Source organism: Anopheles marshallii, chromosome 3, assembly GCF_943734725.1.
Source record: "Anopheles marshallii chromosome 3, idAnoMarsDA_429_01, whole genome shotgun sequence".
In the NCBI taxonomy this organism is placed as follows: domain Eukaryota; kingdom Metazoa; phylum Arthropoda; class Insecta; order Diptera; family Culicidae; genus Anopheles; species Anopheles marshallii.
In genome coordinates, this window is record NC_071327.1 from 67,484,960 (window position 1) to 67,773,317 (window position 288,358).

The 288,358-nt window shown below is 42.9% G+C and overlaps 5 protein-coding genes and 7 non-coding genes across 12 annotated transcripts; 3 read left to right on the forward strand and 9 right to left on the reverse strand.

Moving 5' to 3' along the window:
* Positions 1-8,473: 8,473 nt before the first annotated feature.
* Positions 8,474-53,302, reverse strand: LOC128715501 (mitogen-activated protein kinase kinase kinase kinase 4). Its single transcript, XM_053810407.1, has 18 exons — positions 53,234-53,302; positions 39,296-39,361; positions 24,689-25,133; positions 24,375-24,617; positions 24,192-24,303; positions 23,901-24,117; positions 23,569-23,799; positions 22,486-22,506; positions 20,613-21,016; positions 19,199-19,412; positions 14,861-15,907; positions 12,085-12,213; positions 9,934-10,707; positions 9,693-9,848; positions 9,221-9,391; positions 9,002-9,151; positions 8,723-8,932; positions 8,474-8,647 (listed from the first exon to the last, which is right to left on the reverse strand). Exons 1-18 carry the CDS (start codon positions 53,300-53,302, stop codon positions 8,474-8,476), a joined length of 4,833 nt encoding a protein of 1,610 aa, XP_053666382.1.
* On the reverse strand, positions 27,762-27,834 carry Trnav-aac (transfer RNA valine (anticodon AAC)). The gene has a single exon. It is a non-coding gene; the product is annotated as a tRNA-Val (tRNA).
* Positions 53,303-62,992: 9,690 nt separating the features above from the next.
* On the reverse strand, positions 62,993-167,482 carry LOC128715971 (calcium uniporter protein, mitochondrial). The gene is made up of 7 exons (XM_053810894.1): positions 167,336-167,482; positions 140,887-141,130; positions 70,660-70,888; positions 64,835-64,940; positions 63,655-63,756; positions 63,379-63,582; positions 62,993-63,292 (listed from the first exon to the last, which is right to left on the reverse strand). Exons 1-7 carry the CDS (start codon positions 167,480-167,482, stop codon positions 62,993-62,995), a joined length of 1,332 nt encoding a protein of 443 aa, XP_053666869.1.
* LOC128715972 (protein javelin) lies at positions 138,490-139,527 on the forward strand. Its single transcript, XM_053810895.1, has one exon. It carries the CDS (start codon positions 138,505-138,507, stop codon positions 139,525-139,527), a length of 1,023 nt encoding a protein of 340 aa, XP_053666870.1. The 5' UTR covers positions 138,490-138,504.
* Trnav-aac (transfer RNA valine (anticodon AAC)) lies at positions 142,535-142,607 on the forward strand. The gene has a single exon. It is a non-coding gene; the product is annotated as a tRNA-Val (tRNA).
* Positions 143,508-143,579, reverse strand: Trnah-gug (transfer RNA histidin (anticodon GUG)). The gene has a single exon. It is a non-coding gene; the product is annotated as a tRNA-His (tRNA).
* Positions 144,179-144,250, reverse strand: Trnah-gug (transfer RNA histidin (anticodon GUG)). The gene has a single exon. It is a non-coding gene; the product is annotated as a tRNA-His (tRNA).
* Positions 144,620-144,692, reverse strand: Trnav-aac (transfer RNA valine (anticodon AAC)). Its single transcript has one exon. It is a non-coding gene; the product is annotated as a tRNA-Val (tRNA).
* On the forward strand, positions 148,095-148,166 carry Trnah-gug (transfer RNA histidin (anticodon GUG)). Its single transcript has one exon. It is a non-coding gene; the product is annotated as a tRNA-His (tRNA).
* Positions 167,483-172,980: 5,498 nt separating the features above from the next.
* Positions 172,981-213,275, reverse strand: LOC128711521 (bifunctional heparan sulfate N-deacetylase/N-sulfotransferase). The gene is made up of 5 exons (XM_053806401.1): positions 212,578-213,275; positions 195,963-196,169; positions 173,572-175,420; positions 173,149-173,498; positions 172,981-173,083 (listed from the first exon to the last, which is right to left on the reverse strand). The coding sequence occupies exons 1-5, from the start codon at positions 213,273-213,275 to the stop codon at positions 172,981-172,983; spliced, it is 3,207 nt and encodes a 1,068-aa protein (XP_053662376.1).
* On the reverse strand, positions 182,466-182,537 carry Trnah-gug (transfer RNA histidin (anticodon GUG)). Its single transcript has one exon. It is a non-coding gene; the product is annotated as a tRNA-His (tRNA).
* On the reverse strand, positions 206,727-207,959 carry LOC128711522 (uncharacterized). The gene has a single exon (XM_053806402.1). It carries the CDS (start codon positions 207,768-207,770, stop codon positions 206,727-206,729), a length of 1,044 nt encoding a protein of 347 aa, XP_053662377.1. The 5' UTR covers positions 207,771-207,959.
* Positions 213,276-288,358: the final 75,083 nt, after the last annotated feature.

Consider the following 288,358-nt stretch of genomic DNA (forward strand, 5'->3'; position numbering starts at 1 on the left):
GCAGTCAAATCTCTCTAACCTGCAGGCTGAAGGGACCGCCATCTTACCGTGCGGTCTTCACAGGTACGTTAGCCAACGCACCTGTCATTTACCATAGGGCTTGGGAGCTTCCCACGATTTGTGGGAGACCAAAAGGACAGGTACGCTGACCAGCGTACCTTGGAAGACCGCTAGGTGTAGATCCACGGTTAGAGAGACTTGCAGCTTAGGGAAACAAACACACTTGGATGGTATACCATTTATGTATGGCGAAAGCATTCAACCGTACTCTGTAAACGCAGCCTTCACGAGCTGTCATTGGCAAACCCCAAAATACGGCTACTTTAGACAGACATTGGTGTACAAACAACATGTGCAGCTTAGAGAATGCCTCGTTAGGGAGACTTTGCAGCTTTGAGAGACAAAAAATGTATTAAAAATGAAAGAACTGTCAAATATGTTCATCTTAGGGAGACTTGCGATCTTGAGAGATACTACAGTAGACGGAGTAGGAAGTTGCGTGGAGCCTCGTCAGCTAAGAGGACTCGAAAAGCTACAGTGTGGTATTGGAAGACCACCAGCTCGTTTGCGCACAAGCAGAAATGGGATAGAACGAGGAAGGGAAGGGAGAGGAAAGGAGGGGTCATTTAAACCAAATCCCAACTGAAACGAACCGTTTTCCTGATTTGGGATACCAGCCCTGCGGAACAAATCCATCATCCTATCTTACTTTGACAGATTTAATTGTTAGTAAGGCAGAGCGAGAAAGTATGATGATTTTTCCCGCAGGGAGGAGAGCATCCTGCTAGCAGGTGACATCAATTCGCGTCTAGCGTGCCTATAGCTGTACTGCTTACGCATGTTATCAATGAGCGTTTTGACAGATCTGTTTGATAGTATGCGATAGTGATGGACAATATCGCCAACGCATACTATCGCAGCTCACGAGAACGATCGCCGGTGCGAGTGAAATGGAAAGCGTGGATCTCTCTCCACCTGCCTCGTCGGCACATACACTATGATGATCGACGTGGCTCGTGTGGATGCTCTCCTGTTACTCTAAGTTGGGAACCAGCGAGGCCACACGCATTTCTAACCCGAACTGCACCGTGAGCAAACGCGTCGTCCTCTTTCCTACTCTAAAAACCATTTTTTGTGTGTTAATCGTTAATCGTGCTGTTCTTCTCACGATCACGCAATCCTATCGATTTGTTGCTACTGATAAGCACGCACACAATGGTAGCATACAGGGGGTAAAGAGATATCTCTCTCGTGGCAGTCATTTACAGGGTGGTTGTTACAATCCGACAATAGCTAAATATTTTAGTATCTCTGTGGTATTTTTAGAAAATAGTGAACGATGATCCCACAACAGTTGTCCAGTATTGAAAAGTTTGATTAGAGTTATCAAAATAAAAACCAAATTTAAAAAAAAACAACAATTATTCATTATCTTGATTGTTTAGATATTTTTTTTGTGGACTGTTTGCAAAAGAATGCGTAATCTTAAAATTTTAAATTTTAAAATTAAACAGCAAGTTTGCAATTATGCAACAGATAATGTATCATTAGTTTCACTCAATTTCGCAACATTTTAATCGCCACAAAGTTTTAATGCAAATTGTTGAAAACGCTGTGCGTGCTAACATTTGCCTTCAACCACCCTGTAGTGGGTGATCTTCGCGCCAAGTGTGTCCTCCAGATTGGGATGGTCTCCTGATACCAACGAACGCAAAATTGGCCTCCCGTTTGGTGCGCAAAACTGTGCGTGTTGGGATGCGTTCTGCTGCCTGGGAGCAGCAGCGATCATCGCAGCGGCGATTCTTCAACAAAATTTTTTATTTTCAAAGTTTTTTTATGAAAAACTTTGAAAAATGTGAAGAGATTCTGTTTTTAAAATGTCTCATGAAAGTCTTTTTAAAGATTCATTCGTTTCTCATTTCATTTCATTCTAAATTAAATTTCTTTCAGATTCATTTCTTTCCAAATTATTTTCCCAAGGAATTTAATTAACTCTTTCCATAAATGTCAAATAAAACAAAGAACGCCTTCGACACAACCACGTACAGGGTGTGCATACGATCATTTTCTAAAACTTTTTTTACATATATTTTATAAAATCACATATTGAGAAATCAATCAAAAAATATTTAAAAAAAAAACATAAAATTATGTATCTTTTGCTTAACAGAAAGGTTGTCAAAACATAAATAAAAGAAAAATCCTTCTCAGGCAATACGATTCTACCTGTTGACATTGGTTTTATCATGTCAATTCACAGTTCGCTTTTGATATTAAAACAACTCCCCCCACCCCTCATCCCCCCTCGCTACACACACACACACGCGCGCATATCTTTAATCAACTCCGTCGCAAAGCCGCACCATGAAGGTTCTAACGCGTTCTGCGCGCCAACACACTTACGGATGATCGTCTATTTCGCACGACAACGGGCGCTCAACAACGCTCGAGCGCAATGTTCATAATTACACCCCAAGGATCACTCGTCGACTCAAGGATGGTTGGCGTCATGCAGTCGGGGGGGTCGGTCGGGTGAGCGTTTTGTGGCCCTTGCGTCGCGTCATACGCGATGATTGGACCCCGTTTGAAGTGCTTCCGTGTGTAAATATCAGCTATCTTACGTCTCGGCAGTGCATGACTGGCCGGAACCATGCTATCTGTCCGGCCGTTCCACCAGGGCGGTTGTGTAATCTGCGCGGGAATCACCATCCCATCCGCGCGGTACGATGGCACCGAGTAGAAATTTCAGAACTCTCCTTAAAGCACTCATCTCCGTCCCGTCTGTCCAACAGCAGATGTGTCCAAACAAAGCAGGGACCGATTGGAGCACTGTCCACGCCGCGGTCCACGTGAGTCGGCGGGGCGAGTTTGAAGTTGGTTCGAGTGAAATATTTCACCAACAGAACCGTTCTGTCCGGTGACCGGAGATACTGCTCAAGTACCAAGCAAGGCACACGCTCAAGGCATCGGACTGGACAAGGTAGTGAGGACACACACACACAATAGTCGACCTTTTCCGCTCGGAATTAATGTTACCGGCACGATCGTAAGCTCGCAACAGACTGCACACGCAACGCACCCCCAGCGATCTCGCGTTGATCGGTTCGGTTTTTGATCGCGTCCCCTCCATCAACGGTGAGGAGAGTTTGAGAGAAACCTGCGCTGCGCGGTACACGCTTCCTATATTACACAGCGCCATCGCCTTTACTTCCCCTACCCAGCGTTCGGATGTTGCGCTCCGGCGGCATAGAACGCCCCCGATACGATGACAGATAGCTCGCATTATCTCCGCATACTGTTAAACGATCAACTAATGGTTCGCATTAGCAAACCTCAGCCACCGGAGAAAGTACCTAAATTGTGGCACTTAAAACCGGCAGTAAATGGGGTCAAAATGCCGGAGCAAAATCCATAAAAAATCCGTCGCTATAAAGTCGTGATTTTTTGGGGGGCGCGAGCCTATATTATCTTAAACTGGTTTCTCACTCGGTTGTCTTAAAAAAAAAACGGTCGTTGACACGGGACTGCCTGCCGGTTGGTGAAAGGGAAACCACTTTCTGCAATCACCTCCTTTTTTTTGGCAAATCGTTCCTTTTTTTGGGGTGAGTTTTGGTTCTTTTCCTTTTTGCTTCCGTTGATGCCATTGACTTTCTCCACGCGATGAATGTTTGGGTGCGAATGTTGGGTCGAGGATGTTGCGGACCGTGTGCGTGGTTTGTTCTGACAGGGAGATCACGAAAAGATCTCCTCACCTTTTGTCACTTAATGTGACATAAGAATCCTTTTTGGGGTTGATGCGAATAGTTAGAAAGATTGCCTAATGGATGTGGATTGTTATGTTCTAAATATAATAACTAGAAGTTCGTTGTTATGATAATCTTTAATCGGCAGATTAAAAATGTGCACCACATCTAACGAAACTTTGTAATGCTGATCGACCAAATACTCCCAAAGTCCACTGATTTACTCGATGATTTACTTTAGTCTCAACTGAAAGCGATCAAATGTTTAGGAAAGGAAGTGTGAAATATGTCTCCGGCTTCGGATATGTATTCCCATGAGAACTGCATTCCACGATACTTAATGCAAAAGACGTAATCGAATCACACGCTGGATTAGACAGCCACGAGAGCTCGATCGTTTTACCAATTGGTAAGTCGTGTAGGTTGTGCATACCATAGCAGAAGAAATGCATATTCATAAATGGACCTTTCTCATCTTCCACACGGAGATGATGAAGAGGGGAAAAAATGTTAGAGAAAGATCATTTTCATAATCCACAAGCTGGATTATCTCAATAATTTGATTATCTAATTAGACTATCGATACTGTTAACATTTATGATTTAATAAAACTTCGTTCGAGAGATGTGTGTTGAATAGATTTAAATAGTACTGGACTTTTCACAAACAATGCATGAAGCAAGCAAACTCTGTTGAGCGCAACACCAAACAAATCTTAGCTCGACTCCAAACAATTCAAAACGAATAATCTGTTTAATAAGCTACATAGCTTACTGATAGAATACATAAACAGAAGAGCAAATAGTGGAATAGCGAAAAACACTTCCGTTACAATGTTGCTTCAGTGCATCCGATCGATTGATCCAAGTGCAGCTTCCATCGAGATCAAGGTGCACAGTAGGCGCGGTGTTTACTATGTAAATTAGAAACCATGCTCAACACAACCCGCTCCCACCATAAGAGGGGACGCCGCCAGTCGCAGACAGCCAACGATTGAGTGGCGATTTAAACTCGAAAGTAATGTAAAGAAGTTTAATGTTAACGATCGATACTAGGTGAAATTAATCCCTTCAATCGCTTTAAAGGGGGAACGACACTACTGCTGCTTTTCATTCTGGATCTATTACACATCGCGTTTCCTTAACGACAAGCTCTAAGCCTGCTTTGTGGATGTGGAAATAAATACGTACCAACGACTATTCGCACTTCACACACGCGTGTCTTCTCCAATATGTCAGCTCGGTATTTCCACGGATGGTACTTGTGCGCCCTTGTGTGTCATCATCATCATCCTACGGCAAAAATGTTAGCGAATCGAACGGCGGGGGCACATATCTTCAGGACTTACATTTTTCTTGCCGATAGTTTTATTTCCCACTGCACTTCTTGCCGCTGCTGTTCTATACACATATATACCTCATTCATCGTATTTTCGCTCGCGCTTGTTTTACTTGTTTGTTTTATGCTTCCTGGCCGCACCAATGCATCCCTATTAGATGCGGTTTTGTTTTCTCATGCCACATGTTTTTTTTCCAACCGTGTTCTAATTCTCGTCCTGTTTCGTTTACTATTTCCACTAGCAATCATGCTTCAACATGGTTGCAGCACTCGCTCATCATCATTCCATCGTTTGTTTGTTTGCCTTCCCAAATCATCTTACTTGCTAATTGGGGTTTTCCTAATTCAAAAAACAGAGAGATAGAGAGATAGAATGATGTTTGTGGATGAATTTTTGATTGTATGTGTTGTGTGTAGCTGTGTATGTATGCTTATGACTGTGTTGTTTTTTGTTTGTTTGTTTGTTTGTTTGTTTGTTTGTTTGTTTGTTTGTTTCTTACGTTCGTTTCTAATACGTGTTCTAATGTAGGCGAATGATTACGTGAATGATAACATGCACACACGCGCCTCCTCCTCCCATTTGCCTTGTAGGTAGGCAAACTTCATGCTTTTTTCTTACGTTTTTTGTTTGTTTGTTGTTCGTTTGTGTAGCGTTTTTGCTTATAAATTGGAAAACTGGGAGCATAATGCCCACCGCATGCACGTTCAATAACTTCCTTCCCTCCCGCATCCCCTCCCCCACCAGGGCCGCGGGTGGGTTTATAATGATAAAATAAACCCCGATCAAACTAGGACGCGATCGCGATCAAAGTACGGTTTCGTCTTGCTGTTCCCCATTCCGCTTACTTACTCCCCTCTGTCGTTCCGTCTCTATGTACTACTACCTTCGGTCCAACTTGTTCTTATAGCTTCTAACGTTTTTTTTTTATCCCTTTCGTTACCATTTTCGGCGAGTTTTGCCACGCACAATGTGCGTTCCCTAGCCCTGCTTGCTACGACACTTTGTGTTTTGCTACGCCAGATCATCCATCATTCTACGGAGCACACGATACGATCCCTACCTTACCTCTCCCTGCGTGAAGGTGTGTACTACAATTTTCGAGTTCACTTTTCATTTACTTATGCTTTTTTTTACTTTCTTGCAGCAAACTTTTTTTCTTTACTTCGAGCTATATAAGTGAGAAAGGGAAGAAAAAATAAAATACTATCTTCTGGATATCTTTATGTATGTATATATCTATATATATATAATATGCATATGTATATGTAAACAAACGAGAAGAGAAAACATAAAGATGAGAAGCAAAAAACAAAAAGCTCTAAAATTGAAAACAAAAATAAACTATTCCCCTCTCTCTCTCTCTGTCCCTTTCTCTCATTTTCTCCTATGCAAACCTTATGGAGCGTGGCAAACATTTCGCTTTCCAACGCTGTTTATTACACTAGTTCCGGTGCTAGTTTATGAGCATAGTCCGAACGATCTTTACTTTGCTTCCCTTTCTGCTCTTTGTTTGGTCACGAACAGATGGCAAGTGGCTTGTTTTTGTACGGGGGTTATAGTCCCCGTACAAACGCCACCGTTCGTTGGCGCGCTGTTCGCGATCAAGCTATCACGCAATTTTCTTAACTAACAAATTTTCCTGTGTCGCGCACTATCTCGTTTGCAGACATCAAAGTACGAGACATAACGAGCGAACGAAAGTTCAATGAAGAATGAAAATGTTAAAAAAAAATCACAAATAATTAGAGATAAGTTCGAAAAAAGGGAAAAGAAAACAATAGAACCCTTGCGCATACACACATACACACGTGCCTAAACAATTGCCCGTTACACCTATTCACTCTCGGCATGCATTAATGTACGTCACTAGTTTGCACTAATCTCAATCATGTGGATACCGCAAAATTGTATCGGCTAAACCGTGATGGTGAAAATTTAGATACAAAACAAAACAAATAACACACAAACACAAAATGCTATGGCGTGAATGATTGTTGCACGTTAAGATAGTGCTGGGAGCGAATGGGTACACAAAACAACCATTTGAAAATCGTACGGTTCCGGACCATTCGGTACGAATTTTGTAGTTAAAAATGTGATTGTAACTTTGCTACCGGTCACTACAAATATGGGTAAAAACGGAAACCAGTGTTCAAGCGCTTGAAAGATTTGCTGTACCAAATCAAACATGCTTGCTTCATTTCTGCCGTATAGGTATCACCAACACACTTGACCGATATTACGCTAGTAACTGAAGAAAGAAAAAAAAAACAATATCAAACGGCGTTAATCCACTATTAGAACCTTTTCTTCGCCTGATACGTCATCTGTCTCACACCTGTTTCCAATTTGCCCACCAATTCTCGCGAGCAATTATTAATCGAGCGTCGCCGAACGTTTTGTTGTGTATCCTGCCTACTTCGATCTACCACTACACGGTCGCCAGGTTACCGTTGGTTACCCCATTGCTAAAAATGCTAACCTGAATAATACAGATAACGGGGGGGAAATGCCCAAAATCGATACACACCGACACGTGGCACAACCCATACATTGGAATTACATGCGCATCGTACAACAGCGGGAGTGTTTGTTGTCCCAATGGAGGCCCAACACAACCAACAGCAATCGAACGGAGATGGCGATGGGAAGGATGAAGGATTCGGGAGCGAACGGGTTGCGGGATGCTGTAATACTGGGAAATGCGCTCATAAGATGGGTTTTGCTGTTGCGGTGCCACTACTGCTGGAGACTACACCAGCATCTGCGGTAGGTGACGCTCACTCTCTCAAAATCTCACCCCTAATTTGCACAAAATGCGGTGCAAAAAGGGTGTGCGCGTGTGTGCCCCACATATCGGTGCGACATTCCGCTAATAAGGTTACCTAACTTGGTTATCTATTCCGTGTTCTATCTCTGCTGTCTGCTGCTTCTCGTGTCGTCTATTATTCGCTTCTGCACCGTCCGTCAATTATGCTTCTGCTTGTCTGCACTTTGTTCGGCTTATTTGTTGGCCTTCGTACGGCTTTTAATTATTAGTTTACATAATGTGTTTGCTACTATTTCTAGAGTAAAAAGGTTTTCCTGGCTCACTGTACTTGATTATTACGGTTTGCAGCTGCTAGCGGGTTTTGTTTCGTTACTCTTCTTCTGCTTCTATACCATTTTTTGTTTGTTGTTGTGTGTATGCGAGATGCCTTTGGGGGGACACAACACTTGTTGCATTGGGGAGGGGGGATGTAAAAAGAATGTGTTTTTGCTTTGTCTATATCTCGTCGTTTCGCTGCTAAACACGCAACACGCAACATGTTATCGATTTCGGCTGTCACTCGTCCTGTGTTCCTGTACTCTCACCGGGAAATGAGGGGGCCACTCGGTGTGTGTATGTGCTTTACCAATTGGCCATGCCCGGTTTATTCAGCGTCATGAAGTAGATCTGACAGGACGAGCCGCCTTTGGCACTGCTGAAGAAAACCTTGTCGTTCCGCTCGCAAAGGAACTTGAGACGTTGCGCCTTTTTGTGCATAAACACACCATCCAGGTGGCCGGTTTCTACCGAGCGGATCTGCAAAGAAGATAAAGCCAGCATTAGCGTCTATCTCACGACAACAAAAGCGACTTAAGCACATAGTTTCCTTACCTCGATTGCTTTGTTGCCCCAGCCCATAATTTGACCGGTACCGATGTACGCAACGGAGGTTGGCATTTCACCCCACTGCAGCACGATGTTCTTCGACACGCGGCCCATCGTGTTGACGTAGACACCCTCGTTGTCGTAGCACAGCAACAGCTGCATACCGTTCGAGTTCGGCAGTGTTACGATACAATGTGGCGAAATTGGACCCTGAGTCTGGAAGGTGTAATGGACAGAACGTGATAAAACCGGAAATGCCTGAAAAAAAACCCCACGGTTACTTACATGCTTAGGAAGATAGATATCGTAAACGGTTGCCGAATCGAGATCGACCGCATGGAAACCTTCCGCCGACCCGTAGATGACCTTTAGCCGCGTCTGTTCCTCGACCGTCAGATCGACCAAAAGGGGCCGATGCATCAGCTCACCGAAGCTCTAAAAACGGTAAGAATGAACGGTAAGAAGCTCTGAACGATAGGAAATAGACTCCCGGCCGTTACTTACCTTAAATGCCATAAACTTATGATAGGGCTTCGGGGCCCAGGCATAGATTTCGATCGAGTCTTTCAGAGCGATCACAAGGAATTTGATTCGCTCGTACTTGACGATCTTGAAGTGCACTGCACCCTGCAGATCACCGACATTGATCCAGCCGTTGCGACGTTCCACTTGTTGCTAAAAAAAGAATTCAAACGATATAGGACATTAGCACATGGGCTTTGCGATGAATGATTGATTAAGAGTTTTTAAACAAATTATTAGCCTGTTTTCAAGCCGAACGTTCCACACGGGTAGAGTATTCTATGGAATAGCCTTTCCAGAACTTTTATAGGGTGAACTAGATTCTATGTAAAGCGTTGTCAAAAAGACCCACAATGACTTTAATTTGAAAAGCACCCAAAATGGCTCCATCTTTCTTTCTGGATCCCGACAACCCCAGTAATACGACGAACGGTCTCTTCGTGTCCCTACTTACATCCGTCAGTCCATCCGTGCGCAAGATCTTCGACTTGAGCCAGGACAGGTAGTACACGCGGACACGATTCTTCTTGCCCGAGATGGTCACCAGAATGTTTTGTCCTTCGAGCACCTCCATCTGCTGGAACCGTCTACGAGATATCAGCTGGTAGACCTGAAGGGAGACAGTTTTGTTGTTGTTTTAATCAAAAATGCCCCGCTCAGTGCAGAATGTCATGCATCTAGAAGACGTTTCTTACCTTGCCCTGTCCGGATCGATCCAGCAACATCAACCCATTCTCCGTACCGATCAGCAGGTTCACGCCCCACAGTGCCGCACAAAGGATCTCCGAATTGAAGCGCTTCTTGTACTTCCGAATTTCGGGCGTATCGCTTGCCGCATCATGGGACGTCGGTGTGACGTTCACGTTCACATGGCTTTCGCGGCGCGATGCGGCCGATCCGCCTGACTGTGCGCCGAAGCCAAACGTGAGAAAGCTGCGCTGCTTCTGTTGCAGGGCCAGCGAAAATGGCGACACCGGCAGCGGTGGTTGTTGCGTTTGTGGTGCCGCACCCGGTGATGATTGTTGGTTGTTGGCGTTCCCATTAGCACCGGGAAGCAGATGCACCGGCATTGTTCCCATTGGCAGATGGTGATGTTGCATTGGATGATGTTGTTGTTGGTGGTGATATTGTTGATGGTAGGGAGGAGGTAGTAAATGATTGTTATTGAGCAGTTTATGATTGACGACGACGACGCTACTACTACTATTACTACTACTGCTTAGGAGTCTAGTGTTAATCGAATGATTGGGACTGTTGTTGCGGGAGGACGACGAGTTCGACACGGTCGAATGGGGCGAAGCGTTCCCTTTACTGCCCGGTGTGCCACTGACCGGGCCAGCGGCGCTCAGGTTGTTGGTGGTGGTGTTGGTTGCGCCGTTCGTACTGTTTGGAGCTGGAAGGAAGGATTTGGATTGCATGCTACCGGGGACGAGGTTCGACTGTACGGAGGAATTAACCGCTGCCCGATACTTTTAGTTGGTTGGGCGCGTTTCGCAACAGTACGTTTGTTTAGTAATACGAAAGATTGCGAGACGTTTTAGGTTTTTACGTTAATTCCATTGTTAAACGGGGAAAAGGGTAGGTTAAGTCGTTTTATAATCATTTCGTTTTGCATTTCAAAGCATTGCAAGTTTAACGTTCACAAAAAGTACGCGGTTTTGTAGTGGTTGTGTGTGTGTGTGTCAGTAGCGGAAGTTGTAAAATAAAAGTAAAAGAAAACAAAATTAGTAAAATGTTTAATTTCAAAGTAAAAGAAACATATTAATAGAATGAAAACAAAAGCAGGCAAATAAAAGCGGTAAATGAAAGCAAATGAAACACAACAACCAAAGGTTAAATAGAGCGTAAGAAGCAGATAAACGACCATTACCAACAAGCATAGCGTTTAATTGATTGTTTAGAAGACAAATGTTTATATATTTAATGGAAAATTATATTTTTTAAGTTCAAGTTAAAAGAGTTTTTTTATTTACAGTAAATATGTTGGCAAAGTAGAGAAAATTATGTATTTAGTATAGTGCTGGGTAAACCTAACTCAGATTCATTAGTCTGAATAAATCTTTAAGACAAGTTAATCTCTAGTGTGAAGCTGCATGAATATTGGAATATTTAGTATTAAAGCCAGAACTTTAACTTCACTGTAACTTTGAAGATTTTCTATTAGTTGAATCATGATTCAAATGGCTCTTTCCTGAAGATTCACATAGCAAAAAAAACCTTTCCAAAAGATTTATAAATCATAAAACTAATTAAGCCATTGATTTAATGTGGTATTAAAACATATGATAAATTAACTATTAAATAAAAGCGATAAGCCAACAGATTGCACACTAAAATGTTAATATACAAAGCTTATAATTTGATAATTATAACAAAAAAAAAGTCATACAAACATAATTGAATGAACTTGGTAGAACAAAATAACATATGCGCACACACACAGACAAACGCGAACCTGTAACCACCAACAACCTCGAAGAAACATTTGATGAAATTCGGTGTGGAAATATTGCACCGTGGCAAATGAAAGCAGAATTACTGTGGGGAAAGCGATGGGGATCAATTCTTGGAGCGTTTGGGACAGCACTATCCAAAGCAAACGGCAACAGTGATTGTGAATGGCAGAAATTGAAACGTGAGCAATTGCATGGATGTGAAGGTGTGTGGCCAGTTGGAACCGCTTTTTTTTTTAAAGCAAGGAAGGATGTAATAATGCTGTCGGAAGCGGAAGAGTAGCACGAATCGCTCGTGTGTGCTTAATAGTATTGGGGGGAAAGAAAGCGTTCTGGGGAGATATGAGGCATCCACCGTATAAATGCTACCTCCACACGGTGCCTTACACTTACCTCCTCGCTGGCGGATTTGTCATGTCTCGGAGGTGTTGCCGGTGATGCTTGACTAAGTAGATCCGGCAGGACGCTGCTCGTTCGCTGCCCGGGCGTACCGAGGCTGCTGTTCTCCCCGGAGCGATTCTTCTGCGACCAAGCGTTAGTGTACCGGCGGCAAACGCATTTCAAAAGCGCGTGCGATGTACGTGTATGTATGGGATTTGGAGATTCGTGTCAGAATCGGGTGGTGGTGGAATTTATGCAGCGGAATGGAAGAAAAGAAACAAAACCATTAGTGATCGAAGTAGCCGTAAAAACCCGACCCCAAAATAAGATCGCACGGTACGTATATTACGCAACACCGATTGACACATGTAGTGATGGATAGAACAGTGGTGAACAAATAAACAAATATGCAAGTAACAGTAAGATCGTACTGAAACAAAACACGGAAAAAAAACGGAAACGAAAATGGAACGAGATTGTTTTTGTATTGCAAAGGAATTGAAACGTAAGATATTGCAGTTTAGATACAGAATTAATAATTGCATTATTTGTTTGTTATAATTATTAGGTTGTTACACAAGCGGCAGAGCGGGGGTGTAGTAGTAAAAAGCAGGAATAAGGAAACAAAACAAACCCAGAAAAAGGAAATGAGCAACAGACAGAAGGCGGATAGAATGAGGAGTAAGTAGCGAAAGTATAGATGTTGAAAATGAACTGAACACTTCCCATTGTTCTCATGGGGAATTCTGGAGGGTGTCACTCCGGTGTCACAAACTCGATTGGTTGCACAGAAAAGCGTTAGCAAGTTAATTCTGGAGGCTTCTTTTTTTCCATATAAAACGGTATATCTCTTTTACTGTTTGTTCCCTTTGGTTTTGCAACAGTAGACGCGCTTTTTACACGTGAAGTTAGAACATATGGTGCTGGATCTAGTGCAAGATGAACACACCGGAAAATAGTTGCAATGGAAAAGTTCCTCTGTCTGTGAACAAAGATCACTATCATTTGCGAAACTCGAAAACTTAACAACACACATCGACAAACGGATCGGAGATTCGACGGAAACACACGAGTGTCACACGAGCAACGACTGCAATACAAATGGTGGAAGTTTGACGTAATAACCCTGCTGAAACGATACGACAACGCAAGTCGAAAACGTTTCGTTGCTAAAATACCGAAAATCGCTTCCAATGTGTTGTTTGTTGGCTACGGGTGAAGTGCAAGTGTCGACGAATTGGCCACGAAAACTCGGATGGCTGCCCAGTAAACAGGGTCCAGAATAATGTCTCATTGTGGTATTAGTACACTACAGCATCACAGAGGGATTATTAGTACGAACAAACAGTACATAATGCACACATACGCACACATAACATTAACAATACGATTAACACTGATGTGAGTTCCCAAGTAACGTTACACAAACATTCCGTGACGGGAGTGGGGTAGCGGCATGCAATTATTTACAATTTTGCTTATAGACAATATACACAGAACACGCATCTGAACATCTCCTTCGCACAATTGTATCTTCATTGTAATCTATAGATAACTCCTAAATTCTTATCTTAACATCAGACACATCTTATGAAGAATGGATGACTCTAACTAAGCTTTTCTGTAACTTAAACGATTATTCTTTTTTGTTGTTGAATTTGTAGCTATAATGTCCCTTTTCCTGTTCTTACATATTAACATTATTGAAAGTAAAAATCCTTCATAGAGCGCTATTGTTTTTTTTTTTTAAACACTTTTCATAACTTTGTAAAACAAAACTGTCCAATAAACGTGTCTAACGAGTGAGTGGAATGGTTCTCTAAACATGATTTCCTATTAACTACACTAAACTTGCTCACACTTGCAAAACATTCATTAATATCCATATTTCATGCGGTCTAGTAATGATGATTAACTAAGTATTATTCACCAAATGATGCACGATGATGGAGTATGCTGTCAGAGGGAGTTGTGAGAGCGATACAGAGATGCTAAACGGTTCGTGGTTAGAAAACACGCGCACGGATATTAAACGGCGGCTAGTAGAGCGTACACATTGAACGTGGGGGGGAGGGGTGAAGGAATAGAGCAAACGGGATGGAACGAAACAAAACGATCGGCAGGCGGCTGGCTAACAAGGAGTCATTTTGCTTTGCCTGGATGAACAATTTCGGGGATGGTGGGCCTTGTTGTGGTATTTGTGTGATGGGGGTAAGTAGGGATTCGTTCCAATTTTACTTTTCTTTTCAGCCACGTAGTCCGTGAGCAGGCACACGCACACTATCAACACATGTCCAGCAAATGCAAGCGGAGAGAGGTGCACATTGGCAGGATATCTGAAGAGCTAGTTGATATATTCAGTGCAATGTAACTGAGCTTAGGAATCATCGGAATTAGTGCTTGAAAGAATGAACGCTAAGAAAGAAACTTGAACTGAAAGCTTTGAAGCTTTTGAGCTGATGTCTTTGTTCGCGACCACCTAACCAATAAGACTCCATCCTGAATCTTGACATACGCTCAAGTCATTAAGTAGGAACGGTGCCATTCAGATTCGCCTTCACATGCATCCAATTAATAGTCAAAGTTCCTGGAAATTGTAGGAACGATTTGGATGGGAATGCTCCTACAACTAGCATAATCTTATCGCGACCTCTTCCGCTCCCCGTCCTGGTGTTGCAAAGCTGCCTGGCAACGAGGACATGCGAGGATAGCACACGTGCCCTCACACGTACGACTGTCTGCGTGTGTCAGTGGGTGAGTGTATCAATGTGTATTTGTGTGCTTTTACCTGTTGACCATCAAGCAGCAACAATTGCTGCGGCCGGTTCGGCGAATTACGTACGAAGATAACCGATTCAGTTTTTTCGCGACGCGGACGCAAGAAGTCCATGTTGCGGGTGGCGGCCACCTGCGACCCTGCCAGCGGACTCTGCTGTCGGCCGGTAGGGTTCCCACCACCAACACCGCTACCGCTACCACCTTCACTTGCTGCTCCAGCACCCTGCTGATGGCCGAGCCGCGGTGGAGTTAGACGGGACGATGTACGCCGCTCGTCATCACTGCCGGACGGATTGTTGAGCGAAAAGTTGGTCAAGATTGGCTCGAATTTGTTGCGACTGCTGCGCGAAAAGATCGCACTGGAGCGTTGTTGCTGCTGCTGGTGCAAACCCTGGCTGCCTGCACTGCTGCCTCCCCCTCCCGGTGACATTGATTTCGCATCCGCCGTCGCTTCGCCCAGTATCGCCGAGTGACGCTTGGAGAGTGGGAAAAAGTCCGAATTTTCGCGCCGGAATGCACGGGCAAAGTTGAGCGGCAGTCGCGAATCCGACTCCTGCCGTTTGTGTGCCTGCTGTTGCTGGGACGGTTGTTGCCCGCCCGGGGCTCGGGAGGGCGAAGAAGCCTTATCCAGCTGTAACCGTTGGCGGGCAAAGATTTCGTGCTTCACCTGCTCCTCCAGCCGGATCTTGTTGTTCATCTCCTCCACCTTACGCTTCTCGGCGTACGCCAGGTTCATCGGTTGCTGCTGGTACGGATGCTTCATCGCGCAGGAAGCGGTCGAGTTGGCCAGCTCCTTGCGGGTTTTGTTGTCGATCGCGTTCGGGCGCAGGCGCCCGTTCGAGTCGGCCGGCGAGTTCGAGGAGGACGATGACGTTTTGTCCGACATCGAGTGACGCTGGGCCGGTTTCGGGCGCTCGTTCGATGGGAAGAATCTTTCGAAGTCCCAATCGCGCAACAGCACGGCCTCGTCGCTTTCGGAGTGCGTCGTTGAGCCGGTCGAGGCGGACGATGAGGTGGTGGTCGTTCCGATCGACGAGGACGACTTATTGTCGAAGTTCTACGGCAGTTATATGAAAGGCGAATTGTTTGTTTTGTTTGTTCTATTTTTTTTCAAATTTTTGTTTTGCTTTTAACGTAATGTTTGTGATGTGATGTTAAAAATTTCGAAAACCCGATCAAAGGTACTTTCTAATCCTACACAATTTCCGACAAGCAGCGACAGGTGAAGCAGAGACAGTCTACGAACGGACTTCTCCAATGTCGCTGCTGTACAGCACTTTTTCGTCCTGGGATGTGACTTTTATGAGATGGAACTAGCCGATACGGACCAACAGTACAAGGTGAATCATGAAATCAAGACGAACGATTGTATGTGTGTGCGCTAAGGAGATGGTAGCATCATGAGACGGGATCGTCAAGGGTAATATGATCAAGACAGATGGACAAAGAGAGAGAGAGCAAGAGATAGCAAAAGGATCGACTAATATGTATTACAACAATATCAATCACAAATGAACGATGAAGAATGCTATATTACCGAGACCAAACAAATAAAACATTCAATAGCTAAACAATGCACTGCCAACAACGTACTCGAATTAGTCAACGCTAGTAAAAACGAGAATATGAATCGATTTGGAATACTGCGAACGATCATTACGCAACTACTGCTATATTCTGATTGCTTTTGCGTTTAATTCTTATCTTGCAGCCTTAATCGCAATTTAGCTACGTTTGCGTGTGTCGCTGGATCATAATGGAACGACAGGGTGATGATAAGATTTGATCTGATTTTGCCTAATCTACAATGATGTGATAGGGAAAACATTTAACGCGAACTTACGGGCAAGACACCACAAGACTCGCCTCAGCAACGTGGCGCTCTTGTTACAATATACTCAGGCAGCAACATCAACGGCAACACAGGGCGAGCAATGCAACAGCGAATGTAACGAGTTTTTAAGTACTTTAACATTTGTGAAAAGAAAACAATAAATCGAACCAATCGTCAAACAGCGAGGCAAACAACAAACCACTACCATTTGTATCGCACTGACGTATTTTTATGGGAACGGATTGATATTACGGAGCCGTCCACGAGAAGAGTTAAAGGTTGGCGGCTGGCAGCAGTGGCGCGATGAGGCAGCAGAGCAAGAGACAAGCATTAAACATTAGCTGCACGCGATGGTGGTGTGAAATGATTCCGTAAAGCGGCGTTAAAGCTTTTGTAGCGAAGAAATTACCAATTATCATAACAGAGCACATGGAATAGGTGTTCCGTCGTATTTTAACCAAACACTGGTAAAACATCCCATTAAAAGCGATCGTTTGTTTTGAAACTATTATAGGCGAATAGGCGGTTTCATTAGCATTTGTTTGGTTCCATGGATGACCGAAAACGAAAAAATCGTTTATGTTGTGTTCACGGTTAGTGAAGCACCTGAGAATGTCCAGCGTTTTCCAATGTTATGATGCTAATCTACCCACTGTACGATATGCTTCTTGCTTTGCTATATGCATACGGAACTCCTCGGTGGATTGCTAAAGCTAAGCGGCGCCGATCTTCAAACAACAGGTCTTCGGTAACAAATCCCATCCCGAGGATTGCTCGTCGCGTACTCCAAGAAGTCATTAATGCCAGATCTCCAAAACCCCGAACAACCTGAGACAAAGCTTTCCAGTGTGTGTCAACCAATGGAGATGCGCGGACCCTTTTTTTTTGCTTGCATTGAATTCACCAATATTGGGAAATCATGCTGTAAAACACTGAGCGCAACGTATGTGTGTTAACCAAACATATTTTCCTACATAAATGAAAAATCGCATCGAACAGAATAGAGAGACAGCAGCAACCAAAAAAAAAGCCCGAATAACCGAAAACAACCGAAAAAACGAGTAGATTATAATATGGAAAAAAGACAATTTAAAACACGGTGCTGTTTACCATAACCAACCAGATATAAACTACTATCGGTAACAGAAACAAAATGTCTAAAATTAACAGTTTGGGATGCTCTTAGTCAATGTTCTTTTTTTACATAATAATAGTGTAATGCAGTGAGGTGTAAAAATAAATATATATATATGTATAGGGCTATAACTTTGTACATCAGAACACGTGTATGCAGTATCAATAGGAAACGGATGCAACCTTTTAAACGGTACCATAAACCAAACTGAAACTATCTACCTGCTAGTTTGAACGGGAGAAAAAGAAAGAAATGTGAAATAAGATATCACAACGGGCAGAAACAACCTAATAATCTTTAAAAAAAAACCCCATTAGAGTAAGGTTATTAAAAAAAACCCCCCAAAAAAAAAAGGAATGAACACAAAACTAAAAGGAGTGCATGTAAACGGTATGCCAGAAGGAAAACAGTCTATGCGTCCCACAAGAACGTGAAATGATAAAAAAGAGTTTCAATTTACTAAACAGTTCACGGTTTGCAGTTCGAAATTTTTCCACTTTAGATTGAAAATCTAAACCACACACACACACACACACACGTGGGGTGTGAAGGTTGGTTCGATTGGGTAGGAAGAGAAAAAAGAGAAAGAGAAAGCAACGTATCATCAGACAGATACCACCAACGCCGGAGTGTGTCGTAGTTATTAAATGCGTACTTTAATGAATGATATTTTTGTTTGTTTGTTGCAATAAGGTGTATCATCTCGAGGTAACTAAAACGTATATATGTATAACGATAGAAGTAGGATGGGTACGTATGGTTTGGAATTTAGCGAAAACGAATAAAGTTACGAGCGAATGGAGCCGAACATAAGGAGCATTTGCAGGCTGTAGCTATCGTGGTTGATGAAAAAGAAATGGGGGTTTGTTTTTGGTCCTGATTATTGAAAGGAAACAAATTTATCGAATTGTTAACCGCTGTGACGTGGAACAAAGCAAAACGCGAAACAAACCGGAGCGTAAATGTAAGACAGAGAAAGCGGTGGGAAAAATTAAATTGCGTAACTTCTCTTCTATTACATGTGAAGAAACCCAAGATACAAAACTGCTCAAAATGTAGAAAAATGAAGTAAGTCAATAAAAATAACATAGGTAGAGTAATAAACTCACACACAGAGATATTGATTGAAAACAACACAAAAAAAAACACTGAACTTGTTCTGTATAGCACAGAAAAGTAGACAAAAAAACACATGATAACAGAGAGAATGAAAGTGCGCAAAAGGGGAAAAACCGAAACATTACACGAGAATGCCGGAACCACAAAAAAAAACAAAAACAACACAACGCAGAAACGTAGCGAAAGGTATGGTAAAAACCGTAAGTGAAAGATTGAATGAATATAGCGCATGGGAGAGAAGGTGTGCATTGGTTACTTACCCGCTTGATGAGTGTCCCGTCGCCCTGTGCATCATCGTCGTCCGGCGTTGGTGGTAGCGGTCGGTTCGGAGGTCCACCACCGCCGCCGCCCCCGCCTCCCGGTGGCGACAGGACACCGGCTCCACTGCCCGCTGGCGTACTCGACGACGACTGATTGTTCTGGTCGGATTCGGCGAGCACTCCCAAGCCACCCGTCCTATAGGAAAATTCGGGACTGAACATAACGGAAATCCAAACCAAACGGAAAACAAAACGAAAGAAAAAAAAAAAAAACAGGGGAAGGACAGAGAGGCGAAAAACAAACCAAATGGGGAAAAGAAAATGGGGTGGAACGGGCGGGCGAATAGTGGGCGCATTGTAGATGATAGATATGAAGGGCACAGATTGGTTTTTATGTGAGAACCGTGAGCGAAAATGTATGATTGGGGGGAAAACAAGTGCAATCGTGATCAAGTGTCCCGATAGGATATGTTGGGAGATTCCCAGAGGTAAAATTGAATATTGAGTTGAAACATGATAGTAAACATAAAAAGGATCGAGAGAGGTGAAAAGATAGACGTAATAATGATAACTGGTTAGTGATGAGCGATGGTCGTAATGTTTCGTTGTTGTTTTTTTATATGAACTGCGCTATAGTCAAATCAAAGCACTGACCGAAATGTTTTCTTTTAACATGAGTTTACCTAACCGGTCACAATTGATCCTATTTCTCTTCTTAATTGAACCAAATAGCTCGGTTTTTCTTGTGGTTCGAGCGTATGCGCCTAAAGTTATGCAAAACATTTTTCAAAGCGTTACTACTAACTGAAGCTGTTGCAATTGTTGCTGGATTTTTGCAAAACTAAAAGCTGGCTCTCGAGTAAAAAGCCATCAAAATGTTTCCTTACATTCCGAAGGATGTAAAATTGTGTTATAGTATACTTTTGAACGTTATTAACTCGACACATAGTCTTATTGCTTACAAAAAAAAATTCCAATCGAAACGATATTGACTGCATGGTAACTTACATAGAGAATTATGAATAATTATATTAAAAAACTGATCAAATAAATCAACAATAACTAGCGAAAAACAAAGCGGCATTTGTTCAATTCTTCAGTGCACTGATTTGACCACATTCTACAGCATATATCGGGCAAAATGTATGATTGTATCTTTTGATTTTCGCCTTCTCTCCTACCACACGCTCATACAGCACGACAGGTGACTGCATGCCCATAAGGCAACGACTTAATGGGTCCAACACAACCTTCAAACAACTCTACAACAATGCAGCATTAAAAATAAAGAAACACCGAAGCGCTTCGTGTAACGCATCCTTTTCCTCTATCGTAATGGTGCCATCGTTCGGGTTAACGCACACACTCACTCACACTGGGGGGGGGCGCGGGTTAGTGGCATCGGTATACTTACAGTGGCATCGGTGGATCGCTGGCCAGAAGCGTGCCGTCGTTTCGTGTTCGGCCGTTCGGTTCCTCCGGTTCCGAGTCCGAGTCGGAGCTTTCGATCGGATCGAGCGGATTGATCGGTTGCGGATGATGGTTATTGTTATTGATGTTGCCGCTGCTGCCACCGCCCCCATTGCTGCTGTTATTGTTGCCATTCGGCGCGATGGCGGGTGCCTTGCCGACACCGCTAGCACCAACCCCACCTCCCGCACTGACCTGTTGCTGCTGGGCCGCCTGCTGACCAGGCACGGGCGGTCCGGGCTGGGGGCGATTGTTCCGTGGTGGCGCCTCCGGTTGCGCTTGCTGCGACTGCTGCGGGGGGGAGGAGACGCCCAGTTCGTTTAATTGTGCGGCCAACATGTCCAATTCCTTGTTTCGGTGTGCAAACCGGCGAAGGAATGTGTTCGGGCGTGATGGAGGTGGTGATGTTGTAGATGGACCGGGTGTGGTGTTATGGTCAGGATGTTTAAGGGTCGGGGGTTTCCAGGAAGGAGAATGGCGGGAATCATGTTTGTGTAACGCCACAATTTCAGTACGTTGTGCAGTGAGCAATTTGTAGTTGGGAATTGTCATTGTCATCATTTTGTTACCATCAAATTGGGTTCGGGGGGAGGCCAAAAGAAAAACCGACGTACGTAAGAGAAAATTCGAATGAAGAACCATCGAGCAAACGTTTTTTGAGCCATTATTGTATGTCAAGGTGCCGGGTGCATAAGACACGCATAAGGTACATAAGGGAACAAAATGGGATTTGTGGAAGAAAAATGAAACAAAAAGAAAAGTGTGTAAAGAAAAATCACCGATTAATATTGATTTGCGTGAGCTTGCGGTGCGCTTTGCTGTGTTTTAAATAAATTATTAGGAAACGAGTATATAAATCGAGCCGAAAGTTAAACAAGAATTCCGGTCGAAATATTTTTCCTATTTAAAGCACATTGAAAACCATATTTTGTTGCAAGCAAACATCAAAGCATCATACGAGGCATGGGAGTTAACACACCCCACAAACATTAGATTGCAAATATAAAACAAACTATAATTGCACATCCATTCAAATAATAGTTTTAATATTATCACGATGCAGTTGGTTAATGTTTTTAGCGTTTCAGTACTCTGCGGTATAGTTAAACATGTGCCTTATTATGTTATCGGCATCGGAATTGTTACACACAGCATTAACATCACACGTAGTAATCGTTGATAGGGGACAGGTTAAAATAAGAACTAAAATTAAGCGTTCACAACGAGAGTAAGGATTATTTGAAACATAAATGAAGGATAATTAAAACATTGGGCATTGTTAAAGGATTTGTCTTCAGTTTTGAGCGGATGGAATAGGGATTGATCAAACAAACAAGGAGAATATTTCAATTCTGAAAAAAACACTTGTCTGTAGTTCGATTTGCTCTAGGCGATTCTTCGTATTATCTCTCCGTTTGCTAGTATGGTCACATAATCGAAAATGTCTTTAGTCAAACGCTTGAGTGATTAAATTAGCTTTGCATGTTTTGCCTTCCTTGAATGAATGTAAAACTTATGCGAATATTATTAAACCAGCTAGCAAAGCGTCTTGAGTCTATTGCACAATAAAAAAAAACCAAGTCTAGCACAGTAAATAACACTTAACACAAGGCGGCTAAATTTTTACGGAATGAAAGGTAAGGTCAGAGGGTCCGATAAACATGGCGTAAAAGCGTTCACAAAAATAAACCTGGAAGCTTCACGACAAACAGCGATAGAAAAACAAACAGCAGACAGTAACAACAGTACAAAGGATAGGACAGAAGCTTCAGACGTGGGATATTAATAGTAAAAGCAGAGAAATGCAATGTGCTTACCTCAGGTCGTCTCGGTGGCAGCTGCAGGTTTGAAGGTAGCACGGAATGAACCGCCATGTGCGCGATGTGATTGTAGCGACGGTACATAAGAAACAGACCAACGGACCCGATAGAAGGGAGGGATCCCACACCATCAGCATACGGTACAACGGATCATGCCGCGATCAACATCAACAACAACGCGAACGCAGCATACACAGCAGCAACACAACATAGGGCGCGGATGGGACGATCATAGTCGTCAAATTAATCATATGTACAGTACGTAGATGATCGTGGTTTCGACCGAATGCGTTTTTTTTTTGGTGTGTGCATGTTTATGTGTACATTTGAAACGCGCGAAAGTGTGTTGAAATTTAAGAAACAAACAAACAAAGTTTAGTTACATTCAACATAGCGTAAAGGGGTACCGTAACGGTAACGTTAAATCATAAACAGCGTGAAAGAATTATGGTTTTGTTTCGTTCGTTCGAGTAAATCAATAGTATGTGTGTGTGTGTGTATATGTGTTTGTGTATATATATATGTAGTGTCCACAGTGTTACAAAATGTGTTTGTATTGGTAATAAGTGCAAAATGCATCATTATTCACAGTGCAATTGTGTGCGATTTTGGGAAATTTGTACAGCGATTTGAAAGAAAAGGAAAAATTTTATAATACGAAGCAGAAAATGATATGGAAAATAACCTGTTTGTGTGTCGGGCACGGATATATACAAATGTGCCTGTGTACTAATTGAAAGTACAGCGGACAGGAACGTAAACAATATTGCTCTTTCAGCTAATGAAATGAAACATTATCATAGTACACAAAAGCTAAGAAACGTGAAACAAGACAGTGAAATAATAGACAGGAAAACAAGAACGACTAACTTGAACACTACACAGACAGTAAACAACTATATAATGCTAGGCCTAGGCAGCGACATTGTAACATTGTGGTTAAAATAGTCCGAGATGTCAAGTCAGACGAGTCTCGCGTTTGCGTTTACGTTCAGTACGATCGTTTCTGTTTCGTTCACTGGTCTGGTCAAGCTCAAGTCCACATGAGTGCCATACGCCACCCGTCGCCCCACTACTTACCACCGGTTTGAAGAAGTTTTGCTGATTGCGTGCCGGTTGTTGTGGCGTCTGTGACGATGGCTGTTGTGGTTGGGAGGACGAACCGCTACCACTGCGCGGTGTCGGTGGCAGCGGTCGGTTTGCGTTACTGTTCGGCGGTGGATCCGGTACCACTATCAGACGCTGCGGTAGCTGTGGTCTGGATGGTGGACCCGGTTCCTCTACCGGTTGCGGTTTACTTCGTTCATCTCGCTACGGTTTTTGGTGAGCAATGGCAAACGTTTGGAAAGAAAAATTGCACGATCAGTACATATTAAACGATCGGGTCTAATAGCGAGCCGCGTGTGTCTTACAGGTTGTGGTTTCTGATTTCGGTTCGGTGGCTGCTGCTGTTCGGGGTTCTGCATTCGACCCTCCTGTATCTGATGGAACGTACGCCGCAGCGTATCGTTGCCCGGTGCCTGAATGATCGAAGATGGTTCGCCAGCCGTTTGTCCGTCGTCGTCGTCATTTTCCGATCCGGAATAACGATAGTCGTCGCGTTCCTTCTCCTGCTTACGCTTCTTACACCTAAAACGACGAGACGATCACAACTTGTGTTCACTTGTGGCAATGCTTCGTTAAAGGAATAGCCTGCGCATTACCTATCGATATGATCTTTAAGCTGTATTCTAACTTGTCTTTCTGTTGGTTGCTCTTTGATGAAAGGGTGCTTCAGTAACTGCTCCGTGTAAGGCCGTTGATGGTAATCTTTCACTAAAATTATAAATAGTGGACACAACATTAGCAAAGGCACAGTGGTTGTATGGTAGCCGGTACCAACTTACCCAGCACCGTGTCGATGAAGCTGTGGAATTTTTTCGACCACTTCTTCGACTTCATGCGCGGTGGTGGATTGCGCGGAATTAGAAAGAGCGCACGCATCGGATGAAGATCACACAGCGGTGGCTGTGATTCTGCCATTTCGAGCGCGGTAATACCTAGTGACCAGAGATCGGACCGGTTATCGTACGTTGCGTCCCGGTTTTCATCACAAGCTATGACTTCCGGCGCCATCCAGTAGGGAGTACCTGTGCAGAGGATGAATGGATACATTAATTTCCCGCCTAGCCCCCAGGTTTGCTTGCTGTGCGAACATTACCAATGAAAGTGTTCCGCCGGCCGATGGTTTTGTCCAGCTGGGCCGAAACACCGAAGTCGACCAGCTTGACCTCCGCGTTGTCGGTCAGCAGCACATTCTGCCCCTTGATGTCACGGTGTATCACCTTGTTCGTGTGCAGGTAGCTCAGACCGCGCAGAATCTCGCGACAGATGTACGCTATCCATTCCTCCTTCAGGCTCTGGCCCTTGGTCGACTTTACCAGATCGGTGACGGAACCGGCCCCGCAGTACTCCATCACCAGCCACAGCTGGTCGTCTTTGCCGGCGGGCGTCTTTTTGATAAATGCACCATAGTATGTGGCAATGTTGCGATGGTTGGAATATTTCTTTAATACGTTGATCTCTAGCTTGATCTCTTCCTCCTCCTCCTCGGTGACGTCCATCACCTTAATGGCAGCGAGTTGTCCAGTCTTTGTGTGGCGACCCTGCAGCGGTAAAGACAGAAAAGGTTGGAATGTTAGCTAACGATCGTACACGGTACTTTCACGTATACTACTGAAATCACAACAAAACGTAGGTGGCAATCGTTTACTTTTTATCACCAAAATTCCACCACCATCGGACTCCCCGTGGCGTTCATCCCACTGCGAACGTTTCACAGTGTAACAAATTCACACCATTTTGGGGTTGCCCACATCATGATGGCAGCAAAAACAAAAATCTTGCTTCTCAAAATGGTACCAAATTGGAATACTATCAAGGACGGGGAAAAAATGCAATCCAAACGTTCCTAACCCAGGTGGGCGTTATGAGAAACCAACACTTGCCGTTCGGGGTCAGATCGTCGGAGCACATGTTCCGCGGCAAGCGCGTCGTGTGTCGATCGGCCCACACCGTCGAGATCCCTTATGTCTCATTAGCGCCCTCCCTCATGCAGACCTAGCAGGCGGCAAGCCATCAGTGCAAAGACCGCAAATGGTGTGGATTTTTGCCTCGCCCACGTATAACTATTATTATCAACAGCCAAGACCTGCGCTTCTATCGACAGGCCGCGTGTGCTGCTGCTTGATCGATGAGCTCCAATGTGGTAGAGAGATTTTGGAGGTATTCAGGATCAGCTGGGCGCCTACACACAGCTTCTTCACGGCAATAACGGCCAGCTGGCAAACATCAGAAGACTCGGTTTGAATGCCACCAGGAGGGCAAATTACACATGCGCCGATAGCTTTAACGACTGTAAAATATTGCAATCAATATCCTATCAGTTAAACGTGGGCCGTGGTGAAACTCTTGATAGGATTCCTGTGAATTGATGGCCCACGAAGACTGACGGCGTTTCTACGATATCTTCGTATTACAAAACATATAAGGCACGTCATACTGTACAATATCCCTTTAAATCTGCAAAGTGCTCCGCCTTTATCGGTGATGATTGCTGGAACTCTTCAATTTTTTGAGTTTCTAAATTCTGAAAAAGAATCATAATTCCAGCTGGAATTTCAAGGATCTTGTTCTATCGGAACAAAACGGAACCATTATCACCCTTTTAACCTCTTGAAAGATAGCATCCCTCGCACCGTCGAAAGAGAAGAAGGGCGGAAATGTTGGCATCAAAAATTCCCCATCTAACAAGGCACACGAACGAAGTGCAGCGTGTGTGTGTGTCTTCACGCTCGTTTCTCCCAGCGAAGTACGCTTGCTGCCCTTTAACAAGTGTTCGTAACAGGGGGTGGCGGTAAAGCTCTTGTTCGCAAATGCATAACCTCTCCCATCATCTTCACCTAGAACCCTGGCCTAGACGACGACAGGAGGGGGTGGGGGGTGCCTAAAATGCACTCAGACGCCACAAAAGAGGCGCACGATGCGGATGATGGTGATAGGTGCCGCTACATCCAGAACCAGATCATGCATGAGCAACTGATTGCAGTATGTTACAGCAGCACCGTGTGCGGGATGGAGCGAACGAATGCGGCCAGATTGCAGGCGGCACCAACACCGGGAAGCATGGCATGCCCGCTCTGCTAGTGCCAACAAAAATTCCATCCATTTCGCTTAAAGAGGAAACATTTAATTATGCGCGCTCGAGAGCGCACCGAGCTTAATTCAATTTACTTCAATATCAATTTTCGCGCTCGGCTCTTCTCGACCTGCCGGGCGAGGAAAAAAAAGGGCCCCCTTGGCGGGTCTTCGTGAAGGAAGGCGACCGACCAACGCCAGTCGATCACGTGTGTGCCCCCGGATGGAAGGAACACCCGGCAAGGTGAACACAGTCGAGCGTGGTGGACCATCCGTAGAAAAGCCTGGACCGAATGAGAGGCGGGGATGTGTTTGGAAGGAATCTCCGTGTGCAAGGCAAAACGCGAATGGCGTAGATGTCGACAGATGCACCGCATGTATGCACCAAGCAAGCGCAAATAGTTCGCGTAATGCATTTTAGCACTTTAGCGCTGTGGTTAAATCACTCCCAACACTGCTTCTCTCAATTGCTGTTGTTTACTTTGTATTTTCCAGCAAGGAAAGAATCGAAACTTTCATTCGCAAATTGGCAACCATTTGCTGACTACGAAGGAACCGGCTGTTTAAGCGTGCTCTAAAAGTCGTTTCGTTGGAGAATTGTCTCTTCTTGTGTGATTAGTACTTTTTTTCCCACCGCTGATACACATGGGCTTCTGAATTAAGGTCAGAAATGGAAGCGTTCGTTGGGGGCCGCTCGGCAAGAAAAACAGGCTTCAAAATATCGAGCCTTCCGAAGGATACATACACTTTAAGCTCCACTCAGAAGCCCACGCACCGGCACTTGTTGCGCGCGTTAGCGCGGAGGCGTTGGCATTTCTCTCAGTGGGTGGCTTGCCACGACGTCCTACGCAAAAATATGTGCGCTAATTTGCATAATCGTTGGTGCTTAGAATGACGCAACATAGGGGGGAAGGATCGCAACAAATTACAATCGTTTTCCCATAGCGCTAAAAAACCCATTTAACGGAGGATATAATTTATGAAAAATGTCTAATAATTAACCATTTGTATCGCATTCTACATGTCGTCTTACACTAATAAGTTGGAGAGAGGAGTTAGGGGTTGTGATTAGCCGAAGGAAAAAAGTTTATTCCGCATGTTTCCGCCCGGGATCGAACCGGGGGCCTTCCGCGTGTTAGGCGGATGTGATAACCACTACACCACGGGAACTGCTATACTAAGACGCACTTGCGCCTGCTATACTTTCCAAGCAATAGGGTCAAACCCAATGCAATGGCGCAGATCAGGGTCTCCCGCCTCCCCACCTAAGCCACCTTTTGGGGTGGAAGAAAAGCTTAAAGCACCACGCGTCTATAAAAAGCAACAAATCCCACCACTCTCCCACCCATATCTTTTCGCTTCGAACGCACCGACAGATACACAACACCGCCCAGTTCATTCATGAGACTGGCCCGCCGGTTTCGGTAGTGAAAGGGCCCGCCCGTCTTGATGGACGGATGCCAAACAAGCGTTGTTGTTGTTGTTGTTGCCGGTGATGGTGGTGGTAGTGGTAACACACAGCCAAAACATATTTCACGAACGGCGTGGCGCCAGTCGGTGCAGAGTGGAATGAGCACGGCAAATATTTCCAACGAAAATTGGGCTATTTGAGTGCAGCACTGTGCACACGCCGTTGGCCATCGGTACGAACAAACAAAGCGTCCCACTTGACGAGCACGGTTCTAATTTTGGACAGCCTTGAGGAGTCGACCCGAACGCCCGAATAGGCAGCATTCTTTGTCAAGGAACACTAAGTGATATTCGCTGGAGAAAAGGTAGCGTTATGCGTGTGGCTCATGGACACAAGTAATTGATATTGGATGTTCTTTTCCTTTGCACCGGGGCGCACGAGATTGGAGTAGGATTTCGCTACTGCAGCGAGATGTAAATGATTAACAACATTGTGGAGATTACATCCGAGCGCAACTCGCAATAATAAATTTACTCTAAGTAGCTCCCCGCAGCCGGGGCCAAAATAACAAAAAGAAAACGCGCGTAAACATAAAAATGGTTGCACTAAAATCAAATAGTCATATATTCATAACATCCAACGGAAAGTGCGTTATTTTAATGACTTCTTTCTTTGGCGCGGTCCCGTACCGGCAAAGAGTACGTGAAAAGTACGACCGATGTGATGTTGTCTGCTAGGTTTCCCGTTTCACTCTCTAATCACCGCGATAGTATTTTAATGAAGGTTTAATGTCCCTTAGAGTGGGGCGCCGCGCCAAGCACTCTCATTACCACCGGCCGGTAATCGCAAGCACGGAGAGCGCCCGGATGAATGCAACCTTCATCTTTTCGGGGTTTGCACACGAGGGTATATAATTTTATTAGCAATAGAAATGCATGCAATCGTCTGTCTTTCCGTGTGCGGATGATGGGCGCACCACGAAACCGGGGAGCTCGCGCGCAATACAAACACAATTGCAAACGGAGCAGGCAGGCAGCAGCAGTGGTTGATTTGATGATTTGGCGAGGCAAAACAAAAGGCTGGAAAAGTGAAATCTTACAATTTGCTCTTCGTATTTTTTTCCCAATCTCACGCACAAGAGACGAAGAGACGGTCCCTGCATCGCAACACAACAATTAGAGGCGGGACGGGGCAAAAACAACAACCCAAAGTCGGGGTTGTCTTGGTGGATGGTGGTGTGGAGCAATGGGAACGATGCAAGTTGTGTTACAATCTTATTCCAATCGAGAAGATTTCTTCTGCTTTATAATTAGAGTGACATTGAAAAGCAAAAGTCGTCTGTGGTGCAGGAAAACTAGCAAAATGTAGAGACTTTAACGCTGCAGGTTCAGTTTTTTAGATGTTTTTTTTTAAATATTGAATTAGATATTTTATTTATATAATTTAAATTAAAACACGTCTATTGAAGTACTTAGTTCCACCTTTCACGTGTTCCAGTAAGCAATCGGGGCCTTTCCCGCTTGCACCTGCAATTGAATGGGGAAATACACTCAAAAATGGAACGTAGCTCATCCTTTTTGTTTTCCACTGACTAAGCACTTCATCGAACGCTCTCTTATCTGATGCGTGTTTTCGTACTCCCTTGCTTCTCTTTGTTACGCGATGATGACAACGGGTCGGTTAGCTTTCATACAAATTTCCCAACCTTCGGGATAATTTTCACGTAAAACCGATTGCTTTATTCAATCGTTCGGTCCACCGGCACTGGTCAAGGATACGGAAGGACCGGCATTGGTGGGGGGAGTATCTTTGTTTGCATCTAAATATCAGTGTTAATTGCTTTAAACATCACGACTACGTATGACGCTTTGGGATTTTCCCCTTTGGTAAATACAGAACATTTGAACATTGAATGCACAACGAGTTTGAAACGTAATCGAAAAGTTATAATTTCTTCAGGGATACAACGCAAAAACAGATGAGAAAAAGATCTGTTGGGAATTCCATTCTAACAATCTTTTATTTTCCCATCATCATGGTTGAGATTGATAGGAATTAATGTAATGTTTGTCAAAAACAGTAGAGGCGACTAAGAAGGAACATCCTTGGAGTTGGAGGAAACAAACTTTTGTGCGGTACTACTTTCAACACCCTCACAATGTCCTCGATTTATGGAAGATTTGTTTGAAGGTCTATAAGCCTTTCAGAGTAATTTTATCCGGGAGTCTTCCATGTGCTCCGTCAACAGCTCTAAAATATTGTTTTCAATGTTTTCGAATGTTTAAAGGTAAAGTTATTGGACAATGACACTCAATTCTCTGATGGCATTGCGCTGAGCAACTTCTGCACATTCCATATAATGTATGTATGTAGCAAAAGACTTCAACCACACTCTGTAAACGCAGCCATCACGAGCTGTCATTGGCAAACCCCAAAACATGGCTACCTTATAGAGACATTAGTGTAGAAAAACATCATGTGCAGCTTAGCGAATGCCATGTTGGGGAGACTTTGCAGCTTTGAGAGACATAAAATGTATTGAAAATGAAGGAACTGTCAAAAATGTTTATCTTAAGGAGACTTACTATCTTTAAGAGATACTTCGTTGGGCAGACTTGAATGTAATTCATATCGTAATAGTAATTCTAATGACCTAAGCCACTTAAATCTATCTTAAAACTGTATCCCACACACTCAGCCAATTTGGTCAAACCGGTCACACTATTAAAACATTCTTCTTCTTCTTTTCCTTCTTCTTCTTTATCGGAACAACAACCTCAAGAGGCCAGGAACTGCCATTTCTGGCTTTTTTATAACTTTATTTACCCGTAGCTAGATAGTCAAGTCCTGCGTAAGGAGGATTGGTCCGGTCTTGTCTTGTGAATTCCTTCATTTCCACTTATTATTCATCGTGTGTGGCACTTAATATAGCAGTAAAAGGAGAGATTTCAATTGGCAATCCTGTGCGTAACGTTAACGTAATCATTTATGATGAAAACATAATTAAAAACATCCATCTAATAATTCATGTTCTCTCGGTAGAAGACGTAAATGTACGGTAGAACCAAAGGAGAGAAAACCTTTCAGTCGCTAACCAGGAAAATAATTAAATTCTCCAATAAATTTATTGCCCCACTGCGGACCACGGAACAACAACAAAAAAACACTAAACAAGCGAGATAACTTTGTCGATTTGTAGTAAAAAAAAAATAACATCTTCTCCAAACCGATCCAACGCCGTGTGACCTTCCCTTAGCACGGTTTCTGCCAAGATTACCTCGGCGGATGGAGTGGAATCTAATGTTTGCCACAGTTCCAAACCATCGGCTTCGTCGCGTTCGGACGTCCCCATCACCATCTCGCCACTGTGTTTCATTGAAGGAAAATTTGGAAAATTCGACATTTCAACTCCACTCTCTTGTCTAGCGTTGTCCCCTTCCCGTGCACAGTAACGGACACACAAACACCCAGTGTAAGAGCAGAACGAAAAAGAAAAAAAAAACATGCGGGTAAGAAGAAAACAGATGAAGCAGACCGCCACGCCACGAGGCGTGAATAGCGTTTCCGATCATTATGCTTAATTTTATTCCGGACCCGGGCTGGGCCAGAGTAAAGGAAACTTTTTCGAGTGGAGAAAATCAGTTTTCATTTCGTCCGCACACACACACACACACACACTTTTTCTTTCGCAAAAGCATGGTCACACACAGCAGGGCAAGCAACCGACAGCCGATCGCGATGTGGCCGAGTTTTGCATCGTCTTGTGCTCCACCTTCACCCTCTTGCGGTGTGTTGTGGCCATATGATTATTGGTCAAATTGAAAGGAAAGGAGAGAAAGGGAAACAGCAGAGAGGGGCCACACCACACAGCCAGCCACATTAGCGATAATGCTCTTTTGGGGTGGTTTGGGGTGTGGCATACTGGCACTCGACTTTGACGAAGATGAGGCTGGCAATGTGGTCTGCCAATGCCGTGTTGGGAGCGCCATCGACCGTCGATTAGATGCAATTAGAAGCATTAGACTTTGACCCCTTGAGGAACGTGTTTTTCTTACTCCTCTTTTTTTTGGGAGTTTTTTTGCAAAAAAAAATAGGTGAGAAGCGTGAGGTGAGTTGAATTATACCCGTTACATCTTCACTTTCCTATGCGTTCACGGTGATCTTGATGATGATGATGATGATGATGATGATGATGGAGAACGATATGTTTAAGGTCACTGGAGATGGGTTTCATAAATAAAGCCGACACCACTTCTTACTACACCTTGAGAGACCTATTCCACGTGATCATTTTAGGATTATTACTGAAGGTTAGAATAATATTGGCAATGATGAATAGAACAATAATTCATAGAGAGCTGTGCAAAGAATATGTAAAATACATTGACACATTGACATAGCGTTGTGCTCGGTAAGTAGAAGGCATGCCACCAGCAAACAGAAACGATGCGAAAAAGCGAATGAAATTTCTTCTCAATTCTCCCGAACCGAACCACACGAACCAATTGACCTGTGCATCATCGTCTTCATATACTGACGGTATATCTCTATTGATTCAGTAATATTTGGTATCACATGTTGCCCTAACGCTCTTCATTGAAGCCACAAACGAAAGCCACGGGCCCAGAGAGAGAGGAAGACGGTAACCTTTAGGGTCAATATTGTAATTGAATTTATAAATGGAATCATTATTCTCGATGCGTAACAGAAACCAGGCAGAGAATGGTTGGACACGGAACAGCAAAGTATACGCAAAATGAAGGGATACAGAAACAACGTAATGTGATTATAATAATTTCCAGATTTTATGTATAAATATAATTGTATTTCAGGTTAAGTTTCAAAACACTTGGTCTAAGCAGTCCTTTCTTTTCTGCATCGGCACAACCACCTCAAGAGGTCTAGTAGGCCTGCCATTTCTGGCTTTCGTTGACATTATTTACTTATATTATGTATTATATTATATTATTATATATTGTAATATATAACATAATACATATTATTATATTATATATTATTTATTTATAGCGGGATAGTCTGTCTCAGGGGTTTGGTCCGGATGGGATTTTGGACCGGTCCTTGTCGTGTGAAGACCGGTGTCGCTACCAAAGTAGTTAAGGTCTCTCTTAAACTATATAGTACACTCTGATACAAACTGGGGCATCAAGCGGGTCACAAGAAGTTAGAAGATAGTGAAAGTACCTTCTATAAATATTGCTTTAGTTCGCCTAGTGTCAACGTACTCTGTTTAGAATATTAACATTAAATAAGGTAAGCAGCTTATCTAAATCTGAGGAGTGTTTGATAATCTATTTGTGCCGCAAATATAATACAATTTTTCCCACATTGGAGAGTTCTTGATGCACATCAAGGGAGTTCTTAATCAGGCACATCTACTATAAGATCTGCCATTGCATGACTCACGATGCACCTATAGTACAGTACAAGCAATAACACGTTTGCGTGTAATATACAAAGGAGTTACACTAAAGGCAATTTAGTGCTGAATTCGTGCCGCTAATTGCAGTTCACCAATGCACCGTACTTGCTAACACACTGCACCTCAACTGCATTGGTCGTGCGCGATGAATCATATTAGTAGCTTCTCTAGTCCGTGATGATCTTTTCTTCAGCTTTTTTCTCCCCGTTTCGCCTGCAAGTGCAACAGTGCTCTGTTGTTTACCCATAACCCACCCGGGAGACACGTTTGAGCATGCAAAAATGCTAGGGCTAATGGTTGCATCTTTATCGTCTCGTGAGACCGGCGCCATACAATCGATCTTCCCCCTGCTAACGGTGGAGATGTTAGACACTGTCGGTGGCGGAGGGCATCGATCGCAGAAATTAATAATAAAACAAAAAAGAAATCGAGATGCAAATAAGGCGGGCGTGAACGAACGGATAAAATAGATTCGTCTCGCAAATGCATGCTAATGAGCAGTTGTTGCTCGCATCATCACTGTGTGAGGTAGGAACAAACAAACCTAATCTTTACGACATGTATTTTGGTGATTGCTACTCTGTTCAAAGTAGACAAAGCTATATGCAAATTTTGATTCCAACTTCCTAAGAGTGGGGTAGATCATCCCAAAAGTTAGAAAGCTTAAGCTTTAAGCCTGTATAATCCAGGTACCGGGCTGTATCATTCTGTACAGATTCGTAAAGGACATAGCATTTTGACATAGAGAATGACACAAAGGATCATTTTTGTAAACTACAATTTGAGAAAAATCGATTAAAGTTTAGAGTTTTAATTTTAATTTTAATTCATTTGAAATAACATACAAGTCTGATTATTAAAATAATCTTTTTTTAGTTGTTTTCGTTAAAAAAAAATTGATTACCTTTTTCGCACACGGGAAACATGGCCTAACCTGGCTCAGACCAGCTAGCAAAATTCTTTGTTTTGACATTTGTTGAGCTTTGATTTTAGGTGCTTGGGTACTTTCATTGAGAAACCAATCTAATCCGTCTTTCCTAGGCTTAACTTGGCTTTCCATTTGTATGGCGAGCAGTAAGCGGATAAGTCTGGAAACGACAAAACGCATACATAAAAACTGGCTTAATGCGTGATCTACCCCAGTATCTCATAAGAAATAGTCAAGGAATTTCAGGAAAGGCGTACATACTTAATTTAAAGACAGTTTAAAGACGCATCGGTTTCATTGGAAAAGCAAGACACTGTTGAATTCTAACTGCTGTGGCCCATTTTCGTGGAAAATTAAAAACAACCTTATCATGTCAAGGTTATTCCCTTAAGCGATACACAACTTAACACAAAAACAATGAATTCGGGTGACCTCCAGATGTCAAAAACGCAACAATCCCAACCAAGAAATCAAACCACTTTAACGGCAAACGAAGGTCGCGTACCAGACATCTTCATTTCTGCAACAAAGCCAAACGAGTCCGACACCTTTTCAAACTTTCGGCCCTGCCCCAAGATTGATCTAGCTCAGGCCCTTGGAGAAATACAATGGCAGCTTGCGGACGGGGGTCAAACAAGCGTTTCCGAATGTTCCAACGCTCCATTATGGTTCAAACTGACGTCCGACGGACCAATTGGTCAAACGGATGCATTTATTATAAAGTTTCGCCACCAAAACCGGTCCCGGACCAACGTTCTCTGGGACCATCAGGGGAGTGGAGAATGTGTCTGCCTTCCTTGCGGACGATGACGGGTCATCTTCTTTACATACACCGTCCATAACGGAGCCTGTCTTCCAGCTTTTAATGCTTGGGTGGAAAGCAGGATGGACCTGTAGCGGCGCCTGAGTTCCAGTTTCTTGCTTAGAATGCTTCGATGCATATCTTTCTCTCCTGGTAGCGCTCCGGTTCTGGACCACATTAAGGGACAGGTTGGCTTTGGGCTTCGCGATGAGGGCGAATAGTACGCCCGCCGCCGCACTAATGCTTCCACGCGTAATCCACGTTAATAAATGCGTCCGCCATGAGGGAACCTGGGCGAAGCAATAACTGGTTTCGTCCCTCCGTTGTCGACCAGGTGGAAAATTGACCACCAAGAAGCATTCCTTCTCGGGGTTGAAGAAAATTGTACAGCTGACCTTTGCGGGGGTTCACAGCCGGCCAGCCGGAGTTCTATCACTGCGCTGCCCTAATGTATTCGACCACGGAGTGCCGTAGATGGGGGGAGCATTCGGGAAGGTGTCTGGGAGCTCGTTAGAAAAGTATTTTAATGGTACCTGCAACCGTACCAAGACGTTGCGCATGAAGCGCATTAGGAACGCGTCGGAGAAGGGTGTAAATTTAATTGCTGTTTACGATGAAATCCATTGCATTTTATAGAACTCCACTCTTAAAAAACAGTCACTTTATGAGCTGATCTTCAAGATATAGCAATAGACATAATATACCTCAACAGCGAGCATATCGTGGCCCCCTAAAGACCTACCTAATGGCGGTAAGAGAGCTTCAAACATTACCCTTCAACGGACAGATAATTAGTTTTCAAAGCAATTGCCAACAAAAAAAAAACCCACCCTTCCAAACCACCACCATTTCCTGGCGGCGAGGAAAACAAACAAAACGATCAAGGATGCCACTATTTCCATCCTCGGTTTTAACTGCATTAGGCGAACTGTTGGCAGTTTCTGGGATCATAAAAACGTAAATTATCGATACGGTAATTATCGTAAAAAATACGTGCACAAAAATAGAGTTGCTCAAGGCGGTCGCGGCGCGGTGTGCCAACTGCCGAACCCGAGAGAATTCCAACCACGAAGAGCTAAGAACCTCACCCCCCCAAGCACTCGGTCTCCAAGCACCCGACACCACGGCAGGCGCGGATATTGATGACGACACGGGGCAAGAACTAGCCAGACTGGCACACACAACGGCGCTGGGAACTCGTTTTTCCAGTACGAGGTAGTTAAAGTGCTGGGGCGGCTATTCGAAACCGGCGGGACCGGGGCAGTTCACTCCACAACGAAAATATCGACTAGCGATTGGGGGGGGGGGGCACAAGCACACCAACACTGGGCGGACACTGCGTTGGCATCACCGCACACTTCTCTGTGCTGCTCTGTGCCACATAGCCGTCATCATCATCCGGCAGTCGAACGGACAAGTCCATGCTGGAGCGTCGAAACCGGGGCGAGACGACACACTCGGCGACCAAGTTCATTGTCCCGAGGTTCTTGTACGGGAGACCCCGCAGCAAAGAGCACAATCACACACACACACACATACCCGTTTGGACGACCACCTCACCCGGGGCCCCTCGTCTCACTCGCCCATCAGCATTGAATGTGGCCGTAACGTATACAGATAGTACCACGCGCGTTGTTCGTTCCTGGGGGAGCTTTATCGTTCGGTTCTCTTCTTTTGCTCAGTCTCAGCCCTTCAAAGATCTGACCGCAACATCATGCATGCTTGCAGACAGTGCTGCCATGGGGGGGGGGGATCAGTTTGTTGTTGTTTTTTTTTAATCTGTCTCCAGTCGCTGCGTGGATGACACAAACCCAGCAAAGAACGTGGTACACCATTTCACTGCAAGTTGCTCTTGCTGGTGGTGGAGCATATATCATGATTACAAAAAAAAAGACTCTCCAAACATACGGAGCAATTTAACGAACTCATTAGCTCAACGTAGAATTGAACGTTTCTGTTTGATTGAAAATCTTACCACACTTTAAGGGTTTTCTAAAGGGTTCTTTAAGGGAGGGTTTAAATTCCCATTGTGGTGGGGGTATTTGCGTTCGCAAACGTGCATCGTGCAGTTAATATTGAGCAAAAATCGTTTGCAAACACGATACGAACAACGATTGTGGGGTTGTGTGCCAAAACAGACCAGTGATGATTCAAGCTACTCACCCCCACCCCCTCCATTACAGCTAGATAACGATAAGGGGATGTATGATATCTTATCAATGGACGGTGATGCACCAAACTCTTATCACAGGCGTTCATCTAACACGGTTCGAAATGGAGTTAACCGTCAGAACATCATTTACTTGCTTATGTAATTCCGATTCTATCAGAATATCATCAAATAAACTGACATTTCTTTGACTATTGTAAATAATTCCTGTAACTGTTAATTAATTCGCACTATATTCGGTAACTAAACACCTAACAACATCTGTTATACATTTTTCTAGTACGCTAGTTCCAGATATTTATTATATTCTTATTACAGATATATTGTTCAACTAACTTGTCTTTTTGTTTTATATCGACCTCAAAAAAGCCCAACAACCTCAAGGGGTCTAGGTCTGCCATTTCTGGCCTTTTTTGGGCAGCTCTGCGTCCGGATGGGATTTTGGAATAGTCGTGTGAAAACCACTACCAACTACAAAAAAATCCCCTGGGAGGCAGCCCCAACTAACTTATTTTATTTCATTATATACCACAATATATCATCAATGAAGTTCACGAAAATAATTTCTGTAACTTATTCCTGTAACGCTCCAATTATTCTCACCATCTACAGTAAATAAAGATGATCTAACAACAGCAGTGATATATTTTTCTAGGCACTATTTTGTCCAAAATCACTTCAAAAAAAGCTTCCATCTGCTCAAAAAGCCATTCATAATAGGAGTTTAGATTCCATTTCGTTACGAAGAAAAGAGTTCATCTGAGTTTGATTCCGGCATTTAAGGAAGCCAAGATCTAGTAGGATCACCCAAGCCATTGTGGATGATAGAATGTTCAAATACAATTCTCAACCTTCGCTAGAATGTTTGCAGTAATAATTGGCAACGAATGTCCCTAGAAAGCAAGTCAATAACCTAACTGTTTTCCGTCCATTGCAAAACTTCCCCAGCCTAATACTGACTCATCGAACAATCGGTTGCAGCAAAAGCAAGCAACCAAGAAAATGCATAAACAAACCCCGGATGAGTCATGACGCACTAGCGATGCGCACTGTACTGTACGCACATCCGCCCAAGAGTGCAGTAGCACACAGGGAAGACATGTCACTCAACGGCATACAGATGCAATAGTGCAATGGAAGTGTGAGGTAGCCGCAGAACAGAGTTCGCCAGGTTCATCTATCGATCATTTTCGTGCCGTATTGTGGGCTTAAAGGTGGCCGGGGATCACCCACTCTCTTACTAAAACGCATGCACATAACCATTCCTGCCCATCTGCTGCACATTTATTCTGCTTTCTCGGGCTTCAAACAGTTCCATCCATGCACAGCTGAAATATGATCGTGTTAAGGGAAAGATCACAAGCTCATCCATTACCGAAAGGGCACTGGATAATCGGCCCATGCTCGCAACCAAACCCAAGAACACGCAACGCCACGCACACTCGCTCCGTGGTCGGAGAGTTTATATTTAGCGCTAACGCCGAATGTATTTTCACGTGCCGCAGAACTCCGTCAGGAACGGTTACTCTTTCCGAACCAGTTTGCGACCGCGAGACCCACGGACGGATGATGGCAAACGGTCGACTGACGTGTCGCTGGAAGCACCAAAGCCGGCAACCAGAATAAGCCTACTTACGCACAAATCCAAACAAACTGGCCTGCGCCTAGTAACACTTCCTAATGGGCATCATCTCGGGCTTGCGCGAGTGCGCTTTTCGGGCGAGAGATGTTTGTAAATAATCGTAACGCTGGGTCGTTTGCTGGTGGGGTTTTCGACCAGCCTGGCGAGTTGCTGTCCGTACATCATTACAACAGTAAAAACGTGTGTGGTTTATAGCACAGCAGCAACTTTGGGCAACAAGAACAAACCAAACCCTTACCTTGTACACCTGTCCGTATGTTCCATTTCCGACGACTTCGATCAGCTCAAAGATTCCAGCAGGATCCTGTAACGGTAGGAAAGAAACGAAACGAAACTGTCAGTAAAGCAACTTTCAAACCATGACGATTTTATCACAACGACAAAGTTTCCCAGGGCGCTCCCCACAGACGGTGGAGCGCTCCAACCCGCGCCCCCCCCCCCCCCATCTGGTTGCAGAGAGGAATGCAATTTACACCGCAATTTCCTTTCCGCAATTCCCCAGGCAAGAGCAACCAGCAGAGTTCAGGGATTAGATTTGAAGTGCTTTGGCAACGGACGGTACCAGGCTCGTGTGCCCGGAAGGTGGAAACTGCCCATTTACCATCTTTTCACACCTATTTCGCGCATGTGGAACACACCGAAGCGGATTGTGGAGAGGCGAAGCGGCACGGCGGTGTGCATGCATTTTCATAAGATTTTCCTCCGGGCACAGTTCTATCGATTTCGCCATCCCCACATCACGGCACATGGCTTGCGGTGGGGAGGAAAACTACACACTGCTGCTTCCTTTTCCTCGCCAAAGGAAATCGAACGTTGCGGTTTTATCGATGTAAAACGCGCTTAACTGCATTCGGTTGGATGTGTTTGTGGTGCGGGAAAAACTAATATCAATTCGCCGCTCCACACTCCAACCGATGGCTTCTCTGCGTGTTCTGGAAGCTAATGATGTTTTGGTAACCTAGATCGGATAGGAGATCTCTGAATTCTCCACTCGCCGCTCACCGCGCAGAGCAGAGACGGCGCGGGGAAATAATGGTGGTGGGAAATGCGGAGGGAAATTGGGCCGATCGCTAGGCGGGTGATGACGCTACTGCATGAAAAATCAAATTTCCCAACCCAACACACCAACGCGAACGAGCGAACGCATCGTTGCTGCAGACGTAGATACATAGCCACAACGAGACGGAATAGTTTGGTGGGGTCGCTATGATGAGGCGGGCAAGTGGCATGCAGGCAGAAGTTTTCAATCAACACACTGTGGTTACCGGACTACACGGAGCAAACTGATTCGTCTGAAAAGATGGACACCGTGCCCTGGAGCAGGGGAGCACAACCGTTGGGAGGGAAGGTTGGGAAGGAAGGGGTGGCGGTGCTAGGCGAGCGAAAATTGATAAGACCCAGTTTCTAAAGCGAAGCTGCGTCCGAAACAACGGCACGCATATAACGTGCGAGCACAGCATCATCATGAATCATTACGCACCGTGGTACTAGCGCATGGTAGCGTTTTATACTTGGCGCACCGAATTGTGGCTGAAAATGGTACGCCTTTTCACCGCCGTCAATTCACAACCGAACGCATTTACAAAGATGAAGCAAGAGGGGGGCTTTTTTTACTCGTTTTTTTTTTAAAGCGGCTTTGAATCCTCTTGGCTAATGTTCACCTCTCTCCAAACACTCGAAACAGATGATGTGGCATTTGATTTGGCAAAACAGTCAAAACATTAGACAAATGGAGCAGTTGATAGGGAAAAATTATCTAAAGCTAGTTAAATGCTGAATGCAAAACATTAAGACACAACTAAATCTTTATTTTTTATTGGATGAGGATCGGACTGGAAGTAAGTCAAGTGTCGATTGTTTTAAACAATTAGATTGTGACGAATGGATTAAATATTCAATGTTTAAATTATGTTCTGTTACTGATTAGTTATTTTCCCAATATTTCAATTTGTTTAGTATGGTATATGTTTGTTCTTCATTAAATTTAAACTTATTTGGAGATCTGCTAGTTGGTAAGTCAATGTCTAAATAAAGGAATTGTAATTTGAACGTTTTTTTGTTTATCTACTAACAAGTAGACGCTTCAAGTCCCATCGATAGATATTCCCTACTGATCTTTCCGTCCAGCAGCTCATAATACACTCTATCCAGCTGGTCCCACCAAGTAAACGTGAATGATCTCCTAGCTATGATTTATTTTAAATAAAAATCCTAAACTAAGCAGAAAACTCCTCTCAAGCAAAGGATAAAAGACCCTATAGCATGGAAGCTTTAAATTAAATATGAGTTAAGAGGCAAATCAAAAGAAATTATTTATGATTTTTTGTTGAAAGAAAAAAAAATACTCCATGATCTTCCAGGATCTGGTAAAGAAAAAGAAAACCATAATTCACACATAAATCCATCCAAATTTATAGCAAACCGAGCAAAGCTGTCACATAATAAATCAAATTTAAAATGGATTTTATTACCAGGAAGTGGCGAACGGATACGCAGATACAACTTTAACAACTTTACAACCCCGTGCAGGTCAATAAAGCAATTTAATTTCCTTTCGTATGCTCTCGCTAGCCTTGGGTTTTACCGGACATGCCCAAAAGCAGTCCCCAGAAAACAAAACACCCCGAGGGTGAAGGTAGCGGACGGACTGTGTTTAATACACCAATTAAATTGCGATTGACCTGCGGAAGAATAAAATCAAATGAACAATGTCGATTGCTCTGTCCAAAACAAGGTGTAATGGCCATCAAATACATACACACGCACGCAGTGCGTTGGTCAAGGAGAGCTTTTCCTAATCGGGACCAATCTCCATGTCCATTCCACGCAATCCACCTTACCGTACAACAACTTCAATCACAATGCACAGGCAAGTGCGAATTCACATTCGGCGGAGGTCAATTACGCTTACAGAAATAAATAACCAGGAACAAATAATCCACCCTCGATCCACGTCCCACTGGCACGGCATGGGCATGTAATTCGGTATTGTTTTTTAATGGCGCATTCCACACGTCAGATCAAGCGAGGGATTGGCCACCCGAATTGTTCCATCTTGCCCGATGCTAGGGTGCAGCACAACCGTACACGATCCCCTCGACACCCGCGTGAAGGTGTCAAGGTGAAATTGCCATGATGCAATAGTGGCGAAGTGAGCCAGAGGTACAAAAAAAAAACTAACAATTGACCTCTTGCCTTCCCGGACAAAACATTACGCACCGGCTGCGTACGTATGGGGGGGGGGGGGAGTTGAGATAGATTTACGTGATCGACAGACGCTTTTGGAGATTGTGGCCAAAACGGAACGAATGAACGGTCCTCCCACGAGTATCGGATGTGGGCGGTAAGAAGGGATGGCTTATGAACTACCGAGGTTGGCCTTTTCCTGATGGACACATTTTCGGAGGACAGGTCAAATTGTTAATGTGTGGTTGGGGTGGCATTGGGGTCAATGACTAACATATCAAAGCTATTTGCATCACAAAGCCTGGACGGTGGAAAACCCTTCACGAGTTGGGTATTTCAACAATAAGCGATTAGCTAAAGAAAAGAAGAGAAAGCTGCCAAGTGTTTTGCTGTTTTTGCTAATTTTAAAACAAACTAATGCGACTTCTCTGTTTTTGTTCCACAGAAAAGCTCCTCTAAACGCAACCTCAAAAACTATTTCTTCCCATTACACCAAACAAGAATCTATTGATTTGTCAATTTCCAGGACCACAGCGACAAGTTAATTTCTGACCAAATTACACAACACAAACGCTGCGTTAAATTCCCGAAGGAGATGAAACCGGTTCCCTTTCGGTAGCTTCCTTGGGACGACGAGCGCGCTCCCGCATAATCCCGGCCTGTCAATTTACTAAATCGATGGCTCGAATGCGTATCGAAGTGGGCACTCCGATTAAAATATTCATAATCCGCCGGTCCTCCCGTAGCGTGTGTGTGCGATGGAAGGACCAGAGGGTCGAGTGTATTGAGCCGAAACAATTATAATCTTATCACTGTCCAATAAATCAATAATTAACCCAAAAAGACCCCCCCCCCCCCCCAAAACTTCTGCGGCCTCATCAGTCACAACAAAAGGGAACAAAATCAGGGGGAAAAAGGGAAACTAATTTTCACCTCATCCCAATAAGTGCCGGTTGAGCATCGGTTAATGCATAACACGGAACACACTGCCCCCCTTTTTGAATCACACCAGCCGATGATTCAACGGTGGGTGATTTTTCCTTCTTGTCCTACATCTTCATCACGGTACAGGAAACGTCTAAAGATCGCCTCCAAAGAGGGGAGGGTCACCAATGAATCAGCACGCTCCTGTCGATCTCTGCAGCGAGGAATTCGTCTCGTCGCACCAAGCGAGTTTTAAAATTGCGTTTGTTTGTTTCTGCTAGTCCTTTGCCAGTTTTGCCAATCCGACAGGTCACAGACATTTTACTAAACTCCGGTCATGAATCAGTGAGTCAACGTGCAATGGTGACAATTTGTTGGGATTATTACTTAGCACACCGTTGGTGGATTGCACCGTATCGCACCGTAAGACACGCGAACTCATAGAAAATTCACCACAAAAAAAGAGTCCGTAAGGGTATTTTCTGTTTCCCGATGGCAACACACATCAGTCAGCTTGGAAAAAAAAATTTTAATTGACACCAGAAATGATGTCCAATGCAATAATTGTTTGAATTTTAATACCCTTCCGGGAATATACGAATTCCTGCTTCTGGCCACGCGATGTATCATACAGCGAGCCAAACAACGTGCCAGCTTCAAGTTTAAAGCATCCTCACGTTTCTTCCCACACGAGAAGGGGGGGGGATATATAAAAAAGGAACAAAAAACAGACGACATTTTTTTTTGTTTCGCTTCTTATCAACTCACTACTTCACACTACGCAGTTACCCGCTGCTGCAGGCATCGTCTTATCTCGCCGTAACTGACTGTGGCTGTGTGTACGCAACACCCAGCGTATCAGCAGTGGGTAGAGGCAAAAAAAAAACCATGAGCCAAAGCCAAGAAGCGTCAGCGAAGTGCATTTTTTTCCGGTGATTTTGTTTAATTCAAACAGCCCATGATATGTGCTGGATCAAAGAACCGCTATCCTTCCGTCTGCGATCTAAGCAAAGTGCGACGCGAGATTGGAGCAAAGGAAAACAATTGGGCTTATTGTGGTTCGCTGTTTGCTGCATGTGTTCTAGCCGAGGGGGGGAAGAAAATCTCGAACAGATGCACCTATTGTGCCAATGTTTCCGTTGCGTTGGGTGATGCAAGAGCGCAACCTTAGTTGGTTGTATGAAACCTAGGATGAATGGTCACCCCTAAAGGTATTAAAACTATTAATAGATTTCTTTATGATGCCACTGAGAAGAAAATTAACTATAATTATCATGTTTAAAATGGGCAAAAAATGCACGTGTGCAAAAAATGAAGTTTTTACTGCAAAAGGAACATTCAATCTCTCATGATTCACAGTGCACTTACAAATAAATAGAATTATAATTTTTTGTTTTTGGTTTATAAATACTAATAATCTGAGGTATTTTTGAATTCATTCGTTCCGGGAACCGATTGTCGAAGATCAATTTTGATACATTTTTGATCATTTGATTAATTTTGACAATATATATCATTTTTCATCATTTGATCAATTTTTTACAATTTTATAAAATAATTAACAGACATTTATTTAATTTTCTTTTGTGGTTATATTCTTCGTAGATAAAAAAAAACGTTCCCTTACGGTAACAATGGGACAGAGAAACCAATGAAATAATTGGTGTGCAGCCCTTTGAACATCTCGTAACTCCAAAAGGGTTTTCTTCCATTTTTAAAACGTTCCGTCCATTATTGAACGTTGCATAAACTGAACACAATCCACTACTTCACAAGGTAGGAATGTAAAAAAACCATTTGGAACGTGATTCATCCATTTCCAGTGATACTATGTGTTGCACGTAGCAACATTCATTGCAACCCATTATCGTTTAACCATTTCCACAAGCATGAAGTAATTGATTCTAACTGGCAAATAAATGACATAAAATCAAACTTCCTCCATGACATAAAACACACAGAGTGTGCAAACAACGGTATACGCTGCAAAGGTGCGCGCTGGCCATGCGAGGACGCGCGAAAAAAAAAATGCACAAGGCAATCACCCTTTCGCGCGATGCGTCCCAAAAATGGAGAAACACAAGCAGGGCGCGACGTGACTGACCGGCGGAGGGAAGGCAGAAGGCATCCGGCGACCTCTATCATTCGCAATCGAACACAACGAAAGCACGGCACAAAATCGGTCCGAGAACAGAACAGAACTCACACGCACGATCGACCTTGGGATGATAAATGGCGCAACAACCCGCCGATCGGTGCCGCGGCACTTTACTCGAACCCGTGCGCATCCGCCGCGCATGACTCCGAGAGCACGTTGAATCACCCCTCGAATCGATCGAGAGGCGTAAGAAGCGCTCGAGAAAACACTGACCGATCGGCAGAGGTGTGTGTTTAAAGACAGATCGGTCGGTGTCTTCGATAAGCACAGTTGAATACGGAACGCATTGTTTAATATTTGAATGAAATTAGCGATTGTAATATTAAGAAGTGCTTCCGATTGTATAAATATTGCTTTTGAATCCACCATACTGCTAAACAGATTCATTGACTGATTGAACATTTATGTGATGAATGCGATCGATACCCATGGAAATTTAATTTCAATGTCTACATTTAATTGTGGAAATTGATATCGATTTTGTAACCAAAGTCTCATAACAATCTACACGTACATCAGAATAACAACAATGACATAAAAAAGAAAATATAGATTAAGAGCTATGGACGCATCCATTCAACTCGTACTCGGCAACAGAAATAAAATATCAAGCCATCAAAAGCATCAAGCACCTCCCCCAATCGAAAGTACACTTAATTGTTATGAAATTGTAGGCTTATTTATTTATTCACTTGTTTACCGTTCGCCTCGATATTGGACAGGATTTGTTTTCCGTCCATAACCCTCACGGCGTACCAGACCAGCCCCACGCGTCGGGATCGTAAATTTTGGCACGAAACCCATGGGCTCACGACGTAATAGTGGATCAATATAAGAGAACCACAAAAAACACATTGCGAAAAAATGAAAAACAATAACATTACGGCGCACGTGAAGTGTTGCTGAAAGCAACAAATGAGCGCAATCAACGAAAAGTTTCGAATTGTGATGGTTTGATTGCTGTAGTGACATAATTTTGTGTGACATAGGTTTTAGGTTCCGATGATCGTTCGGTCATCGGTCGAAGAAATGATGAACTGGGCTTCACTCAGTTCACCTGATCTGATTATTATTGAGAGGGAACACACTGTGATTCACTGCTTTTCTTTTTCCGTTCATTTCCTTAATGGGTCTTCACAGTGATGCATTCACTTTCTTTTAATTTACTCTCGAGAAAAAAAAACATTCAAAAATAGGTGAAAATAATGAAAACAAATAGCAAAATCATGTGAAGCTAATTTTAAAACAGAAAATGTTAGAATGAAATAAAAAAGATGTATTGTTGTTGCAAATACAATCACCAAAACAGTGAAAAAACAGTGACAACAAACGATGGAATAATATGTGACGTACAGTAACGGAACTGATCACACAGTAAACAGTATTTAATTTTAAATAACATTCAACGACAACGTCGCTAATTTTTTTTTTTTTGCTTGTCGCCCGGCGGTCACTGTTCCGCTTCCTTTCCTTCGCGCGCGCGTGAGAATTCGCGCACACACAATAACAAAAGGAACTGAAAACAGACCACCAACACAACGCCGCCCAGTGCGTTGTTTGGTTTATGTCGCATCGCGTATGTCATGGTTAAAATTAGTTCCACGACGGCGATCGGACGGCTCTTGCCCTAGACCGCGCGCGGAGAGGACCTCCATTCGATGTTTGTTTGGGTAAGCGCAAAAGGGCATAAAAAATATATAAATCTCACTCAAGTAGCGAAATAACAAAATCTCATATCCCCTAACCAGAAGCAACAGTCAGACAGCTTGGTGATCGTGTGCACCGCCTCCCTCCTACAAATTGCCTCCCCTAAATAGAAGAAACATACTCCAAAATGGAAACCTTGGGCTAGTGTTGGGAACAATGTGCCAACGGTTGTTTGGCCATCGTTTGCTGCCGGGTAGAACGCTCACCCTAATTCATCCCCCGCAGAGAAACGATAATAATTCGATCAATTGAAGTGGCGTTGTCTTCGTCTTCGTTTCGGTGTGAGCAAGCTGAAAACACCAATTAGGCGCGTGTGGCATGAGTCAGAAGAAGTATCTTTTCGGAAGGTCTTGGAGAAATCAGCATCCGGGGGGGTGTGATGAGCGCTGGTTGACATTTTACAATAGCATGGTTTTAAGGGCAGTGGTCGGCAAAGTTTGACTTTGCCTCTTAGGAATAGGACCACGACATAAGAAGAGATCTGCACAAGTGGATAATAAAGATGAAGTTCTTCGAAATTGATAGTGTACCTCTTCTTCATCGGCCTCACAACAACCTCAAGAAGTGTAGGCCTGCCATTTTTGGCTTTAATTTTAATCTTATAAATCAAATTTATATATTACTTCAATTAAATTGAATTTAAAATTGAAATCCTATACGAATATGTAAGGTAGGTTATGCACCAACATTTTCTTATTCGCTCCTCAAAACGAACTCAATGTTTAGTCCAATTTATGATATTAAGCCAGAGAAGGTTGTCGGTTGGGGTTCAAGAAAAAAAATTAAAGAAAACACATTAGGAGATATATTTTGCAAACAAGCAAAACGGCCCGGCTAATTGATCATTCAAATGGAGCTATTTCACGCGAATGTTTGACTAGCACATTCTCCAAACCTAGCACATACTTTGTTTGTAAAATAGGATTCCACCGTAAGCCAATTTGGATGATAAATATGAGCTCATCTTCATTGTCAGCTGACTCAACACTAATTAATCTGGGGAGAAGGGGGCTTTTTTTTCGTTCCTTAATTGCACAGCCGTTATCTATGTTGTGCGAACTGAAAAAGTGAGGGGGGGAAGGAGGAGGCAAAATTCCGAAACATTAACAATAAAAACAAAACCCATATTCCTTTGTTGAACAATCTCGTCGTCAAATTATCTCATTCGCTGAAAGGCTGTTTTTTTTGGTTAATAAATCAAGCCAATTGTATTTTCATGGATAGCGACACGCTCGTGCGCAAGAAGTTGGTGTGTGATCGGCGTGCAGTTGCACAGTGAAGATCCAAAATAATTATTAACAACAAAAATGTTCAAAATATTCGCATTCGTTAAAGAGCGTCCAGATTTTACACCGGATTAAAGGGTAGCGGCCGAAGAAAACAAAACTATTTTAACGAAGAAAAAAAAAACAAAAGTACAGCTGCGATTTGGTTTTGTGTGAGTTATTTTTCCCTCAAAATCCCATGCCATCCCCATGTTATATATTGTTTTTTTTTTATACAGCTTTTCATCTTCCCTCTCTCCTGGCACACCTTATGAATCGATTCGCTGAGAAACGCCGGTCGGTCTGGGAAACGAAAATGTCCATCCAGTCGGGTTTTGGTACCGACCGGCGGCATAACTTTCCCGTCCATTGGGGACGTGTGGGAAAGTTTGCTCAAAGGCTGGAGGAAAACAACAACAACAACAAACCAGGCCCCGACATTAAAAACTATCTTATCGCATTTTTCCTCCAGCCACGAAATACCTTTCTCGCTGCTCGATGCGAGTCACCAAGTTTTCCATCATTTTTCCGCCTCACGAAGGTAGGTTGCTTGAACTCTTGGGAAAAAAACAGCTCAGCTTTTCCGTTTTTCAAGCCTATCTCTCGGCCCACACGGCCATAGACGTATGGGGTCAAAGGGAGCGCCGCAAGTAGCTGAAACCTTTCGCAAGTTCGAGGTTCGAGGAATCTGCCTTTGCTTTGAATAGTTTCATAATAATTAGCAAGCGCTTCCACCGCACAAGAAGTGCAACATCCCGCGGGGCAAACGGGCGAACACCCGGTTTGGGGTCGGTTGGTGAAAATGATGCTCACAAATCGAGCAGAATCGACTGGTGGCGTAGAGGCTGCCGTGTTGAGTTCTGTTTGGCGGAAAGGCTTCGGCACGAACACACCGCCCCGGTGGCTCTCCCGCGTAACTTAATGATGGCGCGTGCGCGAGCGCATGATCTCATTTCCGGTGGGAAATTTTCCGCTTTCTACCTCGTTTTTTTTTGTTGCGCTTCTTCCACCGTTTTGAGTGCGGTTCCGGTGCAGAGCGTTCGGTAAATAACAACGACACACAAATGTGGAAACCTACCGTCCGATGGATGGACGAAAGCGTTACAACACAGCATAGGAGATATTGAGTCAGCAGAACACACGGCAGGGTGTTGCTGTGTGTATTTTATTTCTTATCACTCCACCCAAAAGGATGTTGTGTGGTGGTGTCGGACGAGACGACGATCAACAATAAAATACCGTCTCGGGTTTGTTATTGGCCATTGGTAGCCACAATCAAAACGATTTAAGGGGGTAGTACACTATGGACATTTTTGAAATTTGTTTGTGGGTTAAAAAAAAGTTGTTAGAATGTCTTCCTTTATCATTAACCATATATAAAGTTCATGAGACATTCCTTTCTGTTTCTCCTTTCTTACACATGTTTAAGGTTGAAAAGCGACTTGACTGGAACGGTTCAATAGCATTACATTAATTTTTGGGGTAAAACAATTTCACATAACTTTTGCATATTTTGTCTGTAGTATGAACTCAAAAACGTATTAAAAAATAATCCACGACATTGAAATTGCTTATAAAGTGACCATCAATGAAAAACGCTTAGTATTCCTAGTGTTAATGTCAAAGGGATTAAAACTTCAAAGTAACTCATGTTTTCTTCGGTAGAGCCCATTTTTGCGCCCGAAACACAGATTAATTTTACGTTAATATTTTTTTTCAATTTTCAGTATTATAAATACGTTCTACGTACGGTGACAGTAACTTTAACAAAGATTGAAGGTAAAATACTGGTTTTGTTCTAACTCGAAAGGAGCAACCTCTATGATGGCCGCCGTAGTTACTACCAGCGGAACACCTGATATATGCGGACTTTTTGCATTATACCAAGCAAATAATTTTAACAACCAAAAAAAAAAACAACAGTCAAATAAACATAATTATACCTTTTTAGTCATATATTCAATCTTATCATTAAATAAAAGCCCAAAAATCAACCTTTCGATTAGGATCGCCAGAGTGGACTACCCCCTTTGAGGCTTTATCAGCAGTTTAATATGCTGCTTCTAAGGTTGATTTGTCGTACCCTTTTCAAACTACACGTGCTTCACCCAATTTTAAAGCGTCTTGTAACGATAAAACACTGATCCCCCGCCGTCCCATCCGTCACATGGACGCACATTTGGGATGAATTATTGGACGTAGCATAAATAAACTCAAAAAAAAGAACGAGTAAACGAAGGAATAACAACACATCGGAAAGCATAAATTCATCGTCCCGCTTGTGCCGGACTCGTGTCACAGAAAAACCTCTTCTCAGCAGCTGTTGGCGACGCCTGTGACACACGCACGCTTGCGCAAGCTTGCTGTGCGCGCGGCTTCATGTTTCGGGAGGTTTTATTTTATTTTCCCCGGCTCGCCCCCCCCCGGGTTTAAAACCACACCGCGCCGGTTACAGTTCCGTGCCGTTTTGTTTCGGCATTTTTCGTCTTCTGTATGCACACACCATTTGCTTTCATTACCAGCGGCCACAAATGATTCCGAGGGATTTGTATGTTTTTGTACCCCCCTGAAATACCAACCCCACCCCGTGATCATTGATGATCGTCATGATGGTTTTTGCTTGAGTTCTCAGTCGTGAAACGTTGCCCATAAATACAGACACACAAACACAACCGACGTTTTATGTTATCCTTTTGCTTACGTACAGTTTGCCATCCCTTTGCCCTTTGCCGGTAACGCAGTTGCATGTACGTGACGACATGTGTAAATCCGTCTGTGTATTCTCGTGGCAACGAGAATAAGAACAGGATGGAAATGATTGGGAATAAGGACTTGTGTTGCAATGGTGTAGCTACCGTACCTTCTGAAATAACTTTCGAACAACAAACAAAGAACGGCGAAGGAAAACAAATTGGAACAAACCAAAATGGGAGCTAGGACATGGCACAGGGCGGAAAGATTCACGGCTGTTTGCATTCGTTTGTTTTTATTTCCGTAGAGTCGTTGATGGGTGCCTAAAACGAGCGTGCGATTGATGCGAAAGAGTTGGTGGAGACACAATTTTTCAAGCATAATGTTTTACCAGTAACATCAGACGAACACACGGTGCTGAAAAGAGTAGTAGGCTGCAACAAAAATGCCTTTATGCAGAAAAGAAAGATTAAGTGTTAAATTAAGTTGAGAGATAGCTCAAAAGTAATAAAACCAGTGGGTCGGTAAACTTCTCGTAGCGAAGCTTCAAATAGCATAACATTTCTGTACGAATCTCAACAAGGAATTTCTAAGAATTGAAGAGGGAAGGAGCAGAATGTAAATCGGACGCATCAACGCCATCACTCCAGCTCAATCTGGGCCTACCACACCTCCTCTGTCCATGTGAACGACCTGAAAGGACTTTACGGGCTGGGTCGTCCGGTGTCATTCTCATGACATGACCAGCCCATCGGAGCCTTACCGGAGAGTACGACAGTGAGTTCGCCGTACAGCGCTTAGAACTCGTCATTTTGGAGGCCCGGATTTGGATTAATTATTTAATTAATCAATTAATATTTGGACTGTCGAGACAACTCAGGAGAGTTTCAACATAGTTTTAAAGAATGTAGCTACAACTTGTCTTGTAATTACGAATGGGATGGATCAATTGCGATTAAAAACCACAAAGCAAATGCTGCTCACTCCGTCGATCACTGTATTAGAGTCAGCATGACCAGAAATAACATCCTGAAGAACCTCGCGACATTGTCAAAAAAAAAAAAGAAGAATATATTTAAGTGTAGAATTTGTGTTAAAGAAGCTTCACAATTCACCACATTTGCGCGAATAAAAAACTAACAAGCTAACAAAATTACAGTCTAAAGAAACTCAGCCTTTATCCGACAACAAACTTCTAGAATTCGCCCACCATAAGAAAGTCATCCTCAAACTTCATAAACAAAACGAATTAATGAAATAGGTTAAAAGTTTACCCTGCGATGCTCCCCCCCCCAAACAACGCCCAAATACCTAAAGATCTCACTTGAAGTCAACCCGATGACGCCATCGTCTTCGACCACACTGAAAAACCCCACCACCAAATGGAGTCTCCAAATTCCACCGGTTCCCAAACGACACCGTACAAACGGTGTTCAACAGGACGGAACGCAACCGGCCGGGAGGCGTTCAAGGTCATTAAATCAATAGTGGACGATTTCCGGTTCCGGCTGCACAGTTGGATCAGTGCCGGTTGGGACACACAACCACACAGTCCGGGTTCTCGAAACCGATCAAGTGTGAAAAAGGCACCGTGACTGCAAATGAAGCGTGCCGCTTCGTAAGGGTATCCTGAGGGCAAGAGTGACCACGCATTGAGAAACCTAATGCCCGGAAGCAGTTCCGGTCAAATTGTTGATCCAGTTGTCGCGCCTTGTCAGAACTTATGCTGGATGGAACGTGTGAAACAATAAAACTACATTCTCGAGCGAATTTGCCGTTTGTGACACTATCGTCGGAAAGAAGTTACAAAAACTCCCTTCCCGAGAGCGAAGAAACCGCAAAAAGTAACGCACACAAAATACGTATACGTGCGAAAGAGGAACTGTCACATTCTGACAAGAGAGTTGGAGAGTTGTCCCTTCACCCCCACCGGCGTACTCTTTCTTCCTGGCGTTTTTTTTTTTTGTGACAGAAGGAATCCAACCACACCTTAAAAAAAGAGGGGAGCATGAGGGCATGGAAAATGACACATACACGCGCACATATACATGCACGTGCGCGCATCCACGGGGGGGGAGGGCCGACGATGCATTTGTGATGTGATTTTAATATATGCTGACCAATCTGGTCTACGGAGGCACATAGGAAGCGATGATGCATCACAACGAGTGCAACAACATGCACGCCTCCACCCAACCCCCCACCCCATCCCTTTTCCCCCTCCCTACCCCACCCAACCACTTACCTTTAGTGCGTTCAGATCGATATCATCCAGCGAACAGTTCACGGACGGAGCCAACATTTGGTGCGCCATTTTGACGTCTACCACACTCTACACACACACACACCCCTCTCCCCACACAACTCCCACCGCCCCCTTCGCACGTTAATATGTACCGTCTCTTTCACTCACGCGCGCTCGCCACCCTTCGGCAGGTGAAGGGGGAGAGTTTTGTGTGGTTGCCCGTCTGTGAGTCTGTCAAAAATGCTGCGCCTACTACGCGTTGCTGCCTCCCGCGGCGGTCCCGCTTGACAGATGTACTGACGTGCCGTGTCAGGCAGAGGAAGAAAAAAACCGAAACAAAAACGGCAGCACACACGCACACACACACTTTTCGCTAACAATTGGGTTTATATCACGCACTTTGTTTCACACTCGCTATATTCCGTTGTGCTGTACAGAAGGGAAGAAGAAAAATATAACTAAATAAACAACAAAACAGACGAAAAACACTTTTTTATGGCGCCGCACGCAAGTGTAACAAATGCTTCTTCTATTGGTTTCACGGACGAATGCGTTGTGTTTGTGTGCACACACACTGATAATGATCGCTAGGGAGACGGTTTTTGTTTGCTGCAAAAAAACCGCACGCACTTTGCACTCAACGCACAACACTCCTTCAAACTCAACGCAAACACGCACACACAATCAACCGGCTACATTTCACCAACACACGGCACGCACACACTCTACGCAGAGGTTCTCTACTGACGACGACAGGACCTTTTTGCTTTTGGGCAGTATATTTTATTCGCACACAACCGCGCACGTGTACACGCTTTGTACACGGTTTAGTATCCTGAAACAACACCCCTCTACATGCGCATCGTGGTGTATGTGTGTGTGTCAGCAATGATTGTTGCGGAAGTAAAATGCCGGAAGCGAAATGCACCTTGAAATTTGATCGGAAGAGGAATTTTGGAAACAAAAAAAAACCAACCACCCACACACACATACACATTCTTTACATTTTACAATTAAAGGGAAAAAATATCATTAAATTAAGCAATTAAAAACACTTTACGCATGCAAAGGGTAACAGTATTCTAAAAGGGTCAATTCTCTGTGTTGATATAACAGAAACATACGCACAGCTACACACCCATACACGAGTATGCACTAAAGTTAAGTTGCGTACACGCGACACTTGTGATGATGACAGTAATTGGGTGTTTGAATGATTCTTATTTTGTATTTTATTTTGCGCAAAACTATAGAAGCATAATTTTTTTTGCTTAACAACACTTCCATTTCACTGTTTCTTTCGCTAAGTCACCACCCACTTATACCATCGTATGGCGAAAGTTCTTCATCCCCTATCACACCAATCGTGAATCACCAAGGCAACACAGTACACCAGAGCATACGATCGCGAACAAGCAAACAATAGAACAATCACGGTCGAGAAAAAGCTGTGTGACACTTTGCGGGTGGAAGACAAGTGGAGCAAACATTCCAAAATCCATTACAACCGGAACTACCTGCAATTAATACGGGCTAATGTTGCCGGTGAACAACTCGCGGATGTTCAATCGATAATGAAAGAACGTTTTAGGCATGGACCGATGAAAACATTCACACAAAGTGAGAGAGAGAGAGAGAGCGTTAAAACGGTGCGCACCTGAGAGGGCGAAACCGAGAGAAATTTCGCCGAGATGAGACGCGATTTGCGATGATGAAATACAAGAGATGTAGCAGAAAGGCGAACCGAAACACCTACACGCGCGCACACAAACAGAACGAAGGCGAGATTTAGCACTATACACACACCCCTACGCAGCAATGTTCGTGTGTGGTGTTTTCTTCCCGGTAAACATGGCACATTACTAAACGTTGCGAACAATAGCAAATTCAAGTTAGTATAAAGGAAAAAAAATCCCTACTTTTTTCCACTCTACACGTGCACAGGAGAAAAACTTCCATCGAAAAAAACAGGAAATTTATTTTCTCCGCAAAGGCTTCAACAGCAAAGGGAATCTGTCAGTGTGTGTGTACAGAACAAAGTAGGCAAAGAATTTAACATTATTTTCCACTTGCCAAGCAAAACTCAACAATCGGAACATGAAATACGCACACACAAACACATACTTGTAAAACTTTGTACACGCACAATGCAACAAAAGGCACAAAAAAACACACGGCTAGAAACATCAAAATCGCATTACGATACGAGCGTGTGTGTGTGTGCGTGTGGCCGAGAGTGACCCGCGATAGCGCAACTCAAATGAGCAGGTTAACTTTGATTGAAAAGAATCATTTGCCCTCTCTCTTTCTTTCACACGCTCAACCAAGCAGCTCTCTTTAGTTCTTTATTCAAACTTCACCGTTTTGCATGGTCCGTGCTCGCTCTTACGAACGGAATTCTTCCATGTTCAAGAGCAAACACCCATCGTTTCACACCACTACACGCGCACGCAATACACGACAAGGGGCGACGGCGAAACTTCTGTCTCGTCACATTCTTTTCTTTTCTTTCTTTTTGCACACCAAGTTGCAAAATATTTTCGCACGGAAAATACATTAATAACTGCATTATTCTAATGTAGCACTTGTGAGTAATGTAGCCAAATTTTAGACTTTTCAAACACACACACACATACTGGCGCATATCGTTTTGCGGTGAGCTACGCACACACACCGGACCTGGCTCACGATTGATGAGACGAAAACGACAAAGGGAGACAGGAGGGTTTGATAGGGAGAACATGTTTTTCACAGTTTTCTAAGCAAATAAGGACATTGAAAAGGTTTGAAACATGGATCCAATATCCAGAAGGTAGCGAATAGAAGTTTTCATGTTGGGAAATTACACTAGACACTCCGTTTGGTAGACTAAAAGACCAATTTTAAACACCCAAACACACACGCACGCACATACGCAATCACACCCGAGATGGGGTTTGTGTGGACACACATCGAATCCTTTACGTACGCTATTTTGTCTACGTCGATTATTCACACCCGTGTGCCTGAGAGAGCAAAAAGAATCGAAAGGAAAGAAAAATCTCCCCCCGATTGCAGCACACCACACGCAAAAGCCGAAAAGAAACAGTGTGTGCAAACTCACACTCGCACGCACGAACACTACACGGCGAACTTGTGCATTGTAAACGCTGCGAACCAATAGAATAACCCACACAGCACGGTACGTTACGCACGCGGAATTGGTGTGTAAGTTGCCCAGCACTATTCAGTGTGCACCGTTATTACACCGCATGAGAAATCGACATCTTTTCTTCAGACCGTTTGCTTTACGCACCCACTAACACACACCGACTGCTTGCTCTCGACTGAATTCGTACGCAGATCAGGTCATCTCAACGTTTGCGTTCGGAAGCCATTTTTCAGAGTGACATGCAAAACGGGTTTGGCCAACACCGGCCTTTGGGTGTGCCATTTTCGTGGTGTAATTGACAGTTTGTAGTATGACAGAAAGGGAACAATTATTAGTTTTTATTTGCAACTGGAGACTAATAGTTAGATAATTGGAAGGAAAGTATAGCATTGCCTAAACATTTCTGCGTTGAAGATGTGAATTTCAACTAAAATCACTTCAAAAATGTATCACACTAATGTTTGTAAGATGCATCGTCTCCGCTGCTTAAACGCTGTTTAGCGAGTGTGGAATCATTGTGCTTCCTTCCAACTCCAACTTTATTGACCAAAAGGATTCTTGATCTTTGAAGATCAATGAACGAATAAAGTATTTTTCAACTAGTAGGCGAGAGGCTTTCAGGCTCAACAATCAATGTAAAACAAACAATATTTTCTCTTAAAAATTATCTCATTAAAAACAACACACCACATGCATGCCCATCTCTACCCTATTTTCAAGAAAAGTTCCTGCCATCTCTTTCTCTCTCTCGCGACAGGTTGTAAAATGTCAAATTGCGTTTAGGATGGGAGAGTTCAGAAGTTTAATTCAAAATGACCGTTTTTATTAAATGATCCGCAAAAATACAGTGAACTGGATTATGAGAGTGATTTTGTGTCCTTGCAGGTTTCTTCAGTTATGTTTGGGGGTCAAACGCGTCATACAATATAAACATACAATAGAATTTCTTTCATTACCCGTATTGGCATCATAGCAAATGATTTATTTTACTTTTGTTTTTATTTTCATTGAGATAGCATTTTCTTCCACAACGGTAGGTAACAAAATCGAAACTCTGTTCAATTCAACACAATTCAAACTTCTGCGTAATGCCATATTACTGCATATTACTTACTGGGGCTGAGACTTAGGGAACAGGGGAATTAAAACACCCGTATCAACGGAAATTGTGTGGCATTCTTTCCAACGTCTTGCAAAAGACGAACATCCTTTAACACACACACACACACGCGCCACAGATTATCGCGTAAAGTTAATCGTGCCCGAAACAGGTGGCTTATTCTAATTTGAAAAGATATTTGCCTAATTTCGTGGAAACTAAATTACCCAACCACCCGATTTCTTGTCACACGTATTTGAGAAATGGTGGGCGAATAGCGTGCAATCACAGCGCACCACACACTCGCCAGCAGAGATTGGTTTATTTTAGCTTGAAAGAACGTTAGTTTGTGTTTTCTTTACGCGTTTAAGATGTTAAATCCACCCTTTTGGTTTTGTTTAGCGGGCCCAAACAGAAAAGAAACGGTAAATAGCAGCAGTTAATAGCGTGTAGTTGGTTGTGTTTCATTATTCATACTATAAATTTTCTCAGTAGGGTTAATGTTTCTTTTGCAACAACGCCACACGATTTGATCGTCTGTGATCGTCGCTTTCGTTTTTCTTTTAGTAAGATCACTCTTTCGTACGCTAGCCTACGTGGGAAAGGAGAGGAAAAGAGGAAAACAAGAGAGGTCCTTGTGACCTTTCCAACGTGTTGAGTAAGATTGTGAACACTTTCACGCTGTGAACGATCGTTTGAAACGAATTTTCCGCATCAGTAATTAGTTATTTGCACCCTTCTGTCACTGCCTCACTAATGACTTGCTTTCCTTGTGCGGTGAGAACCATTAGCCAACATTAGTTACACTACCGGCATATGTACAAACAAATGTCCTTTCGTCAGCTGTTTTCTCCCTCGACGGTGACAATTTAGTAAACCGCCAAACCAATTTCAAACGCGCACGATTAACACATAGTTTCGACCTAAAACCGGGCCCTACCTCGTTCACTAGAGGAGGAAGGGGCAGTATTGTTTAGCGAATGAGTTTCTGCGTTGTAAGAGATTGGATTGCAATTGCTGCTGCTTTTAAGTCATCCACCGCGTGTCGTCACATCAAAGGTAAGGGTTGAAGGAAGTTGCGAAACACGCGGGCTACTTTGACCTATCGCTTATCTGTTAAATTTGTTAGTTCCTCTAGTGTTTTCTGGCTTTGCCTGGTTTAACGGTTGAAATCGTGTATGTGTTTTTTATTTGTTAAGTTTCTTACTTCCTGTTCGTTTGCTGCTGTTGTTTCGCTCGGTTGCTTATTAATACTTTGCGGATATATTATAAATTGAACGTTTCCCCTTACGGGCAAATACTTGTTACATCTCGTTCCATCTGTCGCACTCTATCATACTGTGGTGTCTTCTTTTGTGTTTGTATTTTGTTTGCTGCCTATTTTCGCTTCATCTGATTTGTAATCGGATTTCCGTTTCTGTGTTTTCTTTTAGCGCAGTTTCGGCTCAGATCAATTCGTTTGCCTTTGTTTGCATCGTTTTTTCATGTTCCTTTCTGCATATTCATCTTCATTTCACGTAGTAAATTATGTACTGTTCCGTTATTGTACACAACAACGCTTGCCCTTCGTTTCGTTGCATATTAGTTTTTCATCTTTTTTGTGTTTTTGTTTTTGCAAATATTGTAAGACTACCTTATTCCCCGGTGAACCGTGTTACTTCTTGAGAACAGGTAGTTTGTTTTTTTTTCAATATTTCACATCCGCGCCCCATTTTTTCCTACTAGTTTTCTTCCATTTTCTATGCTACATTCGCTGGTTTTGCTAAATCTTATTTAATCTTCCCATTAAAGGTAGTAATGACTGCGAGAAACCCCGCACCCAGTCGTTGTTCACTAGCTTCTAGAATATAGAGATAGGGACAAAGAGACGGATAATCATGTTTGTTTGTGATTTTCCTTCTCGCCAGGAGGTAAGAGAGTGAATGGGGTACGTGCTCGTAGTTTTCTTCTGTCATCTGCTGCTTTCTTCCTTATCGGTTCATTTATTTCGTTTCTGGTTTTGGTTTGGGTTTTGCTGCTTACGTTGGCACTTTTGATAAAAAGGGTTTGTTTAGTTAAACGGGTTACACTATCCTTGCTTAATACTCGCTTGTTGCGTAGGACGCCGAATGTGGGTAAGTTTTTGAACAGAAGGTAAGAACAGTAAGGAGCGGATACATGTCGCATTAAATAGTACGTTGCGGTGAAGTAGGAAGAAGAATGATCAGTTAACCAGTGAGTCAGTTCGATTTTAGCTAGCTACGCAACCGGGGAGCACCTGGGAAAAAGGCAAAATGCGTTAAAGCGAAAGTTACAAGGTACAGAAAATTCCCTCAACAAACAGCTACAAACAATCGAATCGGGACTCCGGACCGTAAAGATATGTGGTGCTAAAGGTGTGAAGAACCGGTGTGTTGGTCAAGGACTAACTGGAGCTCGACATGTGAGTGTAAAGTGCAGCAGATACCGCCTGATACAGAGACGCCTGGTAAGAGAGCAGAAACGTTACGCCCCGGGGGCTAGTCAACAATGCGCAACTAGAGATTGTTTTCTGTGCTTTTTATTATAAGCTATATAGGTCTAATAACATGGGTAAAGAGTGTTTGGAGAAAGCTTTGAGGTTTAACTATTTCATCATACGCGATTCGAACGATTAAGAGTGAAGAGAGATAGTGAAAGATACGCCTAATTATCTAACCAGCAAGTGAATTGCCCGCTTGGGGAGATGGAGGTTTGCGCCTCCATGTCCCAGCTGCTAAAGATGGCTGATTTTAAGGTAGGGTTGCTTTTTTTTTTTAAAAATGGCTCTAAAAAGGATTTATCAAACGTTGGTGGTGGTGGTACGTGCAGGTTTACCCACCACCAATCGTGAAACGATCACTACAGTTCGGTTGGTCACAGTTTTAACGATAGATTTTACATGTGCTTGTGCGTGTTGTTTTGTCTTACGTTTGTTTTCACTCGTTTCGAAGGTAGTTTTTGGGTAGTTTTCGATCGATCGAGATTTACGCTCGAATTTGTCTAATAGGACTGTTCTTTTCTTGCACTCGACTTCCACACGCGTATGAGAGCGTTTTGCTGCTGCACTCGTCCTTGAAGCCTCTGTAAGCTTAAACCCTGTAGATTTAAGTTTCACGTTGAAAGATTACTAACCCTAATACTGCTATAGCTATCCGAGGCATAGAAGAAGGGAGATTTGTTGCTTTTTTGTTTGTTTGTTTTCGTTTCATTCGCAATCGTTAAATACGGCTTAAGGATCGTTAAAGCCGTGCGGAGGCGTATGAAAGCTGTTTAGCAGTGATTCGCTCCACTTCCGTTTGCTGCGAGTTTGTATGGGAAAGCTCGATGTTTTAGATTTAGATAAAGCAGTGCCATGAGTTCGCCGCCAGAAACGCTACGTAGGGGGTTTGCTTACTATTCTGCGCCTAAAAGAAACGAGAAACAACAAACAAGTTCATCAACGGAGTAACTTTTGCTTTTTCGAGCACAATCTAAATTCCTGACCGCTTCTATTCGTCCGGTTTTTGTGTTCGTTGTCGCACGGAAAGGCAAGATGCTAAGATTAGTGAAAGTGATGAAGGTTTTTGCGTATGACGGTCTGTTTGCTAGAAAAAGGTCTAATATTAATTGGCCGTAGCCTGTGTAGTTTGTTACTTTCAGCAGCCCCCACTTTCCGATTATTCACCGTGCGATATCAAATTGTCGCCATTTTGTTTTGTGCATGTTACTTCAAAAGTATTACGTTAACTGTAGTTCTGTTCACAACTGTAAACCCACTCTCGCTTTCTCTCACTTTCTCTCTCTCTATCTCGCTATCTCTCTCGTGCTTGTTTTTCATTTTTCTTCCTTACACAACCGTACACTTGCCTTCTTCCATTTCTTTTCTTACGGGTACTAATTTTTTAAATGGTAACTTAATGATTTTCTTCAAGTGTTTTTACCTTTTGCTCGGTATTCGTATTAGCAAATCGGGCAAATAGTGATTCAATTCTCAATTAACCACTAGCCTAATGTACACGCCATATGTTCAACAATATGTAACAATTTTAGTTCGTTTTTATGAGAACAAATCATTCAGTACAACATAGTACAAAGGTTAAAGTAGACGGGCGTGAGTGTTCACACAAAGTTTATGTTTTATGTATAGTTTTCTTTTTTTTTTAAACAAAGGCACCAATAATGCTGAATATGTATTTGTATAGCTCGATTATTATCCTATACCGATTGGAGACAGAAAGTTAAATGTATTACCTAACTCAGTAAAACAAAAAAAAACATAAATGATACCTGTCCACCACGGAGAGAAACAGCAAACAGAAACGTAAACTATAAAACTAAAATGAAATGGTCGATTTATTAAAAATCCCAATGATAAACTAGGAAAAAAAACCATACATACATACAGAAGCGTTTACACTTTTCTAACACACTGCGAAAACTGCGCCTGTCGGATGTTGAATTTTAAGTGCCGCCCTCAGATCTTTCCATTCCACTTGCATTTCCTACGTGTGCGTTTGCAAAAATGGCGTTTCTTAAAACGATAAACTCAATACAAAACAAATGACATTCGGCTCTGGGGTGAGATTCATTAAACTGAGGCACTATTAAAAGCCATTCGGTACGCAAACACACATACAAACAAACATCAACTAACTAACAACATTCGTTTCGTGATAGGAATATGCACATTGCACACCTCTCCGATGATGCACGAAACCCTGTGTGCGGTATTGTATTTTGTGGGGAGAACGTTTGTGAGGTAATAGTTTGAAGTATAAGTTAACAACACTGAGGGTACACTATGTAAGCCTTACTTCAACAAATATTAAGAAAAAAAAACACAAGTGTAATGTAATAAACCGAAACAATGTTGCGGTGTAACACCGTCAGCTCCGTGTAACGGCCGGAAACCTAACACGAACAGTACCTTTTAATGTGGTGATGTGTGCGATAAGTACTGGCCCTCCAAACGCTGAAGGTTGGGCGCGTTTTGATTGTGAGGCATTAAGTAGTAGCTGTGGCAAGGGCACCTTGTAGGCACTCGAAACCCAAGCATTTTATCATTCTTTCCCTAATACGCGTGTTGTACCACTGCCACGCGGAGGGTCCTTACGCGGCTGTGGATAGGAAAGCACTCTCGCTAGCCCTGTTTTCGATTCGATCGTGGGAAAAAGCTTACATCGAATCACTATTACTGTACACACGTTGTTTTGTTTTCTGCGTGGCCCGGCATATTCATACACGCTTTTGTGCGCTTTTTAATGGGTTCTATGGGGGTTTTTAATCGATTTTTCCCAGCGCGTTCCTTACGGTGTGATGTGATTTTAAAAATTGATTGTTGCTTATCCGAGCTGTTTACAACCGTTATCGCACCCCTTTTCGAGCACCTCTTTTGCTCTTTTAACTCTTGGTTTTAACTCAACATTACCGCGTCCAGATCAAAAAAAGACTCCTCACTTTACTCCTCTACGATAGTCACACACACACATCATTACAAGCAACTTTATGTGGTCCGAAGTATGGCTTCCCTCTAGTGTTTGCTCTTGAGCGCACCACCGGCCGAATCGACCACGGGTTGCATTTCGAGCGCGGCCTTCAGCTGCTGCTTTTTCGCCAATGCAATTTCGCTCGCGCTAAACGTTTTGGTCTTTGGCGGTGGTGCCGGCAGATGCATGTACAGTGGATCACGCAGCCGGCGCAGATCGTGCTCGATTTCGGCTATTTGTCGCTTAATGTCGTTGTATTCGGCCAGATTAACGCCCGCCTTCTTCGCTGCCTTGTGGAGCGTGATCAGGTGCTGACGATCTTTCACGTCCGGTAAGAGATATTCCTAAAAATGTACATCATAAAAAAGCATAATGATAAATATTGCTGCTAGACCTCGCGTTGCCTTCTATTTCCCAAGGTTTCCCCTACCTGCTTGGTAAGGACGAAGTAAGCGTAAGCGGCCATTGCCGTACCGTACGTGACGAAGTACGTTACCGGTTCCATAATATCCCAGGAGTATTCCCACCAGGTTAGCCGGGCGAGCACACCGAACTGTACCGACATCAGGCCCAAACCGACCCAGGTTAGGGCATTCGTCTTTCGGGCCGCCTTGTGGTCGAGTTCGTTCTTTTTCTGCAAGCAGCAAAAGCAATAAATTAGTACCGCGCTAGGCCTTTTGCGTGCGCCGGGACACCGTATACTTACCACTTCCAGTGGGCCAAGCTTTTCGTTCAGCTGCTCCAGCTTGCCGTTAAGTTCTCGCTCCTTCTGAACCTGATGTTCGCCCACGTGCAGCGCTTCGTACAGCTGTGGGAAAGCAAACGTTAGAATTAGCTGTTTTTTGTTTGGCTTTTATTGTTCAAACTAATAATAAAGGCATTGCCAATCCCTGCTCAAACATTTCACAGTTCCTGTGGGACCGAGGTTTAATTTGTTCGATGGAAACGATCAATTAGTGGAAACGATTAAAATGCCCTTACATACAGCGAACGGAAAGGTTTTTGGTGCCCTAGTCGGTAACTAGTGCTCGTTGGCCCCGGGGTACCAATTCGATCGGCAATTCCCCCGCCTAACATTTGTGTCCCGGTTGGGTTCGGTGTTTACACTGCTCAGCTGTCAAATTCGAACCTTTTAAAACGAGCCACGATTCGATTCGGGAGAATAAAGCGAGCCAAAAAAGGTCTTGAAAAGTTGGGAGAGGCGTAAAATATACTTCGAAGGGTTATGCGTTTGTGCGTTTAAAAGATTGTCCCATGTATATGAGGCTATTTTTGATCTTTTAATACTCTTTAAGGTTTAACATCCAGAATGGACTGTTTGTGGACTAACCAAGACCTTTAGTAAAGCAGTAAAGCTTTGCCCAAGATATCCATTACTTTCAATAAAATGTTGAATATCTTGAAGATTTTGAATTAGACGCTCAGAGTTTCTGTTTCATTTCCACAATATCACATGATTAGTTGAGCTTCCCAGTTGGTAATACACTTTGAAGCCTCTTTCAACTCTCCCAACTCCAATAAATCCATTTCTACTGCTGGTTAAGCCGCAAGAGAAACGAATAAAATAAGACCAATCCACAATTCTCTACCGCCAAATACCACAATATCACAACAGGCAGGATGGACTGCTGCCGCTCACGGCATTTAATGGAACAAGGCAGCAACGTACAGCAGCCTTCCGAGCAATAGAAACGGGAGAAATTACTCGGTTGCGTTTACTTATTTCCAGCACAAAACAGTCCATTATGGGTTTTGTTTTTCGTGCTCCCGTGCCACCACGATGGATTGCATTTATGACATGAATTTCCCATTCATTTGTGTTAGCTGTGGAAAAGCAATAGGAAAAAAAAAACGGGGGAGTTCCCTCCCCAAAATGCGTTTCTTACCTGTGCCACGAGTGCCTGTACGTCGCCTAGTCTAGTGATTTCTTCTGAGGTAATTTTTTCACGTTTCGGTGGCTTAACGTAGTATTGTCTGTCGTTCAGATGCAGCCTGCAATGAGTGTAGTGAGGAGAGAAAAAAAGGAATAGAAAGAGAAAGAGATGGTTAATGTTAAAGCCATAACGAGTGATTTTCATTTAATGTGTTTGCAAGTAATTTAATTTAATGCCCACACTGCGCGCGATACCCATCGATGAGATAGCTATTTTGTTTTCGTATTTCAGCTTCTCTTTATGACATTTTAAACTAAACGGATTAAGTTGTTCATCCACCAGCCATAATCCGCCTGTGATCGATCTCAAAACAAAGCCAAAGACAAACAAAAACGGTGGAGGGATGAACTCCCCGTTCACATACACAAACAAACACACACCCGAACGGGGTTAGCGATTGAAACGCATTAATCCTTGTACAACAAAATTCTATCAAAACGTGAGCAGCATCCAATGTGAGTGTGGCCCAGCTGCACTCAAGCACACCGATCCGGAATTCATTTTTAAATACTTCCTTCGTGAGCAACCGGGCGCCTCCATTGTGAAAGCTCGCACGCGCTTTTCCTCGCTACAATTCCACACACACACATACATTGCCAAAAAATGATTAAAAAAATACTCACACACATACAATAATCGACCCTTCTCACAAAAAACTTTCCTAGCGAGTTTCGATGGGAATACCAGGTGCGATGGTGGATTTTTTGTTTGCTTGTTGCTCTCCTTTCCATTAAGGAAACTTTTCATTCTCCTCCAAACCGCAACACCGAAACGGGAAGCATTGGGCAAATGGGATGGGAACTTGCTTTTCACTGCGGAAGGAAATCCGTTCGTTTACCTGCGCTAAGGCACACCGTTTGCATGGGGGATGCCACCATGAAGCAAATGGGAAATTTTCCCACATGGAGGAAAATTATTTAGAATGTGCTTTTCTTTCTACGTATTCTTGCCGAACAAACGGGATGCGGTGCGGTGTGTTAGGGTGTGCGGGTTGAACAAGACGTGCAGATCAAACGGAAGCGTGCGTCGATTGGAATTTCCACCTTTCCAAATAAATTTGCTTCAAGGATGACAGGGATGAACCGGTTGCAATGGATGGTTGGAATTTATGGAGGAGTATTAATATCTAAAGCGCCCTAAAAGCATTATGCACGATTGGATTGCATTCTACTCAACGTTTCCTAGCTCAATCTATTGCATTTTACTACCCCCACTAAATCGATCTTCATGTGTGCCGAATTCCCCAAAACAGCATCTCATCCATCCGGAAGCTCCCGAAGTTAAGAAAGCTGCGGTTGCCTTTACAAACGACGCTCATTAAAGCGTTCCCTTCGGGGTACGTGGAACATTTGCAGTCAGCTTCTCGATCTCCGTCAGCACCCCGTCCGGTGAGTAATTACCGTACGGTGAAGTGTGGTTTGGAAGCTGCATTGACTTCGACCATCACACGCCCACTTGATCTAGCTGCACACCCATACGAACGCCGAACGAACGTAGCGGAAAGATTTACGATGCAATTTTAAGCAGCCGTATCTTCGAATACGGTGCCAAATGTATTTCACGGCTGGGTTTCTTTTTTTCGGACCTGCCGACGAAGGATATGCTTTTCTTTTCTGGAGCAAACGTCGGAAATAAACACATAAATTGCCCCCCGGGTTGGGTTGGTGAAATCGCCACATCAAGTGGAAAGCTTTCCACAGAACGATCCCATTCCGGGGGATGAATCGTCCTCAAGGAGGACGCAATCGATCAAGCTGGGCTGGGTTTAATGGCACGGAAAGTGTGAAACCGTGGACTGTGGATGGCAAAAGCATTGAAGTGAAAGATTAGCCCGTGCGGTTGACAGCTAATTAATGTAATGCTTCGCCGGAGTGTATTTGATTGAAACTAGCTCTCGAAGTAGATCATTTTTGGTCAATCATGTAGAGAGAGAGAGAGAACAAAAAAAGGGGCACACAATATGAGTACGTTCGAAGTAGATGCTGTCACTTGTCGCTTGGAGATTATGATGGATGATGAGGCAAGTGACTGTGGGCCAAAGCCACTTTATCCTGAAAGCTTTGCTTGTTTTGATAACATGATGTGAATTTGTGTACGCTGTTGCTTGTTGTCTAATTTTTTATCTACCGCAGTGTCTGACACAAAACATCAACAATAATTAATTACACCGAATTTCGTTTTATGTTTCTTTAGCAAACCTCTTCGTAAGCCTGAAGCGTTAAATGTCTAAATATATTTGAATATTTGATCTCACTCAGACGAATGTTTATTTTTGGGAAGCTTTATGCAAATGTATTAACACTAAGTTCTGCTACCCTTTAATCGAAATATTAAGACTAATGGGATCTTTAAACATAATAATAACATAAACGAAGCTTTACTAAAATCATCTTCTTCTTTACTGGCACTTCTGAATCTTTAGCAATTTATTAATTGCTGTGGCAACGGATCGATAGAACGCAGTAGAAACGATACGTTAATTTAACGCTAGGTGGCGCTCGCAGCTAATGAGGGAACGTGTTCGGTGATCGATTATCCGAGAACGATCCGGGAACGTTTGCAGGATGTTACATGATTATTCGAGGATTTATGAATCTTTTGGGAAACATGAATTCTTTGCGAGTTAATGAATTATGAAGGATATAATAATGAATCTTCTGATATTCATAAAAAAGCTAGAGATTACCAATTCTTCATGAATCTCCAGAGATTGTTTGGACTTTGCAGACATTTAACAATTGTCACAGAGTGATACGCCTTGAGAGATTAGTTTAATTTATGTAGAATCGACTCATGATTCGAATGACTCTTCTTAATAGATTAACTGAGCACAATACTAGAAACTTTTAAAATATTAATTCATGTATCAGAGAGAGAGAATACGAATTATCTTTAATCATTAACAGATTAAATTTCCTTTAATAACTATTATAAAAAAAATTGTATGTCAACCCACAAAACAGTATTAGTTTTTACCCTTTTCACTAGCTTTTACCCCAATACCGTTTTTATCGCATTGAACAAAAAGGTTAGTTACAAGTCCCAAATAAACGAATCGAAAACACACGGTGATGTTGCGATGTTATTGACAGCAGGGGGGGGACCCGTATTGGGCGAACGACACACATTCGAGGAACACCAATCATTGGGATTATTAATTACATCCCGCGTACGCAGCTGTCCACACACGCCGAAGGGCGTGGGAAAAGCGATAAATTATAACAACCAAGCCCACAACCACAACCCCGTAACCCTCGCAGAATGTTATGCGTTGCCAAACAAAAAAATAATCAAACGCCGGTTAGGATTCACAAGAGGTAATGAAAAAGAAAACAAATACTCTGATACGTGCTTCCCACGGGGCGAAAACTAATTTCAGCTGCTCGATCGAACGTACACGATAAGAAGCAGGGCCCATTTTCGGATGGCGCGGACAATGGAACAGTCATGAAAAACGGAAAATCTAAAGCAAAACTCATGGAAATTTCTCCGATAATCCGGTACGAGTAGTTGTGGGTGATGGTTTTGCCAAGAGGTGGATAAATATATCCTCGTGAGTAAAACAACCCACCCGCCCACGTCCAGGGTGTCCCACCAGCCGGCACTCTAAGCTTGGTTTTCATCTCCAACGTTCACGGCGGATTTTTCCAACCCCAGACCGGAATGAAATTAATCCACCATTGGGGTGGGGTGGAGCGGGAATCGCCCCCCGAGAATGTGCGCCATATACCGGGTAAAACCAACTAACCATCGGGTCCAATCAAAAACCCAATCTGATTTTGACTTTCACTTCCAACCGATTGCACCGGGCGGTGGAATGGTGGGAGATTATTTAGATGAGCATCGGAGTGCGGACTGAGGAGTCTGCCGTGCGGTACACGGTTTAGTTATCCGATTCCGGTCCGGTGGATGCCGATGGATCGATGGGCTTCCTTCAGCGGTTAGGTGGGAAAATCTAACCCCTAGAGGATGTCGGGATGGGTAAAATGAGCAGACAATTTTCTCACCGCACCTTGGCGTTGGCCCACAATGGACGGGCAGCGATTTGCCTTTTTGCAGGATGGATACGAAGAAAAAGCAGTATTTCAGAGTCGCATCAGGGTTTGAAAAAAAAAAAAAACGATCCGCATGATCAGTGGCAATGGTTACGGTTTGCTAATATTAAATTTAGCATACGGATAAGAAATCTCACCGAAAGTGACAGTTTTCTTTACGGAACGATAAAAAATTGCACACCGATGAGGGGGTTGATAGTGTGGTAAGTTTACGCCATGTTATCAATTCAATTGGTTTTGACAGAAGGTTTCGGAATATGCTGTGAGGTCTTTGCCCTGGTTTAGATGTGTGATTTTTTGTGTATAATCAAATAGATATTCTACTGATAATACGGAAAAGAGCCGACGTTGTCAAATAATAAACCATAAATATGAATATTCCAACCGTTTTATCCGAGTTTCTCAACTTCATATTGCCCAACAAGAATTTTTGTAGAATAAGAATATGTTTGAGATTCATTGTCTTCAAAGTTTTGATCTGGAATCTCCTTTATAAGATCCCACAACTATAAATTCAGCAATCTTCTACATAAGATCTAAGCATTAATCAAACCGCTTCACACAAGGGAATGGTCGTCTTTAAAATGAATTAACGGCCAAGAAAACGATTTGTAGACTTGGTTGTCCGGTGTCATTCTAATGACTTGACCAATCAATAAAATATTGATGTATTGTCCATGTAAAGCTGATAAATGCTTCTTTATCGTCTCAGAGGGACATGTCAGTTGCTCGGTTATTGATTGATTATTTCAGCTTCGTCCATCGCATAAACAATCTAAGTTGAAATGTTATATTTATATCTAATATTATATTTTATATTTTGTAACTGTTCTTGATAAGAAGAATTGGATAAAGTTTAATTGAATAGTAAAATTCGAAAGTAAAACCTGATTTTTTTTATAAAAATAGTCGATAAAAATCGAAATCATTTGCGTTTTCTTAAGTAAATAATAAAGTATGATTGATTTAAATGACATCAGGTAAAGTTCTATTACCACTTTTACATCGTTAATGTGACACCTTCGACAGATACTTGCCCCAACATCCGTTGCATTTTGCGCATGCAATCGGGCTGCGAATAATGGGATCATGTTCATGTTTGGAATAGTTGTTCTTAATGAAGAAAACCTTCCTGCATCTCATCTACCGCTCTGCCACATCGAAGGCAATGAAAGTTTTCTAATTTAATTGCAATTTCTCAACGTTAACTATCTTAAGGCGAAACCACTTGTGCCCCACTGCTGTTCCTTGCTGCCGTATCAGCGGAAGCGTCCATGACAAAGAAGCAAAAATCGGCTGAGCGAACTGTTGAATATAGATGACGTTGCGGATTTGCTGCAAAGTGAGCTTTGCTTTACGTTTTCCCCCATTTTGTTCGGAACGGAATCGTACTTGATGTAAAAAGTATGTTTCAACAAATGGGGCGAGGAGTGCAGCTATAGAACAAGCGTATTATCTTCTTGTCGGCAACTTAGTACAGATCAGGACCGTCGTCATGTTGGGAAAAGGGAAATTTAATCAACAAAGTGCATCTTCTATCTGTAATCATTTAGAAGAAAGGCTTCAGCTACTTCAAGTTTTTTAGCGGACAGCGGGCTACTCACGTGTCACAATCAAACGATTTCTTCAATAATGGTGTGCGGACATGAAATACGACCATCCGTCCACCATTTTGAAACTTGGCGCCAGCTTGAGACCCTTGCAAAGCATAATTCCACTCACCAAAACTCGTCGTCCATCAGGTTCTCGATGGAGCAAGCGGCCGCTATCCGCACTCCTTCACGGTTAAGAATGGCTGCCCGGTCGATGCCACGGTCCTCCATCTTCAGCATGTCGAGAAAGTCGCCTACACAGTGCGTTACCGGTCGCAGCGTGAACTGGCAGCGTTCGTTCCGCGAGGGCAGTGGTACGGTGACGTGGGGCAATCCGCGATAGTACCGAACGCTTACGTCTGCAATAGAGAACGAAAACGGAGAGAGAGAGAGAGAGAGAGAAAGAATTTAATCAATCGTATACGCACTATGCGCCCCTTCCGAGGGCGCACTCAGGAAGGAAATACTTGAACAGAAAGTCTGTAAGCTGAGTACGACGTAACCGTTTGATTTTATGACAATTGTTATAACAGCACATCACAGTAGGGAGTCGTTCAGGTAATTTTGTTACTGCAAGAATATTCTTTGAAGTGGCACAAACATTGTGCCCTTCATGCATAAGTGTATATGAATATAAGAAAAGGAAGAAAGTAACTAAAATTATTATTAAAAAATTTTGAAGACGTTCGACTAATATCTTTTGAACTAAGAAGAAAATATAAAACCATTAACAGTAACCCTATTTACAATGAAAAAAGAGCAAAACACGAGAAACAAAACAGAATAAGGCACAAAATAAGTTTAAAAAAATGTAAAATTACACTACCGAACAAAGTAAACAAGTTGAAGGACAAGAAAACTATATCAAAAAACCAAATTGTTGTAAGTAAAGCGATAAAACAAGGAGTGTATATCTATTTTTTTCATGGATTCTTGAAGCATTCCGAACCAAATAACAATGCTTTTTACCTAATCAAAGGTATGACCCATTCACACGTCCTGGAATGGTTCATTTTCACCTTTGTGCTCCCATTGAGTGTGAAATACAAAGAGAGAAAGAATAAAAAAAAAACAACATTTCCACAGCATGTTCCTCATGCATGTTCTCCTTCCGTGACCTCAACCCACAGTCCCCCGTTCCCAAAACGGACCCGAAAGTTGTTTCTGGGGTTTCTTCGTATTTGTTTAAATCCCATTTTCTATACACTTCCACCTGTCATTCTCGGTTGGGTTTGTGGAAAAAAACCACCACACCACACCAAAGTGGAAAATTCTATCCACCTGAAGAATGTGCTCTGACGGCTCCGAGCGGCGGCTCCTCCATGACATGAGTCATTTTTCATTTTTCCACCATTGTCCTGTACATTCTTTTGCTTTCGCTCACCATTTGCCATCGTGGCCGTTACCGTAGGTGTGCGGGTTTCGTTGGACCGTTTGACGGTGGTTCGTGCCACGGCAGGATATCAACGTTGTGGCATTTTTATTTCTTTTATCGGCCAATCTAATCTCGTGGCTATTCGGCTGATTAACCCGCCACAGGACGGATGGGATTTCTTGCCCGGCCAAGTCGACAACGGCCTCCCAAGGTGCACGACAGACGAACGACACCATCGAGAGTGGAAACTTTTCACCCTCAAAGACCCCCCCAAAAGGTCCCAACGGTTAGAGCAAACATACGCGCGCTCGCAAATGAAATAAAAAGAGAAAAAAACAACCTCAGTGACTTGGGTGTTTCCAAAGCATTTATTTTGTGCTTCATTTTGTACACCTCGGCAACCGAACCCGCCCTTTAGCACGGGATGAAAAGTATGAACAAGAACGAAGAAATAAAGCATACTTACAACAGCAACACGGTCCAGGATTCGTTGCCGTTTCAAATGGTTTTCCAAGTGCGGTTAAAACTTTCAGCATTTGATCAGAGAGAGAGATTATCCCGCAACCGAACCGTTTGTTGGCTTTCGTCCACTTGCCAAGGCTGGGTTTGGTTTATAAATTATGAGTTACAGGACATAAATTTTGTAGTTTTAACGATGTTACGATAGGCGAGCAGCGGTTGGCAATTGATGCTGACCGAATGACCCGCGCGGAACTGGGTCCCTTAATAAAATGGGGTTTGATACGGGAAAAGGACCGAAAGTATATGGATGCAATTACTCAGCAGATAAGCAGGCTGCCTGTTTCGTCAGCTGGTGGTGCTTGTAGTAAATCAGGCTTGCACAATCAGGAGTTAATTAGTGGCGATCAAGCAGCTTGATGGATTTGATGCGATTTAAAGCGATTTAAGCTTACACATTTTTCGTGGTGTATTAATATTAAGCAACGATGTTTATTTTCACATAAACACTTAATAAGACAAGCAAACAATTATTGTACGTCATTAAACATATTAAAATATTGATTAAAACATGAAAGAACTATTTAAAATCAATGCAAAACCCATTTGAAATGAAGTACAAAATAGAAAATACTCTTAAAACATCCAAGAAATATCAAGAATCGCAAGAATGTCAATAAAATACTTCAAAAACAAATAAAATACAACAACTTAATTGAAAGAGAAAATAATATAATTAAAACAAAATTATAAAAACAATTGAAACAATACAATGAATAATATAAAAAAAGCCATTTTTGTCGAAAGATTAATATAAAATAAAAGATGAGACAGAAAAAAAACTTCAAAGAAAACAATTCCAAATCGAACGCCAATTTGAAGGATAACGCCAAAGTGCTGTAAAACCAAATTTTACGACACTAACTTTCCGCTCTGTTTCTTTCTTCAATTATCCTCCGTTAATCGATTTTAGCTAGCACGACCATGCTTCAAGCATCCGAAAGACACCCAGCGAGCCCAGACGGAAAATATGCTAACGATAAAGTGGCGAAAAAGAATAAAAGCGCCTGATGCAGATGATGCTGAATCAATTAAAGGCTTCCGAAAATAGATGAAGCTCCACCAACCGAAACAAAAACCTTTAGACACACTCTCACACCCTATACAGCACACCTACACAAGGCACATTCGAAAGGAGGACACAGCGGATGGTTTTGGTTCGATTTTTTGTCTACTCGAAGTGATGCTCGAAGCGTTCGGTGAAGGTGTGCGAGAAAAAGAACAGCGGCCAACACCAACCGTAGCCGTCTACTACCAGGTGTTTAAGCATTATACGACATAAAAAAGCGAAGCATCCACATAAAGTCGATGCGCGACTGCATCGACCGTTTGGGCGCCCAGGTGGGCGTTGGCGTGTAAAACACCATCGTCGACAACGACCACTATAGGGACGGGAGGGGAGAAGCCCTTACAGTAGCACCATTTTTCCACCATTACCACCGATCCCACCGATGAAGGATTTTCCATCCCTCGAGAATCTCCCACGAGTGGGAAGGAGAAAGGTATGATCGAACGTAAAAAAAGTGCCTGCGGGAACTGGAGCTTGTAGGTTCTTCGGTGAGCATGTCATGTTTTCCGGTTATGGCCACGATGGTTATGTTACGGCACGAACGCTCTGAGGCACTGGGTGAAACAAGCGACCGCCTGTAAGTGAGGGAGCAAGCAAGATACGAAGGATTTTCTTGGGGCCTTTTCCTCGATCGAGAATAAATACACTATCGAGCCAGGGAAGAAGGTCGGACAGGAAGGATGTAAATATCAACTTATGCTAAGCTTAAGAATCTGCCCGGAGCCAGGTGGGAAAATTGACGCTTCATGCGGGGTTACAGCAGGAAGTGTACTTCAACACCCAACAAACCGTCTCTGCCGCCGAAGCTCGTATGTTAATTGTTCAGGGCCATCGTGTGTTACCAGGGATGATGGTTGGTTAAAATTGGAAAAGCATGACGCTCGATGTTGCTCACCGAGAGCAAGACGGAGCACAACGGAACATGCCCATATGCACGGGAGAAAGGCAGATATGTTCAATTATTAAATTAGAAAGTATGACTCACACACATGGTGATGAAAGCATGAAGTGTGTATGTGTGTGCGATGAGACGGTTCCGCCGCATTGGGAAGATGGGGAGGGTAGTACTTGTCGATAAGGGTCGCACAGTTTTAATGAAATTGTTTTCTATATGTTATTTCGAGAGAACGGCTGTGTGGTGTTCGGTGTTTATGGAGAGATGTAATAAAATGCTCGAACCCACGAGCGGAGACCGCAACCGGCTGGCAAAAACTAATCGGATAAACATTCGGTAAATAATACATTTAGTTTACGTGCCGGTGTTGAAACGAGCTGATGAAATCACATCAGTTCCATTATTTTACACTCCCGAACACGTTTTCGCTGAGGGCGAACAATTTTTTTTGCAGTGCTGCAGTAATTATCGCAAGCAGAAGTAAAATTGTTAAACATGATTACGGAATGCGTGTAAGCAGCACAAACTTTATATAAATAGGAAAAGCAATTCAAGAAATGAGAAACAGCTTCTTAAAACGTAACAAATTAAAAATACACATAAATGCAATCAAGCAACAACTTGAAAATGATAAGTGAAAAGGAACAAAAATAATTATGAAAATCAGAATAAAACTAGCGTAAAGATGCAAAAGAAAAATTATAATAAAACAAATGAAAAACATTGTAAAAAGACATACAAACAAATAAGAAAACTTGAACGAATACCACAACAAACGATCAAATACTTAAATATTAGCACTAATTTATTTACTTTTGGATTTCTAAGTGAAAATTGAATTGATAATACTTGAAAACGTTGGAAACGGAATACTAAAATTCTTCTTAAAACAAAAATTAAAGGTATGAAAAGTAAAATTAGTAATAGAAATCAAAATAAAGAAGTGGAAAATAAGGAATACACAATGGTAAAAACAAACAAATAAAGACAAAGACACAAGAATGTATGAAAATTATAGAGCATAAAGTCAACAAATGCTATGGAGAAATAAATGAGAAAATTTAAAACAAAAAAAAAACAAATCCTAACAAAAAGAAAATAAATCAAGAAGGAGTGAACGCAAATAACATAACTACAACCTGTTCAAAAAAGAACGTGTAAAACATACTTAACAATATTGTAAATAATTTCAAAAAGCTGCCTACAATTTAATTTTAGTATAGATTTCGCTATTGTTTGCTGCCCTTGTTATACCGTTTGACCAGTAGCATTGATAATCCATAATCAAAATGGCAAATTTCCTGCTAATGATTCAATCCCCCACAACACTTCCACTCTAACGGGTTAACGATATCGATCAGCTGGAGCGGGCAGAGCTTCCCCCGTACAAACAACGCGCAACACTTCCCCTTTTCCCGCTGCTGCTAATGCTTTTGCACTAACGGACCATTAGCAAACGGGGCAAATGGTTTTATTCCCGAAATCAAATCCTCTCGGTGCTGGTGCAGCATGCATCCGCAGCAAGAAGGAAGAAGCGAGAAGATATGTTTATTTTGACGAAGGTGCAAAAACGCAACCGGCCCTAAATGCACATCTATTAAAACATTATCGGATGCGCTCATTACTGTGTGCTGTTTTACTTCAAATGGCAGTGCGAGGGTTTTCTAGCGAAGGGTGCGCAACGAGACGACAAGGTGTGTGCGGTTGTGCACAAAAAAAGTGTATTTACTAAACGCATCCGCAGGGCCGGCCGGGGCAGGCCGGTGTGCATGCATTCATAATGTTCCTCCCGGATTGGTGTGGTGTACTTTCTGCGTTGCATGCGAACGAAGAAAACGAAGGAACAAAAAAAAATGGGGAGTGAAATGGAAATAGTCTGAAGGAAGTTTCCAATACCAGTGGCAAAAAAGGGAGAAGGAGTGTTCGCTTCTTGTAACACCCGCCGCCCCTTCCTTGCTTCTGGTCTGTTGCCGCGGCAGCGCATTCGTGCCAGTAGACCGATACCAATCTCGCCCCTCTCGCAGCAGTAGGGCACTGGTGTTTATTTGATGTTTCGGCCATAACAACAGTGAACGAGATGTGCATGCTGCATGCATGCGCACAACACCCTCCGAAACGTACACACCCCGGCACGGCAGCGTCTTCCATCGTCTGTCGGTTGCATCGGGTGCCCGTTTTGCACAGGCGATAACGAGCAGCCTGCTTCCAAACGCGGTGTGCAGTAATGCTGATATTATCTAGTTATGATGCATCGGTATGAGCATTTGCACGAGGCCAAACATAAGCCACGAATGTGTATCGCAAACGGGTTTTGCTGTTTTTGATAAGAACGAAACGGGAAAGGAAGTATAACTGGACCGAAGGTGCATTGATTGAATATTTGCTACGTGAGCGATGGATAAAGCACTGCAGCATGTGATTCCTTTTGTCTTGATATTGGCTATTGGCACGCAATTTAAAAAAAAATCCTCCATTTTTATGTTATTCCATTTAACAAAACAAGTTTTAATAAGATTTGTTTTAAATTAATACAGACAGAAAAGCAGAAGGTTTTGCTGTTCACAAACTGTCACTGCTTATTAAACAATCTGCAAACTACAAACAACACGGCAACTTCCGGGCAAATGCTCTGAGCGTCTTGAGCGAAAAACAATTAATAGTTCAGATACTCCGCTAAGCTTTAGCTTAAGCGAAGCTTTGGGGCAAAAGGCCCGAGATGAATCGTTTCTGCCGTCGAGAGATATCCAAACTACTAGCTGTCCCGTGTGTCAGCTTACCTCTCGGTGCTTCAGGTGCGGCAAAAACAATAGTGCACTGGAATGTGCAATCGTTGTCTAGTGCTTTTTCTGCGAAAAGCAAAACCGGAAAGTGTACACTCGAAGGACGGAAGAGTCCTTGAGCGAATGGAATGAAATTTTCTGCCTGCTGAAAGGACTAGGACACGGAGAATAGACTCTTCTGGAGGTGCAAAAAAAAAACCCCCCTGTGACAAACAATGGGTGATAGTGCTCTGAAGGGGTTTATTAAATTTGCTGCTCGCTTAAGTAATATTTCTTCGAACAATATGATTATTTAGAAATGTATTAAATTGCAACATTTTATAATAATTCTATTTGGATCATTGAGAATGTGGCTTAGGGCCATAATCCTCTCCAAATCGTTGAATGCAGTCCCTTATCCGAAAGGGTGGATAACCACAAACATTTGATTTTGTAGATTGCTTCTACAGTAGAGACTGCATCCGGCTCGGTCCGAAATCTAGCTAGGCTTTACGGTATTTTCACCCTGCCCGAGAACACTCCGAGCTCCTTCAGCAGAACCACTCGTCTGCGAGCAGAAATTCGATAGTCCGGAACGCAACGGGAATGCTTCATATTCTCGCCACCGTACCCCACACCGGTACACCGGACTCTCGGACTCATTCATGGAGGGCCTTCTGATGTGGCTACTAATCTGCTCGGAAGGGTTTTTACGATCGGAATTTACCGTTCTTTGTGCAGTTCGCCGCATCCCATCGAGTCGGATGGGTGGATAGCGCCGAGAGCATAATGCACACGTCATTGGCACAACTGGTAATGTGCCGGCGGCCTGGAGCCCACCAGCCTGGCCGGTAGTGTTGTGTGACGTGCGTGCCTGCACCAGATTGCAGCAATCTGAAATTGTTGCCAAATAGTTCCAACGGCACCGGGGAATGGTGGGGTGTGGGAATGTGTTCTTGGTTAGGCATCTTCCTGATTGTTGGTATGAAGAATGTGTTCGGGGTATAATTTGGGCTTTGGGTTTTTACCTTGATGATTTTTATTTTTTTTATAATTCTTCTCCATATTTATAACATATGAGGACAGCGATTTTTATTATATGACAATTACTTGAAATTACTAATTGTTGTTTTCAAGAATACATATCCGAAACTGAGTTTCAACAAATATGACTAGATATGACGGAGTTCTGAAAATTATTCGATTTTTTCTAATATAAAAGAAAATTGGTTCAAAAGTTCAAGATTTCTAATAAAAACAGATCAGATAGAAGTCTTTTTTGATTTTTGTTAGTATAAAATAAAATGAATAAAAAGTCAATATATTGTAATTCCCCTTCCCAACGGCGCCATTACTTAATTCTGTGGAAAACACTAGACTAAGTGAATTTCTTATCCACGCCCAGCTCCGACAGTAATGCAGTTGCATCACACCATTGCAAGACACACACCACACACAACAGACCGGAAGCCATATTTTGCCCAACAAAAACCAATTCCAGGAGTCCATTTCTCAATAAAGCTCGCCATCGCCGAATGCCTAATTTATCTATCTGTCGCGTCCTGTGTGGCGCAAAAGTCGCACACGGGTGGAAAGACTCAAGCAATTGCAGCAGAAAAAAGGGATCCAAAATCCACTCGCCAGTGCGCGTGAATGGGCAGACAAACATATTTCATCCCCGGTATGTGTGAAAACAGCACATCAGCAAACATTGACGGGAAGAAGAACCGGTAGCTTTTGGCTTATCCGTCTTTAGCTACTTCTAGGACCGGCAACTTTCTCGCCGTACATCATTATTCTTGCTCTGCACGGGACAATACAACACAAGCAAAAAAAGCGAAGGATGCATCTATCCGTAAGCTCGTTTGTTACGTTGCATTACCTTTAGAAGTGCAGTGTGTCGAGATGTTGCCCTGAAGAATTTTGTTTGTATCGTTGGCTCTTGCAATTTTCTAACCATGTTTGAAGTAGTTCTGCAGACACAGCGAATGGGATGAAAAGATTTACTTAGTTTACTTTAAGGAGGGGGTTGGAAAGAACAAGTAATCCTTGTCGGTGTATTGAGGCAATGGAAAAGTTGGAGCATCAATGTTTTGAAATATTAAAATAAAATATAATATAACACGTGCTTGTAAGACCATCATTAACTTAAACTTCAACAGGAAGGAGTAGTAAACTAAATCGATATTTCCATTAAAATTATGTCAGAGTAATCGTAACATGAAAATTTGCATTTGCATAAACCATTATATACACTGCAGGGCGACGAGCGTTAATGAAATCATTTCCACGAAGCCCGGCGTTTGAAGCATCATTAAACTATCCTTGTGTCGTAACACTCACATCCACAACACGGTCAAATGGTTACAATAGGCTAGCGTGACCTGTAATTACTCACCCATGGTGGCCTTTAAAGGCGGGCAAATGATTGACCACATAATACCGCGTCCGATTCGCGGCTGAACGATGTTTGAAGATCGATCGTTTAACGTACGTTAGTGATTAATCCTCAATTTACTGAGTCCGTTAACATAATTAGCTTCAAGAGAGGATGATCTTGGAGGATTCATTTTTCAAAGCTACATCTTGCAGGATATTCTAGATCGAGATATGGTTTTGATTATAGCTAATAAAGTTTCTACTATCGGCAACAGAAACTTTCAGTAAACAAACTATAAAATCGTTGATACCACCAATTTCACAACAACTTCCACGTACTAAAGCTTCATCAAACTGTCAAATGCACAACTTTTTAAGGTTTGCACATGCTTACAAAGAACGTGAAATGGCTGTCGTAAAATAGTTAAATAGCTTCCCCACAGATGGATGGAAAAAAGTACGGATTCCCACCACCGTGCACTATTCCGGATCAAGCGCCCACGCAACAACTGGCCCTCCTAACTACCAAACAGCGGCTCAAGGGTTATCTTGCAAGGAGGCCTGCTCACTAAAAGACTCCCCGGTGGGATGGACGGAAGCGAAAGCCTCCCACCGACCAAAGACGACTCGCGAAGTCAGCAAACATGACCGAGAAAGCCGCTGGGAGTTGTTAGAAGTATGGGTACGAGCACACACACACACACACATACTAAAGCTTTGGTGGGCAAAACTGCAACCGAACCAAGCCCTGGTACGCCGGGTTCAATTTTTACGGTACACAACATTATCCCTTCGGTGAAGGGATACTCGTTGAGTCGGCACCCTTTTCCCCCCTTTTCGTTCAGCAGCCGAAGGGAAAGAAAAGGCTGGTTGTCCAACCCCCGAAGCAAAACCAGAAGTAGGTCCTTTTGGCTCTACCGGCCTTGCTTTTGTTTATGGCGCTTCCGTTTGTTTTCTTGAGGTTCGTGTTGCCTTTGTTCCTACCGAATAGGGGATGTTGCTTCGACCCGGGACAAAAAAGTAGTAAACACACACACACACACACACACACATTGGGATATAAAGGAGGCGCTCTTATCATGTTTAGGCTGTGTACAGTGCACTTTTCTAGGCGTTTTTCTTCAAGCTTCGGGGTAGTCTTAAGGGTGGGAGTCAGCTTAGTATAGGCGGATCAGGGGGGTTTCTTTGTCCACCACAAAGGACTTCGGACCGGGACGATTTGTGTTGAGCGAAGCTGTCTTTTGGAATGAGAAAACCCCCCAAAAAAGAGGGGGGAAACTAATCTATAGGAAGCGACAAAAAAATAAATCACATCTAAGTCATCAAAACCTAGAAGAACTACCACTGGAAACGATTTGGACGAATTTTCATTACGTATGTTCTTCAGTGCTGTTGATACTCTGGTACCGGAACGGAAGCTTTTGAGATTCTCCCCCCCCCCCCCCCCCCCCCCCCATTAAATAAACACAAACTTCGATGACAACTGAAATTAGGTTTTCAGCTAGTCCAAACCACCACCATCATCGTCGGTCCTGCTCGAACACGAGGCTCGAGCTCGGTGGGAATACAGGGTTTGTGTTACGTAAATGTGTGGCAAATCGTAAGGAACACAACAACACAACTTTGTTCGCTGACGGTCGCCGGATAAGTCGCAGTTAGTATGGAACGGCACCGGTTCAGAGAATAATTGAAGCGTGGAACTTTTGAAAAAAAAAACAATAATGCAATCCATACCACAGGGATGGAACAGTATTAGCAACAGGACATGCGACCGGTCCGTTCCGTTGTTTAAAACTTTCCACACCCGTGCGGCATCCGTTGAAGTTGTTCATTTGCGTGTCATTTGCAATCCGTGACAATTTGCGGGCGGTACTAAACTTCCCGAGGGGGGAATGAAGCATCTGTTGCATCATTGTTGAGCAACATAATTGGGTGGTTTAGTGGAGACAGTGGGGGGAAAAAAAAACTTTGGCTAATGAAACAATTTATGTTATGAGAAACGAGATATTGCTGCTGAAACTCTCCATTACTGTAAATAAACAGGCAGCAATAATAATATTTGAAATGTAAAATGCAAAGGAATAAATTGTTTCCATCCTGACTTTGACGCACGTAAGGTTAAGGGGGTGGTGTACTGTGTAAATTATCAGCGATGCCACTAGGTATAATGGCTGGAGACCGTTTATTTATTTGTTGTAGATGGAAAACAATAGAACAAGCATCTGTATTTCGTCTACGCCATGCATTTATGGTAGCAATACCTTAAAAGGAACCACTCTTTTTTAGGCTGCCAGAGTATACTACCCCCTTAAACGTGGCGTAAGCTCATGATAACAGATTTCCCATGTCACAAAAGCTTTTCGATATAATGGAAAAAAATCCATGGATGAAAAAAAAAGAAAATTATAAAGTCACACACCACATTAAAGCACTTCGTCGAAAATGGGTTCTTTCCGTAGCGATCCCTTTCTAATAATACTCTCGACAAGTTCAAACCCCTGTAAAATGGCTTCCTTAACCCTCCGAGAGCACTACGGGAACACAACATAACACGCTCCTGCGTACGTGGCTCCCCAGAAATAGCTTTCCGCACGCCCTAAGGATTTCCTGTACGTCGTTTGTTTCCGTCCAAGCACATAACGACGTCGGAAGATAAAACGGGCGGTCGATTTTTTTTTCTGCTCATTTTCCCATTTCCTTCTGGCCAGCCCGACCGTGGGCAAATAGGTTATCATTGATCCGACGGCCGGATGCAGAGGGAAACGGGTTTCGATGTGGAAAACTGAACGTTTGGAAAATAGCGAGCCGATAGGCCCGGGGAGCACTGAACCACCCTGGTGGATCCTTTGCCCACGCCGACCCGGCAAAGCTTGTTTAATACGATGATGTTACAGATTTTCGTGTAAATCCCTCGTCGGAGTGGAATGTTTGTGGGGTTTTTTTTTTGCCGATCCCGTGTGGTGACACGACACGATTGTAGCACGGATGAGACAAACTAATTAACAGGGTGAGTGAGTTGACCGGGTTTCTCTGACGCTCTGGAGTCGATGCTAAGCGGGATTAATTGTTCCCACTTAATAGGATCAAATGCCTACAAGGGTAACACATCAGACCGCGATGGGTTTTGTTTGCCATCAATCAAATATAATGTTCTATATTAAAGCATCGCTGCCAGCTCGTTGCCGGCGGGGTTTTATTATGTTCTAATTGAATCTAGAACAACAACAAAAAAAACCCTGAAATTTATCAATTCTTATCCCCGAAATACTCACTCAACATTATTGTGGAGCTAATTGCTCGGTCGAGTAATGCCGACAATGGCAGCAAATCGGTTTTAATTAAATAATAACGGTCGGCAAGCTACAATTGGTTGCTAAAGAAGCGAAGATCTTTCGTTTGCTTCACACAAAGCCGTGCGGTTTGCAATACCGAATAGTTTTCCCCCCGCCCCAGTCAATGTTTTGTGTACCAGTGAGCCGAGACCAATACAACTTTCGTCGCAATGCTGGTGCTACAGCAGGTGCTGGGCCATACCACACAGTTAACCGCCGAAAGACCAAAGTACGAAACAAACTCCATCGAACAACCAGCGGGAAAGGAACTAATTAAGAACTTTTCAAGCAGCCAACACCAGCCAACAACGGATCTTGTCCGCTGTCAACGGGAAACGGTATCGGCTTGTCTAGTTCTGGGGTGCAAGTGTTGTCCATCTGGCAACGCTTTTCAGCAAAAGACACTCTCGCTACGGTTCGCTTCTGAAAGCCCTAGCCGATGATGGATGGATGGCGCACAACAAATCCTGTTCAATGTCGATCCCAGCCTATCATCCTCAAGGATAGCATCGGACAGCAGCGCAGAACATCCTCCGACACCGTCCGGAATGTTCGGCATCCCATTCAGGAAAGCATTACGACACGGTTCGAGCATCCACTCTGATGGACAGGCAAATTTCCGCATTGTCCTCACCATAAATCAACAACACCGAAAGTGATGCCTGAGGAGCCTTGTTCTCGTCGGTTGCTCGTAACTTCCTGTGGTTTGCGGTGTCGTCGAGAGCGTCTTTTGATGAAGATGTGCTACGGCCAGTGGTTGAAAAGCGAACTACTGGGCACCGACCGGTCCGTTCCGAAAACCAGTCCAGCAAAGTTATTTTGCAAATAGCGAAAAAGTATGGGGAGAGTGTGATTTTTTACCTTGAGCATGATTGGATTTCGACCAGGGTTTGTTGGAATACCAGGTACACGAGCCATTTGGGCGAGAGAGATTTCGGACGCCCGAGATGGATCGATTAATTAAGATGGAGCTTTGCACCGAAGCGAATGGAGGTCGATAAGCGAATTATTATGCTTGAATAAAATGATGCGGTGGTTTTGGCAAATTAACGAAGAGCCTCGGCTGGAAGAAGTGAGGCAAGCATATTGTGTTGGTATTTGGAATTGCAACTTCAATCACTCAATCATTGGTAAGCGGTTCTTGAACATGCAATTGGGTAATTTTGGGCAAACATTGAAGTAGAATTTAAGTTGTAGATTCTATGATGAATATCCCAGGCACTTCTTGATATTCATAACCATAGAAAGTTCGAAGATCCTGATGTTATTGATTGATTTCTTCTACTCTTAATAGAAAAATATGATTTCAAAAATGTTTGGAATCAGGTTAATCGAAGAATGACCCTGTTGAGGCAATTTCCAACAGCAACAACTAAAATAAACTCGCATAATAGCTCATTCTGCACAGATAATTCATAAAACGTTTAGTCCAACAAAAATGGCGGAAATTTTCCACATCGCATTGTAGCACGCAAAAATAAAGTGCATTTAACGTAAAGATATACATGTGTTTAAGGGCTCCCCCTTCAGTTGCTTCGCCAAGAATTCACCAGGAAACACTTGTCGCCTCATAAGTACGCCCACTTCCTCCCCAAACGGGAAAGCTAACCCGGTGAGGAATAGCGTACCACCTACATCGGTGACTTAGACCGAAAGTTCCCAACATGCTTAAGTCCCATCCTTCTACCTCTGTGACGCTTGCCAACAAATGAATTTCGTGTAAATTTGCCATCACTGATTGACTTTCGCGCTAATGTACCCCCGGCGCCCCGTGCTCCCGTCGAGATCCACTGCCACAGCATGAACTGCTAATCATTGCCGGTTGTAAGATGAGCGTTAAACATCAACATCAGCGTCAAGCGTTTGTCGGCGATGATGGAAAAGGCGGCCACATTTGTTCGCATTGTCGCTAGAGCCTCGTTGCGGGAATCGAAAATTACCTGTCGGGTGAAGGGAACCGTCAATCACCGTATGCTCGGGATGCGCTTTCGCGAGCATTTATGATGCGATGTGAAGCGTTTGAGTGGTGCCGCTTATGTTGAAGCACTTTTGGAAGTGTTCGGGCTGGCCTTATGCGGTTGAAGCAATGTGGGCAAGCGCAAGGTTGAGTGCGGGGAATGGTTTTTTTGTTGCTGGTAAATATTGGTCGCATAATGTGGCACCGAGTTTTCGAGTGTTGTGACTTAACTATCGGTTATTATTGAATTGTGGTATTTGATATCAAATTTTTGAATCATAAGTATGCTCTTCATGAGATGCAGCTCTGTTCCGATCAATATATGATGTAAACTGATAAATTACACAATGTACAAGACAATATTGTAACATGTGTAGTAAGTTATCTTGTCCGAAAACAAAATCTCCAGGATATTCTAGGATTGTACCACTACCAATTCCATTTTCAATAAAAGAGAGATGTGCCAACGCCATGCTCAGTTGAAGATATTTTAAAGAGATCTTAAGAATCAGCCGTTTAATACAGCCTCTTTAATTAGGAAAACAAAGTTCAACTTAAATAAAATAACGTTCAATTCAATGAACAATCATAACTTCAGGGTATTTGCTCCAAAAGCATAGCAATAGATTGGGTTTTCCCAAACTCACTTTGCAAAATCTTCTGCAAACTTCGTGGTCCCCCCCTTTAGGGGGTTAGATCCGCTTCGCGAGCCGCGAACAGTTTCGTGCCGTGCGTCGTGATTGCATGAGGCAAAATATGCACAATTCATGAGCACTTTCTTCGTCGGAGATTTTAGCCAAACGCCGCCAAACGAACAAATTTCGGTGAAAGAAGAGAGTCGTTGAGGTCTCGCGAGGGATTCGCGAAAATTTTGCCCGAACGGAAAAAACAAACCGGGGGGGAAAATATGAGCACTGAAATAACAAATTGCAGCACGAAATCGCACTGGATGGACACGATCGTGGCTTTTAGGTTGCGGTTTGCGAGAAGCAAATAATTGTGTTCATTTTACCCATTATCATTAGGGATGGTAATTTCGATCGCTTTGATCGACTGGTTCGATCGAAACGGATGCGAGCGGGTTAAGATAAAAGGGAGTTGGACGGTGGGTGGAGCGCGTTTGGAACACTTTTGGACGTGAAAGAAGTTAAACGACGAAACATAGATTAAATCATTGAACAGGTTGGGAGCAATGGCGGGGCGCTAGCATCAATGATTTAATGTACCAAGGGTAAGTTCAATTTCATACACCATTACCGATCGGAAGGTGAATCTCTGAAGATGGTGGAGTCTAAAGCCAAAAACAAAAAAATATCGCTCGATCCTCGATCGAATGCATCATTTCGGCGCGAAGCTATATTCCAACACAACCAAAGCCATTCCTTTTTTTATGACCCATATAAACCATGTGGTGAAGGTGCTTTGCGCTGCTGCACGTGGATTGATTTCCGGGCAGCATCGTAACCAACGTTTACAAGTCAATAAAAGCCAGCTGTAAAACTGCATACCAGGTAGTTGCCATGTGCCGACATGCAAATCACAACACGGACACATAGTTGCGGCAGAAAGAAGAGCACTCTCAAAACTCAACAAGCCTGATCGGGGCCAGCACAGGAATAGCACCAACAGCACACACCCTCTGCAGATTCGCATCGCTCGATGCGCTTGCACCGCTGAGATCTGCATGTCTCGTATCGCACCGCACGGGAAAGAAAAATGATAGCGAAAAAGGTATCCGCTAGATTCATAAATTAAACGATCGGCTAGGCGCAAGTCCGAAACCATCGACGGTAAGTCTGATGCATTTCCAGACGGGAATCGTGTCGTTTGTGGAAACTAAAAAAAAATCGGAGCAGTAGAGTGTTAGAGGTACCGTGTTAATGATACTCCACCACCCGAGGAAACCGAACGGAATCCATTTGTTTAGGTGCGACTATGATGAAGAAGCTTTTACTAAACGGCACTTAGGTGTCTGTGTAATGGATAAGTCTCTGGAACGATACGAATTAGGAAAACGGACGTCCAATAACTTATTTTCACATGTTGACGAAGTTTTTTCTAAAAACCACCGATTCATATTATAAAAATTACTTCAAAATATAGTATTATTTAAATGAGAACAAACTGCTAACATAAACAGGGCCACAACAGAAACAGGGTCGTACACTTCTTATAAATTAAAGTTTGCAAGTTCTTCTACTTCTTCTTATATTTTTTCTTGTACTTTCTCTTCTATTCCTGCTTGTTCTATTTGTTTTATTTGTACTATTTGTTTCTCTGCTGTCTTTCCCATTTGCTACTTATTCTTCCGTGTTTTTTTAAATTTTTTTATTGTTTTATCATTTACTTTTCATCATCTACTACCACTTTTAATTCTACTGTTCCTTCTATGATTTTGTGTCTACTTCATTTACTTATTCTTTTCTACTCCTTCTGTTAACTCTTTCCAAATTTTTCATCTTCTCTTATAACTTATCTTTACTCTCTATTGCTACTTGGTCTTGTTCACAATTGTTCATGATCTTTCAAGGGGATACTTTTAGATGGAACGTAGAAGTTACAGCAAGAGCTCGCACAATCTCTCTCTACACACTTATCAACTCGCATTCGGACATCTGAGCGTCGTTTTCCTTCCCAATACGCGCATCGCACACGCTAATCTGGCCGATTCGCTAAAGTTTGACATGCGAAAGCTCCCGATCGACGGACGGCTGGAAAATGCGCCAGCGAGTGAACGAGCAAAGCGAGGGTAATAAAACACAAGCGTAGTAAAGCCGCGGGAGCTAAAGAGAGCAGGCATGACGAAGCAAACCGAAAGGAAAGGTGCAAAAGGCGTCGTCGAGCACCGGGCGGATGGCCGTCTTCCGTGACGGTGGAACGCTTTCGCACCGCTAGCGTCGCGGGACCGCCGGTCCGCAAAACCGGGCTGGTGCTGCCGATGCGCGGTTTTAGTATATGTTTACTATTCGATTCGATCGGTTCTCCCAACGCCGTGTGTTGCCGCGTCGCGTCGAGTCGAGTCGGTTGCTTCGGTGCACGTGCACAGATCGCAGTCTGAAATTGCAGTCTTGGGGACTGGAAGTCACCGTTTCCAAGTGTTTCCGTGAAAAGGGGGGTGTGGTGTTAGTGGGTGTGAGTGTGTGTGTGTGTGTGGCGTGCGCACGATCAGGTGACTAAAGCGCATTTTGGGGAAAATCCCCAAAATCTGACAGTGTGCAGTGTTGTGGAAAAAAGCATTATTTGGACAGTGAAGCGTCGTGAGAGCATCTGAAGGAACAGTTTCTGAGTGTAAATTATGCAGACTGCATCGATCAGTAACGTAGCGAAGAAGCAGTATTTGTGAGGCATTGCGCATGTGGAAATAAGCAATAAATGGACTGGACTGTCAACAAGTACACGAACAATAAAAATATTCCATCGGGTGTGATGCAATTCTGATAAATTAAATCGTTCCGACCATCGCTAGGATTCCGATTAAATTCTGTGTGAGTAATTATGAGAAGAAAAGCATAATGATTGTTTTATTTAATGGAAATTTCTAAATGCGTAATGCTTTATATGAGCTGAGCAATCTAAGATTAGCTTAAACTAAATGGTACACTTTATAAAATTGGCACCAAGATGGCGACGAAAGAGTTACTGAAGTTTAAATTGGCTTAATTGAACTGCAAGTCCTAGATAACAGAGGTTCATAAAACTTACTCTGTCACCTCATAAAGCTCATGCTTAAGTATTCGTAGTGTCGCAGCTCCTGGTTGCTGGAATATTAAGGAAAGCTGACCAACAAATGTGGAGAATCAATCATATTTTTACATATTTTACACGCTCAAAGCGACCAAGCGATGATGTTTTGAGGACTTTATTCCCAACTTCAAAGAAAGAGTGAGATATGGAGGACCGTTCCAAGGCATTATTTTTGAAGCATTAGTCGAGCATATATTCTTTGGATTACGATAACAATATTTTAGATAAGAAATAAATAGAAGGAAACGGCATTGTTTGAATTGCATTGACGATGAAAGAAATCAAGCATTTGCACAGTTTTAATAGTAATTGTTGAATAATGATGTTGTTTGATAAATAGAACTTATAAAAAGCCTTGAGTTTAGGACACTATTTGTTGGGGACACCCAGCACGCTTAGCTAAAAAATGAAGAACATTTATGTTCTAATTCTAAACACATTTGCAGAATTTATTATCCAAAAATAGAACAAACATTACAAGCAACCTTTCAATCCTTGTTAACGAAGAAGAACTTCCATGTTTTTATTATTCATACTATTATGATGGTTTTTTAACGTGCTGCCAAGAACTCATGAGTGATAAAAATCATGCATCGGGACAAAGCGAGATAAATATCATTAAAAAAATATATTTAAATTTTTTAATACATCATGGCCGATTAGTTAAAAATATTACCAACCCTCGTTTTGATACAAGATATCGAATTTGTTGTATTGGAACAGTCGCAATGTTCACCCTAATCTCTCTTTCTAATATAATTTAGCAAACAATATGCATTACACAGTGCCAATTCAAGTGCTCCATGGAAAAGAGAATACTAAATTGATTTCCGACCTAATCTACGCCGATTCCGTGCTGGTAAAAAGCAATCAGCATCATCAATCGACCATAAAAAAGGACACATAAATTAAAGCTCCTACAAAAATGTGCACTGAACAACCTTCCAAAAGGATAACAGTTCACAGAAGGATCGTCGTCATCGGTCTACCATTCTACCTTTAGAAGCAGAGACAGGAGAAAAAATCAATTTAAATCTAACATAAAGCAATACGACAAGGACGCACCCAAACTTCCATAAACGTAAGATCAAACCAAGAGAGTGGTTAACGGAAGAAAAATTAACGACCAAAATAAAAACATAACAAAAGCACATTAAATGCACATCAAATCACTTGTTGGGAAGGTGTGCGCTGTCGTCGTCGTACGCACGGTGCTCATCCGTCCAGATCCGTCACACGCTGACCCAATTACTGGTTGGGTGACTGACTGACTGGGCAGAGCGTGTTTTTTCCGACCAAATTTCCTCGCCCTTCGTAACCACCCTGTAAGCTGCGTTATAGATCGTTTTTTTTCTTCTTCAACCCTTACCCATAAAACACGCTGTAATTACCCCGAGTGCCGTGTTGTTTTCACTGGGCGGAAATAAAACTGTCTCGCCAAAAAGCCAAACGATATTTCCAATCAAAATGGAATCTTCTGTCTTTGAAATGTCGCCCATTTTCTTATACAACTTTTCCATGCAAATGTATGCGTCTTTTTATCAGGAAGCAAAGAGCCAGGGAAGGGGCTTGTTTTTTTGTTCAATTCCTTGTCCGTGTGTTGTTTTTTTTTCATTGAATTGTTGTTTAATCCGACGGGCAGTGCAAGCTTGCACTGAACCGAGTAAGGAGGTTCCATCTATGTTTTTTTTTTCGAAGGAGAAAACCTAAGAAACATTGAGGGCCTTCGTTTGATTCCGTTTCTGCCTATACAATTCGACGCACTTCACTGACCAAACGCAACGCAATGTCGAAACGGTAGTTGTGGGCTTTTCTTGTGTGTTTTTTTCCTTTCTCTCTCCTTCTCTCTCTCTTTCTCTCTCGTCTACCTGCTTTTCTTCTCTCTGTTATGTATCGATCATTTTCTTCGTTCGGCCACGCAATGCTTCGCCAACCAGCCGGTATGTGTATTCCGTACTCTGCGCCTGTATGACTCCTGGCGAGCATAATTAATACATGTGCCGTTCAATTAGCTGTATTTTGCTTCTTCTTGTGGGCCAATTTTAGCGTGTGTTGTTTTTGTTTCTCTTCCTTCCTTTTGCGATTCCTTTTCCTTAACCCATGGATGGCACACTAAAGGGAAATCGCTGATTTGCAGGAGGATGCCCATAAATATCGCCCAACAATCCAGGAAGGAGGGAAGTTTTGAGTGGCTGAGGTAGTTTCCCACCCACAAAAGTACTAACTAAGGGTGGCCACTAAGGGTTTTTTTTTTTGCACGAGTAGTCACTTTTGCATGTGTGTTCCATGCGGCTCAAAGTTACTCCCAAAGTTAGGGTAGTAGGTGTGTGTGTGTGTTTTTTTTTTATTTAAATGTCCAAAAAACGAGGGGGAAGTGGGCACAGTGTATTATTCCAGGAAACCCCTTGGAAATATCGGAAAACGAGAGAGTTAAAGCCAACCGGCACAAACGCAGTACTCTACATATATTAACTAAGAGAAGTGAAACGGCTTAAAAAAAAAAACACATAACCAAACCGTTTTTGGCAAACGTTGCTTACAGCGCGCTGTCTCCCACGAGGCAAACCTAAACAAAAAGGATGTTGAGCAGCACAAGAAAAAAACAACACGAGTTAAAAAAAAAAGAACGGAACAGCCTCAAAACCAACCGAAACTGGCGTAGTTGTTTTTTGTCTCCTTTCTCGTGTGGTTGCATTTACAACTCAAGCGCTCCATTGCACGGAATAAGTTGTACTTTTACGGTCGACACAGTGTCTAGGCAGGGCGTTGCTGCAGCAGTTGGCGTTGGCTTAGCTGTAGCATGCTCAGTTTTTCTTCTTGCTTGTTCTTTTTAGTGTTTTATGCTACAGAAATGGTTGAGATTTATGGTTTTTGTGCAAAATAATAATAATTTGCTGAAACTACATAGAAGAACTTGAACAAGAACTATGTTACGGTTTTGTATTACATAAAGAATATGGCGATGTTAATCTTTAGGTTTTTATTTGAATTTTTAAAAGTATTTAAATTTAAAGTTATTAAAAGTAATGAGTTCTTGCAGGTGTTCTTTTAATTAATCAAGAGCCGTCGTTTATCTCAATTTTTTTCCTATACTTCCTCTGGCCACTAAATTACTACTAGTCTACCTGACCCGATTAAGGTTGGGTTGTCCGGTGTCATTCTTACGACATACACTACTGTGATTATCTCACAAAATGTGTGATTAGAGCGACACCCCTTAAATTAAGCTAAGAGCATTGAAATAGCTGTTTACGCAGTTAATGATTCTGGCTCGTATATAAGTACAGAGTCTTCGATTTCAGAGTTGTCGAGATCGTGACCTTCATCCAAACATTATAAAGTTGGAATAAGTTAGGGATTTTTGTTTACAAATAATGATTGATATGTTGATATAGAAGTGGCATTGAAATAAAATTGTATAAAGTACAACTGTACAAAGCGTTCGCAACTGACACATCTGTCTTGCTTCAAACACATTAAAGCTTTTGCGTTGGAAAAGTTTTACTCACATTCATCTCCATTTTGAAAGAGAATGAAATTCATTGCGAAATTTCCGTAAATAATACAACTGTTAATGTTATTCCAAATTTGTACGTCAAGACGTGTGTTAAACACATCCAAGTAGTACCTAAAATAGCAGTTAAAGCTTAAAATAATAGATAATAAATTATTTGGAACCAATATTTGCAGAATCAAGATGATAATGTGCTACTTAAACCTGCACCCCGGACATGACGTCTAGGCCTCCCAGAAACAATCAAGCTGGTATTATCCTCAATAGAGCCGGATGGAAATGTGGCTCAACAGGACAATTTACTCATTCTCATTTTCTACCATTGTTGTTTTGTGCTCTATAAAATTTAATTTCATGCCAACCTGGTCCAACTTCACCAACCATTGATTTCATTTGCTGAAGGTCAGGGCACGTGTCCCGCTCTTCTTTTCCAATAAAAACACATACACAACCACGGGTTACCCACCGTGAGTGTGCTTCACGAGCGAAGCAATAATTCGCGTTATGACTTCATTTAAAGGTTTATTGCTTTATTCGAAACTTTTAAACCATTTACGACCCTGCTTCCCTTTTACGCAGCGGACCATATATTTTGGCCGTACATTCGTCCCAAAACAAGGTTGAAACATTTTGTAACCTTAGTGCAAGGTCGCGCGAAAAGCGGTCCGCCAGGGAACAAACGCAAACGAAAAGGAAATGCACTTTTGCTTGGCAAAAATTACAAAAAAAAAAACCGAACCATACAGGATGTGGCGTTAAATTGGCGTTTTCATGGATGATCGTTGGCGGGCGTCGCACACGGTTCGCATGCGTCCAATCGAACGTTACCGTTGATCGGATTGAAGTGTGGTGCAACACTGCGAACCGAAGCATAGCAGTCATCAAACATGCACCAAACCTCACGAAATGATGTGTGGCCGTCATAAACCATTTTGATTCGCCCTTTATGCTGGCTTTGCTGGTATGAAATATACTTGCTGCTGGCTGTTTCGATGTTGGTGTAACGGTTATTTTATGACCATTAAAATATTTATGATTTCAGCAAAATGTGGGAACGAATGGGTGGCATTTATGCATACGCACGCATCCCAAACCTATCGATCGGTAAAAAAAATGTGAGCTTTATTAAATGTTTCACGTGTTCTACCGATGGATTGTTTATGTCACTTGATAAAAAAGCTGATGTGACAGACTGCAGAGACTGAGCAGTAATGTTTTGTGATTTAGATAATGCAAAACACGTGACATTAAAATATGCTACTTTAAGTAATAAAGCACTACGAGTCCACCCCAATTGTTCACATAATTAAACATTAAAGACAAACCCTTCAAACACAAAAGTAAATGCCACTTTTTTTCTTCGTCCTATTTACAGATAGCACACCCTTTAGCGAACGAGCACCATTTCGGTTTCGGCGGGATTTTCTAACACGACCGCACCGCTCCCGGCCACACCTCGACCCGGGCACAGCAACCCCGGGCCCGACCACGGAAACTCCAACGAGACGGCACGGGAAAGAGCGCGCGGCTCTTTACACTCGCGTGCAAAACGTGCAAAATTCGGAGAAAACACAAAAAACCGTACCGGCTCCACTTTGGGCTATCGTGGTTCAAGCGGCGACCACTCTTCAACATAGGTTCTGGCCAGAGTAACTCCCTCTGCCATGGAGGAGCTGGAGTGGGAAATCTACGCGGCTCACAGAATAAAAGTCGACGCAGGTAGGTGAACGGGGCCGTGGAGTGGGTGGAGGATAAGGACTTCTTCCGTTTATCCGACACGGTTAGTTTGGGACTGGGGAGTTGGATGCCAAGTGCTTCCTTTTCCCAATTCCTTAAGGAGATAAAACAGTTGGTATGGATTGTACTTGTAGGCGAGGGTGTTGCGTCGGGAGTGAAATGTATTGAACAGTAAAATGTTTACCGCATCAGCTTGGCGTGTCATCTGAGGTGGTGTTGGTCTGACAGGGTAGTCAAACTCACTTTAGTGTATAATTTATTATAATTTTAGCATCTTTTTTTTTGGTTAATTTCAAATTTGGCCTACTAAACCATTGGAGAATCATTGTTCGTCTAGATATGTGAACTGCCTTAGGATGTATCTGACTATGCTGATGACAGACCTTTGACCCAAGATAGCGGAAATCTTGGAAAGTTTTAAAAAGTATGATCACCTATCTGTACATCATATCTCTGTACAGGTTGGTAGTGTGATCATCATGTTGGGTTTTATTCGTTGATCTTAAATCTGAGGGTTTCTCTCATTTGCTCGATCCTATGTTAGGCATTCACTGAGAAGAAGAGCCGCTAACCAATGATATCCATGCCATCAAAGGTTGTCAGTAACTGTATTGACTTATAAAAAGTCCCCAAAATCGTCTGCTCGTCCTGACAGGAAAAGAAAGCAAAATACTCAGAAAGCTCCAGATATTTATTGATAATTTATTCTAACACACTGAACGTCGTGCATTGAATCTCATTTGTTCCAACTCCTCTGTTGCTGGCAATCCGTCTGCTTGAGTAGTATGATATTCAAGTCGATAAAATCGAGTAAATAGTAAAATCAGAAAGAAGAAAAGCAGCATATTATTCACCTTAAGGTTCGATGAGTTTTATTCTAATTGTATATCCGGAAGACAGTGTTGGTCTTAAGCCTCAACCAAAAGGAGTTAAAGAAATAATTTCTAAATCCCTTTTCTGTTCTACCAACTTTTTTCCATTTCGACATGCCTGACTATCAAACACACAGTATTAAACACCAGGCTAGCCGTTTATCCAGTGATCCTTCACCGAAGCACGAAGGAAGCATTCGCTTTTCTCAACTCCGGAAGCACCGGAAACACATAGCTTTACCACCACCATCACCCAAAGTAATGAAGGTGTTTTCTTACATTTCTTTGCTTGTTGCGTCTTGTGGTAGAACAGTTATTTTGTACCACAGCGCGTACAGCTCGATAAGCAAGGTTCGGTCTAAAGGCGAACCGGTCTAAGGGATTATCGAAATGTTGCCGCACATTTTGCCGATGAATATTTTATTCCACTCGATTGTCAACCATCCGAAGGTGGTGCTCGCTAGTGAATTTGACGGCATGAAAGCTCCTCGTTTGTAATAACAAGTTGTACGGTTGGGTTGCGCCTCCCCCGTAGCAAATGTGGAATCGGATTAGTACAGCTTTTAAAGGTGGTAATGTCTACTGCCACCGGTGTGGGTAGTGACCTTCCCTGCCTCGAAGACTGTACCGTGTTAGCCGATATATTTCCCAGGGTGGATGATAAAGGACGACGATTAATGCAGCACAAGCGTGGTCAGGAACTAAGAAAATGGAAACCATTTTGTTTTTTTTTTTGTGCTGTGCAAGCACTTAATCGAATGTTTTTTTATGTGCTTCTATATGATAAATCCCTACGGGATGTTGCGTTGAGACAATGAATTATGATTGTTATACGCATTGCTGTATTTATTGCTCAAGGGAAAATGAAGTGAGTTCACGAGCCTGGCTGCTTAAATATCGCGGCGAAACATGCTGTGACGTAATATAATGTTTATTACTTCTATGTAAGTGAGGCACAATCTACAAAAACAAAATATTATAAATTAATTCCTTCAATAAAGGGAAATTATTTATAATAGCTTATCACTACACGATTCACTTTGCTGCTATTTTGCTCCGTTACAATCTATTTACCATCGCGCATTCCGACTGTTGGTATAGAAAATGAAGCTATTATATTTATTCACAAATTAATACCGATTGAAAACTCGTATCGGTCTTTACAAGATAATTGATGCACACCCTCTAACCCACTCTTGCTCGTAATCACACATTACCAAGCATAATGGCCCAACCGGATTCATCAATTAATCGTGGCCAATCAACTCCATACACACGCACACACACGGCCAAAACGGATCAATAGGAAAGCGCAAACCGATTATTGCCAATGTATGCCACCCACCCAACCAAACAGCATCGCCCAACGCGCATCACACCAGGCAAAACTGTATTACAACTTCGCATCTCTGTCCGCATCTCTGGCTGTTGTAATGTGGGGCTTTCGCTTCGTTTACAGTTCCCTAGTCTAGCATGCCGATTATTAGCTTTTTTTTCTCTCATTCCTTTTACTCTCCACACACGGTTTACCTTCTTTCATTTTCATCATCCGGCACCGTGAAAAATGGTTGCGGCAGGTGGATGAAACCGGACCGGTGTGTGGTGTTGCTCTGATTGCTAATTAAACTACCGATGGAAACATTTCGTTTCGCTCTCTCACACAATCCTTTCCCCCCTCTACCCCCTTCCCTCCCCTCCTACAAACACACACGCACGTACCACGCGAGGACAGTTGGTGGCGCCTGGTTTTGTGCTACCGCTGCACTGATGATCTTCACCCCGATTTATTAAATCAACTCACGTGCCAATTCTGACGCTCACGCTCTTTTTTTTGTTGTTGTTACCATTTTTGGCCCTTTCCAGGCACGCAAAGCGAAGCAAACCGTGGAGGACGTTGGGTGTGTGATAAAGGCTTCTTGTTTTTTATTTCATTTCTTTTCGGTGTACTTGAGTTTGACCGGCGCTTATTTTTCGGTGTAGGTGGACACCTGGATATGGGTTTACTTTCCGCCCAGAGTAGAAAATACAGAAAGCGCGCGAGTTTCGTTAATCAGCTTCCCAAGTGTGTGCATCCGGCGCTCGTAAGGGATAAGGTGGTTATTAGTCAACACGGCGCACAAGTGCATCGCGGGCACGAATACACACCGCCGGGCCACTTTGTCTCGTTACGCCGACCGTAAATGCCGGTGCTTCGAATGGCACATTAGTAGCCGGCTCACGATTGCTCTCGCGTGGGGATTTTGGTTGTTGTTCATTTTTGTCAAATTTTCTTCACCTGCAAATGGGAGCCGAAAAGGCCAGCGGGGAAGAATAATGAGGTGGAAAAAGTGTGCAGAAACCCTAAGAAAAGTAACAACAAAACGGTGTAGGATTTTTGGGATCTTTTTGTCTTACAACTTGATCGAACAAATATTCTTTTACTTTTTGGTGTTGTTCTAGGCTTTAAATTGGAGTGATTTTGTTCCGAGGAACCATTTAGAAAGAAATTGATAATATTTCCAAGATGGGTTCCTAGCAAATTTACTATAAAGCACTGTATATGGGATTTGTAATAAGGTATTACTATTGATTTAGCTTTGTATAACAGCATTCCACGCTCAATATTAAGATTAGAAGATATAACAGTGCTATCAAGATGTTACTATTGCTGAGGATTTGTATAACAGAAAATTTCACTCAGTATCAAGATTTCAAGATAAATAATGTTGATCAGTAACTTTTTACTATCAAGAGCACCGTATAACAGTTATGCTTAAATATTTATTTTGCTATGTCTCTACTTAAAATAATGACTTGATTATCTCTGGCAATACTCAGGATTATGATTTCAAGGATTACGATTGTTTACTAGTACATCTGCTACGGAGCATGCTGTATAACAGTAATATTAAATAATTACTATTACAAAGACTCTGTATAACAGAGCATCTCGTCTAGTTAAACAAGCGCGAGTTGTATAACAGTTGTACTACCGTATCGCTATTGCTCATGCTTTTTATAACAAAACATCTTGTTCAGTATCCAGATTCCAAGATCAAGATTTTAGGCTATTACGTTTTTCGTCATCTTACTGAGCACTTGTTGTCTACCATATTTTGTACTTTGCTTTCTATCGGCATTCCATCCAGGCCTGATTTGTTCGGTTAATAACAAAGTTTAATGTTATGATGTAATCGAAACAGCTTCAACATCAAACCACAATAGCTTTACATATTCGGTTTCATAAAAGGTACCTAATAATAGCTTTCCGACGCTTTAAAGCTATCGTTTCCCAATACCAGTGTTAGACCGAATAATGTGCAAAAGATTAGAGCCAAATATTTTCCACTGAAACATTTTCTTGCGGTTACTTCATTCACACCTCTGTCACAAAGAAAGTAAAATGGTAAAAGCACTTATACTCGCTCTGGTGAAAAATTGCCCCTAAGGGCTGCCAATGATGCCCTGAGGGGCGCTGACAAATTCGTCACCCATCTGACACGCTTACTGTCTTCAATTATTATGCACAAACCGTACGTGGGTCACCCCGAACCCCGGCTTAACGCTGCCGAACTGGAAAACAACGCGTAACACACAGAAGCGGTGAAGAAATAAAACGTACTTCCTTTTCCTTACTGTGCGGCCACATTGTGTGTGCGACGATCGCGCACGCAAAAGAAATAAAAGTAAGAGCGACGGTTGGTCATAATTATACTAATAACACCTTATTCTTGATGGTGGCTTTCACACCGGACCACCGGTCGGCATCGGATTTGTCGAAACAGAAATAGGTCGCCCGCGTACACGAGAGCGCACACGGTGAGGGACACAACTTCACGCTTCTTCATCATACAACCTGTGTGTGTTTGGCTAGCATGGATTTCAACTGCTTTCTTTCGGGTTGTGCTTTTTTCGTTAACATGCAACCGGCACCTGAAAACGGAAAGCGCAAAAATACATTTCCATCACGTTATAACATTACAAGGGTCTAAAAAAAAACCAACATACCGTCTTGCCAGCGAAAATTTGTCAGCGTCGAATTTGTGGTTTCTTTTTCAGACCTCTGCACGATGTGGACATTGTGCTACCTACATCATAGATCTGTACGATGATGACTGGTAAGAAGTCTATCGGGAAGATCTGGTAGGCGTTTTTTTTTTGGCTTTTAAGCCATCAACACGTAATATTAAATAGTACCGTAGCAGGTAGACAGAAGGAACTGTAACCCTGTAATCCCGAAGATGTCGAAAGAAAGGAAAATCTGATAAAAATCGTAAACTTCCATGAAACACTAACATTTCCATCCCATATCGGTGTCAAGAAGATGAAAGAATTAGTTTTGCATCGTCTATAATTAGTTACGAGCAACAACTGTGATCACTAATCGATAAGACCTAGAAGAAATGGAAAATCATTCAACTTGTACGAACAAACTTTCATTCAAAGTGCTGTAAAAGTCGTTGAAATTAACATCCCATAACGCTTCTTAATAATGTGCTCAAATAAAGAAACTATTCCCCCAATACGATAGCGACACAGACATTATTACTAACGATGTTGACCTTAATATGGTTCCTCAAGACAGACCGAATCTCGAACTCATCGAACTGTGAAACAGTACCAAACAACTACTTCCAGCACGCATCGTCCGTAAGTGGTACTTAGTGAAACTTCGCGATACCATTCCCGACGGCACGTAGTAAGATTTGCTTTCCGTCCGAACTTTTCACGTATGTTAAGCATATTACGAGCGAATGCGAGTACGAAATTCAAGCTCCGATAAGTTTCGAACCCCAAGGTCTGTTTAAGCATTGGTGAGAACAATGTTCGGAATGGCACCATATGCAAGCTTACCACCACTAACCATACACGCACGCACATTCTGCCAATTAGTGCACGTTTCGAGATCGACGACTACCACGTGCAGGCGTTGTTCGCTTCGGCAATGAATGTAACATTCGGATCGTTGACGCTGTAGTCAAATTCACCGTATGGTGGCGAGGTGTAACCAGCATACATGTGCAATTTGAACAGAGAACCGGACGGAGGTTTGCCATGATATGCACTAATTGACAATTATTTAAATGCAATCTTGACTACAGCCCGACATCGAAACGGTACTGCATCGATGCACACGGTCGCTACAAGATGTGCTTCTGGTAAAGGCGTGCTGTAAAGGAGAACGCATCATGTTAAATCTATCTGTTTCGCTTAAAATAAGCCATCATTCTGGCAGCGGTTTGACATTACACGTTCATAGTGTCCAAAAAGCACTGTTCAGCTAACGATTAAAGCAAACAGCACAAAAACCAGATCCAATTTACCAAACAAGAACAAGCATTGACCGATCATTCTGATGGCTTCAATTTCGCCACGTTTCCCGGGGGCAGCTAAAATGTAAATCTCATTTCACGAAGCTTAACAACACCAAAAGGGCAGCGGAGCACCAAGCAATGCGAAATGAATAATGGCCGACAAATAAAACATCCAGCATCCAGCGGGATGAAAACACTGCCAATTACACGTACCAGCGTCAAGGGTGTGAAAATGCTCGCAGTTATTGATAGTTTGATTTTTCCCACCTACCCTAGCGCGAGTGCGTGAATTATTCCCCACAGCCTCGGGGGCAAGAGTGGAACGGAATAAAAGCAGATAATCATTACTCATCATCACTCCCAGTTCCGTCGCTTTTCATGTTTCGTAACGCGCAAAGAAAGCGGATGTAATCTTCACACCATATGATGCCACACTGTGCAGGGGATTCGTTTGTGATCGGAGTGACCATTATCAGAATGATAAGCGACAAATGCGTGTTGCTACAGGGCAATTGGTACAGTTCGCTTTCATTTTTCAGCTCATTCATTGGATTGGGAATGGACCTTAGAGACCGGTCTTCATTCGTCATAAGTTTAGCGCAGCCTAGAGGCGTCGTAATTCAAAAGGAATATATCATCTCTTCTTATTTTCCTTCCCTGCAGCAAGCGGAAGCTATGCAACCCGCAGAACACTGGTGAACCGACCGAAATTCACCACGATGAAAAAGCGCCTAAATGTAGGCAACTCAATGTATCCACAATGTGCACCGTAAGCAGACCGAATTGATTCGAAATGTGGTGATAGCTTTTTCCGTTATTTTCCATTACGAAACATTTTCATAACAATGCAACTTTGCTTTTTCTCTTCACTGTTGAATAGCTGAAAATATATTGGTAGTCAAACGCAGGTGCGACTAACGAAGTACCAACTATCCCACTGAGTAACGCGCACTGTTGGAGTGGTGTGTTGAAGTCATTCGACATCCCGAGAAGTTCGGGGTTCTATCGATTGGTACGGCTGGGATGCTTTTACATATGATGCATACCTGTAAAGAAAGAGAGAAAAAAGCGAACTTTAGTGTCATTGTAGTACGTGTCGGAAAGCAGAAGGTTGAACTTTTTCCCAATGAGAGCGAAACTTTACGTCGTCTCAAGTAAGGTAAAATAGTTTTTATCGCAATAAATTCAACAGACCGGGGGTTTTCCATCGTCTAATGTGCACTAAAAAGTAGTTTCATTTCTTATCACGAAGAAAAGTTTAACGACTGAAACGACGGAACATTTCCCTTGCATGCAAAATGGTGTCCTCGTCTGGTATGTTAAGAGGTTTCTTCTGGTTGAACGTTTTTTCGCCGCTTTTAAGCATCCGCACACCACGCTGCTGGTTGCTGTGAGTCAAAAGCTAACAATTAACTTTTTTTTCGGAAAGCTATCTAATAAACCTTGCGAGATGAAATATTGCGGGGTCAGGTGCATGCGCAATTGCGCACCCAATTACCAGCAGGAAATATGTCAATTGAGAGCGTCGGCGGTGCTGTAAAACGATGATTGACATCGATCAACACAGCTAAACAGGCTAAAAGTGGCATGAAAAATTCAATTTTTCCTCACATGATTGATTTTCCTTGTGATTTGACAGCGTATATAGGGCGGGTAGCTTCATGTACGATCCGGACTATATAAGGAAAGGGTCGATAAGCAATCTCCCTCTCTCACACACACGCACACAGGGATAAGGATAAATCTGGCTGGGAATAGGAATTAGCTTCCCGCTTCTTGCTCGACAGTTTCTCTTGCGGATTATCTACCATTTGATTGGAACAGCTCGTGACTGGAGAGTTCTCACCGCTACCCGTGCTCGAGGTGAGGTAGCTCATCATCATGCTGCGTTCTGCTTCAAAACTGAGTGTCCGATAAGCTGTCGGCGCTGTTGGCAGCTTAATTGAGGCACTTCCGGGCCACAGATTCTGATGGAAGCGTGCCACACACTTAGTGCCGGGGTTGGTTCCATCGCTGATAAACCACGTCCCATCAACGTTGGGTGTGAAGCGTCATACGTGGTGTGTTCTGTTCCCTTGGGTGGGTACCGGGAGGCCACGGTTCTCGAGCCTCATCGAATTGAGTTTCGAAAAGTTTTACCCGTGTGCGTTGTGACGATGTTGGAACGACCGTGGAAAGCTTTCCAGCTGGTGGGGCACGTCCGCCCAGTGACTAGGCTTCCGCGTGCAAGGAACCGACCATGTGATTGCGTTGCTCAGGGCTTCCGCGTGCCAGGAAAATAAAGAAGTGAACAAAAATGGCGAAAAAAAACGAGCTGGCTTACATGTTCTCGGTAGAAAAGCGAAAAGAATCCACACACATTCTATTGTTTAAGCAATGTTTTAGGTGTACAAAAAGTTAGATCACGACCCGTAGAATGGTATGCCTGTGTTGGTGAATTAGATCACGAGCGTATGATAAGATTACAGTAGAGTAGAGCTATTTTTATCTTCCTGTTGGGAAAAAAACGAGGATGTGCCCTTTCAAAAGAAAGTAATGGTACTGGTGCACTTTAAATTAACTCATTTGCATGCTAAAAACCAAGCACCACGAGTATTCGAGTATTTTCTCGCACAGAAAAGTGACTTCTGACGACGAATGTGACGAATCTTTGAATAATAATCGATGCAAAAAAGTCTTTGAATAATAAATTTCCAAGCCTTAATTAATGTTTCAATTGTTTTCCATACTGTGCACAACTTTTGGTCTATGATTTGTTAACAGGAGTTCATCCGTTTCGTTCAACCATTAACAAGTGGCACGAACTCAACCTTTCCGTCACTCCGTGTAGAGTTTTTAATTAATTCTTCGAAGAATTTCACCATAAGCAAAAGGTGCACATATTTCCGTTTCCGCTATTTTGTTTTTCGTATTTGCACACCGTTTTTTTTTTTGGTACAATTGTGCAAAAAACCGGGCAAAAAGAAATTCAAAAAATTCCCGACAAGAATTTTCATTAAATCCCAGTTTGTACGGGGAAAGGATTACGGGATGTAAGGTAGGTTGGTTCGGGAGATACCAGCTGTGGAATCGGAGGCAAAGCGAAGGGTTTTTTGTTGGGCATTTCCAACGAAAGCTTCACTTTATCCCTACCAACCAACACGTCTATCAATTACGCCGAGTTCTAATTGGTAATGCTTGAAAAACTTCGTCGTAGTATGTGAAGATCTAATTCCCCAAGAAAACCAGTCACTGTTAATAACCACCCGGAATACAGTGTGGATAGATTTTATCATACACATTTTTAAACAATGACCCAGTATGCGCACAGCACTCTATAAATATGCACGGTGCCAAAACATAATGTTTAATTAATTGCACACGAGCAACTTCATTAGAAGAAAGGCGCTTTTGGGAACCATTTTTTTTGTGTCGCTCTAAGAAAGCTCCGGCTTCGGTTGGGAAAACGTTGGCAAAACATTTTCCTCCATTCCAAAGTGCATTTTGTTTCTAATTCGCTCTGTTTTTTTTTTCGACATTTTTCATCCTCATGTGCGCCGGAAGTCCATCGGAGAAAGATGGACGAACGATAGCCGAACGAAAGTAGAACGATCACATAAATTGTTCTGGTCTCTGGCTGGCCGCCGTTACGGGGCAGAAGCACTCCCTGCAGATGCACCGAACGATGGACGTGATATCATAAATTCTCTTTTCCCTTTTTCCATGAAACATGAAAAGGGAGTGGGGGAAAAAAAAGCAATGCTAAAGCGTACAGTCTGACCCTGCAAATTTCGACCAGCAATACCTTCCGGGCAAAAGAAATGCTTGAGGCTGTTCGGAAGACAAAGCGTGAAAGTGCGCCAAACGGCCAATGGTTGCCGTTAAATATGAGAGATAGTACAGCCCAGGGTCAGCAACTAAATAGTGCCCTTCTCGGGAAAAAGTCGGTCAAAAGCCACATCGAACATGGCCCGGTAGTGTTTAAGGTGATATTATCGAGTGAGAAAAAAAAAAGACGAGGAAGCTTCCACCATCGAGCGTGAATGAATGAAAGTTATGGGTTGCGGACACATACACCCACCCACGACGAACGGCTTTGGGGCGAGGAGTCGGCCGAACATCGTCCCAGATTTATGATTCAATTAAACTAATAGTTTTAGCACAATAGACAACATTCCCATACGCACACGCGAACGTGTACAAGCAGGGTTGGCATGGGCGAGCGGTTGCCGCACCTGGCGAAAAGAGATGTGCCCCGCACCATTCATTGTGCTGATAGCCGTTTATTGCATTTTTATTTTCTTTATCGGATGAATTTATAGTTGCCCCAAGCACAACGGCAACAAAGCAGTAACCTACTGATCCCTATAGCAAACGGACGGGTCGACAAAGCTTTTATTGTTACATACTCCACAAAAATTAATTCCTTTTTACACATCATTTGTCTCGTCCATTGCCTACATTTAGGCGCCGTGGTGAGAAAAATGTACAATTTTCAATTAACTCACATTACACACAGGGTAAACACGGCATAACGTTTTGTTTTATTGAACCCTGATGTGCTGTTTGCCCGGATATGCCCTCGGATGAAAGAAAAACTTGGTTAAGCGGTAGCAAAACAATGGCAAAAGCGGAAATTAAAAATGACACCTGCAAACAAATCTGGTGAAAACACTCGTCTTTGTTCGGTTCGGCACAATCGGCTACCCGCTGTTTTCATACGTTCCGTTTTGTTCGATCATCTTTCGGTAGGAACGGGAAGGCCCTTTGGTGGAAAGAGTCACCAACATATCGGTACCGTTGCATCTGTGATGCACCATTATCGATAGTGTATGTTGTTTGCGAGGTGTATTCGAAGCAACCGCAAACTCCCAGAACTGCGGTTCTGTTCTCGGTGGCATCTACCTCGATCCCGAGAGTCACGTACTACTACATCATGTCATGTTCTCGGTTTTCTCTCTTGGTTTGATGGGCGCTTTGCTACCGATAGTATACATGCACGTAGGTGGAAGGGAAAACATCTTGAAAGCATTTGTTCGTCGTCTTTCCATTGTTCTACATAGTGGCTCATCGTTTCATCCCGCTAGTAGCACCTAGCTAGAGGGGTGGGAAAAAATCAATCAACACATTGTGTGTCAGGGGCACACTAGATAGACGTCATCAAAGGCAGATGCGTACAGATTGGCAAGAAAAAAAAAAGAAATAACGATATTCAAAATTTGTAATTGATCAATAGCAATAGCGTAACTATCTATAATATTAGTAGCAGTAGTTATAATTCCGCGAGTTCATGAGCTTCTGAAGACAGTTTTGTTAATTTCTGGATATGAGATTTTCGTACATAAAAAAATATGTACTGCCAACCTGCGACGGGCCAGAGCGAATGATGATTCTTTCGATTGTCAATTCAATTCAAAGAATAATTGAGACTCATGAATCTCAAGTACTGCTAGTCTTCGAATGCAAAGATTGATTGTTGAATCTGTTGGTCACGAAGATAATGATGGTGAAGATCTTCTTAACCGAGTCTCAGCGTCATCTATTCGATTTAAAGATCAATTTAGATTAATTAATCTGAATCATACGCAGAATTCAAGTACTGCTTGCCTATTATTGCAGAGACCGATTCACGAATCTTGTGGCGACTGGTGAATAATAAGTATGCAAGACTCTTCATAACAGGGGTGGACTCATTTAAATGAATGACTCTGAATCAGAATCACCAAATGATAATTTAGGCCCTTAAAAACATATTTCTGAAAAAGTATTCTTATATACCCATTTTGCACCGGCAAGCTATTTTGTGAGCATTGTGCCCCGTTCAACCAGTAACTAATCCATTTATTATGCCATTGCCAGCATAATAGCATCCCCAACTTTACTTTGGCAATCACAATGGGTCCGGTTAAACAAGCGGAAAAGCACTAAATAAAGCAATAAAGCGGCCGGGGTTGCATTTTAGCAACAGATGAGCCTGATCGCCTGCATCGTAGCGAGGTGAAAAACATCAACCAGCCCCCGAAGCATATTTTCCAATCGTTACCAACCGAGCGAATGAATTACCGGCAACGTGCCTTAGGCAAAAAAAACCATAACCGACAAAAGGGTACTTACACGAGAGGATTATACGGAGAATACAGGGACCAAAATTAGTTCTCCTGGCCATTGACTGCCAGTCGTTGGTACTATCGTCTAGCTGTTTCTTTTCCGTATTACGATGAAGACTTTTTTCTGCACCCAGAAAAACGAACCACCGTTGACGAGAAAACTGTTGACAAGGTGGTGGAAAAATAACGCTTCCGAACCACTGCATGTTTTTTTTTTGTGGGCAGTCTTTTCTGGTTGTAGTAGGCATCATTTCCTTCCCGGATGATCGTGCCGTTTATACTCGGCTTTAGATCGGGTTAGGTTAGTTATAAGGTTTCCACAACAGCAGCGTGCCTCCAAAATGTACGGCAGAGCGAAACAGAGTTTGTACCGAGCCGAGGTTGGGACGAGTGTGCTTTGAATTATCCTCAACAAAAACCAATATTTACCAATGCATCGTTCGCATCGGAAGTGAAAAGCTCTCCCGCAAGCCGGGCGCATGCTTAACGGGACGAACACCAAACAACGCTTGGTTTGGGCTCGTGATGTCGTGCCCCGGTTGCAAGTGCATCGATGCGTACCACGGCGTTCCTTCCGACAGCATCCCAGCACCGTTCCGGCGGTAAGGGTAAAGAACTTTTGTCGTGCAAATAGGCTCCCGGTACGATCGTATCGACGTGTGTTCTTTGCACCAGACGTACAAGTGTACTACTAACAGTGCACACTCGTGCCGCTTATTCGATCGGAACCCACCCCGGGAAAGTGGAAAGCGAAATACACTCTCGTGTGCAACGTGGCCGGAACACGCATCACCCATCCGCCGTGCGGACGTGGTTTTGTGAAGGGAAACCATCGATTCTCATCCATGCAACTGCGCCAGCACGCATTCGGTTTCGGGCAATTGATTCCAATCGGTTCGCTGCGTCGATCCTTCCGGTACGCTACTCAGTGCTCAGTGATGACAGAGTCGGATGAAAGGTGGATCAGGATCGCACCGAAAAGCTCGTTCGGAAAACAGATGAATCGATTGATCCTGGTCGGTAAAACATGTTTTAAGGGTAACAGTTTTTAGACAGTTATTGTGCTAGGATCTGTCCTTTGGTGGAAAATCTTCATAACCAGAGGACAGCCTGGACATAGACGAGACGAACGCCTAACAGTGTGCCATTCTACAATCAATTTATGTTTTGTTTAATCCAACTCCCAACTCCAAACACGCCAAGAAACACAAGTTTGTGGATGGAACTCATAAAAAAGGGGGATTTTTAAATAATCAAATCAAAGCTATAACATTAACAGGCATGTCCCTGTGCCTGTCTGGAAAAGCCATTGCCGCAGTTGATACTATCCTCAACTGCTGCTGCTGATGTTGCCTAAATTATAATTAATTAATCTTTGTCCATTCTCATTTCGTTCGCAGGTAATTTGATGTTAAGACAAAGCACCGAGCCGTAACCGAGCCGTAGCATATAATAGCCGTGAGTGGGAACGCTGGCATGCCCAACGTTTCATTCCGCCTGTTACCCGGGCGACCGGTCAGTAAGTTGTCGTTAAAATTAAGCTAATGGAGCAAACGGCACCGGTGCGCGGGTTTGTTCGGGGGGGGCCAGGAATACGCGCAAAAGACGCCTCTGGACACACCGGTCCACTGGCATCGTTGTTTGCAGAAAAGGATAGTCCCCATCCGGTGTGGTGTGCGGGTTTCGGGTCGATCCGCCATTATGGCGTCGGGAGAGCGTGGAGAGGACTCAGCGCGTAATACCTACGCCGTCGGTGTCCATGCGCCATGGCGGGAGCGATGCGGAGTTCATAAAATTTAAATGCAGTCGGAACTGTTTCCACGAGTCTTTTTTTCTCTACCCCCCCTCACTCGGGTTTGCTTTCTTGCTGCTATTTCCTGCCAGCAGGAGAATATGTTGTGCCTGTAACGCTTGTAACTTGGGCACCACAACCGGAAGTCCTGGGGACGGGTGGTTCGGGAATTGGTTTAGCACAAGTATTCAGCTTCGGCGACGGTACAAAACGTCCAAATACAGCTGTGCGACGAAACCGGGACTAGTATTTACATTTTATTTCCATTTCGGTTGGCATTGTGCACTGTGTGTGTGTGTGTGTCCTATTTTTGGACACCGTACACTCGAAGACGGTTGCCGGCTTGCCCGACTGGATGCTCATTACCGATGGGATGGTACGTAAATTTATTGCAATATTATGTATAATTTTCCACAGCTCCCGGAGGCTTCGGGAACTGTGTTAAATATGGGTGATTTTTCTTTTCCACCTATCTGACTTCCGCGAGGCAGGATTTCGCGATAAATTTTATGGTTCCTGTGTGCGGTGCGTGCTACGCGGGCGGGCCAAAAACAATCCGCTTACACCGCAGCACACCATTGACATCCAGCCAGCAGTGACATATTGAATTAAAAAATGGAAAACAAGCGAAACCAACACGTCAAAACAATTTTCCAAGGCCAGGTCAGGTTGTAGCATGTGCAAAAAGTAAAAAAAAAAAGATAAAACAAAGCACAACAACGCTGTGCACTCGCTGGAAATGGTAAATGTGTCAGCATAAATTTGATCACATTTTCTCCGCTCAACGATCGTGGAGGCGCGGTTGGTGGCGCTGCGCCTTTCGGACACTTCGAAACCGGGCCCGTGAAACCATACGGTTACTCACCGGGAAAATGGGAAGCACCACAGCTCGATGGAAGCTCGGTGGCAGAGGCAAAACAACAGTTTTTGGGCAATGTTTTTATTTTTTCCTACACGCCTCTAAAAAACCGAAAGTTGACATGAAGGCAACCACTTACGGAAAGCAAAAGTGAAAAGTGCTTTACCGAAACGTGGTGCCGCCGCCGGGCGCTTCTGGAACTTCAATTAAATTGAGCCATCCACTGCACGGCACGCGGTTTCCCGTTTTGCAACCCATTATTCATCGCTGCACGGCCAAGTGTTGAGTTATTTTGCGTGTCGCTTTGGTATTTAGACGCACGACGCAAGCCGTAGAGAAGTGCTAATAATAATTGGATTGATTAACGGCTTTACAGCAGGATTTGTTTTTTTTTTCGTTGTTGTCGTGGAAGGAAAAGGAAGGTTTGATTTTAATTTGGGTTTAGTTTCGAGATAGTTGATTAAGTGGCAATGCGAAATCAAAATCCGCCCAATCGATCAAACACAACATCGGATTGGCAGTAAAGCAAACTATGCGCAAGATAGTTACGTATAGGAGACTTTTAAATGGAACTTTATTGGTTGCGGGAGATTGTTTTCGATTGCGGATTACGCAGTCAGATCTTAAAGATTGCCACAAAGTCAGTATAGGATACAGGTCGAATTATCCAGAGTAAAATGACAAGCAACCGTGAGAACTTTTTTGACAGTTAGAGGAAAAATTGTTTACACTTTTCGTCCATACAAAAGTGTTAATACGAAGAGCGGACTTAGCGGTTGTTTAAGGTCCCGAACTTCAAGTGACAAAGTTACCCAACAACCATTGGCGGATTCTACGGCAAACGTGTTTCTTGTCGAATTTTGTACGTGTAAATTAAGAGAGAAAAGGAGTTCCTGAAGGTTGGCGAGCCTTCCTCTATTGGTGGGACCCAACTATCCATGTCGTTCATGGCTTTCAAGCAGTTGAATCTGCCACAGTTGCTACGTACTGTAAGTAATTTCGTTACTTACATTTTGCAAACTCTATTACATCCAAATGGCAAAATCAATCTCAAAATGTCGAACTATGCATCGACCTGTATCCAATACAGGCTTTGGATATCCAGATGCCATTAAGACATTGCTTTTTTTAATCCAAGGTTCCATCATTCACCGGAAACTGCTTGATCTGGCGATCGCCAAACCAGAATAGATTTGTTTTATTTTGAATTCGTTAGGCCGTAGCCACAAATTCCATTGCGAAGTGAGGAAATTTTAAATCAGGGAGCATTGAATTTCCTGAAGAAATAACCGATTTAACAAAAAATATGCCCAATAACTTCGGGAGAATGGTCAGATTGTACGTAGGAGATCATGTTAAGAAACACCTGGATGAGATGGGTCGGTTTATGGAAGATTTTTTTCCCCTTTCAAGGTCCTTGATATGTAACCGACAGAACTTTATTGACAAAACCTCAATCAATGCGGTGCAGCATTAACAATTATTAAGGTGCAAGTATGAAGTTATTCATGTACGAAACTCCAACTCTAATTGAAATGCACGGGCAGGTGCTGTACATTCACTACTTCCGACATATCATTGATCATACACGCGCATTCCATTTATCACCAGAGCATAAGATAAGCTTTCAAACGCTTTCTAATTGATGAAATATGTATAAGACCGTCGACGTAGCTGGCAAATAGAAATGTTCACTGCCACACACACAGACGCACTATCACCATTCGAAGATGTACTTTAGTTACACTTCATAAATCTGCCACACGCCTCCGTCACATCACTCATCGAACGCGTTCAATGTTCTTTAAAATGATGTGGAACTAAAGCAACACATCAATGAAAAAACAAAATCCAAACCCAAACGGCTCTGCCGTAACCGCTTCCGCTAACGAGCGTTACCTGTTCCGTACGGCACTCATACGGGAACGAGATGCAGATGAACTGCATCCATCCATCACACACCCAAGGCCTGCTGTGGTGAATGGTGATGAAAAACGAATCAAACCGTAAGCACGTTAGTTACCGTTGTCGGGAGGCACTAACGATGAGTTTTACCTCAGTGCATATACATTTTTTTGCGTGCAATTTTATGCCCTTGCATGAATTTTGCGTGTCCGCAGGAAGTTTCTTCGCTTACCGCTTAAAGCTTTCACTTTCATCACGGTACAACCGTGGAAGTGTGAAGCATAAAGAAGGTGAAGTCGTTTTGCGTTTGACCATTGCAGTTACGCCTGTTTGCCCGGCTGTCATATTTTGTAGGGCATTTTCAATGATAACGAAAGGGTGGGATGGGGGGTAGAAGGGGGGGGGGGGGGGGGGGAGGGGGTTATGGGTTATAAAGGGTCAAAGTGGGTTTTTTTCTAATTTATATTTTCTATTCTAAAGTGAAGAACACCACGTAATAATACATAGCCTTCACACAAGCAATTCAAACTTTACATCCTTTAAAGAACAAAGCGTAGCTTTTGGGGTCATGGCCATTCGATGTATAATGTAATTTCTAAGCTTTTTTGACAATTATCTTAACGAACATTTGTAATACAAAAAAAAACAACTTCTCAAGAGGCACTTCCAAGCTTTCACCGGCGGAAATGTTATATCAGCAGCAGGGAGGATAAATTATTTTCACAATTTACAATGAGTTCGCAGTGGTTGGTTTAGAACAATGTAGCTAATTACGAAGGCATGCGGCAGAAAGCAAAAGCAAAAGAATATGCGTTTGATAAAGAAAACGAAAATGGAAACATACTAGCAAAGATGTCAACCCAGTGGCAGGTGGCAGGAAGAATGCAGAAATAATCCTGCAATTTTACACTTAACAGCGACAAAACATTTCCCCCCTTTCCGAGGCATAGCAATGGAAGCGGAAGGTACCGAGTTCGGTTGGCGCACGCAGCGTAAAAGCACAGTAATGAAGCATAATTTCTAGCACCCGTTACGAAAGAGCGTTAATTAAGGGCGCGCCAAAGATGGAAAACGAAAACAAAAGAAAGGTAATGGTTTTCTTCTCTCCATTCAAACCTTAAAACCAGGCGGAACAGATTGTTCAAAAAAGGATTTTTGTAATCCTTGATTCATTTCTGAGTGAAAAAAAAAACAATCAAAAAGTTAATAGCTTGACCTAGCTGTTCTTCAAAAATGTAGTTGAAGGCCTCACAATGCACAGTAATTTATTAAGAAAAACGAATGACATATAAAAACTAGGTGGAAAATTAAACCTTTAAATAAAATATATTATTGAAGTAACTTTGAAGAACTTCCAACACTCGAAAAGAGCGAACTGGAAAAAAACCTTTCAAGCAATCCCAGCGAAAAGAGAACCAAAATTACTGCCATTCATTCTTGACATCATCCGTCCTAACGAGCTGAACACCACAAGAGTGCTCCGGCAACCAATCCTCTAATTGATACAAACCACTTGAAGCATTTCGCTTTCCGGCGCTTCACGGTGTGTGCATCAACCAATGGAGAAAACTTTACCAACAGGCAAAAGAAATGGACGAGCCCGGTAAAACTTTTACGCCGCCCGAGAATTCGACTCTAGACACTAGAGCGCTATTCGTTCGGAAAAGGTAAAGGCGATATAAATTTGTCCGGAATAGGGTCATTTAGAACGAGTTAGCTTTTCTCCACTTGGTCTTCATCCGCGTCGTACGCTTTTCATCAACATTCTTGGCAGAGAAATAAATATTGTCGTGTATTGTGGGTAACGTGTGCGAATGCTTGCGTGACAAACGCACCGTTACCGGGAGGTTCATTCACGGGTAACGAGATTCACCACGATACAGTTCGGATCGATCAGTGGTGAATTTGTTCGTGCGAGCGAAATAGAAACGATCTATTCACGTGTGAAATTCCGATTCATGCTAAATGGTTTCCTATTTATCAGGTGCTTTCGGGATGTTCTGACATTACTGCAAAGCCAATGGCGCGCAATGGTTGGGTAGTAAATCATCTGGAATTATTATAATAATCATGGTGCTTTCTTCCGGTGTTCCTAGAGACGAGCCCTGACTTAATCCATCATCATTTCAAGAGTGTGCATGTCTGGTTATCATAAAGTAACACTCATCATCTGACACAAGTGATGTCACTTCGCTTTCTTTTCTATATTTACTGTGTATATGTTTTTATTTATTGAAGCAACTAGTGGAAATTCCCTTCAGAAAGAAAGCAATCTTGCCAATCACTTATGTTTTCTTGCAAACAATCTGGCAATTTCGTAAATTTCTATTCGCCATTAGATGACATCACATACACCTCTCATGTACACGCTTGCAGCGATGGATCGATGATCTTTGATGAAAACAAAAAACGAATACGATGATTGATAATTGCCATGATGTAAACGAGACGTCGAAATAAGATTATGCTGCACGGCGAGCGCCCAAATTAAAGTGCCACGATATGTTGCCGGGAACATTTCAACACGAACCACAGCAGAGAGCAAGAGAAAAGGCGAAAGATTGCAACATTTAGGTGTGCAGCAATACTGTTCACATACCGATCGTGTAATAGAAAATTGTGCGTAGGAATGTCTACCGAAGGTGAATCGATTGGATTGGTACACTTTCTCCTCCAACAAGGCACGGTAAAATATTTTTGATAAATTAATTTTATACTGTGTTTTTAGGCTGATTATTAAAAATTATTTACGCATCTCTTACAACGCTGCAGGATGGTTTTAAAATTTGAATGTAACAAAAATCAAACAAGGCTATAAATACATCGCCAGGTTTAGTTTCCTTCATTAACCATTCATCCGGCGAGTATGTTTTTGTGTGGCCCTGACAAAAATTAGCACCTAATGAACACCTTTCGAGGCGGGGGCAAGAAAAAAAAACATCGACGTGCTTGATTTGACGAACGCAACGAAACGAACGTATCGTTCGTTGGCGAACGAAATTCCAAAAATCCTTCTTTTCCTGCCAAAACCTTTTGTCTGCATTTCCCATCGAAACAAATCACACAAACAAACCCCGGCGGTTGGCGTTTGTTGACGATGACGGACCCGCCATAAAGCCGTAAGCCTGCTTTGAGGCCAAACGATTGCAACTCACCATGAAATCGATCGATTGCTGGTGGCATTGAATTTTCCGTGAAGAAAAGTCCCGCCCGGCTCTAACAAGAAAACCTCAATCTTGGAGCGATGCTTATGGCCGGGCGGTGAGCTCTCTGCTACACTTGCCGGCATTTACATTCGGAATTCGTAAATTACATTTTTTACGATCAGACATTTGCTGTTGAGTACTTCATTTTATCTAAAGCTTCATAATGGATATCGTGTTTTTTTATATTTGGAAGGAAAACACGTTATTACTGAGATTAGATTAATGTACACAGTATCGAAGTGGCCGTAACCGCAAAAGGGACGCAATAAAATGCGGTTGAACCGTCTCATTACACGATTCGGAGGGTCTTAAAGCCGGAAAGCTCCAAAAAAAGACATTGAAATTGAGATAATTAATTCAATTTTGTAATTGAATTTTAACTAAACAATTTTACATTTTTACTTGCCACTCACTTTCTTTGTGTTTTTATTTTTTGTAAAGCAACTGTTAAAGTAAATCTAATCCGTTTCCAATTTTTTTGTTTTCGGTCACAATCCACTTGAAACTTTTCCTCATTAAGCGCGCGGTGGTGCAGTTTTCTATCGGAAAAAATGACGCTCGTAAACCACGATGAAATATCGAGCCAATTCGTGCGCCTGGACGGTACTTAACTAAGGACTGCATTCCATCAAAGGCCACCCATATTTTATGCAATCTCCGGCTTGCACCGCCTTACCTGCATCCAGCGATCGTTAGCCAGCAAAAACGGGCTGTTTACACCTCTCCGGTGGGCTGTATCGAACGGGAGAAAATAGCAACTCTATGGTGAATATGAAAAATGCATACACTTTTCCAAACTGATGATGAACCGGCCCCCTGCCGTCCACCGGTGCAGCAACACACTCGCCCAAATAGGTGGGTGAGTTAGACAAAAATTGCGCTCCAAAGCATCACTACCACTACAACCGCAGCTGGCAGCCGCGGCAAACGCTAGCTTGTTTATAAATTATTCAACATCTAATTAAAACCAGCGAGCCCTTAATTACTGCCGGTGCCGCATCGGGGCCCTTACACTACACCTCGCTTTTTCTTTTAGTCATCGCTCCACCAACACCACACGCGCTGGGACCGAAGTGCGCTTCTTCCATCGGTACAAATTTTCCCGCTTTCCCTCCATCCCGGTGGTAGTACTATGCACGCTTCGCTGCATTAAATATTGGTCACCAGCAGAGCTTTTAAACTGAAACCAACCTGCCGGGCGGGGGGACAGAAGCAATACTCGAATTCTAGCTCACTTGGAAGCTTGACGGTGGATAAACACATTACAGCAAACACAAAACAGGCCAAAACGAATGCGACACTTTTGCACCGGAAGTGTGTATCCAAGCCGCTTTATGGTGCCGTAGTGCGTACATAGGCCGGGCAAGAATAACACAACGTGCGTGATTTGCTCTTTGTGTCGTACTGTCCGAAATAGCCAGTGTCAAGTTCACGGTCTGATGGTTCTTTTCCAGCAAAAATTCGCTCCACAGTTTCCCGGCACCGTAATAGAATACAGCTCGGGCATCAAATACTTCTTCAAACGCTTGTTTTGAGGAGGGCAGAGTGATCTCCGGTGATCTTTGATTGTTTTTTTTTATTGTAAAGTACCCATCGCTTGTAGCTTACCGGCATGACGCAGGGGGGTTTTTTTTCGCCCGTTTGCTCTGGCTCCGGTGTCTTATCTTATGCGGACGGGATGGGAATCTCATTACTCGGACCGGTCAAGCTCCGAGGTGATGACCTAGACACGTTTTATCGCAGTACTTCACCACCGACCCAGACTAAACCTTGCAGTGTGTTTGGAGAGCTATACCGTACCTGGGGGGAAGAGAATGGAAAGGTGATATCTCATTAGTCGTGCTCGCACCATTCAGCGAGGGACAAAACCTCACGATACATGAGAAATAGCCAATAATTACATCTACGCGACCGTATCCGGTGGAAGTGGATAAGATTCGATTGTGATAAGGTTGTACCGGGGACACCCAGGGACAGATAGTTCGCGGTATCTGGGTTTCACCATCACACACGTGTGATGGATGAGTGTTACGCTTGTCGCAAAGATGAAACCTTCCCGTCAAACAAACTTTACTCTTGACGAAAAAAAGCTCCTATTACCGCATGCACACCTGTACAGGGGTTGCCAGATCAAGTAAGAATGTTCTAGATCGTTTTCAAAATTTAAAACTCCAAGTCTGTTGAGTTTCGTAGTTCCAAGAATTGGTATTGACGTCAAGACAACTCCTTCTACATATTCAACTTCAAGTGGAAAAGAATCTACAAAATATATTCTATAGGAAATGTGAGGTCAACGACAAAACCCGACTCATATCTGGACTGTGTTTAAGTTAAACTAGAATTTGTCGATTCATAATATAGGATCGATTAATTGACACAATGAAAGCTTTCAACGGGAAATAGGTTTGATAGCTTTCCCATTTTTCCATGATGACGAAATGGTACATCCCAACACAAATTTAGAAACATTTGCCAGCTGAAGCTCGTTACCCTGTACTGCTGGTACTTTAAGAACTTTATCAAACACCACCAACCACTAACGATCATAATCATTATATTCTAAAATCATTCTATCTGTTCCTTTTTTGGGCTTTTCATGCTTACGGTTATCAATATAAAAAAAAAACATCCCAACCATGTTTGCATTCCTGTCGCCACAAATATTTTCCTCCATAATTTGTGGTTAGCGAGAGACGAACAAAGAAAACAACCCCCCCTCAGAACAGTAGCCCAAAAAACTATGCCATCAAAACTATACGTTCACCGCCGAACGTTTGGGGCCGGCTTTCAAGAGCAAAGAAGACCTCTATAAAAGAATGGATGGCAGTGCGGGGTTCAAGCATTGCAAAATGACACAATGAGCGAAATGGAGACATTTCCCCGGGCATTATGCGAAACGGTTAGAAAACAACGGGCAGAACAGAGAGAGAGACAGAGAGAACAGGGTGACGAAAAATTGGGGTGAGAAAATCGTCTGTTTTCAAACGAGTTAAAAACAGAACGCTTTGTCCAGCGGTGATTGGTGTTTGGGACGCAGCGGTGGTAATGGGGATGGGGTGGGTGGGGAACTTTTCCACTGCATTTCCGGTTCGCGCATCACGATGGTCCCGTTTAAATGCCGCTTTACCCAATTTATCTTTTACCCCAGTGTTCGTGAGTGGTGTTGTAGTTTGCCGTTTTATTTCCCCCGTTTCGCTCTGTGTAGAATAAATGAGTGCTTTTCTCCGCGTAGACAGGGTTCCATAGTTGTTTTTTTTTTGCTTTTCTATTGGAAAATAATACCCGATCTATTACCTCACAGCAAACCAGACACAAACACACGCGCGTGTTTGTACCGGTGGCCGGTAGAAGAAGGTGCTGGCAATAGAACAAAATAATAATAACGATAATGGAGAGTGTGTGTAGTGGACCGTTTCGTATAAAGCACCGTGAGTTTTTCCGAGCCTGTGCCCGAGCTTATGTCAGCCGGTGCCTCTCGCAACGGGACCGAGTATGTTGTACTCAATGTCTCGGCGTGTTCGCCCTTAGCGCATCCGTCCACGTTCCAACACCGGCCGGGCCGGTCAGGATTGGTAAACATGCAATTGAATTAAATTAAAGTTGTATTCAATTTTTGCCACCCGAACGACGACACACGAACAACGAGCATGTACAATCGCAGAAACACACACACATCACACGTACAAAGATTTCAATGGCACACACACACGGACATTTTATCCGCAGCCTCTAGCGCCATTGGAACGTCACTTTGGCAGGCGCGAAAGATTCCAATGGCGCACCCCCCGAATACGATTTGGCAATGGCAGCGTTGGCTCGCTGCACATGCCGGGGGTCGTCCCCGAACGAGAAAACAGTAAAACCCCCTTTTTTTGCATACTGCACTGGTCGCATTGTGAAAACGCAATAGTGCAGTTGTCCGTCCGCCCCGTGCAGTCGCTTGAAGTGCGGTGGCGTGCGTGCGTACCGAGGAAATGCGGTAATAATTCAGCAGGGCAGAGTCGGATTCGAGTGGGACATCCTATTATGAATTGATTTCCATAAGCACTTGCAGGGTAAAATAAACGCCAGTGCATTGCGACCGGGAAATCGTATAGAATATTTACATATTTCGGTCATTTATATTTGAGCAAAAGTCCCAAAAACCATGTTGATCCAGTAAGGGTGCCGAGTGCTCAGCAGGGAGAGCGTACTTGAATGAATCAATGCACATTTCGTAGTTTGGTTTTATTGTTTGAACATCATTGTTTTATTAAGACAAAAGCTACAGTGAGCGAAATTGCTATAACAGCATAATCTTTTTCAGCTTTAAAAATGACGGAATATAGAATTGAAGTGTTGGTGTTGTTAGTTTGGGTTTGCCAAAATCGGAATAATGAGAGACTTTTATTCTTTAAAATAATTAAAATATTATTATATAAATATTAAAATATTTCTAGCAATAAGAAACCATTTCCTTAAAGAGGACCTTAATATTTATTAATTCTTAGATATTTTTAAAAAATTAGCAAACCATTTTACGGCACAAATTTGTTGGCGATACACAGATTTTGAGATGAAATTTGAGTAATTCTCAAACTGTTTTTGGATACATTTTGAATTGCAGTGCAATATCAGGAAGTACCTATGGAGTTATTCCATCTTTATCGAGCGTTTGGAAGATGAAATCAGTTGTATAAAAAGCATTCTCAACACTCACTTTTGTTAAGTTATTCATCAATATCAATATTTCATGGTCGGTGCAAGTCGAGAAGCTTCTGAACAGAATCAAATCAATCTTGAGCAAATTCCAAAAATTTACAAGGGGGTTACGTTTACGTTTACACCTCAACAAAGGCAGTAAAACTTGAAAATAATTTATATTTTGTTTCACAACAACATGATTACTCTTTGACATTCGATTTCGTCCAGGAATTTTCGCCCAACATCTCAAAGTAGTGCCATTAATTAAGCCATCATTAAGCAAATAGCGCATTAACTCCAAAATATTGAGATGACCATTGAATGTCTTACAAAAGTTTGTACAATAACGTGTGCACTTACATAAAGTTCTACCACTGTAAGTATCGTTGCACACCGTAAACGAGTTTCAAGATGTAATTTTAAAATCTAAAACAACAAACCAGCAATGCGATTGAATTGTTTTAAAAACTCATGAATCATCATGTGTCGTAAACAACATGATCATGCTCGAGCCCCGCACACCTTCCATACTTTGGCTCTGGTCTATTGAAAACCACACACGGAAGGTAGCAATTATGTCGTTCTGCATCGTGTGCCTCTATGGCTTTATGACGTTATACGGTACGACACTTCAGGGTGTTTTATGAGAATTTTTACGATATCCGTTGCAGTGCGGCAACCCCCAACCTACTGGGCTGCATCTCCCCACTGCAATGGGTGGCGCATCTGTTTTCGAACGCTGACATGTGTCATCCGACTGTCAACGGGTTTGAGTGCAGCGCGACCCTGGCACTGTTAATGGATAAAAGGAATAAAAGCGCAAAGTTTTCCAACCCACAGCACTTCGACTCTGCTGCTAGAGCTGAAATTTTAAAAAGGCAAACCAGGAGAAACTCCCGCATTAACGCTGTTATTACATATCTATTCAAGATCCAAAAGATGCTGACTCGCACAGTACTGGACAAGCGCGCTAGGTGTTGCAGAAACCGGAGATTAACACAATCTTACCCGGGCGATGGTAAATATTTGCATTTTGATACAGGAAACCTTCGCCGCAGTGTGTTCCGTGCGACAATTTGCGCCTTATATACACAGCAGTATTGTGTGTCGTAAGTGTCTTCCCTCAACAACGGACACAGATATGGTGGTATGCCGCGTATGGCCGCTTGGACCGTGATTTGAGGTGGTATAAAATATAACACCATATTCCAGGTTGGGCCGTAAAATGCTTTGCTAAACGAAACAGAAAAAAAACCGGGGAACAAAAGCCAAATGATTTCTGCACCATATATTCGGCAAACGAGGCGAATTTGGCGCGTGAAATGTTTCTCCGATTGAAACGTGCCATTTGTGACCCCGGGAGCTATTTCAATAGTTTTATACGGTTGCTTTAAGCCACGACCTCTGTCCAACATCTCCAGTTCCTGGTTCCTGAGGACTTTTCGCCAAAACAAAAAAAAAAACGACATCGTATAAAATGTAGCTTGTTCAACACCGTGCGAATGGTTGAAGCTTGAAAAACAGGTGATAAATTGCCGTACAGCTTTACACACTGAACACATGGCTGGCTGAAAGCATTTTCCTTGCCAAAGGGGCTTTAAATTGATTTTAACGACATTTTAAGCGTTTACTGCTGGCGGTGGTGAAACAAGACTACGGCTGCCGTTTTTTTTTTTCAACCCGAAAATGATCATGAATTGTTTTACATTCACTTTTACGCTGACGTATGCCCATTCTTACAACTGCTTCCGTGTAAAATATTTCCTCCCTCAAATAATTCGTTTGTAAATTTTATTCACCTTCTATTCACTCACCCGAGCGTCTAAAGAAAGTCGTAAATTGTGCTTCCCTTCCTGTCCCTGTTCTCCCCGTTCCAAATAGCGGCGAGTTCTTTATAACGTTTTCGGTAGCATTTCATGCCTTTGAACTAGCATCAAGCACCCCTAGGTTAGGTTTTCCCAACTTTCCAGCGCTTCACGTTCTGAAAGCTACCAATTCCCATCGCTTCCATTCTCGCCAAAGTGGTTTGCCGTACGAGTGCTACCCAGCGTACGTCGCAATGCTCATGCATCGGAAAATGAGCTTTTCTTCCGCTTCATCAAACGCTTTTGCTCCCCCCGACACTCCTCGACTCGTTTCGAAGGGCACGAGCTGACTGACTCACGTGACACGGGGGAAGCATCAGCTAGATTCACATCTGGAACAGTTTACGGGCACCGTTCGCGAACATCCTGAAGAAACAGACAGACAGACACGCCACGGAGAGCATCTTGTGTTTTTGCAGTTCGTTGCCAAATTTCGCCACATGACAGCCAACGCTTGGAGCGAAGTTTGAAGTTCTGTCCTACCGGTCCGCTGGTAGACTCCTGTCACGATTGCTACACATTATGTGCTGGTATTAGATGTTTATCGCAGTTCTCGAACCACGGCAAGACACTGGTACCGAATCATCTTATCAAAGCATGTAAGGCAAGCATACAAACCCCAGCTAGCGAACAAGATAAGGAGCTATTTCCTCACCTCGGAACTTGATGATTTGTATGCATGGCGAGATGTTTTGAAGTTGGTTGGGTATTCAAACAAGATGCAAAGTGAGGAATTCTGATGCAATCCCTTACCTAGCTGTTCATTTGTATTTTTTAGTTACATAAATGCATAAGAGCTAATATGAATACTGTTTATTAATGTGTTTATCACTTTGCGTGATCTTGGGAAGGCATCGCTAGTAGATGGAGTGATCGAATCCGTCATTCGTTTGTAGCAGATCCCTTCTAATGAACGACTCTGAGGCGGTGACTGTGTGAACGGAGGGAGAAAAAATATATATGAAAATAACGCATACGCGAACCATTCTATTGATTCTACTGCAACGGAAACGACACATGACCGTCATCACCACCTGACGGTGAAGTTCATAAAGGTGAACGATAGAGGGGTAACATAAGAGAACCCTTATTCAACTTTTACGGTGCGTTTGTTTGATCATATTAACATAAATGAAGGCAGCATTTTTAATTTGTTAATATAAATTTACCATACCATAATTATATAAATTAAAAAAAAGCAAATTTATCATAATGAATAATTTAATAGTTGGAGGTCTATTTTTGTAAATTCTCAAAGTTTAAATCGTAACGTTTTTAGGTGATATTTTCATCATATTGAATAATTTTAAGAAAGAAATAATTATTATAGATATTTTAATTTAAAGTTACAGCAACATTAAATCTCACACACACTTTTGGGGGTAAGAATAACAAATTTAAACAACTAATTCTGTAACACAACAAAGTATTCAGTTTTTCAAAGGTTCAAATGCAACGCGTAGTTTTGCCTGTCCTCCAACTGTAACCCCCAAACATGCGCCAGAACACGCAAAGAGAGAACCACAGGAAAATTACCCAGCAAAGGAGAGAGAAAGAGAGAGTGAGAGAGAGAGAGAGAGAGGGAGGGGGCAATTCCTTTCCAAAATGAGTAAAAGAAATGGAAGAAAAAAGGTAAAATGTTCCCACAACAGCCGACACAAAAACCACCCGCCTAAATGACCGCTTGTAAAACAGTGCGCGAGAGAAAGACACGTTATAACGTGTCTAACAAACGAGAGACAACCCTTCCACGAGCACCACCAGTGCGTAAGTGTGTGTGTGTGTATGCGCACGCGAGCGAGGGCTTTAAGCTGCGCCCGGCGGAACGCGTGAACGCGGCACCATCAGTACCGGATCAGCATTGCGCGAACACAGTCCGTTCGTCGTCGGCGGAGTCGTCGGAGTCCAGCACCGAAACAAATAGCGCGCACTCGCACTCACGCAGTATCGGCACACATTTGCATCGGTCCCCACTGGTGGCGTGGTGGCATCGCGAGTGGCATCACTAATTATCCGGCGCATTTAACCGTGCCCGTGCAAAGGGAAACTGGGCGAACAAGGATCGCAGGGAAAACAAATCCGAATCCCGGGAAGGGTGGCAGAGAGCGGAGGGTGGAGGAGGAGTTGGCAGTATTAAAAGGGGAGCGCAAGAAAAAGGAAAATTCATCGTGCAGGCGTGTATGTGAAAGTGAGTAATACAACAAAAAATCGGCCAGCTTCAGAGTACAGGTGTTGGTTTTTGTGTTGGCGCCAGTGATGAGACAAGCCTTTTCCTGGCTAATTGGAAGATTGCTAATTTTCACCACGCGATGTGTGTAGGTGTGCGCAGAAGAAGCAGAAGAGAAAAAATATCAAACCGAATGCAAACAGAGGGAAAAGGAATGGACTTTTCCTGGGCCGGACCAGTCCGTGCTCTTTACCGGGCGTGTGAGTGAGTGTGTACGTGGGGTGTGAAGAACGCGTGTCCTGTGGTTTTTCGGTGGATGCGCTCGGTCACTGTACGCAGCTGTGCATTGTCCGGCCTGTCCAACAGCTGCGTACTGTAAGCAGCAAAAGCAACGGCGAAAGAAAAGCAAACGATAACAAACAAAAAAAGCTCCCTCCACACAACCGAGAGGAAGTGCATTGCTCTGGTGCAGTGGTGCGTGCAAAGTACATCGGCGGGTCCCGCGCGCTTTCCGTGCGCGACGACCCAATGGAAAACAAGCGAAGTCAACGATGTTCCGACTCAGCGCCAGAACACGAACAAAAAAGCAAACAACGAAGTGGACACAAAAGGGTGTTTCCTTCCAACGTAACGCGCGCGCGTGTGTGTGTGGGTGGGTGCTGTGAGTGAAAGGAGAAGTGTTCCTCGTTCGAAAGGAAAGCAGCCAGTGTGCGGGAAGGGTGTCCAATTTGTTCAGCTGTTGTGAATGCATTTTCAGGTGCATTGCGTGTGTGTGTGTTTGTGTGTGTGTGTGTATGGGTGTGCATACGTGCGGTCCCCGACTGGACAGTACATGATATGCGTGTCGAAGTAACGGAAAACAGTCGGAAAACACTTTGATTTTCCCTTCCACAAAGCCGCCATCACATTTTATGCAGTTTTCCGTGCTTTGTTGCTAATATTTTGAGTTATTAGTAGTTATTTGGTAATGGAAATGGGTGGAGATATACAGATGAAATGTTTAAAAAAAATGTTTTGAAGGCTAATGAATATCTGCTATAAACTTGGAATCAATATGTCGACAAATGATGAAGTTACAGCTCAAAGAACAAGCGCATCTGCAGTGTTCCAGAGTTATTTTTAGAGGATTTTCCGATAAATCTTGAATTTCTTGAAGACCTGAAAACCGATAGACTTTAAATTTGGTTCATCTAGCACATTTAGAGAGCTTTAAAGCCTATCTCCAAAATCTCTCCCTTAGTTTCTATCTCCCTTAGTTTGAGTTCAACATACCGACAAATAACTAAGATACAGCCCAAAGATTAAACTTATCCCCATCTTTTCTAGAGTTCCAGACTTATTTCTGGGGATTTTCTGAGAAATCCTGAATTTCTCAAAAACTTCCGGTAGAAAACCGGTTGACTTGAAATTTTCATTAGTTGTTCTTAATTTAACGCATTAGAACGCATAAGAGAACTTTATTCAATTGATGTCTTTTCGTGATATGACCCAAAATATTGACTTAAAATAAACAAATCTTGATCCATGTTTTTTAGTATTTATTTAAAATTTTTCAAATCTTATTTCAAGATCTTGGCTTTGCTAAGACTTTTTACGAAACAGAGTTGAGCTTTGGGACTATTGGGATATTTTTTTTTCTCTATTAAACTCAACCTTCACTCAAAATATGAGGTGATTTCACCGCTAAAAACTCACAGAGATGGCCAATTTATCAAGTTTTGAAGAGTAAATCTCCCCGTAAAGTTGAACTGCATATATGCACTCATCATCCACTAGTAACATCAAACCACTGCTCGAAAGTAAGCAGCCGGATGTAGGGTGCAGCAAAAAGGGACTGCAAATTTGTTTTATTAGTTCACGGTGCAACGTAACATTCTACGCTCTCGTTCGTGCCAGAAAAAACTTCCGCTTGTTAGGCACTATCAACAGAAGCGTAAAATGATAACTTAGTTCATTAAAACTCGAGTAAAAAAAAATATGCATTTTTCCAATGATCACTGTGTGGAAAACCAAAGTCGAGTTTCTACGGGCACAATTTTCCACAAACCACAATCCGGGATTTTTTAATTCCTCAAATCCACAATCCGTTGTGTGGTGTCTGTGTGTTTGCCAGTTGCGAGTGCTTTCCATGGAGTTTTCTATCGACCACCCATTGGGTGCTGCTCGGATGCGAAAAAAAGTGGGGGTTGGAAAATTTACCAACAAAAAAAAAAAAAAGGGTAAAACAAATAAAATAGAAAAAAAACCCAGCGAGAGCTAATGCAAACGACACGGTCACGGTGGCCGCGAATCGGAAAATGTGGTGCAAATCAAGGGCGATTGTGACACACCGTCGCACAATGATTTTGTATATAAAAAAAAACCCGCCTGCGGAAAGTAAAAATTGCCCATCGACTTACGGCTGGCAAAATAGAAAACAAAACAACAAAAACATGAAAGGAAAATTAACATGCAATCGTGAAAAAGGAAAGAGGATCGTGAAGGGAAAATTAATTTCTGAAATATAAAACTGAATGAATCATGCTGTATGAACCATTGGCGATAAATCTATTGAAGCTCACCACTTAATAAACCGCAAAAAAAAACCATCCCCGGTCCAGGGTTACTGTCCTTGCTGGCGGGGCCGAAAGAACGCGCGAGGTTGTGCTGGTAATTAACGAACTTTTCCACCGCGGTAAACCACCTTTAAAAGAACACAGCGCCGTGCAGCAGGATGTGTTGCACCCTGCAACGTGTAACAGCTTGCCGCACATGTTGTTGTTACTCTCTTCTGCTAGCGACGTTTCCATTTCGTCGTCGGTTTGTTGCGTGCGGACGAAAAACCGAATGCCCCTCGCGCATTAGATTTTTTCCTTGTTCCTTTTATTAGTGTTCGTCCATTTCAATATTTGCTCACGACACGATGCAATTCGCTAGAGAAATGGTTGTTGGTTTGATTGTATTTTTTTCGTTGTTGTGTGCACTTTTGTGGGAGCTTTCGACTGGGGTGGTTTGTGTTTTTGTTTTTTTTTGGTTTAATCGCAACGCCCACCACCAATGATGCGACGAGATTCAATGCCATGGCGATGTGGAAAACTGAATTAATCCACCGTGCCATAAGCAAACAAAAAAAAAGTTGCAGATACAAACAACCCACGCACACACAACTAATTGGACGTTACCGATTCCGTGGTTAGTTGGCGGAATTCGGAACGTTCTGAAACCGCGTTGGGAAAAACGGCAGCGCACGCGAAACACCATGCGTTTGGTTCGGTTTTTGGTGGGGTTTTTTTTGTTGGCTGAAGTTCTTTTCCTTTCGTTGTACATTTGGAGGCTTTTTTGCCACAAAACCAAAACAAAAATCCGAGGAATGTTTGTTGCATCCGTGAAATGTGCGTTGGGAGATTTTCGCCCTTTATGGTGGATTTGAGTTTCAAATTGATTAGAACCGCCACGGAGGACTCGACGAAATTAAATAAAAGCAAAAAAAAAAACAAAACCCCCCGGCATGACTTTACGAACATTCTAAACGTCAAACATTGCCCACCTATTGATTAGCGGAAGTCATTTGCCGCGTTTAATTGCTTTCGGCACGGAAAACCTCAACGATTCTGAGCTCATCATTCTGGAAGCTATGGAACGTAAGGCAAAACGTGAAGCTTAAAAACAGTTATAAAGAGTATATTAAGCATGACTGTTTCTGCTAAAATCATCAACATCAAGCTGAAACGAACTGTTTCCCCAACGATCATCGACATCGGGCTATGCAATTTGAAACAGCGCACAAAAATTACCGTCATCCGACCCGTTGGCTCGTGTGGCAAAAAAAAGGCAATGAATTGCGTTCAGAAACTTCGTTCCATTACTTCTTGTTTTCGCCATTAAAGAGCTTCCCTAATCCTGCCGTTGCATGCGTGGAAACCCCCTCTTGAGGCGCCTCCTGCACGCAACTGCACACGATCACGTTTGGCAGTTTCGGCGTGTAACGTTTTGGGTCATTTTTCATTACCTTGCAGTTTATTTTCCATTTGTATTCTTAACCTTCCCTAACAAACCGGCGTCGTAAAGCTTTACGATCACGTTCCATGTGTCGCGGACGAATGGGCAGAAACATTGGAGCGGATTTGACGTGAGCCTTACTTCCGTGTGGCCAGCTCCAGGGAGGGGAGGACGGTGTTTTGGATGGGTTGGTGACGAAGTGTCACCATTTGTTGCACAATGCTTAATGTGTGTTTTTAAAGCAGGTCCAGGGCATTTTTTTATTGTTGTGTTGGTTCTGAAGTACACGCATATCCGTGCGCATCAAGTGTAAAGCCTTTTGTTAGGCGTTGATAAAAAAAACGGAAGGGCTGGGATTGTGATCCGCTTTGCTGAAATGGTTAACGATAAAAGGTTATCAGCAAAAAGAGTTTAATGAGCATTTGAAGACCATTCAGATTGTTGGGGAGATAGCGGCCTTTTTTATGACATTGAACTATTGGAGTGTTTATTGAGCAATGACAAAACAATAAAGTTAGGTTATGAGCTTTTTTGGAGAAACATTTTGTCTGCTAGTTTCTGAAGAATTGAGTAAAAAAAGACATAATTCGCCAATTACCATATTCCAATTGTGTTAAATGAGTTGAACTTTTTACGTATAATAAATCATTTTTATTCCAACCGTGTGATTGAAACACACTTTCTCCCTGGAGTAAATGAATATTTTTTTACAAATAAACTTAAATTGCACATCACGACTTACTTCAGAGCTTATGTCTAACCAAATAAAGTCTATATAAAAAAAACAATAGACCATAGACTTTCTGCTTTAAAAAATCTTCCACCAGTTTTGGTCAACAAAATGGTGCACACGAAGGAAAAAAACACACTTATTAAGCACGTGTCGCGAAACGTCCGACGTGCATGCGTCGCTTCAAGTAAATTACCATAAAAACGTGACCATCGATCAACATCGAATCGACAAGAAGACAAAAAAAAAAGGTTCCATTGCCATGTGATCTTCCTGAGGCTTTTTAGTTCGAACCGCCCGTGCTGTGTGTGTGTGTATGGAATTAAATAAAATTGATATCATGGTAGAGATCATGATGATCTGGACAGTGTAAAAAAGTTTGTGAATTAAAAAGTTTGTTTTTGTAACGTCTAATTTGCTGTATATTAGATATTGTAAGGTGACTTGTGGAGAGCGGTCAAACGATACCATGCCTGAGATAATGGATAAAATCTCATCAGAACTTGCCATCTGTAGAAAATGATTGATCGTTATCTAACTATATGGAATAGGATAAATCAAGGTCATTATGCAACTGATGGAATATATAGGACATACATTAGGAAATTGAGTTTTAATAACAAAACAGTTGCTGAGGAACACAACAGTTCATTCAGTTAACAACGTAGCTTACTTACAGTTATCAGAAAAATAAGAAAATACTGACGAAATTTCCCGACTTTAATTCTTGGTGAATATTTTACTTTAACACGTGCTGTCAAACAATTCAATTTTCCCTGATATATTCACAATCAATAACGATGGTCTACGCCCCATGATTTCCATTCATTGCTTTCCCACATGATCAATAAAGCATAGTGATTGGGTCCCGAAATTCCTGCCAGCAAAAACGAACGGCAGCGGATTGTTCAGCTCAGCTCTTTCGAAACATTCTCCACGTGTGCGGGCCGTAAGTACACCCCCCCTTTGGGCGGGCTCCGACGCAGTGGTTGTTCCAATTTGAACCGTTTACCAATCGCTTTACATGCGGGCAAATCCGGTTCCAACCATTTTCGACCAGAACTGCATAGCGAATAAGTTCCCGAGTTTCGATTCGGACCGTTTTTTTCGTGAGTTTCGGTTATTATTTCGACCGTATACCACCATGATCGCATGCTGAACGTTATGGCTCACCGGGCACAACATCGAAAGCGACTCATCGGGTAGAAATGCAGACGGTTTCGTCGTGGTCTCTGGTACCTGGTACCGGTGCCTAGCATTCGGTGATGAATTGAGCAAGCTAAAACGAACGAAAAACGAATCACCGGTCCATCATCGATCGGTGTCGTGAAATTGATTGGATTGACTTCACCATCCAGGTCGCGTATTATATTAATGTCCGCTAGGGACGTGGTTGAAGAACCGCGCACCGGTCAGTTGCTGCGGGTGGAAGTTAAATCACACGCATGCCGCCTCATTCCCAACTGTATGAAAGCTTTTCAATGCTTTTAATAAGCTTTCCAATGCATAAAACAATAATAAAATGTAATACCCAACTTTAAGCACAAGAGAATATTAACACATTGCCTTCTAAATACGATTCGAGTGGGAGGTTGTTTACTTCTGGGCTTAATTTTCTTTCCATTCCTTGGAAAACTCTAGACAACAACAACAACGAAAAAAAACGAAACAAAAACTCACACAAAAGAAATGTACAAAGTCGCATAAATTACTTTCGCCTTCCGTTCGTCATAAATATCGGATTAAATGCGCGCATTCGCTCAAAACACACCGAAACACACCGAAAACCCAGTACCAGATGGGTTCCGTCCAGCAGTGTTTTCGGTGGGACACCGGCGGGAAAACAGCCGGCCAGAAAATGGACGTGGGTGTCTTAAAGTTCGTCTCCATGGATGAGCTTTAGCGGTGGCCGGCCGGCCGTCGGTTGGGAAAAGTTTTGCAATGTTGAGTCGAGCTGTCCTGCATCAACGGTGCCCATGTGCCCGCAAAACCACTTTATGCCAGCGCTCTGCCAGGAAGTTGCTGTGATTATGGTGCAATTGTAAAGATACTCTCGCATTTTTTTTTGCGCTAAAAAAGGAAAACAAAAAGAAACGATAGCAAATGTTGCCGGATATCATTTGAGAACTTCACTTCACTGCAAACTTTTTGGTCACCCCAGGAAACTTGGGAGCCTTGACAGTGATCTCCAGGGTGGTGGGGACACAATATTATTCGTCTACCCCCTGGAAGAGTGGGGGGTGGCTACAGCGAACTCCAAAAGTTGTCTCCCCCTACCGCTGAACGGAGCGAACAGACCTCGTCGTAATCAGCTTTAACGAGCTGGTACTCTGGTACTCTCTCGCTGGTCCCGGGGACGAACCTGCCTGTTCGTCCACCGAAACATAAATTATCAACCATTCGCTTCCAGCATTGGGTCCCTCGAGACCGTTTTATTACAGTGCACACTAAAAGTTGCGTAGAACGTGGATGAATTTCGTCCTTTTTCACATCACAACTCGCCGCGCACTGCGGACATGGCAAGCACTTTGTTAAAAATAGATACCCAAAATGGAAGGATGCCCGACCCGATTCGCCGGGCACGGTCCGATGATGGTTGGAAATCGTAAACTTTACCGAGTGAAAAGCATTCAGCATTTTAACAAAGTCTTACAAAAACCAGCTGCATGGTTTCGGGGAATGTTTAGACGAGCGACGGATTTTTACCCAGCCCTGTAGTGACAGATGAAGAATGTCACGAGCGATAATTATTACGATCAGCGTCCAGATATTATTTGCACAACTTTCCAACCCCAAACGCCCAACCTGTCCAGCAGGGGTGTTTGCTGTCTGTTTGATCATGCCATTTGCATAGTGGGCACTCCACTCCTGGCTTGATGATTAGTGTAATTAACGCAGGGCGGACAAGGGTTCGCGTACCGTCGACAATCACCTTACGCCGTGCGCACGGGAGTTTCCTTCGGCAACGCGCGGCGGTTCGTGACCGATTGATTACCCCGTGCTAGGTTACTGTCGTCAAGGGCAACACCACGTAAGATTGGAGGTCGTTCCGGTGAGATGTGGGTCAGGTTAAACTGTGTGGGGGGGCAGGGCGTTCGAACGATAAGTGACCAACGCGCGGAGAAAGTTCCAACGCTTTACCCACCCGCCCAGGAAAGTTTTGATCGTCCGTTTATTTTAACTTCTTTTTTGGAATGCATTTGAAGCGTCGGTGTCAAACAAAACCTCACGACCCACCGAGCACCGAGCACCGGTGCTTGCGGAAAGTTGAGTAGTACAAACATAAGAAGCAAAACAAAAAAAAAAACGATGACACCAAATGCAAACATTTGAGTCACAATAAACAAACCATTTAGCATGCACCGACCAAACCACTCCCCAATCTGGGGGGGTGGCCGCCGTACAGTGCCTGGCAGGTAGAATGTGAAGATTTTATATTTTTCCTTTTTTTACATGCACTTTTACAACCTCCGGATGGATGTGAAAAGTAAGAATAGGGATGACTGTTTTAATATGCATTTCATGTTTGCTCTATTTCTTTTTCCATTCGTTTGTTTTTTGTTTTTGGCAAATGTCTGCTAACTCTGGCGGAAGCAGAAAAAGGATACAATGGCGAGTGGCGCAGACCGTCGCCGGAGATGATAATTTGTGACTCGTCGTCGTGTGATGACGTACGTCACCGGGTCGTTAACTTCTGCTTTCTGGAAAATGGACGGTCACAATTGAGCGTAATGCTAATATTTACACTCCATCAAAAATCATGTGACCTGGAAAATCAAATTTATTATTTACCACAGCACAACGTCGCATACGCATACAGGGGTCGCCACTTCATTCTGTCTTAAATTTAAAATAGGTTGAAACAAATGTTCCCCTTGAGTAAAGAATTGCTTAGTGGATGTCAGCAGAGTGTATTTTGGAGCCAAAGTCTTATACTAATTGCTATAAAATGAAGGACAACTCTATGAAGAGTAAAGAAGTAAAAAACGTAGTTCATCAGATTTTTGTATCTGCCGTACCAGAATGGTCCTATTTAAGTTTTTTTTATCCTTTGATCTCTTAAGTTTTGAAGCTTATTTTAAAGGTAATTAAAACAAATTCTTATGATAACTTCAACAGTTCACTTATCTCATGAATTCATTTAAATTTCATGCCTCCAATCCAACCCAAACATAAAACAAAGATTTCATACATAATTTAAATTAATGCTCATATTGAAAGTCAAATACTTTCACCAGGCAACACATCGGCGACTAAAAATTCATATTTGATCTACGCTCACTTGCAATGCACCTTTCCGTCCAATTAACATTGCCGTCAACCAGTGCCTTCATGCACACGCACAGCTACCTTCGTTTGTTAGCAAATTCTTCGCGCAATGAAGATGATCATTACAACCTATTTGCAAAATCCATAATGGTTTACGTTACCGGGGCAGACAGGTCTAGGAAACCTCTATATACCAACGGTCAACAGCCCTACCGCCCCGTGTGCCTACCGGTTTAGTTCCTTCGCGTCCGTTCCTTGACTTTTCCTTTCGAGATCGCGTGTGCCCAAGTGCAACGAATACAAACACACACGGCGAGCGTTCGCGTCCAAAACTCGACCCAACTGGTGTGATTGAGCCCTCGCGCGTGCCATGATGAAATGCCGTTTCGATAAAAAAGCAAAGCACCATTTTCGTTTCACCACCAGGAGAAACGGAAACAATTGCAAGCGCATAAGGCTTACCCCGGGTCGACCGCTGGCGCGAAGGGCCCCCCTTTTATACGGCGAACGTTTTCGAGGACGTTCCTGTTCGGTGATTTCCATGCCATAGACCTGCCGGCCGCGTTATTTGGTGGTGCTGGTGGTGACGTTTCATTTCATTACGATGGCGGAAGCATGCAATTTGATGCTCGTGAGGCCCATGTGAGCCGTCGGAAGTGGATGTCATGGGGTTAATCGTAGCTGGTGGTTGCTGACGGTGGTTTGGCAGGTCCGGAGCGAGGGCTTTATTGGTCGGGCGACACCGGGCCTGAAGTTTTCAGGCGGAAGGTCATTGTAAGGTGTATTTTTGGGAGGCAAAAGCTTGGGTACGGCATATCAAATGAGGGGCGCGCGCGAGAGGTAATTTGCATGCGCATGACACTGGGTGCTGTAAAAGGCACTACGAGATGTTAGTCTAAAAGCTGATGATTCATACGGCTTTTGTTTGAGTTTTCTGTCAGCCTAATTGGTAGGCTGTATGTCACAAAGCGAGCTCGTACGTTCACTGTATGCATGGTTTTGTGCACATGTATCATTGGACATCCACTTCAAAATATTGACTGTTATTTAAAAAAATTGGAGTCATCTTGTTGGGAACTCCGGAACTGTTGGAGGTCTTGGAACTTCAACCCTTCAAGCTCTTTACAATGTCTGATTCATATGAGATTCGTTCTATGACCTTGGATTTATTAAATTGAACATGCAAACACGAGACCCTGAGATTCCGAGACTGTTAGAAGTAGTATGACTAGGCCACTAAAGAATGAGATTACTTAACTGATATAAATTAAACCGACCAAAATACTTCCATCTTATATCCTAAAATATTGACATCTATCACAAAATCAATTATATCCCATCACTGCGAAAATTTATTTTACAGAGCGTTGTATTTCTTGGACGTCTTATGCTAATTCTTCAACAATTCGTTATTTTCCCGCATAAAACAGAAATTCCGACTCAGCATCGAACTACGTGGACCGCGTGCGCATCCGTGACTCGTCCAACTCGTTCGGAGGGCCGGGCCGAGGATCCGGGTGGCGTCAGAAGTCCCTGTCGAATATAGATCTACCGACGAGCTACCGTGGCATCGCCGGCGGCATCGGCGGGGGCATCACTGGCGGTGGCTTGGGTGCTGGTCAGTTTCGCTACCGCGACTATGACTCAGGACTGTACGATCTATATTCGCGCATAGACAGCCGCCGGGAGGAGTACGAAGATCTGTACGGCGTCAATCCGAAGGCGGCACGGGCTAACGGTGGAGGTAGTGGCAACAGTGGTCTCAGTTCATCGGCTGGCGCAACCGCGGCAGCCGCAGCAGCAGCAACCGGCACAGGAACAGGGACTGCCGGGGGTGGCGGAAAGTCGGGCGGTAAGAAGCGACACCACCGCAGCCAGGAGGTGATCGCGTACGATAAGTCGTCTGAGCACGGTGGCCACCATCACCATCATCACCACCATCACGGTTCGCAGCAGCAGCTGCAGCAAACTGGACAGCAGCAGCAGCAACATCAGCAGTTCTACAACGCTGACACTGGGGAAGCTTGCAGCCTGCGCCGTACCCGTAGCCTCGCCGTGATACGCGAGGAGTCGTACAACGATCTACATCTCCCCGGACGTGGCGGCGCTAGAAGATCTCAGCTAATTCCGAGAGCGAAGCTGATCGATAGGAATTTTTTCAAGGAACGGTAAGCATTTCAGATTCCGTTTCTGTCCGTGAGGGCCATAGTAGACACGCCCACTGATCCTTCATCTTTGTGCAGTTTTAGCTACATCTACGACGATAACGGAGACGTACCGGAGACGCCGGAAGGTGACGCCAACGGGTACACGCTAGCTCGTCGGTTCTCGTCCTCCGCGCAACCGGCGAATGGTGGCCAGCAGCAACCATTCCCATGGCACACGGACAAGAGCGATCTTGACTCGATCGATTCATCCATCTTCAAGCACTCGCTGCACCAGCAGAACAGTTTCGACGGTAGCCGCCGTAATTCCATCCGCAGCGATTCGACCAAATTTGTCTCCAAGGTCGAAGTACACAGCCAGTATTCTGGCGTGTCCGGTGGCAGCAAATCCGATACCGGTGTCGATGCCGACCTTAAGCTGCTGGATGATCTTTCTCTGCGAGAGGAGCCCACGCGCGTGATTGGCACCAAGTCCGTTGCGACACTTGACACGGTGCGGAAGCGGCACGGGCCAAACAAGTTTGGGCCGCGGGACGAGGACGAAAGCGGTATTACGATCATTGAAATCAAGGACAGCCAGGTGTCGCATAAGAGTTCGAGCGTTATCTCGTATGACTCCATCTATCTGTCGTCGGAAAGTGACGAGAAGGAGCTGCTGGATGAGCAACCATCGACACCAACCGAGGACTCCCAAAGACGGCGTGGCAAGGAGGCACTGATCGAGGCTCAGTTTGAGGAATACGAAGAATTGTTCCACGAGGTAGACGATCTAGAAAGTACCGAAAGTACGATCGATACCCTGTACGGGCAGGTGACAAAACCGAAGCCGAAAATCGTTGGCGTCGAGCCGAAGAAGATCCATCCGAACGATTCGTTGCGGCGTTACACCAAACACAACACGGGACGCAGCACGATCGAACGACTGTCGATCATCTCGAATCTGAAGTTGCGGCAAGAGTTCGGCACGGGGAACGACCCCTCACCATCACCAGGGAATCCGATCAGCAGAAAGGATAAGGCACTGCAAGCGGTCGACAGTGATTATCAGTACAACTCACTGCCCGATGCGGACGTCTGTAAGATTTTGCGAAATTCAGAGCGCATCGATGCGAAACTGAGACGCATTGCCGATAACGAACACAACGGGGACGCGGCAAGTCGTAAACGTGAGTTTGACTCACTGCCACGCCTCAACAAAGCGAACCTTAACCTAACGCGGCCTCCGTCCGACGAGGACACCTCGCTAGAGGAGTCGGATAAGGGTGCTCCCTCGATCGAGGTGGTCGAAACGCCTACGAAAGAAGTACAGGGAAAGGTATACCTGCCCGATCTCGGCGTGGAACTTGACTACGAAAATTCGGTCGTCGCTGGAAATAGTGATCAGGAAAGTGACATCACCATCGTTGCGCCGCAGGAAAATTTGGAGATACCGACACCGGCAATCGTCGTAACACCGGCAGAAGCAAAGCCGACCCATTCATCCGTTATCTACTCTACCTTTGCGAGCACCGTCGGCAAGCAGACGACCACCAAGATTCACTTTGAAAGCAAGGAGCGTCAAAAGCCGGAACCGGACGCACTGCGTGAGGTGCGCACGAAGCTCAAGCCCATTCCGACGCAGCCCAAGGTGCCGCTAGCGCTAGCACCAACCGTCAAGCTCGGCGGAAGGAAAGTGATCGTTGATGAGGTTGCCGCCAAGGCGGTCCAGCGCGAAAAGGAGCTAGAAAAGGTACAAGTGCCGTTGGCAAAGACCGGAACCGAACTGGTGGGTGCGATCGTTCCGAAGAAACCGCCCAAGGAACTTCAACCCGACGTGCAGAAGGACGAAGCGTCACCTATCGGGATACCGATTGCGAACGCGAAAGCACCCCACGACGATCAAGCAGATCTTCCGCGGACGGAAGAAAAGCAGGGCAGCCCCAAAGTAGATCACTCAAGCCTGTTCAAGGAAACCAACCCGTTCAAGGAACAGGCACGTCGGGAAATAAAGCATCGCGTGAACGATCGTCCACTGTTTAAAGGTGTGCGACGCTTCAACAGCACGGAGAACATCTTCACCTCGACGCCGATCATCGTCACCAAGACCTTTAACAACTGCATCAAAACGAACGAGGTAAAGACCAAATCGTTCGACTCGTTGATCGTGGAAAGCAATCAGTGCGATACCGGCAACAAAGCGAAGATGCCCCGACCGCAGGTGATACAGATAGTGGATTCGAAGCAGCAGCTATCGGCACCGTCGTCCGTTGCGAACGGTGCCGATACGATGCGCAAGACATCCAAAAACGGCCAGCAGACGCAGCGCGAGTTCCTGCACAAGGTGGACTCCGTGCGCAGCTACTGGTCGAAGATGCTGGACGAGGTGGAACAGCTCGAGTCGGAGGGCGACGCCATCCGCACGGAGGAAGCGCTGTTGAATGCAAAAAACGAGCTGCTGACGAGCAGCGTAGCCGCGTCTGTGGCCGCTGCTCCGGTGGGTTCTACCGCGCCCTACCAGCAATCGCTGTCAAAAAACGGTAACGCCGAGCGGAAGTCCAGCATCGGCTCGGCGACATCGGAAGCATCGGACAGCTCCAGGAACACCGGTTCCACCAAGACGGCCTCGAGCGGCCAGCAGCGCCAGTCGGCGGCCGGCCGCAACAAGTACTCCACCTACCAGCTCGAAACGGAAGAGGACGTGGAGGACGAGCTGCGCTTTCAGAGCTTCAGCCCGACGGTCGAGATAATCGAGCTGGATGGGCACAAGCAGGCGGCGCTGGTGAAGCCGAAGAACGCGAAGGAGCTGGACTTCGACCACGTGCGCTACAAGGTGATGAAGTCGGAGATGTTTCAAAAAAACTTGCTGGTAAACCATCGGAAAGCGGCTCAGTTCGATGGTTTAATGCAGTACCTACAGGATTACAGCTTCCAGGAGCTGCTTGCTCACAACAACGTTGTAATCATCGAGCCGGTCCGCACGAAGATCGAGAAAATATCGGAAAAACCGCCCCAGGCCCCGGCGGCCGTCTGCCGGATCACGAACGGTGCGCTGATGGCGCCGGGCGGCAGACGTCCGGCCGGTACGACCACCGCGTCCGGCATCAAGAAGCACTTCTTCTACCACCCGATCCGGGTCAACAAGGAGCTGCTGGACGAGGAACTGCCCAGTCCGGACACGGTGCGCAATGTGCGCAAACTGTTCGAGGGCACATTGCGGCTTGGAACAGCCGCCAAACAGGCGTACGAAGAAGCGAAGGCGAACGGGACGGCAGGTACGTTATCATCCGAAATTCGGTTGCTTCTTAGCCACTATTCTAGATCGAAGCAGGGGGTGTAACATATGTTCCGATGTACTATATACGAGCTGACCAAAACACACTTCCCTTGCCAAATCCTGATATCTTGTTTCGCCGGGCGCAAGCAAAGGAAAAATGGAATGGAAATCTCGGCCTTGATCTTTTTAGTAGATCCTCGCAGACACACAAAATGAAAGAAGAGCTCCACCTGGTCACTTGCCCCCTCTACCATCCCTCCCGCCTCACCCCTTCTGCAACAAACATCTAACCTCACGTATCTTCTCTTCTCTTTCTTCACGTTCTCTCCCCCACTCGATGTGATCCCCAAAAATATCCCCCCAACGCCCCTCCATCCACCCATTCTAATTCCATCTGTATCTCCTGTATTGTTCTATATTATTCCCGCTCCTACTCCCGAAAACTTCAACACCCCCCCCCCCCCAAAACTCGTCCTCGGTCCATTCCTCAACAACAAACAAAAACCTCCCTACACGCACGCACCCCCTCCCCCAATTGTCCGTAGGCATCCGCAAATGGGACTCGGCCAGCCTGTCGAGCGGTGTATCGTCCAGCGGTGACCTAAGCTCCCCGTGCGACTGTGGCGAGAATGAGCCGGGCGCCGCCGGGTCGGCGGTGGCAGCCAGCATGGAATCGCACCTGGCCGGTGAGCTGGAATCGCACTACGTCAGCCAGGACGTGCTGGAGAAGATACGCGAGTGCGGTTCGACCGTCACCTACTACGGTGGCCGCGTGCTGGACAAGCGCACCGAGCACATCAGCACGATGACGCGCGCCATTATGCGGGAGATACGCGGCCAGGATCGGCAGTGCGGGGTGTGCCAGCCGCACGGTTGCCTCCGGCACACCGTCGACGATGACGATGATGAGGTGGTGGGCGAGGTGGACGAGGAAGATGAGCAGGAGGACCACGGAGGGCATGCACACGGGTGCCCCGGTAGTCTACGAAGGCCGGTGTCTGGCGAGCGGGAAGGTGGATTAGGTAACGCAGTGTAACGCGACACCCTGTTGCGCGTAGTCTTCATCAACCCCATCACTAGTCTAGTCCAAACACGGGGCACGTTTTTTTGTGGTAGCTTTGTGCAATGTTGTGTATGACTCAATGTCGAAAACGAAATGTGCGTGTGTTTTTTTTTGTTGAGCCTTAGTTCCATTTGGTTGTATAAATTATTGTGCTTCATTCTGATGTAGTTTAGCTCACGTACCATTCATACCGCCAACTGTCACGTTCGTTTGTAACATGATTGACGGAGATTCTAGACCACATGTAGTTCTCCTCTGTACCTCCCAAACATAGAACAACCGATAAAACCGAAAGGATCCTTCCCAATGCATTTGTAACTAACCACAAGTGTGCGAGTGAATCGACATTGCTCATCATGCCGTTCGAGCTGTATTAAGTGTTTCCTCTGTATTGTATCCTTCCGCAGGTGTTAAATTCAAGCTGGTCAAATCGAATAGCTGCAGCAGCCGGCTAGAGCTAGCCGGAACCGGTAAAACACCGCCGGATCTATTGCGACCGAATGGACGCATGCGCGGCCGTCATATCCTCCCGGAGGAAAACTCCACCCGCTGCACGGCCGAGGCGACAATCGAGGAGCCGGAGGAGAGTGTACGAGATATGGTCAGTAGGCTGGAGAGCGGTAACGCTACGCTTGCCACACGCACCGCCAACAAACCGCGCATCATCGAGTCGCGATGTATCGAGAAGTACGAACCCGAACCGGCCATCACGATCAACAACCAGACGACGGTGGAAGGTGCCCACGCCACCGACCGAAAGTCACCCAGCGCCCCGGTGGAACCAGTCACCGTCAACAACCACATCAACGTTGTGCAACCGGTCACGGCCAACGGAACTGTTCCGCAGCCACCACCGATTCCGGGTCCACTGCTGATACCGCCGCTTCTGCGGGGAGGCCCAGCAAAGTCATTGCCGGTTTGTGAGACGCCAACGGCCACGGCATCTCCCACGACCGTTGCCACATCCATGGAGCGTCCACCCAAAGTTTGCCGTAATAAAAATGTGGATCTCGCGTTTGCGGCCACCATGAAGCAGCTGGTCGGGTTGAATGGTAACGGCACGGTAAGACAACCGTCCGCAGTCAAAAAGTCCCCATCGCAGGTGTCGGTCACCATGGAGTCGAACACTCACGATCAGCAACAGTCACCGCCGGAGAGTGCACCGACGAGTGCCGCTTCCGTGACCAAAACGGTCACCTTTAACTTCACCAACGGGTCGCCCGAAACGGTGGCCACCAATGGGGCCGAGGAGCCGCACCATACGAATGGGGCGCCAGCGCAAACGGTGGACCACAGTGAGAATCTGCGGCCGAGCGCCATTGCCGAGCAGCGAAAGGCTGACGAGCTGACGTCCCCGAAGCTGGTCAACTGGAGCAGTATTGGCCGGTTCGACGAGCGGCAGTACTTCGCCAACGACCGGAAGCTGATCGAGAAGCGCAAATACGACGACATGGAGTTCGAGGAGTTTGAGGTGCTCGATCCAAATGCTCCCCCCTCTTCGGAGCATTACGACAGTCTCAACAGCAAGTGAAGGCACACGGGTCGGATTTCAGTACCGGTATTACAAGGCGGTATTACACAGAAGTATTTCAAATCTCCCCCTAAAAAAAAAAAAACGATGCGAAGTTGGAAAAGCGTAACCAAAAAAAAAAAAACAAAATGGATGCCGAAGATTCGCAAACAAAAGCAAATGCCACACCAGATGCACACGTTTGGCCATGTAGTCATGTACGCTTATTCTTATCGCCCTTATCTCTAGCAAAACTTAGCATTACTGTACGAAAAAACGGGGCAGAGCGACCATTCCCGATCCTATTCCCCAGCTACCTTTAACCAAACTCCCATTTTATGGCCAATGCGCACTTTTAACCAATGTGTACTGGAGGGTTCTCTTCCCCCATTTTGATAGTTTTACGCATTTTTAAACGTTCCCCCAACGCGACATGTCTGTTTTAAATCACCCAATCCGCGCCCTGAAGTCCTATGTATATACTGTGAATGTTTTTACCATTTTCATACGACGCACGCATCTTACGGCAAAGTGTGGCAAAGCTGGATGGACACCATCATTCCAAATAAAAAAAAAAACAACAAAGCAGTGAACCTTAAACCAACGAAAGCAAATGGCCGATTGTTACAGGCCTGTAGCGTGTAATTTATTTTGCAATTTATAATAACACAACCTAACCTTCGTCTCCCTCCAAATACTGCTGGTTTGAGGGCTACTTTTACATCCTGCCAAAACGAGCCGACCAAAACCAGATGACCAACGATGTTTGTTATGTATCGGAAGTATCGGAGGAACCACAGACAACCGAGAGGGCTAGACGAGAATATCCCAAAAAATACAGTGTAGATGTGTAGCGAAACTACCTAGTAACATGTTATTAAACGAAAGTAATCTGGAAATAAAATACATTTATGGTTAAACCAAACCGCTGGGACCGTGGAAGTTTTATTATGCTTTTGCTATACCTCTTTCGATTGTTAATTAAAACGTTACTCTAAAGGAAAGATGCCTTTCCTTGTGTTGATTCAGTCGGTAAAACACATCTTGCAGCAAAACGAAACAGTCGCATAATTGCCACTATTGACTCTGGAAATAAGATATCCTGCTGAGCAATGCAAATGAACGTGCCTTTTTTTTGCGCTACACTTCCGGATGATGCAACCGACTGCAAAAAGGCACTTGCTAATTTAACCGAGCATCATCTTGATACTTCATAATCTTAGCTCTAAGATTTAATAAATCCCACACTCTTCAGACGCTCGTTTTGCATTGCATTCGCAGCACGAACGGACCGGAACGCGCGACAAACCCCCTGGTGTTAATTTGCATTTTGGCGCCTAAAGTGCTGCAATCATGCTGCAGCGCTACAGTACTGCCTACCTTCCGGAGCATTGCTGGTGGTCGCGCTGGATGCACTGCTACTGCTGCTGCTGCTGCTGCTGCTGTGCCTTCTGCTCATCATATCACTGCTGGTGTCGCGTTCGCTGGAAGTGTTGCTATATCCGCGACAGGTTACGCTTTCGATGATGCTGGGTTTTCGGGTACTTCTGTTGCTACGATTGCTGCATCCGCTCGCTACTGTCGCGGTGGAGAATCGGCGACCAGCACACACAATCAGTGATTCCTGGAACGAGTGAAGTGCGAAAAAGAGCGTCAATAAGCATGCAGCAAGGTCACACCAAAACGGTAGGAAATGCTTAACAAATTGTAAAAAAGTTTAATACCTATTCACATCAAACTATTCTAAAACTACAGCAAACGTTGCGTTTGCCTACTGAACTCTACTGGCTCGCACCACATTTAATAAGCCTCACATTGCACGCTTCGAGCGTTACGTATTTAAATACCTAGAGTGTAGTTTATCTTCCTTTCTATCGGGTTTCACATCATCACATTAAATCAGGAATACCCAACTCCACCGTACGGGAAGAGCGCAGCAGAGAATAAACCATTCAACATCCGCTTTCGTAAGGATGCATAGCGCGGTACGACTACACCGTTTCAACTTCCAACGGCGGTTATGGTAAATTGTGGTAAAGTTAGAGCTCACCTAGGAATACCAACATCATTTCCGTCCATCTGCAGGAATGGAGTTCCGTCGGGCAACTAAGTATAGCGTAGTGTGCTTACGGAGAACGTTCCTTCGCAAGTAGCAGTTCCGTGCGGTTAGTCATAGCTGAAGTGCTTTCCGAAGACACTTCATCGTTCTGATAACAAAGGATATTTGGATAGACCAGCACCTGATCGTAACAAAAATAACCAGCAATACGATTGTTGTTTGTTCTATTCGCAACCGTAGATTTATGTTCCCAATAATGTAGATGCCCATAAAACTGCTATTGTTTTTTTTTATAAAAAAAGATAAATGTTTACTTAAGCAAGTTGTAAATTTGTTAGTTCTACAAACCAGCACATCTGAAGGTAGCCTCGAACCCGAACTGACATCATAATCATTCTTCAGCTTGGAAAATAGTAACGCCATAACATAATTCCTGCCGTATCATTAACACTGCTGTATTAAGAACACATTACCTAATGTATGACGATAATTATAATTTATCAAACAATCGTTGTTAACTCGTGCACACAGAGCAGAACATTGAAAAATGGTCCACATGAATCCCGGGTGCTTATCGAGCAAACATACCTACAGCGCTTAATGAAAGCTATTTTCTTGACCTCCAGCTATTATACACGCGAAAGGGTCGGAAAGGGGATATTAAATATTTATCATAATTACCCAATCTACGGTCGACACACATCGGTGCGTCCCTCCAAACACAGCCACAACGCACCGGGTTGTGATTAATGTGGGGCTTTTTGTTCAGTGGTAGAAAGGACACTCGCTGAACCATTTCAAGAGGTTCAACGTTCAATGGCACCTTTCCATCGCCCGATTGAGCCCCTTTTCGGCGATGTTGACGTTGGCTTAGGCTCCGAACACACCGGTGGATTAGTGTGTTTGACCCACGTTGGGAAAGGTGAACGGTATTATTGGAACACGAACTGTTGACCACTCGATCAATCGGTTTCCGTGGTGTAGTGGTTATCACATCCGCCTAACACGCGGAAGGCCCCCGGTTCGATCCCGGGCGGAAACAATGGGATATATTTTGTACACGTTTTACACGAAACAAATGACACAGGGAAAACGCATTATATACAGAACAAACAAACAATATGCTAACAAATTATAATATTCACAGCAGATGACTTGCAATGACAGGTATGACTTGCAATGACAGGACAGGTGCATACCATTTTTCTAAACATACCAACGTAAAACGCATTTTAATTTACCAGTATAGGGGCAGATCATACTCTAAGTTAGAAAGCTTAAGCTTTAAGCCTGTATCTGTCAAATAATCCAGATACCGAGCTGTATCATTCTGTACAGATTCGTAAAGGACATAGCATTTTGACATAAAGAATGACACAAGGGATCATTTTTGTAAACTGTAATTTGAGAAAAATCAATTAAATTTTAGAAATTTAATTTGAATTTCAATTCATTTGAAATAATGTACAAGTCTGATTATTAAAATAACCCTTTTTCAGTTGTTCTTGTTAAACAAATTTTGTTTAAAATTTTTCGCACACGGGAAACATGGCCTAACCTGGCTCAGACCAGCTAGCAATTTTTTTTGTTTTGACATTTGTCGTGCTTGGGTTAGCTGCTTTCATTGGGAAATCAATCAAATTCTTCTTTTCTAAGATTAACTTGGGTTGCCATTTGTATGGCGAGCTGTAAGCGGATAAGCCTGGAAACGTCAAAACGCATACAAAAAAAACTGACTTAGAGTATGATTCCGGCCATGGACAGCAAATTGACGTGATCAAAATGAGAGCCACAATCAACTCAATCAATCAATCAACAAGAAAAAGATATCTGTGATATAGTAGTATACGAGATGGTGAAGTTGTTGCCAACAAAAAATATTACACATCTTCCGTGACAGTGTTTTCTTCTTCAACAACTCGTGAGATTGCTGGGGCAACACTGCCGTGACCAGGATTCGAACCTGGGTTACTACGGCCACAACGTAGGGTCCTAACCACTAGACGATCACGGCTTTCGATGTTACGTTGGAATGCCGTCAACTCAACGCCTTTTTGTGGAGCAAACTGTACAGAAATTGGGGTGAATATTAACCCATGACGAGGTGATTGCGATCACTCCCACAGGTGGAATACGAAACAATTGACACAGCAAAATCAATATACAACGGTTCCACTTACGACAAAATGCAAGCAAATCACACAAGTGTAACGTATGAAAAAATCAATGCGGAAATACGAAATCAACCACATCACATCACAATAATCCGGTAGCGCAGCAATTTTATACCTTTTAGTTCGCCAACCAGTTGGAAGTTGAGGTTGTCAAAACTTCTTTAAACTATTGATTATCTTAAGGAAAAAACAAAAATTTCCGAAAGGTCTCCAAAAACAGCCTCTATGAGCTAAGAAACTAATTCCTTATTATAGATAGCAAACTGTTGTGTCCGGGATGCGATTTGAAGCAGTTCGCAATGTAAGACTTAATTTACTCAAAATACTGAAACCGAACAAGAAAAAGATGTTTAACTATAGTTTATAGCAACAAAAAATATTACACATCTTCCGTGACAGTGTTTCTTTCTTCAACAACTCGTGAGGTTGCTGGCAACACTGCCGTGACCAGGATTCGAACCTGGGTTACTACGGCCACAACGTAGGGTCCTAACCACTAGACGATCACGGCTTTCGATGTTACGTTGGAATGCCGTCAACTCCACGCCTTTTTGTGGAGCAAACTGTAACTTGAAATTGGGTATGAAATTGCCCCATTCGATCACTCCCCACCGGGCACAGTGAAAGTACGGCGAACGGGGAGCTTAAAAGGCATAAGATTGAACGGTGCATTCGCCCCACCCAAAAGCGAAACATAAGAAAACAAAGATTGGAAGTGATGCTGATGAAATGTGGGGGCTATAATGAAAAAATAGTCCATTAAGGCGTTCATTTAACTTACAATACTTTAATATAAGACATTCATGGTGAAAAAACTGGATCGCATTGTCGACATTTAACTGGAGCTTTTGAGAATAAGAAAGTGAAAAAAAAACAAGTTTGTTTCCGCCCGGGATCGAACCGGGGGCCTTCCGCGTGTTAGGCGGATGTGATAACCACTACACCACGGAAACTGTTAAGAGTTTGCTCTAAAGTTAGGTATTAAAGATGTGTTGAAAAGAAACATAACAATTTTTTTTTCTTCACTCAATTTCTAAACCTTTCTTACATTTCATTTATGAATCGTTGCTTAGTTTGCATTAAAGTGATACTTTTATCAACTTAGTGAACTATATCTATCTGTTAAGCTATTCTAGATAGAAATAAGAAACGTGAAAACCTTTAGATAAATGAGCCTTGACCCAACAGAAAACAAGTTGTTTTCGTTATTTATTTAGGGCTATCCGAAACTAACAGCTATTAACGCTATAGGCATAACATCATTCCATAGCAGCCACGCCGTTGATTCGTCAACTGTCGTAAAAGTGATAAACAAACGGAATGATATGAACACAACTCCACGGGTATGCACCTAATCCACATTATCCACCCCCTTCGGTGCTGTGTTTCGCGTGCCTTTGCCATGCCGCCCTCCCAAAGATGGACGGATGACGTATAGCTGCAAAACACGTAAAATGCCGCCAGAAATCACTCAGCTGGCAAAATGTTACCGACACCACACCGACAGAATATAAATGACAGTGCCAAAGTGGCTTAAGCGTACCACTAGCGGGCAACTTTTCCCTCACATTGGTCAACAGAAGCATAAAAACACCGGTTCTCAACAGTGCGCCATCAAACTCTACATTTATCTTAGTAATCTATCGTGTTGTAGATGCTTCCTTTTTCTGCTGTACTTTATCCATCCCCATGCAGGCAAGATGGCCACTTGCTGTCAACATCCATCACCCATCGATCGTACCGCACCGTGTGCGAACGTACACGAAATGTGCTGCGTTCTTTCGAGCGGAAAGAATGGGATTTGTTTTGCTTAATTCGATTCGATTTCACTTGGGTTTTGAAGAAGTATTGCCGATGTGCAGCTGCGAGGAAGCGATTGCAAAAGGGATACAAAGCTTTTCTGATTGTTTTTCAACACCCCCGATAAATATCTCATCGATTTGGTTTGCTTGAGAAGGGAGAGATTTGTTGGATGCTATTCTTGCAGGAGGTAACGGAATTCTATTGAAGATTTAGAGTGCTGAAAAAATAAACAGTATAAGAAATGATGAATTTAATCAAGATCCTCGAGTTTTTTACTTGGGCTTGGTCAAATGTGAGAAAGAAATCTGCAGATATTAGCACACATTTTTCAAAACGAAATATGAATATAACAGTGTGGGATAGCATGCATCATAGTTCAATCCGGGGAAGATCAACTGGTAAAGTAGGAGCCATTACTATACTACAGGGTTTTCCATTTCATCTAGCATAGTAGGCACTGTTACTGGATTCCGTTACTATAGAGCTTTTGCCGTGATAGATCTGGAGCAATGTCCTCAATCTTGCTCAAAAGAATTTCTAAACTTACTCGACTGGCCCACTGACAGCTATTTTAAATAATACAGGAATGTGCAGAGATAGAACAGCAATTAGTTACCCTCCCTTCTGCTCAAAAAAACTTGTTCTAAGTTTTCTCGCCTGGCACACTAAGATCACGATAATAATACATTTACTAAGCTATCAATCTGTCAGTCGAGAAAGCTTCGAACAGAACCGGCACTCTTTGAGGCAAGGTCCAAGAAATTTGTATTAACTCATAATTATAGAGAAGACTCTCCAAAAATTTTGGAATTCTTTGGCCAAATATGGTAAGACAAAGTTTTCAGTGTGTCAGCATAGTGCCTCCTCCAGAAATCGTGCAGTGTGGTATATTCTGCTCTTTTTTAATAGAATTCGTAAACAATCCAAACTTTTCCACACTCTCGTAACTACTGTAATAGGAAAAGATTTGCATATATTTTCCCCCAAATGATGCAATTTTTATTCCAAGAGATAATAAAAACAATATACCAAATGGCTTTTGGCCGATAAATATAAATAACATTGTGCTATGATTTGAAAAGCATGTACACCAACATCACCGTAAACCGTTCAGATTGTTCTGCACCAAGTGAGCAAGGCAAATATTGACCGCCGAAATTAATTTCATCAACCGCTTTAAAGCGAACCTTGAGCAAACTTTCTTTGAGGCATGTTTAGAATACACTTAGCAATGATATTTAAGGGCGAGAGAAATCACTTAGAACCGCACTAGAACCGATCTCTTGTGGTTTGGTGGGAAAAGCAGCATAATGGAAAATCGATGCACAATTTCACCCTCACCTTGAGCGGAACATTTACCGATCGTTGTTAAGGAGATGTTGCTGCTTTGCGAACCGATGTAAGCGTGTGGTACGTTGTCGCTTTCACTGGCACTGCGAACCAAGTGCAATGCACCCGGGAGTATGAAGAAGAGAATTTTCCTCGACCAAACACATCCCGTTCTAGTTTGTCCACGGGAAAACGGCAAACCAACACACACAGAAAAAGAGGAAATCATTCAGCTTATCCCATTGTGATCCCTAAACACGTACAAATTATGAAATCCTTCAAGCTCGTTTCACTTAGGGCAAAGCTCGATTCACCATCGTTGCACGATCTTTCCCATTGTGGACCATCGTCAAGGGAGAAGTGTAATCTTGAACTTCTTCTGCCAAGCGTGGCAGGTATGGTTTTCGGCAGGGCGTCCATTTATGCGTCCCATGCCAGTATGCAGCACACGTCCCACTGTATTAGACCGATAAACTTTTGCTACATTTAACGCACCCGCTTTATGGCGTTTGCAGAGCCTGGAGGAATAAAAGAAGTGAAGCGCGGATGCAAAATCGTCTTAGCCGAACTTTTGCTTATCTAACGCATTTACTTACCAGCGTGCGGATTATGCTGGCGTACAGAAACAATTGAAGGGCGGGTGGTCAAATTTGGAATTTTTAAAACAGTATGTGCGTGTGGGACGATAATCCGCACAAGAGCGGCTATCGAGCCGCCTATCGAGCAGCAATCATTGAACACGTTAATCGCCTTCAATATTTCATTTTTATTGCTCACATTTAGCACAACGTCGCATACGCATCCGTAAGCAAAGTATCGCATTTCTCTGCAGCGTTATGCAGTCGGGGCCGGTCGCACCGGTACCCATTATAGGCAGCCAAACGACATGCGCTGCATACGAAAAACATCGCGAACGACCGTGCTCCCCTGAAAGTATGCCCTGGCGGTTGAATGAACCAACGAACATCGCCGCGAACGATGCGATAAGGGGTGAGTGAGCAAGCTCAGGCAAAAACGGGCGGTAAAATGGGAATGGAACAGAAAAATGGAAGGGGACGCAGTGTTCCCTATCGGTGAGAGTCGGCCGCGATGCGAGAGAAGTTTGTTTTGCGTGACTGGTATCAGCTTTCTTCCGAGCGTGTTGTATCGCGTGGCGACGCGAATCGTACAATCTCCGCCAAATAATCGCACAACCTATCGGCATCACACATCCACCTTCAGTAGCCGTGATCGTCTAGTGGTTAGGACCCTACGTTGTGGCCGTAGTAACCCAGGTTCGAATCCTGGTCACGGCAGTGTTGCCAGCAACCTCGCAAGTTGTGATTGAAACACTGTCACGGATGAAGAAGTGGGGGCGAAAAACTTTTTGTTTTGCCCAACAATATGAATGAATTCGCTCTGTATGAAGTTTAAAAATGAAGCACTATTCAGGGAAAGAATAAGACATATTCAATAGAATTTCGGCGTAGAATTAATAATCCGTCTAGTTCTTGTTCTGCCGATTAATTAAATAAAAGTAAATGCAGATTTTGTTATTAGCTTTGGCTTGTGAACCGTTAAAATAACTGCAAGCATGGTGTTTTATATTCTTAATATGATATTCTGCTAATAATAGCATACACAAGTGAGCTAAAAACATTGTACTCAAAACCAAGACGCTGCTTTCGTTTTCAATCTATATCTCCTTCAAGTCACTGTTTATGTTTTACTTTGCGCTGCTTACACTCAAGAGCACCTTAGTACACTAGACATTCGCCCGAAGGCTTGCTTCTATAATAAGAATGGACTAAAACATTTCCTAAAAATAGATCAACAACTCATAAAATACACGAAATTGAATGCGATCGCGGGGGGTTTATCTTTCGCTTCTATCATTGCGTATAGTAAAACGAAAAAGCAAATACACGGTGGATAGCCATGGTTGGGATAAAACAAATGCCGATTTAATGAAATCATTTATAATGTGAGATGTTTTGAGAAATGTGTATGTGATGAATAATTTAGTCGTGAATCAATCTGACAATGATAAATTATTGACCTAGCCTGTCAGGCTTTAATTTAAGTGGGGAAACAGGGACGGCAACTTAAAAACAACCTGAAAAGTTTAAAGTTTTAAAAACCAGTTCAATTTTAAAGAAGTTCTAACATCACGAAGCTTACGAAGATCTCCGAAAAACAACGAAGAATCAGAATCAGTAAACGCATTCTCGTATGAAAACTTACAATTTCAATGTTTCTTAAAACACCTTTGTTCTGAATTCGGTTAAATCGGATCGTTTTAATCGATAATACCGAGAATTCTTAAAAACCGGAGATTGTGTAGAGCGTTCATTAAATTGATTGTGGATTTTTCTTTAAATTGATGGTAAATTGGTTTCTTTTTTCAGATTCTCAATGATAGATTCCCAAGCAAACTTCTCTTTTGAAACTTTAATTGGTTGCCATTTTGTTAAAAAACTTAAGGCTTAAGATCAGTATTTTTTTACATTTCTGGTTTAAAAATGCTGGTAATATCACAAATTCTAGTCTTTTTAAAGCTCTCCCAGTAACCTCTTGCTAAAATGTAAATTTTTATAGTTATTGAGCATATTTTATCGTACTCTCGCATAAATGCTCTCTCGTACAATTATTTCCAAACCAACGATTGAGTAGTTGTTCTCTTTATTTACACTATCTGATCATCATGTCCAATTAGTTACACATCTGAATCACATCCACGTCTTGCACAAACAACATTGTGCTTCTAATAAGTCACAAGGCTCAGCAGCAACAATAGTCCGATCAATTTCCTCTTGATATGCTTCTGGTGCGGACAAAACATCCACGCCCCAATATCTCAGCACAGTGAAGTCTGCAAAGTTCCGGTTGGTCTTGGCGTTGGCGCCACCGGTCCACCGTATGCCGTACGCAACGGAAGCAATGCCGCCGAGACCAAGGAAGGGGACGCGGAAAATCATAAAACATTCTTTGCCATTTTGCCCAAAAGCCAAATGATCAAAGCGGGCGCGTGAGTACTATGACTCGCGGGGCCAAAAATGTAATTTCTCCTCGCTTGCGTTGGCTCTCGCGCTGTCGAAAGCTTTTTTTTTTTGGAAGGGTGATGTGTGGTGGCATCAGCTTTTTTGGACCAATTTGCTTCGACACATAGTGACAGATTCATTAGCGTGGAATAACATTATGATGATGGGTTGATGAAAATGTAGCGGCAGCTGGTCGAAATGAGCATGCTTTTTCTTGGTTTATCAAAATTTATGGGTAACAATAAAAAAAGCAATAGAATAAAATCGACATTTCAACTATAATTTATAAATTTCATTCATTTCGCGACTCGCCGAACCTGAAGAAACCAAATTACGGTCGATAAAACGATATAATGCCGAATGTTGTATCACCCCCCCACACCGTATGTGTCGGCATGTCCATGTCCATGATAGCGGGAAAAGATTCTTCCAATTCCACACACCATTAGGAGTGACTTCTCGGTCTTAGTCGCTCGGACCAACCCAACACACCGTGACAACGGAAGAACGTGCATGAAAGCGAAATACATAAAACAAATTACGGTCACTAATCCGGGCGTAATCATGATTAAAACTAGTCACGCTTTCACCCCCCCACGCAGATGGGGGTGCACACGTGCAGTGAAGGAATGCCGCAATGGGTGTGGCAGCAGTACCGTACCCTGGCATGTGTGCGAATACCATCGAAAGGATGCTATTTAAACCAGCACGCTCCTGTGCGTAGTTCGCAAGTGGCGTTATATCCAGCGTTATTTCGGGTCGATTTTGTCGAATTTCGGTGAAAAGAGAAATAAAAACAAATTTTGCAAGATGAAAGCAAAGCCGGAAAGCCCTAGGAATGAAGCAGTTTAGGCAAAAAAAAAGAAAAAAAAACGGAACCATCTTCCGCTAGGGTGACTGCCGGTGACACAATCTTTGATCTTTGTGTACGGAGCTTCGACGTTGGTGGCGTGAACATATGCTCTGCTTGGTGTGCAACCCAGAAGGCACTTTACTCATAAATTATCGGATTACATTTGCTTTTACTGCAAAATTGTTATCGAAAATAGTATTAGCCACCAGACGTGGAGAAATTTTCCACAAAAATCCCCTTCCAGCAGAGAGAAATTTCATCGAAATAACATGAATTACCAAGAAATAACAAACAAATCATGCCAGCGATCTATAGTTTTTGTGGCTTTTAGGAAATATCTCAATCAAAACCCATATGCTTCGAAAACTATCTCATGCTGTAATGATAGCATATCATAAAAAAACACACACACACGTTGGAATCGGTTGTTGTTATAAAGGAAAATGTCAGCTCTACACCGTTTAAGTGCTTGTTCTTGTAATCAATAACATCAACATAATGCTTACCCTAGCGTACATTCCACCCTGCCAGACCCGTATCATATCGATCGTGTGGAGATAAATGCTTATCAATCTGTTCCTTCCGCTGACAGTTATTCATCAATCTCGTACCATAAATATTACATTTGATTAGATATAGACATATTTGTTGCTGTAAGAATGGATCTTTTTTTGAGGGAGTAGCGGTGGACTGGTCGGTTGCTTGTAATCAATCAATAATTGCCATACGAAGAGTGAGACCCTTGATCGATACCCCTCGATAACGTTGGTAAGAGACAGTGTTGCATTACGGGAATAGATATTGAAATGGACCCGAGACCTAATGCCCCAATAAAACATAAATTAGGTTTTTTTTTCCTGGAGATTAACTTTTAAACTTTTTTTTAGATTAACTTTTAATCACTTTTTTAAACTAATATGAAGATTTATGGTGCTAGAAGCAAAATATGCCGAAAAAGAAACAGTTGCTTCGTGGATCACATTTTTGAAGAAACTCAAAGAAAGCCGTCTGCTAGGTAGACGAAAGATTCTTAAATTCCTTGGTCGTCAAGACCGGTATGCATGAACCGGTAATATAAACATGCCAAAAAGCTCACCACAAGCAGGCTGTACTTCAGTAGTGGCGGCTTCAGCATACTGAAGTCATGAGAAAAACAAACAAGAACCCTTTAGCACGCAACATAACACACAACATAACACAAACATCAGCACATCCGTTGCTTCGCAAACAGGACACATTCCAGTGCTGGAAGACAAAAATTACACCGCAAACTGGTAAGGAGAGTTCATTCTCTCGTGCAGTTGCGGTTGCTGTCATTTATTTAACATTTTTTTTTTTGAAAGCAGAACATCAGCATTGATTAAACTAGGACTTTGAAAGCGTTTGAAGATGCACGTTCAATTAACATTTTACTTAACTGTATTTTACATAAATATATATCAGATATTGTTTTTCTTTACAAATAAAATATATTATTTTTAGCTTAGGGAAACTTAGGGAAAAACAAGTAACACCGCAGCATAAAAAAGGACCTACGTCGATGCAACCGACAGATTCGCAGCAAAACTGTCGTTAAAATATACGCACCCGGATCAGTATGAAATTGAATTTTACAATCTTATCCCTACGGTAAACGGAAGTTCGGTCTTTTTTTATTTTCATTCCATGATTTATGCGAACTGGTGGGAAGGAGCAGAACAAAAATCAATCTACTTCCAAAGCTTCGAACAGGAAGAGCTTACATCAGGGGTAAGCCTTTCCTTTTGATAGGTCGACATGGTATAAATCTGTGCTCCATCTCTCAAGGATTTATCTGAGGTGGAAAAAAGGAAACGCATGTGTCCCGTCTAACTGGCTTCGACACTCTGTTATCGGATTAGGTAAGGTAATAAGCGGAACCGAAAAATTTTAAACTCAATAGATTCAAATCGTAGTTTTTTTTTTGACAATATACTCAATCTGCTCTAACGCAATAGTAAGAATATTTAAAGTTTCTGTTATGAGTTAAATTTACTGTCAGAATTAATTCATTTTAAAGCGATATATTAATGGAGAAGAGAAAGTTAGTAGAATTCAATTCCAGCGAGTCAAATTAACAAACAATAGAAATGAAAACAAATCATCATTATTGTATTAAAATTAAAATACATATAGTTATTTAACTGTGTGTTTTTCAAACTAAATGACTGGAAACAGATATTCAAGCAAATTAAATTTTACAAACTGTTTGACCTGAATCGTGAATAAATGTTCAAAATTTCCAAATTTTCTCACTCAACATATCGTTTAGAATTTCCCCATTGTTCAGAAATTTGTGCGCGATGACATCGTTTAAGTCAACATCCATCCACTTGGTGGAAGAACGTGCCCGGTAAGCCTCCATCAATGAAAGGGTATTACCCGGTAAACGCCCACGTTGGAACTGATTTGTACGATGGCTTAAAACAAACTCTTCCCCCTTTCCCCACAGTTTCACAATTACCTAGAGCCTGGCCCATTAGCAAACAGAAGGCGCCAACATTCGGGACGCCACAATCTACCGGCCACTTACAAACTGACACTCGATTTCACCACCCGTCAAAAGGTCGCAAAAGATGCTGCTCGGGCAAACAAAACCCCTCATTCAACCCCCCCCACCATAATATGCTCGGGTTCCATCATTATCCTGGGGATTCTGCTCGAAATGAACTTTTGTCGGCTCGGAGTTTTCCAAACGAGCCGGAATAGTGCGTGTTGAATGCCGTTCCACCCAGCCCCAAAGAACGTACCCCTTTACGCAAGAAAAGCCTCACAGCGTGTACGCCCAGTTACGCCCGGCGCAAAAGGTGTACCAGTTTGACGCACGCACCCGGGAGGGGTCTGTGAAAAATAGCATTATTTATTTTGTTGTATTTTAAAGAAAACAACTTTACCTGCCAACCGTCGATCGTGGCGCGTTGCAGGCAATGAATAAATTTAAATATTTGAATATCAATCGCTTTTACCGGACAAGGGGGTTGCGAACGGGGTAAAGTTTCGAATGCACACCCACACCCCGGGGGGTTGGTACCCCTGTTCTTGGTCCGGGGGGTGGTAAAGCTTTGTTTGATCAAATGAATCCCCGCATCGGAAGTTGTTTGCAAGGGTTCAAGGAAATTTGCTCGCCGCTCGTCTCATGCGCTCCCGGAGATTTCTTCGCCGAACCGCAGCCGTGTTCGCACGCACGCATAGGGTGTTGTGTAAGAGAACTTTGCATTAATTACGATTACTTCTGGCTAATTGGACAAGAATTGAAATTTACTACGTGTAACCGATCACCAGGGCGAGGCCGGAAAACAAACGTAAAAGATAGGGTTGACGGCACAGAAAGGCTTTAATTTATTGTAAAGAATATTGCTAAGGATTATCTGCGCAGCTACTGGCAAACATCACATTTGGGTGGAAAGTTTCCATGGAGACGCCTGGTGCTCGGTAAAAAATAATTCGATCCTAGCGTAGATTTGATATTAAATGCATTGTTTCTTGCTGTAATAATATATTCCGTTACAGGAATAAAACAGTCTATATCATTCTAGATCGGTCTGACACAGCACGCCCAATGTTCATGATTATTTATATCTGACGCAGTATTAAAGAAGGAAGCTTCCGATTCGATTAACTTCGTTTTAATAATTCACACCGTTTCGAACGACTAGACGGAAAACCTTAAAAAAATCAATTTGCCTTTAGGCAGATATCAAAGCACAGCAGGCCGAAAGTCAACTCACGTTAGTAATGCCGGATTACTGAAGTCGGAGGACAAATTTGCTTCGAAACAATCTCTGCTTTCTTTGCCATAAACATGAGGAGGTAAAGATCACAGATCCCATTATTCGCTTGCCATGCTTTCTTCGTTTACCAAATGAGATGGAAATTATTTCTCGTAAATTGCGCGTTTGTATGGAATATCATCGTTGAGATGAATTTCTAGCCCAAAAAAGAAAAAAAAACCCTTGAGGAGGTGGTACCGCAACCCTGCAACCACCTTTAACGATGGTGAAGATTTGTAAGACTGAGCCTGAAGAAAATTTGGAACCAGAATATAGACAAAAAATCAGCTAACGAGCGGATAGCATCAGCTCGAGGTGAAGAATATCTCGAAACACTGACAGTCGTCCCTTTGGCTAGACAGTTTTAGCACCTGTGCTGGTTTTTCTTTTTTCATTCATTTTCATACTTGATTTGCTTCTCTGGGGGTTTTTATTTTTATGAGCGGCAATGTGGTTCGCAAACTTTCTACTGCAACTCGAAGATCCATTCTTCGAAAACGGCTCTGTGAGGTAGGACAGAAAAAAAAACACCGGCACATAATTCTGAGAAACTGTCTCATTCTCTCTCTCTCTCTCTCTCACTCTCTCTCTCTCTCTCTCTTTCTCGACGAAGAAACACATTACACGTACGCGTTCCTATTGCACGATGTACTGATTTTGTCCTCCAATGTTTAGGCTTGACTTTCTGGGGACGGTTCTGTTGTTGTTTTTTTTTGGGTTGTTTTTTGGCATTCTTTTCATTTTCAACGGATCGGCTCTAGCCGGCTATCTGATCTCCGTAGGCGGGCCCCAAGTCGGCATAATTACGACAGTGCGACGGCACAATCGTCATAAAACTGGTGAGCATCATCGTTCGCTTTTATGGATTTTAGCGACGTGAACGCAAATGTTTGATCGAGGTTTGCGTGGCCGCCTGCCGAAAATGCTTTCATTTTGTTTAAGCTAAAAATCTATCACCATAAATCTGGCCCGGTGGGAAAGAACATTTGGATGGGGTGGTCGCGGTGGGTGTGACGATACCGTAAAAGATGGTATTAGGAATAGGCAAAGGAATAGAATAGGCATAATCTGTCCGCTTAAGAAAAAAAGGGACGGTTTAAGCACGGTTAGCAGTGTTTCATAAGCGCTAAGAATATCCAAAAAGTGGTTAATTTTTAATCATCATCATCGAGTTGTTCAATCCACCATTAAACCAGCAGAGAGGGACAAAATCACTTAAACCGGCACGGGACGACGAAGACCCAGCAGTGGTTTGGGCGCGTGTGCAAAACCTCCAAACCGCCGTATCAAAACCCGGGGCCTGGGGCTGCCGGGCAATAAAACGATCCTGCTAGACTTTATGTCTGCACTGTCAAGGACCTTCGGCCAACAAACTCAAGGACGGCAGGTTCTCCCATTTGCCAGCGCTCTTCTGCTAGGCGAGAAGGCGCTCGAAGTTGCCCCACACGTTACAGTGCGAGAGAGTGCCTCCGGATTTCGAATTATCTTCGCTTCTGTTTCTTCGCCCTTATGGTAATGAAATCCCCGGATGGTGAATTCCACACTGGTGCTGGCGGGCCGACCAAAACCAAACGACCACCATCGAATAAAAGACTTCATTCGGTGCCAGAAACGTGTCACCAACCGGAGCCGACCCCTAAACTACCTAGCAACCGATCGGTTAGAAACCGTAATCTTCAACCTAATGCCCACTAAACCACGCCAGAGAAAGAGAGTGTATAAAATGCGGAAAAGCATAAAAGAAACGAAAAAAAAAACATGAAAGCTAAATCGCACGGATAGATGGACGCTTGCCCTGTCGTGTGCGGCGATGGTAGATTTTTGTTCGCCGGATTTGTTCCTCTAACTTTTGACATCACAAGGACGAGTCGAATTTTTGCAGCTCAAATTGTTTGGAGAGTTATTCCGGCGAACTAAACCGGCCGAGGAAAAGAATGCTACGCTTCTAGATATTTTCCCGGCGGGAAAACTATCCGGAGAGAAACACATTGCCCGTATCGGAGAAAACCGGAGCATCCTTACAACCATCTACCATTTTGAGGTTCAAAGCGAAAAAGGAGATTGGAGAACATCCAACCAGCGTGCTGGAGTGTGTGTGTGTGTGTGTGTGTGTCACAGGTCACAAACCAATGTCAAAAAGAATGCGCGTAAAACGACAACGTAACGATGCCAACAACTGAAAAGCTCTCGATATAGAATGTTTAACCTCTCTTAAGGGCTCTTATCGTTCGCTGATTCTTTTTTCGATGTATCACACGCTTCAAAGAAATAACGAAACAAAGTCGAAACGTGTTAGGGAAGTTTGGTAATAAAAAGCCCCCCCTCAGTCCGAAAAGGTTTAACAGGAAAACTTTTGTTTATGGTCAAGAATTTAGGAAAATTCTTCATCTATTGGCAGAAGGGTAAACACACACTAGCCTAGCAATGGCAATTCACTAAAACAAAGGACAACAAATATGAAGTGTGAATTACACACAACATATTTTGTTACAAAATTCCTATCCTCAATCATTTGTCTCACTTGTTGCAATGTTACTTAAATATTGATGAATAGAATGAGTTAACAATGCTACACAAAATATGTTGTCCAGCTTAAATAATACTTTTCGAAGATGTATTTTACAGAGAGATATTAAATAACAATGGCTAAATTCGATAATCCAGTTCCAATATCTGTCGAAGATTGCAAATCATTATACCTTAAAATAAGTCCAACGAGCAAGTTCTTCCCCATTAGAATGCGCATACGATTTACCAATCGATATCCAGGAGTTCTCTTAAATCTAAGAACAAATTAGCTTGTAATTTTTATTAGATCTCCCTAATTCCTGCACTATTGTCTTGTACCTGACAACAATTGGCAAGAAATGGAATTCCGCTGAAGCGCACTGGCAAATGATCTTCACAATGTCCATCACCCAAAATTGCCCTGCGACCTAGGCAAGCTGAGGAGATGGTTACACGCTGCAATCAATAACTGGAATTCGTACTCCAATTCGCATACAATAGGATTTTAGAGACTCAATTTGCCTAAAATCCTTTAACTGTCTGTGTCTATTTGTTGGGAAACTTTTAAACCCAAGACTCCCACCCAGGGCTCCTACTATTCCGATGAGAATTTCTCACAGCCGTACAAACCATGGATCTACAGACATCCACTCTTCGACTTGTACAGTGCAAATCTTCTATTAAAGCTCCTCCGATAGCCTTCACGTGCATCATTTGTTATTTTTTTTATTATTTTGATTTAAAAATAAACCTCAAACTTCAAGCACCAACATCTCTACAAGTTGACGACCGTAAAATCAGAAAAATAACACACCATAAAACCATAAACACTGTGTAAAAATTGTAACATCAGACCGATCATCAGCCAGCCAGTATGACGAAGAGATTTTTTTTTGTTCGAAAACATTGTACAGCTAAAATATCTTCAGACAATACTGACAGCCCAATTATGAGTGGTAGTTTATGATCCCCGGTAGGTGTCGGGAGAAAAGTTCCTTGTCGTCCATTTCGCCTAGACATTGCTATCCGGGTGAACTACCACCCGCCAAGCAACGTACGCATGCTTTGCTACCATTGCAAAACTGCAATCTCTGCAGGATGTGCTGCTAGACAGCATCAACAGCCCGGTTGGGGTATAAATAACAACGAGTCACTCCGGTGTCTCGTTGGGGCATGACAGAGTAACGACTCTTTGTGCCCGTCTACAGCGAGTGTTTGTCACACGTTTGTAGATATCATCCCGCCAGACTAGCAACGCCACAAACGAACAATCAAGCCAGTGATGAGGTACACGAGGATGAATCGTGTGCAGCTTGATGCAGGTTTTGTATTGCAACTGATGTTTGTAGTTTGCATAGATTTTATTTGTGTACGAACAGCATACATCATCCTAAACGATAGCAACAATAATTACAATAGACCGTTGTTGCCTGTTTGCTCTCTGCTTCTATTGCGTCCTGCAGTCTTCTGCCATTGCAGCTACAATTCAACCTGTCTGGCCGAATAAAACCCAAACAAGAAGCACGAGAAAAAAATACACATTTGCGGAAAAATAAATAAAAATACACTAATCCAATCATGTTTCGGTTCTTCAATAAATCGGTTTTACCCTGATCCCCATCCGGAGCAGCGGCTGCACGCGATGGCAGCTCATGCGCCGACGAGCCGCGCATAAAAACCGATCATATTTTGGCTGCGATTGTACGTTTTGATTGGCCAGAATTTAATTTACCCTGCATTGCCATACCCTCGATGACATCGATGAACCGGCATACAATTGGAACCAGCGCTGGCGAATGGATGCAGCAACAACTAACAAAAAGGCTTTCCTCCATATTTGGAGCGGGCAAAATGGTTGTTCGCTAAAATGCTTGGCCCCGGGGTTGTCCGTTGCATATTGAAACTGACCGGTGCACAGTAGCCATAGCCAATTGCAATTGCGGAATGAATCCACACAACAGAAGGAAGGGATGAAAATAAACTGCTCATTAATATTCAATCAATTTGATGCATCCCTTAGTCCATTAATTCATTGGGGCTAATTATGCTGCTGATAATACCCATAGAGTGCGACCTTTAGCGGGTCTAATGAAAAATAGTGTAAAGCGCGGAAAGGTGATAAATGATTGATTGAAGTGTTCTATGCAACAACAAAATTATAGCGAACGAATAATGCAACATTAATTGACTCGACAGCCAAAGCTTTGCGATAAATTAGCAAGCAATAAAAAGGGTAGTTCGGTGATGATATTCCGGTGACGGTGGGGACGGCTTGCACACGACAAGAAGGTTACCAAAATATAACACAACCAGATCGTCATTTCCCACTACGTTGTTCGGAAAATCCTCCTTCTCCTGAGAGAGAAGAACCGAAAGACAGACGAATAAATTGTAATAGTAGTCACACCATGGAAATAAATGCTCTCGAAGCGAATCGTGTTCCTACACAAAATGTCGAGATTTGAACCTTGGCCGGGCGTGATATACAGCAGTGCATCACCTGATTTTGCTATTTGGTAGGGCAGATCACTTCATTGGAAACCCTTTCTAATAGGAGTCTCCAGGTCCAGTGGTGGAATTAGAACCATTCTTAAATTCTTGTTGAACTGGAAAAATTGCAGAGCTTTCTCAAATATTATACTGGAAGCTTTGCTTAAAATCGATTGCATCTAGCAAACCTAAAATAAAATGTTGAAAGATTCTAGCTCTACGTCAACATATTTCGGTTCAACTTGAAAATAAGTTAAAAATGGGTCCAATAGTGCCAATGTAACAAAACATTTTGGAATATTGAATTAACTCAATGTTCAATTTACTCAATCCCTTGCACTCTAACTGAAGATTCTTCAATCCATCTGAAACTTAATCACTGTTTTACATAACTACCCTAACATAATGCGATTTGTATGTATAATCTTAATAAAAAAATATGTGTATACATTGATATTTAATTAATTTGTTTTCACCATAGAAACTACATCATTTCATGAAGTCAACAACAAATTCAACAACAAGTCATTACATCAACAAAAAATAGAACGTAACCTCTCTAAATATTGCACCACATAACAAATTCGTTCAATTTCTCGCACACATGAATATTTATGATCGAGATCTGTATTTGCTCTTTTCGCCTACCCCAAACATTTAACAGACTTTGGAAGTCAAAAAAGAAAGAAAAACAGATCTTCGAACCGGTGCCAAAAACTGTGATTTTTTTTTTATCAAAAAACATGACAAAAAGTCAAATTCAAACAGCAGCACAAACAAATGTCCGGATGTTGCAGAAGCAAGGAAAGAAAAGGAATAAAAAAACGTGTTTTTCTTTGGCTGTCACTTACACCCATATTATGCTAGACAACGGCAGCGATGGCGCTACATACCCAGGTCCCAGTAACGATCCGGTGCGTAAAAGCGCTGAAAAAGCTCACGTTGGTTGTGCTATTTTTTGACGGGCCCATGTGTGGCCGCATCAATTGGAGGCGCAGTAACATTGTGACTGGTGGAACATTTACCAAGGAAGCCAAGGAAACAACTTGCCCGAAAAAAAAGAAGACTCCATAGAAATGGTGGCTTTTCCATATTTTGGAACGCGGCCCATATTGTACCACGCCTGCAGTGAACCAGGTTCACGGTACACATACCACCGGTACTATGCCACCGGTAATAAGGAAAGGAAATTGATTTTCCATTCAGATATGACAGAAACACGTTGTAGTAATCAACTTTTCCGCTCCGATGTATGTTTGTGAGCGCACAAGTGTCCTGGCGGCCACCGGACAGATACCGGCCGAATAATGAACGTATTGATTCGAATGGTCCCAGCCACTAGTCACAGCATTCCCTGTTTTCTCATTAACATCCAATCAAATGACGGTGTTCCGTTTTGTCATCGGAACGATTTTGGCCAGTCGTAACGAAAGGCTTATGAGCGATATTGGGTTGATTTGTCCCCAGTCCTCAATTTCTATTTTTTGTTTTTTGCCGAGGGAAGAGAGGTTCCGATTTATCGTGCCCATCTTCATCGTGTGCCGCACACACACACACAAAATGGACCAATTTTCCATTTTACCAATCGACACTAATTCACCCCAAGGTTGATCCCTATAGCGCTTGTGGCCAGTGGGTCGTCCACCGGTAGAAGGCAGCAAACGGTACACAGGCTAAGGACGATTGTCGGGGTTTTATGTGTGCATGGCATGTTGAATTTACGACAAAACACGTTACCCTCCCATCATCCATTTCCGCTTCCCCCGACCAATGTTCCCTTCTGCAATGGTGCGTCTTCCGTGCGCACCAAAAAATTTAGGACATTTCGATGAATCAATCGATGCCACTCTGAAGTGCTTTTCGGCCGAGGGCTAAAATACATCCGAAGCAGCGTTTCGTGTTTCGTATGAATAATTTATGATTTATTGACCAACGGATAGATCGAGCAGTGGTATGTCCTGCCGTGGTCGGCCAGTTGATGTGGAGAGAGTCTGGAGTCCGCTGGAACACGATTACCAATACCCATGGCTGCATTGATAGTGGGACGTTTGGTTAGGACGATCGCTTTAGGTCTAGTTTCGGGGAATAATTCGCTCCACTGCCGAGTCCGGTTCTGGGTCAACAACGGAACCGGTTGTAGGATGAGAGCGCTGAGATGAACTTCAATGCACAGACACATCGGCAAAATTCGGATCTTCGTTCTGCATCGGAATGAGCTATTTTCCCTGGAATCTTCTCAAGTATCCTTGCATTTTTTTTTTTGGCTTATCGTAAGGCTTTTAGTTTTCTATCGATTTTCCTTCTATTCTGGTACAATGGTAAGCATTTCTTCGTTCCAATAATACCAAGCAATGCAAACACTGAAAGCCACTTTCTTCGATTTGAAAAGCACACCACAAAAAAATGCCAAACATCAAGCGGCTCGCAATTGGTAACGTTCCAAGGAAATGAAATTGGTGCCCTTTTTTATTCCACTTTTGAATGGTTTTAATGCTGTTTTGCTTCTTGGGCACAGAAAAAAAACCCCTCTGTGTTCCTATAGAACTGCAATTCCCGCCAAGTCGAAGAAGAAATAACGCTGCAACTATCAACTGTTCACAACTGTGCGTAGCTAAACCCATAGTTCGCCGACGAGACGGGAAACAAAACGAACCCAAAACCCTGCAGACCTTTCGGCGGTGGCGCCGTCGATCGGATGGCCGCGGGAAAATGTGAAGAAAAACCGTTCGACAGGTGCACCAACCCGTAAACAATATTCCAAGGCCAGCAGACGGGCGACGCCATTTAGCCAGAGAACGGATCCAACAACCGACCGAATCGACCAACTTTCGTCTCTTTACAGGGAAAAGGTTATGATATTTATGCGACAGCACCGGTAGCCTGTCAGCGTTTTATTGGTGCCATTTTGGGTAGGGCAAACAAGCGCCAGAAATCAAATCAAACGTATTGTTGTGCGCTGCTCCACGGCCGCGTGATATTTGTTGCTGCCGAAAGTCTGATTAGTGGACGTGGGCTGCTGCGTGCATGGTTCTGCTCTTTTGAGGCACACCACCATTCATGCTGAAGCAGAATTAGCAGCGTAAAATTAAAGTAAGCAAACAAATATGCTAACCATTTCTGTTGATTTATTGATAAACGGATCAGAGGTCCAAAGGGGGCCGACCCGAACGGACGGACGATGTTTGATTTATTTACCTTCCACCGGCACCACACAGTGGCGTCCGGGCATTTGGTGCGATTGAAGGTTGACGCATGAAGGAAACATGTGTTCGGATATGATTGTATAATGTCGTTGATAAACACCAGAAAACCGAAAGCATGCTGATGCCAGTGCATGAAACCTGGCCGGCATCGGCAGCTCTCCCAAAGGAACCAACGAACGGCACGCCGCACGCATGAAGATAACGAGTGTATGTTTTTCTTTGAGACCTGTTCAGACACACGGCGTGCCGCTTTCGCTGTGGTCGTGGTTGGCGTAACGATTTTGGCAGTGTGCTGATAAGAAGCATTCATGTGCAAACTTTCGGATGTGATTTTATTTGTTGTGTACTGTTGAAAATCCAATCTTCAACTACACAATACGTTGGGACGGATTGTTGTTTATTCAAACAAGGTGCTGGTGGAAGAGCATAGAGCACGGTGATATAATCGAATTTTTTTATCGAAAACATAAAAAGAAAACATTATCAACACTGGTTAAGGAACAAAAAGGTTATTGGAGTTTAACCATTTCGGTGTATTTTACCGAGTTTTCCAAATTATGTCAATCAATAACCAATTTTTTTTCTAATATATTGGCCAAGGAAATCTTTCTTTTAATATCGATCGAAAGCGAGAAATAGCATTTGTTTTATACATGTCACACATAGAGCCACTGTCTATCTTAAGGAAAATGTTGCATTCCGCAATTCCAGAATGTCTTCGATAGATGGAGGGGGAGTCTTAACTTCTGCTGCTGAAACTTCACTCTTGGCATCAGGAGCTCATCAGGAATTCTTTTGAAGTATAGTTTTCCCTGTACTCCGCAAGAAGTTCTGCCCATTCATTAAGAGTTGGGTTTCTGATAACATTGATCTGAGAAACTACGAAACGTTCTACAAAATTGTTTGTTGAAATGAGTATTTTCGTGGCGTTCTACTAGTTATACGGAAAAAAACATTCAAAGTGTCAATATAGAATAGCGAACTGACCGTTCCTCATGAACAAAAAAAAAACTATCTCAAGAAATTAAGCACATTCCACAGTAAGTGAAAAAATAAACTATTTGAAACACACAAAAATAATTTTTCTTTTTATAGTCTAACCTTCCTAGTCTATTATATTTTTAAATATAGTCGGAGACCTCTCATTTAGGTCTAGAATAATGGTTGTAAATAAGGTTGATACCAAGCTGTGTACTTTTGTTGATTGCCGCACAAATTAATTACATTTTGTTAATGAAAAGTGGAAATGGAACTAAACGGAACTGATATCCAATTTAACATGTTTGTAAACTCCTTAAATATAATCAATATCGCTTCATAACGTTTCTTAAACTTAACATCCAAATTGTTTAAAACCCATATCTTTAGCTTCTTAATTTAACTGCCTTAACAAAAAACTTTATTAGAATAATAAAAAATAAAGCCATCACACAAACTCAACAAGCATAGCAAGAACTTTTCCGTTCCTCCGAAAGAACTTCCTGCCGCAATTGAAGTCACTAAAAAAAAATCTATTACAATACCAAATGTTTCCCCTCAAGTACATTAGGTTCAAATACCCTCCCGGCAATCATTTTCCGGCGATGGAAAATGAATTTGAACAAAAAAATCTTCCATCTCGGCAGGCAAATGTAAACTCGCAAAGGAAAAGCAACCCAACAATAGCAAACTGTCACTCAAATTGTGCGAAAGTGGATGCGCGCAAAAGGAAAGAAAAAAAAAACAACCCCCACCCCCGTCATCGAACATCGGGCGCGTGGGGGGCTAAAATTTGGTTCCAACAACAAGTTTTCTTTTCGTCCCACACCTTTTCACGCACGGTGATAAGAAGAAGGTGCGTAACATGGGTTAGATGGTACGCGAAACGGTACGATGGAATGCTAATTTCCATGACGTAAACACAAAAAGGGATCGCTGCATGGGATCGGGCATAACTTTCGGCCTCTTCTTTCCGCCGGTGCTGGCGCCTGAGATGGAGGCTGAAAAGTTTTAACGAAAACCACCCGCATAAGCCAGGAAAGCGGAACATGTTTATGGAAAATCGACAGATGAGAACCGCATCCACCACCCCCAGGCGCAAAAAAAAAAACATACAACCACCGTATGTCGTGCGTGGTTTTTGTGCTGTAATTAACGAAAATGTGATCTATTTTTAAAAAATCGCTTGCTGGTGCTGTTATGTACAATTTGTTTGGTGTGTTTACACTACTTGAAAACCGACGAAGTACATTAAGTGTGGAAGATAACACTTGAGGCAAAACACAACGTTGTGCATTAAAATTATCCACATCCAGAATACATTAAAGCTCGAAAATACAACGTTGCTAGTCACATTTTCAATTACTGCCAAATGCCATCCGCTACCAGTAACCGGTTACAAGACAGTTCGTTTCAACGCATTAAAATTTAAAAATAAACCCCACAGCAATTTTTAATTCAGCAGGAGCAAACACGGAACAGGAAAAGAATCCTCCACTCCCCCTCCCCCCCCCCCCCCCTCTCCCTCCCTCACCAGACAATCGGCGTAAGACGTGCATAACGTGAACCCTGCAAACGACGACAACAGGTGCCTTTTACTTCTCTCACCACTGCCAGATGGTCGGGCGCGGAGGTCAGTGCGGTGGGCCAGAAACCACTTCCATTCAAAAACACGACAACATGAAACGATACGGCAGCCCGGGTGAATGAAATGGAAAATGGATCAAATGTCCTCTCTTCACCTTTTTTTTTTTGTAGCCTTGGCGCTCGTTAAAGCACAACAGCGGTGTCGGTTTTCCCCAAACGATTCCTTCGCTTCGCAGTGCTGTTGTTGTTTCTTTGACTGTCGTTTTGTAAAATGAACCGCTTGACATCTCCACTTTCCATTCAAGTCGTTTTATATCCCCCCCCTCCCTGTGTGGGAGATGCCCTGTGGATAATGTTCCACCGCTACACACTTTACAGCCTGCCCTGCGTTTTGATGCTATGCCCTCTAAGAACATTGTTTATAAAAATTGCATTCTCAAATGCAACAACAACCGGCAGCGTTGACTAGACGACTCGTGCTGGGGAGTATTTCTTCAAAGCCATTGTTGTGTGTGTTTCCCCTCAAGCATATGACGTCACAACATGCGCTGATTATCTGGCCAGCCACTCCTTAGCCGAATGCTACCGGGTCGAGCGCAAGTTGCCACGATTTAGACGAGCTGCTCAGCTGACGCGTTTTTGATAAATATATGGGATTATGATCGGCGTTGTGAACTGCCCGCTGAAGGCACACGTTTCACAATAGGAGGAAAGATTAACTGCTTCTGCTTTACTGTTCTTTTACTCGAGTTTCGTGTTTGATAAAAATTGCCTTCAAGAACCGAGTCGGTGGGCAGGCAGTTAACATCTAAATTGGTACATACCAATTGACATGAGAATTGTTTTTTTTTTGGGGATTTAGCCATCTCCATGATTGAATGGTTAGACTTAGTAAGATAAACGATATTACATTGAAATAATATTGCAATTATTATGCAAAGCCGTGGTTTTATATCCAAGTTTCATTCCTCACCCATTACGGAGAATCATGCTGGAATTAATTGCTAATCAGGTAAAACTACTGCTTCCAGGCCACCGAAATAATTGGAGCACTCTGAATCACTCATAGTCGAAGCGCTGTCGAAGACTTAAAAAGTTGTAATAGACTGGGTCGTCTATTGCAATTCTAAGGACATGGCCAAGGTATCCACAAGCCCTCAGAGAGCATTAGTTAGTGTAGATAGCGACATTGCACAACTCCTTAAAGCTCGTAATTGAAGCGAATCCTGATTTTTTACTGTTGTCTTTTCACACATTTTCAAGACCAAACATCCTTCAGAGTATGTTCCCCTCGAATATCTTCTTTTTTATTGGCACAACAACCCCAAGAGTTCTAGAGACCTGAATGAGACCTTTTTCGGCTTTCTTTGACTTTATTTACCCGTACGCAGGATTGTACGGAGGATCGGGATGGGATTTTGGACCAGTCCTGTCGTACGATGACCGGCGCCGCTACCAATTACACCACCGCGCCACCCCCCTCCCGAATATCACCTTTGGAAACAAAGTTCATGTCTCCGAGGCGTATGTAAGTACTAGGGCTATATAGATTCTATACAGTCCTGTTCCAATATCAATGTAATTGTCATCGAACCTAGAAGAGCAAGATGCAAAATAGAAGATGGCAGGAAGCACGATGGAAAATAAATTCCTCTAACGAAGCGGGTCTTAATATTAGTTCTTGGATATCGTCCACACTTATTAGTGTTGGGACAACCTGTTTCAGATTCGTGAGTATGAATGAATGATTGAACTGAATGAATGAATTTGAATCTTTATTTCAAAGATTCATCGATCCTCTGAGATTCATGAATCATCCAAGATTTATGACCTTCAAGTAGCTCGTCCGTTTGGTCTTGCCCCCTTGGCCTTCAGTTGAAAAAAAAAAAATGGTGGGAACAGGCAAAGGGACAGGCTAATGCTCTGTGAATTTATGATTCTCACGAGAGTCAACTCCTGATTTGAATGACTCCTCACTAAAAATTCATTTGAATGACTCTTCTCAGAAGATTCGTTAAGCACAACACAGACTCTTACCTTCCGCAACGATTGATTCCTAGCTAAGCTGTTGAACAAGGCGGCCATTCCTCCGTGCCCAACTGGCCGCATTGCTTCGGCCCTGGCAAACAACATGTGACAGGTGAGCCGATATGCTCCGTTCGATGCTACCTTCGGGGCTGCCATGTTATGTTTAAAAACCGTGTGCCGTTTTATATTTTCACCCAAAACTATGCAAAAAAAAACACACACACAAACCGTTTGGCCGGAAGAATATTTTCGCAAAGATCACAAAATCAACGAATCAAAATTATAATAAAAACAACCACACGCACGGCGCACGCACACACGTAGGTTCGGACGAACAAAACACGTTGAAAACAAAAACCACACACCACTCACACACTTGTTAAATGCACTTTAAATTATGCACTAACACAACACGGCACACACACATACACCACGTACACTGGAGTGGAGCTTTAAAAAAAGGAAAAAAAAAAACGATAACAAGATTGAAATGCACGCTTTGATAGATAAACAATAATAACACAGGGCCAATGTAGGTGCACTCGTCACAGTAGCATTGGATTTGTTTTTGTTTCCTCTTTTTTCACTCTTTTGACGCATTACATACGCACCAGTGAGGTAACTAATTAGCACAATAGTAGTAACAATATTTACACACAAAATCGGGCCACTGTATTAGTGCTTGTATAAAATAACACTTCCAACAAACAAAACAATAGTGTTGCACGATTTTTCTCTCCCTCTCTCTCTCTCTCTCTCTCTCTCTCTCTCTCTCTTTTGCTCTCTCACTTTTGGCCTGCCTTTCCAATTCGCGTTAGGGTACGCATCTTTTTTCATTCTTCTTCTCTTCTGCTTCTCGCTAACGCACCATTTGGAGCTCCAGGCGAAGGTGGTTCTGCTTAAAAAAACGCATGTACACACACACACACATAACCGGAGCCGGAAATCAGGGACAAATTTTGGCACACCATCTTCACATGCACCGAGCCTCGCACACCGACCCACATACGCACTTCATGGAGCCCATCTCAGACCGATGATCTTGGCCGCTTCTATCGCAATCGTTGCGTTTTATTTTTGGGACCGATGATCGCGCGCGCACTGGCTATTGTGTGTGGAATGGAGCAACCGGAGCACACAACTACACACGTCCGAAGCGAAAAAAAACCGGTCTGGCAACGTATTGCTCCATAGCCGGCAGGTCGCGATGTCGTGGGTCTTAACGGGAAATGATTTTTCTCTTCTACCGGGATTGATCACAACGCACACTTTGATAATTACAGCCTACTTTAACGTATAAAAATAAACACAATCTTTGTTCTCTATTATAAGTGTTAAAATATTTCTCTTCGTTCTTTATTGCGGTGGTAGCAGGCAGAACAGTGTTACAGCAAGCGACCAGCACTCAGACCGGCGTTTTTTTTCTTTCTGTCATTCCCGGGCATTGGAAACTTTGGCCCGTGCCGCAAACGTTTCGCTGGATGCTGTCTCCTGTTGGAACACGGCACACTTATGCCTTTTGCAGCCAACGTGCAGCAAAACAGGTACGGTCACCACTACCAGCACAACAATTTTGGGGCGGTTGGATGTGTTGGAAGATGATACCAAATGACTCACTGCTGGAATTGCACATGGAAAAGAACCCCACAGAGCACAAGGGTGGGGGTTTATTTTCAGACTACTTTGACACTTCGCCCTTTCATACGCACACACTCTACGCACCTACAGCTGCTGGAACAGTGGGGACACCCCAAAAACACACACACACACACCCGGTCGGTTTTTTGTCGGGCAGAAAGACACGGAAGGACGACAGCCGGGAAGGAAGAGAGACACGCGGAAGGGATGTGTGCGTATTTGGGATTTTTTTTCTTTCCTTCTTTCGAAGCTATTTTCTTAAGAAAATCACAGCCCGACAGCGGACGACCTTTACTTCCGCAGCACAAACGGCACAGCGCGAACTGTTCGTGTAGGAGCTGATCAGCTAAATAAAATCCACCCGAACGCAAGCATACCGAGCAGTTTCGACAGCACACATCCAGCGAGAGAAAACAATGAGCGGTGTGTGACTCTTTGCGTTTTGTCTCGCTTTGCCGTTCGACATTCCGGCAGAGGTTTTGCTATCGGGCCATCCCATTCACTCCACCGTGTGCGAGCGGTATACGCATCCGGGAACTAGCGCTCCGTGATGGCACGGGTAGTGATGGCACGCAATACACAAACGTCAAACACTGACAGCCGGGACGTTTGCATGCAAGTTTTGCAGGGCAATGTGGTGTGCAAGGAAATAAGACAGGGATAGCCACGTGCATTTTGGCAATTATAAAATCAATTATTGATTAATAATGGATATGGGATAAATGAATGATTTTTTTAAAATAAAACAACATTGATGAAAACATTGAAAAATTTTAAGTTTTTTCGCATACTTCACACAAACTGAAGTATTATCAGGTTACAATGCTTGAGAAATTCACCTGTACGCTGGAGCTATGCAAGGGGATAACAGGAACAATGAAAAGAGGAATACTAGGGGATATTAAAATAGAATAGGGAAACTAAAAGAATAATGGTAGCTTAGGCAGAGTTACAATCGAAGCGATCGATTCGATCCAGTTAAAACAATACAGAAAAAGCCAAAGTGTCTTACTACCAAAGAATAATTCTTGGAGGAGCCAGTTCAGATCAAAAGAACAAAGAAAATACATAGATATTGAGGAATTCAGACCTGGAGAATCTGTAGAACTGATGAGTATCCCACCAACAAAGCATGAATAATGAGAATTCGCACTTTTCTCACGAAAGGAATAGCTCTCGTAGGTTAGAATTAATAGTTTTGCTAGCCCTCCCATACTAGTATATTGCAGGATTCGTCAACTGCCGAAATCCTTTCGGAATCGTACTCGAATCATGCGCCGTGGAAAATTTGAAATTCGATTGAAATATTTCATGTAGAAATATTTCATCATTCTCGCTCTTAAAATTTTGAGCGTTTCGAACGGCATAAACCTCGAATGCTTCCGATTGCTGCAATTCCAAAAAGTCCCTCCTTACATTTATTTATTTCGTCTAACTTAGAGAAATCGTACATGATTAATTTTTAACACGAACATAGAGCATTTTGTGCTAAAAAATAGCTATCAACAGTAGGAAACAAACAGAAGATGAACGAACGAAATATTCTACAGTTTGCAAATGGTCCATACAAGTGAGACTACATGCGTTAATGAGTGAGAGCAAATAATTTTCTTTCATTTTCAATTTACAGTCTAGTAAAAAAAAACCCGGAACGATATGTTTCATTTGCATTGATGTCTTCATCCCGTTGGAACACGTGGGCGGGATGGTGACAAGATTTTTATTTCAAGTCAGCCGAACTTGAACGCTGTGATAATGTTGCATCGCATTACTATGTCTCCTGCTAGCACGCGTGTTTATCGACGTACTGGATTTTTGATGGATTTATTACACACTACAACGCTCACGTATGTTTGTTGGGGGAGATACTGGCTGAAAGCAAAATGACCACCTGGGCAGGGTTTTGTTTTCACTGCGGCGAATGATCTTACACACGAAATTTGCAGTACTTCTTAGTAGTACTTAGTTGCCCGTTGGTGTCGCTTTTCATCCTCCTTTACTGCCTTATATTTACATGCTGCTTTAAACATTCTTCATGGCGCGCGGGAACACGCGACCGTGGATTGTTGATTTTTTAGCTGCAGTTACGTTTGTTTTGCGCAACGGAATTTTCTTACTGCCTACTGGCCGCGTATGTAATACCATCATTTTTAGGCATTAGATCCACCACCTCCTCTCCAGCACTTCATTTAGAACCTATCTAGTACTTTACACTTGTGCCACCTGCACAGGCGTGCTCCACAATGTCGCAGAACCACAAATACATCTCATTGTTGTGTTTAACGTTTGATACAATACCTTTAACAATTGCAATTATTGTATTCACACCACGAAGATAAAGGTATGGCAAAGGTGGCACGCATAATCTGACCAAAATAGAAGAGATTTATTTTTCCAGTTGCCATCTCCATCGGTTGAAACGTTTAGCTAGTTAGCATGAACTAATTCTCCCCGGAGAGAACAAAACAAACCAGTGGGTGTGTGTTGTGAGTGTTGTTTTTTTTTTATAAGAAACTAACCAACTTTAAAAGTATCGTTTAAACGTCCTCTAATCCTGCTATGACTGATTATACCTTCACTATCTTATTGTTTTCCCACACTCTCGTTATCTCTGTTTTCGATATGTTCGTAATTTGCTTTCGGGTTTCAATTTGTAATTAGTTCCGCCTTTGTCAAGTTTATTTTTTTGGTTTTGATGCTTAATACCCTACATTTAATCATTTTCGCTGCACGAAACAGTAATTGATAAATTTTGTTAAATTTCCGTATTAAAGTATACTTCCTTTACGGAGAAGCTACGAACCTTAACACATCGGTCGGAACAGGTCGTATTAACCAGTTACTTTTTCGTTCGTTTCATGGATAAATAACATCGTTAAGTACCACGTGTAAAATCATCAACATAAATTTAATGCGATGCAAACAAAACCACTTCTATGCTGTAAGTACTGGCGTATTATCAGCGTTATTGGGGTTTTGCTCATTTTGTTTCCGTTCCTTCTCGCAACATACGCCGCCTAACCCACCAAACTGTTAAAATATCGCGCAACTGTATACTTTACATTTAAATTAAACGAACATTGGCCATCGACTAACTGCATGTTCGTAGTCGCATAATCTTACACCCTTTCTTATTGTACTAGCGAGTGGAGTTACATGAGCAAAATAAAACATAAGGGAAGAAATAATTATATCACTTACATAGTTATGGCTAGATGGCTGCATTTGTTACTGGTGTATTATCCAGTTGCATCGCTTCGTTCAAAAGCAGATCAGTTCCATCCTACATTCTGCAGTAGCAGCAGAACTTCATGTCCCTGACGACTAAATCTTGATTCAAGCAGTTATGATAATACGATAGACAATATCGTACGTAATCGACAAAAGCAATTGCGCGATGTAACGAACCACTTAAATAGTCTAATAATCACAAGCTCAAGAATTTAGCTGCGAATGAGTTGTTGCTGCTGCCAAAAGAAGAACGAACTCTGAGGTATCTTTCCTACGATAAGTGATTCTGTCCCTCCACGCTGAAAATAACTCTCCAGCGGAATGAATTGTCAAACTGAAATGTAACGGTGATCTAACACAGTACCATAAATATCCTACGAGAGCAGTAAGGCATCTCTCTCCCGACAAGAATTAACTTTACATATGCGCACAACATAATCATAACGAAGGAACCCACGTTATACTAGCAAAATATGATACACTCTTCTCACATCACAGCGGTTCATATGGACAGCGGGAAACATCTGACTGACTGACTAATCTGGCCTAACATCTAAGCTTAAAACCTTACGGCATTAGTGCATCTCGTGCTGGACACCAATGTCCACGTGATACTTTTTACAAGCTGTACAGTTAATATGCTCATCTAGTGCTGCTGCCCTACACTCTCATTTACCCGCATTGTACCCGCACACGCTCCCACACAGCTTTCGTTTTTATCTAAAGCAGTGGAATTCACACGCCATTCGCGTCCCTTAGGCATCACGTCAGCATCATCACGTTCGTTAAGACGTCACCGATAGATCCTCCTTGAGCCATTGTGGGATTGGACGTGAGCCTAATTTCTTCAACAGCTTCACCAGCGCCTGATTGTGGATGCGATAGTACCTAAGAAGAACAAAAACACCATCAGTGATCGCACATTAAGATGTCGCACTTTATAGCGCACTTACTTTTGGAGCATTTTGGCACTCCGATCGTCCATCGGCGGATACTGGCGACCTTTCGACTTGCCGAGACACTTGTTACGATTATCGGACACCACCTGGCAGTAGAAACCCTTCTTATTGTCGAAACGTAAATGTCGGCTGTAGTCGTACGGGGGCAGCTTTAGGAAACGCTGCAAATCATTCATCACCGCTACCGGGTTCGATTTTAGCTGCTCCCCATCGATAATGTAGAGCTGTTGCTGTGGATAACAGGCGAGCCATCGTTCGAGATGTTGTGCGTACTTGCCGGGATTGAGGCAACGATTGCGCAGATCTCGCAATGCCTTCGGTTCCGCTTCTGAGGCAGTAATGACCTGGAAAGATAGAAGGTTTTGATTAGTAATGAAAGTGCTCCAGCGCTTCTCAAGTGCAGTTGACAGCAAATACCTGATAAAAGCTGTAGTTGTTCGCTATCGGATCTCCGTGGGCCTTGATGTGCTGGTACCAGGAATAGGCTCGTTTGGCGGGTGATATCAGTATGGTTACCAGCTGTGCTTTCGGCAACAGTGCATGGGCTCGTTTCGGCACGAGTTCCCCGTCGAAGTAGGTGGCAGACTTTTCAAACATGAACTTATCATCGGTATCATTCGGCTGTAGGGGGAAAAAGTTCAGATACCAATCTAACCCACGGTAATAGTTATTCCCGTTGAAGAACTGAATCTCCTCAAACGTGTCCGAGTTGGGGAGGTTGCTCGCGACCGCTGGATGCATGCTCAGAAACGTATAGAACGCCGTCGAGCCCGTTTTCTGTGGTCCAAGCCCCAGCAGCTTGGGCAGTGTAGTGCGTCGCTTGTTACCAGCCCAGATTTTCGCGTGCCGCGGATCATCCGCCGGATTGCCCCAGATCGGATCACGCTCTTCCGGGTGCAGCTTGAAGTACAGCTCGCCAAGCTGTAGCGGCGGTACGGACGTCAGCTTCAGATTGGTCCAGCAGCGCAGGAATTTAATAACGGACTCGAACGTGTACAGTGCTAGCCGATCGTTGCCGTAGTTGGACATGTGCGTCATGAAGATGTTGATCGGGTTGTACACGATGGTTTGAAACAGTTCACCGCCCCGGATCGATTCGTCCAGCTTGTCGCGCCCACCGGGATAGCTGTCGATGCAGATCGTGTGCGTAAACAGACCGCAAGTTTGCCGGGGCAGTACCATAATGTTGCGGTGGATGAAGCCGCGGCGTAACCGAGCCGGTCGAAGATGCGGGTACTCCTCGGTCGAGGTGACCTTAATGTTCCAAACCTTCTTCCAGGCGGTGTACAGCAGTTCGTGTGCGGGATAGACACCCGAATGATGCGGCGATACCGAATATCCCGAGTCGGTCGGTATGCCGTGTTCCTTGGCGAAGTCTTTGTTCAGCATCATGTCGTTCATGAGCTGTGTCACGTTCTCGTACAGATGCGGTTGCTGATGGTTCCACATGTGCGAGAACCAGTTAAACTGGGCCACGTTACGCAGCAGCATATCATCGCCCAGATTTTCCTCGTGCGTCCCATGGTGGAAGTACTTTCCGGAGAAACCCAAATTAAACCGGAATCCCGGCACCATCTCACCGATGCGGTTCTGCGTTGCAATCAGTGCGTGTACATCGTCCGGCTTCAACCGCGTTCCCTTCTCGCCAACGAAGATGTCGTCTATGTCGATCAGTACACGGCGTTCCAAGTTCAAGCTTAGCTGCCCGTGGCTGAGATAGGAAAGCGAGTCAAGGAACAGCAATCGATGCAGCCAAAACTTCAAACCCGAACCGAACAATATTCGCTGGATGCCATCCACCTGACCGTGATCCTGCAACACGGTGGCCAACGGGGGCTGCGCAACACCGTCCGTTGGGTAGTCCATCACATTCTTCTGCGCCCATTCGAGCGGCTCGTACCCGCTGTGATTGTGCTGAAATATTGCCCAATCGCTCCCGGGCAGCGGACCCCATGCGGTATCGCCTGCACGCGTTAACCGAAGGATGGGCGAGCCAGGATTCAAACTCGCATCCCGTAACCGCAGATTCGTGTGCACATACAGCGGAAAGCCGCGCAGCTGTGCACCGACCAGCGTTTCCTCGCTCGGGCTCACGAAGCCAATGATGCCGACCGAATAATCTCGACAGTATTTGTCAAGCAGCTGCCGGTTCCAGTTGTCCATGTTGAGATATTTGTCTAAATTTTCGAACACAATCACGCCATATCGGCCCTTGTCCTGATTCGTCAGTACCGGCAGGCTTTTGCCGGCAACTTCTACTTTGTACCTACGGAGGAAAAAAAGAGAGTGATAGAAGAGCTTTGTTAATAACATGATTCGTACAGTTAATTGCAGTTCATAAAGTAGAAAAGTTCGGAGTACTTGTTGTAACTAAGTAAGTAACTGCAAGGAGTTACTGGTCGTTGCCCAAATTTTATAAGGTTAAAGTTTGAAGTTGAAGATTTCTGTATCTGATTTCCCAGTTAAGCCGTTTATTTGCTTGCTGCTTAAAGCTGTATTTCGCCTGGAAGAAGGTTTGGAACAACGACATATAACGAAATTACAGTCCAAGGATTTAACTCACCGTCATTCAAACCCGCATACGTTTAATTCTTAGACCATAATTCTTAGAACTTCTAGATTTCTTGAGAAACAAATCATTTTACGGATTTTATCGAATTATACAACAAAATATTGACCAATTACAACTCTAAAATTGTTAATCTAAATTCATATACTAGAAACATTGTCATGAAGTAAATTATTCAAATAATGGCTCTTCTTTCTATGATTGCCCTAGTGTTACTCCTCATTTCTACCAGTTTTTAAGTGAATTTCTTCCTATACAAACAAATATTGCTTAGCATTAATTACACTTTAACTAATGCGATGCTGCAAAAAAATAGCTTTTGCTAAGTTGATACACCCCATTTTCGATTAATCTTGGTTTAAAAACTTATTTGTAATCATCGCATTTCATTTGTCCAATTGTCATTAGGGTCCAGCGAGCGTTCCAAAATTAATGCTCAGAACAGACCGTGGTGTTGTTTTTGCTTCTGACACGATAACTCACCATTTGCTCGCTTTTACCGACTTTATCAACCGAATGGCGAGTGGCTCAGATATGATTTATATCACATGCCACCCGTTTGCCTTTCCTTTCATAATCGAGACAAAACATATTAATCTTCATTCGTACGGTCAACCTCCGCCCGTTTGCTGTCGAAACTTTGTACCTTTTGCTGCCGCAAAATGCAGGAGACATGCAGATGAGACCGACGGACGGCCGATTTTGCGGCATGGCATGCGGTTGACCAGCGTGCGCGCGGTAGAAATGTTCCATCCGCCCATATTAATGACACTTTCACCGAAAGCCCATCTCAAAATTACTTTCCGGCTGTCATCCCTTTTGCGGTGCCGGACAGCAAGACAACCATCTTGAGACGGGATTGGCGAGGTTTCGGGTATAATCTTCATGAAAACGGCAGCTTCTTGCGCCGTCCTGTTCACTTTGACGCATCTTTGCGAAACGGTTGGCGGGCCGGTCCAACCAAAATGCACAATTAATTCAGCAGGATACCTATTTTTGCACATGTGCCCGTTGGGTTTATCGGGCGAAGCATCATCCGTCGAAACGGTCCGGACCAGTTGTGGGGCAGAAGTTTTCCTTCGGTTTGAAAATTACGTCGTACGGGCTGGTATTAAAATGTCTACTGCCGTGCGTGCCGCCGTATTGGTCCTGCTGGCCGGTTGCCCATCCCGCACGGATATGATTCAGTGCCGCAGTGTAAGTTCGTGTCGTATGCCATTTCAACGCACGGAAGTCAACATTGTTTGCCCAGGGAATAATGGGCTGCTAGACTGACTGGAATGGTTCTTTCCTAGTTGCCCCGGGCTAGTAGCCCGGTGGACACCGCGGGGACTACAGAGAAGCGGCAAATCTCGAGGCCATTGGTTGACCATAATTCTGGCCGCAGGCAGAATTCGAGCACCCGGGTGAAAAGGGAGATGCGCCAGACGGGAAAATTCATATGGGCGGAAGCATCTCATAAATCCTGGCCGAGATTAACTGCGTACGAGTGCATGTCGGGTACTCATTTGTATTCGGAAAAGTAAGCACCACTGAATACATTGAAAATCGTTTACCAACTACTTGACCGTTTAGAACGGTGAAATAGTTTTTCCTTTGGTAGTGTAAGTGGACATTTGTAAGAAGAAAATAAAAGAAATTTAAACATACTGTTAGAATAATGTTTTTATATAAAAGATATTTCCTTCAATTTTAAGTTCGATTTTATAGCATTTAATATTCATTGAAATTAACTTTAAAATTAACAAGGAAAGAAGTGAAAACCTACCAAAATAGAAGAAAATGCAGAAACAAAAAATCTAAACAAATGCATGCTGCCCAGTATGATGACAAACATTAAATATATCAAAAACTAATAAAGAAACAAAAAACAACATAAACAGCTATAGTAATAAACTAAATACAAAACAAAATAATAAAAGAAAGAAGAGAATGAAACAAACAACCGAACAAAAGGGGTTGGGAAAACTTCACTCTAATAAACGATCGCTACGAAGAGTTGACAACAAACGATATAATTTTTCCCGTGTAAAGTAACACGGTAGTAAAATGCCCATTAAATCTATTTTGTGCCGTGATAACGTTGTAACGAAGCAAAAAAAAAAAAACAAGGAGTTGCGCGTATTTAATACGGCATCGTAAACTACTCGAAAGGGGCGCCCGCTCAAATTAATGCGGGCTACAAAAGTGCATGTTATACATCATGGTAATAAAGCAGCTTTTTTAGTGTTGAACATCACAGCGTACAACACAGCGCTTTGGTCAGTCAGTTTGGCTTCGCTTGTGCTGGCTATTCATCCTAATGATTGCTTACCGACACATTCATCTCGCTCATCACTTTATGAGCGTTTGGGTGGACATTGGATGGTATGAGCAACAACAAAAAAAAACGACAATATAAAACGAAAAAAGACAGAAAGAGAGAGAGAGAGAGAGAGAGCGAGAGAGGGCGTAAAAGGAAAAACTATGAAAAACTAGTAGCAGCAACTGGGAAAGTTCCATCACCGTCGGTTGGTAGAGGGTGTTGGGTGTGGCCGGGCGGAAGGGTGTTGTCATTGGGAAAGTTTTGATTTATTATTATGCTAATTGAGTGCTCGCGCGTTGGCGCCTTTTTTTCATCACTAAAAAGCTTCCATTTCCTGCCACCGTCTCCCCCTCCCATTTTCAAACCCCATGAAGTTTCCGTTTTGGACACAATTTTCACACCTCGCCAATGGCACTCGGCAATCGACAATGATTTTTCCCTTTCGGAGACGACAAAGAGACGGTGATGCAGCTAAAAGTGAAACTCATGTCCGTGTGGCAGGCGAACGAACGGTCCCGGTGCAGGCAGGATGATGTTTGCAAAGCAAAGGTGAAGGAAACAGTACGCAGTACTTGAGAGAAAATGCGTGAAAATGCATGGAGGCGGATCGTTTCTTTCCGCCTGCCCGTGCTACTCGCACCGGAGGAGTGGTAGAGATTTATGTTAATTAAGTAGTTCGTAATTAATCACACCTCGCCCTTGCATTGCAGGGCATTGAGAGAGTTCCCGGGTGGGGTTGATGTATTAATTTTTTTTGTTCTTATTTTGAAACCATCGGAACAGTTGCTTTATTCGTAGAAGCGTCTTGGTCGGGTGGGTCACGAGAGGGGGGGTCATTGTTTTTCAAAATCAAGGCTCCAAGGTGATTTGACGAATTTTAATATACTCGTCGTACCAGAAGAAGTTTTCAGTTTTGAGATAAAAAGAGAATAATGATTAAGAAAGGAAGGGGAAATTTCGTGCAGAAAAATAATATTTTATTTTCCAGATAAACGAACATTTTCAAACTCATGATTAATACAGTTTGTAACATAGCTATAGGACCAGACGTGCTTTATGTTTTATGTTAGCATAATTGGCGTTTCTTAAGAAAAAATAACTTTTTCCATAAAATTATAGAAAGTGCCTTAAAAAGCATGAAAAACTGGCAATTTTAAAGTTGCGTTATGGACTGTATTGAAGATGTATTTCAAATTCGATTACAAAGTTCGACATTTCCGTAATATCTTAGAACTTTTAAAGCAGTTTGCTTCTCAATTTACGATTATATATTAATTATAAACGTAAAGCATTTGTACTTATATTAGGCAAATATTCAATTATGGACAAAAATTACATAAATTTCTATTGCTCCATGAAGAGTAAAACTAATATGTTTGTTTACTGTTTGTTTTACATACTAAAGCAGCATTCTACGTAAAATATGCTTCAGTCTTTTAACGTTGTAAGCCTCACAATACAACATCAGATAGATAGAGTGCTTTGTGCCTTTATCAAAACCAAGTTGCATACATCAAACAATACTCTCGGTTAAAGGCTTATACATTCAAACTGTTGCAAACGAAGGAAGAAAAGCTGCTTGTCGCCTTCTATACAAAAAAAAAACCCCATCGGACATATCATTTTTCACGACACATTACCAAAGCTCGCAAAAAGCTCATGTCCAACTGTCCAAGTGGTTTTCAACATACAAAAAAAAAGGAAGGCATGCATGTGATACATATCTATAAACACTCAACTGGACGAACTGGACAGCTTACACAATGCTGCTATAATGCTTGCGTGTTATTGTCGCCGCTGTCGTCTGCGTATCGGGCAGAGCACGAGGATTTTGCCTTCGCTGCAAGGGAAAAGACAAACGATGTCCGGGCAGCTTAAGAAAGAAAATAGCATGTACCGACGAAAGTACACACGAATTGAAGGGTTTCCGGGACGTGGTTTCGGGACGGTTTCCTGACCGAATGGTGGTCGTTTTGGTAGGTTGTGGGTTGGGCAGGAGACAAAATATGAAATATAGATTTTACTAAACACGTACTCATATGCTCGTTTTTGTACAATATCATCGCTTTGGAGTGGATGGAGCGCACAGTAAGCGAGCTGCTGTACGAACGTCGCATTTACCACCATGGATGCCCAAGAACAGCGTTGAAGGACAAACATACAGCTGCATTCGGGAGTCCTTCAAAAAAAACTATTACATCAGAGGTAGGAAATTGTCTATTAATTTCATGCCATCGTTGTAAATTAAAGATCCTTGAATGTGTTTCCACTGCGAATTCAGTGGATAATAAATTCTTTAGGCTTGGGTTTTAATGATCTCAGTTTCGCCAAAGCCTTCACAGCCACAAATTTCACGTTAAAAATAATAAATTTAATATTTTTCATTTAAAACAATCCTTTTGAAACTCTTTCTGCTCCTAATAGTCGGTATATACAGAAAGATTGATGATCTTTCTTCTGTTTTTCACCATTCATCGTGTCTGATCATACGAGCTGTAAAGTCGAAGCAGCATAACAAGGACATCAAGAGAGAAAGATAATTTGCGCCACATTACACAGACGGTCACCATTACCATGACTAACGCGGACATGCAACCCCGGGTAACGGAGTTTAGTGCATTGGGATGAAGAGAGAAGCTGCATGAAACAGAACCCATGTTTAACAATCTCAGCCTAACTGGGGTGTCAGGCTCAGGATACGGGCAAATGGCACACACCCAGTGCTGTCCCAGTACGGTGTGGGATCGCTGTAACGCTGAAAAGCAAAAACCAATGCATTAATGCATCTCGTATGGGGGCCCGGGGGTAGATTGTGATGCAGCCAGTCGGAAAGAGACCAACAATTCAATTACTGGGTCTGGGCTTATCAATATTATCGATCGCCTATGGTCGTGTCACTGAAGAAGGCGGACACAATTTTTATTTAGCCGCTTTGACGTGATTATGATGTTTAGCTGGTATTATCGGGCCCGGACGATAGAGCACGTCTGAGCTAACAGCTATTGTAGGTGATCTCTCAATTGTATTATTATAACATTCAAAACATTATGTGGTTTTTATTAAAGTACAATTTTTAATAAAATAGTTCAACTATCAGAGAAATAAAAATAGCATTAATTAATAAATATTATCACAATGGTCCTTGGGATATTGCGGTCCTTAGGTGAGGTTAAACGTTATAAAGTGTGTGATTATTTTTTTTGATTTACGAACATAATATAACATGTAATAATCCAAATACATACCATAAATAATTGTGATAACAATTATCTTACATTTTTCGTATTATTTGTGTGACGAAAAGCATTATAAATCGAGTTATTAAGGCTTGTACCGGAAATCCCCGTGATATAAAAGGTTGCAGGGACGGCTAGCGTACTTTCCCCGGCACGCTGACCATCGCAATTTTGATGGACCGGAATTAAAATCCAATCAATAAGAGAAGCGGTTCCACAATTCCTAGAAGGCGCACTACGGGTGAATCAACAGTGCGTCGTTTCGGCACACCATAGCAGGGCGACCCGATGGGCGAAAAATTAATTCCAATGCAATGTTTTTTAATGGAGTGTAAAATCCGTGCACCCACGTTGATGCAGTGCACAGCTTAATTGAGTGATGTAAACGTGCATAAACGCGGCAGCATCAGTGGGGTCAAGCACGGGGACCAGGGCGTGCGTGGGCCATTATGATGATGATGATGTTTGGTCACGGGGGTGAGTGTTGATCCGTTGCTAAGGGTAATAAAAGGGACCGTTGTACCATACGAATGGGTCATACGAAAAAAAAAACAAAGGTGGATCATAACGAGATCAACAAATCAGAAATATGTTTGCACTCGCATGTGTGCAGTCAGCCGGAAGCATACGGTTAAGTGCATTATTAATAGCTAGAAGTAGGGATTTTCCAAACTTTTTTTTTTGTTTTGTACGTGTAGTAAATATGTAGTGAAGCGTAAATGAATTCATATTTTTATGTGCAACATCACCTTTATGGCTCTTAAACTTAATGCATTTAAAGATTGACTGTTTTTAACCAGTGATTGAATTGCAATAATTTTAGTGATCTTATGAGTATTATTTTAACTGTGATACGATAGACAGCTTAAAAATTCATAAGCATGAAATCCGATAGTTAAAATATGAAACATTTAAATAATTAGGCTTAGTATTTTTCTTGAAATTCAATACAATACAATACAAAACTTACTTTTCGTAAGTTCTTCGTAAATTCTAAATTCTTGATTTTTTTCCCCGTTCTACCACAAATTGAAGGTATCGTAGACCACCATTATCCTATTAAAAGTAAATATTCCAGTTCTCATTATTTTTTTTGTGATTATACGAACTTTCAAGTTCGAAAGTACCAACAATTAGTTTAAAAAAAGTATCAATCTCTTTTCCTCCCTTTTCCGTGACAGTGTCTCTCTTTGCGAAACACTGCCGTGACCAGGATTCGAACCTGGGTTACTACGGCCACAACGTAGGGTCCTAACCACTAGACGATCACGGCTGTTGGGGTTGTTGAATTCTCCAGTTATTCATTTCCAACAAAAGACTCTCGTCAAAATTGCAATCAAATGCATCGATCGAAACCCCGACGGTGAAGGCAAGAAATGAAAGTAGATCACGCTTAATAAGCGCCGGAAAGGTGCATAAAGAAACAGTTAAAAAATAGCCGAAAAAAAAAGGGGGGGGGGGGGGGGGGGGGGGGGCGCTACCAATTTGAGCAATCGAAGCATCAAACGTAACATCAATCCATTCACAATTTCCTCGTGGGTTTGTAAAAAAAAAATCCCCCGTCAGCTTCCAATGGGTTAACCGCACTGTAATTGACTTCGATCGGGCGGTTATGGCTTTAAAGAGAGCTTCAGTAAATTGAAACTGAAAACAGCTGACTCGAAAGGTTGATACGTTTGCAAAAAAAAAAAAAAGCCAAGGGCAGAAACCATACCACATTGGCACGCCAATTCACGCCAACTCATCATTATGCGCTCGCGTACGGTTTGTGCACCTGATTCAGCCACCGTTTCGCGCGTCTTGCATCCCGCGGAACACAAATCCAACGCCGGTACAGAATGAAGCACAAAAACCATCATATGCTTGTACGCGAGTCACACGAACTAAATCGGACAGCTGTCAGGTGAGATTGAGATGGCTTTTAACAGCCATTCCACCGTGCGCGCGTCGCCCCGCACGGGAGCAGAAATTGCGGAAGTTCCATATTTTATTTTTAAAATCCTCCACCTTCGCGTGTACTGCGGTGGGTCCCGTACGGCGAGAGCTCTGGCCTGACAATGACAGCAGCCACCTTTGCAACCCTGTGGTTACCATCCGCTGCCCAACATTACCCAGCACCTTTATCCTTTCGCGAGCGACAGAACCGTTAGGCAGAAACTTGGAACGTAACTTTTAATATCACCGATCGACGTGGTTTACATGGCAGATTTCGAATGGCAGCGGGGTGGTGCCCGGGAACCGGAGATGGTTTGTAAGTTTTTGCCTTCTGCAGATCCTTCGCTGTACGGGACCAATTTCCAACAATCATCTCTAGCAAATGCACGCCACTTCTTTCGCGCGCAGCGTACGAAAAAGGCGCACATGAAGCCGGAGAGTTTTAAAGGATACGAACAACGAACAAAAAAAGGGACATAAAAACTGCAAGCGGGTGGATATAATGGGTTCCCGCGTCTTCATCTTCCTAGCTGACAAAGAAACAGACGTTCCACCCACCCGCAGCAGGTGAGCTATAAAAGGTGAAACTTGAGAAACATATAAAAAAAAGATTGGAAAGCATAGGAAAACAATGTTAGAAAATTGTAAAGGAAAAAGGAAAAAAAAAACAAAGGAAATAAGGATAGTGGAAAAAGTGCACTAAATAATATTATGAGATGCATCCGTTTTTTTCCCCCAAGCTTTCTACTCCTCGGCAGTAGTTTTATAACAACCGAAACTACCATCGCAACCAGCTGAATATGAATACGACGTGTGTGTGTTAGAGTGTGTTATAATAAATATAATATAATGCTTCCAGGTTTATGCTGATAAAAAAGCTCATTATTTAAAGTTAAAATTCCATTAAAACAATAAAAAAGCATACAGCAAACATCTGCTTTATTGGAATTAATTAAACAACATTTCTTCAATTTATGCCCATAAGCATGATTTTCTCAGAAATGATATAATTATCAGGCTGTTTGTGAAAGCAGCGCCGTCGAAATCATACACAGTACAATTAACGGAAATTGGTTATTCACCAAGAGCCATAAAGAGCGTGTAAATATAAAAGTTCACGAACTCCATTTACATTCCACTCTGTACAAATATGCATAATCAACTTTAACAGTCAGTGTAAAATGCATTGCATTTTGTTTGATCTTTATGATTCAATGCAATTTATATAATATTTACTGAGAATTTATTATATTTTTGTTAGTTTTATTTTATTTGCATACTTTTGTTTGTAAATAAAATAACACGAATGAACGGCGTTAGTAAACAATATTACTCACGAAATAACGTAAACTCTTCAGTTGAATATTGTACAAAACATGAAATATTTCGACTACGATACTTCATTGTCTTGCATTAAGCTGTTTTAAAAATGGTCATGAGTTTTAAAATTGAAATCCATCCATCTTTGTAGAATGTAAATTAGTGTCGAGCTATAAAATAGTTGTTCTGACTTCATAAAATAATGAAAATTGCTTCTCTTTTGAGAAAGGATTGATTGTTCCAGTAAAGAAATATAAAACTGAAGCAAACCAAACACATTTCCACAAGCATTTGCTCATAAAATCCCACTTAAACTTCATCCCTTTTGCACGGTCAAACTCATTTCGATAAATTTTTCATTAACTATTCCCATTCCTCCGCTAACACATGGCGGCAGCAAGGAGCACTGGATGAGTTTTTATTTCATGTTCCGGTAAAATTATTGCGCCTGCCACGAGCCCCACACGCTGAAGGTGAAACCTCCGGTGGGGGGATTTTTTTTTTGTGCTGACATTGTGACGAACGAGCACACGAGATGAGTGCGCCGACAGCACCGGGACGGCCGCACGGCCACCAGTGTCGGACAGGTAAAATGTAATGTAAAAGGTAAAACTTTTCCTTCAGCCGCAGCTCTTCGTCGTCAGAACTTTCACCGGTGGTTCGGTGGGAGTTAGAAAGAAATGATGCTATTATAAGCATGCAGCCTAGCAAGTGCAAGGACGGGCCGCAGTTCCGTGTGGCGTGGGAAAAATAAAGATTGCCCACAAGGCAAACATGGTACGCGACGGTTTCAAGATGCTGCTGTAAGAGCTTCTTATGAGATTGTGTACAGTTTTTGTTCTTGTTTCTATTGTTCCACTAAGACTACACGCGCACGGAGGCTCCGCCTCGACACAGAGGGACTCGTTTGCGTGATGCGCTTTTTTTTTTGGTCGCCATTTACCGAAAAGCACCGTTGAAAAGAATCAACAGTAAGGAAAGAAACAAGAACCACCGCACCCGTACGTTACCTTCACTTGATCCTGCGTTCCTTAAGAAACGGTCGCGGCATACGCTCCACATGTCTACGATTAAGCGATGGGCGAATGTGACGAAACCCGGGCACGTGTGTGCTTCTGGTTAAGTAACAAAATTGCGGCACAATAAATTATGTTTGCCCTCCTGGAGGGCACTGGTAAAATGTGCGTAATGCATCGCACGAGCTGCTCCTCATAACCATGATGGAATGGTGGCCAAAAAAATTATACCCGCACGAGATGGCATATCAGGGGTCCGACAGCGCACTGTGCCGTAAGGATTTGTTCTTACCTATCAAAAGCTCGACTACCGTGACATAAGATCGGGCGCTTTGATGTGCTGCAAATTTGAGACGGTATTTAAATTTCATACCTTCATCAGCAGCTTACACATTTTCCGTGTAAGCAGCACATATGGGTCCACACGGGATGTGGTTGAAGCTTACGTTTTGTTTTTTTTTTGCTTCTGCGAAATTTTTGTGCATACTGCCCGGGAAAACAGTGGCACAAAAAAGGAAGCGTTAACGCTACGAGACAAGGGAAAGCATCACAAATCTTGCAAACGAAGGCACCGTAAACGAGCGCAAAACCGAATGAAAGACAGATGGAGATGCCTTCGGAACAGCGGAAGGAGAGGGTCCTTTCTTAAGGTGAAAACAACACATCTCATACGCTCGTGCTGCGGGGAAAATTTCCAAAGAAGATCATATTACAAGCGGATCTACATCTAATGTTTCTTACGTTTTGGGTAAAGACACCGGGCAAAATGAGTGAACTGGAAAGAAAGTGGGGAGAAAAAGTTCGCACAACATACGGGATGGGCAAATGTACGGGCTTAGTGCTGTTGTTAAGATGGATTTGCTGATAGAAGAAAGAGGAATAAGCTTAGCCGATGAGGTAGTTGTAATTACAATCTGTTTGTTGAGCTATATTTGAAGCTCTGGGAGTTCTTGGGGCTATATCTGAAGGGATCTCAGGAAGCTTCATAAAATTGCTATGAGCACCTGCGCATAGAGTTCTTCGTCGAATACGTTGGAATATTTGAACATGTTGGTCTAGTCTTATACATAGTCCGTGCTATATATGATGACTAATAACACTTATTGATACTGTATAAATAGAATAAATCCTCAGATATATTCGTTTATTTTCTGTGTACTAGAAGTCACAATATCTTAAGAACATTCCAGTAATATTCCAATAATACAGAGTGCTCGAATTGAAATTGAAACCATTTCTGGATTTTTTGCGCATTTAAATAGAGAGACGTGGAGATTCTATTAGTTAGGGAAATTCTTCTCTCACCGTCAGGATAAGGTATTACAGTCAAGACTCTCTAACCTGCAAGCTGAAGGGACCGCCATTTTAGAGAGACTTGCAGCTTTGGGACAGAAAAAGACTTGGATAGTATACCATTTATGTTATTGTAAAACTTCAACCATACTCTGTAAACGCAGTCATCACGAGCTGTCATTGACAAACCTCTACGGCTACTTTAGACAGACTTTGGTGTACAAACAACATGTGCAGCTTAGAGAATGCCTCGTTAGGGAGACTTTGCAGCTTTGAGAGATATAAAATGTATTGAAAATGAAGGTCACTGTCAAATATGTTCATCTTAGGGAGCCTTGCGATTTTTAAGAGATACTACCTTTGAGAGACTGGACTGTATATGAAATATGAATTCTAATAAAACAAATTACAACTTACACATCCACTAAGTTGGCAAACTTTGCAAATGTGTAAGTTGAGTAGGTTTTTCACTTCACTTTGCAATAGCTCGAGAGATATAGAAATGTTACGAATGTACCTCTACTTACGCATGTACATCATGACATGCAATTCACTAAGATAATCCACCAAAATATTATGAACTTTATCAGTAGTGTTTGAACTAATTAAACAACCAGACGTGATGTAACGTGAAAGCTCTTCTAAATCAGGTGGAAAAGCAGCTAAGACTAAAATGAATCAGAATACATAAGTAATTCCTCAAGAAGGTAGCCCATTTCAACCCATCGCCTAATATCGACCCGTGGGGCATTCGCTCACCGCACCTGTCTACTGCATTTGTCTTTCTACTCTGATTAATTGTAAGATAACCGGAGCCCTTCCTTTTAGCCGAAACAACATTTTCACAACATTTTTTCAAAACACATTTTCCCTTAACCAACGCTTAATGATTGGCTGTCAGTAAGTTTGAGGTTGTTTTTTTTTCGGTTCTTTCCGCTGCTGTTTGTCGCTTTCCCGGCTCGTGTTCTGTATAGCTCGCAGCGTTTCTCGTAAACTTAGGATGCGAACCGCGTCGCCGGCAGGCAAATAAAGGGATAATGGATTTCGGTTCCAACCAACCATCCATCTTACTAGGTGGATGTTTACTGACAGAGAACATGGTTTACGATTTGCTTTAAGGGTGCGGTAACATAAAAAAATTATGTCCACTTTAAACAACTTCTACCGTGCGTACCAACCCCGCCGGATTTTAGCAGAAACAACGTTCGGAAAATAAACGTGTATAAGGATAAGTTTGGCCTCCAAAACGCACAAACACGGTCGATTTCGTACGGCAGAAGGGTGAACGAACATGAAAGCCACTGCAAAGTTTCGGTTCACTCAAAGCTTTAATCCACCAAAAACAAAGATCAATCGTGAAACGAACCTTCCCACTATACGGCTTCAAGCGAGTTTGTAAAGAAGTTAGTACTGATGGACATGATAGTCGACGGTCTCCGATGCTTCGATGGTTCCGGAACCAACAGAAGCAGTGGCAGCAAAGTAGAAGAAAGTTTTCCATTTCATTTGCCACCGACAGTTCGCGCGCACACTTTTGGGGAACATTTTTAAACTCAATTCCATAGTAGAAGCTTAAGCGTGTAAAATAATTCAGCGAGAAAGAGGAAACATCGCTAGGAAGCGCCACTACGGCACAAGGCAAAGGGTTAAAGAAGCTCAAGTCAAGCCATATAAGAAAAATGAGGCAAACAACTAAAAAAAAAGCACACCAGAACAGTGGAAACTCTTACGGTGCGTTCGGTTGGAACAAACAAAGGAAATAACTTACACTAAATCAAGTGAACAACTTTTCGCCTTGCCTCCACCGGCTCTGATCTGATGCTCCTGGGAGCAACGGGTGAAGGATACTAACGGGCGGGGTTGAGAAACAATGATGGGATTTCCTGGCCACACCGGACTCGTCGGTACTCTAGCCTGGCCAATGGGCTTATCCTCTCTTCGTCGCTCATCGTACAATCCAATCCAATCCGTACACATTTTTTTCGTTCCACCCAACCCCAACCGTGTGGCTACCCGGCTTCCAACCATCCCCGTGGAATAGTTGGAAAAACTATTGGTGTTCCGTTCCGCCATCACCACTCCATTATTCGACCGAATGAAGCATGAAAGAAGATCTTCCTGTTGATTAAACTTTTGCTTGCGATTTTTCACATCACCCACTCTCGTACTCAACTGTGGAACACTTGACGTTGTGGCGAGTGTGTGTGTGTGTGTGTGTGTACTCGGACTCGACTTTTCGATTTCGAAAACCTTCATTTCCCATCTCCGAGCTTCAGCTTCCAAAACCCCATTTCCATTCCTAGCGAAGGTATCTCTTGATTACTCAGAGTTCTTTGCACTTTTTCCAACCAAAATCCATTCTCGGACCTTTGCGCTTTTTTTTCACTCCTTCTCTCGTTTGCAGTACACTAAAAATATTCAACCAACCCGTTCACGTAAGCAAAGGGATGTATCCACTGGCCCACTCCCTCCGTTGGGTTTGGTCGGGGAAATCGGTACAAATGAGAAAATCAACACACGCCCCGGAACTATTTTAGGAGGAATTTCAAGAATGCGCCGGTAGGCTGAATCGCGTAATCGCACGGCGACGCAACGGTTGGAAAAGGGATGTTTTGTTAAATTCCGTGGAAAACTCTTGCCCTCCACGCGTTTACATGAGCAACATTAGGTCGTAGGTCTACCAAACTAGGACGTCCAATTTGGTGTGCCTTGTTTTTTGCATGCATTTTCGCTGCCGGCTGAGCTGTTAATTCGGATTAGCGCGAGCACTTTTGCAGGCATCGCGATGTCGTCGGTCCTGGTGTTTTCTTCCCCTGCGTTTGAATGCATGCTATTCCAGCCGTTGGCTGTCAACGAAAGCTTTAGCATGTTGGTTTTTCCATCCAATAGAGAACACGGCAGGGATTTATTTAAAATTAAAATTCTCAGAACAAACAGATTTATTATTTACCTCAGGAAAAGTGGGAGGGACTCGTAAAACTGTGACTGTTGCAGATAATGACATTACTATGTATTTATGAAGCCACAATATTTATAAAAGGATTTACAAATAGATCCGAAAGTTATTCAAAAGCTTTTAATATCTTCAAACGTCAATTCTAGCGCAATCGATGTCTACTAGACTAAAGTGGTAAATATAAAACTTAAACCATTCCAACGTAATCTATCTCCCTATTTGAGATAAATAAATCCCGAGGAATAATTAAAATGAACCTATACATTTGCGGTCTACAATACTGTTTCTATTTTGAAACAGACGAGAAAACAGAATTGACCTCACATCAATACTCATAATAAGCTAAACAGTTTGAGTTTCTGATTTTCTCCGTCAAGATCTGAACCCAGACCGGGCCGTGTAGTTGATTCCTCCTTTATCAAGGATACAATTTTACCGGTCGTACAATTTCGCCTTTAGTATCGGTATAAAAGCCAGCCATGACTAGTCTAGTTTAACCTAATTACTGTAATTATGATTATTCAAAAAATGTTAATGTTTCAGTTTAATAAATATCTTTATCTTTATCAAAATGCGTTCACCACTACACTGATTTACATCTCCACATTTGGTTTTTTGCTATTCTGTCTTGGTTTATTACTGGCCGTGAATCTCTACAAATTCACCAAGATTCTAAATCGTTTCACTAAACGAAAGAATTCTCAAGAACGAAATACACTTCCCATCAGCAGATACAAGCGAAATGGGCTGATTGGACACATTACTTTAGTATCTACAATGAATAACTCCAAACAGAAACCACTCCGGTCGGTACACGACAATACGCTCTACTAAATTAAATCGCACAGTTACAATCAACAACGGGCGCCATTCCCGTGCCCACTGGTACAGCAGTGTCGAAGTGCCTTACACGGTTACACTAACCCACCAGGAACAGATATACCATCAGCGCGGGTCCTGTTTTTTTTGTCAGACACGGCCTGTGCATTGATATGTGCTCCGTGCTGTGCGAGGATAAATTCTTGCGAAATAAACGAAGAATGCCTGGAGAGCTGACGCGAAATGGAAAGCGTACAAAATACGACATATCGTTATCACAACGTAAGCTGCCCGATTTGCCATGGAAACCAGCTCCCAAGGAGGGGTGGGTGGAAACGATCCCAGCAAACGGGGAACAGTTTTACGCTCGCTGGTCGATTGATAATGGCACAATAATTCCACTGCCAACCCGGGATGGCATTCGTTGGGTCATTTCATTTCGGGATGTATGTTCAGAACTGTCTGTTCCATTGTACGTTCCATTGTAAGAACTTCATCGGGAAAAGAGGATGGGAACAACAACAATACCAAAAAGTAACAGTCCCAACAAAATGGGATTCTGACTTTTTTCTCGGCTTTTTTTTTATTTCGGTTTGGAAGTTTTCTCAAATTTAATCAGAACCATTTTTCTGATCCGAACCCGTAGAAAGGTGCATGGGTGGAACGGGTCAACACATTGCTCAGCATTAGGGTTCGTTGGGTTGAATGAATGTATAGAAATGCTTTGGTGGAGTTGGTTTTTTTTTATACACGATTCGAGGGAAAAGTTTCCCTTTTACAAGCATGCATGGATGTAAAACGAGTTTTGACATGGAATGATCCTATATTATTATCGTCCTTAATATGCCTTCCGAGGGAGAAGGGCGATTACTATGTAAAATTGGAGATGAAATGGAACATTGCCTTCAATCACAGAAAAACTTTCGCAAGGGTATAGAAGGAGTCAATTCAGTTTAAATGTAGACTTGTAACTAATATGTTAAGTTGGTGCTTAATTTAAAAGTTTACAACTCAATTATAGCCTAAAAATTCAATAAAATCAGAAGCACATGTTCATCATCTTCATTCATCCACCCAACAAACATAAGCACAGTACACTGCGCAACGGTGACTCGTTATTGACCTTTCCTGGTTTCAAACTCCATTATCCAAAATTGGTCGATTGCCGTACGCAAACTGTCACGACAAACTTCCACCGGATCGTTTGATGAAGGTTACCGGAATCCCGGGTGTGGGTTGTCATCTTATCAATGCTTGAATAATGATACTAATTGCAGTACTGGTTTCCGTTGGATTTTGTCTTACTTCCCCCCGGAATGTTCGCTTTTTTTCCCCGAAACCCTGGCTCATGATGAAATCCGTATTGTTCTTTTCTGCAAGAATTTTCATGAAAATCCGCTCCGAACGGTCTTTTCGTGTGGGGAAAACAAAAACGGGAGCAAACTCCCGACCAGCCGAAGGTTGATCATTTGCAGCTTAAGCATTTTCAAACCCGGATTACCAGCACCTCACGCTCTAGCTCTGGATTCGGATGTTGTGGTTCCGGGATGCTCTTGCCCGGTATTGGAAGGAACATTGCACAAACTGTGGATCTCGAGCATGCAAAACTATTGAGTGGCAACAACAGTCATTTGTCCGAATTGCTTCCTTTTTTTTTTGGACAAGCTTTGTATGGCCAATGCTGCAGGATAACTCCCTACAGTTTGGAAGAATTCGCCGGAGGTAGAGGGCAGGAGGAACGAAGGCGAAGGGGTACAAACATTCGAAAACCCCCGGAAATTATCCGGCTGTTGGTTTTGAAAACAATCCTCCACTGTTTAGTTGAAACAAATTTCCTAAATGGAATTTGTGCCCCTCGCATTCCCTGGTCCGGGGGCATTTTGTGGCAAGAATGTAGGAAAGAATTGGGAATACCGGATGCATAGGCAAATGCATTCCCACAATCAGCGTTCATAAGTTCAGGCCACACTTTGCACCGTTCCGGGGGCGATGTTTAGCGTAGAGACAGTGAGGGGGGGGTATGCAAGCGGTTTGGGTTTATTTCCAGCTCGCTACCTACGGATGGTGCAAAAATTATGCCAATCTGCTACCAGCGTTGAGCTTCAAATTTGAGCAATTCGTACACCAAATCGAGTGTTGTTGTGCTGTGTGCGCTTCAAAATCCCGAATTGTTTTGCTCAAGTCGTGTCCGTGTATAGCTTAGAAATTCACGACCGCAAGGAAGAAGCTGGATCTGCCGAATGGTGAAGTGGCCGGTACGGACTGATCATCAAAACATCAAGCGCCACACTCGACTACTGTTGAACGTTAGAGTTTGCACCATTTTGCAAAACATTCACCACATTCGGATGGAAAATACACCAGCGAAAATGCCTTAATCCGATTCCGACATCGGTGAGCTGTTTGGAAAATTCTAAGCCCGAGTCAAGCCTTTGCCCGTCTGGTCGGAGACGGGCTGGTACCGCACCGAATCGTAGCCCCGTACGCCGGAACCAATGATGGATCGTCTGACGAGCGGAAAGTTGAAACAGGTTCTTTATTTTGAATTTATTGATTCCAGTAATGGCAACCGAAGTGGCGTTATCTTGCAAACCGAACCTTCCGTGCACTTTCCCATGACCATGGCGCTTCAGCTATCGGCCGATCGTCTGAATGGATGATGCTCCTGAAAGGCAACATCATTTTTGTGTGCGCGGTAGCAAATTTATGACTTTTCCACATCGCTTTCCCCTTTGCGCTCAGTCCCGCTGTCCCTTTACGGGAAGAAAAGGAATGAAGAAAAGCTCCTTTGGGAAGCAGTGTTCCTCCCCCCCCCCACCGGTTGCGGGATAGTTAAACGTCCGTGAAACAGCTTGCCATTATGGTTTGACCTGCTGCTCCCGTTCACCCGGTTTGATAGTTGATCTTGGTTAGGCCGGCGCGGGTTCCCTGAAGCGTGAAGAAGATTCATGTACCAATACATTAGCTACCTGTATGCTTTGCCTACGAGGCGAAGGATATTAAATCCTCTGGGCTATTGGAAAATAGTTGCATCGTTTCGGTGCACCGGGACGCGTTATGCTGGGGCGGAAAATTTATGAGCTGGCGGGCTCTAATTAACCGGTGCGAATAAAGCACGCTAGAAATTAAAAGGAATCCATCTTGCGGGTGCATGATGCGAAGCGCCACACGGTTTTAGTAGGCTCTTTCTGAAGACGGTTGTTTCATTTTTGGGGCAATCTTGATTTAGTGTCTTTCATTTGATAATAATTTATACTCTTACCGGAAGAAACTTCTGCGCCTAAAATTTCGGAAGAAGATATTGATGTACAAAACATTCCTAGCCTCAGTATTCACCTGCGAGACTGATACAGGAGCTCTGATCTGAAAGGAAATTATTCGAAACTATTCATGGCATCTTCAGAGGACTACAGAGAGGCCGCTACAGGGACAAACCCCAACAAGCCAGAAGTCATAACCATACCAATAACCGAGAATCAATAACAAACTCTTTCCTAGTAACAACTGGCAAAAGGGCTTAATTGAATGAAGTTCGTTCGGGGCTACGGCTAGATGGCCAATTAAATATTAGTTTGATAATCTATCATGATTTGCGAACCGTTCGTATCGTACGTATCACAGATTGTTCATATTGCATATTGCCAGCTTACATGCGAAACACAAACACACACCGGGCCAATTCAACAGATTGCAGCTACGGATACAAGATACCCGTTACAACCTTTGGGTCAAACTCGGTTTCGGGCGGTTAAAAACTTTCGAGCAAACAGTGCACATTCCGTACCACTTTGCCATCTGCAATACGTTACGGACACAGTTTTTGCAAACGTACCGGAGTGTATCGGTTACCGGATGGGTGGGAAGTCTCATTCAAAAACAGCTAGCCCGGCACGTTGTTTACCCGAGTTTTACCTGAGTTGGTCCAGAAAGAGTTTTTAAGCCTTTGAGACATCATCATCATCAGCAGCAGCAACTCAGGGATGTGAACTCGAACTCGGACGATGGAGACTCCATAATAGAGACATGTTTTGGTAAACAACCGACAAACCTTAGCCTTGTTATCAAATCGAGCAAATGAAATGCTCGTGCCATGTAACGGGAAGCTGCTGCAGATCGGTGCATAAAATCGATAAAAATTGTCCCAACTTCCCGTCGAAGACATCAATGCGCTCAAGGATGCCATTAGCAATAACGGACCGTTCATTTGCCGCATGATAAACACAAATACGTTGACTGGAAGCGTTACGCAAACACAATGACAGAGGAGCACCAAATGGTTGGTCTAAGCACTCATATAAAAACAGTTTCCGACTAGGAAGTGAAAATATGGTTATTTAATCCGGTGCCGAGATTTTGCATGTGTGGCATCTGCAGCGTTTACTCCATTCCCAGCACCGGGAATGTAGCGTCTGGTAAGCGTCTGGAACTCGGATTAGAACCCCGGTCCAGCTAGCGTCCTGCGAGAGAGGGTGATGGGTCGGTAGTCGGAAGCCGGAAGTAAATTACTGGCATTGTTAGGTGCTAGCAATGGCCGGAAAACGGAACTGCATTGCTCAGTGGTCAGCATCCTGGGGTTTTGTGTATGCTTAGCCACCGAATGTCTAACACAGCTTCCATCTCTCCACGTACGAGTTCGCTTGGTACATGTCGTACATGTCCACCCGAGGTACCGAGAAACTGGGCGAGATTGCGAACAGGTCAGTTGTGCGACGGAGAAATGAGAAAACCGTTGAAATCGTTGTTTGAATTTCGGCAACGCAGATGCCCCAAAGGTAACTAACATACCAACGCACCAGCTTTGCCGAATGTAAACATTTTCCTGGAAGTGGAGGGTATATACCGGCGGAAGGCAATTCTACAAACAACCTCGAACACAGGTCGAAAACGCAATCAACTTCACTCCGTAAACATGCCCTCGAGAAGCAAGGCATGTGTAACGGTGTAATACGACCGATGGGGCTTATTTATGGTTTTATAAAGTACACGATCGGGATGCTTCGAGGACGCTTTCCTAGGCTAAGTGCCTCAAGTGCGCAGTGATGCAGCGGTCATCATATCGAAAGACCCTATTTTTGGAACCGTAAATTAATTAAGCCTCCACTGACTAGGTACGTTAAAATTGCATTTTCAAAGATAATAGTTGAAAGGTTACAAGATTCCTCGAGACTCTGCTTTCGTTGCTTTAGTTCTCGACGAGTTTCACATAATTCTTCTCATCATTGAATTCACTTGAAGCATAATGGTAATGAAAGAGACAAAATTTTCGACAAAACCCTAAAAAGAGATGATGTTGTCAACATTTCCACCCAAAACAAAAGAAAATTTTCCCTCCACTATGCAAACTATGCTCTATACTTACTTGATGCGATTGTGCACGAGCAGCTCGGTGATGCTCTTGCCCAGCTGTGTGTAGGTCGTCTCGACAAAGACCAGCACCTTCGGATCGATGCGCAACCGTGCTTCGGACCGGTGGTCCGGCGTTAGCCCACCATCGATTGCGGTTTTCCCGTTCAGCATCCGGCAGTGGATCTGTGGCGCCGGTGGCCTTGCATCACGATGCATAAGACTGTTGGGTAGAGGAAGCGAAACGGAAAGAAATGTATTAAAATCGACTCACCACCGGCAGCAATAGCATTGCCGCTTGATTGAAAGGTATGTACCGGGTACCGGGTGTGGACCCAAAAAAAAAAACTTAACAGACTCCGGCGAGTTCCTCCCCACACGGTGGTGACGGTTGCGCTTAAACCCCAGCATCCCATCCCATCTTCCCGGGCTGAGCGACATAAATGGTCCTTGTTACCGTGACAGCGAGGACAGTAGCGCTACGACAGGAACAAACAACGTTCGTAGTAATCGCTTTTGTGGTCAAGAGGATAGAGTTTGTCACAAACAAATCGTCGCTTGTTTGTCCTGTTCGCTCTGCATTAGACGAAAGGACTGCTCCATTTATTTCCCAGGACACTCTTAGTCGCACTTGTGCCGAAGTGGGCCCGATGCCCACTTGAAATGGTTGAATTTTTGGTCCCAATTTCCATTTCCATTTGCATACTGTTCACAACCACTTGCCCGTACCGGCGCTGGTTAGGTGCGGTGGTTCGTTCAGACGTGTTTTTTTGGGAACGGGGCACGGATTCCTCTGGATTCCACACTATAATTTTGTTACAGCACCAGTGTTTAGTAGGTTTAGCGGGTTTAGTGGTTCGATAATTAATTGGCACTGGTTTCAGTCAGAGGTTTTTCATCGATCCGATTGACACACATCGCTTGGTTTGCAGTGGTAGCATCGAAACCCCCGACACACCCCCATTGCGATATTTTTTTTTTACAATTCCACCTACTTTCAACCACAATTGAACCTTGTTCAAAGCGACGTCAACTAAACTGTAACTGTGGAAGCAATCGATGAATGGAACTGAAGTGATTTGCCTTCAATTAACGAGTTACGGGCTGATTACGATTAAACAGTAGCAGCAAAAAAAAGTACTTCCATTAGTGGTTGACAGCATTGCGAACGGACAGGAAGCGTTTTGTGGAACATAAATGAATGAATTAAATGATTGATCAGTAGACGTATCAAGATGAGAAGTTTTTATCCTAATTAAAGAAGGTCGTCTAGAGTGGAAAACTGTTTACAATCGGAGAACTTTACAGTAATTTTAATAATTATCTAATAATTTTCTACTAAAATTTGAACTAACATATCTTGACAAGCATCAATTTGAAGACCTTATTTTGAAGACCTTAATTAATTTATCAAAATCCTCCTTAAAATCATGATTAGAACCACTGCTGAGCTACTCCTATTTAATGAAGTTAGTCTAATAAAGGACTTTCCATGACACGACCAGTATCAGAACTTGGACGCAAAGCTGATTATTCTGGTATCTAAATAAAAGTCTGGGATATAAGCCAATAAACCAATAAAACCTCGGAATTGCCATGTCTAGACATCTACTTCTTGTTATTATTGCGACTTATTTTCTCGTTTTTCAAATTCTAAAATAAAGTTTTCTTTCAAAAGTTTTCAATTTCTCCCCTTATTCTTGATTTTATTGTAGCTTTGGAGGAATCGATCCAGATGCGACTCGCTTCAAGACGTACAATTCCAAGGCACATAATCATGGAACTACTGTGATGAAGTAAGAAAAGACATTAAATATGACAATACATATTTTCAACAGCGGCTGTCTTTAGTTTGTTTAGCGTCTTTAGGTTCAGACGCTGTCTCAGATTAGTGATTAATTTCAGAAACTAGCTCTGACGAAGGTGCTTAGTCACCTTTATTTATTTAAACAACTAGTTTAAGAAAAATCATTGAAAAAAAACTCACGAGATTTATCTTAAAATGAACTAATCATTACTATGGAATTGGAATAGATAAGAGGCATAATTGTCAGAAAAGTTACAGTATTCATAATTGAAATTACAACCAAACATACCAACCCAATCATAAAAACTAACTCCATATCATCTGCAAAAAAAGCCTTTCATATCGAAAAAAAACACCCATACAAATATGAAGCACCCTCGTGAACACGATATAATATTGTTAAATAAATAAGAATGGTCAATTACATTTTATCGATAGACACATCAGTATTATAAATCACGGCAGTATCCTTTTATGGGTTCCTTTTTTTCAGCATTTTTACCCGTAAAAATAGTATCCGCAATGATCGCAACAACAACAACCGCCCACCGAAAAGGGACGAAGCATTACCAACAACCGTAATAACAGTACTTATAACAGTGTACCATTTACGTTTGATGATTACGGGTCCGGTAATTTACAGCAAAACTTCCACGGTCCGTGGTCATTAAGTATCGATTAGTAGCATGACTAAAAACCAGGTTCTTGTGCTGGTGATGGCGGAGAGGCCTCCGCCAAAGAGCAAAGGAAGCGGAGTACGTTTTTTTTTTAACAAATCATGAAAACACACAGCAGCAGCATAGCAGGAAAACTCGCGCCATAATTATGCTGCGTAATATCTTGCCTGCGCGATCAAAGCAGCTTTTGCTTTGGGACAAAATTGTGCGGGAGCGATAGAAAAGCCCATCGTGGAAAATGCTTGGGGGAAATATAATCAAAAATCTGATAAGTCGTTGAGTGTTATGCCATCTTGCGGGATGGCAAGGGCGCTTGTGCGAGAAGTAAATGCCCCTCACTTTGGTCCAATTTGCAGGAATTGGCACGAGGCGCAAAAACTGGCCGGCCCAGAACCCTTTCTTCGACACAGTGGGAGAGAAAATTGCAGACAAATTCTTTGCGCTTCTTATGCCGTGTCTATCCACCCACGCCCCCCCACCCAGCAGGTTGCGCTGCTGAAATGATGCATGGATGCGAAGGCACTTGCTCATGCTGCGTGTAGCGTTGCACGAGACGACGAGAAGCCAATGCTCGTTTCGCAGGCAAATCTTGCGCGTTCTTCCGGGCCGCGGGTTTCGATGGTACCGAACGATGGCTGGGAAAATGCACCGACCGGCAAAGACCTCAGAAACCTCAAACGCTTCCTCTACTAAGTGGTTGCGGTGCACGACACGAAGCCGCAACTCGAGCCATCGCTGCGAAATTCTCCATTATAACGTAATTAATTTAAATTTATGCCTTATTCAGTGCAATAATAAGCAATTAGCGAAACCATCGACACTATCCTCACCCTGCTGCGGTGGCTGTGCCGTGGTACGCTCGCGATGCACTTCTGGAAAGATAATTGCACTTCTGCTTTATATCTTTTTTTTCCACCTTCTTATAGCACTGTTCAACCCAATTTTATTCGACCGTTTCGATAAATGGGGAAAGCGGAGCAGCAAAAAATAGCCCACAGGATCTATCTGCCAATGCGAGCGATACTATGCAAAGCCATTTTCGTCCTTACATTTATACTACCCTTCGTGCAAGCAGACATGCATCGATTTTATCTTGAAATGCAATTTTGCTCGTCCGTCCCGAAAGCTTCTAGCGCTTCTACGCTCTTCTGCCGAAGCGTATGAATTATGCACAACTTTCATCGGCTGCCCACTGTACGCAGAGGCAGAGTGATTGGACGGGATTGCCAGAAAAATCGAACGACACGATCAATCGAGAAGATGGAAAATCGGGAAATTTGTTCCCATCATCTCATTTTCATCATCTTAACTGGATGAAGCAAAACAAGAGATAAAAAAAGGAAGAGACACTTTAACGAGAAAATTGAATCCATCGACTGTGCGGAAAAAATGAGCAAATCCGATTTTTGTTTCATTACAATCGCTAGGAACACGTGTACAGGGGTAAATTTAATTTTCCATTCGCACTGGCGAAAAACAGTCTGCATTTAATGGGGGAAAAAAGTGGCAAAGTAAAATTCCGATGCAGCACCCCAAAATGGAAATTAAATGCACATTCCGAACCTAATAGCAACACAAATGAGCTGGCAGGATGGTACAAAAAGTACAGTGGTCAGTGGTAATTAAGAACACATAATGACCAGCAGAGATGTTGAGACCGTAATAAACAACAGGAAAAGAAGGTTTCTGCCACTGGTTTTTTTTTGCCATTCTATTCCACCGAAAGCATATGGTGCTCATTATAAATATCATTTGTTCAATGTAGAGAGTTTTTGTATGCCAAGCGCCAAGAAACAATAGAAGAACTAAATATGCTGCAAGGAAAAAGTTTTGGTAAAAAAAAGCGACGTATTGCACATTTATTATTTATTTTTCGTGTGTACTAGCAGCACACACTGGAAAACTTCCGCTTCCGGCATGAGTGGTGGTCGCGCGCAATGGTACATTGACCATAGAACCACACGCCACCACGCTGTTTCAATAGGAGTTGGCTTGAAATTCTTTACCGCCATGATCGCTGTACGTCCGTGCCATACACCCCGACACACCACTGCCCCTGATCATTACAATAAACTGAGATTTTTTTTTTCACGGCACGACGGGTATTGAAACTCATATCGAGCGACTCCAGTGGAGCACCCGCTGGTTGCGCTCGTTTGGTATGAGAAACATTTATTGCACACATATCCTGCATCACCATCATCATCGTCTCGGGGCTGAAAGCTCGATGAACTTGTGGCAGATCCTTCCGCCCCCTCCCCCCCCCCTTCGATCCCTTCCCCGTTGAGTAGGGAGGCAACATATCGCTCACCGTTGGTGTGATGCTAAGAACTTTTCGGTGCCGCCCTGTTGCTTTCGTTCCAACCATCTTTCACCCGAGCACGGTGGGAGTTATGAATATTTGCCAGCATTTTTATGTTATTCCACCACCTTATCTAGTGGCGCTTTGCTCAACGCTCAGCGCAAACTGAGCATTCGCCTTCCGGGATCTTCCCGTGGCGCACACTACCGTGCTACCCGGGTACGTATGGGTGCTCAGTACGTGAGGAACTTACGGTACGCTTTTCCAGAGCTGCAGGAAACTCTCACTCAGTGAGCTGATTGAATATTTGGTTCCACCCGAGAACATTGCTTTCGGCGAGAAAGACACACATGGTTGAAATAGTTTTTGGGTTTCCCCTTTTTGTTTGTAGGGTTTCGTCGAAGTGCTAAAGGAAAAGTGCTTTTCATTGAACAATCTCTTGCAAAACGACGTAGAGAAACGTCTGGTATCGATACGAAAAATGTCACATTGTGGGCGTAAAATCGTAAAGTGGTTTTAAGGATGTTTGCCTTCCTGGAAGCTTTATATGTAAATTAACTGGGGATGTCAGGGGACAAAGCAAAACTTTCAAAGTGCATGTCTTATAAAACAGACATATGATAATACAGGGGTTTCCAGTTCAAGATGGAGCCATTTATGACTAGTTATTGAAATAAACTCGAAATTTTTTAAGTAGATCTAGATTCTTTTCCACGAAAGCAGAAAATTATTCTGCTAAAATCCTTTCGATTAACACGCTGAAAGCGTTTCCAGCAAATGATATTGAGAAAGTTTACAAAGGAATCGATTACGGCTGGCAAATGTTCCAAGAAGTGGAAAGAATTCTATATCTACTGGGATACATTCTAGTTTCAACTTGTACGTAAATCGCTCAAACTCAGGCCATCAAAACTTCGAATTGTATTATTCTTAGAGTGATTGAATAACACTGTTTGCTACTTGGAGTTGTGTAGAGATCTGTTACAAATTAACAGAACTTAGGGAATTATCGAAGAAAATCAAGCATAAATAATAGAGATTCAACCCAATTTGCCATATTCATGTGTAATTAAGATAATGGCATAAAATCTGCTAATTGCAATTTGTTTTTCGGTTTAAAACAGAATTTAATCGTTATCTGAACGAAGGAAAATAATTTAGAAAATTCTTTATTATTTCCGAACCAATTTTCAGAATCCTTAGTAAATATTTGATTTGTGTACGTTGGATGAACAACTCCCCTTCAACTACTGGAAATGTCAAAATAGTGTCTAAAATCAAGAAATGCTTCAAAATACTAATTAAAGCGTTAGCGTCGACAAAACTTTCAATTCCATTACAGAAGGCAAACAGATTCCAGTCACGTTCCATCAGACCTCTAGTTCGAGGTGGGATTTATATTTAGTAAATTGTGCGACGGATTAGCCTAAAAGTGGAGCCGCGTTCCTGTTGTCTAGCGATAAAAATGTTTCGGGGGAAGTTTTTTTTTTAATTCAATCTGTACCGTAGGGTAAAACAAACAAGTAACCGGTAAATAAAATCAATGCTCGCATACCGATCGTAGTAGTGGGAAAAATGCTGAATATTTCCGGTTAAAATCCTGTCCGCGATTCGGAGTGCGATTCACCGACAGACATGGCACACGATCCGGATGGTGTATCTTCTTAAAGTGCTTTGAAAACTGTTGTGCGAAGCAGGTATTTAAACGCAAGCCCGATGCTGGAATGCATTTGCTTTTAGAAACGTTCTTTGCGGACCTTTTTTTCTCATCTGTTCCACTGCTGTCCGCTGCAATACCTTCGGAATTGAATCATGTGCAGGTATGATCCGTGGATTTTCCACAGAACGGTAAAAGAGTGAAAGAAGAAAGCACATCCAATTCATCCACAGCCAACATCAAACGAACGAGCGTACCAGACGCGGCAGCAGCTTGAAACGTCAAGATAGATGTTCGTATTGTGTGGCCAGAAACTCCGCCATCCCCCTTCGTTGTTTCGACCCAGAACAGGGACACCGTGGAGCGATGCCGAAAAAAGCTCATCACGAGATTCATGAGCGTTTGATGGCGGAATGATTCCCTTTCGCTCTCGCTCTGTTTTCGTACACGATGAAAAACGAATCTCTTTAGGACAGAAGTCGATTGCAATATTCGAAAGAGAAGTAAAAAAAACTGGAAAAGCTAGATGGGAAGATGATTTTCTCGAGATGGACGGTACACATAGCAATAGGATTTTTCGATGGGAATGGAAATGTGGTCTCTCGAGGTCTCGGGGTTTCTTTTAGATTTTTTTAGCAACACGCAAGAGCATGCAATGATTTCGTTGTTCGAGTCAAAAGTGCAATTTTGGTTCCTGTTCCTGTTGCGGTATAGGCCCGCGGTGTTTGGACCGGTAGCTCGTGCTACACCTCATACCTCATACCGTAGTTAGTGATTTTCAATTTGCACTCGAGTGCGGGTGAAACCGCCGCACGTTCCACCATTTCCCGGGCGATCCATTTCACCCAGGCCGGACCAGGCCGCAAGAGTTTTATGGTACGGATTTCGGTCCGTATAAGCGTGCGGAGAGAAGAATGTTCATTTTTTTCACGTTATGCTTTAACATCCACCCAGCACAGCCACCGACCCGGGGCCCAGAAGGCTCTGACTTTGGTTATGCGAAGTGAAGTGCCCGCTGCACTTTTGCACTTTTTGGACGAGAAGTCTCTCGTCCATATCAACAATCCCTCCGGGTTGGGAAGGGTAGAATGGAAGAGAAAAACCAAAGGAACTTGCCATTTTTGCAGGCAGTGTGTTGCATGCAGCTTTTCCGGAGTTATTTTTGTTGCTTTCATTTTTTTGTTTTGTGTTTTGCACTTGACCGGAAGCGATAAAGAAGGAGCACCGATGGAAAAGCGGCACACAGAATTCTTTTGCACAACCAGAAGATGTCAGACTGGGTGGAAGATTTTTTTCTTCCACGTTTTGCGTTTTCTACTGACCGGGCCATAATTTGCATGCAGCGCGAGAGATGCTGCTACACTTCGGGCAGACCACTGTGACTAGTTCCTATAGCATTATAAACCCGCAGGAATGTGCACCAGGGGCTAAACTCTAGCATCGGCGGGACGCAGGTACCGGCAAGCAATAACATCGAAACGAACTTATTTTCCAACAAATATGCTTGTTTTCTACAATGGCTGCCAGTTTTTTTTGTATTATTCATTCTGCCATTGCACAATGCAAAAGTTGCGCTGACTTTGAACGGCTCAACATCCTCCAAACGAGTGCGCAAATCAAGTTAGGTTATGGTTTTTTTTTCTTTGCATACTTCTCTCCATTATTGTGCTCACAAACATTGCAACGAGTGACGTTTGTTCCGTCAAGTGCGCTTGATTGGCGAATGAATTGTCGATCGTTAGCGATATCTTGAGATCTTTTTGTTTGCCCATCATCGGAACGGGCGATTTTTTCTCGGCAACCGTGATGATGGAAGATGATTATGATCGTGAAGTACACAATTACCTCACAATGCACCATTTTGTGAGTGAAAATTTTATTCCTTGGTGTAGTTACAAGCAAGGCGCCATCAATATAAATATTTGCACAAGTTGAAATAAATAAACACCAGTACTCAATTCAAAAAGGAAGAATTTTAACATAACATATCTTTTAAATAACATACATTTAGCAATAGTGTTAGGTTTACTCTGAAACTCCATAATCTCGTTACTAAAATACTGGATAATATTAATGTTAATTAGAGTTAGTAGAAATTAGAAATGGAAGCGACGTTGCCAGTTGAATTGCAAAACCCTGTAAAATCTAAGTACTCTATCTCCCGTTTATGTAGCATTTTTCTACAGAAATAACTTCTTTAACAAATATTGCAAATTAATCACGGTTCTTTACAATGCAATCGAAGATGTTCATATGATTGTCTACCGCGGAAATTGGTTTAATAGGTCGAAGATGGAATCTTAGTTAGATAAGTTAAGCTCGCAGTAAGAAGCTTGATTAGCTTTAGTAATGGAAATGTTACAGAAGTTCTACGCATTTCCTTGACAGGTCATGTAAATTTTATTCGCACAAGAACATGTTTAATTCAAATTCACTTTTCTTGTTATATACGTCTACATGTGCGAGAAAGCAATACTAAAATATGTGCTCTTCAACAAACATCTCGAAGCCTTTCAGTATTCACATTTCCGCTGAAATTGCTTCAAGCGAACCAGGGTAACAAAAAAAGCCATCATCATAAATGACAACGACCAACACCGACGCTACACCCCGGTGTATCGATTGTTGGTTCTTGATCGAACCGATCTGACAGCTCCATTCCGAGCTCGGTCGGGTCAGCAATGTGTGTTTGAAACATGGGGAATGTTCATGCATAATGCAAGCGGTCAATCAAAAATCTGGAATGCCAATTTTTGTGCCGCTAGTTGCTCGGCCCCTGTCTGCCTGTCTAGCCGACCAACGGCACCTATCGACACGTCACGCACGCACCGGAACTACGAATGGGCGGTGAGTTGCGCCCATAATTCAAACCTGTGCACATACAAACAGTCGGAATGCCTAGCTAATTATCCTTCATCATTGCGCGAAGTGTATGTGACAGGCGAAAGGGCTTCGGGAATGTGATAGAACTTCAGCTTCAGGGAAGCGTGATAAATAGTCAGCTTTATGCTGCTAGAATGTCCTGCCCCGTGGCGGTATGGCAAATGCTGGGGAATCTACTGGACAAGAACGATCGCTTTTCCGCGCCCACCGCCATCACACATTCATCCATCAATCAACCGGTAATGTCCGCCCCCATCCTACGGGCTACCGAAAGCTTGCTAAAGTGATTGAATAATGAATTTATGTCGTACGGACATTAACGTCCAGCGTGGGGTAGCCAAATCCACACTCACTCGCCACTGTCACCAGACGTGCCCGCACACCCGCAAAAAACCCTTCGGGACTTTTGATGACCACAGTGCCATACAGTCACCGCATCCACCTGGCGGATGGTGGCTTTTTGCTCACAGAAGAAACAAAAAAAAAAAAAAACCGGGGAGCACTGGCGGTAAACCGACGAGATTGTTCGGTTTCTGGTGCATTTAAGCGAAGCGGAAATTAGCTGGTGCCGCACTTCCAACGATGTGGTTTTAATAAATACATCAAGCGTAAATAGAAATTCGTCGCTTGTTGTCCACACCATCCCGTTTGCCGTTTTTCCATGTTACCCTTTTGCGCCTCCGCACCGTGTAGTACTCGGGGCACAAACGGCATAGCTATATGGCCACCGGTGGAAAAGTTTACTATTTGCATTTAAATATTTGATCGTTACATGGCTACCCTTTTGACTGGCCGGGCGGTTGTAGCATTAAGCTTCATGTTTGCTGTTTCATGAACACGAAATTAGTTTTACAAAACGAGCCTCGAGCAGTGAGGGGTCTACGCAACGCGACGGGTTTGGCAATATATTTAATTTAAATTCATTCCTATTTACGCTTTTTGGCAAAGTAATTTTTTTTTAATGTTTTGAAATTAGTTTTTTCGAAAAGAATAACGAATAGTTGGGGAAAAATTATCACAAAACAAATAAACGTTAAATGCGATTAGATACGGAGCTTAGAGTCCTCATTCAGCTGTTCACAGCTCGTGAGCGCTTGAAGCAATTAGGGCAATTGGATATTAGGGATTCAATTTTAAATTGTTAATTTGTTATGTGACTTGTTCGTAAAGGAATGTCTAGCTCTTTGACTATGGAAAACTTTGAATTATAACCAATGGAAAATGTTAAATGTAAAATGGAAAACTACGAAACTTGGTGCCATTTCAGAAAAAAAAACATAAAATTGAGACCTTGAAAACATCTTCCTTAGATCTCCATTAGAATCATGATGACAAATGACTTATCCCAAACAACATTCCCTTTCACACTGTTTTACACAAAACGACACACGCCTGATATGCATTTGAAGATTTGCCACTTTATTGCATTCGTAATACACACCACACCTGCAACGCTAAACAACATCACTAGGCCTCGCATCGGAAGTACTCCTGCCGGTGGTTGAGTGTTCAACCTGCAACTGCAACCGATGCAAGTCTTCCGCAAGCTGATGCACCGTGTTGACCAATCGCTGGTGCTCGTGCGACACATTCCGCAGCAGTTGCTGCTGCCGATGCATCTGTGCAGCTTGGCGATCGAACATAAAGTCGAGCACCGTGTACGTGCAGCAGATCTCGCTGATCCACCGATCGCGGCAGGTGGCATCCTTGCGTACGACCTGGATTTTGCGCGCCTCGATGTACTGCATGATCGTGTGCAGCCAACTGCAATTCCAAGGATTTTTGCGCAGCGATACCACCGTAACGGCGGGGAACGATTCCTCAAAGTACGGCACGAACGAGAGCTTGTTCTTGCTCAGCGACAGTGTCTGTAGCTTCGGGAAGTGTAAACCGGACCGGGAATCGAGCGTTTTGATGTGATTGTCATAGATCGAAAGAATTTTAAGCGTACCCGTCGCATTGGTCAACATCTCCATGTCGAAGTATTCGAGCGAGTTGTTGTAGAGGTAAAGCTTCTCCAATCCCACCAGATAGCGGATGTTGCGCGGAACATTAGTCAACGCATTGTGGACGATCGAGAGCACCTTGAGTTCGCGATTCTCTACCGGTTCCACGTCAAACTCCGTGAGCCCGTTCCGTTGGACGTTGATCTCCGTCAGGTTCGTCACCGGTACGAACAGATGCTTGATGCTGGTACTGTTGTACACGTGCAGCTGCCGGGTGCTGCCCAGCAGTGCAAAAATGTCCTTCCCGAAGTACGGTATGGCGCCGGATTTGATGAGCAGCGTTGGGTGGCGCGGAAACTGCACCCTCATATCCGCACTCGAGTCCCCACCGATACCGTTGGTGGTAACGTCGAGATAGACGTTCTCGACGAAACAAAATCCGGCCTCATTTATTATGGAGCACTTGTAGTTCTTGGACTGTGCACGGCAAATGCACCCGGACAGTGTCAGCAGTACGGTGGCCTGCAGCAGTAACGAGATTCGGGGAACCATCACGATAGGGTGAGCACGCTACGTACACGAACCGACCTCGAAGAAATGCACAACGAGACTGGTTGGAACAGCCCTGGAATGCAGCCCATATCGGACGGTGTTCTGGACGGGGGAAAACCTTATCAGCAGATGATTCTGCTCTCGACGCCGTCGACGAGATGGATTAATCGGTGGCGACAACGCCAACTGACCCTTCAAGCTGGGGACGAAACCGTTCGCTGGGGGAAAGCGAATTCAAACAATCACATTACCCAGAACCGTAAATGGAAAACAGCTTATTAGAAATTAATCTCTGTTTACTGATCCGAATCAAGAATCGAAAGATTTAGAATACGCGCGCTGGATGAACATTCTGCCCAAGCCGACCCTTCTTCTGCGACGTAAACTGCTCCGTAAAGGGTTTAACGGTGGATTGAGTTCAGAACCCGCAGCGAAACTGTTTACACTGCAAGGGGAGCACACACACACACTGCCCCAGCCCTGCCTGGCCACCGTCAATTTAAGGGCATCCCGCATCGGATAACGACCCTGCTTCAAAAGCCAGTGGACAACAGTGGAGCCAGATAAGCTTCTTCCCAGCGTACTTCAGCGCACAGCTTGCCGAACTGTACAAATACACACATCCGCCGACCGTCACCAGAGACAGCGGGACGATTCTATGGCGCAGATTTCGCGCCCGCTTATCGGGCGTATGCTAGGTGATAATTTCCACCGATCCACGCCGAACGAACATCGCCCCAATCTGGTACGCGGCAGTGCCGGGCAGTACGCGCCCGAACAGATACGGTGCGCGTGATAAAGGCAACATGGGGAGGTACACATCACATCGTTTGCTTCACTTCGAAAAGAAGCGCACAGGGAATCGCTTTACGTTCTTTTGCATTTCCGCTACAGGTTCGGTTCGACGACGGAAGTTGAAAAGTTCGTCCGGAACGGAATTGGCTTTTTTTGTGCCTTGCCTGCCCCCTTAGTTCGCCCTTTTCACTGTTTGGAGACAAACACTGTGCCTCAGCTGGGGTCGGCAAAATGGGCGTCATTCGAAAGGTGCGGGTTGTTTGCTGTGTGCGGGAAGTATTTAATTCATTAAAACTTTCCATCTTCAGTACGACGCCACGACTTCATCCCTTTTACTCGGTGGGGCGTGATTTTTTTTTTTTTGGTAAGATTGTGTACGTGGATAGTGTTTGTTGTTTCAGTTGAGCTTTGAAGCGACATACGGACAAAGCAGAACCGGGTCAGGGTACAACGAGTTTTCAGCATGGTTGTTAGTGATTGTAGTTCGTATTTTAACTGGTTTCGTTTTTTTTTGTGCGATTTAAGACGTTTTAATGCTTGGACATTTTGGTAATGCCAACGGGTAAATTTAAAGAAGAATTCAATTAAAATTAAAATCTAAAAACAAATGAAGCCGTTAGAGATCGTGGATGCATTTACGTAAGAATAAAGGTATACTTTCTGCCAAGAGTTGAAATTTCGACAACCCATTCACCGCACACAGTGGCTTACGGTCAGTTCTTATTTAAATAGCCAATGCTAATGATCCAACCATAACTTGTTGGATTTCACTAAATGTCCTTATTAAATTCAGTTAATAGTGTATTTAATCCTCGGAATAATGCCAAATTTAGTATGAGTGCTCTATGAGACCAGCCTTTAAGCTACAATGCAGCTATGAATATTCAGGCACAAGTCGAATGCTGTTGAATATTTACAAGGAACGTGTGATTTAATTCACCGCTCCACAATAACTCTTTTCTACGGCTGTAAATATGAACATGCGGTCGAAAATCGTAGCTTAGACGCCAGGAATGTACGCAATAAATCGAATGCTGACTTTTGTTGTTATGGAATGCTGTAATTACTGCTGGTCCGTGGCAGAGGTTGCATGTTTCCTCACCATGCTTCCTCGGAAAATGACTCCCGTTACATTGAATCCCACCCAAGCACTGAGCGCGATAGTGGTACTGCGAAGGCACGGCACATTGTAGTGAAACTAAACCCAAACAAGATTGTTGTTCGGAAAACAATCACTACAGAAATTACGAAAAACAAAACAAAACGCTTCGCCCAACTACGCAACGAGCGGAATAGTTTTGTTTCTTGTAGAAAATCCAGCAAACTCGGAAACTGGTGTTGTTCGGTGTGCAAATGTTGTGTCCCCGGCGCCATGACGAAGGCGCAAGTATCACCCCCGAACAATGGAAAACCATTCTTTCTTCGTGCAACCTTTCCCGGAGGCTGGTTAAATCTGTCGCCCCCCGGGCAGAGCCGAAAATTGAAATTGAAATTAAGATAAAGTTTAAATTTAATTAGATTTTATCACACTTCCGACCCGTCGCTGTCGTCGTCGGGGTGGGTTTATGCTCGCCTCCGGACGAGCATCCGGTAAGCATGGATTTCGAAATCTATGGCCCAAGCAAAACCAAAAAAAAAAAAAAAACGCGCACACACCCCAGAGGTCCGGGAATCGGAAAAGCACAATCCCGTTTCCGTCGTTCCGTTCCCAACGCGACCGAAACGCTACGGCACAAAATGAAAATGAAGTTGCATTCTCCGGAATCGAGCCAAATATGCACAAGGCAAAGAGATTAAGTAAGTTTGGTTTCAATTTTAACCCGACCCAGGCCTCACCACCATTCCAGTACCACACCAGTCTTCGGGTATCGCCCTCCCCCCCGGGGTGATGGTGAGGCCTTGGTAAACAGCAAGGATTATGATTGTCTCTGGCGTGTCAAACACGAAGTTAAACGGGGCAGATAGAATACCCAGACTGGATGGTAGACAAACACGTTGCCAAGAACAACCGGGCGGTTTCGGTGCTGTGATACGAACGGTGTGTGTGTGTGTGTGTGTGTGGTAATCGTTTTCACAAAAGTTGCTGGAGGCATTCTACCTAAAAAGCGCACATCCAGAAACCTTTTCCGCCGGTACTAATCGTCCGGGAATCATATCATCATGTGGAAAGGGGACCAAAATGTCGACCCACACTGACTCGCTCTTACTTAATTCCAGCGGGTCATGCTGTAGGAGCTTCATTAGCTTTCCATCTCGTACTCAAGCACTCCTCCATGGGATGGCGCAAGTATGAGACTAACCACACACACGTACGATTGCACAGATCAAACTAAGTTGCTTAATTCCCAACTGGGTATATCCAATTGTTTGATAATGCAATTTAAACAATTCGTTCATTGTTACGTATTATCAAATCTCTCTTGTTTTAACATTGATAACAATGGATAACGCAGCTACCCAGGAATCCAGATGATAGGTGAATCGCATACGGCCAATTTCTTCAACATGCTCCATAAAGAGAGCAACGCGTATTGTAATGTTGCCCGGCAATAGATCAAGATTTAAATTGGATCATCGGCCAACCGTATGGTGCAGCACACAACGGTACACGTTACGTTTGCTCATCTGCATATGCACATTGTCTCAAGGCAGGAATCTTCTGCTGAACCCTTCCTGGCCACCATCCCGTAACCGCCACATCTCGCAGAACGTCGACTTCTATGGCACTTAATAAGAACATTCCAGGCTAAGACAGGCGTAAATTAAATTCTTATCCATTGACCTGTTCCGGTTGTCGCTCGCACCTTTTCCCCAGCTCCATACACGAAATGGCACACAATTAAATGCCTGAGTGGAATAATTTACAGTTCATCGATTTGCGGCAGCACGAGGGGAATGGACAGGGGGTTTGCTGTAAGACATCGGCCCGTTGCCCATCCACCTGGAAACGTACACACGAACCGTTTGGATCGAAACCGGGCGAGAGATAATTCTAGGTCATCCGACATGTTGCAACAGTCGGTGAGGTTCCTTTTTTTTTGTTTGGTATACCAAGCATCGGACTGGATGTTAGGACACCGGCATCATGATGTCGAACGATAGGAATAGGGTTACGCTATTGCTGCTATGTACGCCCCAGTAAGGTCAGCCTGTTGTGATGTCGTTAAGCTCGAACAAGCTCAGAACGAATCCTTCCTGGGCGGAATCATTCGAACACACATACACACAAACGCACACACCTCCCATTCCTTTGGTGGGCAGAATGGCATAGCCCGAAATATAACATAGAACCCTCACTCCAACGATGTCTTCTCGCGGCACCAACCCCCTCCCCGGGCTGTCAACACACGCCCCCCCGAGCCCGCTTGACGAAAGTGTGCTAAATTGCTGACTGCAGCAAAATTCGGACAGGTAGAAGCGTAAAAATGGGTGACAGTACCGGATAAACGCCCGGATGGGATACCGGAAAATTGTCGTTTCTTCGGGTGAAATGTGATGCGAGCGGTACAATTTACGATCACAGGTGTTTTGGCACGGACAAGCATATGGTGTCCATTCGGTTCAAACGCCCCTGGAAGACAAATAAGTCCCAGCAGTGTTGGGTAGTTATTGTCCGTGAAGAAAAGAATGGGCAAAAATTTAATAAATTTGTAACAATTTATATACATTTTTCATAACATCAATTGAGAGCAATTATCAAGTGAAGATTTTACATAAAATGCAAGACATGGGTAACATAAATTAATAAAAAAAACTTTAAGTAAATAAATTAAATGTCTAAAACATTGACAACACCCGTCATTCTGAACAAAGTGCAATTTTTGGGTTAGTTATTCATTACACAACATCGAAAGAGCGATCATAGTAATGGTAATGTGTTATTAGCCTTAATAGACAATTGATCAATAACACTCCAAATGGTAACCAATCCTTATTACCACTTACAACATTCCGCAATAGCACAGAGTAATAATCCTTTTGTAGGAAATACAGTATTCCTATATTTCCTTACCTAGTAATGGGCGAACTATCCATATAGTGTGCGAATCCGAACACGGTGACGCAGGATACCGCGAGCAGGATCACGAACATGCGCATCTTGCCGACGTAGCAGCAGGAAATTACTGGCAGACAGGCACTTCGCTCACCGCCGTTACCGTTGATGTTGAAGCCGGCGATGCTTCCGTTACTGTAGCTACTGGCACTGTAACCGCTCTGGCGGCTGCGGCTACTCGCACTACCCGAACCGGCCGGCAACCCAACGCCGTGATTGCTATTTACACTAGTTAAACCGTACGCAGCACCGGACGGTGCGACACTGACTCCGTAGGTAGCTTCCGTGACCGCACCCGAACACTGCTGCTGATCTGCCGACCTGCTGGCCCGTGTGCGTCCACCACCATTAGCTGCACTCTTCATACTCCGGAGATCAGCTGAACAGCCGGCTAGATTTAGTGTGATGTGTTCGTTCGCCGAATGCGTCCGCGTGCCACCGGTCGTGTCCGAACCAACCGTCTGCGGCTGTTGCTGCTGATCGCCGGTCTGTCGATGCGATGCTACACCGCGTCCGCTCCCACCGCCGTCGCCACCCACGTGCACCCAGTGCGTACCGGGCGCAGATTCTGGACCGTGCGGGTAAAGGTTTTCGGTACTGGCCGATGGTGACGATGTGGCACTCCATAGCTTTACCGTGGATTCCGATGCTTTCATGGTGAGGATTGACCCCGCTTAGCGCGACGCCACCTCCTGCCCGGCGCAAACTCCACCTCCGGCACGCAGAGGACAAGTGGACACGCCGTATCACTGCACGGTTATGGTTCGATCGGTAGAGTGGGCAATTGCAAATCGCCTTCCCCCTTCCCGCGTTTTGTGATGTGTAGATGCGTACCAGTTCCTAGTCGCTAGTCTATTCAGCACTTCCAATGCACACTTAGCTAAAGTGTGATGTTTTGTAGCGCCGCGTATTCTCTATCGGGCGTGTACGCTCGTACGTAATTTGTTTCTTTTAATAGGTGGTTTCGTGTGGCACTCCTAGGCCGCATCGTTCCAGCGTACCACCGGGCTTGCATCAATCACGCGCAGCAATTGGCTACGAATCCGGCCAAAGGTACGTGATGTTATTCAACATTTACATTGTTGCCTGGGGGGAACCGTGCCCCAGTGCGCGTGCAGGTGGGATGATGACCGGGAAACGGTGGGTATTTTGTTTGCTTTTCCCAGTGGATTGTAATTTTTCACTTTTCGACGGATCGTTCCAGGTGGTTGGTATTTGAAACGTTCGTCGGTTACGTGATGTTCCTAAAATGAAACAGAAAGCATATCGGTATTAGAAACTGTGTTAATTTATTACACGCTATTAACTCTAATATGTTTTAGAATGTTCGGTACGAGTGTTTCATTGGATTCTTTGAACAGGCCATTGATATATACATAAATAAACATGGTAGTCATTTTATCCTGGGGATATTCTTTTAAAATTGGAATACGAACAAATACACCTTACTTAACATCACTTGTTAAGCTGGAATGCTAAAATTGTTGTACAAAATTTTTACCAAAACCAACTTCCGCCACAGTTTTAGCAATCCTATCCTACACAAGCCATTCCCGAGACTGGTTCAATGGGTTGATTTGCATTCCAGTCAGATCACTCTGCAAGGTCAGCACGGTTGGCGACGGTTTACGATTTGATCGTCACATAAAATGTGTTTGTTAACTATTTGCCATTATACCGTGGGCCGCTAAAACGTGCCTTCATCGACCGTTCTCTTCCAGCCCAACGTGTGCCCCGGTGCTATGTTTTCTGATCCACCCCATAGCAGCGGCGCCCGGGAAGCGAGGGATAGGGGGAAAAACTATAACCGAAACCGGGGGAGTAATGGATCGGAAAACTGACCCCGGTACGTGATCGACACGCACCCACATTTATACCACCCACCCGTCGGTAATCGGTATCGTTCGAACGCTCCGAACCTATCGAAAGGATCCCGGTGGCACGCCCCAAAGTGCGCCCGGGGGTTCGAATGGATAAATGTTAAATTATGGAAACGTACCGGCCGATCCCCGGGCTAATGGCCAGTTGATGCCCGAAACCGGACATGCTTATACATAAACCATTAGGATGCGAACAACCTGGCCATCCCTACCCGGAGCATCCTGCCGAAAACTTTCAATATCCCGACGAACCTCGGTTCGTGGCTGGTTGCTTCCGGAACAGGAGCTATCGCTAGATGACTAGATTGAACAGCCGGATAGTGATGTCGATGTCGATGCTGATGATGATGATGATTGCAATCAAAAATTCAAAACAGTCATATTGGCGTGCAAACACGCCCGAATCTGCATCTGGCGCCACAGCGCAACAGCCGACCCTGCCCGTGCAATTAAATCACCTTCTGCCGAATACCGATTAACGATCGCCGATCGTTAAAAAGGTGCCCGCGATGGTAATGCTGATATTGCATGCCAAGCATGTTCAACTGGGTTTGCGCACGGTGCACGAACCGTGTAGCAGTCCGATGCGACAGAATACACTTTCAAATGCCATGCCATCAACGGCACACTGTGGATGGGTCATCAAATCAGTATGGAAATTTGTCCACCTTGGTTGTCGTCTTCCAGCACAAAAAACCCAGAAGCTTATCACCTTTTTTTCTCTTCGTTCGTTATGTGGTAAAGCAACAAAAGCAGACACAAAAAGTCATGCCGCACAGTGTTGCAAAGTCGGTTAAAAACAAACAAACTTCCACCCGGCGGAAGTTCGGGAACTGTTCCAGCCACTCGCAAGAAAAACTTGAAACAAAGAATCCAACTTCATTTGCATAAACGCGTATGCTTTTTCGTTCTTTTACTCTTCTGCTGTACATCAACTCACGGCACTTTGGCGTCTTCGTCTCCTCCACTTCGCAATCCGGCGCGAGTTTGGGATTTTCGGGATAAGATGGAAGTGTCACTTTCGGGTAAAGTTGTCGACCTCGTCTAAGTCAATCAGTGGCAATGTGGCACGACAGTTCTTGATCCCGCGCACATTAACCGACACGTGGTTAACCTGTGGCGGAAGGGCCAAGAAAGGTAATTACTTGGAACGGACAACTTTGCCGTGCAGGCTGACAGTTTGTTTTGTGCTTGGATCAATATCCACATTTTCGCTGGAAAATCTCTAACTGACATTCAATTTCTTGGAGGGCGTTCTGCAAGACTGTGTTGATAGCTGTTGGAGGTCAGTGGGTTTTTACCTGCGCCACGAAAGACACGGGCCAACCATGAACATAATGTGTTGACAGAAAAGTTTTGATTGATGAAAGTGTCAACCGGCTGATGGTTGGTTTCGGTTGAGGAGAACTCACTCACCGCGTGTACATAAACAATTCAGTGCGTTGATTTCAATCACGCCCGCCTTAAATCCGTAACACTTGACGAAAGGTTGCTCTCGGCGGCACAAAAATAGCAATCATCATCTCCCAGTGCCAATCTCACATCCCAACGTACTAACGCCGCACGCTGAACAGCTGGGAGAAAGCGGAGAGGCAAATAGATTTGCAGATGTACAACATTCCCGTAGGTTTTATCTTGCACCAACCCGTCATCTTGCACCATCCGACGAACCACAGCACCGGTCGCTTATGACATATCTCGTCCGGATTGTTCATCCTGTCTGCCTGGTTCGTATTCTGCTTTGACATTCGGTTGACGTGCAGCAGAGCCTCGAAGATCCCGGGCAAACGTGTTGTTCCCCTGTGCCGTGTACATACGAATGTTTCGCAACCATGCCGTCTCGCGGGGGGCTTGCGAGTATTTTTCTTCCATTGTATTTACACAAAACTTTTCCACCAGTTGCCCCCTATTGCATGGTGTGGCCACCGTCTCGCTCTTTCTTCGATTCGTGTGGGATTAAGTATTGGTTTTGCAAACTGTCGGAAAAACAAACACATCGATTCCGCATCGAACCCCGGAGCCTGTGCGCGCGTCCTCTCTCTCCTTTTCTCGTGAGCTTATCCTCGCGAGATTGGCGTTGGAGTTGGGGAGTTCTCCGACTGTTGATACACCTCTCTCGTCCATCTTGCATGCATTTTGCCAGCAATTGTCCTTTCCTTTGCGCGGTTCCCCGGTGTCTGTCTGGCTGTCAGTTTTTCCCATTTCCGATTCCATGACCCTTTCCATTTTTATTTTTCAAATTTTCCGACCCCCACACTGCTGCCCCACCGGTGGGTTCTTATTGTTGTTCGTATGCGAAGAATGAAACAGACACAGAAACGTTCCATCGTTTGAGCACCGGTGTCACTTGCGGCAACTTTTATTTCAATTTCACTCACTTCGACCTGGGTTCCGCCCGCCTCACCGTTTTGCCCTTCGATTGCGAAAAGCTTTTCCTACCAGACCACCCGGCACATGGTAGGGTGGAAAGAATGGCACGGTTTGCTGCCATTTTCCAAACCTCGGGGGGATTATTCCTACTTTTCCGTGTCGGTTTTTTTTTTTTGTTTTTACACTCCATCCTCCATCCATCCTTCGTTCTGTTTCATCACTTGCTCAAACAACTTTTCCGCGAGCGACGACTCGCGTCATTTTTGTCCCACCTCCACACACGCCAATCCATCTCTCCCAGTTGCTTCGCACCGTACACAAGGGGTTGATGTTTTTTTTGTTTCTTCTTCTAGTGACCTCCTGTTGATTCCGACCTGTTCTTGGAGTTCGGTGCCGTTTTTCTCACTTTCGAAAACATTCAATTTTGTTTATTTGTTTTTCTTGATGGCGATGTCTGTTTGCTTCTTTTCCTTTTCATTGTGTGAAATTCTCTAACCGTTTTCGCTTATTGGATTGCTTTTTCTTTTCGCTCCTGCCGTTGTTACTCGGTGATGGTCACAGCAATACGTGTATGTACACACACATAACGTTGATTGCTCGTGCGCTCGCTATTGTGCACAAAATTACAAACATAAAAATGGTCGAAAATGAACACTGTGCTGCGTCCGGTCGCACCATCGTACGTACAACGGCGTTGTTTTGACTCAGTTGTCGTCCACAGCGCGCGACGCAACCGTGGAAAAGTTTTATTTTTCCATCGCAACAATGTTGTTTCGCTGTCAGCCGACGGGGTGTAACGGCGAAAGTGCATTTCCATCGAAGGGAGCACACAATAATGAAAAGCGTTTGGTTCTAACGGGTGGAAAAACTTGGAAACTTGTAGCACTTGGTTGGTCTGTGCGAATAAAACACGATTTTTCCCCTGTGAAATGGAATAACTTTCGACAGCGGGTTTAGGTGAGTGAAAGTTTTTTCTTTATTTTCAACAAGTACAAATGCCATTTTATTGATAAAGGAATAGACAGGAAGAGGCCGATGTGAAAATGTTTGACGAAAATATGGTATTGAAGGTAATCCAATAATTTCGCTGTAAAATATTCATTCCATCGCACGCTTCAGTAACAGCGCCCCGTAATAAAGTTTATGAATGCAGAAATGATGGCAAAAACCAAGCAAGATGTAATTTAAAATAATGCGACATGAAGCTAAAGCTGGAAAATTATGATTTATTAGTGTGTTACTCTTCTACACAGCAATTTAAGTAAGCGTAATTTCCTTTCTGGAACACGCGTGCTGTAAACAACACCCTTGAGGGACGTTATTCAAAACCTATCCTCGGGAAGCTACGTGCTTTATCCAAAGGTTTTGCATTGCTCACCTGTCGTGCGTCATACACAGCCAAGCCCGTAAATCACATTTTACACACCTTATCATATAAGTTGAATCAATTGTGAAAACATGAGGAAAATGATTTACCATTTATCATAAATGAATTATAATAAGTTGGATGAAATAATGAGAACAAAAAAATCATGTTAAACTTGGATAAATAAATTAAGTCCAATAAAAAATTGAACTAATTTCTTAATGAAAAGAATAAATCAATGAACGAATGCATTCCTTAACACTTAACACATCAGAGTATCAATATGCTTTTAAATGTAATTAAACCGAAGTGAATCAAAATACTAAGAAGGACCACAGCATTCCTTGGGTTTGAAATGCCTAAGGTGAAATTTGCAATGACACAAAGAATGTACTTGTCCTGTTTCTTAGGAGCTTAATTTGAATTCATTCCTGTACATTCCACAAACATATCTGTGCAACGAGACGGTAGACAAAGCTAGCATACTACACACACACACACTATCAATCAATTACTTACAGCTTCAGTTCCATGCCCTAGAGCTTATTGAAGTTTTTTACTCGACTTCAAGCACGTTGCAGCATCGTTTTGTCGAAGGATCGAATGTAGGTTACCGTGGAGTAATTTAATTAATGAACTCCAACATGAAAAGTCGATCTCCATGATACCCGCCATGGTTGTGCATCTCTTTTTTTTTGTTTATATTTAACGGGGATTGAAAGATTGTTTCAACATGCTGGTGAAAATGGTACGAGTAAACTGATGCGAGTGTAGTGAAAGCAAGCACCACAGCAGACAGGAGACGTTTACTTTGATGAAGCATGTACAAACGATGTAGTGTACAAGTGCTGGAAAGTTTCCAGGAGGAACGATGGTCATGCTAAGTAGGTGATGTTTGCTGGTGCTCCTATTTCTGCTTCACAAACCGTGGCGACAACCTTGTACACTCAAACAGGGATTCAATGGATTTTTTTCGCGTTGAACGTTGGTCAGTTTGCCGTTTGTTTTTCCTTTTTTGCGATTCGATTCCACACACCATACGCTACCCTAATTTTAAACTAATCCAAAGGATGCGATAGATGAAGCCGAATTTGGATCCGTTCCGAATCTTATGCCAGCGTTATAGAGAAAATCGTTTCGAGCTGGATCGCACACCATCCCGAAAAACCAACGAGCTAAAAAGTGATGAAAACCTTACCGAGCGTTGCCATTTTCTATTTCGTACGAAATCTACATTCCATTATTCGGTTGAATCATAAATGACTCGCTCATGAATAGTGCATCCTCCCCGGGGAATGGCGTGTGGCACGAAACCTCAAAGACGTTCGGCTCTCGGTACTGCATTTTCCATGAGCCGCCAAAGGAAAACCGAGTGAAAAGTGAATATTCAATGTTCGGTGCTGTCTTCTGCGACGAACCAGTGGCAGCAGTAGTAAGAATAGTGTCCTTCGCAACGATTCTTGCAATGTATTCATATTTTATCATAAAACGCTATGCTGTTACCTATTGCTGGGGATTTCTTTTACCATTTCTCCTTACGATTCACTCAAGCGAAGGAACGTTACATGTAGTGTGCAGCTTCGCATATGCAGCCATGATTGAAGTTGGAAAAGAAATATATGTCCTGCCTATTCTCTTCACTTTCAGGAAATCGAGGCTTTTAATAAAACAATAGAGCATATAGAACAAAAGGGAAAGTAAAGCATATTTGCACAACTTACTCCTGCATTCAATTGGGAATTATGAAAAAATTAAACAAAACTTTTGCCATTTTTTTAAACGGAATATTACTTTGAATAAGTTATGAGCACTTTTAGCTATATTTAACAAAACAAAACAAACAGAAAATTTAAATGTTAAAAGTAAATAATATTTTCTTAAATCACATTGAGACTTGAAGTCGATTCATTTATTCTTTACTATACTATACTATAAGCTTTACTATAAGCTTCATTTAAAACACATCAATTGCATTCGGTGTGGATTATCAATGATGGTTTTTGTGGACCTCATAAGAAACAACACCAAATTGGTCCCGCCAGATGCACAGCAACAGTTTGAACTCAAAAATATTTGGGTTTGTGAAGCTGTTGATGCGTGTTTCAGGTTCAATTTTAATTGATTCGGACATATGAAATGAAACAAATCTAGAAGCAAACAAATATAATTATTTTATATAAACCAAAAGAAACAAAAAAGTCTAATCACAAGCGAAACGGAGTGACACCAGAAGAAGCAATACATCAATCACTCAGCATACCACCAGGACAATGTAATAAAGTACCATAAAATCGATATAGAACGCGGCCATAAAAGAACGCACAAGAAATAACTCTAAAATCAGAGTCAAGCACGTCGGTCCGATGACGTAACAGCTCATTAGCAGATAGTGTGCTCAGGTAATGACTATGCATGTCCCGACATGGCTTGTGGCAACCGTGGGCCACAACTCTACGCCACGATCTGCAGTGGCCACAGCATCGTGCTGCTGCTCCCGTACCGTCCACCGTGCTAATGAGTGCTTCAAATTAAGACAATGACAAAGTTAGCGCAAACTTCGGCCCGTTAGGTACCGGGGAGGTTGTCCATTGTGCCGTCCCGCTCCCCGGATGTGTTGCAGGACCGAGCAAATTTCGCCTTCCGATGGTAGTTTTCCGAAACGACCATTGTTTCATAATCTGCCCGAGGACTGACATTTGCCCGCCGGTACTGCGCGCACGAAGAATGCGAAAGTCAATGTTGCCCCCGTAAGGCAAACATCTTTCCCATCTGCTGTAGCCGGGAACTTCCAAACTACCTGGCTGGTTGCTGTAACAGGCGCGCTGCCTTTGCCCGGAGTATTTCGCTCCCGGTATGCACGTCACGTCCATTTCGTGTTCGTTTGTCGCAATTGCAGTTTTACGATTCACGAAATATGGTGCTTCCGGTGACGTTTCGAGAGGGATGGTACTGGGATGCGGCTTGACAGCAAACCATCGGAATGAACGAGCGCAAGACCCCTGTTGGACATACTCGCAAGAGGGCCACCAACGAGAGGACGTACTCGAACACATCCCAAATGCTACCACGCTGCTTTACTTTTTCAAGAGTTTGAGCACACCCAGAGAGACGATCTGAATCTTCATAACCGGGAAAGAATGGACATGCCAGTTTGGCACAATTTCTATCTGATTTTCACAGTTTATCTCAAGCGAAGAATGAAAATCCATTTGTTACGATTTTTAGTACTAATGTGCTAAACACAAAAGCAAGAACGCCATCCAGGACGAGATGGCGCACAAACGGCCTGTACGTTCGAACGTAACACCGTTCAAATGTCAAACCGTCAGCGACACAAGTGCCGGAAAACTCGTTTGCGTAAACCAGCGACACTACTAACGGCTGATTGTTGCGAATGGTTTCATTCCCCTTTTCGGTTTGTACACCTGCCTGCAAGGACAACAAAGCTCTCGCGGCTTCCAATCACCCCGCTGAGCACTCCGGTCCTGTTTCTTTACATTTGCTGATGCAAACCAAACAACTGGCAACAACTACGGTGACGCGGCTCGTAAGCAGCGTTGCCTTGAAGCAGCTCTTCTCCCCATGGTCCAATTTCCAGTCGAATGCAGGATTGTCTGTGCTAACATAAAACACAGAAATCAATTACTTGCAGCACCAACGAATGACGTGAAAGTTTCGTGAGTTTGGATTTGGCAAGTTTCTTCCTGCTTCTCGTGGCGCTTTGCCCCAAACTTAACTCAACAAGACCAAAAACCGGCCCCCACTCTTGTACCAAATTGTCATTCGTTTGGATGTGGGTTTTTTTTTGTTGCACGCTCGCCAAGATGGTGTTCGTTAAGGGGCTAAATAAACTTGGTAAAAATAGTCTAACCAACGTGAAGCGTTCCTCCAGTATTTTAGGTGCAAGGTTGGGTGTGACGCTCGGTTCATTGAGAATGGGAAACAATTAAGAAAGACGGAACATTAAGGGTAGTTTGAAGTTCTTTTCTCTGCCATAAAGGAAGTTCGATGGAAATCGATCAAACTTAGATATAGTTATTAAAAGTTACATCAACAATATCTTGCACAACTTGATCGCCATTGAGTTACTCGCCAAAAAGGTAAAAATGTTGGAAAAAAATCGTAAAATTTTGAATGCTTAGCAATTTATGCTCTTTTCAGGTCTTGTTTTTATTGTCGACTAATCTGTTTTACTACATCACGATACATCAGTAAACAGCATTTAATATTATTGTGATACTCTTTAAACCTGTCGTAAATTCAACAGCCACAATTCATCGAAATCGATCATTAGGCCATCTCGCACTATACTAATATTGATGGAAGCATAATCGATTCATGCAGCTGCTAGCAGGTTATGCATTCCTCCCGGGTGTACCTAATCACCGTTTATCCTGGGTAAAATCAATCACGCGAACCAACGGCGGGTTGGCACCTATTGGTGAACTATTCGTTAGAGAATGGAAATGGCTTCCATTATTTTGCGCTACACATGTTTGCCGATTAATTACACTGCAAATCCTTCCCAGCATGGATTATGTTAGGCGGTGGTGGAAAATGCTTATCCAACAGAGCGGCATTCATTCTGGATGTTGATAATTATTTTACAATAGCCAAAATGCACCACAGTAGCTTGTGCAGCCGGGCGTGGACACCTTTAAAGGTGGAACAATAACATTATTAAGCCAAACCCGATACTAGCGCTTTGTGCTGGATGCTGAAAAGGCGCTACTGTTGATAGTCAACATGCCCGAAAGCTCATAAAACAAGTTACAGTAATGAAACAGTTTTCCTTGCGCAAACAGAACAAACCAACAAGAAGCATGTGGCGAATAGTTTCGCTCTGTGCCGGATTTGATCAGTCGTTTGGGGGGCGTTGAGCAACAGCAGCCAGCACTGGGTTGAAGCCAACCCCATCCCAGTAATGATTTCCTATACCCTCTGGGGAGACACAGAGAGCAAATTACGTAGCCGGGTTGCTTCTAGACTGGCAGTTACCAACCCCGGACCGGGGATGGCACACACCCGTATTCCCGTTGCAGGATATTTTCTGCACAAGAAACAAACGTGTACGATAGTCAATAAATCCTGCCAGTTTCGGTCGGTGCATGTGTGTGCACTTCGGTACCACTCCGGGAGCTAGGGTTCTGCATGCTGCTCGGAAGGTGCTACATTAAGCATTATCTCCAAAGCGTGCAGTAGCGGCCGTGTCTGCTTGTCGCGGAATGCGCCCGGCCACATGGCTTGGGAAGCTGGGGATAAATGAAACACCAAACGAACCGGAACCGAGAATGAGCTGCTTCGAAGCGAGGAAAAAGCGACGATATCCTCGAGCTCCTGACGCCCGTTCCGCAGCCGTGCACCGAATAAACCAACCGTGATGAAATAAGCTCCAAGAGATGCGGCAATCAGTGAGGAGTGGTTGTCGGTTTCCATACCGCCACAGCAAGACACAGTTGTCGCGAAGGGTTATATGTTAGGGCCGGTAAACTACTCCATTGTATGTGCTTATCTATCTAGCAGCGGTGGGTTGAGCCAGTCAACAAATCGTCCCCAATCACGGTGCATCTTATTAAGTTTCCGTAACATATTTCAGTGCATTCAATTGCTGCACAGTAGCAATATTGGGAACAGTGAATAATGGATGTCGTGTCACATCAAGCTAGGAGAGGAGAGTTGATAGTGTACGAACACCATGTTGGATGCAACTATTATTTGAATTGGTAAAGTACATGGAACAATAACATTAAAAACATAAGTACATTAAAAACCGGGTAGCATGCTTTACAAAAAATTAAATATAATACAGTTCAGAGAACATAAAAAAGCTCGTCTTAAACAATAAACTCAAAACACAACAGTATAAGGAAAATAGGGAATTAAACACGAAAACCTAATGTTAATAATATGTACAGTGCATAACATAATTATACAGACTTTAGTCTGTTTTGGGATTATTAAAGACAATGTAAGGACAATTTTGAAAACTTAGATAAAAACGAATATTTATATTGCAATCCTGTGTGTATTATGACAGTAATATGTACGCATATTTTGATATTGACTCACACTGTGACAAATACTCAGGAAATGTTCACTTTTCCTTCAAGATCTGGGTAAATTACGTAACAGGGCTACAACACATTTTAAATGCATTATTTTGTAAAGTATATTTATGTTACATTCAAATATTAATGAACAATTCGCAGGTTTCAAAACAGTTATGTTACACGGAAATATTGTCGACCAGATGTAAAAATAGTATGCGTTTAAATGTGTAAAACCATGATTTAAATATATTCTTTATAATACTGAAGAATGCTATTTTCATCTTTCTCTTTAACTGAATTTTGTTTTTAATAAATCATTTGACTGTATAATTATGTCACCCACTGTAACATAAGAACATGTAAAAGAACATTTTTATACGTAATACGGTGGCAATTAATCGAACCAACAAACAAAACTGTAAAACCTAAACCAAAACGTACTATTCACCGGATTATTTTAGTTGTACTCTTGTACTAAATAATCAAAAATTTTACACATGAAAAGGTGAAAGAATATTAAAACGAAACGACTAATGTTGTCTCTTGTTGAAGTTTGCGTGCCTGGTAAAATGTAAATGCGAAACAAACCCAAAAAAAAGCTTGCACAACAACAACACTGCTTTGAGTACTTTTAACCCAAAAAGTGTTCTAACAAAACCGTACATTGCTATGGATATTTTCCATCGCGCCGCCGGTAGGAAAAGTGCGAAATGTGTTGAAGTGCGGATGTTATGTACAAGCAATAGGGCCATCACGCGGTCACCGATGGATGGTTAGGAGACGAGACAGCGCAAAACTCATCCCACTATTTCCGTGTCCCGTGTCCTGGTGGTCATTCGGGTTTTATTATGAAACCGTGTAGCAGGCATGATGTAGACCGTGTGTGCGGGGTTTATTTTTTCGACCCCAGCTGATCAACCTTCCCGGTTGCTGGTACGTATGAAATGTTCGTTACTATTGCCTTCCGTTAGTTTCATCGTTCGCCCGCGACACGCTCCCGAATGGCACGCAGGAACAGCGAAACGGAACAGAGCCGAAGTACAATTTAATTTACGTACCGCTGCGATAGCTTGTTCGGTGTTTTCAGCAAACACTGGTAACAATTTTATTGTACAGCACTAGCACTTGCAACACACGATTAATGGCCTTATGTTAGGGCCAGGCAGTGAGCACTGCGATACACGACTGTTTGGGTTATGTTCTCATGAAATTGTTCGCAATAACGGGAGGGGGGGGGGGGGGGGGGGGGGGGGGGGGTCGGCGGATTGATAAGGGAACGCAATGGTGAAATTATTTCGACCAAATTCGAGTTTCATACACTTCCGGCATGGGATTTTGGCATTCTTTTTCAATGATGGCCGGATTTCGAACGGGTGTGTTTGACATACCCGTGTAAATTCTGACACTTATGCTCAATTTCATTGCAGCAATAGCGTACCACTTGACTATGTTTAGGGTGTTACGAGTGGCGCACGTCAATCGCATGGAACGATTACGCTAGATAGAAGCGATTGTACAGTGAGCCGTTGTCCGTTTAGCATGTCGAAATGTAATTATTTTCGAACAAAAATTCAATACACACATTCGGAATAGCTTTTCCATTGTTGTGAAATTGAATGCGTACTATCTAGAGAAAAAAAAGAAGAATCTTAATCAAAAACTAAATTCAAAATCCACTTTTTCACGGTTCACCTTTCAGAGAGATCCACAATCCTAACATCCCTAGACGACGTTTCAATTTGTTTTTAGCATCGCAGCATTTTTAGCATTCAGTGTTTGAGCATAACCACTGCAGGAGATGTCTCTTGAAAGGAATACGGTGTAGGATTAAGTGATTCTTTTCAACCGCTGTATAGCACAACAGCACGGACTGAAGGAGAGTTTATTTTTTGTGTTTTTTTCTATAATACGATTAAAAATATATTACTTTGGCAAAATAATGATAACTTACCTTCTTTTTGCCAGATAAAAATCCAGAGCACAGAATTTCTGAAAGAAAAAGGAAAACGGTTAAAATTTTGATGATGGTAAATAGTGTAAAAAGTAATTCAAATTGCATAAACTGAAGCGTTTTTACGTAGAGCTTAGTTTTGTGGTGTGAAACATAGTATGTGAACGGGAAAAACCAAAAACAAATGTTTCACAGCCGAGAGGTTTAAAGACATTTTTAACATTATCAAAGAAAAAATATTGGAAAAAAAAATTTCCAACAGCTACACGCAAAAAAAAAAAAACAGAATACAACCTCACATTAACGTGAAACATTAATAACATAATATCATCTACCCGTGAGTGTAACATACTAACGCGACAACCGGTCAACCGAACACAAGGCTCCGTACATGAGAGCGACGACGGTTCTACCGGTAAAGACCATTACGGCCAGCTTAATGGTACGAGCGGATACGGATCGATTCGGGCATCCGAATGAGTTGCAAGTTAATTTATTATTCCACAACCAATATGCGATCGGAACATAAATCATCGTAAGTTCATTTGAAACTCAGCACACACACTAACCAGCAGAAGCCGTAGCCCGGTTGACAGCACGCGTTGATGGAACCGATGAAACCGGAACCGAAAGGTGGCCGGAAGCGTTGTCGAAAAGGTGCTCTCTAGGAACCTTTTCCGGCTCCATTGCCGCTCCTGGCTCGCGAGCAAAACGAACTTCCAGCAAAAAAAAAAAAAACAATGGCCCAACCGATTCCGCTTCAATCGCACGAAAGGTGATGAACCGGCACGGTGTTATTATTGGCGGCTTGCAGCGGAGCACGGTACCGGCGGTTTCGTGTTTTCCCAACCCATTCAGACACCCGCCGCACGCACGCGTTTTCACAAATGCCACGAGATAATATCGGTGAGGATTTCCAGTGTGTTCGATTGGTGCGGGCACACACATCCGCTATTAGTAAACAATAGATAGTTTATGGAATTTCCGCGACATTTTCCACCAAGTGTGCGCGATTTCCGTGGTAAATAAAATAACCACCGCAACAACCTACCGGTACACGCGGCAGGCCCCGCACACAGAAGCCGCGCTTGGTTAATACATACCGGTCCAACAAGGATAAAATTGGTCGGGTGGGCTTTGGGGAAGTGATTGTGTAGCAATTTGTGGATTGAATTATTACCGATCGGCCCCTGCTGGGACAGGGATGGAAGCGTGTATCATAACAGCAGGAAAGTTGTCGCTTGATTAGGCTAATCGTTGGGTGTTGTCGTAACACAATGGTTTGGGGGTATTGGTGGATTTCGATCGTACATTAATTAAATTGATGACAGCATTTTTTTTTTTGTTAGACCGAAAATCAGCTGAAACAGACGATGTATATCCAATATCGTTCTAACGACTAACGTTCTAACGAGTTGTAGGAAAAAAAATCAAACAATCTGGCACAATTTTTAAATTTTGTAATCCCGTGCATTAACAAATTGATTCTGGTATGTTTATGACCATTAACAAAATATATATTAAAATTACAATTATTTATGTTTGCTATGTGTTATATTTTTTATGTTCAGAATAAACAATAGATAAAAGTAAAGTTCTAAGAAGTTATACTAAATCAAAAAAAGATTATAATACTTTTTCTAAGTTACTTAATTATTAGGTATAATTGGAAAACGTAGGTTTATGTTACTTTTTTTTAGACATTGGTTGGACATGGTTTTTGACGTGGACAATGGTTTTAGACAAAGCTTTTAACAATATTATCTATTATTAAATAGGGTTTTCGTATTTTTTAAATATTTTGTCTTTAATTTTATACGCCTATATCACGTTTGATTTCATTCGTGCTCATAAAGATCATCTATTTCTGGCTGTTCGATGCGTTAATTCATTTAAACCCACATAATCCCATTACGTGTCGCTTAGTCTTTTTGCCCGTGCATTGGGATTAGTAATCCTTTCACTGCGAGTAGTATTTCAAATGCAAAGTGAGAAGCGTACAGCACTCGTGACGCAAAAAATCAAATCATTCAGACACATGCACATCACTGTAATGCACCGTAACTAGTTTGTTTCTGTGGCATCTGTACTCATAGGTCCCTCTGCTGCATGGCACTCGCCTGTATGGGAAGTGTCTCGGCGGGAGACACGCTGAATTCATTACGGTCGGCTTCCGATCCGATTACAGCACATTTAATTTGCTTAATGCCATCGGTGGCCCAGAAAATCAACACCCGGCGCACGGTACCTAGGGGGGCAGGGAAACGACGTGTAAAGAAAAGCTCAACGTGACCTTCGGATTACCAATTACCGATTGATTTTTCACAAGCTTCACAGCTATACAATCCATCCAACACCCTGTCACACACCATCCACCATGGCCCGAACATATAGAGGCTGTTCGATAATTGGAGAACGCATGTTTCCGCCACCGACGACCGAATTGCCAATTGTGTGTCGGTCATGTGCCGCTCGCGTAAATGGTAAAACAAATTGGGATTAATTCGGCCAAACAGCGATCGAAAGGGGATTAAGATTGGAAATACATAAAAATAAATAATCTGTCGTCGCGGTGGGATCCTTAGCGGGTGAGCTTGCTTGTTGGGGCCACCCCCGGGATGCGCCATTTTGCACAGCAGGAAAAAACCGCCAGCCTGCGCACAATTCACGCTGGTTCTGGATGGGCATAAGCGGTGCAGCACGTTTGTAGTGTATTCAAATGTTTTCATTTGTTTTCAAAATATTTAATATTAATTAATTTCAATTGGAAATAAACTTAACCCGTGAAACGATAGTAATGCCTTTTCCAAGTTCTTTATTTGAAACATTTAACTGAAAAATCATTTTAAATATATAAAGGACTTCAAATAGGTTTTATATATGTTATACAAATTATATTACATATGTTATTATTATATCATGTATTAAAATATACCTGAAAATAGTTAGCTTACAATAAAAAAATATCCGAGTAACAATATGTTGTCGTTACAGCAATTCAAAGATGCTTTCTACGGTGACATTCTTTCGCATTGGAGACATGTAAAGGCCAAATATTGTTCACTACAACACATATATTACCGTATGTAATTGCAAATACCACATAATTTCCGTTTCTAGACTGTCATCCTTTCGCTCCCTCACTACCGTAATAGTACAATGGACTTAAAATACACCATCTCATAGATGCCCGGTGAAAATTTGTACACCCTCGTGTATTCATCATCACGCTCATCCCAGGGCCGTCATCTTTATCACCAGCATCGTTGTTGGGTGTAGTTGACAGGATGATTCCGACCGAAGTGCGCGAATGAAGATGAATCGCAGACCGGTGCCTGTACGCGTGTGCCTCTCTGCTGCCACGCTGGTGTGCTTCGCTCGGTTTACCCCAAACACACGGTAAAGCCTCCTGATATCTACCGACCACGAGACAAATGTCGCTTTTCGGACGAAGTTTTATCTCTTCCGGAGCAGATTCCGGGCGGCCATAAATCAATCAGAAAATGTGCGTGCACACACGGCTCGGTGTGGCTTTTTCGCGAGCAAACATACACGAACATGTGTTGTTCATGCTACCGCACGCGCTGGAAAAGGAACGAATGAGTGAGTACGTCACCAACAACAACAAAAAAATGATGAGCAAAAAGAATACACGCACAGGGAAATGCCGGATCCTGCTGGTGCTAGTTCCTAGCGCGTGGCCAACGATTTATGATGATGCCCGCTGGGCAACCGAAAGTATGGGAATATATTAACAGAAAACAGCGAGTGAAGTGAACGAACCCGTCTCGGATCCGCATTGTGTCAATAGATAAACGAGTGAAGATAATGGACTTTTGGGTGGTGGAAATTTGATGCTTTCTATCACACGAATCCCCACAACCGATCGAAACGGGGACAAAAGATTTCCCGTGCTGTCACCGCAAGCGATCCCCGGGCCGTGAATCGATAGGATTTGAATTTGTCTTTTCTGCGTTTGTCAGCCTCGGGGATGATTGATCGGCAAATGGAAGAGAGCACATTGATCATTGTTCCGAAGTGTGATGAACATCAAACATGGGATGTCTTGATGTTTGACGAGTGCTTTGGGAGTGGGAACAAGATTTATTAAATTGTTGCGTGCTTGCAAACACTGCTCGCTAGTGTTGTACTATTTCCAATACCAAAAAAACTACCGTGTCCAATTATGTTGAAAAAAACCCCACACTGGAAAAAAACCTTCGTTTAATCGTGGAACAAACACACATAACTGCTGGAAAAAAACGCTCTAAAATTTTCAGCAAAAAGTAAAATAAAGGTGAAATAAAATCCAAGGATAACTAATACAATTTGAAAATCCCATTACGACATGCGAAAGGCTACCTTACTCCTTCGATCCTATCCACGAGAATATGTCTACGATTGACGGTCAGGATATTGCTTTTTGGATTTTTCAACGGGGCGAACCTTTTCAAACCGACACGCACACATATTCACCTGGCACCTTGGACAGGATAAGATAAATCTGCCACACCAACTTCACTTTGCGACACGTTATCGGGTTTGCAAAAGGGAAGAATTTCGACACGATGGGGTCGTAACACATCCGTTTGATTTGTTGTGCTGTTGATAAACATCGCATCAACGATTTTTTTTTTCACGATGAAAAGCTCCCTTCGATCTATTAGAGGCTAATGTATTTTCGTTTTTCGCTAAGGTAATGGATGTTTCGCTGAAGCAAAGAAAGGCGGAGTATGAAAAACAGTGCTATTAAGGATAATTTATTACATCAGACAAACCTTTTGCAATAATTTGCCAAAATATACAAGTAAAAAAACCAAATGCTTCATTTATATAAGATAAACCACCCTTGTTCTTCAACTACTGTTTCGTACCAGGTTGAAAGCCATTGATTTAATATGTTGGAAAAAACGTACGAATGGCACCCGTAACTACACATGTTGAATCACTGGAAAATGGCACAAAAAAAGGATAATTATTTTTCAGTTGAAAGCTTTCCTGCTTTCCCGTTGTCACAGTCGTTCATTATCTCGACGAGTGATCAAAAGTGCATTTCACCAAATGCATTTCATTTTCGTTTCGAGTGGCCTTCAAGTGCGCCGTGATCATATCGCACAGTGAGTACCACTTTTTCATCGGAATGAGTTGACATTATGCAAAAAAAACACACACACACATAAAATCCCATCTCCCAGCTTCTCAAATACACCGGGGCGTTATCCAAAGAAATTTATTCAATTTGCATAAAAAATTCATTACTTTAAGTGAGCGTACCGGCTCTGCCCACTTGAGGCAAGTGTACTGCCGGTACTAGCACACAGAAAAAAACGACAGAACGCCATCGGCTGTGTATAGGTATGGAAATTGGCCGGGAGGATCGCAAGATTGAACGGCATAAAAAGAGACTAAAACGGGGTTCGGACCTTTTTTTTCTCTCTCTCGGCATTCTCCACCGGAGGCGGAGACATGCTATAAATTGTGCATCTTTTCATGCATTCACTAAAATGTCCCGTCCCCTTATCCAGTACCGCTCGCCAGGATCAAGCTGCGAACAGATACTGCTTATCCGCTTAGCACCGTTTGGGGTGGTCCCTGATATAATCCTCGAACGTTACTTTAGAAGCTTGTGTTGAAATGGAACTAATTTTCGTTTCAACAAACTGTAAAGAGCGCCCCAACGGGACAAGACGCTGCACACTTGAAGCGCATTGGCAAGTGGCAGTGAAGCCAGTTTCCAACCGAAGCACGGTAAGAACGCATCGACACCCTGGGAAGCACGATGCATTCGGGCACTTGTCGCACAGCGCGCGGACGACGACCAACGGCCGGAAACCCGATACCGGTGGCGAGTTTCGCGAGGAAAGTGTCACTTCGACGTATATTTTATCTGCAGGATATTTCGTTATCCCGCTGTACGCTTTCTCATTTCGAAGTAGATGATGATGGGCCATAAGAATGAAGGGGGGAAAAAAACGAAACACATTCCAGTATGCGAAGCGACAGCAAGTGGCCTATTCGCTTGGCTTTCGGCACTAGTCAGTAGTAGCCAGTGTGCCGGTAGAATGAAGAAAATTCCATAAATTTGTCACCAGAGCAAGGTTTCTGCTGGTTCGAGGTGCGGGTGTGTCTGGGGAATGTGATTGTATATGACACGGTTGACAGAGTTGTGGTCCGAGCTTGACTTAGCGAGGTTTATAGAGGGATAAAACTAATCGGACCAACAAACTGGGGTCTGCTGGGACGGGATTTCTGGACGCGGTGTGTCTGGATGAAATGGAGCTATTGTCTAGTTTGAAGTACGTGCTTAGCGCACAATGAAACAGGTCAATATGATGACCGCAGCAGCAACATCTCGTTGTGCTATTTTTCCTTGGACGAGTCAGTATATGAATATTCTAGATTATAACAAAATGGTGGACATTTAAATTGGAAAACTGCAATTTATTCCTCGTGCCGTTGAGTAGTCTTCAAAATGAAAATAAATCAGAAAGCTCCCGTCTAATGCTAACTAATCTGTTTAAACCTAGTAATGGAAATGTCCAGTCCTTCAGAGAATTAAAGATTAGCAGATTTTGGAGAAATTTTGATCGACTTTCAAAAGCCAATTATTCAATTCAATTATTTTGAGGAAAAAAACGCATTTGGACATTGGAATTGTTTGCGTTTTCACATCGGAATGAGTGTTCTGAAACCTCACAAAATTCCTGGTATCTCTTCAACTTCGAGAAACATAAGAGAAATCAATTTTTCAAACATTATTCAATATTATTCCGACCACAGCCGTACCAATGGAAGACAAAAAATACATAATTTAAACATTTTCGTTCAAAAGGAATGAAAAAAAAATCCTCGCCAAAAGAAAGGAAAATTCTAAATTGCACACAACATCATGAAAATCCATTGAGTAAATCGAGGAAACGTGTAAAGAAAAATCAATTTACCACAAAATAATGGCAATGGAGGGAGCAAGAGGCGAGAGCGAAAAAAAAAACACCCAGAAACATTCCAGCATTAGCACCAATGATCGTATAGCGTGATGCATGTGGCTATCCGTACTATACATCGCTACTGACAGCACCCGATAGATGGGCAGATACCAGCATATGTTTCGCAGTGTTCTGATTTTTTCCTTCGCGTTTTATTATCGCATAGTGCTTCCCGTTCGAACGGCACCGACACCGGCCCACCCGGTGCATATACATATCCCGGTTTAGATCACCGATTTCGCTCCGGCCACTGATGTTCAATGCACTTGACGCGCAAGAAAATGGAGTGTTCGGAAAGATTGGAGATTGGATAAAAAATATATTGGCCAAAATTGAATTGATCTAACCATTGGGGGTGGGTGCGGGGGTTGGTAACGTCCCCCCGTGCGAACGAACGAACGATGCTGACCGGTAGTTTCCGGTGCTGTAACAGATTGCTTTTGACCGCCGTTACACACCCTACCCTATATAGGCGTCGGTTAGTAGGTTGGTCATGTTGGTTCCGTGGTTTCGTGCTCAACTCGCACTAGCCGGCCAGCTACAGCTTGACTAGTGTGTTGTCGACCGCGGTGTTAGGAGGGCGGCTTTGGAAATCCTTTCCCCTTTTTTGCTGGCAAAGCCAGGTCCGCACTGGCATTGTCACGATTTTAATTGAAAGACTTATTGGATGCACGGCCATGCAATGGTGCGCCGTGTCCCCGGCGCAGATGGAGCAAAAACGCGGTCAACAGTAAACCCCTATTTACAGCAGCCCGGCCCTATCGGCCCGTTTTAGCGTGATTGAGAGATATTGAAAGGGTGAAGCAGAGAGTAAAAACTGCGAGCGAAATGTAGATCGGGAGGGAAACGGGTGTCACCTCCCTCTGTTCCAGCGGTCACACTCACTTAGTGACTTAGTTTGGGGCAGCGCAATAAACACAATCAAAGTCATTATTTACAGGTGTCTCGCTGAATTATAGTCCCTCAGCGAATTTGCACACTTTCCTGCTGCAACTATGCAGTTTAACGTGATCAGTAAAATGTCATTTTTTGCCTCTATTGAAATGATTTCAACCGAAGTGGTATACAACATTGCAGCAGGTTTTGCAATATTGCACCATCAACTTTTTACAACAAATGCAATTTAATCTGAAATGCAAAGAAAGAGAATTGATTGATTGATTGAGAAACTGGAAGTCCCTTTTCATCCGCTTGATGGGATCAGGGACGTTACACATTATGAATTTGACTTTCAATTTATGATATTAAATTTTCAATGTTTCAAATCTTGCATACAATTTTATATAAGGTTATATCTCGACGGGAAGTGACCGTGCTTTAAAAAAAAAGATCATTTTTGAGGGAAAAGTGAACAAAACATTTCATCATGGCCTTATTGCCTCAAATATTCACACTTTACACACTTTTAGGAAATTATTTCTTTAAGAAGAGAACGAAAAACAATTAAAGCTTACTAACAAATAAATAAAAATATTACATTAAAATAATAAATAAAACTTAGCAAAATAATGAATAAAATAAACAAATAAAATAAAACTTTATAGTTGGTGTATCACAAAAGCATTCATTTCGAGTAGGTTATTGAAATCGACGACAACAACAAAAGGACATCCTTATTGGAATTATTCCAATTTATGCATATTTCCTGCACAGCGCGGACCAATCACGCGACTGTGCTTCTTTCTATGGACGGGATGGAATTCTTTCAACTCAGCCGCAAAATATGCACAAATTGGTTTTGCTGTCGCAAACCTGTTGCGTGCACGTGTTTGGACTCTTTTGTTGAGCATGATTCACTTTGATAGACGCATTTGCATGAAAATAATAGACCTTCTGCTTTCCGTTTTTATTATGAACCCCCTCCACCTGCCTTGCCGTCTTGCTTCACTCGCTGTTTGCTCTAGTAACGCACTAACCGAGAGTGGGAACGCTGCAACCAGCAGCGAATTGAACACCGAAAACAACGATATTCAATTGGAAAAGCAACATAAAATTTTAGGTACATTAAAACCGATATTCGGATCGTCGCCAAAAACAAAGTTCCCCCCCTTAATCGATCGGTAGCTGTTGTTTTTCCTTTCATACTAAGGCTTGCCACAAACCAATGTTTCGCCCATCGCCCAGTTTACCCGAATTGCGTTAAGGTGACCAGAAATGGCTAACAATAAAAAACAACAACAGCACATTACCTTAAAACGAACTTCATTGCAAAACAAAAATACGAAACACACCTTTTACTGTGTGTATGTGCGAGTGCGGATTGCCATTTCATTTTATGCATGGTTGTACAAAAAATGTTTCCACTCAACACACAGCATCACACTTTTCACGATACACGTTTGTTTGTTTTTTTTTTTTGACAGGCTCACACCACCCTACTAAAAAGAAAAAGCTTGTCCGACCAGGCGCGTTTATTTATTCATTATAGAGCTTATTTTCATTTTTATTGGAAATTCATTTTTATTACCATTGGCACTTCGGTTTGCAAATGCGCGTTGGGCTTTTGCACCGGGCAGGCGATAGAAGGTGTATCAGATTTGCACCTATTTTTTTTTTTCGCAAAAGCACGAAACGGTTTAAGGGTTAAGGCTGTGGCAAAAGGCAGTGCAATTTTGCACCCCAAAAAAGGTTTAATGCACTTTTTACTTTCGTTGCCGCGTGCAATTGATGTTAATCTGCTACCAGCGGTGCAGCGGAGGGGTGTCGGTTGGGTAGATTATGCTTTGCTTTCCAAATGATCCATCCACTGTGCTTTACTTTCGCTCTCGATTGGAAAAGCGTTTTTTTTTTGTAGCCCTTCGCGTATGTAGTGTATACCGATCAATTCCATTTCGGGAAATAAATTTATAGATTAAAATCCACCTGAGTTTGATCGGTCTCCTTTTCATTTTCATGCACATTTGCCTGCGCAAGTGCACTCAGGCGCTATCATGCATGCAAAGATATTCGTATTTCGAGATCGCATGATGGTTTTTCTTTCAACAGATATAAGATATACATTTTATTGAAAGAAAAACGTAAATTGATAACTGACTTAAGTTTTATTGAAAAAGTTGGAGTTCTTAAAATTTACTTCTGTAGTCATCGGAACAAACGGTGAAGAAGTACTTGGACAAGATGTTTTGTGAAAGTACCAATAGCTTCAACTCCGAAGCATGTTCTTCAACAATTTTGAGGCATTATAATCTAGTTGTAGTTGGGGCGGTCTGATGGCATGATGGTAACGGCGCCGGTCTTCAACACGAACGGACCGGACCAAAATCCCATCTGGACCAATCCCTTACTTAGGGACTTACTATCCAGCTTCGGATAAATAAAGCCACAGAAAGTCAGAAATGACACGCCTAGACCTCTGGAGGTTGTAGTGCCAATTAAGAAGATAATCTAGTTCTGGTCAACCTCTAAATCGCTCAACGAAACCCTTATTCATCACCTTTTTAAAAATATACTTGGTTAAAATTAGGACTATATATAGAACCTATTTATCAATTTTTTGCATCTGCGAGACATGGACTCTATCCCATTCTGACGAAAATCTCATTAAAATTGTACGATGATCTCTTTAACGTGCAATCAATTAGACTCGCATGGGTACGGTTGGCTGTATCATGTCATTAGAATGATATCGGTCGAACCAGACCTTGTTAGCTCGTCTACAAGAGAACTCTTGTACTATACGGACACTGCGATGCAATTTTAGAGCAATAAGCAATCTAAAGTAGATGATAAATGTATCTTTTCTTCTTTCGTAACTCCATAGCCATTTGAAGTCAGCCTATTTTTGCAAAGGCCAAAGAAAAATCAAGTGCTTATAATGAAAATAAATCAACAGTATCATGATGGTACAAAAAAAAACCTTTTATAATTAACATAAAATACATGAATGAACATTACATGATTCCCTTTTAGCTTCCAATTAATGTGTACACGATGTGCTATTATCATTTCATCCTAAAATGTATTAACCAGCCTACTGGTCAGACTTTCTCACAAAGTTTAAGTAACACAAAGCTTTACAAAAGAGCACTCTAAAGAGATGCTTATCTTCCCAAAAAGTTGTTCATTTGATGAACACCGTTGGCTATCATACTACGGCAAGCATGCACATGCGATAAATTTATCACGAGCTGCAATCAACCATACCACTGAACACTGAAAAGGAATATCCCTAACAACCTCAAAGACAACAAACCATCACCGGTGGCAGCAGGAACCCCGTGCCGGTAGGGCGCAGGAAAACATCAAACTACGGCAGTGCTTCGTGTGATCTAAAATTCATCAGTCAGCTCTGCACGCCTGCCTGCGTACGGAACGCCAATTACTGTTGGCGAATGGGCAGGGTGCCTTATGCTAAGCTTTGGCCGGAACTCACGCGGGTATGCTAAACGGTTGGATGCGCGTGATGTCAAATATTTACTTTTCCAAAGCAAACTGGCGGACACCTTCCCCATTCCACATCGGCCATCCACCTCCCTCGGGGCGGGGAACGTCTCTCTTTCTCGCCGATGAGTTGTTGAAACACACGCATCATCCTGTTGTGTAGGAGGCGTTGAGCTGATAGCTGCACAAAGAACGAAAACCCATGTGCGCACAAATAAAGCCAAGCAAGGTGTAGAAAATGGAATGGAAGCAACGAAAAAAAAAAACAACACGCACGGAACAGAACAGATTGCCATTGTGAATTGGATTGGGTGTGCACAGACCTGGCCAGGAAATGATAGGAAAACGAATCTGAAATAAAACAACAAAATATACCACCGCTAGGCTCAGGCCTACCAACAATTCACCGGCCACCGCTCCACTGGTGGCAATTTGCCGATACCACCGACGGCACCTTCCGGCGTGAGAAAACCGCGTGGGAAATTTGGGCGCTTTCCCCAGGAGCTTTTTGTTTTAACCGTCCCGTGACAACCCGATGCAGGATCGTTACCAGCCGGCTGATGTTTTTCGTCGATCACGCAAAACCCGCAACTACCGGCAAATACACGTGCGCACCCGGACACACTCACAGACACACCGGGAACAATAAAATATTCTTGCTCCGACAAAACGCCACCGTAGAGGTTTGACGTCAGCCAAACGCATCAAGCCGTGGACTGTGTGTCTGTGGGCGCTTCAGCTTTTGGCGTCGGTGTTTAAAAATTCCTTTTGCACGTTTGTACTATTGTACGATCCCGTGCCGGTAGCTCACGGGCGGATGTGAATGTGTACAACGTGTGAGCTATGCGCGCCAAAGGCCACATAAAGTGCGGGACCAAAGCGCAACGGTAGTAAAACAGGATGAAAAACGGACTTTGAGCCTGGCAAATGGTTGTGGTGTGGAGCGTTGTGTTTCCTACGCGTACTTGAATACCGTGCTCATTAGGCGTACCCCGGGTGAGATTGGCAGATCTATGCATACCTATTGTAATTGAAGAGACGTGTGTGATAACCACAGGGTGTATCACTATGTGAATTTTCAAAGATTTTTTTCCAAATTACTTACGAAGCAGTATATTCGTTTTTGTAATATATTGTTTTCGTTATTTAAATCGGCTATTTTACAAGTTGTTTCGTCACTTTTTGAAGATAAAATCGCTTAAATGGTCTCTAAACACCCATCATGTTGACGCGATATTGAATCTTTTGATCGCATTTGAACCCGATATATTCAAATGGTAAGAGATTGTCCAAGAACCTGTGGAATTATATTTCATCAAGAAAGCAGTTCTCTGGGAACGACATTTTATTCTGAGTAAAGTATTGCGTCCGTGAGATTGAACAGCTTTTTTACAGTTTGTGTAGAGGTAGAGGAGTGATACATCCTGCTTAGAGGTTAGTTGAACATTGAAAGAAACATAAAGTAAGACTTATCAAACTCTCAAAAATCTCTTTCATCTTCGATTTTAGATATCTTCCGCTCGACATTAACGTTCCCAAATCTAGTTGTGAAGGAAAGAGCCGAAGAAAAGCTTCTAAGAACTTGTTTATTTTAGATCGTTGAAAGAGGCATTTTTGCAGCATTTAGAATTGATTGTGTAAAAAAGAAGGAATGCCATACGAAGGTTGACTATAATCAAATATTTTCTGCTGGAAGTAATGCAAATCTGCACCAGATTCCCGCTCCAAAAAAAACACAAAAAACAAAAGATATCAAAATCTGATTTATGGTAAACAGCTGTTTAAACAAGCGATGAACTAACCAGCGCTGCAGTGAACACATTTTCCACCTGAATATGAATATACGGTGCTACACACTGATGCTGCCACTATTTGCCGTCCGTTATTTATGCACTGAGCCGCTGACAAAATGTACAAAGTGTCTATTTTGTTTTGCTGTAGTTAGTTTTAAACATTGCACTGTCAGCGCAAAACAATACAAGCATCGTATCTATTCGTTGCGGATAGAACGCGAACAAACGTGTGCGAGCTACAGACCGTCAGGGTAAAAGGTAAACGAAGCACCATCCGGGACAGTGGCCCGTAACAGTAACGGCACATAACTATTTACTTATGCGTATCGTATTGCGAGTAAATTCGGTCAGTCGCGACCCTTTTTTGGGCGTTCACGCAATGACCCTTCCCCCGCACAACGGCAACGGGAGCATTCGAATGAAAAATTTAATGTTTATTCGGGGATTTATGATTACAGCGGTATACACGTACGTACGATTTCACCCGGAAGTCGTGCAAAACGGTCAAAGCACCCGTTCGCTGAGTACATTGCAAACTGTACAAATGCTACCACTGTTGGTACAGGATGGCTAGCAAAAGTAAACGTGGGCCGTGTATGCCGTCTGCCCATCTCTGTCCCATGGTAAATATCGCACTAAAAGCCAGTCAGTATCATTGTGCCCCAAATTCACCAGCACCTGCAACACCCGGAATATTCGGAAAAGGTTCACGCAGTGAAAGTCCACACGAAAAAGCGGACGCCTGGTGGCTCACGGTGGGAGAAAGCGAGTGCAACCGTACCGGGGGGGGACGAGGGCGAACGAAAGTGTGACAGAATCCGTGCACCGAACCGAGGCGAGGAAACGATTACCACAACTCACAACAGAGAGAGAGAAAGAGAAAAAGAGACACACACACATGCGCTGTATAATTAATGGGATTATATTCGGGTTGTGCCACTGATTAGCTAAAGCTAACCTTCCTCATTCCCGCGCAAAAACGGATTGTTGCGGCGAACCGGTATCGGAAGGAGCAAAGTGTCCTGGCGCTAACAACCCTGATTTAAGTCTGATTAGTTGTCTCCAATGGTACGATGGGTACGCTGGTGTAGCGTACACGGCGGGGCCAGTGTCGGTCGGCAACGGCGGCAAAGGATATTAGAATTATTATAAAAGGGGATAATGATCTAATTTATTTGCTTAACTAAAACATGCTCGTGTCGCGACTAATGTTGAGATTAGATGTATCGCTATTATCTTGCGGTGTTGTGTAAGTGTGTCCAATGTGGCAGAAGCACCGCTTCGGTACTTTGCGGGATGTCTTTATCGTACCAATAACCATTACGATCCTTGGTTTAGCCAAGCTTTGGTAAATCGATCGTTGGATGGATTAGAACAATTCGCACACTCTTTTGTATTGAGAATTATGAAGTAAGTTATTTATAAAACAACTAAACACCAATAACATCGGTCTAATTTTAAGTATAAAAGTCAAAATATTAAAGGAAGTACACACCGGAACATTTTAAATGGAATTTATTATAAATTTAATTAAAATTATATTTTATTTCTTTAAAGTGATACTCAGGGCATATTATCCACGAATTAAAAAATACTGAAAACTGTTTCAAGTTACGAATACCATTTTTTTGTTTAAGTTTCTATTTTCATACCGCATTCCAAATGGCAGAAACCATTAAATGTTGTTTAATGTAAGGTAGAAAAATACCTTTTTTACCCTGCATTTACATTATCACACAGTCCGTTAGCGGTTGTTGAAAAAAATCCTTATCCATTCGCTCTATCGCTTGCTGGCAAACACGTGCGGGATATAAACGAAGAGAGCAAACCGCACGAGAAGCCACTGCGACAAACAAGACACCGGGCAAAAGAGCCTGGTGACTGTTTACACCTGCTAACCGTCATTTAGCCGTCAGCCGTAAACGATGCAACCATATGCCGTAGCCAACAAGTGCCCAGGTTTGCTGCAGGCTACGACTTCCCACAGATGGCACCCTGGGTCTGGGACACGTCAGCACTTTGGCTTTTCTCGTGCTCTCTCCCGGGGAATGATAATGTGCTTTTAAGTGAATTTTCCCCTTCGTAGTGCACTGTCTCGCACGTAGCTGGTGTCCGTGTCCGGATGCTTTGTCCGCATTCGAATGCGCTTTTGGGGGAGACAATCGTCTACCGTACGCACACGCATTCCCGCACAAAGACAGTGGCCTTGCGCTTGACCACTTAACTACGCCTAAACCGTGAACCGCATGCAACATCCTGCACCTGGCTCGGGTTGTACGGTTAGCTTTAATTGGTTCGCTTGCTGGTGAACGGGTCGGCACTCGGCTGAGATCCCATGCGATAATAAGAGAACTCATCGGTTTAGCTGCCAATCTATTGCTTGTTTTGAGATGCAGTTTGGTGCCCCAACATCGGTGTGATTATAATTTTACGAGGAAATACTTACAAATGTTCCACATTTTTTAAACCGACTTTAACTGAGAGTACACACCTGGAAAAAAGAAGAAAAAAAAACATATTTTTGTTATAAAAACAACACGGACATGATTTTTTAAAAATATCCCCATTCGGTGAAGGCTAACATGGACGTGATATTAATGCTATACATTAATGTGTTGACAAGCTCAATACCGATATCAATTTTACCAGCTGCTTCTCAATCGCCATAGGCAAACCGCATCAAAACCCCGGGAAGCCAGAGCAAGAATCTCCCACCGAATCGACCGTTTCATGGCGTGTTGAAATCAAATTTCTAACATTCCCCACAGCCCAACACGTGTACGCAAGCATTACCGAGTGTGAGGCTTCGTAGCTCCACCGATGTAAATGTAGCTTCCATCTCATGCCGTGCACTCCAGTCGAGTGCTTTTCTTTCGAGACGAAGTAGAAAAGCCTTTTTTCTACATTAGCGGAAAACCAACCCAAAACCTTCTACATCTCGAGTGGGGTATGCGAATCGGTAGAATTGCAATTCAAAGATTCGCTTCGAAGAGATTTTGAAATTGCAAATGATACCATACACGTGTTGATTCATTTTTTGCCCAATGGATCATTTGTAGGATTTCCTTTTCTCGAGCAAAATCTTCACATTCACAGGCGGGCTGGCGCGATGTTTCAATCTGATACGGCCCTTTATCTATTTCCAGCTTCAGAATGTGAATCAATAGATCGATTAGTCCAGAATGAACCAAAAGAATATCAGGTTGGTTGGGAATGTATGCACGAGAATGTCTGACTGGTCTGGTGTAACAAGCTGTTAGGGATGAAATTTATTAAACTGAACATATAACATTGAATTATCAAATAATGTTGGAATCAATTTATTTAAAAACAAAGTTCTATTAACATTCTCAATATGACCTACAACATTCGGTAGAAATGTGAAATTAAATATTCCTTTATCTAAAAAAACAGTAATAATAAACAATAAAATATTACTCGCGAAAGCGATAGTTATCGAGGCAATTAAATGAAAAATTATTTCCTGGAAACTATTTGCAAAGCATACGATACAAAGTTTAGAAAAAAATTCTCTCAAACCGTTACTACACATATGTTGGTAGTAACGAATGTCAGAATTCCATCAAAATACAAATCCGCTCATCGTTAGGCAAAACATTCCCGCGGGAAGGCGGTAATTGATTGTAGCGCTGTAATAATCAATGCAGTAACGTACCATCAAACGGTGGCACCTAGCATTGCGTTAATAACTATTTTGTCAGGAATTTAGCACAAATTGTGTTATGCATAAATATGATACCGCACATCTCCCTCCCGATTTGAATGCAGCAACAGCAGGCGTAAATCGTTTTATGAACAATTCTCTTGTATAAAATGAAAAAAAAGCTATTGATGATTGCCACTTCGTTATACCTACGATAATAGGCACAGCCTACTTCGATGCAATATTAAACATTCACTAATTGCATTCACCGGTTAGTATGGGGGTGCTTGAGTGCTATCGGAAATGCACTGATCAATAAAACATCCTCAACGGTATCAAATGTTTGGGCGGGATCATGTTGAACGGTATGCAATCCGGTTAAACGGGGTTATTTTTTATTCCGTTCGTTCATCTATTTATTTGCTTGTTTGTAAACAAACATAAATAGCCATTTCACTTTGATCTTGCTCTGAAGTACCGATAATGAGTGTCTCTTGGTCGACTTTTTTGTTGTTGTTATTGTACATTTAACATTTTTCCCCCAGTCCATTGACATGCGTGCTTTCATAATTTCACCGGAACCAATTTTCACTATCCGCATCCGGATAATGGAAAATCACTGAGCGGTGAGGGTTGAAGTTGATACCATTAAAACGTGAAAAATGATCCACCGGATGCATCGGGCTGCGGTTTACAGACCAAAGAAACCATTATTGAATTTCAAAAACAGCCAGCCGGAGCTCGCAAACTGTATGGCTCTAGCTCAGAATGAGAGGGGGGCAAAAAAAACGCAAAACACAACAATTACATTGTAAAACCACAACCCGGTCGAGTAGCTTACACGACGGCAGGAATAGTTTATGAATGTTTCAAAACGAACCAACGAGCCGTAAAACATTGCGCTGCTGGTTAAAAATAAAATGAAAGATACACCTTTGCACTCTGTCCTTGTTTCAGATCTTTCAAGAGGAAAACGTTGTCATTTTTACATAAAGCAAGTGGAAGGAAATTTAATTATCTTCCCCACCGGCCTTCATACTGTGCCTAGCGTAGTTATTCCTTCGACTGAAACGCTACAAGGCGAACAGAAAATTGTACACCATGACCACAAGAAAAGTTCATTTTCCCTCCTATGATCTTGCGGAGCTGAAGTGAACCCTCGCAACAATGGTGCGAAGCAAAAAAAAACACAAAATAAATTTACCGCATTTTCCCTCTTTCATTGCAGTCTTCTTCCGGGGCGACACTGGAAAAGGCGAGCAAAGAGGCGAACCGTGCGCGAAGTGCGTCACCCATTCGAGAACATAATCCGTGTCGAAACGAAGCCAATGAAGCCACCCCGGAACTGCTGACTCGGTTGAACTGCGGCCATTCTCTTTCACAGGGTACCATCGAAAAAACTCGCACCGAAAACCACTGCATAGTATTGCTACTTTGACCATCCACGTCGACGGCTCCCCGGCAAGAAATCCTCCTGTCTAGACGTCTACGGAGAATGGTTTTATAGTCTTTCAAACTAAAACAAAAAAAACAAAAGAACTACCAAACAGGCGAAAAGCTTCGTTCTGGCTGTGTGTGACTGAGTGGGTAGGATTTTCCAGCTCAACACCAGACTTTCAAATTATTGGCTGCAAACAATGTGCTTGCAGCTGCAGCAAGTGTGACAAGGCGTCGGGCGTTTTTTTGCGAGGAAGGATGATGGCGCTCAGTGGCGGAAGAATATCGATCACACTCATTTGCGTGCCGCACGTCGGCAAACCACCGCCATTGTGGGGTCTCGGTAATTATACTCTTGGGAAAGCTTTCGTTTTAACTCGAAAACGAATCACCACGGGGTGGGCCTTGATTTGGAATTTAATAACTTTTCATATAAAATATTACAATTCCTGTGATTGATATGCAATGTATTTGCATGCTTTTCAATGCTTTAGTCGCACAACTTTTAGCCGGTTAATTTACTCGCCCATTGAAACAGCATCAAAGAACAAAGCACAACCACAAAGCTCATGGACTATTTGTCTGGGTATCAGTTCGTTTTCCTGTAGCTCTTCCAAAGAACATTTTTTACGCGGTTAAGAACCGAACTCGAAGAACTCGGAGGTAGTTCTCTTTGTGGTTTATTTGTGTGTGTCCTTTGCCGGTTGGCGCGAGTAGAGAATCGGTAAACTAATAGGCTAACCACAATGCTAAAAAGTTAAACTAACTAGCTCTGAGCTTTGACCAATACTGCTTTTTGCAACAAAAGGGGTTCAACTTGAACCGAATTTTCATCACATCGGGTTGGTTGAATATACAGGTGATGGTGAGAGAAACCATTTATAAGGTAGCAATTTCTAAAAGTCTGTAGTACGAATACTTGAAATGAATTTTAAGAAGAAGACAAATCAAAGAAATGAGCATTTGGAGTACAAAAGAAGTCTCTAAACGTTGGAAAATTCTTGCTGATAGTAATATTAAAATAAATATTTTGCCTTCCTTCTTTGATTTTCAATGTCTAAAAGTCATAAGACATTATCACTCAGTTATTCACTAACCCGAAGACTCACTTAACGGACGGTAGAAAAAAAAAGATTACTTAACTAGATCAAGCCAATTATCAGACGATAGTTCTTCGCTAAGTTACTGAAAAATTAGATCAAATGAGCAACTTTTGTTATCGGCTTAGCGAGTAAACGTACAGCACCCACCGTACAACGTGACGATTTTCCCCTTTTTTTTTGCTTTCTTTGCTGCCGAAAATGTTGACTGTCAAATGAAAAGGATTTGATGAACAGTTAACTGAAAGATTAGCGCAATAGTGCAGTAGCGGAAGCTGTAAAAGTCAATCCCCGTTGAAGTTGTGCAATCCTTAACGAATGGGTAACAGTGGGAGAGCTTATGCGCTGTGAAGAGTTTGTGCGATATTGGACTGGGAATGAAAGTTCAAGAGGTGGTGAAGGTAAGTTGTTTGTAGTAAATATCATTCTATTTACATGAGTTTTCATACTTGTACGATTATGAAATGTAAACTTTATATATTTAGTCATAAAAATGGACTAATCATCATAGCTTGACAACTTGTTTTGTTTGACAATAATTAATCGTGGATTAAGGATGGCGTGGCGTAAGGATAGCCTTTAGAAGTTGGCTATACAATTCTATACAGATCCTTTAAATTTCTTGGAATAATCATTGTAATATCCATAGAAATAATCCAAACAATCATCAATTTCATTATCTACCAATGTACTTCGGATAAACGCAGACACAATGTATATGTGTGGACCAGTTACAAACTTCACTACAAACACCATATACTGACCATGACACGTCTTCGGCAGCATGCCCCCATTTCCACTGTGGTTAAACAACAAAAACAACTTCACCAACGGCTACTAGCACAGCTCCTCGGGTATATGTGACCGTAAAATGTCATGTTGAAAATTTATAGTCCCTTTTTCCACAGCAAAAAGGGGTGCTTCCTGAGCGTGTGTTGCAAAATAAAAGCAACAAAAAAACACATCTACACATTTTCACACAGAAGCTAGAGACTTCGCACAGGCTTACAATGCCCCTCTGCTTTCCCCTAGGGTTGTCGGAATACCAATCAACCCTGCTAGGATGGTTTCAAACTGTTGCCATGAAATTGTTGGCGACAGGAACTCAAGTATCGTTTGAAATTGGAAAGCGAAGCAACAAAATGTGCCCTCAACAGTGGCGGGAGCACACGGCACCGGTAAGCGTTTTGGGAGCATACAAGCGACTGCGGTGGATTCCGCAATGCCAGACCAAAGAGTTGTATTCTGTGACGGAAATCGCCCAGACGTGTCTTTTCAGCCGCAGGCAACCTTTACCGTGCCAGGTGTAAAACGATTAATGTAATTCTATGTCGATTGGTGTACAGCAGTGCAATGCATTTATTATGACACGCTTTCGAAGGTTTCCAAATAATATTAAATCAACATCTTTCAACATATTTGGTACAAGTAATTTAATAAATTAGACTTAGGATATCAAGCTGGGGAGCGAATATCGCACAAAAATCTCACAAACCACAATCATTTGTGGTATGTTTTAAATGTTTTGCTCGATATCTGATTGAAAAAGATAAGACAACAGTATGCCACCAACAGATAATGGTAAACCACATCCAATTCATTCCCACTTCCCGAGCAGCTACTCGATAACGATCAGAGTTTTTTTTTTCGGTTGCTTCGATACGAAGAGAAAAGTTTCCCGTCTGCCAATTTTATCTGGCCCGGTACATGGTCGAGCAACAAGGAGGAAAAGGTGTTTTACTGATTTGTTTTGTTTCAATTTAAACGAAGCGTCAGAAGTTGTAATTCGAACAATGAAGAAAAAATTAATTAAGTTGTTTAGCTTAGTATTTTGGGAGTATAAAAAAAATATTAAAAACTAAAAATATTGCACTGTAGAACTTTATAGGACATTACATTTACAAATCTAAATGCCAAAAATAAACAAGCGATAAAATAAAGTAAAATATGGCACGTTCGTTCGCTACGCAGCCTCTTAACATCGCGCATTCGCTCGTCATTAGAGCACGTTTAGGTTGATGATGTCTTATTTCATTACCGGTGGGCAAACAAACGCTCCACCACATCATTGCAAAATGGACGAAACGTCAGCAGTCCGGACACTCAATCAGCATCATGATCCCCGCAAGCACGAGTGCATTACGTTATGCTTTGGCTGCTTAGTAACGTTTTAAAAGCGCTCTAAACGATGGTAGGCAAACAGAAAGAATAAATTTCAATATGAACCAACGTCAACAAGCACATCGGCGGAGTCATTGAGTGAATCATCCGGTCCGGGCATTCCAGCGAGATTGAATCTCGGTATCGTTTAGCAAAGGTAAACAGGACATCAATTTCAAATGAAATATTGGACGAACAGACAGTGTGCGGAAAACCGCAATTCAACGAATAAATCAACCATAAACGAGAAGACCAATAATTACTTTTATTATATCTTTTTAGCTTAAGGTTCATGACTTTCATAACACCAAACATTGGAATAAAAAACAAAAATTGACCAATAACATAAACTGAAACACAAAATTAATCAAATGGAAAAAGTAAAAACGGTTGTTGAATGATTAGTTGAGGAGCTGTTTTACAATAAGAGCCCAGAAATATAAGGATAAGAGTTATTAGTTACCACATCATAACCATAAAAAATAATTTTTCGTGTACTTTAGTACCACTACAAACGATAATCTTCCCATATTCGAAAAAAAGGCACATAATTAGCTGCTGACGGATTGACTCACTCATTTCCGACACAAACTGAATCCGACAGACTTTTATCGTGCCCATTAATTTTTACCCATTAAAGACCCGATATAGGAGGCCTGGTTTTTGCTTGTTTCATATTTAATGAATGAACACGAGTAACATAGGACACTGGAGTAACACATTACATGAATGGATGTTGTTGAAAACCGAACGGAAAGAGAGCTAGAGGACAGTTAGTCACTAGTGGAAAGCTAGGGCCGTAACAGTGAGGCAACTTCAACCACAACGATTGCCATTTTTGGTTGCATACTTTATGAGGATTTACGTACCATCAACACTTTTCAAATGTTCCTACAATATTATGGACATCTATTACTGAGTGAGTGAATGTTCGAGAATTCGAGAAACTTTTGATGATGACTAATTTGCCCTTAAAAGAAAAAAAAATTGAACTAAGGTTATGGTAAAATAAAATTAAAGCTCCATTAAATAAGTTGAAACGTAGGAATTCGCTTCAATTCAAACTCAACCAAAAGGTATTTAAGGTCCATTAAAGCTTTCCGTAGTCAGTACAATAAAAGTGGCTGTCGATTGTTGGGTGAACGAGTAATAAGATGCGAGGGAATAATAGCAGCACCGCAAAGCACCCATCCTCAATCGTTTGCATAGAAACGCTTTTGAAACTCACAACACATAGGTCCGAGTTATCTTTTCAGCGGCCCTACGTTTTCGTTGATGTGTTGTCATATCACTTCCGGGAAAGCTATACCTACTCCCAACTATAACTAATGAAAACATCCAACAGCTTCTACGAAACGGATTGATTCGACCACAATAACCCATATCTAACATTTGACACAATCTTGTAGAAGATTTTGAAGTTGAAGAAAACGTTTAAAGTCAGATTCCACTTAATATTTCCCTTCTGCAAGCGATACGAGTAACTGATTTCCTTAGGAAAAGGGAAAAGGTTGGAAAAAGCACAGAAATATAAGTATCTGCTGTTAGATATTTTGTGATGGAAACTAAATTTGATATACGGGACGAGGAGATGTTATTCTAGAGAGGAAATTTTAGTACAAAGTATATGTCTGTAGCACAGTGGCAACGTTCAACCTGTGTTGGAAAAAGGACTCACCTTGGAAGTGGGTGGAGTGAGATCAGAAATACAAACTTTCGTCGGGAAATGTGTCACCCAAATTCATGAAACCAACGAACCGGAAACAGTTTGCCACGAATGAAGCTTGTATCGATTTGATTAAATAAACATTCGACTTTAATGTTTTCTTCCACCCACACAGAGTGAACAGAAGACGTTAGTTTCTCGCACGATGGAACGCGAAGGAAGAATGACCTGAACATTGAACCATTGCTCGTACTGAAATTTGGAATTCAGCTTTAAACTAAATCTGACCACAATAAAATTCACACCAGAATTCACACAAAATGTGCACCGAACTCTGCTTTAATGAATTCAAATACACTATCAGGCGCTAGCTATATAGGAAAATCGGTTTCAAGCCGTGGAAATTATTATCAACCGAACTAACCACCGCAACACCTCGGACGGCATCGAACCTGTAGCGGAAAAGTGAGGAAATATCCTCAGTTTAGTTCCAGAGATAAATTGAAAACTTGCTCATGCGCTCATTAGTTTGCACCAACAACCACCACCGGCAGGAAGCATTTGAATTGGGCAGCAGCTGTACCAACCACCAACAACGGCCAGGGGGAAATAGTGTGATTTAGGAAGCGAGAGATCCGATTTAGCCGTAACCATGCAACGAAACACATAACCTCTAACCTAAAACAGTAGATGAAAATAAAAAATAATAAACCTCTTTTACCATTCCAACCATCTCCTGGAGCACCGCCGGCGAAAAAGCTACCGCTTCACGGAGCATAAAACTAATGAATAAAATTTTCCACCACATCCCAATGCTGCCTTTGCCGATCGTACCGATTTCATAATCACCGGTCATCCGTTCCGCACACCGGTAATCATCAAGGGGCGGTTTTTCGAGGACTAACGAAAATCCACCAACTATTTTTCACGGCATTACTCATTCCGGCCATAAGGGTTCCGTGGAGGAAAACACGGAAATGAAAAGTTTGACGGTTTGCGGGTAACGCGTACACCACGCTACATATACATACACAACACAGGAAAAGTGTACATTGCAGGGCACCACCAGATCGGTCCAGGGGCCAATAAATTAAAGAGTTGTGCTATCCGGGATGGTTTAGCTATAAGTTGTTGTTCACCGTACAGTTCTAAGTTTTGCTCAATCGAGGAGAATGAAGTTAAAATTAATTAAAAAAAGGATAAACTTAAAAATCCGCTTATGGTGGATAATGCTTAAAGTGGAGCCCATCTTTAATATCGAAAAGCTTTCCTTCCAGGTGAGCGAATAAACCCGATTTAAATCCATATTGATGCGGCACCGATACAAAATATTGACCGAGCGTCTATATTCCAACGATAGTCAAAGTTCCGGCCTGCCGATAAGCGTCAAAAGTTTTTCAATTTACGGTCGTTTAATGTTGAAACTTCTCTAGCAAGATCACATGCACGATATTATGCTGATAATGTAAAGTTCCTAGCACAAATGGTTTTTCCCAAAAACCCATGGCGCTACATGGTTGTGCGATGTAGCACAATATGTTTATACATTTTGCACGTTAACAATGTCAACATAGTTTAACGCAATTGAAGCACAAATTCCAATCGCTTATTTACGGGAAGCTTTTTTTATCGCTTTTATTGAAAAATGAAAGGTATATGAAAATATTTCAAATAAATTCGGCGAAATTTACATAGTTTTTCAAAAGTTTAGCTTTTTGTTGCTCCATTTACCAAAGCGCCCATCTGTCGCACCGGTGCTTTCGAATGTCCTGGTGAGAGGTATGCGCACTATTTCACTCCTCCCGGATTGATTGATCTAAATCGCTGCCATGGCCACATTCATGCCATGTCGATTGATTGGCGAAAAAAACAGTGTACATGCACAATTTTTCTACTCTCTTGCAAAAGTTGCCACAAAGAAAAAAAAAGGAAAAAAGGGAACAGTGTGTTCAGGGACCACATCACCAGCTCCGGATTCCATGTATACATATCATAATTTTCCATTCCATTTGTTCTCGGTTTTGTTTGTGTGTCGCCGTAAATTTTTTTGCATTCCGACGAGCTTTTTTTTGTACTTCAACCTCTGTAGCATTCCAGTAACAAAGAAAAAAAAAAAAGAGCGCGAACCTAAAATCCTTGATTTGTCCCTACATTCCATCCATTAGAGCGTGTGCGCACTTTGGTTCGCGGTACCGGCCCTATTACATTTTCCATTGCGTTCCGGCAATGCACGGGGCAATGAAGAATGGTTTGCTGGACGAATGTTATACCTCCACGGCAGTACATGGTACAGCGCACACAGGCAGCGCTTTTATTCACCTAATCTTTGATCTCTCACAGAGCATGAACAGGCCGTGTCCTACATCGGAATGCATCTTTCTGTGTGTCGTTTTGTGAACCGTTCGTGTGGATAAAAGCAGTTGCAAATCAGTGATCGGGATGTACTACTCGTACGGTTAACTAAGTCGCGAACATGTCAACGCATTCTGCTGTAGTGAAGTAGATCTGTTATCACTACTACTTGGTAATGTCGGAGAAATACCGACTAAATTAGTACTTAGGCCTTTGGATGAATTATGTCGATGGTTTAAAATAATATTGAACACTTTTAAAAGCGTTAACACTGGAAATCCCGCGTGCTTTAAGTGGATTTGATTGGTAGATTCTATAGAATGTACATCTAAAACTTAAGCCTAAACTACAGAAGTAGTACAATCGTAACCAAAATAAATTTATTAAAAGGATTTCTTTGGAGTTGAGTGAATCAGATTCGTGAATCTAAGTTAATTTTTAAACTGAATAAATTGTATTAAATCTCTATTCTAATCATTCGTGAATTTTTTTATATTCATGAATTTTCAAAGAATCCTTAGGGATCTCAAAGGTTAATGAATTCTCAAACATGCAAAGCGTTTTGAATGATCATGAAGCCTCCGAGATTCGTAAATCTTTCCGGAAACATAATTGTAGGATTACTTTTAGTCGTTATGCTTCAAAAATAAAAATTAAGCTGGATTATATTTGAATATTTTTCTGAGTTGTTCATTGAGAAAAGCGATATGACAGTCAGTCGTCAACTATAGAATTATCAACCTTAAAAAATATTGTGGTTGGAACTAGATAAACTGGTCAAACGGAACGGTCGGACAGTTCTCGTGTTGTAGTAAACTTTTAAATTCAACAAACACAGCAATAAAGTAAAATTTTAGAGAAAAAGCATTAATAACAACACAGCACTGATACGTTATATCTAGAACAGCAAGAATTTGTGACACTTCTACTTATCACATACATCAATGTTACTACCACGAGCCACAAAGACATCTCATAAACCATCCCTAGCCTACACGTGTGAAAAAAGCCGTCCTGCGTCAACATGGAACCGTGGTGTCATACGAAAGGTGTTAAAATATGTCGCGACTATTCGTGTTCCAACGTAAGAGAGTTAAAAAAAAATGCCCCCAAACATGGATTCGTCCCATTTTGGGTCCCATTATGTGTAGGGTGAACCGTTACCCATCGCGCGGCCTTACTTCCGACGGCGGGCTCTTCCGGTACGTGATAAGGTGCCGCACAGAGAGTGCAGCCTAATCGTACGTAATATTTCTTCGGCCAGCGAACGATCCGTTTTCCCCGGTGTGTTCACCCCCTGCTTCTCGTCTATTCGCAAACCATCTCCTCGCATCCCATCGATGATTACACGGTCGGGTTGCTTTCAACGGGTGAAGAATGGGTTTGTGATAGTATTCTAAAGGGAATGTGAAGGATACAACAGCAACCAAAAAAAATAACATAACCAAAACCATTTGGGGGCGACAGAGGGGGACAAAAAAACCCTGGCATGCATAAACGGAGCCCACGCGCATGGCAGGGAAAGAGCTAAAAGACAGCAACCATCCATTGCTCGTTTTCCACGTTAAGGCGAGTTGTCTGTGTGTAAGTATGTACCCATGCGAAACGATTTCACGTGCAGAAACACATTCAAATCGGTGGTCTACAGTTGCAACCCCGCCGGTGGGGAGGTCCTTTTTTTGCCGTGCGCTGGTTCGCATTGCAGCAAACCCTTAAAAGGTACACAACCAGTATCACATCAACCGCCCAGCAACGTGGGCTACGTGTGTTACGGGACAGGATGTTAGGACACAATCGTGAAAGCAAAAGATGAAGTACATACACACACACAAAAAAACGAACACAAAAAAACACAAAATTTGTCCTCCACCAATGGAAGAGAAATAATGATGATAGATTTTTTTTCTCTCCCTTTGCGGGTGGCACTGGTAAATCTGCACCATTGAGCATCAAGCATCAGACAACATGTCGCTCGTTAGGTCGGGCGACAGATTGCAGTTTTCCGCGGTAGGGTGAAAAATTGACCCATTTTATGTAAGGCGACGGATTGTCGCTACGCCCGGGCCGTAAGTAGCCGGTTTTAAAAGATTAATCTTACAAGCTCGGTACGGCGGTTTTTTTTTTGGTTTGATTTTAAAATTTGAGTTCAAGATTTTTAGTACATCTTCAAGCTGCAACGTGTTCCCTATCGGTGAAGGCGTTCCTAGCAAAGCTTCTTAAGCCCATTGATACGACCCTGACCATCGACACCTGCTGCAGCAGAAAGTTCAACAGGACTTTGCAACGAAAGTCACCTACAAAGGTTGTCGTTGGTCACAAACACACTGCCGGCGGGCCAAAAGGCGCACTCAATTAACACGTCTTAAAACTTTCACATCCCCCTTATGCACGGAGGAATAGGTCGGCCGAGTAGATGGAAAGTACCCTGGCATCGTCCAATTAGTACCAGCTTTGCCCCTTCTATTGAGTTGTTCTTATCCTTCGTTGCACCGGCCGTTCATCGTGTCCCAGCCTGGTATCGGGTAGTCGATGAAGATATGTCTTCTGGAGAACCCATACATGGATGCGGTTCGTTGCGCATCGATTGCCATTGTGGTGAAGGTAAAAATAATGAGCGGATAAAGGAAACGGTAGCGGTTTCTGGTGGTACTCGAGCAGATCCGGACCATGGAGAAGGAGGCCAGGGATCAAATCGATCGGTCACAATGTTACACTTTACTGCACCCTAGGAACAATTTCCCGGTGAAAATCTTACCGAGCAGGAAAGATCGACCACGACCGCCACGTCAGGTGATGGCTGGTAAGATATTGCGGCCCTATTCAAGATGGTGCAGTCCAAGCGTTGGGTGTAAAACTTCTCGCCATGGAAAAGCGTACGACACAGCTCACCGACGACGCAAACGCGTGCCCTTTCTTCACCATCATCAGTTTGCGGTCTGCAGCAACTTGCAACAGTGTCGAACATAAACACACACACATACACAAGTTACATACAGTGTGGTTTTCTAGAGTATCTTTGCACTAAAGACACCGGAACACATCGACCAGATGGTTCCCGGGCAACGAGAACTTTCTTCCCATCTTTCATCTCACTTTTAGCCGTACCGCGACGGAGGTTTACCAGTGCAACCGTGCACGTGTACATCTGTCGGAATGCAACCAACCGCCAACCATATCCTTTCGCAACTTTAGCTTTTTCGTATGAACTAGGCGGAAGAAAGCGTTACAGCTTACTCCACACACCGGTGCCGGTGTGTCAAACCCGGGCCAAAGTCCAACAAAGCCCGGACACCCATGTTGCATGTTATTCGTTTCATTGCTGGTTTTGGCTACAGTCGGGAACGGGAGCATTCGGGTTTGGGAAGAAGTAAAATCTACCACTTTATTTCCAATCATGCTCGTTACCCGGAAGTGCACCCGGGGTTTTTTGACATGCCGAATGCGAAAGGAAGATACAGCATGCGAGAAACTTGTCGTAAAACAAAAGCGAAACAAACCACACATACACACACACGAGGACAGATATCATTTTCTTTCATGCCGTGAGCATGAAGCTTTTTCCCTGGAAGGTGAATTTTGGTATGTTAATGCACACGGCGTTCCCACGTGTATGTGGGTATGGTTTTGTTAAGTTTTGCCAAAGAATGACACTATCAAACAGCTCCGGTTTGTGGCAGGTGTTTGTGCTTTTCTTGTTGTGCTGTTTGATTTTCAGCATACCTGGGAAAACTGTGAGCTTTCATACGCGACCATCGGGAAAGCGTGAAGTACTGGGCGCCTCCTTTATTTTGAGGGTACGAAAAATTAAATATTAAAATTAATATTTTAATACCATCTTGTCATTGGTGTTGTTTATCCGACCTTTTATAACATGCATACCGATGTTTTGCAAAATTGCAACATTGCAAAAGATCCTTATGAATACACGATATATTCATTACACATGATAATATCGTTCTATTTCAAGGAGTTTAATGACCTGGGACATCGGAGCCCATTAATCATTGGTGACATTTTAGTGTATGCACTTGACACCATTGACCTTTCTCAATGCGACCACCTGCGATAATAAACGGTTGGTGAAAATAACATTCTCGTTACAACTTCAGCATATCTAACCGTGCTCCCACTCAAGATAAAAATAGTCATTTCAGAGACATTTTACGTGATGGTGAAATCACAGTAGACGATTCCTTCGCACCATTTGACGGACTACGATTTCGGATCAATGCTGCGTGTGGGAACGGCTGAATGTGGGTCGTCCTTCTTAATCCAATAATACGGTCGTGATAATATAGTCCATTTTTATACTCCAACAACAAATCTACCTCTGGCAAAAACCCACCGATAATGCTCCCACCAAACACACAAGCCACCAGGGCTGAATGCTATGATCCTGTCCGACCTTTATCCGCAGTGTTATCTGATCCTTCTGGAAAGGTTGAACACATGCACACTTTGTTACACGGCCACAATAACGTACGGGATATATGTATGTTCCGAGGCGTGGGGCAACAGAACCCCCCTCCCAACCCATAACGATAATTGAATGAATAAATCAATTTTCCACCAATACAACCATGCATCCAGCTCGATGGAGCATGTCACGTCCCACATCCGGCGTCGAGATGACACTGATAGAGAGCCCGGGAGGTACTTTTGTTCCTCGGCCCAGGTTTTGAACGGTTGTCTTTTCTTTTCAGGAGCTGTCCCCGTGGCTGAGATGTTTCGGAGAACTCGGTGCCCGCCTAGCCTTATGCGAGGTGTGATGCTATCGAACGATTTCAGCAACGTATGGTGAAGTGTACCTGTGCTACTGACATGGTGTTTCGGGGTCAGATGTCGAACCGAACAGGTCAGTACGGTGAGGAGAAAATGTTCAGTCGTGCATCGCGTTGCAGAATCGCACTAGGGTAAACTGTCTCTAGATCACAATATGAAATGTGATCAATTTTACGAAGGTACTGTGAGAGACATTAAAGAGAAAGAGCCATTAAAGTTGAGAAAAAGGGTCAATGTAGAAAGTTCTGCATACCACTACTGAATTTGTTTAAAGGAAATTATGAATAGTACAACAAGTTGCTCGAGATTACGGTATACAATATATATTAGAAAGCTAAAACGAAGCAATTCTCCTTATTCACAACCACCTTTTTGCAGGTATTTCAAACATTATCGCACTGATTTTGATACTATAGTTTAATTTAAAGCTGAGATTAAAGAAGGGGGTTCACAAACTGGTCCTGATTTATCATTGTTTCTATCGCTTCAAACTCTTATTTCCTTTTGATCCTCTTGAACCTTTTGCATGATCTCTTTTTCCACAAATGGTTGCCTTATTTGGGCATTTTATATCGATCGACAGCCGAACCTTTGACCGTTTTGCCAAATCTTTTTATGGTGACTACGAGAGTGTAGCAAGAAGACAAGTAGCTATAGGCTAGATTTCCCCAAATGGTAATGATTTTACAGTTGCTAACGGTGTCTATTTTTAGTAAAGCTTGATTATAAAGTGTAATAAGTACCAAGAAGATCTTTTTCTTTGCGCCTATGTCAAATTCACACTGTACACCCTGTGTATTTAACAAGTGCTACAAGTGGAGCAAAACTACGTCCAAAAGTGTGCGCAAACAAAGCAAACCATTAATTCTGCTAGTTCTCTATACCGGCACAAACGTTGTACTAAACAGACACAAAACGTTGCAGATAAAAATTGCAAATGAAGAAAAAAATAATCAGGCTGCTTTATGTACCATGCCATGAAGACATAAAGCAATTGTTTTATGCCAGCAGCGTGGAAGGTTCCTCAAGTTCCTTGATTCGAAACACTTTTCTTTTCACCGTCGTCTTTGAGCAACTGCACAAGCAAAAGAAAAAAAAAACCCCGGACCAACCGGAATCATGGCCGGAATCAATTCCAGATTACAATTTCCGGGTGGCACTTTTCTTTTCGTATCTATTGTGGCACAGCAAAAGAAAAATGAAACAAACCTCCCGAACTAAAAGGTATACGAAACATTGGTAACTCAATTGGTATGTTTTTTTCTTCTCTCTCCCTTCTATTGTTTTTATTTAAACTGTATTATTCATGGATGACTATTGCCCCACGAAAGTCTTGGGAAAATAAATAAAACATACTGTGATAGCAATGAGTGCAATGAAATAGAGTGTTTTATAAGATGTATAAAGCATAAGGACACCCCAGTATGTGAAATGTTTGACATTGGGTATTGATTAAAATTAAATTTTCTGAAACCAACTCGATAAGTTCTAGTAATACTAAGTCGAGAGCGAATGATTTTTTTTCTGATATTTTTTTTACTTTAAACATTGTTGTGCTCAAGACGGATGAAGCATAGAAAAAAATCATAGCAAACCTGAATAATCAGCCAAATGCGAATGAAACATTGTAAACAATTTCAACGAAAATTTAATTTAGCAGCAGTTGCTATCCAACCAACCTTCGCTGAACAAGCGATCGCTAGCATTTCGCAATGATGAACTGTCTGTGTCGTATGGAAAACATTCATCCCACTTACAGACAATGCAATTGCGACTTCCATTTTGTTTCATTGCAAATTGCATTTGGTTGCAAAAATGCATATTTGTAAGTACTTTTGCTAGGCTTGGGCAAAAGACTCTCTACTTCGTGTGTACCAGCGCACACAACACAAGAAACAACAGGAACAATTCCAAGACGCCGTATGGAAAGCATGACATTCGTATGTATGCACCACGCAACCGACGGAATAATGCTTTACTGGTAGCATCTGGTCGGTTCCAAACACGACAGTACGGGCCTGTATGGTATGAGTGATAATGCCAAGACCAAGACCCGTCGTCCCTGTGGAGCAATCAAAGAAGATGAGGTACGTGCGAGGATAAATCCTATTTTATACGCTGCTTAAAAACACTATAAATATAGTGCAATCTACATGCACGATGCGTAGAGCGTTGGCTAACGTGTGCAAAGAAGCAGAAAAATATGTACATCTCATTCAGAGGATGCAGCTGTGGCCATGTCTACGGAAGGTTAGACCATACATTATATATGCCCATGGGAGAAATTGAAGCAAAGTGTTTGCATATTTGCGCTTTTATGCATTCCGAAGTATGAACCTTGTATACATTAAGATTTTGCGTTTGGTTTAAGCTTAAGCGTAGTATTTAGTGAAAAAGACAAATATTTTACGACATCAGGCAATCTAATATTTACGAATAAATTATCAGTAAAACCTAATCAATGCCAATCAAAACACTCGTTTATCGTTAACTATAAATTATTCAAATGTAAAATTATTTTCTTATAACTGATCCGATAATTCATGGTGACATTGTTAACATAAAATTCTAAAATACCGACAATTGGGACTACATAGCAGAAAACGAAGCACTTGGAAGGAATTATTAGCATCGCAAACAAATTAAATTCACAAAAACGTTCAACATTCATACAATTTCCTCACTCCGTATTTGCCTCACTTTCAGCGAACAGTTTTGCCTGTAAGCAAAATAAATTCACCTCACGAAAACAATAATGGGAATGAAAAATCGTTCACATACATCTCACGCGCTGAGTTCATTTTGAAGCACACTTCAATGAAGAGAATTTCAACCTCCACCCAAAATAAAAAACACAACAGCTACCAACCAGTGTCCTTGCGCGAACAACAAGGGAGAAGAATGACCGGTCATTCATTTTGTGGCGATCCCCCTTGCACCGAACCCAGCCAGGGAATATGTTGCGGCCAAAATGTTCATCCACATGCGCCAATGTACGTTGGGAACGTTCGATGACAAATACAGAGAAGAAAAAAAAAACATGTCGTCAATATGAGCTTTGGCTTGGCTGTACACGCCCGGAAACGGTATGCGTTCGTTTCGGTTCGTGAACGGCAGAAATCGTTACGGAAACAAATTTCAGTCAATAAAACAAATTTCACACAACAACCCATAGTTTAGTAGCGCACCGGTGCGTCACACCGGACCCGGAAACCGGAGCACATAATCGGTTGCCGGTTGCCGATAGCATTAAGCGTATGCGCGCACACACACACCCAGTCGCCAAGAGCGGCTCGGGTGCAACATGGCATCCAACATACATAAACCACCGAAAAACGTTCGATGAATTGTATGTTGACAGAGACAAATAAACAAGGCATAAAGTGGCCACCTTGCTGCCTACATTTTCCACAAAACGTGCCTCGGATGTTTGTCGGTTTTGCTCCCGGGGTGGTAAATTCATAGAAAATCGACCATCTTTCGATACGCAACAGAAGAAGAAGAAAAAAAAAACGCAAACCGTGTCTCACCCCCTGGTTAAGCGGTGTGAAACCGGGACGGCAACGAAAGAGAGCATAATTGATGGTTCTCCATTGCATTTTACCGCCAGTGCCAGTTGCGACCGGTGCCCTGCTTAAGGGGATATATCGGACGACCGTAGAGTAATTGGGTTTGGGTATTCGAATGTGAACCAATGATCCTGTGCTTTCCCCGGACGCTCCATACCACTACCGTTCGCACCGGCGTTGCGAATACTCGAACGCAAAATCCACATTTTGACCGACTTTAAACAGTCGCTACGAAGCGCATGTGTTTCACTTTGCCTTAACGAATGTCAGAATTGAAACAGATTCGATTAATAGGAACGTTTTTTTCCAGAAGTACCTCCGAGGATGATGGTGAACGTACACTAGCAACTGCGGTGCAGCAACTTATGCAAAAGGTTTAAAGAGTTCAATTTAATAGACTTACTAGCTTTTAATGTACCATTAGACCTCTATCAATCATTGTATTTCACTGAACTGATTTAATACATAACATAGTTGATTGTATCTCAAATAATTCTTTCTTTTTTTAGATATACAAATTTGGACAATTTTATTAATTTATAATGCCTTTATTGGTCTTGATTTCAGCTAAACCCTCTAACTGACGTCAATATCCCCAAAAAATCCCACAAATACCGGCAACTGAATACAGAAACTACCTTCTAATCCACAGTAGCTGTCAACCGGCGGACGAGACCGATCGAGCAGCCAATCTGCTAATAGGCTTACGCGGAAGCAGTCTGAGATTATTTTCGAACGAACCACACGGCAATAGCAAAACAATCGAAGCGCCAAAACGAACGCGCGTTTTAATCCTGCCCAACAAATCTATTCCCTTTCAAAAAAAGGAAAACAAATAAGTGGAATTTGAAGAGTTCAATTTCAACCGTAAACCGAAAGCTTTGTCCCACCATCGGGAACACAACATTTTTTTGGTCAACAAATGGCTGACATCGGATACGTCAAGTGTTGGGCTGATGTCGGCTATTATAAATAATCCCGAAAGCATTAGTTTCTGGAAACCGATCAATACGGGAGTGTCAATATGTATGCTTCTAAAAAACTTTCGGTCCAGTTTCGGTGTTCAGCACAGTTGCATGGCACACTTTACACATAAGAATAGCACCACATCTAAGCCAGAGTTACAAAGTTGTCGAGATAAAGTGGCAAAATTAGAGCCATTTCTAGATTATGTTAAAATGAAACTTTCATTCAATTTAATTATTAACAGCACATTCTAAGCTACTTTGAAAAGAGTTCATAAAAAATTCTATCTTTTCCATTTGAATCAGAAAAATCTGTACTTTGGGGAAATTTCACAATAAATTTTATTGAATTGTTCGACCAAAAATTAATGTAATAACCTTTACAAAAAACTATGTGAAACTCAAATAAGCAGATCAAACAATATGTCACAACCCGTCAAGTAGTACATTACCCACTATTGCCCATATCATCGCCGAGTGCAATTTCGTCTCCAGTTTCACATAAGTATCGTTACATTCCGGCATACCATGCGCCCCACGGTCAACCCATTAGCACACTCGAACGGCATACAAACTACGTATAAAAGTTCCCGCCTGACGCACAGCGTGTCACCGAAAGCCATCTTACACCACAAACACACAAAGCGTCAAGCGCTAAAGCAACGCATAATATTGCATTCCCGTGATGCAATCTCAGTCGCGCAAGGATACACTTATCCGGAGCAGAGCGAAAATAGAGAATGGAAAAGAACGTTGCTTTGCAGCTTAAACATAATATGTGCATCAGTCAAGCGCCGGCACCGAACGGCAACCGGATTGGTATTGGACGGATTAGCAGCTACCCTGCCGGTTTCTGGTTAACGTTCTCCCCGAAGGAGTATCGCCGGCAGCCGGAATGGAAAACAGAATGCTCCACTCACATCACCAACAGAGGGTGGGAGCAATACTTGTACTTTATTCATCCCGGTAACAATCGAGGGTGTTTGTGTGTGTATGTGTGTGGTACGTAAAAGCTTGTTGAGTGACAGGTGGCATGTCAAATCGGTGCAAAATAATACACTTTGGCTAGAACCCCATAGCAGCGTCGCAGAAACAGGCAGTAAAGTGTTCACAGCAACGCACGGATGAGCGGCAGCAACATATTCTTTCGATGAAAATAACGAGAAATCAAAGAACTATTGATTGGAAATTAAAAAAAAAAAGATATCAAGAGCTTACATGATAACTTTACAATATCGAATAGCAAAGGAAAACGCAACTTTTCATTTCATGAACATTAATGAACGTTGGCATTGATTCTTCTACAACTGTCTCAGACACAGCTCGGAAACGATTTAATGAAAGAAATAGTTCCCAAAACAATAGGGTACCACCGTTTGGCGCGTTTTCGGTAGCTACTCGTGAACAACAGTCCAGAGTTCATGACACTTCCTGCTATCCCTCCCGGCTATTGCTGTCCATTCGCGTCTAATTCTTAGACATCGCCTTCGCCTCCCATCCAAACCGTCTGTCATTGTCGTGTCACGCAGTCGGACGTGTTCCCGTTGGTTAAATTAAATTCCTAATTGTGCCGTGCCGTTTCATGCGCGCTTCCGGTCTAATCGTTTGCACAGACGCGTCGCGTACACCACCAAACAAGTAGAAGAAAGGCAGCAAACCTCGTAGTACTGCGAGAAAGGCCCCAAAATTCTACCACATGTCACATCCAACGACACAAGGTGGACGGCGTGGAGAGTGCATGGGCAGGGAAATTGGTCGGTAACCGAACTTAAATAGGACTGACATGTCGCAAACCACGGACAGGCAGCACGGGATAACTTCACCACCCACAAATAGCCGCCCGGCAGAATGCATGCCTGACCGGGCACCTGGGGGGAGGTCGGTTTCCTAATGAAGCTTCGTTTTTACGCTCGTTTAAATCCGCAAATGTCACGCCGCTGCGAGAAAATGGTTCCGAGCGGCGCATTGTTGCGAATATTAATCCACCAATTCACGCACGGATAATATTGTACAGCAGCGTAAAATTAGAGCACATATTTCAAATATACATTCAGACATTTAAAAAGTGCCTTTTCGAAGCACAAATGACGGAGACTTGACGTGTCTCAAATTGTCTCAAATTGTTTAAAAATTGTTTTACCTTCACTCAATGCATCGTGATGTAGTGATGTAGTTAATTTGAAGAAAAACATGACAAACCTGCAAGTAAAATAGAATAAAATTGATTAATTGTTAGATAAATTGTTGCAATCAATGTAATCAATGTTTATATTATAGCTTTAAATAACTTTTTCTCTATCCAGGCTGTAGGTGATCCCGAATATCTAGGAGATCTAGAAGCTCCTGGACATCTAGGATATTATTAACGATATCCTAGATTATAACAATATGACAACTTAAACGATTTTTCCTCCATGATGACGTAGAAGAGCCTTAAACCGCTGTCAACACCACTTTATTTCCAAAAACCACACAACAATGTCTAACCGTGCTATAATATCTAGTTTCCCATAGACATCTTTCCGCTTTCACTAATTTCTTCCGTATATCTCTTTCTTACAAAAAAAAAATGTCCAAAAACCTAGTGCTAAAATGCACCCTGCACATCACATCCCCCATCCAAGGTATTGCACCCAAAAGAATTGCACTTCTACCACCTTCTGGGACGTTCGTCCCAGCAATAGTCTTCGTCGAAAATGTCGAAAAGTGCTAGAGAAAACGTTCACCGGTTGATGGTCGTTATTTTTGATAAACATTTATTAAGGTGCAGAAAATAACTTTTGACACGTGTGGGGCCTCTGCAGGACGATGGTGAGATGGGGACAGGTTTTTTTTTCCCCTAGCCCGGGATAGACCGGGATCCCTGCAAGTGTCACACACCCTCTCCGAAACCGGAACGCGCACAAGAAGCCATCCTTTCCTCCAAGGATGAGGGTACGCAGGTCTTACCACTTCCATAAAGTATCGTGTTATCATACGCTTCTGCTGCCGGAAGTCTTGCCGACACCGGTAGCGGTTGCATCCGACACATACGATTATGCGACGGAGGGAATGGGGTACGGGTTTTGTTGAAACAAAGAAACTGACAACCTTCACCTTTAGAACGTTAGCAGTTGGTGTTTTTTCCCCTTTCTTTTTCTCTGTCGCCTTTAAGAGCCGTGCGGGATGCGGTGAATAGAATGATCAGGCAAGTTACCCAAACCTCTCTCACGGGAAAATGTGCAAACTCGGCGTAGCCATGATACCCAATGTTGCTGCTAAGGTGCCGGGGCTACAATTTTCACTCATGAACATCGCACACCATCGTAGGCCAATGGCTCCCACACAGTCAAACACCACACCCATGGGGTGGTATAATTTACCGGAAAGCTGGCCTACGCCTCTTGAAGTCATTTCGAAGCAATCTGCAAGCTTTGCACGAAGGTACGCAATAAACTTTTCCACCTTATTGCAATCTAATCACCGGCACAAGAAACTAGACGGGTCGAGTGTTTGTTTCTGGCCGGGGAAAAACTGTAGCTTTCCGCACAAAAGATGGCCACTCTGCCACGGAAACAAACGAGACACGAACAATTTCCGACAAAGTATTCATATTTTCTTTACCCCTCCAATTTCTATCAACGCAGGTAATTCAAGTGAGTTCTTGTAGCACCAAATAAATAGCAAAAGGATTGCTCTGTGGCCTTTGCTTAAGCGATGCGACATAAAGATCTCAATTTGATCTTCTCGGAACAACTTTTCGGAGAAACGAAACTGTTCAAGAAGAAATGATGCGGTAAGAGAAATATTAAATTCATCAACAACATAACCAAAACAGTGCAAGTGGCAGTAAGTAAGCAATAACAATTGGAATATTGAAATTAAAAATATTGAATATAATTCTTTTTTCTGTGTTCTGTCATCTGTCAAAACTCTATTAAACTGAAATATAACGCCACTAACGATTATTTCTTTTGCTTTTTACGAATAAACGATTTAAAATTACTAAAATACAAATAATGTTAAGACTGCTCGAATAATGCTTTTCTGCATTATTAATATTTGTTAATTCTTTAAACCGAACATTTTACGCCATCTAAAATTTATAAAATAATCAGTCGTACTTTAATATTATGCGATCTTTCAACAAGTTCTTTAACCTTTATTGCGATAGCTTTGCTACTGGATTAAAAAAACGTCCATTCTATTAAACCTAATCGTTCCTCTCAAGCGAAAGTTAGCCTTTTGATAACGATTGCCTCCAGCAGCATCGTAACATCATCTCATCGCGTGGTGAAGCGGCTGCTTTTCCAACCCACGACAAAACAAAAAAAAACACCTACCCAATACACTCTGCAGCTATGATTGCGTGAGAGCCAGGAACGTAGCTGCACAATTGAACAAAAGTGCTCCTTGAGCGCGCAGCGTCAATTCGATGTTAACAAGAAAATTCGAATGCAACCATCATTTGCTACGACAATAAGAAAGCGCGGTTATTTCTTCACCACCGATCGTTATATGGTAGCAATAGCGACACAACACATCCCGGCGCCATCGTAGCGCGCTGTGTGAAACCAATATCGTGCACACACTGGAAGTACTTTGACATCGGTTTCAGAGAACGCTGACAATAGAATCAAACCACCCGTCAGCATCCCCCTACCCATCCGGCGCTACTACCTTGGCCTTAATCGTTAGTGAGCGAGCGCGAAATTCTTTACACAATGCTGGCTTGCCACAGAAATGAACAAAATTCCCATAAGGCATATATGTGCAACCCATCCCATCCCCACACGCCACACCCCACACTTATGGCAGGGGCAAAAAGAATCCTACAGCACCGGGGAGGAGGGGGGAGGTAATTTAGAAAATTCTACAGCAGCACACGCGGAGCATTCTCGATTTCGCGACTCGGTTTTCCGACAGTGAAGAGAAAGTTTTACCGCCAATCGAACAATCGCCACCTCTGTACACGTAACGGCATGCAGATTGCAGCGCATGCATGATGATCCTTAACGCGTATTACCACCCACCCATCCTGTTTGGTGGTGGTGGTCGTGGTGGTGTGCACTTGCAGCCTTGTACACTATCCCCACACGTCTAACGATTTCGCATCGAACGCGGGAGACTTCGATACGATCTGAAATCCTGTCTTAATGGAGTCATTTTTTGCACGTGGTTCCTCGCGAAGGAAACCCATTTTTCTCACGGCTACGAGGCAGATAAAGGAACACACTCACACACACACCAGTGGAACGTATATATGACTTTTCTATGCTATCCGGCTACAAAGGCTAGACGGGTTGCCGGGAAGCACATATAGAAGGGACGGTGAAATATTGATAACGGTTATTGTTCACCGAAATTATCCCATTCTTTCCGACGTGTATCCAACCAAAAACCCGGTTTAACTTTGCCGATGCAGTTCATCCTTACGACAAGCACAATTTCGAGACTGTTTACCATAAACTGCTACACCAAAGTGGCGTTATCTCAGAACGCTCAGAGATCCCGCTGGCGACACGAATGTTGAATTTGGTGGAAATAAAAATGATAGGATGCGCAGATAAACTTTGAACGATATTCGATACTCAAGAACGGTGAGAGTTGGTGAAAGTATTTTCAAAGAAAAATTTCACTTCGAGTGTTACAGATAGGTAAGATTTCTTTTTATCTGGTGGAAGACCAATGGAAGAACCAATGGCAATTAAGAGCTCTGTGAGCTATGCAATACACTCACAATTATTCGAAGACTGAGCTTTGCATTACTTCTATGAGATGATGAAGTCATTGAAATGAAACCGTCTCAACTCAACTTAAAATTTCATCATCAATAATGTCAAACAGTCTTTGAGACTTGAAGCATAATTGATAGTGAGGGAAGATATTGTTCGAATCACTACAACAAATCTTCGAAACAATGAGTGACTCGACGTGGTGATCTTCTTCTGTATTTGTAGCACTACAACTACAGCAAGTCTTGGGCTGACATTGCTGAATATTCTAGATTTTATTTACCAATTGAATGTTTTAAACACAATCTTTAGTCTCTTAAAAAATAAATTAACGTGACAAAATCACATATTTATTCCAATCAAATGATCCCGGAAAACGTAAAACAATAATCATATAACAGTTAATTTTTTTAAACTTTTCATCATGATAACGTAACACTCCTGATGAGTTCCAGAAAATTAAAATAAGACAACTCGATAAACTCGTACCTCAGAATTCTGACATTACAGAATATTTTCCCGGAAAGAAAATCAGAATAAAATCTTCTTTAAAATATTTTCTTATAAAACCAGCAACGCAAAACTCATTTACCTCTGTGCGAGTCGAATTCACGCGAAAAAAAGCCAATCAAGGTTTGTACCCTTTCTTGTCCTTTCGGGAGGCATGATCCATCGACGTTGCATTTTTTCGCAAGATTGGTGGCATTTCCGATCGGCTTTCTTTCTTTTTTGCTCATTTTCACCGTTCTCGTCGGACAAGCCAATAATAGGAATCCAATCAAAGGCAATCGATTCGCCACGGTTCGATGTTACGGGTGGGCTGCAAGCCGAGAATGTTCCTTCCCTTTGCAACTGATCCTCGATGCTTCAAAGCCACAGATGAAACCGTAGAACACACCACGGCAAACCCAACAGTATGCTTCACTTTTGCCTCCGTTCCGTATAGAACGATTGGCGATTGATCTTCGGGGCACCAAATACCTTGTCACTTTCAAGCGTACCTCTCCTCAAAAAAAAAAAATGGTGAGATTTTCCCATTTCCAACCATTCTCCAATACGGGGAAAAGGTCTTTTTGCCACTTCTTGGCGTATCGACTTGGTCCTCTCGAATGCTTTATTTTTGGAGCAAATCCTTTGAACGTCAACGTTCCACGCATCGGTTGCGAAAGGCGTACACGCATCGAGAAGAAGATGAAATGTCGGGAAATTGTGCTGGTAGTTGCTGCTCCAAACGTGCGGCTCATGCAACGGAGGAGTATGATCGGGGACTGCACTACACGGTATAATAAAATCCTTTTATAGCGTGGTTAGCAACTGAACGACTAACCGCAACCGTGCATGTATGCATAAGGCACGGCATGCGTGTTTGGGGTTGTAGGTGAATGATGATGAACCGCCCTGCAGTGAGGTCCGGAAGCATAAAGAAGATCATTAGAAGGAACAGATGGGACGAACTCTCTGAACTAGTTCGTGTGCACGGGCATATTTTGCGCCCGAAGTATCCGAACACCCTAGCCAAGTGGGTGATTTGTGATTTATTGCGATATTTCCTGCTCACATCCTTCGATTGAGATCACCGAAATACGAGGGGTTTGATAAACAAGTGGAGATTTAATGGCAGGTTTGCAGTGCAGAAACTGTATGTATTTGTAAACCCTCCCTGGTAGATGCCTGCAAGGGTGCAACAAACGTCGGTGCTGGTTGTTGTTTGAGTCGGCTGTGGAATATTTTCCACAGTGGACAACGATGCCGAACCACATCCATCATGTACCAGAAGCACCAACGGCACTAGCACCGGCAGCAACAACAGCACTTCCTGTCAGACTTACGAAACAGTAACAAACGCTGACTGACGGACTGCTGACCGTACCGACAAAAGTTTATTGGATGCAATGCACGAGAAGCAGCCTGAACTGGACGCAATTGAGGCCTGCCATAGATGTGCTGAAACAGCATCACGCCACAAATCACACGGCAACGGGGGAGGGCAAATGGGCATTGTGGCTTCGGACAACGTGCGGACTAAAACAGTACTCGCACAACCAGAGCAAAAACACTGTACACTGAATGCAATAAATCTAATCTCACCATAGGTTTCGGTGTCGATGTTTCATGCATGATTAACATGTTTTGCAGTGTTGGTTCCACCGAGTGCACGGTACGAACCAGAAGTTCTACCCATCCTACGTGCGCAGGCAGGTGGAAATGATGAACCGGAAGTAGGGTTTTAAGGATCTAACGCAAACTAATGATCGGGTATCGGCTTATCCGTGGCTCCTGCACGGAAGTGGCCCGGTTCCGAGCAGGGCGAGATTTTGCAGTCTCAGACCCCATCGCACTAATTGAATTCTACTACTTCGTAGGGCTGTTAAAATGTATGCATTATTTATGGTGATTACGTTTTACGCCATTGCATCTTTCATGAATTCGCCCGAACGAAGCGATTATGCCGGAACTGAACTGGTTTGCGGATCGAGGGGAAATTGAGTCTGAGTAGTATGCTTTTGCTGAACGTTGCGATACACAGTATTAAATATTTATTTCTGACCAATCATTTAACGAAGCAAAGATTTTATGGAGCGTTGTTGCACAATGGATCTGTACAAGACTAGATTATAATTTCGGAAACTTTACTTTAAGCTAGCATGCTGACATTTTCAATGTGACATCTCACCTTTATATGTGACAAGAATGTGAGACAAATATTTGCAATTTATACATATTACAAAGTACTTTTTTGGGGAGTTTAAGAAGATCGGTGACTAGAATCTCACCAGGCCCGGCTCACCATAAACCATCGTAACCATATCCCCTTTTCGTTCGACCGGATGTCCATTAAGTTCAAGAGCATAATCCTTTCTTTAGTGGAACGTTTCCACCTGCCTGGTTTTTGCCCAAATAAACCCACAGACCAGAAAGTGAATGACGACTATGGGCGAACTTCTTCCAGGAAATGCTATTTAAAACCGCCTCATGATTGGCTAAACTTTAGCTGCACAATTTAACTTTTGCCCGAGCTTCTTCTCTCACCAATCCGTACTCGATTAGGGGCACGCCATCCCCAATATTCGCTTTCCATCGCTTTTGCTTTCCCCATCGCTTCAATTTTCTAAACCCTATTGCTATCCGCGGTGGTCGATTGCTGTAACCAACGGCATCACCTGATGGGACTTTGTAGCTGGAACGTGGCTGCCGAAAACTAAAAAGCCTTCTGCGAACGTTACATGGAAGATGCTTTCAACGCAACCCCGTATATCCCGGAAGGTTTTGGTTGCTGGTGGGTTGGGTGACAGCACACTTTAGGGCAAAAATAACTCAATACCACCGACCACCACCGAGCGTTTCAGCAATTCTATCAACCCATTAACCACCACTCAAAAACGCACCCTTTTACGCTAGGAGGAGACTCCGTTTGATCGAAAGCAAAACTTTCGAGCGTAAGTTTATTAAATCCTATAGGGCTACTTTTTCCACCGCCGTAGTAACAGAGACTCCGCTTCTAAGGCATGTCGAAGGCAATTAACGCACCGGTAGTACTGTGTATGTGCTTTTTTTGCAGTATGCGGGCTTCCCACAAAAAGCTTTTGGGCTTTGATACAATCACTTTTGGAAGACGACAAAACTGAAACGATAAAGTTTATTCGAAGCTTCCCTTTCAGAGGGTCCATAGGAGACGGAATGGATACATTAAAGGTCGTAAAAGTGGTTTATAAAGTCACAAAGTAATAGCTTTTAGTAGCTATTACAAGCTATTTAAACAACAGTGACATAAACCGGGTAGTTATGCAGATTGTTGGGGATTTGATTTATTTATAGCAACTTTCAGTCAGTTGCTTTTGTAGAATGGGAATTTCAGTACAATTTATAGAAGAAAAATAGTAACATTAATAATTTATAGCTAAAAGCTTACAGCTACAAATGTGAAGATCCAGTATCACACACAAAGCATTTTCAATTAAATTTATATAAGACAACAAAGCAAAGGCACTTATGCTACCTCATTCTCCGAACATGCCCATGCCCACAGACTCGCATCAGCTTTCAAAAGCTTCCCCCGTTTTATGTCAGCCTCCATAATCAACCAATGATTGCTGATTCCCACCCTGCCCGCCAGAATCGTACTAATAATGACAAATGAGCAGCAATAATTAATTGAAGTAAATTGATCTCTCATCAGCACCATTCCATCGACACCACCCAACCGACGCAACTTAAATTTCCACCTAGTGTAACCATGTCGAGCAGAAGCGCAAAGAGCATTCGTTTCTCCATTCGCCACCTTACCTCTACTGTGTCAGACAAAGCGAACAAAAGTTTGACTCGAATACGCTCCCCGATCTAACCAACTATACGCGAAGTTGATGTATTATGCTACCGGATGGCTGGCGAACGTTTTCAACAAGTCATTTCGACCGGCATTGCTCTTTCTCGCACGTTTCTTCTGGCTTTGTTTCACCAAAAACCTTTCATGATGCTGTTGGTCAGCAGTGAACTGCAAACACCTCACCATCTGCGCAAACGGGAAGCGAATCTTCGTTGCTCCTTAAGAAGGTTTTCTGTACAACTTACAATTACTTTAGCTCAGTGCGGTGATGTATGGAAGAACACAGAAACTACCTTGAGACGCTCCGTTACCAAACAAGCCAATGCAGCGCTCCCCCGACCGGTGGATGGAATGAAAAGCTTGCTTGCATTCATGAAGCATACCCACAAAGCAGGTGCTGTTTTACTACAACTTCTTCCTGTTGCTTGTTGCTTGCACCGCACAAAAGGATTAAACTTGAAACTCTCGGGGATATGGACGTCGATACCGGGACTTGGAGCTTAGCTCGGCTTTTATTAAAAGCGCTCCATAAGAATCTTATCGCTGTAGCAGCTTCTCTAAAACCCGTTTCTTACATCTGTGCGGTTTTGATTCGGGAAAATCTTTACAGTTTTCCTCAGAACGCTAAAATTCCTACAGCCTTTTTGCGTTGTTTTCCTCGGAAATACATTCACTTTCGAGCAGAACTGGCCTTTGCATGACCTTTTCTTACCCCTCCCGGTTAGGCAATCAACAGCTTGCTTCCTTTCTAAACGATCGTGATTACGCCCTATTTTTCATTCACGCCAGTATGATCCCAACACTCAAGGTGATTTATTTTTTATTTGTAACACCCATCCCCGCTTGATTTATACCGCGCTGGATTGCATCCGAACGATCGGGCACCATTTGCCGTGGCGCATGGAACCGTACCGGCATGCAAATAACATGGGCGAGAAGGAAAAAAAAGGAGTGTAAATAAATAAAAAACCGTTTATGTTTGTACCGTGGTTTGTATCGTGTCACGTGTTCACCCGTTAAGTGGGCGAGTAGGAGATGGTGAATCAAAACAAAAAAATCACACACACACACACACGATCATGGCGCGAAACAAATGCGGCAGCATTGGATGGAAAGACTGTTTCTTTCCTTTTACCTACACCCACATGGTTTGCCTGCGATAAGAAAGGCTTATTCCGACCGCGTACAGCAAACCGGCGAAAGCAACCGGGAAGTGAAGCGTATGAAAATAGGTTAACTAAATATAAACACAAATGGAAATAAATTTATTTTTGGGAACTTTAGCTATCCCATTACCATTTCATAGTTCACTTGCTGTTTTGTTTTGTTTTGTGTTTTTTTTTCACCATTCACCATTACCCGTGGCCCGGAGATAGTTGTATTGGCTGAGGGAAAATTCTATCTCACCGTTCCCCTTGTTTCCCTTCACCCGACCGCTAGGTGGACAGCATTTAATCGCCTATGCAAATGGCGTCTAGATCTGGTTGAAGTGCACGGTCAAGTGCTGGCGCACCCAGCAGCTGCGTCTAAATAGAATGGTCGGAAAACATTTCACCACTAGTTTAGTATTACGGGAGCCGAGTGTCCGTTTTTTTTTTACTGGCATGCTGTACAGTGTATAGATAAGGGAAACTATTAGCGTACTTTTGCCGAACGGACTAAACACGGACTGGCGAAACCGTGCGCATTTCTTTTCCCTGTGCTGTTCACTTGCTTTCGGCTTCCCGTACAGTATGAAGTTATTTTCTTCTCGGTTTTATGTGGTTTTGTTTGTTTTTCCCCGCGTTGGGGTACCGTATTTTCCTGATTCGGTCACACCATTTTCGTGGTTGGCAACATCAAAACGACACCAACAATTAAAGGGAGTAGAAGGAGTACAATGAAACCACAAGAAAAGTGCCGTTTTTCTTTGCAATCGGACTGACTGTGCCACTGCACACACGGGATGCTGCTGTGCAAAAGTATGGCATAATCCTATTAAGTGCTACACCGTTTAAGTGTACTTCTAACTTGCCTTGACCGTGGCACAATTCAGGTTTTTGCCATATCTTGCGACGTGTAGTAGCATAAGTTTTAAAGAGGGAATGTTCTTGGATAAGTTTGGTACATAATTTCTTCTTGGAACTACTTCAAGTACTGGTGATAAGCAAACTATACTAAAGTGCAAATAAAGCGTGAAGAATTTTTCAAAAGGAAAATTAAATTACTCAAATGATTTGCAATCTTTTATACGATTTCGTTAACCCATTAAGGGAAGCCGTCAATGTTTAATTGTTTGCAAATCGGTACTTATAATTTTCCGAAAACCTCAATTTATGGTAATTTTCATATTTTGTACTTTTACGAGATTTTACTTTTAACTTATTATTTTTATTAGATTAAGTAAATTTTAGTCCATAATATCAAGAAAAAAACAGGCAGCTATGAAATTTCAACGTAATTTGTCGTCTACTATTTTGTCAGTAATCGATGCTTGCAAAGTATCGGTAATTACTTTATAGAAATTCTAAGAAATCGATAATGATGGACCAATGGATACTGCAGACCAATGGATTAAACATCAATGTTTGTTATTTATGTGCTTTTGATGTCCAATCTAAAATAAAAGGTGGTTTAAAGGATTGGGCCTCCAAACTAGCTCAAATCCAATTCTAATATCTTTTAATAGTTTCTGTATATGTGTGAGTGTATACTACGCCTTAGCAACATTGTTAAAATACCCGTTTATGTATGGATTAATTGGTTAAATTAATACGACGAAATACGACACGAAATTTATTCTTTCCGCATTAATGTGTGTTTATTTAGGTTGCACATTATTGCTCACAGCTCGCTGACTATCACTAAAACTCATATACATAAACCAGGATTCGAACCTGAGGTGGCTACGGTCGCATCGTATGGAATTAACCACTAGACGATCACGGCTATTAGGGCAATTGCAGATATGCCCATCGAACCACTAATATAATGAAATTGCTCTGCCTCCATTACATTCACTCGTGCCCAATAAAGCGCCTCATACAGCACTGTCGAAACGAATTGACGCAAACAGCAAAAAAAAAAACACGGTAAACGCAACCATGGAATTGATTATGATTTCGTGAAGGCATATTTATTCAATCGAAGTGAATCCAATTACCCGTAAAATGCTTCTTTGTGTTCTTTTTTTTTCTCTGTGAGAGCCCACTTTGGCGCCGAACACTCGAACTGATTAACCGAAACGCCAACGATATGTGATTGACTAGTGTATTGCGGCAGTTGAAAGGTAATAAAGATCATGCTGATGAATGAAAGCTTTTCATACGAAAGAAAAATATTTTTTCTGTTCTTGCGTTAGTTCTTATTTCTTTGCAGCAAATTGCCAGCGAACCGTGCCCTTCCAAAACGTACCCATGCGTGAACGGATCCTTTTAACTGGAGACGCTTAATTTTTATTATTATTTTCACGGTCGGCTGAACGAGTTTGCAAGAAACGGAGCAGCCAAAGGACTTTATTCCCCGGGTGTGGTAAGTAGCCGACACTTTATAAATCTTAATTACGACACGCTTATCTGACCGATCCGCCGTCCCTGACGGCGATCTGCACTGTGCGGCAAATTTTGTTTTACGAAACACGCGCGTGAAGCGTGGAACCCTTTTGAGGTGGAAGATAAAAATGACACTCCACACGAACATTCACGCTGTATTTTTTTACTGCTTCCTAATGATAATACAGACAGGAGTCCTTCCAGTGCCATTTTCGATCAACTTTGCCAAACTCTCACACTTCTCCCGGAGAGTTCCGTTTTCCTTCTTCTCTTTTTTGCACCAAGGGACGGAAAAAAAAAGTTCAATTCCTAAAGGATACGGAAGCAAAAAAAAAAAGGACGCAGTGCCCAATGGGCGATAAAATGAATGGAAGCTTTTCACTTTGCCCGTGCGCCCTAAACAGGGACACGCGTGGAACTTGTTTCCGGTCCCTTTTGGAGCAATCGTAAAAAATGGCTGCAGATCCGTGTAACTGGGGAATTCTCGGTGGAGTTTACGGTGGCATACAGTTACCACCGATATGGCTCGGCTCCGCGTCATAAATATGCGCTGTTGCTGTACTAATTTTTGGAACCCATTCGCTTTCGTTTCACCCACTTTCTTCTCGTGCAGGCACAAGGGGTGCAGGCACACTTCACTACCAAAAACGGGAACGTTTTATTACAGCTACCACACGTTATACGATCATCATAATGAACGCTCGTGAACAAACAGTGATCGAGTATCGTAAAAATAAACATAATCTTGTACGGTTGCTTTCACACATTTATATACAGCTCGGTTGGAAGACTTCATTATGCGGAAATGTGTTGAAAGATATTTTGTCAAAACAATCTATCAATTCTTAAGCGATGGTCTACCGGCGGTACAGCGCGGAGGCAAAACCCGTGTCTCTGCATTAATGTGCATCTCATCAGCTTACCTGTACCACGTATTTCTCTTACTTTGAACAAACAGTTAAAAAAAAAATTCACAACGCATAAATTTTGCTCATGCAGATTTGGAATTAATTTTCGTATCGCATCGACAACTTTTCTGACGTACAAAGCGCTAGAATTGGATCAATGTTCATGCATAATTCATTGTTGAAAGGTATTGTGTTCTTCTAACATCAGGAGAGGATCAGCATACTTCTTATCCGTCTTTGCAAAGCATCTTAAAGGATGCGAGGCACGAAACTCTCCGAACAAGTGAAAAATGCGATTAATTTGCTTTCCTTTTAAAGAGAATAGAATGCAACAAATTGAAATAAACTGTTCGAGGCATGTTTTGTTGAAACAATCCTAGCACAAATGGATGTCAAAACGATAATTGTAAACATCGATGTCTCGAGGAGTGGAAACCCCATAAAATGGTCCGCTGAAACCCACACGCTGATGGTTCAATTTGGCAATTAATTTTAATTTCTCAATCATTACATTGATTCGCAGAAGGGTACAGCCAGCAAAACCCGGAGGCTTCCGGATGAGTACACAATCCCGCTCCTATAGTCCCTAACATCACGCGCCGTAAGTTACTTCCCCGGTCGGTCGAAAGTGTTAATTATTCTAATGAATTGCTTTTCCCTCTTGGTAAACGGTCGTACGCACGATGCGCTTTTCCGCAAAAGGTCTCATCAAGATTAAAGCTCGGAAAAACACGGCGGCGTGTTAGCTGGCGTCGTTATCTTGGTTACGTTAATGACACCCCAGGTAATTCCCTGCAAGGTGAACCGAAAATTGGTGTTTTTTTTCTTTGCTGCAATAAATTAACCTTGATCACACCACCTGAACATTCCTAACGAACCTTAAAATCGGCGACAACGGCAAGAAGACTTGGGAGTGTTTTTTTTTCAGGCCCAAAATGTTGGTATCCGGCATTGAAAACGGACGATATCATTTTAAAAGCAAAGCAAAGTACGCTATTTCCCAAACACTCAATAGCAAAAGCCGTAGCAACGATTCCACCAAAAGTGGGGAAATTTTATTGGAAAATTTTCACGATAGCGATCAACCTTAATCCAAAGCCGGGGTGGAAATAAAATACACCACTAAACGATGGCAGACAAACAACCTCATTTCTGGAGAATGAATGGGACGCGGAATGGCGGCTCGAAAAAACCGCCCGAAATTAGGCAAACAATCCGTGGACATGACCGTTTGGGTGACGGCACCTAGCAACACACCCCACACGGGTGCGGGATCAGGAACTTTAGCGAGATTGGGAAGCACGGATCTCACGAAGCACGGCCAACGGAATGGTATGGCTTTAATTTTAATTAAACCCTCTAGAACCATGGCTTACCCTCAGGCCCCATCATTATACGCCTCGGTAACGCTTAGATTGGGATGTTCCGCACACGTTCGCATACCTGAAAAAGGAGTACATTAACCGTGCCAGCATGTTTCCACAAACGCACCGATACAGAAACAGATGAAAAAGTACAAATAAACAGAGCAAACCCGTCATCCACCAGAAACCTGCTGCATTTAGTAGTGGCACCAAGAGCACAACCTTACGGTACCTACGCGCCAAAGATCTTCATTCAAAGCTTTGCACCGAAAACCTTTCGGTGTCCTTTGTTTGGATCCCGTAACAAAATAAAACCGAAATAAAACAACAACAGCCAAAAAAAAAAACATGGAAAATCTTGAACAACCACCATGGATGGAAACGCGAAGGGAAAAGTTTTAATAAGATATCCTCCAGCAAGATCCAGCCGGGGAGGGAAAAAACGGGGAGGCACGTAATTAAGGATTTCTCGCGCGTGGCATCTCGAGATCTTCCAGCGTCCGGAGCGGCGGATGTACTGAAATGTGAAAGATATGCTCCGTATTCACGAGGAAATTACGGTCTGGTCGGATGGGATCCCGCGTCACCGTACAATGGGTGTCAGGTAAGTGTGAGTTGCCATCGAGAGCCAAGTGGGTTCTCGCTTTCAATTTTACAATTTCAACAGAAAACCACGGAAATTGTTTATCTTTTGCCCGCGCTTGTTGGGTAAAGTTTTAACGACCTACAAGTACAGGTGAGGGAACGCGTGGCAGGGAATGGAAGAGTTCATGGACGAATTGATAGCATTGGCGAAACCTTCGTCCAAGGATTTTGACATTGATGTGAACTTGTGTGAAATCTTCATCCATTCGCTGATTTCAACAAATGCGCCTAAAGCACGGCAACCCGCACTACACTTCATGGCAGGGGCTGTAAATAGTGTACTGCAATTATACATCGTATCATTACCGCATGCAGATTATTTACAGTGCGGACAGTGTGTGAGGCTGAAAATGAAAATAATTAAGGCACTCTTACACGAGATTGTAAAACTAATCATTGAAGCGATCTTCTAACAAGGAACAAGCGTCGTGTACCAAGAAATTAAAGTTAATCTTCAAACATCTTCCCATCGGCAATTACAACAACACAGTCCATTAGCCCATGTGCATCGTCTTAGAATAAAGCTATTGCGAAGGCTGCTCAACAGCCACTCACGTTTCCCCGTCTGCACAATTTGTTGATTGCATCAAGACCAATTGACAAATGGTGGACGTAAATCGTAAATGACGGCTATAATTTAATTTCGCCTTGCTCGCTTACAACAGGTCTGCATAATTTCGTCCCGGAAGCATAAATTGCAAAGGAGCAGCTACACCAGTTTTCCATTTCCATTGTCTTATGATGGCTGTTGATTTGATTTAAATATTTTTTTTTCTCAAATAGCATGTCATTGCATCGTACAAAGGAGCGGGGCAATGCTTTTCATCTATACATTTATGACTCTGGAGTGATGGTGGAAAGATGAGATTGAATATCCGCTCTAGGATAGCAAAGAACAAAGGCTTCCACATTCCATACCTGAAGGAATCCAATATGAAAACTAGACCGTGTATTCGTATTATAATTTATACCACTACCTTCAAGCACTATCCTTCACAAGATCGTTCCCATACAAAATGTACAGTAAAAATGAATTTTAAAATTAATTACGCTTCTTCGCCGCACGGCACTCCGCACCGCCGTTGTACACCAGAGTGCAGGAATTGATTCTTAATTAAGTTACGATATTGTTTTCGCTTCTCCAACCATATCTCACACTATCCCTTCGCTGACTCGCTTACAGAATTTTCCAATCATTTGACAAATGAGACCAGTATCCCCCCCATAAAAAAAGTATCGTACTGTTGCAAAAACAAGTGCATCAGCAGGCAAGGGCATTCTTCACTTTCGGCTCGGAACGAAAATTTCGTTGGATCCCCCGCAACCTGAAATTGTTTCGTGTCATTGATAATGGTTTTCCCATCCCGGATACTGTCGGTCCTCCTCCTCGCAAATTTGGGATTAAGGAATGAACATTCGCGGGAAATCAACGAAAGCAAAGGGTACAACACAGCGCATCAGTAAGCCGTGTGTGGTCTCTCACCATACAGGGGGTGGAAGGGAGGGAGGGAAGTGGGGGAGGCGGAGTGGTGACCCTATCTACCGGGAAAAGAAAATATTCATCGCGTCCGATCGGGGCAGTGCGCTGGAGGTAAAATTAATTAATATTTATCATAATCCGGCTGAGCGCTACCGAATGAGGTCACAAATGATGGTGCATCTGTGATGCCCAATTTTACACGTCCCGCGATCGATGCGAGGGCTTCAGCATACTGCTACACTGCGGGAGAGTTAAAAAGAGCATATAAAAGAACGTGGAAAAAGTGTAATAATTCATTGACTTCCGAGTACACCCTCAGGGCGGCTATGCAACCGTGCGCAGATTCTCGTGAAACATATTCTGCCGCACAAGTGCAAAAGGTGCACTGCTTTTGTTAGCCATCTGGCAGCCTATTGTTGTGCGGACAACAATAATGCTACATGCGATGTGATCGCACCGCAACGGAACAGGACTGCGTGGCACGTGTGTCTTTCGCAGGAACATTGGGGAAATTGCAATTTAATGATACGCTCCGATAGACATTGCGTCAGTTGTAATACACGTTATCCAGTGCATGGGAAAGACTCTCAATTTGACAGCTACCACTGGAAATATTTGAAAAAAAGGAACCGCAAAACACGGTTCAGCGTGGAGCAAACAAACAAAAAAGCTGCTAACGGAATGCGATGTGGCATCTGTATGGACCTGCCTGCATCACTGGAACACCGGTGTGGGGTACAAGATATTCAATTTCATTGCACGTTCAACAATATTCCATATTAATTGTTATTGATAAACTTTACACAGCAGAGTATGGGTTTCGCCTCCACAACTTTGTAGACAGCCATATTTCGCTTATGGTAGACATATAAAAAAAGATATTATTTTTACATGTTAAATATCATACATTGTATTGCGTTGCAGTTCAATCAGCTCGTTTTACTTAATTGTGTGTTGTTAAATTAATTTGCAATCTATTTAAATTGGTTGTAAGTACAATAGATGTTCTTGCAGTTCAGATGTCAAAACACCTTTGGAACTGTCATTTTGGAGTAGTACGAATAATCGGACAACCTTTTAAATGGTTTCCGGATAATCGGATATTTACCCTACTTAACTTAATGTTGTAGTTCATTCATTTTATAGTTCATAGATGTATATATAGATGATATAAATATAGATGTCTAATTATGTATTGGATAAATTGTAAAATTCACCCTTACTTTTAAGCCTTATTATTACATAAATGTTACAACAAAGTATAATCTATTGACAGACTACAATTAAGAGAGTTATGAATCAATGATTATTAAGAACCTGCCTGAATACTCCACAACGAATACCCAAACATTTCCAATTGAACTTTTTGGACTACCGAAATAAAAAAAATGCAAGCACACACACACATCAGGTGTGAAACACAAATTGCATTTCCCACTCCCGATTGTACCAAACTTCGTTACGAACCGAATGCAATTTGTAATTTCGGCAAACGTCATCGCAGATTCGGTCATTGCCGCCCACCTCTCGCCATAAAGAATTTGTGACATCGCTTCAGTATCATGATCATCCACTTGGCGCTTGAAAACGATATTTCAATGATGTGACACATGAAACGAAAACAGACAAACGCAGATGTGACACAGCATCAATTTAAATTAATCACCCACGAACGTTCTAAATGCGAAGAAGTGATGAAATTTTATTTTTTTTAGATTGTTTTAATTCGTAGCTAGCTGCACGCATGCGTATGACGATATCAAGCTATCGCTTAAATCTATACACAAGAAATTCATAACAGCTGAATTTTTACAATTAATATTGTGCAGGAGCAGAAGAACGGTAGCATAAAAATGTTTCTGCAAATGAAAACGAATCGTAATCGAGATGGTTGACTGTTTTCATTACTTACCGAGAGAGTGAGAGCCCCGCGGTGTACATTTTAATTTCGTGCCGATGTTATGGTTCCCTTGCACGGTAATGAATGTATTGCTTCATTTCGATCCCGGACACACAAATGAAGAGTTGTGCATCGTGCACTCCGGGACCCGGAGCTTCATTCTAGCTCACGCGGCAAAAACCGAGCACCGGGATGAATCCGATGGTAAATTAATTGTCATTTTTGCTTCTTTTCGCTTCGCCGGGCTACGAAAGATACCGCGATCATAAATTGTACCGCTTTTTACATAAACCTTTGAAGGCTGTAAAACTCCCCTCAGTTGCTTTTCCCTTTGGTGTGTCCATGTCCATGCCATAGCCACAACGTCCAAAGGGTAATAATATTGAGCAGTGCAATGCCGTTTCTTATCCCAGCTGTCGTCCTCTGATTGGGAACAAGCGGTGCAAATCGTCCCCCCTACTGGTTGTATGATTTGTTGTGTTTTTTTTTTCTTCTCTCTTCTTCCACATCAAAAACCACCATCCAAAGAACGATCCCAATTTCCAATCGACTGATCCGGAGAACCCTCCTGTACCTTTGCAACAATAAGTACAGTGTTCTACACTCATAAATATATCTCCCACAATTTCAATTTACACCTACGCGAATGAACACACACACACACACACACATAAGGTTCCAGCGCGGAAAAGGGAAATGAGATTCATCTCGGGGTATTACCGGCGGGTTGGCTTCATTCCGTGCCAGGTACGCTTCGCTTCAATTCTCACGAGCCCTTTTGCGCTAACGCACGGCAGAGAAGGTACGTAAACGCGAAGAACCAAACAGTACGACACATAAATTACCACCAATCGATTTTGAATAACGTCACAAAATAAAGGTAAAAAGGTACGGGGGGGACGCATAACGCAGCGGGAAGGAACGCAGACGACACGGGGAACACACAATCGTCTTCAATCATCGTGCGATCACAAGAAGAGGCCCAATACACCGAACGAAACAACCAAAGGATTATATACGTGCCGGACGGAAATGATGCGTCTCGAAGGCAGAAGATCCAAGAATTCTGTCGGTCGCGCGAGATTCACAGCTATATCTTCTTCCGACCATCAGCCAAGCCAAGAAGAAACAGCAGTAAAACGAAATGAAATGAGTTGGGTCGGGTTAAAACCGTCCGGCAGTCCTGCTCGACATTGTCGACGCCTTGGTCGTTTATTTTTTTGTTTTTATTTCGGGGGTTTTGTTCCCGTCGCGTTCTAGAAGACACGCGGTTGAACACGGCCGGACTTATATACGAAAAATTTGTATATTATGCCGATGATAGCCACTCATGTTTTCCTTTCTCCTCTCTTCCACCCCCCCAAACTTCACTTCCCAATCCCGGACGTATCGAGCGCTGCTCACATTTATCTTACGCCTCGTTGATGTATGCGCTGCTGGGGAGGTTTATTTTCTCGCTTGCGTTAAACCCGTTGTTGGCGGCAACGGTTTCTGTATTTTTCTTCACTTTTATTGGCATTTTGTCCGTCCGCGCACGAGTCTTGTGCTTTTCTTCACGGCATCAACACGGGGTCGGATTAAGCGAAGTAATCCACCTGGATGACCAGGGAGTGCATTTCCCGGACACGCACGGGAACACGCATGGCTGCTAATCAACCCGGTCTGCCCACGCGCCCAGCCGAAATGGAATGTGAAGAAAGGGCAAAGCAATAAAAGGGCAGAAGCGGGATGAATACTACTAATTCGGGTTCGAGGGTATGGGAAGCGATAAATTTCCCTCGCGTGTCGTAAAGGGTTTAAGCAAACGTAACAAATAGTGTAATCAATGTGTCGGAAACTAGATAATCAGTTTAAAATTGTTTTGTTGGAGGCTGGAGAATTTTATATGAAACAATACAAAAAAAAAAAAATTAATAAATCCTATGAACAAACCCTCAGCCACCATAAACTGCAGTATCTGCATAAAAGAGAAAATATTCTCAAGATTTAAATAATTCAATATAAATGTTTTATATTCACTAGATAATTATTTTCTAATAATACAAGGAACTATATACAAAGATGGAGTTCTAAAGATTCCAGAGCTAAATCAACAAATTCTAGTTTAAGCTGAAAAGCATTAATAACATACTGCAATTTTAATAACACTTAAAAACATTAAGAAGCAAAAACAACATTTTTAATCTCAACACGCATATACAAATTACAATTAAATGTCTAATGCACAGTAAATTGTAATAGAGGCAGAAAATCAATAATTAATATTTTATGTCTGTTTGATTGGAAATTGATCAATTAGTTCAATTAGGTACGGCTTGGTCATATTATTAAAAACAAGCAATCAATTCTTATCGCTTCTGCTTAAAGCCTTTATAAAAAAAATATAGAATCAAAAATAAGAGAAAAATCAACTTGAGCTCAAATTTATCTGTTAAAGAATGTTTTTATTTACTTTTGTGTTGTGAACACTGTCCAATAAAAACGCAAAAGGGAGGTTTCAGATTTTTTGTTTTGTATCCGAAACCCGAAATTTAACAAATTACAATGTACGATGCAATTTGGTGAACACACATGCAACATGTATCCACCTACGCAAACAAATTAAAATCCGGTTCAATGCATCTCTCCCCTCTTACGGCTCCATCAATTTTAAAAAGCTTGTCATACCACTCCATTCGCATGCACACGTTTACAACCCGACGGTACCGACAAAAGTATGCTACAACAGCACATGGCGTGCTGCAGGCTGTGATAAGGCCGGCCGGGAAGGGTTGAGTTCACAACGAAACGTCCTGATCACACGTACGCTCCCAGACACATAATCCGTGGCCGGACACGGCATAAAACAACAATGCAATTTGAGACAATTAATAATACAAAAGAATCGTAGCGCTGGTGTACCGAAAATATGCTATACACGGCCCTTACTGCAGCGGAGGGTTGGGATGGTAGTAATATGCACACCTTCGAGTGGGAATGGCACCGCTCGGAGTGCCGGCCCTCCCCCACCAAAACCCCCCCAAAATAAGTGTCTCCATCGGCGACAGAAAACAAAAGCAAACGTACTCATAATGAGTGCAAGTCATGTACGTTCCCCCTTGTCCCTGTGTCCCCGGAAGAACTGTTGTTGTTTTTGTTGTGTATCATATTTTGTCCATAACAGTTTCCAAAAGGAAACATCTTTTCGTGCTCGCTCTATATCATTTTCATCATTGTTCTCGACAGCAGACAACCTTACGACCCGACCCGTTCGGCGGGTGTAGGTACAAGCCGAAGGATGCCTTTACACCCTTTTTGGTGTGTGCGTGTGTACGTGTACATATGCTGGTCGGGGAGGGTTCAACCTCACACTAGGGTGGTGCTAGTTTGGCGCCGGCTAGCATCGCTTCTTTTATTCGTGAGATGAACAAAAAAAATAAATATATTTGTGTAAGGCAACCTATTGCAACTCTCCAGTCTCACTCCCCCCCTCCCCTTCCTTTGCCTCCTCACGCCTCCACAAGGGCGGGGAATTTATGCTCCATTCTTATGAGAAAGTTTTATGTTGAGCTGAAACTTTGAAGAAGTGTCATTTGAGTGGCTAACCGAGCGCTTAGTAACTATCGCATAAACCAACAAAAAAAACATGGTTGAATGTGCAGGAAAGTTGTTTACTTCGCTTTGTTATTTTATTACCATCCAACCAGGAGAAAAGAATCGCCGAAGTACAATTTAGAGCATACACTGCGAAGAAGGAAGAAGTGCCATAAGGCACGTAAGAATTTTCAAGCGTTGGATATCAAACAAACCAAAGCGACAACGATTCGTGCCGGGAAAGGCTCATAAAAAAGAACAAACTTGGAACAATCCGGCACAAACGCAACGAAGAAATTGTCATCCCGTACAGGGTTTTGCCCTGTGGTCACATTACTTTTGCCCGAAACCATAACAAGGTGGCAGAGTGTCCCAGGCGAGGTACAGCGTACAGGAAAAACGGAGCATAATGAAAAATTAAGAACACAAACCCAAACCCACAAATAGACACCCACGTGCAGGCGGTGGCCGTATCGTAAAGCGTCGGAAGCCTCTCAGTAAAAATCCCTCCGTAACACCACGAAAACGATGGCAAAAGGGTGGGCCCGATTTGCTGGCGGCTGTGTCTCAAGGGATGCCTTCAAACCCACTATATCTCCACGAAACCCCAAGCAGAAGCAGGACAACAGCAACAAAAAAAAAAACCCAAACCTCCCGGACAATGGACACATTCCACAGGCCATCGCAGACCCCCGGAGAATGGTGGCGTAGAAACGCGAGCTTGGTAAAATTACTTTTTCGCGATAAGATTTATGTCGAGACGATGGATCACGCAGCTAGAGCGCCGATGCCGAAAGGCGCCATCTATAGAAGGCCGCCGGTCGGTTGGGAAAGGAATTTTTGAGAATATTTCCCTTTTACTTTTTTTCCCCCTTGATACTCTCGCACTCGAAAAATCCTTTACATAATCTCCAAAATATTACCCGCCCAGTACAAGTGATCGCGGGCGTTTGGAAGCTTGAACAAAATTGCTCGTGGAATTCCTGAATTTAGTTCGAACCAGATTAAGGGAAACGAAGATGGTGATGGCAAAGGGACGAGTTATAAGGATTACATAAACAAATTTCTTGAACAGTACAGGAAAAATTGCTTTCCAAGGAAAATGGCCACAGCAGCACAAACAATCTCGTGTAGATTCCATTAGCAAGAAATAACTTTCTTGAACTATCTAAAAGAAAAACTACGAATTCATAAAATCCTTGACTGGAAAAGAGTAAGCACTTTAAACACACTATCCGCTATTGACTTTGATGAGCAGTGGGACATATTTTTTATCCGCTTTTCATCAACTTATTTATTCATAGCTTCGTATCAACGCAAATGCTTAATTATAATTCAATTTTCCGTCCAAAGTTCGCCCAGCGATGGATGTTAAAACAAAGACTATGCATAAATTACGAATGCTGCTGTGCATAATTCGATTCTATCGATCACTTTGAATCGCAAATTATTTTTCCACCTAAAACACACTGGCAGTTGAAAGGTTATTCATATTCGGCTGGAAATTGCAAAGAGCGTAGACTGAACGAGACAAATAACAACAAAACAGTCAAATGGATCTAAATAATAAAGCCCTCCCGGCGGGGGAATTAGCATCTCTTGGTCGGTCACAGGCGCGCTTAACGCTGCTCGCGTCAAATTGCGACTCTAGGAGGATGGGGGGAAAAAAAGCAGCACCGAGTAAAAAGAGTATCACTTCTGTATCAATTCATCCGCTATCTCATCGTCTGCGGTGCCATATTAAAACAAGCCATCAAAAACATAGACAAAGTACCGAGACGATTGTGGGGACCGGGTGGGTGATAATTATGAGCTACGGCCAAAGCATAAGAGTGTCCTCCAGTACGCAGAGGGTGAGAATGGTGGGAATATTTGATTAGTTTCGGACGGAAAGCTCATTAGCGTGATGTGCGACTTTCGAAGCAGCAGCACCACCAGTGGAAATGCTGCAGAAAATGCTTAAATATGAATCATTCAGCTGTGGGATTGGATGATGAAGGAGCGCGCTTGAGCTAGCACAAAACGAAAATAGCTACAAAAGTTAAAAAAAAAACAGTCGTACCATCCACTTCGGAGATCTCTATTAAGGCAACTTACCGGTATTAGTCGTTATTATTTCCCAGGGTAACCGGGAAAAATTAATCTAACAGTTGGACATTAGCTATCATTCAATGGTTGACAGTCATAAATGATGTTTTGGAGAGTTATGCAATTTCAAAAGGAATTTTTGAGATACTTCCCAATCAAAGTTTAATGAGAGGAACTTTAATATTCACGAATTTCTGTCTTTGTTTCTGATCACAATAAACAAGAATCTATTGAGAAAATAGCAGTTTGAACTCTCCATTATCTATTTACCGAGCCAACCCCGTACAACAGTCGGCACTAATGTGAAGCTTGCAAACATTTGATTAGGTAAATTTGCACAAACTGCATTTGGATTTCCTCTAGAAGTACCTACAGCGATCATTATAGCACTCAGCGACTTCCTGAGAAACAATTAATTGCATCCGAACACCACAGCACCACAGGTTTCAATATGCTGACCCAGCAAATTGTCCGGTAGTTATAGAAATTATTGCAAACACGTTCGTCAAATTGGTTACACAGTTTGTGATGCTCCCCGTCAACAACTCATCCAGCGCTGTCAACGTCGTGAATATTATCATCAACACCATCGGCGTCACCTCGGCACCGAATGGCGGCGACGGAGGAGATGCGCCTGATTTGTTACGCATCAAATGGCGAAGTGTAGGCACAGCATCATTGTGTCACCGCAAAAGACACAAGACAGACGCTACCGCTTCACATTGCCTTGGCACACCCACTTCACGCTAATGGCGCCAGCCAATTGCTATCACCATTTGCTAGATTAAATGGATCTCTTCGTTCCGTTTGGACGACAGTACTATTATTATTATCGTACGAGATCCCACCCGCGCTAATGCCCTCGGTCGGTATTTTCGTCTGCAGCAACACAATTAATTTGCACTCTAATGTAGGGGGGGGAGGGTGAGTAAGTGTGTGTGTGTGTAAAACAAGCAAAAGAAAAATAAACACATTCATACGCATTCCATCCTTTGGCATCGTTTGGCGCGACCACACTTTGTCAGTTTCAGGTGCTACTCAGTCATGGTTGGGTTTTTTTTTATTAAGAATCAACCAGAAAAAAAATGCATAAAAAGCGGCGCGACGCTTTGAATTAATGGAACAAAGTTGGAAGAGAGAAAAGAAAACAAACAACATCAACAACGCTACAAAACTCAAAGAAAACAATAACAAACAAATGGGGAAAACACTAGCAACACGCGAAACGAGAATGAAAGAACAGTGGTAAACAGGACAGTGGCTGACAGTGACAGTTTCGTGTCGCTTGCAGCTAAATGCGACTAACGACGACGAAGCCAAAAGGCGGCATTGGTGGATGTTGTTCTTCCTCTCAAAACATCTTAACGCACTCTGGTGCCACCACCCCCCGAGACCAACCATCGACCTAACTAATGGCTGCCGGATCGATGAGAGAAAGAGCCAAGAGCCAACCCGCACCGAGCACGACGTTTTCGTGGATATTGTTTCACCCATTCAAACGAAACAAAAAAAATAAAGCACCCGAACGCAGTGTAAACACAACCGTACGCGTGATGCGGAAAGAAGATATCACGTCCCGTGATGTGGGGGAGAGGATGACATCTTTGGGGCGACATTTTTGGAATTCCATGGGCAAGGTCTTACACGGGACGTATATATCTTCTGCAGTTGTTGTCATTTATTGACTTGTTTACGACTCCCCGGCACGCGTTTGCACCGTTTCCGGAGGAAAGAATGCTGTT

Excerpts from the sequence above, each read along its gene's own strand:
- LOC128715501 (XM_053810407.1), bottom strand. The coding sequence starts at position 53,302 with ATGGCGCACCAAATGTTGGCTCCGTCCGTGAACTGTTCGCTGGATGAT. Across the intron at positions 24,304-24,374 it reads CTTCATCGACACGGTGCTGG|TGAAAGATTACCATCAACGG; the intron begins GTAAGTTGGTAC and ends TTATAATTTTAG. Across the intron at positions 23,800-23,900 it reads GAAATCAGAAACCACAACCT|CGAGATGAACGAAGTAAACC; the intron begins GTAAGACACACG and ends CAAAAACCGTAG.
- LOC128711521 (XM_053806401.1), bottom strand. The coding sequence starts at position 213,275 with ATGAAAGCATCGGAATCCACGGTAAAGCTATGGAGTGCCACATCGTCA. Across the intron at positions 196,170-212,577 it reads GATAGTTCGCCCATTACTAG|TCTTATGCATCGTGATGCAA; the intron begins GTAAGGAAATAT and ends TCTACCCAACAG. Across the intron at positions 175,421-195,962 it reads CTCGTGCACAATCGCATCAA|GTACAAAGTAGAAGTTGCCG; the intron begins GTAAGTATAGAG and ends TTTCCTCCGTAG.
- LOC128711522 (XM_053806402.1), bottom strand. The coding sequence starts at position 207,770 with ATGGTTCCCCGAATCTCGTTACTGCTGCAGGCCACCGTACTGCTGACA.
- LOC128715971 (XM_053810894.1), bottom strand. The coding sequence starts at position 167,482 with ATGGCAGCCCCGAAGGTAGCATCGAACGGAGCATATCGGCTCACCTGT. Across the intron at positions 141,131-167,335 it reads GGAATCAATCGTTGCGGAAG|GAATCACTGATTGTGTGTGC; the intron begins GTAAGAGTCTGT and ends CACTCGTTCCAG. Across the intron at positions 63,293-63,378 it reads ACTTCGTCCTTACCAAGCAG|GAATATCTCTTACCGGACGT; the intron begins GTAGGGGAAACC and ends GTACATTTTTAG.
- LOC128715972 (XM_053810895.1), top strand. The coding sequence starts at position 138,505 with ATGCGCGGCCGTCATATCCTCCCGGAGGAAAACTCCACCCGCTGCACG.